This window comes from Pithys albifrons, chromosome 2 (genome assembly GCF_047495875.1).
Source record: "Pithys albifrons albifrons isolate INPA30051 chromosome 2, PitAlb_v1, whole genome shotgun sequence".
In the NCBI taxonomy this organism is placed as follows: Eukaryota; Metazoa; Chordata; class Aves; order Passeriformes; family Thamnophilidae; genus Pithys; species Pithys albifrons.
The window spans coordinates 85,812,683-86,051,806 of NC_092459.1; the positions used below are offsets into that span (position 1 = coordinate 85,812,683).

Here is a 239,124-nt window from a genome sequence, read left to right on the forward strand (position 1 = left end):
AGGAAGAAAGGTAGGGTCATCCTTTCTTTGAAACAAAGAAGAAATTGCTCTGAACATGGAGAGGGCCTTTTCAGATCACCTGGACCACCCCCAGACTCAAATGCCATCATGCAGTCATATAACCAGGAACTTCAACATCATCACAGAAGGGTATCGTTAGAGAAAGAGGTCAGGACTGGTTAACACAGGTATCCATACACTTCTGAGAAACAAAAGGATTATGACAAAACTAGGAATTTTTGTTTTACCACTCCTCCAGGGATAAATTGCAGGAGTCCTGGCAGACATCATGAGGCAAAACATTAGCTTCCTCATGTTTGTCATAAGTGACCAGAGAAGCACATAAAACCACAATTAAAGCCATTTGTATTGCTAAATCAGTCCTGAACATGGTGGTTTTTCCTGGAAAATACAAATAATAAAAATTAATTTGTCAGCTCATGTTTAAACCTCAGCCTCTTCCACAGCAATACATTGAGAAGAGCTGGTTGAAATAATTATTTTCAACTTATGCAATCATTCTTTTTATTTCTGAAGGCTAATGGAGTGAAAACATGCTTTCCAGACCTTTGCTAATGACAGAGTCAGAAATAATGATCGGGGACCCTGATGTTCCTCTCATAATGAGGAAAGCAACATAAAATGATAGGGATGCAAGTCCTCAGCAATCACTTGTTCTTTATTTAAAAGGCAAATGGAGCGTTCAGATGAGTTCTTTAGGTTAATGGAGCCACAAATAAGGTTTTGGGACAAGGATTTTTCACAGGTAATGCAATACGGGCAATACCTTCTTTGGAGGACAGAAATATTTACAGATGTTGAGATTTCTCTATCACAGAGAGGCAGTCTAAAAGCCAACACTGCGAGGACAAGCCAAATCTGTCCTTTCTTGCTTATTCCCCCAAGTCTGCACACACAGTCCCCCAGGGTGCAGATGTACCACATGCCCAGTCTAGGTGTCAGCTGCTGAAGTAGTGCAAGATGGTCTCAGACAATGTGAACCCCAAACAAGATTCAGAGGAAGGGACAAAGTGAATTTGAAAATTACTCCTCATGTGCCTGTCACCTAAACCTCACGTCCCACTGCCGTGTACTTTCTTGTTCCCTACTCTGTACCCTTGCCCAAGCACAGATACTGGCACCAACCCAGTCCCCACAAGAGCCTCAAAAAAAAATCAAATTACCCAGTGACTCCTGCTCCATTTCTGTTTGCTGAGGGTCTTGAGTTTGGACAGACCAAACCCAAGATTCCCTTAAGAGGAGCCCCAAGTAGCAACTCAGGCAGTTTTATCCCAAGAGAGAAGAATACAGAAGTAGTCATCCATAAGATCTTCATTTTCAGAGGTAAGGAGCAGAGTCTGGGAAGTCTCCCAGGCTCTTTGCTTATGGTCAATTGCAATTTGTTTAAGTTCTGCTACAAAGAGCTGGAAGAAGTGAGGGCCTGGAAACACTTCTGCCCTGCTAGGTCATTCATGCTAAAGGAAATCGTGCCTGTTTCTTTTGCACAGCCTGGTGATGGCAGTGGCAAAGAGGAGCCTCCATAACCTTGGGACACAGTTCAGGTCCTGGTCTCCAGAGGGATCTAATTTTTCGCTACATCACCACATGAAGCAGGTTCAGGTTTCCCTTTTGGTTCTTGTTGTACTCATCAGCTCCTCTGTAAATAGACCTGAAACAATATCCAGAGGCTGGGGACTTTTAGAGAAAGGGAACTAACTCCTTGGTCTCTAGCACCATATAAACTAATATTACAGCACCACTTTCACTTCTACTGCAGCAAGAGGAGAGCCAGGCTTAGGCATGATCTCTGCCACACAGTCCTTCACTCTCAGCAAAGCTACCCTACTATGAAAGGATCTTTGTCCTTCTCACACTGCTGGTTGAGGTGTTTAAAAAAAGTCCAAATGCAGGTATACCTGTATAATTGATTACTCAGTAGTAAGAGGAGGCACTATATAATGCACCAAATAAGATCTGAAAGATGCATAATTAGTACAGTTAACAGTATCTCATTCTGTTCCATATGAGACCATCACAAGGAGAAAAAAGATTTTAACAACCACTATGATATTTATAACTTGGGAGGTACCATGAAGCAGTCTCCTGGAAAGAGAGAATAGTTCACAGAAACATTTGTTTTTTATCAAAGCCTGCTTAGCTCTTTAGAAAAAGAAATTTAAACTCATTGATCTGTCAGGGTTAACAACAAGAGAAGCAAGTTCAAGAAATTGGTTCAATACTCAAGACCTTATTTTAATAAAGCTAACTGTTTTCCCAGCTTGTGATCTCATCAACTCTCACAAGCTTAGGTGGCAGAGACTTTTTTTAATGTGCTCATTGTGAGTCCATGAGTGTGTAGAGGAGCATCTTGAAGCAATGGAGGGAAGCTGACTAGTCCTGCAAGTCAGGACTTGAGCCCACTACCCTGGATGGTATGTGCCTGCTGTAGTAATCTGTGAAAAGAGATGTGGAGACAATGTACTTAAAATCTTTGACCATAAAATATTCTACAAGACTTTGTGGGTTTACTTTAGGGTAGGTGACGTTTGATTTCAAGGAGGAAAAAACCTACTAAAATAGAACATCAATGGATCTATCTTCATATATCAATTTCTGCCTTAAGATTTTTGACTTCCATTCAAAATCATGGATGAAATCAAGGTATTCTTCATAATTAACTGGAAATAGACTCCTCTTCTATTGTCTTTGCATCATTCTATAGAAATATGAGTCTTTGATGCTGTAAAGCAAGAAAAAAACGAAATAAATTCTGCTACTATGACTTTCTCTCCTTACCCTGCCCAAGATAGTATGAGATGCTAATCCCCCTTCAAACCTCACAGCATGAAGATTGACTCTTGAGAGTCTATTAATGAAGACCCAATTGCAATAAGCTCAGCTCATGTTTGGGACAGATGGTATAAGGATGCCCAAATAATGCACTGGGAAGGGCAGTTGCCAAGAAAGTGCTTCAAAGTAACTTTAAATGCACATTTGACTAGGTGCAATTTATCAGCCAATGCATGAATCTTTAGTTGCAAGCATAGCACCAAGTTCAAGGAAGATGTGAGCTGCTTTAATCAGCTTTCCCTGGGTAGAAAAAGCACACAAGGAGAAGGGTATCATCAGTAGCAGAGTGATGTGTGCTGAGCACAGAGTAAGTCTCAACAATCACACCCCCACCGACTCTGACTCACCCATTGCTGGTACAACACTGTCACCCTCACCTGTAAGAGGCTGACACTAACATACGCAACCAGCTAAAAACAGTCTGTGCTGGCAAAAAAAACATTTGCAAAACAATCAGTGATGAGATACAAATGTACTACCCTCAAGTAATAGACATTTCAAGATTAAAAAAAAAAACCATCCTGTGTTAGGGCTGCCAAGAATAAGAGTTGACTAGATCAGAACAGTTCCTTTTTCCTGCAATCCAGGTGAATTACTTGGCATTTGGCAACATTAAAAAGCATTTTATTGAAATGGGCACTGCAGACTGCACTATCCTATCTCTCTGTGTAACCATTCTGTCCCCATCGTGATTGGGTACTCCTTAGTGTGTGTGTCATGCTCAGATTTTATCAGCAGCAATTCTATATTTATTTCAAGATCACTGATAGAGAAATTGAAATAACACCGGACACAGACTATTTCATAAAAACCTCACTCCCATCAGTCAGCATTCCCTGCCTCTTTTGACTCAAGTCAAAATATTGTGCTGGACTATGCTGAACACATTACAGAAGTACATTATCTCTCTGCAGTCACTGTCAACAGCTGAATTCATAATCACCTACAAAATGAAAGTTGTTCTGTTTAGCAGGCTCTACCTCCTTGAAAGCTATGTTGCCTGATATTAGCTATATTTCTAGTTAGAAACTAACCTCGTATTTCCCTGTGTACTATTTTGCCACATATTAACTTCAGGTTGTTCAGCTTGTAACTACCATAACCACTGCTGTTACACACCTCTGAAATACTGGCAAACCCTAAGACCTTCACAGTCATCTGCAATATTGCCAGCACTCCCAGGTTCATTAAAACCAGATGTTTCCTGAGCCAGCCTTCTCAAGACTCAGATACACGTTGTCCTAATAGATAATGTTTAGCAGACTCTTCAGTTACTTCTGGGAAGTAATCAGCCTTATCCAAGCCCATATGCTGTGGCTTTTCAAACATAGAGTAGAAATCATAACATAATGCCTTTGTCTCCCTGCCTTCATTATAGTATCTTTAATTGTCTCTCGCTTATAATGATATTCCTACTGTTCCTAAGCCTACACAAAGTCCTTGTTACCTCTACCTTCTCTCATTAAACCAGAGGGTTTGTGTGGTGTGTTTAACTGTTTACTGCTCCAACCCATTTTCTGCTGTCCCTTTCCCCTCTCTCACACCGAAAGGGTATTATGGATGAGGAACATCAGGCAAGTTCTGGAGGGAGATCAGGAAAGATCCCCAGCAACTGCCTATGGATTCAGAAGCTTTCTGCAATTCATCTACAGGTTAATAGGACCTAAAGCACTACCTGCAATTATGGGAAAATTGTATGAAAAGAAAAATTTGCTTCCATCCTCAGGGTCTTCATGCTGTTGTACAGGACTCGTCTCTGTCAAAAAAAAAAGTAGTGAAAAGTAGGTTAATAGTTGGACAGAGGCCTTAACAAAAACAGGGACAGAAGTTACTATTCTGCATTACTAATTTTGTGTCTTTTTTGCATTTCACCCTTTTTTTGTTCCAAATTACATGTCCCGTCTTGTCTTCATTGCCACATGCACAACTGAACTAAAAGCTTTGTGCTCAGAATAAATATCTATTACAAGGAGAAGCTTGTTATAGTAATAGCACATTCACCACACACAGACTGCATTCTAACAACTACAGTCATGTAGAGAAATCCTCTTAAATCAAAGAAATACCACAACGAATAATGAGAATGTTCAACAAAACTCTCTGAAGCAAACAGGGAAATAGAAAGATGGTTTGACCTTTTAATACTGTAAATACATCTGCAATGCCTAAGGAATGGCTGCATCCCGCAGCCTCCTGAACAAATGCTTGATGCCTGTAATAATATCCTCTTCCTGCATGTGTCTATAACAACTGCATGGTTCCTCTTAGCAGCAGGACAATACAGCTGGGATTACATGGAGCAGCATTTCCCAGGTGTTTGGGGTTTTGTGTTGTAGAGTTTTTCTGTTTGGTTTGGTTTTTTTTCTTCGGTTTGGTTTTTTTTTAATTCCAGGAACTGTGGAACTGGGTCCATTGACTAGGCCAAGTCATCAAATGCAGCACTCATTTCTTAGAAGAGTTGGGCAGTAGCAGAATACCAGGGATGCATGTGTGCAGCCAGCCAAGGGCTATTTAGTTAGTCATCACAGCCTGAAGAACCAGCTGCAATGAAACACATGTCCCACTGGACTAGCCACACTTCTCTGGGACAAGCAGGATGAATAGCCTGATCTTAGGGGTCTCATAGTGGAGAAGCTGTGAGGGTCAAAGAGGAATTCTGATGAGTGCCTGAGGCATTTGTACCACCTCAGTATCTCCTCTGGCATATGAGGGAAACAGTCTCCATAGGCTTTGGGTTCACTCCATGCAAATGTAGTTGCAGAAAGAGGGTTCCTTATTGTCTGAGATTGGGCATGGGCCTATACATTCCCCAAAGGACCTTCTACAGACTTCCAAAGCATAAACTTGTCTTCTTGATGCAACCGTGGACAGGGCAGAGGCCATCAAGTTAACTCTATCCCAATTACCATCCAAACTGGAAAGGGAATAACTGTGATGCTGCTTTGCTCCACAGCAAGGCTCATTTTCTGGGCACTGAAAGGTCTACTGGATCTATACAAGCTGAGTTGTTACCTGCACAGAGCTGCACTGTGCCATGAAGACTCACCAGCTTGTTAAGAATGGCCAAGGGACAGCCCTGGGTCAAGTTTCCAAAACTGTTCCCACGCAGTCTGTGAAACTGTAGGATCAAGTAGGAACACCAAACTGCTTGGAAAATCGAGCTCTAAGCTCTTGAAATCTGCCCTTTCTCATGCTTTTCCAATTACTCCACATTTAAAAGACTGGTAGTGCTGAGGGATGGTGTGATCAGCACAGTAATAGAAACAGATTTTTGGAGTTTAACAAGCTACATTTGGTTGAAATGTTTTAGCCATTCTTCCTTGAAAATAGCATTAAGAATGGGAAGAAAATAGTAACAGGGTGTTTAAAATGACAGCCTGAGAAGGCAGAAGTGTTTCACTAATCTCTCATAATTCTCTGGACATGTCAAAGGAAAGACATGACTTACTCAGACTGTCAAAATACTTTTGAGCAAACATCACAAAAAAGAGAAACTATAGGAATTCAAACAGCATAGTAGAGGGGAGTAAACTATTATTTTGATGAAACTTTAACAAAGGGAAAAGAAGTGAAGAATCAGATGGCCTATTTTCACCCTGGCAAATATCATATGCCTCCAGGTTTCACTCTGGATCCCACACTGTTTAATTTGCTTGGTTTTTGAATGATCTAGAAAGGGCTCTAACTGAAATAGCAAAAATGCATCAGCCGCAATTTTTAGGTGGGTGAGTAGTAAGAATCATTATGATGATGTGCAGGAAGACCTTAGGCAACCAAATGACTGGCCCAAGTAACCAAATTCCAGTGCCAAAACACCAAAGACATGTAACATTGGAAAAGGTAAAAATATTGCTTGCGCAGAAATCTAAATGTAGGTGGGAAATGTTTTCTTTACCGAGAAAGCAGGTTTTTTTTTCACCCATCCCATGATCTCTACCCCCAAACTGCTGAGGGCCCTCACTGCTGCACAGTGTATCCCCTTAGCAGACACATGCCCAATGCCTCTGGCATGGGATGCCTGGACAGGGCTTTGAGCAGCACTTCCCCCTGTCCCACCATGGGAGAGACTGTGCCTCACAGCAGGGCAACACCTCCCCTGCCTGCCTTCCTCCACCTGCTCACACCATGGGGCTCTGTCAGTTCACACAAGCAGGTCCTCCCTCTGCATTCTCTTGCCCACTACACACAAATACTCACATATGTCTCTCAGGACCCCCTTGGCCTCTGTCTCAGTGAGGACCTCCAAGCAGGAGAGAAGAGAAGAACAGAGTATGCAACAGGAAAGAGAAACAGGCTATGGTGTTATAGGGAGGAGGAGAGTAAAGGGACAAAGACAGAGCAGAGAGGAGAAATGGTCAAGAGTTGGGGCTAGGGAGAGGATGCTGCACTGCAGGTGGCGCAAAGATACAATGCAGGTGACACAAGGAAATACTCCAAATCATCACTGCAGATATATCCATGTATATTCAATCTGTACATCAATGATAGCAGGCAGAAAAAACTAACTAAAAATTACTAAAAATTAATCACTAAAAAATGTTTGAGCAATTCTGCTTAAGCACTGCAAACCCAGCTGAAATTCTACACATCACATCTCTTCACTGGCTCTAAAAACTTCCTCAAAGATACTGCACAATTTAAATGGGGACACAACTCCTGATAAAGCAAGGCATTAAGAAGACATCCTAGGGAAAGAGCAGAAGACAAGGCCATTAGCTAGGGTTAGGGTTAAAAATGACTACAATAAGAGTGTTGCAAGTGGTGAGAGGAGAAAAAGGGAGGCCAAAAGAACAGGAAAGCTGTAAATGCATTTTGGACTGACTATTCCACCTCCAGGATGCCTGAGGGTCTTGGGTAAGGCTGTGCTGACAAAAAGGATGAATGAAAGGTTTACTGTTAGGAGAGAGACAAAAACTACTACTCCAATAGGAAAGGGGCTGCCAAAGGATGGATGGTCTGCAAAAATAACTCTCCTGTAAGATCATGATTATCCTAACCATGGCTGGGAAAGCTGGAACAAAAGTCAGCCAAGGTCAGCAATTTGGACTAAGGTGTGGATTAGGGTTTGTGTTGGGAGAGGTACAAACCTATCTGTATTTTTGAATGGGGCTAGGAGCAGGCTGTCAAACCAATGCTTAAGCTGCTGAAATCTCCTGAGACCTTTTGTAAAATAATGCGATGAAGGAATGTGTAATCTTTAGAGTACACTCACTTTATCCCTACTCCTTACTTCATAATGTCAGGAAAAGAGACAGACAGTGAAAAAAATCACAGCAAAATCACCACAGATAGAAAGAAATATTAAATACTTTTTGCAAACAGGTGTTTAAGCCTATGTACTCATTGCTAAAGTAGACCAAGGACACAGGGTGATTCAAAATGAAAATGTATTTTTCTATGGATAACATTAGTTTCCAGAGTCATGGGAGTTAATAATAACAACAATTTTTAGAGTATATTAAATGCCATCCTTCAAGACTTAATCTAACCTCTAACTATTTCAGGATCAGGATGAGATCTAATGGGGCTTGAGAACAAGGTTGAAAGGATTGATTATCCTGCATCTGCCTGCTGTGAGGTTCTTGCATCTTCCTCTGAAGCATGTACTGCTGGCCAGGGTCAGAGGCAGGCAGCTGGATAGGAAGGCACCCTGGATTAGCTTGATCGCACTCCTCCTGCTCTACCTTGGCTGCAAACTATTCAAGGTTTTATGTCTGTAATCCACAGCTCTCCTTGAGGAACACAGAGGGCCTCTGAAATGCTAAACAACCCAGGGAAAGAAGCTTACCTGAAGCCATGAGTAAACCCAGCAGTCAAGCCTCTGGCACAGATTTTGGCTTCTTCCTCTTCTAAATGGCTCAAGGTTTGGATGTCTTTGTTTTCAGCCCTGTATCTGAAAGATAAAGGAATTAGCAGGATTTCTTTAATCTTTGTGTTCTCCCAGATAAGTGTATTAGAGGAATTTTGTAGGTTATGGAAATATTTATTTTGAATTAAAATTAAAGCTGCACCACACTGTGTGTTATTGTATCTTAGCAGAGGGCATGACAGAACCATGCAGACTCCTGTATCTGACTGCAGAAACATCATTCCTTTTGCCCAGACCTGGATAAATGAAATAATGATGCTCTCTCTTAGCAAAATCCATTTTATATCTGTTGTGACAGAGAATGCATGGAGTCCGAAAAGTCTCCTTAAAATAGATATTTTATTTTCAATATTTCATATGGCAATTGATTGTCACTTTCAAGCAACAAAGAACTAGAGGTGTAACCCGGGACATTATGGAGTTGTATGCCCAGTTATTGACAGACAAACACAATAATTGTATTTCGGTGTAACCTTCTTTTAGAGAACATAAGAATATCTCAACTGGTTTTACCTGAGCTCTCTTGAGCCAGTTTCTTCTACTTTAACCAGAAGGGAGGTTGCTGCTACTGTTTAAGATAAAGAAGAGTATAAAAAAGGTGATAGTTAATAGGCAGATGTGTTTCCTCACTATGAGCACAGTCATGGGTATCTACAAAATTTCCTTCCCACCTCCAAAGGAAATTAGGTTTTCAGAAAAGGTCAAGCCCAGAATACACTCTAAATCTCACAGGCAAAGATTAGTGAACAAAGTGAACATATTTCTCAGGTGCAGTGGTCCTCTGCCTGAACAAAGTGCTATAAGGGAAGGCAAGGAGCACAGTATGAACCCTTCCCATCTCAGCAGCTGTGGGCCTCTCTGATTCCTTCTCATGGCTGTATGAAGCCCTTCCCAAACAGAGCAGCCCACCAAGCAGCATAGCTCCAGCACCAGCTGAACTGCTTTCTTATCTAACAACCCTAACAATCCTATCATAGGCTTCTGAACTTAGCTGTGATCCAGTCAACACTCGAGGAAATGCACTTTAATTAATCCTTTCTCACAAGGATTGCAATCAAGTACCCCATCCAGGCAAGTACTAATGTTGGTGCAGGTCATATTGCCTCAGTTTCTCCTGTCACAATTTTCTTTTTCACCTCCTTCTTTCAGTAAGCTCTTTAGATTCAAGCACTCACCTCAGGCCAATTTTTTATTTCAAAGGTGGATTACTGACTTAGCTCCCTTTTCCCATTTTTCTACCACTTAGTTCAATGCTCTCTGACTGTGAGGATGTAACACAGCAACAAAAGACCAGGAAAAAGACAAGGGATTAAAGTATAAATGGATCTAAATACTTAACAGCTGGAAGGAAGAAAAGTGTGACCTACATTAATCAGAGGCAAAGTAGTGACAATAGGCTTCAGCTGGTTGTGTACCTAATTGTATGCTTTTTATTTATTTTTAAGGCACCAGGTAGCAAGAAAACATGCTTGAAAAGGTTTCATTCAAATATAACTTCAGACACCATTTGGAAGTTTTCTACGTCTTGGAAACAAGCAGACAGCATTTGAGGGAAAAAAAATAGAATTCAGCTTTATGAAGAATGGCACACCTGACAAGAGCCAGTCAAGAGTTGCAGATTGAACCCAGCATCTGTAAATTACTGAGACTTCTGTTTAATTACACAACGAGGCTCTTTGCTGGCAGTTCTTGAAACTTATTCACATGTCTTTAAAACTGCAGCTTGAAGCTCCAGGCCCTGAAGTCAAGAGATGATATGAGAGTCTTGACTTCCATTGCAAAGAGCGTTGAATGTCAACAAGGTTCAGATACCAAGAAAAAAATGAAACAGCTTTTATCTATCTATTTTTGACTTGCGATTTTTAAAGGCAAATTCCCAGGGTAGTGTATCAACTTGTCTTCCAAACTGCTGGAGTGAGCAGTGCAGTAGACATGGGGCAGATTCCTCAGGGCTGTTTGGTGCATCCTTTATTCTCACTCCAGCTGCACTGGGGGAAAGCAGAGAAGATGTGAATGACTGGTGCAAACAGCTAGGCTTGTGCCACCTCCTGCCTTGTGGGAAGTGTGGAAAAAAGTTTGTTCTGCTGAGACTTCTTGGCCTGCCTAAAGGGTGTGCCTTTCGGAGTCCCCAAGCCTGAAACAATGAGCAGCTGAGAGTGATGCATTTGTTGTTTTAACCTATACCTTATTTGTTATCCTTCTCTGAGGCAATGCAGCTTGACTCATTGCTGTACTCTTGTCTTAGCAGCCTCTTGAGCTCTGAGCTGGATTTGGTTTCATTTAACGAATCAGACTTCTAGCCCCCATTTTAACATTAATTGATTGGAGATGCTTTTAACTGTTCCTTCTGGGTGTATTAATTTTTCACAGATTGAATTCGGTTTGATGAGGCAGGAAACCTGAAACTATTCCTGGCATCTCCTGCATACTCAGAATAACCACTCTAATGCATTCAGAGGAGCACACAGCAGCAGGGTGGTAACAGATCAGGGGTGGGGATGAAGAGGCAGAAGAAGTGGGGTAGAGGGAGCCTAGGTAGTCACCTATCCATTTCCAAAAGACATCAGTAAGTGATTGCTTACCTGTATCATCTTTTATATTAAACATTTTTCCCAGCAATGCGGGTATTTCAATCAGACTGGGGCTGCTGACATTAACAGATATTAAATATACTCAGGAGAAATATGATCAAATGTTTGAAATGTCTAGTAAATGTGCTGTTAGCTGCCCTCCTAGGGAGGCTTAGTGCAAGCTATTGTGTTTTGCTGAGCGAGAAAAAGGCTGGAATATTAGACAAGGAATCCAAAGGCAATTTTATCAGCAGTGTTATGCAGCTCTGGAACACATTGCTTTTCTATTGGAAGCTTTTCTATTACAGCCATCAAATTACTTGCTATTCTTAAACACTGAAATGCCATTTTGCATTTTAAACCTTCTGAGCTGGCAAGTGTAAAGGATTGCTACGCTCAACAGCATCTCCTTATTCTGACACTGTGGTGAGGCTCTGGGCAGGGCTGGGCTTCAATGTCATGTTAGACCAGACAAAGGCTTTATCCTTCCTGCTCACCCAGACAGGAATGGGAGATATACTTGGCCCCAGCTTACTTCCAGAGAAGTAGTACCAGCAAGTGCCACCATTACAGCTCAACTACTCTGCTCGTGGAGTAGAGAAAAGAGCAGATGAGAAGATAATTGGCAGAAGAGACAGAAGGTTGGCCACATTGGAAGTTACGTAAAAAAACATGAGGAAAAAAGAAGATTCTCCCTGAAAGTGTACCTCTGCACGTGGCTATCTCTCTTCTGTTTTTCATCTATTGGTTTCAAGAGAAGGAGCCTGATGCTGTTCCTTCCACCTGGCACATCAAGGCCTGAGCCAGTGAGATCTCTGTTAGTTTGGGCAATGTAAATGCTCCCTTGCAGATATTTCCTTATCCTTAAAACATCATCTCTATCCCGCAGTACTCTTCTACAGGTTTATAAAAAGAAAACCAAGTAAACATAAAAGGCCACTTTCTTTCATAAAAGGCCATGATTCCCCTAGAGAAAATGGCTGTTACATATTACAGAAGATATTCAATTGATTACTAATGAAGTTACATAGATCAGTGACATACACAGTAGTTTTCTATCCTGGGAAGCATTCTTGTTCCTTTAAAACTTTCCTGCATAATTCAAGTAAAGACATATCTGGACTAGATACAGCCCCTCAAAATCCTCCTCTCAAGCCAAAAGTTCAATTCAGCCAAAATGAATGACCAGCTTTTTTTTTTTTTTTTTTTAATTAAAGAAAGTAAATACCATGTTTCTGGTGTACATCCATGCCTTACCTGAGGCAGTCAGTCCTAGGAACAGCCTGAAGCCTAGGACATTCCTGAGACCCAGGACTGCATATCAAAAGCACTTTTGTAGATGATTTTTATCCATCCTGAATTCAGTCCTGCCATCTTTCCAACAGACAACGCTAGTGCCCTCCTAGGAAGGACTTAGACTGTCTCATCTGTCCCATCAATTATGTGATGTTGCTACAGGGCAGACAAGGCACATGAGGACAGCAGAGCCATGCATCACACACTGGGTTCTCCAGGCCCACTCACCCTTTACCCCTGTGCAGTATGGTGTTCTCTTCCTCCCTCCTCCCTATAAATGTGGGCTGAACAGCTGGATTAGCCCAGAAGTACCCCAAGGCAGAGATTCAACAGGCTAGACAGCCAGTGCAGGTGGCTTCATTCAAGGCTTTGAGATAAGTCATTAGTCAGTCATGATGGTCAATAAGGAATTGGCCAATGCACTGCAGAGGATTTGAACCCACTGTTGAAGCAGCAGCAGGTGTTGGCTTTGGAGAACCAGTGGTCTCATTTAGCAAAGCAAGCCCTAGGCCCTCTTGTTTGTTAGAGCAACATGTTTATTTTCAATTCAAACCTGCTGTCTTTTTCTGCTCCTCTTCTTCTATTGCTAAAAATGGTTTTATGACAGATCTTGATGGATATGAATTGTCTGCCATATGTTGTTTCCTTTCCTGACTGTTATCTCCATATGTCAAATGTACTTGGATCTGATGATCTCCATACAAACGATAACAAAACAAACAGACAAGGAGAGGCCAGACTACAGGGGAAACAGAATCCCTATCAGAGAACTGAAATACAGCAGACAGCCTTTCTACAGGAGACTGCATGGTTTACATGTTGTCACTCAAAACCAGTGACTCCTTCTAGACACTCTCACACAGTAGTTGCTCTCTGACTGCTAAGAAAGGATGTGTTCAAGGGGAAATTCCCTGAGGATCCACCACCCAGCTTAGGATATACAGAGTACTGAGAGACCTAATGAGTAAGGTTTGTTTTGCCTCCAGTATAACTGGTACCAAACTTTTTACAATTTGGTTTTTTCCTGGTAAATTGGAAAAATTATCAGAAGTGCCTCAAGAGACTAAAGTTTACCAGAGATTTCATCTCCTAAGTGCTTTGGATGCTTATAAAATTGAATCCCTTCTTACAGTTGTTGCCTTTCTCCTTCATTTTCTTCTTATCACATTGCCAATTTTTTTGCGTCTGAGACTTCACCAACTGTTCAAGGAATCCAACAACAAGTCATATTTAGAAAACACAGGATCATGAATACCACATAATGCAAGGCAGGTAGTTTTGAATTCTACCGTGTTGTTCCTAATTACTTTTCCCCTAATGGTCCCAGTTTCTATTTCCTAAACCAGACATGGGAATTCCTGCTTGTCCTCCAGGCTGCTCCCCCTTGCAATGAGAATCTGTGAACATGGGAGTGCTTGGCCCTTCCAGTCTCCTTGCCATGTCTGCTGAAAAGAGGATAGGCTATTCCAAAAGGCTGGTGACAGTGAGGATAGGCGAAGCCCTACTCCACAGCACTCCCATCTCTGTAATGGGAGCTTTCTCTGAGGCAACACAGATACAGGCTCACATTGTGCAGCCTTTGTGACCATATTGCATCACTGGAAAGGAATAATCTTTCCAATGGAAAGTATATCTGTAACCCTGCCTTCTTCCTCCTGTGCCCAAATTGTCCACAAAAGAGCAAGTCCCAGTGCCCTCCTTCCTGGCAAAATCCACAAGGAATGAAGTTGCTATTTACATGCTGAGGTAAATCTGTGCAATTCCTGAGCAAGAATCTAGCAGCAAGGTAAGTTAAAAAGCACATTTTAGGTATGATAGCTTTTGATTTCCTCAACTTCTACTTTTCTGAATCCTTTTCTTTCTTTCTTCCTCTTACAGTTATTGCCCTGCTGAGCTGCTCAAGATGGGAAGAAAAGTGTTGGAATAGAGATCTTTGCAAGGCTAGAAAAGACACCTTTCACTTTAATAAATGTTGGTCTCTGTCTGTTTAGCATCCCTCTCATGTGTCTGTAACAGATACAGGCAGAATTGATTCTCTTTACTTCAGGCCTACTAATTAAAGCCCTTCTCTGATGTAATGTTACCACTAAAATTTCTGCTTGGGTCATCTGTGTTTTTCTGTGGATCCTATTTTTCTTTCTTTTTCTAAGACAGATGAGATTATATTTAAGGGAGTTCATTTTTAAGGGAGACCAGACAGCAAAAAAATGAAAGTAGATAAGCAGCCTAAAAAAATCAACACAAAGGAGTTCTATGACTTAGAATAACTCAGATTGAAAGGGATTTTAGGAGTCCATCTAAAACTAAACACAAAACCACCAAGCACAAGCTCAAAGCCAGTTTCAAAAGCAAGTCAGGTTGCTGACGACCTTGTCCAGAAGTGTTGAAAATTTTCAAGCATGGTGGTGCCACAGCCTGACTGGAGACTTGTTGCATTGCTTGATCACACAGCTTGCAGGCTAATACAGCAACCAAAAAAGGAGTTTATGGTATCTCATGCTGAGCTCTCCTTTCAGGGCTGAGTATGGCCAGTACTTGCCTGGGGCCCAGCATCTCCCCAAGAAAACTCCAAGGCCCACAAGAGGAGCTTGTGGTAAATTGGTGTTTCAAGCTTTTGTTCACCTACAAAATGCATCAGGGATGCTAACTCCTAGGGAAGCATTATGGTCATTTGGTGAGCAAAGAGAGAGCTGCTGTTGGGAGCCCAAGCACTTCCCAGAGCACCCTCATCAGAGGACTGGCCACACTGAGCTTCAAAACCAGGAGGATTTAGGCACTCCCTTATCACTCATTGTGTTACCAATGGTTTTGTTAGTCTTACAGTGTTACACATACTTGCTTTGCTACATAACATGGCCACGACACATTTCCTTGCATCTGTCCCATAATCTTTTTCAGGACCTTACCCAGTGATCCAGGTCCACAGTACAGTCAAGGGGACAATCGGCAGAGGGTACACACACAGAAACCAACAGCAATGAGCAATCAGTTAGTTGATCCAGACAGAGTAGAGTGAATAGACAATACATCATGCTTGTATATTAGAGTTCTTCATTGTTTGAGTAATTCTAAAACCATCCAAGCCTGAGATTTCAGTATTTACCATTAATGTTCACACTTGTTAAAATACAAATCTTCTGGGTCACTTGCTCATTAGCCACAGAAGTGCTCTTCTTGGAAGTGCAATATAAGTAAACAAATAAGAGTTAATATATGTAATTCAATTTAAATTCAAGAAAAATGAACCTGAAAAATTTTTCTTGGAGTCATTGAGTTTTCCAGGAATCTGATCTTCTCACTGTGCTTTAACAGTTGCTTTTAAAGCACTAAGCAGTTCAGTGAGAGGCACTGGGATATGGGAAGAGCTGAGGACCAGAAGGGATCAGTTTGGGTGGACAGTAATCACCCCAGTATTAGGGCTGAAAGAAAGGAAAAATTTCAGACCTTTCTCTACCACAGCTCCAGTTACCAGAAGTCTATCTGTAAGGATTTATATAGTAAATAACTCGTAGTTTTGCCTCTTGTACATCTCTGACCATTAAGTACCAATGTTATTGCCTTTGGGGAGCACTTAATGTCTTTATCTATTTTAATTTCTCATCATTTTGCACTGGTTCTTTAGAAATGCAATTTCATGCATTGTTTTGCTTCAGTCAATAACACCTAGACAAATTGAAGTTGGTACATACACAAACTCCTTAAGGATAATAATGCCCTGAGATGAAAGGAAAATATTTTACTGCAAGGATTTGCAAGGACCACTAGAAACATCAAACAACTTTGACATTTAGTTTCATATTTCAAGAGTTTGATTATATTTTGTTGTCAAAATCTTGCAGTACAATTCAGTACAGTTTTTACCAACATCCAGTGCACTTCAAAGCTGCTGGTGCAATTGCTTCTGTTTAGATGGTGCCCTTTAATCAATGTAAGATCTAGCTCTGCAGATAGTATATATAGAGAATGTGTAGAAATCCTTTCTAAATCAGAACCTTCACAGGTTCCAAAAACAGGTCTGTCTGTGACAGGAAAATAATAGAAATCATAAAGCTTCCCTAATTACTGCATTCAGTTTTGGTGCCATCTAAAGACTGAAGCACGTAAGTCTCCATGGTTAAAATTAATTCTACACGGCACAGAGGAATCACTGTGGTGCACAAGCAGAGCCAGGAAAGATGAGAGAGGAGGAACTGGAACAGCAAAATGACTGTGGCACTAATGATTATGGCTAATAACAAGATGTTGCAAGAGTTAAATTGTCCAGAGAGAGAGAGAGAGAGAGAGAGAGAGAAAGAGAGAGGGAATGTGAGAGAGAGAATGAGAGTGAGAATGAGTGTGCGTATGCGTATACATGAGCGTGAGTGCATGGGGCTAAAATCAAAATCGTGAACTGCTAAATCTCAGTGGAGTTGAGCAAGTTTTTTAATATAAATAACTTCTTGAATGAAGTTTGCTTATAGTCTGTTTACTCTTTACAAAGCATCTGTTCACGGATTTGAGATTTTTTTTTCCTGAAATTAATTCACCACTGGAAATTGTCTCTGAAAACCTGTTAATTAATTCAAGTGATCTACAACTCATTCACAAATTGGTCTTTGGAAAAATTCAGTACTTGAAATTGTGATGGTTTTGTATAGATTACTGGATGAATGAAAATGTTTCTTGATCCCTAGCTGCTGTGCCTCATTAATTGCTAACATTGGTTTTCAAAGTCAGATTATATTACAAATTCAAAATTTATTGTCCTAAAAAAAATCACACACCAGCTAAAATTTATTGTAAAATTTAAGGGATGAAATTCTTCTTTTTTTCAAAATTTCTGAGTGCACATGTGCTCCTGGGAGCTCTGGGCTCCACCTTCCCTCAGGAGAACATGGCAGGGACATGGATAAGAGTCCCAAAACAAGGGAGGGCTTGCAAACATCACAGCAAAGGACTGGAGAAGTCAAAATGAAGGATAGCCTTGTGGGGAAAGCAGTAGTTTGAGCCTGCATCTCTTAACAGGAGAGACAATTCAGGCAGATGTTTTGCATAAGTTGTAGAGACATCCTAAGCAAGAACAATTCCAGCAAAATCATTTATAATCACGAATGTTGATGGCAAGTTGATTAAATGAATCTCTTAAATGTTTGATTTTACTGCAGTGTTAATGAGTGGAGGTATCTTGAGTTTCGATGGTACATTTCTTTGTACCAGAAATGGATGGGCAGATTCCATCTGGCTAATGCAGTAAATGTCTTAAAGCCACAATATTTGGGATAATGACAGTACAGGTATTGCATCTTGTGGCTGCAGCTGTTGATGTTGAATTTTATTAAGTGACATCTAAGGAAGACAAAATATCTTTCTGCACATATTTGAAGATTATATATAGCAGAGTTGAAAAAGGACAGTCTAAATGATACCTAAATATAACAACATGTCTGTATGGTGCTAAGCTAGAGGATGCAGCTGCAACACGCTGACGACTCACACATACCATATGTTTTAAATACATTACAGGTGAGTTCCCTGATTCAGCTGCTCAGATGGATATCTAAAGCGAGGTATCATGAAAAAAGAGCTAGTAACAATGGAATCTGCCAAACTAAGGGACAGAATCACCAGAGAAGGGGTAGAAGCCACAGTTCTGAGATACAAACACTCAGTTTGATAGCTGCTCTGAACAGAGGCGGATAGAGGGAAGTTCAGTTGGTATTTTCTACATAGCCAGTGCTAGAAAAAAAGAGAAACTTCTGTTTTCCTGAGGGTAAAATAATCTTTTGTTTCATACTCATTTTCTTTGGCAACATTTATGACTCCCAGATATTGGGGCAGCATTCTCTCCACTACTACTCTCAGTACCCCTTCCTCAGACAACTCTTCCCATGTTTGGCACCTCTTTCTGGTGCTTATTCCATGTCAATGTTAAACTTACATCCATTGCTGCTGCTGCAGGTTATGGCATCAGGTTGGGCTCCCAAACCTGTGGAGGAAAGGGCTGACAAGAGGCAATAATTTAAATTAATTGAAATTTCCCTCTTCATTTGGAAACAACTCAGGGAAAACATAAACCTTGTCATATTTGAAGGACGGCTTAATACTACACTCCTAAATGAGACATGACTGAGTCTTAATCCCACTGAGTGAAACTTGACTAGTTTGTATTAATAGTTTATTATTATCTCTGATAGTCCCTCCACTCCTAGTCCTGTGTGCATCATTTACATGGGATTTTTAAATGGCAAAGCAAAATCCATTAGAGAGACATTTTCCCATTTTAATAACATTTTCACACACATCAGCTAAGTCAGTCACTGTTGCAAGCTCAGCCTCCTCTTTCTGCAGTGAACAGAATTAAATGCCAACTGATCTCCTGGGAGGCTACAGACTGAGCCAAGCACAGCACGCTCCTGTGGTAGATTTGATGCTCTCAGTGAATCCCATCGCTACTTATTCATGTGTTTAGCAGTAATTCAACACCGCATTCTTATAGAAATCACAGGACCCTAGTCCAACAATTTTTGCTGAGGGAGTTTCTCTATATGCTGAGACCAGATTTCAAGCCACCACATTTCAGCCTCTCCATTTCTCAGTGCTAAGTTAGAATCTGTCTCCACAGTGGATCAGGTGAAGAAGTGGCCACAAAGTTAATACAGGAGCTTAGAGGTAGAGATGAGGGCTGTTTCAGGCCAGGTACATAAGAAGCAGATGTCAAATTCAGGCTTTGCTGTTGTTTAGACAAACTCAATTATAAAGCTTCTGTTTTTCAAAAAGGTGCAGTGTATTACTCCCTTTATTTCTCTTTCCCACAGAACAGTTGTCCCTCTGTCTCTGCTGTAAGGAGCTGAAATGAGAACTAGAAACACTGGAATGCAACCTCCATAACAGTTATGTCCAGCACTCCCTGGGGTAACCACAGCTGATCAGAGTTCATCCATAAAAACCACTAAGGACTCTTAGCACTAGCCATGTCATTTTGCAGTTCAGGTCCTCCTTCCTAAATGCTGTGATGACATAGATCATATTCTGTTTCTAAGGATAATAGCCCACAACGCCAAACAATTCAAGAACCTAGGCCATCAAGACCTACATATTTGGACTGGCAGACAATATATACATGGCCTATGACAACATCAGAGGAAGATAACCTCCCTTGCAGAAGCGGAAAACACTCTCCCTTCACAGTTCCTCAACAACTATTACCTCTCATTCCCCAAGAACATCTATCTTAATAACCTGAGCCCCAGCCCCTGTGCTGCTGTAAAAGAGAGCAATTGCCTTGAGAGTAATCTTTAAGGAAGGGTGCACTGCTGACAGCACTGCCATCACCCAGAATGTTTTACAGGACTGTAAACCATTTGGGGGAAAACTCCTACAAATGTGCAGGATCCCCGTATAATAAAAGCTCTTTTATTCCCTCTGAGGCATGAAATGGATCAGTGGTAACAAGTGTTTTAATTGTGAGTGCATACAGAATCCTTTGTCATCCATTCTGTGCCACAGTTAGAGGTGATCATTGGACACCCAAGAATATTGAGGGTGCAAAGTGTCAAAGTTATAATTCCTATATGGGCTCAGATGCCCAAAAATTAAATTTCGTTTGCAGGTTGCAAGTGAACAAGGCCATGAGAAGCAGTATTTTATAGCTAGTAGCTCTCTACATTTACGTGAGTTTTAAAGAGTGAGGATTGTGCTCAGTCTCAGCAATCCTGCCTTCAGACAAGAGGCAGAAGAACTAAGGAAATGTGCTACCATGTTTTAGCATTTGCTGGTAACCTTCTGTGATTGGGACTATTGGAGCATCTGAGCTAGTCTTGCTTTGCACCTTGCACAAGGCATTCATAAAAAAATGCTACTCTTTGGATTTGGCTGCGTGTTATAGGCATTTGGCACAAGCATATATTTCAGTGTAAACTGCAAGGCAACAAAGAATCCAATCCCATTCACTCCACAAAGAAAAGAGGAAAAAAAAGAAGAGTATTTTTCACTTACCTAATGACAAAATTTGCCAGTTCTGAAGAGCCTTGTTTTTTTAATGTTCCTATCAGCCATGCTTTTAAAATGGGAAGAATGGAAGCTGAGGGCAACTAAGAGCTTACAGGCTCAATCTCAGCAGTAGGATTTGAATGAAGAGATGAAAGAAGTCTATAGGGAATGAAATCTCTGGACCACAGAACTATGATCCTTTTGGGAATCATTCCCATAGGACCACTTATCAACAGGCCACCATCCAAGCACAACACCCTTGAGAGCAGAAGAAAAACTTTCTTCTTATATCTTGCCCTGTCTATTGAAAATGCCATTTTCAGCTTATTCCCTGGGGAGTCAAAGCCTCATCAGGAAGAAATAAAGCTGGCCCGTCTGAGACTGATTGTGTCTCATGTTCTGCAAAGGCACACATTTCTCTTATCCCCAGGAAGAAAATTGCCTCATTTTATATTCAGATTCAAATGTACTGAAATTATAAGCAGTGGAATAATTACGTTCAACATGACACACTAGATCTGACCTTAATAAGACAGCCTGGTGGCCTTAACAGTTATGAGGCTTGCTCCTTCCATTTGCAGACCTGGGGATTGTTTCCACATTCACCCTCCAGTAAAAATAAGATATATGATTCTTGAATCATATCCATGTGCTCTGTGTGACCCAGGGGGCTAAAGCAGAAACTCGTTCAATTTTGCAGTGTGTGAGGGCTGACTTGGCCAGTGCCACTAATGTATGTATAAAGGAAGTAAATATTTACTTATAGAGAGAAATAGACACTGCTGTGGAGTTATTTTTAACTTTTAATTGTTTGATACTGAATTTTAGCAGCTCTAAAAGAAACTCTGTCCCCTCTGACACAATAATTTGCCATGAGTCTTAAAGTCTCCAGTGAAGAAGCAAGGACATACCTCTTTGACAAAGGCATTTAATATAAAAATCTGTCATACACCAAAATCTGTCATACACCAAAATCTGTCATACACCAAAACCTGCCACACACCAAAATCTGCCACACACCAAAATCTGCCAGCTTCTTCACTTCTGACTTTCAGGTCACATTAGTGTTCCAGTGCCACAACCACACATCTTGGCCGATGCTGCTCAGTCATGACCTACACCTCCTACTATTACAACATCAAGCACCCCACACGATATAGAGAACTCATTTTTCTCATAGGATGGATATAACTCAGAACCATCACACAAGCTGGAATTGCTCACCTTTGTTTGGAAATCTCCCTGTACTTAGAGAAGGGAAAGCTGCAGAATGGGAGGGAGAGGGAAGAATAGATCTGTCCAGGACACATCCTTTGGAATCTGCAGGTGTGGTTTTTAATACCTCTTTTCCTTGGGGATCAGTTAATCAAAAGTACATAAGAGACAAAAATCAACATTCCAGCTTTCTGCTCAGTAACAGGAGCAGCTGGAGAGAAATGTGTGGATATAACTGAAATCTAACAACTATATGCAAATTCTGCTCCCCAGAGAGTTGCATACATGAAAGTTTTGTTGAGAGCTTGTGCCCCACTCCCGTGACAGAGGAGCTATTAAGGTTTTTGCAACTAAATATTAAAAAGCAGGTTGTTAAAGTGCTTTCTTCAGGAACTTATGCATCCGTTACTTATTACCCGTTCTACTTTCTATACAATCTCAGATTTCTTCAAACCAAAGGCATGAAACATACCTTAAGCCCCTGAATTGCTGTTCCTTAGGTGTAAAAGGGTGCACTATAGTATTTCCTTCACAGAGTTGCTGAAAGGATAACACTGCAAATGCTTGCAAGGTGTTCAGGTGCTGTGGGTATAGACATCGTACAGTATAAAGAAATGCATAAAGAACTGACTTGTGTCTTTACTGAGAAATCACATGTGTACAAGTCTCCTAGACCAGAAGACTTGGAGAAAGGACATCTCTGTTATTTTCCTGAGTCTGTCCTTAATCTTCTAAGTGACACTGGAAAAAGGACTTTTCTTCTCAGTGCATCCATTTCCCCAGCTATACTGTGGGACCAGTACTAGTGATCTTACAACTGAGGAGATTGGGAAAGCTGAACTCACTTATGTGCAGAATGCTTCACGAATTGCATCACAGACCATGGATCAGAATTAACAGTGTTACTGTCCTGGTGCAACCCCACTGCAGCTGAATTTGAGCCTCTCATATTCCAGTGCTAAAGCAAGGAAGGCAAAAGTCATTCTTGCTTTAACCAGCCTTAAGCAAACCCTGCCTGTGCTTTCTGATACACACCTTGGAAAAAGATGACATGGCACATTGTAACCCATGTGTCAAGGACAATGACACAACATGACTCTACCACATGCAAGCCATAGCACTTCTTGCATGAAGCCCCGTTCCTGTTCAATGAGCTCTACAAAACACATCACAACCAAAAACAAAGGCTGCAAGAGACCCCAAAATCTCTGTTGGAGCTTTGCCCTCCAGAGCTTCCCTGGGTCACCTGGCAGAAGTCCCTCAGTGCCTATGATCTGCCTGAGAGAGCCTGGCGGGACAGCAAATACCTCATGGCACTTTGTCACTCAGCACTGTAGGTCAGGGACTCGTGTTCCCTCCCCTGCAGAAAGCCTATGGCTATAATTTTCCAAGCTTTAGTGTATCTTTTGTTTCTAAGAAAGATCCATAATCTGAAATTGCAGAGGGTCTCCTACCCAGCAGGAACTGGTCAGTGCCCTGCTGCTTCCTAGTGACAGGGATTTTGCTCCTTTTCTTACTTTGCGTGGCCTCAGCATTTGTGGTCTGTAGCCTTCTATACACCCTGCTCCTTGCAGTGCCACCATGGAAATGTCTGTATAAATGTGCATTTCAATAGCCATTATACTCCCAGCAGCAGCAATTCACATTTGGTACCTCAGAGTCTGTTAATCTGCAGTAGTCATGAGGTTACTTATCTCCTGCTCCTTTCAAATATCTCAGCAGTGGATACAAAAGGGAAATGGCAGGAGCTATTCTTCTGTGTAGTCTGAGAGGGTTTTTTCCCCTCTTTCCTTCCTTTTCTTTTATTTTTTGTTGTACTTTTGCTACATTACATTCAAAACAGATGGCAAAGTTTGCAAGAGAGATAAGAGATGAAAATCTCCCTAGTTTCTGCTAGTGTAAGACTGTCAGCCCACAGGAGCACCTAGTTGCAGGGTGTCATTTCAAGGGCCCAGAGCGCTTAGCTGTCTGTTAGCTAATTAAAGCACTGTGATCTCAGAGCTTTGAAATATTTAGTTCAGATCTTCCTTGGAGTCATTTTTAGCTGTACTACCTATTTGCTGATGAATCCTCAGCTCCAGCCTACAGGTGTTGAGCTACAAGAGGATGTTTGGAGAGAGGTGCTTGTAGCCAGGGACTTAGGCATAGTTAAAAGGCAAAGAGAGATTTGGCTCCACAGAGACTTCTAGTGAGGATAACAAGAGCTAAAAATGAGCAAAGAAAAAAAAATTATGAAAGAAAATTATCATTTTGATTGGATTTTGACTTCTGTTGCTATGCCTCTTATGGTGAAAAATTTGGGATGCTGATTTACTTAACTCTCCCACTGCTGACAGTTAAAGTTGAAGCAATTTCAGAAACGGGACAAGAGCTCTCTCTGAGAGCCAGTCTTCATCTCTTTCTGTCTCCCTAGGTGGAGTGTTGCAGAGCAATAGAGCACTGGGAGATCTCACTGTGTGGCCAAGTGTGACTGAAACAAGGCCACAATAAGAACATTAGGTCACAAGCTCCGTGATTGATCAGCTAGATAAATTGGACACACTGTTTAATGAGAGACTGAAGAAAATTCTCTGATGTGAGATGAAGTGTTCCACATTATAGGACATTACTAAGATGAGATCAGAGACCTACCAGATGGGAAAATCGTGGGAAATCCAGCTGTGGAGCATCCAGTATAGCAGACGTGAAGGACTGATCAGGATGCTAAAAGTACTGAGCAAAGAGGTCCAAAAAATGGGAGTGATCTGATTCTCATGAGGAGATGGTAATAATACAGCTTCTATTTTCTATAAATAGCAATTAAGATATTAAGCAGTTCTTTCAGTCCAACTTTAATAATTCGGTAAACAAGAGACTTAGTCAAGACACAATAATAAAGTCATATTTGTTGTCCATCACCCAGTCTTTGGAATAAGGGGATAGAACAGGATTTTCTCCTTTCCTGCAGCCCAGGGTCCCAGAAAATTCAGTAAAGGATAATGCTGAGCTCCTTGGAAGGTATCTTTAATTCCAATTGAATTTCTGCAGGCACAGCCATAAATAAAAATCATCAAGACAATGCAAAATAAAAGCAAAGAGCAAGGCCTAGCAACCTAAAATAAACCGTGTTTGTTTTGCTATTGATCATCTCAACTCTTTGCTTTCATTCCTAGTCAAAGTGGAGAGAGAAGCAGCTCAAGGACTTCAGAGAAAAAAAAGCCAAATAATGTGTACCTGAAAAAAAAAATCCATTTCAAAAGCCATGGGCCAGGAACAAAGAAATTAAGTTGAACTAAAATCTGGCTTTCTTCCCTCCTCTTCCACTCCCCCACTGAACTAAAAAGCTTCTCCCATCATCTGCTTGTGGAAAGGCAAAGCCTTCAGGCACCTGTGTTTTTCTGTGCCAGGATCATTGTGATTACATGAGCAACCTCCAGTGTAGTAAAGCAGCCTTGCACTTCCTTCAGAGAGTCTGCCTGTTTGCCCAGCCTGGAAGGAACACACTTTTGATATCTTTCATTGTGCATCCACATGCGGGGCCCACTGTAACTTGGCTGCTCTTTGCTGTTCCTGCCTCACAGGGATAGATATTCAGCGGAAGAAAGTAAATGAGAGAGTGCCCAAGGTGCCTCACAACGTGAGTTCGTTTGCCTTCTGAATTATTGCTGCCACAAGCTAATGAACATTTCTCCCCAGACTTTTTCTCACAAGGACAAAAAACTCACTTGGCTTAACAGGACTTTCCTGTTGTTATGGGTAGAGGCTATGCAAGCCAGAAATGAGAAATATTTTCATGGTTTGAGGCAGCTGCACAAAAGCAATAAAAAAAAAAAAAGAAGCTGTTATAGAAATCGGGAGATGCAATGAATGAGCTCAGATTTGCATTTAAACTTAACCTCAGATCCTCAAAGGCAGAGAAATTTGAGGTGATCTTTCAGCATGATTCCTTGACATCTACTGGATGTTCAAGTTCATGAATACAATTTTGTTGTATATGTATGAGTGTGTATTTACCTGCTGATTATTTATGTGAACTCTGGCATGGGTGCTTGTATGTATATTCAGGGTTTACTTCAATGTATTTCCCAATATGTCAGCACTTGTGAGGCCCCACCTCAAGTACTGTGCTCAGTTTTGGGCCCCTCGCTGTGTGAAAGACATTGAGGCCCTGGAGAGTGTCCAAAGGGCAAGGAAGCTGGAGAAGGGTCTGGGGCATAAGTTTTATGAGAAGCAGTTGGGGTTGTTTAGTCTAGAGAAGAAGAGGCTCAGGGCAGACCTTATTGCTCTCTAGAACTGAAAGGAGGTTGTAGCCAGGTGGTAGTTGGTCTCTTCTCCCAGGTAAGAAGGATGACATCAAATGACCTCAAGTTGCACCAGGGAAGGTTTAAATTGGATATGAAAAAAATTCTTCACTGAAAGGGCTGTTATTGTAGCTTTGCGATGTTAAAGGAAAAAAATTCTCTCCCTGCCACTAACTCGCCATGCCAATAGTTAACAAAAGAAGTAGTTAACTGCTACCAATTCCTTCCTGATCATTTGGGTGGGGGGCAGACTGGGGGAAGGTGTGGCAAGGAAAGTGTTTGCTCTGTCTCTTTTGGTTTTGGGGACATTTCATTTAGCTCGGGCTGAACGGGGCAGCTGTGTGTGTGCTGCTGTGGAAGAGAAGCCATTCTCCCACTCCTCACTGCTGCTGCTGTTTAGCAAACTGATTCTTTTTCTTGCCACGGCTGTTCTCCTGGTTCAGCACTGGGGCCCCGGTCACCGCTCTGGCTTCACTGTCGCCTGCAGTGTTGTGGCCCACCTGACCCTGCCGTAGCAGCAACCCGAGAGAGGAGTCACAGCTGTTTTCCTGGGAACTATCATCATCCCTCCACTTTCAGCTTTCCTTCTTCATTTGGGAAAAAGGACAGAGAGAGAGAGAGAGAATTCATCTGAGTGCTCACCACTCGTCTCTGCCTCACTGGGAAAAGACTGAGAACTCATCTTGCGACCTGTCGAGGTGGGACGCTGACACTGTCCATAAACATAACTGCTCCAGGAGGAATCTACCATTTTGGGGGTTGTTCTCTTTTGTTTTTACTTGTGGTGTTGGGGGAGTAGTTTGCTCTGGTCTGTTTACAGTTATATTTATATCTACATATATATGTATATATATAGTAGTCAAGAACAGCTTTCCTTCTTATATTCATTTTCTAATTAAAGTTCCTTTTTCTTAAATTTAATAAAGAGTGATGTGATTATTGTGGAGGAATCCTCTCCTCTGCTTTTTGGTAAACATTATGGTTTTTCCTATGAACCAAGACAGTTGTCAATCCCAGGAACAGGCTTTCCAGGGATGCACTGGAGTCACCATCTCTGGAAGTATTTAGAAGTCATATAGATGTGGCACTTAGGTACATGGTTTAGTGGTGGACTTGGCAGTGCTGGGTTAACAGGTGGACTCAATAATCTTAAAAATCTTTTCCAATCTAAATGATTCCATGATTCTGTGATTCTAAAACTATTTTCTGGAGTTTACCTAAGCAAAGTAATAATCCAGTTGTACTTAAAGCACTTTGCAGCCAGAACACTTGGGGCACTGCAGAACAATAGAAATGCTTCAGAATACAATACAAACACAGTATTAAAACCATCGTATAAGTAAAAAAAAACATGCTGAGCTCCTGAGAAGCAAAGCCATGGACATGTCAGAAAGGAATAAATATGTGGTTACAATGGTTTTGTTTCAAAGCACATTGTGAGAAAATGTGGTTTAGATGGATTTACTAAAGAAATGGCAGTGTGATGAGTTCCTCATGCCAGAGCCCTCTCTGACAAAGGCTGACATTAAAAGCTGAGCTGTGTCTGGCACTGACACACAGTCAAATTAAGCTTGAAGGAAGCAAGGCTGGGGCATTGCAAGGATCAGTGCCATAAAGGGTTTTCAATGAACACTATCAGCATGTGACAGTCACTCTGCCCCAGAGGAAGAAGCCGTCGAGCTGAACACAGGGCGTGCGAAATTTAATCTTTGCTATTTTCCCCTGCCAGTGGGGATTGAGGGACTGAACCCCTAACTGATATGCCAGCCATGTGAAGATACAAGGAATGACGCTGTGACCCCAAAGGTGAGTGTTGCTGCAACAAACAGCAAAACCTGTGTTTTGTACCCATAGCCTATCCCACATACAAAATAAAAGCCCTTTTGTTCCCTCAGCCCTTACCTTCCCACAGATTTACACAGGGAAACACAGGCCAGCACACTGGGAGCACCAGATTGCCTGCTTAGCTGTAAAGGGAACTCCAGCAAATGCCATCAGAGCAGTTATTCTTCCTCCCATGCAACATCTCTGAGCACAGCATAGAGATATAAAGCCAGCAGAAGCCTCACAGAAAAGAACCTCATGGTTTGTTGAAAGCCTTCTCCAAGGCCAGCTCTAAGTAATGGGAGCTGCATCTGGTGATAAGTGTCTTGCTCCAAGGCTACTGAAAGCTAAATAAACCCATGTTTCTTTGTTGTGCAGCAAGCAGAGCTCTAAGCTGGATGTTGCCCAGTGCCTTCCCCATGTAAATAGGGGAGCTCCTGCTCAGATCAGAGGTGCCTTGGAGTGCCTGACATTGATTTTGATGGGATGCAATTGCTAAAGCTGGGTTCTCACTGAACAAAATGAAAGACCTTAAACAAAGTTGTGCCTGGTTGGAGCCAAATTCGTTGTGGTGAGGGAAAGACTGAACACTGCCCTCTACCTTCTCAGCTCTATGAAACAAGCATTTTTCACTCCCAGACTCCTGTAGTATTCCAGGAAAAATGTCAGGAAGCTCTCAAGAATGAGCTTTGGTGCAGGGTTGAGCCCTGCTGGGGGTGTGCAAAGTGAACTAGAAATACAGATGGGAGGCACCAATACTGCAGTGGAGCAGGGGAGTTCAGTATTGGCTTGCTCAAGGAGGTACCAAGAGGCTCTGCATCATGCTGGATGTCCTGCAGAAGTCCCATTGCTATTGCAGCAAAGGACTCCCCAACAATCTGTCTGACTGTCTTGACAACTGTGTGCCAGAGTCCTACACTGAGTGAGAGCTGATGCAGTATTAAAATAAACCCAGTCCTTTAATATAATCCCACTGACATAAACACAATCACGAATTTCACATGCCAATTCAATCACAAATGTGACATCCATATTTTCACTCTAATTTAAAGAACATTGAATGATCTTGGCCAAAGTTGAATTTAATATAACCAGGTAGGGAAAGAGCCTTCAGTGGATAAACAAAATTACTTGTTTGCTTTACCAGAGTAGCATAGAATATAAATTAGTTACAAATATTTATACACCACTTAGACTATGACTGATTGCTTGGACTCTTGGAGTATCCTCTCAAGCAGGATATTCTCTCTCCAGCAGCTGTCCCTATGTGATGGGTAGGAAGTGAGTCTGGCTGGCTGGGGTCATACTGGAATTTCTTCTCTTCCACAATGACACTACTCTCAGATGTCTAATTTCTACATGAACTGTAAGCTGCTATATATCTCAAGTGCAGTGCTCAGAACTGGCACTCCCAATGAAGTCATTGGTGGCTGAGAGGAAGAGAGCTTAAGGTAATATTGAATCAAGAACCAGAATAGTTTAAAATTTGTACTATCAGAGTGACTACTGATTTTCTTCAGCCTGTGCCTTAGCTATAGAAGTTCCTCTGGCAATAAAATGAGATTCCCTGCAAGACTCAGAGCCAGATAACTCAAGCTGACCCACCCAAGTCTAAATTTATTAGGCAGCACCATGCAAGAACAACCACAGCAGCTCTGTTATTTCAAGGTTAAATGCTTGAAATGATCTTATATATGAAAGAAGGTGAAACATTGGGATGTATTGGCCCAAATAATCCCCAAAAGAGGACTGAATTCCACATGTCCAGAATCCTTTAAGTGCTGCTTTTCTCTCCAGAGACCTCCAATTATGCTGTCTCATGTATCTGTGGCCTCTCTCCCTGTCACAGTCCCTACACATCACATACTGACACTGTCCTTTCCTTCTAGTTTTCATAGGGAATGGCATATTTTACATTACGCTATGAGCTAGGAGTAAAGAAACATCAAAGCAGCAAGCTATTACAGGATGCACAGATCCACCTAGTTAGTGATATGAGAGTTCTGCAGGCAGGTGATATCTCCCGTAGGTTTCTTCTTCAGGTGAAAGGAAAAAAACATACACGGAAGAAAGAATCTGTCCCAGTTCAGGGCACCTGGTGAGAAAGTGACTGAGTGTGTTCAGAAACTCCCAAAGTTTGTCTCGTTCCTTTAGGGCACAGTTACACTTCTGGATGTTTGAATTAAAAAAACCTCCTGGGGCTTCCTTATCCATTTTGAGAAACTCATTTCTTATGTGAAACACTTCCCTTGGACGTATGGGCATGAGGAAGTGTAGAAAATGTGCAGCCTGGGAGAAAAGCCTGGAAAGGCCAGCTATTCTAGGCATAGGTTTGAAGCTGCTGAAAGAGGCAGCTTATGTTTCACTGAAGCCACTTCTGTCTTCCTATTGTATTATTCTCCATTTTCCCCTTCATTTCTATCTGAAAAGAACGTAAGGATAATAATCAGCTGTAACACGAATAGCAGAAAATGACATATACCTAGAGACTAATAAAGAAGAGATTGGTCTGGAGTCCATAACAGTGTTGGAAGTCACTGAAGAACCCAACTGCCACATTGCTTAAAGTAAACAATCTTCCATGGAGGAAAAGGACTTCACTCAACAAGCCCTTAAAGTTTACAGTGAAAGACACTTTATTACACACTGCACATGTTTTATATAGGGTTAAGGCTATGTTCTATTGGCTAAATTGAACCTCACAACCAAACTACAAATTCCAATTGGTTATAATCCGTATCTCACAAGTCCAATGTTTTGATGAATTCATCCTGTCTGTTTTCAGGTACATCTTGGAGTCCAGTGGGAAACTTGGAGAATTCTCATGAGAAACTTCTGGGGAGTTGCTGAGAACTCCCAGGGAATGATTTCTCCTTTACCAGTAAAACAGCAGCTGTGGCCTTTTTTATTCTTAGCTGGTAGCTGCTTCAGTTCTTACAGGGTCCACATAGTTCTGAATTTCTCACTTTTCATTTTTTCTGTACCAACAATTGCTCCCACCTCTGTGTCAGTTTCTCACTTTATTTTTTCTTGGTGTCAGCACTATATTTATTCAGCAGTGTTATATGTAAAGAAACAAACAAAGCATTTAGTGATGTCCAATTTTCTGAGGTTCTAGCTCAGTTTTAACTCAGTCTTTCTTCAAGCTCCTTCCAGAGAAAGAGCTGAATCATGATTAAATATAAGGCATGTCAATAGGAAATGGGTGAACAGAATATGAAATGCTTCTCCTGGAATTTTGTTTGTTATTCAGCCATTACCCTCCATTTATGTACAAATAGGTGAAAAGCTGGGTACAAATATGTTCCAGGCTAGACAAAGCAAAATTGATGGAGACTACAGATGCTAGAGTAAATGAGATCTCTGAGGGCTTGTAAACCATCTCACTGACATATCCACTCAATATTCATTGAAATGAACTCAGGAAACTTTGCTCAATTAAAGACTGGCTGTGGGAGAAAGCAAATCCAAGCTGAACTCCGAAGAAGTGTTTTTCTGGACACATGAGATCTAGGTCAAAAGAGACATAATTGGCCAAGGGATGCAGTATATTATAACAACATCTTCCAGAACCAGTGTTTTGGAGCACTCTGTCTTAATAATGCTCATCTTTCACTGTTACAGCCGTGATGCAGTGTTAATGTCTGTATAGCTAGCTCAGTAGTACAGCTGTACCTATAAATGTAGATTGCCATGGAAAAAAGGACTTTTGACTGTGTGAGTCAGTGAGTGACAATTAGGATAGATTATTTTCCTAGTGACAATAAGTCTGGAATAACTATATGGATTTCAATGAAATTTCAGCCCTTTTACAGTAGTATAGACTATTTTAACCTATTCAGTTGTGATACTGAAGACTTACATTGATAAAAGCATATATCTTGTGTCCATTTCATTTGGAGAGAGGAAACTACAGATGACTGGAGTCAGCATTACTTATCACCTACTCAGACTTCCCATAAAAGCTCCAGAACAGGCATGGCTTTGCCAGGTTAAGCAAACCTGCATTGCAATTCTAAACAATGCCTTCTCACATGGTACTGAGACATATTAATGCAGTCAATTTTGATAACACCTTACTTTTCTGTAGTACCTTTCACCCTAAAGAAGCCAGTAAGAGAGTCTGTATATGTGTTTTGGTGGAATGCTTTGACTCTCCTTTGCTGCATATTAATTAAAGATATGTTCATAACCAGCACTTTCAGACTATTCTGCTTCCCACTGCTGCGAAGCCCTTTCCTGGAGCCTATGCAGCTCACTCTGAAGCTCTGGACAGCCGTATCACTGACCACCCAGCAAACACATCCAACTGAAGCCATGAATGAATATGAAAGACTTTCAGAGAAAAGCCACACTTTGCAGGGGAAAATCAGCCAAATCTCACCGCTTGTGTCATACTGTGAGACATAAGGTGGGTCATAAATCTTAAAACAATGAATAAATGGCCTGACCTATAGAATAGGAGATTGGATGAAGCATACAGAGAGACCCAGCCTATGAGAGAATCTAAGTCAGATGGAGGCCAGACAAAAGCTGAACATTTTCATCATGTTGCATTCTCAGATTATGCCATGTATATCTAACACAGAGGGGAAAATCTTCCATATAGGTTTTGATCCTCCTTCACCTCCACTTTTGGTAATAGCTCTCACGACACTGAAGGCAGAATAACATTTAACTGAATTTGATAACTAACTCTGGAATTAAGGGAATTAGAGCCATTAGTAAATCTTTTCACCTCAGAACCTAAACAAACAGGATCAAATTGCTATCTGGTATAATCTAATTGAGTTCCATGGATTTACAACCACAGACAAATTTTAGTCAATAAAGAGAAGAATATAAATGTTTTATTCTGACATTTGTGACATCATAAAGCTAATAGAGCTGTGCAATGAAGGGAAGATTTCTGAGCACATTTGTCTAATTTAAGTCTCATCTATAATGGAAAGTAATTAAATACATTCAATGAAATTAGAGAAAGCAGAAAAGAATTCTGATGGATGTCACTTCATTTGTGGGACCAAGACATCTTTTGTTGTGTCCTGCTGTTTATCTCTGCAAGCAGGGGTTCACATTTTCATTCAGCTATCAGCTGCCAACCCAGAGCCCATTGGAAGATGCATGTTATTTCCAGAAGAATCTTAATAAACACCACAAGTGGAGAGACATTTCACACTTGACAGTTCATCTGTCAGAGCAAAAGATCACTTCAAATTATTTCCATGACCATTGTGCAAGTATTTGTGGAAGACAACTAGAACCAAGAATATAATCCTAATGAAAGACACAAGTTAGAGATGACTCACTGGTTTCACTAGTGGGGAGCACAGCTCAGTAAGCTTGTCTTACCATTGATATGCTACACCAAGTTCATCAGGCCAGTTGAAGAATACGGAAACTTCCTTGCACTGAACAGCACAGTGCTTACTAACAGCACTCCATGGCTCTGAGGTGCCACTGCTAAACCTCTCTCAACCATGTCATGGTGGGCAGAGCATCTGCAGGGAGAGACTGGGCCCAGACAAATGCTTGCATCGCACAGAGAAATTAAGAGTGCATCCTTCAGCCTCCATAGGATCCTGCCTCTGTAGCACTGACAGTGATAGTCTTCTGTTTCTCTAGGAAACTCTGGAAGTTGTTGAAGATACTCCAGCTTAAAAATAAGGTCATAAAGTTCATACATGAACAAAGTCAGGAAAAGTGGTAGAACTCACCTGAGCATTGCCCTTTGGACTGTGCTTCCATTGCCTTGTTTATCTAGCAATGTTATTCTCTCTCTGTTTTCCCATCTCCCTATCACCTTCCTCCATTTCTTGGATAAAAGGGAGAATGAGATGAGAGCAAACTGGATGCCTGACAGGATGCCTGACTCACAAGCAGGCAGCAGAAACTAAGGTAAGTATGGGTATCTTGAAGTCTCTTCCCAACAGAGCAGCAAAGGAACAAGGGAAGGTGTGCACACACAGAGCCTCAGGAAAGGTGTGCATATAAGCACTACATCCAAGGAGGGGCATGACTGAGAATCTCTGTCTCCTGAAGCCATCTGGCAGAAGCTCCTGGTGGCTCTCCCCACTCACATCTCTCCCTCAACAGGATTTTCCACTGTGTGGCAATGCAACCTGCTCTGGGTCAGGCATGGCAGCAAGGAAATGCCTTCACTTGAGGTCATGTACTGCAGTGCATTTTGGTTCTGGCGCTGGGGAGTAGAAATGAAAGCAAGGAGAGGAGCAGAGCACTGGCACAACTTATCTCCCCTCCTGCTGTTGGTTTATCCCTGGCACGTGTTTCTCGCATTTAGGTTTGTTTGCAAACAGGGCTCAGTGGTTCGGAGCAGTCTCAGTGTATCTAAGAATTCTACTCTGGTTTTAGCTAAATCAAATAAATGAGTCCTCTCTGACAAGGATTTGCCTTTAAGTATGAAGGATTGATGATGAGTGTTTTATTGACAATGTGTGCCAGGAGATAGAACCTCCAACAAAATAGAAATCCCTCCCTCTGAATTGCAAAATTTTGAAATTATGAGGCATTCAAGTGAAGCATAAAAACGAATAAAAGTTTTACTAAAGATGGAGAACAAAACAAAACAAAACAACAGCCAAACAATAACAGTGAAAATGTCACCTAAGATAACTCCTTCAGTTCTGTGTCGCTGAAATGGTGGCATGGTGCTGGCATTGTGGGGTCACGATGTAGCCAGGACAGAGATGTGGCTGCACAAGCAGGTGACACGTGAAGAGGTTGACAAAGGGGGGCTCTTGGCAGTCGGATGGCTCCAGGCAGAGATGGTGCCAGTCCTGCAGGTGACATGCAACACTGAGGTGGTGGCAGAAGCCGTGACAGTGCTGGCTGTTGGAGATTTCTTGGGTTCTTTCCCAGGAGAAAGACAGAGCAAACGGGAACAGCTGGACCCTTTCATTCCCCCCAGTTCCTGTGCGATCTTCGTTGCAGGGATCCCACCTCAGTTCTTGCAGTATTTTCGTTTCAGGGATCCTGTCTCCTCTGCCACCTGCTCCTGTCCCTCCATGGCTGGTATCCCAGCGGTGGCTGTTGCACGCCACTGTCTCCATGTGCCTCCCTCCTTCCTTCAAAACTGCATGATGACATGGAAAAATTCAGAAAGAAAATCTAGACCACAACAATGAGAATGGGAGAAAGAACTCCACTTTGATGCCCTGCAGCCACAGAGTTTTTGTTTAGGAAGTAAAGTTGCTGGGGCATTTTTTCACACCTTATTCTTTGCTCTCAACCCTTGCCAGTGTAACTTCTTCCAGCACACCATGCCCAGTATTCCAGCTTTCTAATCAGTGTCCCTGCAGCACCACAAGGCCGTAGCAGGTCTTTCTAAATAGGAGCTCTGCAACTCTGGACATGTATCCCAGGGGCTTTTTTCCTTTCTTCTTGTGGCCATGGATGTCACCACAGCATTACACTGAAAGTTCACCACTCCCAGCTACTACCAGATGGTAACTACCTACTGTGGAGACACATACCCACACACTCGACACTGAGAAATGTAGATCTTCTTGCTCCCAACAACACTTTGACAACAAGGGTGTTGTGACTTTTTCCTTTTCTAAGAAAACAATCCATCCATCAGCTTCCCCAGCTCATGAAATTTTTTCCTGGGCACTTCTGTAAGACCTGTTCCATTCTACCAAGAGTTAATGTGGAAAGCATATGAAATATATATTTGAAAGGCTGACAAAGGTATGACAAAGCTGGAGGTTACTGAGCAATATCTGCTCCTGTCAAACATGAACCTACTGTATTTTTTGCCCCATAGCCTAGTCCTGAGCCACACTGACTGGTAGAAGCGCAGGGTCTTTGGACATGGTAAGATAAGCAAACTTCAGAAAATCATGGCTCAAATGTGTGGGTGGTTTTGCACTTCTTCTTTAAACCCAGATGCTACCCATGCTAAAATGCAAATATATTATACAGCCTGGCAAGATTTCAGTGATGTTATTGAAAGGGCATTTTTGCTATGTTTATTAGATTAGTCAAAAAGGCATTTTATGATGTTTATGATATAGGATATATACTTATGAAACCGTAACATTTTTGTCAAAAATAGCCTTTACTGAAAATCAAATAATACTGGTAGTAAAACATCCCATCAGACAAATACTGGCAAAATTTTCCATCAAGCAAGGTACAGACTCATGCACAGAACAATCTGTGAAATTCCATCAGTGAAACCCATGCCATAAAGCAGTGGAAAAACTGTTGGGTGTGTGCAGGAAGGCTGCAATGCTCCCAGCTGGGTGCAGATACAGCAATTCTGTCTGATGTCCTTGCCTGACTACAAGTGAGGGGGCTGCTGGTTTTGTTGCCCCAGCTTTTGCAGGAGGAAGGAATGAGCTTCTGGCTTGTGTTTGGCTTTGTGCTGTGTACTGCTATCCATAATAATCACTTGTTCCTCTGTTTTCCAGAGCATGACTAGCTGAGGTTGACATACGGCGCAGGCATGAGCCACAAGCACATCCTCCACCAGCTCTCTGCTTCTGTCTCCACTCCAGGAGTCCCTTTTGCAGGTTTTTTTTCCTTTGTTGCTGTGTTGCTTTTTGTTTCCTGCTGTTCATTTCTGTCTGCCTCCCACACCCCCTTCAAGTGAAAAACTGGCTTGTACTTCTACTCAGAGAGCTCCTTGTACTCCTCATTTTTTTTCTTTTGTTCATCCTCCGCAATACCATCAAGATGATGTGAAACCCTTGATCTATTCTCCTTTCTTGCTTAGGAGGTCAGTCTGGTACTCTGCAACTGATGCTCTCCCCCTTCTTGGAGACTATGATGTGGCAGCTGGTCAGGCTGAGAAACTGATTAAGCCATTACTGTGTCAACTGGAATCTTGGTCACAGTCATGACAGCATTTCCAAAATGAAGATTTTGGAATGCCATTCCCAAATCTTCCGGAGGCAGAGGAAGTTGTAGCAACAATAAAATGTTTCCCATGCTGCTTCTCTTTTACAAAGAAGCCCTAAATATTTGGAAAAGCAGTGGGGATGAGAGGTGTTAGGAGGTTAGGCAGGAGAAATCCATGTACTAAAGAGTTGGAAGATTAGGGATCTGGAGAATGAAGTCAGCCCTGCCTGTATGTCAAGGCAGGTTTTTCTTATGCTGGAGTATTTCGCCCTGCCATGAATCACAGAATCATAGCATTTTTTTAGCATGGAAAAGACCTGTAAGAACATCAAGTCCAAGTGCACCGCCAAATCCACCACTAAACCATGTCCCTAGTTCTGTATTTACATTTACAGCTTACTGCATGATGCATCAAAATGAAACAGACCTAACACTCATAGAGACTTGACACCTATAACCACTAATAGAATACTGGAAGAAAAAAAACCCTAAATGCATGAAAACTTGCAATTCCAATTTGTACTTTTTGCACTGGTTTTATGTATTCCAAAGTACACAGTGAAAATGGTGTAAATGCACTCCTCCTAAAGTGACTGTTGTCTTTTAAATAGTTGCTTTTCAAAGCACACACAATGTTTTGGTATTGGAAAAGCAGAAACAGCATTGCAATCACAGTGCTTCAATTTCAAATGTTTTTTACTAGGTAAGGCCCTGAAAGGCAGAGAGGGGAGCTATCTGAAAAGCAGAGAACAGACAAGAGAGATGCAGTTACTTCGTGTAGTCAAATGGACCTTTCATAGGTATAGCATCATTTCATCAACAAGGTTTCTGGACCTGCTTTGTCTTCCACTCTTGTGATGAGCTGCAGCACTGCCTTTGCCTGCTGTTCTTCCGTTTTTCACTAGGGGACACATTCAAAGCACAATGCCAAGTCTGGTCCTGCAGTAACCTTATTAGACCTAAACTCTGATGATGCCAGGAGTGTGACTGTGACCAGCCAAGGGGTATTTAATCTCCTTCCACTTCCACACATCTTCTTTTAGGAAATGTACCTCATAAAATGGCATGTGAGCTGAAAGCTGATCGTGTCCATCAAGTAGCAAAGTGCCTTGTTTATTGTCCAAGCTCTCCCTAGCTGAAGTATCAGTAGACTTGGATGCCCCTATTAAGCATTTATCCATTTGAGAGTGCAGCACTGTCATTAGTTTGATTGAGGTAAGCCAGGTGCTGCAGTGATTAGCCTAGATAGTATAAAAATCTGTGAAAACAAAGGGCTGGGAGAATGGGGATGGCGAGTAAGTGATGGTGTGCTATTACTATGCAAATTTTAGAGGAATAATCATCACCAAACAAAACTTCCCTGGTATGGATGACACTTTCAGCAGACTTAAAATCCAAGTTATAACACAAACAGATTGAAGAAACTGCTTAACTCTTGTCAGCCTAAAATAACATCCACTGCAGGACTTGCAGAACATATTTGTGTACCTTCCCTCAACCCTCTCTATAACCCCAAGATACCCCTGAACATAAAGTTTACCACCACCATCTTGAAAGCCCTCTTACTGTAACCATGCAGCAAGTTTATGCTGTGTTTAGAGAGCATCCTTGTCTGGATCTGGATTTCCAGGAATTTTTCATCCTCATAGCCCTGACAAAGTAAGGACAAGTTTCCTCTTTGCCACCAGCACAGCACACCAACTTCTGTACCAATTATCAGGCATAAAGCCTTGGAGAATAAACAGGTACACAGAACATTGCCAGAGACCTTATTTACAGCCTTAGAGTTTTTCTCCCCATTTTTGCTAGTTTTATTCCTTCCTTGTTGCAGTGAGCTATACCCTAAGTACATCCTTCTCCAATATACACCTATATCTCCAGGTCACTCCAGGCATGCCTGAATAGCCAGTTTTCCCTGGGTGTATGATGACCTACAAATTTTGGATGACCCCTCATGTGTGCTGGGAAGGAGATTGTGAGGTATGAGATAGTGTATGAGATTCTGAGAGTATTTATTCACAGGCTACTTTTGGGTACATGAACCATTAGCTGAATCCCATTAGCCTGGCCCTTTAGCCAGTGAGAGCCTACAGGTAAGCACATGAATCAACCCTGGCACGAGGCAATATCATATGGGTTATCAGCAAGAGGCCAGGTAGAAAAGTTCAAAGTATAGATGTGTCTGCACAAAACTTAATATGCCAAAGCTTATCCAAAGGTTTTTGCACGTGCCACTTTTTAAATAAATCCAGTCTATCAAAAGTGAACATTGACTTGCTGTAGTTCACTGTGTGAATTCAAAGCTTTCAGGTTTGTAAGAAGAGGGTAGTACAAAAGCACAAACAGAATAAGCCAGCCATTAGGCAGCGTTTGTCAAGTGGCTCTGAATAACTGAGGAAAGCATGTGAGCAGCACATATGAGAGAGCCACCAAAAAAAAAAGGAGGATCAGAAGGAATGTTAGAGCTTCTTCCTCTTAAGAATTTATTTAACCCACTGACTGCTTGTTTGTTTAATTAAAAACAAAAGATTACTGATGAAAGACCTCCATGTTTCTTGAATAACATGTTAAGGATACCTTAACTCAGCAATTTTGCCTGGTACCCTTTGGGCCGAACATGGCCTTGTCATAATCCCATCATCTCCCACCAAAATGTACCTGATTACCACAGTGCTGACTTTGCCCTCTCTTCTTGAGGCCACATAACTGTGCTCAGTAGCTATGAAAGGAATGTATGAAGTAGAAATCAAATATAAAGAAAGGTGTGACTGCAGCTTCATGAATTTTACTCCAGTCCAAATGAACTTGGAAAGGTTTCTAGGCAAGCTTTTTAAAAGAAGAAATATTAAGGCATCAGTTTTTTAAGTTTAACTGCACTGACCCTAATTTAGTATTTTCCGTATCACCTCAAAAATCATAATTCATAGTCAATCTGTCAGGACTTTCAGAGGAGCCTGCCCAACCACTTCAAGGTCACAAAGGTCTTGAAAACTAGATGTCCTTAATAACTGATTGTTGTTAACAGGTCAGAACAGTATCTTGTACACTAGCAACCTTAGTTTGTCTCCGGTAACCTGCTATGGATTACATACCAAAGAGAATTTGCTTCATACAGAGAGGTGGCTATTGTCATACCTGGTGAAGACCTGAGATCCACCAAGGTTTGGAGCACTGTTTATGGCAGGGAGAACTCTACTGCACTGTGTTTTAAGGCCTTTAGAAACAAATCAACAGGGGTAGGAAAAAAGCATGGCTCTGAGGGGGTCAGTCACCCCTCACCAGTGTAGTTTGCATGTCTCGTGATGGGACGGGAGTATCTGTCAGCTAAGTCCCACTTTCCCCTTCTTTCCACCTGTGCTGCCCTAGATAATTTTACATCCTTTGCCTAAGTCTGTTAAATCCTCTGTCTGCACACCTAAAGGCCTTAATGCTCCTGTAAAATAAGCAGAACTAGTATGAGAGACTGGATGGGCTCCGAACTACTCCCTGGGCCAGCAGAGCAAAGCAGAGCAGCTTGTGACTGAACAGACAGGAGCATTCCAAACACCTCGGGGATCCTGGAGCCAGGGGCTTGAGTCCCAACAGCTCCAATTTGACTACCTATTTCCAGTTACTCAAAGTAACTGCACTCCACATGTCTTTCTGTCTCTAATGCTTTAGGTAAGACCTTCACATCCTGAGGCTGTGTCTGGTTAGTATGCCCGCAATACCTTTTGTGGAACTTTTGGTGAAATCTAGGACATTCCCAGTGGTTTGGGGTAATGTTTGCACTAGGAATTATCCAAATATCTGACAGGAATTCTAGAGCTTCTGGGGAGTAAACTTTCTGGGGAGGTGTTCAATAGATAAGATACTCTGCTGTGTATGTATCAATATTTACAATTTCAAGGACCAAATCTGGAATGTCACTGGATAATTGGAAGAAAACACACATATTTTGACAGTGCTACGTAGGCACTTTGGGCCCCAATTCTAATTTTTAATGTGCTTTGAGATTAAAGGTGTTGTATAAATGTAAGATAATTATTAGTGACAGTATCACTGCAAGTCACAAAACAGTGAGCTAGGAACAGATACAGGGTATTCTGCACATTTGTCAAACCGAACATAACCACTATAGGAGACAATCAAGCATTTCTTGCCTTTTACTAGAACAAAGCAAAGAATCAGTATGAAAACCATGATTAAAATTGTCCTCTGGATTACATGTGCGCCCAATTGCTCTTGCAAGTCAGAAATCAAACTTTGCACTGTTTTCTAGGGGTTGATTTTTACTCTGTAGTCTTCATCTGATTTAACAATTAGCATTACTTCAAGTTTATTACATTTGTAACAGGATACAAATACACCACCATTAATTCAATTTTATTTACATTTCAGAGTTATTCAGATGGAAGAAATTGAACACAATTTGATTGAAACTGTCTTGCAGGACTGACTTTAAGCACACTCAACAAGAGTGCTTTATAAATAATGGCAGCATTTAGTAAGCAAAAGACACCCTCTCAAACTGGAGGGTTCACAGGAGCCACTGTCCAATGACAGAAAAGCGATATTAAAAAGAACAGAGCTGAACTGAACTCTTTTTCTCTGGAGCCCACTTTTCCCTGGATGCATCTTCAGGAGAGACCTCAGCTGGAGAGCATGATGACCATACACTTCTAGCTTCTACAGAAAGCAGTTGCTAACTTGGGTGTTTCACTAGCACAAAAGCATCAGGACTCAGCTAAACTATTCAAGTGAACCTTGGTGGAAAAGGAATGAGGAATATCAATATTTGTTTTGTAGTGGCCCTTAGAAGTCCCAGTCAATGATGGAGAAGCTGTTGTGTAAAGAACTTTGAAGAACCAAAAGACCATTCCTACCTTCCAGGTGTATCTAAAGGGCAGCAGGTACATCTTGGGCTGACAGGGCAGTGGGCAGTGTGATTTGACACCTGTTTGTCAGTATAATGGAGAGTGGTCACCACTGGCAAGCTTTTCATAGGCAGCATAATTAAGGAGGGTTTTCAACAGAGATTTGGAAATATGGCAAGGGTACTTCGCTGCTCTTTACCAATATTCCTCCCAAAAACAGCAAGGAAAAAAAGCACAGAAGTTGTTTCTATAAAAATCTTAACAAGTGAGAAGTAGAGACTGACAGAATGATGAGAAGGAAATGACATTGTCACAGCAAAGAAGAGCCCTTTGTCAGGGTGGGAAGGGGCTTGACAGGAAAGATAAATGGCTTGTGTTTGATGGAGTAAAGAGGAGCAGTAGTAGAGAGGAGCAAAGAATGTGTAAAATCCTCAAACTGATGGATTAGGAGGATGATCTTTATTGCACTATTTTGCAAGGATGTGCACAGACTGAAAATACACTTGGCAAGACCAAAGAGAAGGATGTTTGAGTAATCAAAATGAAAGACAATTGAATTTTATCCAGGTTAGATAAGGCCATCTGATGCTTTTTAATGGGAAGGCTAGGCTACTAGCAGCATCTTTCTTATCTTACCTGGAGTGAAAGGAAGAGTTTTGAATAAACTTTTTCTTTTGATTATGATTGGGTTTTGTTCCAGCTTTTGTCAGCCTGCAGCATTCATGAGACAATCCCATTCACATGTATGGGAGAAGGACATAGAATCATGAAATTGTTTAGGTTGGAAAATACCTCCAAGACCAAGTCCTACTCTTAATCCAACACTGCCAAGTCCAACACTAAGCCATGTTCCTAAGTGTCATGTCTATGTATCTTTTGAATAAGTTCAGGGATGATGACTTCATCACTTCCCTAGGCAACCTGTTCCAATGCTTGACAAGCCATTTGGTGAAAGCTTTGGTGTCCTTCCACCTCTCCACCTGATCCTGTGTAAAGCCTGAATGAGAGTTGGAAGGTATTACTGTTAGGACAGGTAAGTGAGATTTGTTAGTACTGATTTGGTGGTACCTAAAAGGTGGGCACTCAAGGTCAATCCCTCGTGGATCTAGTGAAAGAAAAAAACGGATTTTGTTTCAGACCACTGAGATTTGTGTGATCTGTCATAGAAAGACATCTGATTATAAAGAAATAGAATTGCCATGCCGTACCAAATAAATGGACCATATAGTTTAATAATCTTGCTGTGATAGTGTCTGTTGAAACAATTCAGATTAAGTACAGGGAACCTAGCAGAAGACAAGTAGGGAATTACTTGCCAAAAGGGGAATTCTCTTTTGAATCCTTATCAGTTAGCAACTAGCCTAGGCCCTGAAGCAAAGGGGCTTGTATCCTTCCATAATAAAAGAAAATATGTATTCTATTTAATGAGAACATCTACAATTACATTATACATATAAATGTCTAATCCTTTTTTTAAAATCCTACTAATCTCTCAGGCTTAATGTTATCTTATGGGAATGAGCTAATTAGGCATTGTATAAAATTCATTTCCTTTTAACAGTTTTATATTTGCTGCCTTTTATTTCCATTGAATGTCCCCTTGCCCTTGTGTAATGGGAGCAGGAATAGGAACATCTATTTTTTCTTCTTTCTATTCCCCACATATTTCACACCCCAGTCAGGGACCTCCTCTCTTAGGTATAACTTTCACTGTTTCCAGACCTTCCCCAGTCAAACACCATATTTACATTGTTTTGCAATTTCTACCACTTGTGTCAGAGACTCTTACTCAGTATCCTGATCAAACAGGAAACCAGAGCAGGGCAAGAGGATTGTGCCATTGACTCAGCCGAGGGCATTACCATGATTGCAGATGGTTTGGCTCACACTCTGCGTAGACTGACATTATTTGCATATTTGAGCACCCCATTATGCCTTGCACAGGAGAATCTGCTGGACTCTCCCTTGTGGCACCCCAGTTCCCATCCAGGCACTACAGTTCAAGCAAAACCCTGTAAGTGCCTAGGTACTCTCCATCACCCCTTCAGGAGGCACTATCCACTGTCCTATGCCTGCCAGCGTGAGAAGGGGCCCTGTGCTGCCTGTGCACACAAGATGCCTCTGCCATTCCTCCATCTCCTCTACATGTGAGGAGACTCTGGCAGTGTCCAATCCACCTCTAACACCTCACTTTGTCTCCCTTTTTCAAAAGAGTTAAATAGTAGCCACAGCAGTGATTAAGGAAGTGCTTTGCTGGCAATCTTTGCCAATTTTAAAACTGAACCCTTAAACCTGTGCCTTGTTTCCAGCCCTTTTGCAGGTGTTTCATGGTTAGTCCTCTTACCTTTTACCCACCTTGCCTTTTTAACAGTATCTGGATGGGGGGGAGTGGGTTGATACACACTTTTAAATGACCAAATAAAGTTTGACAATTTGTTCACATCCCGTACAACCCTGCAGTGGTACTGCTGTCATGATAGTACAGCTTGGTTCTTGTTAGAATATAAAAAGCCTGCATGGAGCAAAATATAGAAATTGAGAAGGATTTCTATATTCTGGATTCAGTACAATATTTCTCCTGGCTCTCATCCAAGCTTCTCCACATTGATTTTATTTTTTTTTCGGGGCTTACACAGGAAGCCAAACAACCTTTACACTGAACCCAGAAGTAAACTGATCACAAGCCAAAGATGAGTCCTCTCTCTGCAGCTATCTGAACCATTACAGCAGCATTTATTGAGTGTGCCTTTATTTTTCTGTTTTTAATCTACAGTGTGCTGACAGCTCCAGAAAGATCCTTCTTAATGGACTTTAATAGTGATGCAGTGCTAAACTTATATAGCACCTGCCACACCAAGGCATCCCACTAGACTTTCCAAATAATAGAGTTTAATGCTTCTGCTTTCACGAGCCAAAGGCAAGGCTCAGGAGAACAAAATCAGGTTTGGCTTTTAAAATATTGACAAACTTGACATTATTAATTTCAAGAGGTGAATTCATAAGTGCTGGAATCAATTGCAAGGGAGAAACCAGGGGAGGATTGGCAGAGACAACATTGGTCAACTTACAACAACACAACTGAATGGTACTGAGAAATGAAAACCTTTGTTCACTGTGCAACAATTCCATGTTTGCAGCTCCTTAAACTACTGTAATTAAAATAAGTCATCCAGAAAAGCAACAAGAAATCTGAAGTCAGACTTGCCCTATGTAATTTTGAGCTTTGATGCAGTATCTTCTATACAATGGTCTCAAAGCATTCTACAACTATTAATAGGTTATGCCTCCCTGCTAGCAAAAGCATTATAGATATTGCAAACTAAGACACTTATAGATCAAACAATCTGTGGAAATGAATTCATAGCAGAAACCCAGGAACCTGGTTCTCAGATTCCACATCTACCCCTTAGTCAGGGAAGCTTCCTGAAACTCCAAGCAACCAATGTGTCACATGCATGACTCCTTTTTCACTTTGGTCCTAATCCTAAAAATGGTTGTATATGTTCTATTAAGGCTAAGATAATGTTAAGAATTGTAGTTTTTAACTGGTATAAAGCAGGTGTCATTTCCTTTAATCAATACGATTTCATGATTTTAAATCCAAGGAAGCAGAAGAACCAAACCTTGTGTTTTCTGAGCAGACCAGTCTTTCAGCAATAAATGAAACAAGTTGGAAGCATTTTGCAGAGAACCAGAAGCAAGAATACAAGGAGATGATGAAATATTTAGAACATTTATGAATATAGTTGAACAGATCCTGCTATGAGATTTTACCTCATTCCAATGGAATAGTAAACCTATTTCCTAGCCCTCTGCATGAGCAGATAGATGAAAGTTGCTTCTAAACTGTGGCTGCAAAGTTCAAGGCAGGTCACGCTTTTCAGTAGGAAATAGGGCACATGCTTACTGAACATTACAACCAATATATACTTATTTTTTGGTTCCATATCTTTCAAAGTTAAATGCATCTTCAAATGATTGCAGCTATTTTCTTATTCTCAAGTTACTTATCACATGTCTAATAAATATGTAAGCACAAGTTCGAATTCACAAGATACAAGTTGCCATTTGAAAGTTCTGAAATCTTTTTTTTATAACCACAATAAATGCTTTTGATTCAGACAGCATAAGTAAATGCAGCTTATAGACATTATGCAGAACTGAGCTTGGAAATAAGGCAGTTTTATTTCTCTGCTGTAAGATTGTCCTCCATGATTTTCAAACCATTCTCAGACATTTTTCTGCCAGGCAAAAGGTGACACGTAAAATAAGTTGCTGGAAGGAAAGGGTATGACTGGGCAAAAAGTATGCACAAAAAAAGGCAAAAAGAGCTCTTCTCTGAAAAAGGAAGTTTATAACCAAACTCAAGCAGTGGAAGAAAAATGGTCTGGGAATTCAAACTATTCTTATCATCCCACATGTGAACTGCACCATTCCCCAAGGTCATTCTCACCTTCCACCTCCTAGGAAGTCCATTTACAATCTTTTTTTTGAGTTACTATTGAAGGTGTGAGGAGGGACAAATCTCTGACTGAGCTCTGTCTAGCTAGGAGACAATTGCACCTTTGCACCTAAGCCACAAATTTGCAGCATGACTTCTTCACACCTATGAGCAGAGCATCTGCCTCTGGAAACCAAAATGTTGAACCGATGCCCTTGGGCTCTCCTACAGTTGTTTGGTGTCAGGAGGATACAGTTGGGTAAATCAGATAACAAATATAAAAGGTCCAGTTCTGTCACTTTAAGAAAATATGGGAGTACTGCCAGTGCTATCCAATGAAGAAGGTACTTCTTTAGGTTAAAGAGATCCAAAATATGAAGTATTAGTGTAGTCCCTTCCAACATTTGGATGGGAAGATGGTGAAGAGATGCGTTGTTCCAAATGTCTAAGCACCCCAGAGACACAGCATAAAACATGTGGCACAGCAGAGCTCTCCTTGGCTCAGGCATTATTAGCCTACATGAGCTGGGAAAGAGGCAGTATAAAAAACCAGCTGTATGTTACTTTCATACCCAAAGCTGGGGCAAACAGTCTTCAAGAAGCAGTTTAAATCACTCTAGGATGGGTCATGGACAGCCAAAAGGATCAGACAGAAAATGGGACAAAGAAAACTCACAGGCGTTTTATAGGACTGACGTGTAATCAGAAGGGCCTTCCTGAGAGGCGCCACCACCCAGGCAAGGAGTTTGGTGCGAAACTGAGAAGCAGCTTTAGCTCCTTGCAGGAAAGGGAATGGATGATCACAGCATTTTGTAAGGTTTTATGCAGGGATGGCAGGGCATGGGAGAGCAAGAGAGGGGAGAGGAGGCTTAACAAGTGGGTACTTTAGTCTGGGGCTTTTAGTGGTTTTGTACCTGCAGAGGAGTTTATGTGTTTCATTCAAGAGCCCAGTACTGCTAGGCACTGTCAAAACATAAACTACAAAAGCAGTTCTGCCTTGATAAAGTTACCAGCCAGGAACAGAGAGCCCAGAACAGATCAATATATAATGTGGGAGTCATCGGCAAACCACCTGTTTAACCAATGTCTAACAGCCTGTCTCCAGAAATAGACTACATAAGAAAAACATGGGTGTAAAAGATTCTGCAGGAAATAATTGTGGATTAGGCTACAGCTAACTACTGATGGTTGTTTCTCATCCATTTCTGCACCACCTCACCTATGGCTGAAATCTTCACATATTTTACTTGAAACTGTATTTTCAACCTCCAGAAAAAAAGCTAGCCATAGACCTTTTCGCAGGGGTATAAATTAGAGCCTAGGTTTCAGTGTAAGATGAACCCAAACTCCACACAGCTGAAACCTAGATAGCAGGGTTTAATTTTAGTAGTCCTTCAATGCCACCACATCTCCTAAGCCTGTATTTTTCAGACTCTCTATTGCATCTCCTTTTCCTGCAGCTTACTAGAAGTCCACCTGCTTGTTTCTAGCAAAGCTGAAATGCAAAAATACCATGACATGCTCCATTTCTTCATTGCTGAACTATCTTTAACAGCCTGAAAAGATACTACCTGAATGGGCTGCTTGCTAAGCTGAGTGATCTGTCCTGGGTACTCACTGGTGAGAGAAGGGGAAAGAACATGGTTTGGCTGGAAACACTGACACCTGCATGAAAACAGACATGGGAGGATGACAAATCAAAGGTTTGTGCAGGTGTACGTCCTGCATTGAGGCAGATTAAATACAATTAGACCTTCTCACTCTCTGCTTCACAAGGCAATGTACTGCAACAGCAAGAGTTGCCATGGGGCTGTCCCACAGCAAGGTGACTGGCTAGGCACATGGACAAGTGTGGTTACACAATCAAAGAGGAAAGAGTACAAAGTCCTTGGGAGACCCCTTGGCAACAGGAGGACCAAAAAAAGCAGGAATAAACCTTGGGACAGTGTATGTGATTAAGTGGAGCTTGACATGACTGTGTTGTAAAGATCTCCTGGGGAATGGGCTCGAAATAAATGCAGCAGCAGGGTTAGATCTGTAGCTACGTATATAGCTATTGATGCACTTTTTAGCATAAAAAAGGAAATGGGTAACCATTGTCTCTATGAGCAAAGTTCTTTTTAGCAGGTCAGTGCACTGCTAGACAGATATGGCAATGCTAGTGGTGTAACATTGTCCCACACAGGCCCTTACAGGTCTCAGGGCTATACTAAATGAAACCATTAACAGGAATATAAGTCTCCAGAGGCTACTTGTTCTCACCTGCTGTTTGGGAACAATGCAGGAAGCTGGAGAAGAGATAGGTAGATACAGGTTTTTAACCATGTTCTGGTGTCTTGGTTCAATACTACCAGTTATTTCTTTTTCCTGAGTGAATGGTTACTTCCTTTTACTTTGTTGGGGGTTTTTTGTTTGTTTTTTTTTTTAACAGAGGAAAGACTTGCTGGAAACTTGGACATTCATACAATGATCAGTCAGCATGTGCTGAAATCTCCCTTCTGAATAAGTAGATGTTTTTCCATCAAAAGCCCAAGGAAAGTTATCCACTCTCTTGTTCAGTGGTCTACAGGAAAATGCCATCCTTGCAGGGCTTCTCTAGACTGGAGAAACAGCAAAGCAGCCATGGCAATGGGCCCTTCATCTGACAGCCTTAGCATTTCAAGCTACTCAACTCCTCTTACCGTTTTTTCCTTTCATTATTTAATGAAACTCTTTGAAACCATAAATCATAGGTGTGGCTGCTGCTGGTAACTAGGCTACTAATATTTTTGAACAGCCTGAGCTATTAAATGCAGGCATGCCTAGTAAGCAGAAACACTAACTTGTGACCATGCATACTGTAGGACTTAAAAATAGGATTTTCTTTCCCTACACAAAGAAATAACATGCCCTTTCACTGTTTTGATAGGACCTCTCACCTCAGCCTGGGTAAAGCTGTAGTTCTGACCTTTCAGCAAGAGATTTGCGATGCAGGAAGAGGCATGCAAACAAACTCAGAGGGAACTTTGTACATGTGCCTGAGCATCAGGAGGAGGAGGAGAGGGACAGGGAGAGAGGAGCAGGGGGAGCAGGAACGGGGAGGTACACAATACATAGGGTGAGAAGGAACAGGACAAACAGCAGCAGCAGAAACTTGAGTGGTTCAGAATTTAAAAGGCCATTACGTGAAAGCCCAAGCTATAGCATCTATGACAGTACAACCTCCCACTGTAGCACCAAGCACATTCTATGCAGTGCCTGATAGTGGGTGATCATGGTGATGAATTCCCTTCAAAAAGGCAAAAGTCCCTACTCACTGCCTTGTCACTCTCTGGCACCACAGGAGCAGACCAGGCAGTGAAACACTACTCGGTGTCACAAGTCCTTTATAACAGATGCACTTCGCTGCTTCATTCTTGGTTACACATGCTGCTTAATGGAAGGTGTAAAGATTTTCAGTATCATGTTTGTTACTTGAAAATTTTGTTATGCCTATATAAATTAGTTAGATTGGACAGTAGATCTGTACATATATGCTGCAGAAAAAAGCAAAATTAGCTCTTGGTTAAAACTTGGCTGTAATAATGCCAAGGTCATGGGTTCAATCCCCTGTATGGGCCACTGACTTGAGTTGCACTCGATGATCGTTGTGGGTCCCTTCCAACTCAGAATAGTCTGTGAAATAGTCTGTAAATATAAACTGTGAAAAAATAAGGAAGTTGTATCCAAAGCTTTTCCTAAAACATCTTCCTCTTTGTAAGTATAAAAAGGAGGGTAACATCTTCCTCTGCCCTAGAAAGCTGAATACAGCATCACATCCTCCCATCACAGAGGTCACCCCAAGGTTACCCCTTTGACACATTGGACAAACCACAGTGCAGATGAGCACCTTTGCTTACTGTCTCTGCATGTGTACAAACTAACAAGGCTTTGAATCCCTTGCCAGAGAACTCTCCTGATCTCCTTGCAAGTGTGCAGATGCACTGCACTGCAGTTAAGATAAGCTGCATCCAGAGGGCTTTGCTAGCAGCATGGCTGTGCCTTCAGTGCACCACATGCATGCACGAGCAGCAGTTCAGCCTGCATAAATCACCTGCTCCCAGGTACTTTGATTTCAGCATTTAACTTCTGGAACCAGAACAATGCAGTCTGCTTTTCTTTAAAAAGAGACACTCAGCTTCCAGTTTCAGCAGCACAGGGTCCCTTGCCTGGTTGCTGTAGCCCTCTTACCTAGAGCAGCTAAGGGCCAGGGGAAAGCCCCTGAGTGTGAGCACAGCTATCTCCCTCTCTGCAGTAAATCAGTACAGCCAGAAAGTGCTGAAGAAGTGAGAGGGTCACAATCTGTGGCCTTCCTGAATTAGGAAGGTGATGTGCCTACCCCAGAAATGCAAGGAGGCACCACTAAGACTGAGTAATGGCTATCAACACCTACTCCCAATCATGCTGCTGGAGAACTTGTGTCACCTTCTGCTCTCAGAAGGAAATGAGCTCACTTGAAGCAGAGTACCTCCTACTAATTGCAGGTAGCAACAGTAATATGCATAGGTAGGTCATACTACAGAGATGTTTTCTATAAATTTCCTTCAAAAGGTGGCAGAAATTCCTGAATAGGGTTTTTCAAGCTTTTCCTTTACACCAGGAAAGCAGAAAGCTTTCTTCCCTAAAGAACTGATTAGAAAAGGCCTATGCTGACAGGGTCTTGATTCAACCTTAACTATGAAAAACAGAATAGGAAAACAAAGCAGTTTATCCCAGATCCCATTTTGATGTGTGCAACTGTCACATTGTTTCAGAAATACGCATTCTTACAGACAAAGTCACTGTGCCCGATTTTCCCTTGGTCTCCTTAAACCTCTTATGTTAACCACTGCTGGGGGGTTAATAAAGAAATGAGTAAACTCAGCAGGCGACAAGTGACAGTCCCAGCTACAATGACCAGCTTCAGGAGGCTAATGGTGACTGCAAGGGCTTGAAAATCCCTGCTCAGAAGTCTCAGTTTATGTATTGCTTCTGAAGAGCTCACTGATAACTTCCCTTGTCCTATCCTCCTGTTACTCATTTCTCCATTGCCAAGGTTTCTGCCTGTGGTATTTCACTGAACTATTTTCAGCTTGTTAACCACTGACCTGTCCCCATGTTCCACCTCCTGTCAGCAGCCTTCAAGATGTACCCTGTAACTTGTCCTTCTGTTGAAAAGTTGTCTGTAAAATGTAATAATCATTCTGAAACCCATATGCAAACCCCAAGAGTGACTTGTCTTCTCCTTCCCGCATGGATAGGTGTAGTTTAGACATACATTATCACCCAGTGTTTCATTCCTGTGCCAGCACTCAGCTACAAACCTGAGTGTAGATTTTTACACTGGTCTTCTAACCAGACTCTTACTCCACTCACATCCTCAGTTTGTCCTACAAACCCACACATTAGTAGCCCATACAGGCCAGACTCACTGCTGAAAGAGGGTTTGGGAAGCTGGACAGGTGAGTGGACCTTCAGAAAGCAAAGTTAAGAAGCTGCAGTGAGATGTTTCCATCTCATCTCCCCACTCCAGTATCTTTACATCCCTCACCCATACACAATCATTCATAGCCACTTTCCCTCTCACCTGCTCATAAGAAGTCCTCCCTCTCAAAGCAGTGGACTGTGACTCTGGGACCACCTATGTACGTGGTGTGTGTGTGTTACAGGCTATGCAATCTGGGATGGAGTGTTCCCACGACTGTGACACAAAGTTTGCCATGCCTGCTGCTGGGGGAAGAAGGATGGCTGCTCCTTGTGCCATGGGGAGATATCATCTTCACCCAGCAGTGGCCCCACATCATACAGCCCAACCCTCTTTCTGCACTGCCAGTAGCATCAACAGAGGTTTGCAGGAGCAAAGTAAGGATTCACAGCTGCTCACACTGGGGATGTGGTCATGAAGTTCAGATGCTGCAGCTTCCCTCTCATCTCATCTGCTCTGCACTTTCTGTCTCAATGTTGCTGCACAGCTCAATTCCTCTTGCTGCTGGGCCAAGGTGTCTCCTCACGGCTGGTAGGTCACCCGCTTCTTGTCAGAAGCATCGCCCTAACCACTGCTCCACATCCAGATTCTGGGTCCTAACTCTCACAGTTCCCTGGAAACCATTCTTTAATGGCTTGCTGCTCTGATTTCTTATCTGTTGCTTTGTTGTCCAGGTTCTCCTCAAATTTCTTGCCTGACTGAAAGAAAATGTAGTAATCCTGACTTTAGCAGTACCCTGTTAAAAGTGAAAAGCTGTGCAGCTTGACAGAGGGAGGTACAGAGATCCCCTGCTGTGTTTCTAAGGAAAATTCAAAGGCTTGGCATTCTCCTTACTCGCCTCCAATGAGCACTATTTCCTCAGTCTCTGGCGTGTATCCCAGCTCTTTCAAACTAGAGTTGCAGTTCTCCCCTTGGGGTGAAATACTCTTTCAGATCTCAGTATTTCTAGCCCAGGTAGAGGAGAGCAGAGCACACTGCCCCAAGTGTGTTACTACAAGAAGGCAGGACAGGACGCTCCACCGGTCCCTCACCAGCTTGCCTCCTCTTCACTATGTGTCCAAGGCCAGTGGCTGCTGTCCTGACCTGGGAAGGACTAAGCTGCTCAGGGCCACACTACCTCTTCCAACCTTTCCTGCTTGTACTCTGACATCACCTTGATGTGACAAGCAGAGTGGGAAACACTTGGGGCTCTGTGGAAAGCTGGAGGTGTGACGCCCAGCCTGGGGGCAGAAGGCAGCACAGATTTAATAGGGTGGGGCAGAAGGCTCGAGGACCACCACAAGCACTGGTCAGCCCAGCAGATGCATGGTATGGCTGTTGTTGTTGGCTGCACAGCATTCCTGCCTGCAAGTACACACAGAGTCTGCCCAGCCATTTGCAGCCAACAGCTGTGGAAATGCACCTCAGAGGAGGGGCAAGGGAACCAAGCACAAATGTGGTGGCTGTTGCATGGCATAAAGGAAAGCTGTCAGCCTGCACACAGCAGGAGAAACTGTGCCATGGGTACAACTGTTAACACTTTAAACTTGTTTTATAACAGCGTCAGGCAAATTTGAAACAGCTGCTCTGTATGCTACTCATTTCCAGCGGCAATTCTTCTTTTTTTAACTTGCTGTAAAAGAAATTAGTGCTGCTGCTCCTTACAAAATTGCCCGAGCTGCACTTAAAACTTCTAACTTCTGATCTTCCCGTGATCACATGGATACCATAAACAGCATGATCACGATTTGCTCTGCTAACGTTGGTGCCACAGTCCTGAAAAGCTAAATGTTGGCTGCATTATGGAAGGGAGAAAGCAGGAGCAGCAAGGGAGAACTGTCAGCTCCCATTTCACATTCTCTGAGACCTTTGGTCATTGAACTACCAAACACTTTCTCATGCAGTCAATCAATTAAGCCTCCCTGACACTGGAGCATTTATGAGGGAATTACTGCTCATCTCAGCCATGCTCAGAAACACCAGGTCAGAAGTCAGAGAACTGATAAACCTATTGCAGTGCCAGGAAATACATTCAGCTGCTGAGTCCCTGGGGCTGACATCTTCAGAGCAGTGGAGGAAAAAGCAGAAATAGCTTATATTCACATTGCCAGAGGCAGGCACCTTCCAATCCAATGAAGAGTGAACTATTTCATATTTATACAAGATGAGAGTTTTATAATGCTTGTTTATCTGTGCTGCAGCAGGACCCTGAAGACCTAGGTGTAGACAAGGTCCTTTCGTGCAAGGCATTATGAAAATGCTGAAGAGAAGCCAGGCAAAGAAAACACAAGAAATATGTAAGTATCACTAATCTTCTACCTTTCCAATTAATCATATTCTTTTTTGGCCTAAGCTCCTTTTTCAAACAGAAGGACATGTATTTGCATATTTTTATTCATGTAATTTATAAACCAACTAGCTGCAGCAAAGATGATCTGGGACACCACTGTTAAGCAAATCTGGACACTATGGCAGAGGAAGCAGGTCCTGGGAGCTGCTAAAGAACCACCTAAAGCAGAAGTTCTGCAAGAGCGTATGGACTCTGCATGGGTTGCTATACTGGGAGCTGAGCAATGTGAATGCTTATTACTAGAACTGCAGGTGCTTTCCTGTGTGACCCTAGGCAGCTTGTTTCACTTTCCAAAGCTGCTTTCCTCCTGGTAAAATTGCTGTAACAAAGCTTACCATTTTTAAAATAAAGGTGCTGGAGATCATTTGCTAAAAAGAGCATTCAAAGGCTAAAAATGGTCTTTGCTGAGTCTGCTATCCAGCATTAGGAAATGCCTAGCACAATCTGATAACCATTACATATTCGTAAATCTTCTGGTTTCTAATAATTAAAGTTTCAACTTCCAAAGAACATAGAATCATTGCATCATTTAGGTTGGAGAAGACCTTTAAGATCATCGTGTTCAACCATTAACCCAGCACTAACAAGTCTGCCACTAAATCATGTCCTTAAATTGCCATATCTACACATCTTTTAATATTTGCAGGTTTATTTTTCTGTGAGTGATCTCAGTATTAGTCACTGTCACCCCGTTGTGTGGGGTCACTATCCCCCTTTTTTTTCTATGCATTCTCTCATTTATGCATTAAATCATGTCTAATGTTCTGATTTTTTATTTCAAATACTTTATCTGGCATTTTTAGACTAGCCTAGAATGTTTGTTTAATTGCACTCCTATTTTTGCATTTGTGCTTTTTTCAAAGTGCCCTGAATTTCATAAGGGGCACAAAGGGGAAGTAATACATGTGCAAAATAAATAAAAGTATTATTGCCTCTGGGTTAGTCATATTAATGCAAATTGTAACTGGTTGTGTTAAGAGTTTTCTGTTTCACCTTGGACCCTCCATCCATCCAAATTGCAAAGAAATTACACTCTCTTAGTCACAGTAATAATAACAACAGCAATTTCTCATTTCTAAAAATGCCATCCAATAAAGATTTCTTTACCAGAGTGGCCACAAGATTGTTTCCATTTGAGAATGAAACTGAGGCACAGAGCGACTTAACTAAAAGAATGTCCAAGTCCCTACTCCAAATTCTATGCTGTAACTATTTAAACTTGTCCTTCAGTTTTCAAACTTAGGTTTTGCGTTTCAAAAAGACACAGCTATGAAAACCTTGTAATCTGCTTGACTCACAAATTGTTAATTCATGGCTGGTTTTTTGGTTGGTTGGTTTTTGTTTTGCTTTGTCAACACAAGCAATGTTGAGAGCCAAGCTCAGCTTGCCTTCTTTAATCTGGAGATTTCCTCCAAGCAGCAAAGAAAACTGAGTTGGATTCACTGAGGCTCATGCCAGAGGCCAAGGTGTGGGCACTTCTCTCTTCAGATTGCTGGCACTGACTCCCAACTTAAACCAAACGAATAAGCAAGTGTTGAGGCATTCAGCTGGATCACACCCTGCTATGCCAGGTGCACATAAAAACCAAGATACACTTTTGGAGAAAATGAGATGCAGTGGAGGCATTTGAAAGCCCAGCAGCCTTGGTCCTAATTCAGCCAGTCTTTGGGCACGGTTCAGTCACCTTTCCTGGGGTCACATCTGTGTTGCTGACTTGCTGCAGGTTAATGCCTTCATGGTCTGTAGCCCATGCCCTGGGCTCGTGAATCACTGTAATTGTTCACCTTTATCATTAGCTACGGCCATAGCTCAGACATGTCCTCTCCACTGCCCTTTCCCACATGCTCATTGTATTTTTCAGCCTCGATACAGGTTTCAACAAGAATGAACTTCCAAAAGAAAAGATTTCACTAAGAATGTCTGCCTACTGGAGAGAAATAAAAAGTGGTGATTATTTCAATCAGCTCAAGAGTCTCTTTAACAGATTGGCATCACATGAGTCACTTTTATCATTTTATGGTAATTTAGATCTTGAGAAGGAAGATGTACAATGCTCGTGACATTCTCCACCTGTTCCACTTGATGTTTGTGCACATGTATCTCAGTTGGGCAATCATGTTTATACTAAAATAAACCACCCCCAAATGTTCTGAATGTATACAGGTACAACCTTTTCTAGCATATCTGTAAAAACAAAAGGGAGCACTTGGGGAACAATGGTATTTAATTGTGTGGAGTTTTGCCTCTCGATCCTGTGTGGTCTGTTACCTCCTCTAATCCTGAAAAGCAGCCCTGCTGAGAATGAGCCAGAAACACCTCAGTGAAAGGTTAAAACCAGACTCTACCACAGGAACATTTTCTGCATGTCCTAAGCATTTTTCCCATCAGAGACATCTCTTTTAGATTTTTTACTAAATTTTGTGTGTCTTCCTAGTAAATACCTTCTGGTTCTGTTGATAATTTTGTTTAAGAATGTATGGTTATGATCTGTGCCTGTATTTCAGTGTCTACAGCCTGTATTTTGGTTGCTTTTCTTGGCATTTTCTGAATTGTCTGCAAGGAGACGCCTGGAGAATACCTGCAGGGACACTACAGTCTCATTAAGAAGGATTAGCACTTTCCCCATCTCTTTCATACGTTCAGATATGCAGAACTAAAATTACATGAAGTGTTTCTGTTGTTATGTACTTAAACTGTTGCTCACTACTCCTGGCATGACTCTTCTCCAAGTTACCTTCCCGTCACTAAAGAGGTTTTTTCCCCCACCTAATGCACATTTACAATGACCATTTGCTTCCCAAGGCTGAAATGAGCTTTGATGTGGACAAAATGATGACTTTCTCTGTATGAATAATCCCAGCCCTGTCCAACTAATATGCTGCATATCCCTGTAAATGTTTTCTAAGTGCTGTTTGCCCATTTGTCTGCGGATGCTTATACATTAGTTGAGAAAGCATCCAGGGCTTGGACTCTGGATGCAAAAAGCCAGAGGAAATGTCAGTTAGCACTGAAATTCCTCAGGGGCCCAGGGGCCTGGATCAAGAGAACATCTGTTGGAGGAAGAGCCCACACACTGAATGGAAGCTGCAATGTCCTGTTCATGACTGTGTTAATTTTAGATCAGCTGAACCAGTTTTCTCCCTGCCAGGCTCCGAAGAAGCATCGCACAGTGGTACCTCCCCTTGCTGCCACTGCAACACAGAAACACACTTTCTGGTCCTTGCAAAGATGGATATTATTAGAAGATACATGACACAAATCAAAACATTACAGGGTTTAGAAAAGCAGGTACAAATTAACACACTAAATTTTCAGGAAACAATGCTGAACTGATACCTCAGTAAATTAAATTTTGTGGTTTTTGAACAAAGTAGGAAATACCACAAATATATAAAATCAGTGTGTGCAAAAGTCAGACCTCAAAAAAACCCAAAGACCAAATCCATTATTACAAAGCACACATGCTCCCCTCTTCTCTGTCCCACAGTATTCAACTGTACTATAATCCCCAAGTCCATCATGTGTGTGTGTCCCTGAGATTATTCCTCTGTCAGGCATTAGTAGTAGGCAGAGTTAGAGTTGTTCACGTACCTTCACCGTCATCATTCTTAATATGCATTTGCTTTGTGTAATAACATTGTCCCTAAAATCATGCTTTTCTTGTGTTTAACTTTGGAGTGAATTACCACACCCCTGCAGGGTGTTTAAAAACTTGAACTGCTAGGAAAACTAGAATTTGAACCTCATCCCAACGTAACTTCACTAAATCATGAAAGGTTTATTTGAAATGACACAAGAGTACTGAGCAGAGATAATGCTTCTCCATGGCATTTCCAATACTTGAAAGCTAACTCAGTATGAGCTTACTTTAATAGCAAAGACTGATATACAATCCATTAAATCACCTTTAAAAAGCCAGTACGGACTCCCTGTCTGAGGGGGATTTACAGCCTCTGGTAGTAGTACAAGTAGCCAGCATGAAACCAAACATTTCTGTTTCTTACTGGCTTAAAGGGCTGAGTTAACACGGCCAGGGCTATTTTTTCGTGCCTTCACTTCTCTGCTGCTTCAGCAGCTCAGCCTTTTCCTCAGAGAGCTGGGCCAAGAGGAAGCCCTTGTGCTTCGGTGCACAGAGTGGTCTGGAGCCACAGACACTTTAGAGTGGGCCGCAAGTTGGACCAGTTAATGTCCATCTCCAGTCTGACACTCTGTGACCCTGTGGCATCCAAGGTAGCTGCTGAGGAAAAGCAGCTGAAGCAGAGTTGAGGAAGAGCTACTGAAGCGTGAATGGGACCTGCTTGAGGTATCAAACGCGAGTCACACAACCCCAGACTCTCAGGGTTTGATAAAACCACCCTCGTTAGTAAATTAGCATAAACCAGCCTCTTCAGAAGCAGTTTGTCTACACGATTTCAAATAAATTCCAAATTTTTATTACAAAGTTTTATGCATGTGTGTACACATATGTTGTTATTACTTTCTTTTGTCATGAATTAATTTGATGGAAAATTCTTTAAGAATGTTAATATTAAAATAAAAATATCTTTGGCAGAATTAATTAGTTGTTCACATAAATCTACATACTCTGACTTTGTTACAGATTTTTATTATTTTCAATATTTAATAACCTTGGGTTTAAGTGTAAACCAGAAATCAAAGTATAAAACGGGTAGCAGCATCTCAGGAATAGATGAAAATTCCACCTTCATTACTGCCACACCAGAATTTTTCTACATAACATTTTTCATTCAGATCAGAAAGCAATTTCTAGCAGCGGACGTCAGCAGTATTTCCTCTCCCGCGACAAAATCAAGGTACAGGGAGTGCAAGACTGTTACTCGCTCAATACCATTGGCTAAACCAGCACGAGAAGTACAACCCCCATTACTCAGCCTTGAAGTCCAGACGCTGGAAATTCCCCTTTCCTTTCTTGTCCGTCAAAGGGAGGCAGCCAGTCGTCACCGTGGCCTTCCCTCCGTGCCATACCTTACCTCTCGCAGGTGCCAGAGAATGGGGCCAACCCGTGCCAGCCAAGCGTCCCTGCCCTGCCCCAGCTCAGCCCGCCCTCAGCTGCGTCCCCAGGCAGCAAGTGGGGTTTGCCACAGCGGGGGAGCCCCCGGGGACGTCACACCCCCACACGGTTTTATTTCGGGGGACGCGAGGACGCACATCTACAGAATAAGCAGGAAAACAGAAGCCCGAAGGTCGCGCCCGGGGCCTTCCAGGCCTCTCTTCAAATGGAGCCCTGGGGGAACAACTCCCGGCCCCCGCCCAGCACAGCACCGGAGCCCCTCAGAGCGCCCAGCCGCCGGGAAGAGACCCCCAGCGCGCACAGCCCACCGATCCCGGCACACCGGGCTGGCAGCGACCAGGAGCAGTGAAACATATACAGTGACCGCCCTCGGCGAAGCAGCTCCCCGCAGGTCCCAGCTCGGCCCGCCGGGACCCGCTCCCTCCGACTTCCGCGTCGGAGGCCCCTCTGCGCATGCGCGGCGAGCACCGGTTTCCCCCCCACCCCCCCCACCCCCTCCACCCCGCCGGCCGTCCCAGGCTGTACCACTGTGCGCCCAACGTGTGGGGAGAGGCAAAGCAGGGCGGCGGCTGCGGGAAGCTTTGCGGACCTCAGGTCCGCCTGAGCCTCCTCGCAGAGAATCCCATTCCCGAGCCTCTGAGCACCCTCCGACCCGCTTCTCACCCGGTTCCCGCACTCGATGTAACCCCACTCCCCTTGGGGATGTGCTATGGTACATGCCGCTCCCAGCTGATTCGGTGGCTTGACGAAACCATCGAACTCAGGACGGGGGGAGCCAAGGTGCCGGAGTGGGATACGCATTGTTGCACCAGGGGCCGACCGGCGCTCCGGGGACGGCGGGCGCGCCCCGCTGCGGCACCGGGGCGGTCACCGGCACCGGGGGCCGGGCGGCACCGCCGCACGGAGCTGCGAGTCCCCGAGCCGTCGCGTCCCTGCTCCCCTGCGCGCCTCACCGGCAGGGCGCGGCCGGCCCCCCCCGCGGCCTCCCCTTCGCCGCCGCCCCAGTGGTGCGGCCCGGCTCCAGCTGACCGGCCTGGAATCCCGGCCGGGAGCCGCGCGCCCCCCGCCCGCCGCCGCCCCGCGCCCACCATGGGAGACGCCGGCAGCGAGCGCAGCAAGGCGCCCAGCCTGCCCCCGCGCTGCCCCTGCGGCTTCTGGGGGTGAGCGCGCCGGCCGGGCAGCGCCGCACGGAGGGAGGGGGGCGGGCGGCAGGCGAAGGGCGAGGCGGCGGAGCCGCGGCCGGGCGGGGGGAGCGCCGCGCAGGGTCGTAGCCCCGCGCTCGGGCCTGTCGCGGGGGCCGAGCAGGGGGTGCAGCTCGGCGCGGGGGGCGGGGGGCCCGAGCCGGGCGGGCCGCAGGGGCTGCCCCCCGGGAGCAGGGCTGTCCCCTTGCCTGTGGCCGCCGCGTCCCGGGGGACCCGGGCCGGGGTGGCGGCGGCGCCCGGGGGGAGGTGGCTGCGCTGCCCCCGGCGCGGGGGGTGCCCGGGCCGCCCGCGGCACCCCGGCCTCCCGGCAGCGCGGCCTTCCCGGCAGCCCGGCGGGGGAGGCCCGGCCGCTTCCCCAGGCACGCAGGTTTCCTGGAGCAGCCGCCCCTCCGCTGGGGCTGCGGGCAGCGCTCCGGGGCCTGCCTGCAGCTCCTCACAGGCGCGGATCAGCAGTGCGGGCCCCCGGCTGCCCTGCCGGGTGTCCCTGACACATCCCTGCCCTGCGCCGGGAACGGGGAGCTCTCGCTGCTGTTCGTGCAGGGCAGCACAGGTAGTGAAGGGAAAAGGTTAAGGACAAAAACATACTTCTTTCTCCACCTAATGAAGGCGAGAAGATTCATTATGGATAAGGTCCATGTTAGCTGTTGGACTGATTCCCTTTTAGGAAGAAGGAAGTGTTTGCCAAAGGTGAAAAAAATGAGTAAATTTATTCCTTGCTAAGCTACCACCTCTAGGGTCGTGTCTGTTGAAGATGTTTCTGTTCGTGATTTTTTTTTTTTGAAATCAGATGTATGGTGGCAGATGGTATACTGGCAGAAATGGTCATAAAGTGCCTTTAGTGTCAATCACAGAAACATTAGTCCCTAATGTTCTTATTTATGGAAAATTCAAAGAATATGTGACTAAATAGACTTTTGAGGGCCCACCTGAGATTTACACTTGTCTGTGGTAGTACCTTCTTGGGATTTATGTCGTGCAATTTAAGGTTCTCTGGGGAAGTGGAGGCTGAGAGAAAAGAGGTGCAGTAAGAGTGATTTAGTGATGTCACTGTACATTTGGTTGGTTTATTGAAGTGGCAGGATTTTAAATGAAATCTCATTTTTGAGTTATGACAGAAGCTTGAACTGCAGCAAACGCCATGGCCCTGTTGGGAGTGATCTTGCAAGACAGATTATAAATCATTTTGTTTATTTTTGTTTTGTTAGGCTGCCACATTTGGGCCTTATATTTTCTGTAATGTAGTGGAGAACAAGTTTCTATTATCTCAAATGTAGTGTACTGGCTTCTGTAACATGAAACTGATGGAAGAGTTGTAGAAAGTTGAAAGTGAACCTTTTTTAGGAGCTGAACTTCTTGGCTAGTTTGATGTGTTGTGATAATGAGAAGAAAATCTGTTACTTTGTGTACAAGGATCTGCTTATGGTGACGGGAGACTCAGGAAAACCCATTGCCTTTAAAGCTCATTTGTTTTTTTTAAGCATGTTTCCCTCAAGGAGATATCCAAATGGTATTTTTTTGCCCTCCCCTATTTTCCCCCTTCAGAATGTCATCCATGCTGTGTTGTTTTTTATATAATTTTGAAAGACAGCACTGTGGAAAACCCCTCTCTTCTCCTACCAAAACAGTGAATAAATAATCTGTTTTTCAGTCTCTAGGTGTCTGCTGGGGTACAGTTCAATACAGGGTGCCAAAATAATGTATTTTTCCCCTTCAAAAAACCCAAGCAAAATCCCAAACTGTGCTGTCAGTTTCCAGAGTTGGTTGTTGTACTTCTCATTCCTGAAGAAATTCAAGTGTCTGCATGACCTTATTTATGTAGCCCTTGCTGGTGCTTGGACAGATCTTTTGGTAAATCAGTGCAGACGTGCCCTTCTAGTGAAGTTGCATTGTCAGGAGCTCTTAAGAGGTTACAGTTTTCTGCCAGCTTTCTGAAGAAAGTAAGTCATGATAGCAAAAAGACTTAAATTTGTCTGAATTTGAAATTTTGTTGTAGAAGTCAGCAAGGGTTATTATCAGCAACGTGTCTTAAGAAGACAGTGTCTAATCTGTGACTTTCTTGTCATCTTTATGTCTGTCAAGTCACATTTTGGAACAACAGGGCCAGGACATTTAAAGCGATGAAACATTCTGAAACTGGGGATTTATTGCAGTAGTTTCCATTAAATTTGTAAATAAAGTAGTGTAGAAGAGTATTATTTTTTATGTTTCCTGGTCCCCATCAGTCCAATGGTGAGAATCCTTTCACATTTCTTCTTCAAGCCACGTAGGCAGCAGAACAATTCTGTGTCTGAGGGTCAAACAATAAGGTCTGGATTTTACCAAGCATGAGAGATGATGACTTTTTTTTTTAATTGTTTTTATGTGATGCTTACCTGGGACTGTAGTGAGATGCAGTAAGCCACAAAGATAGGAAACATTTAGGACAATACTGAAAGAAGCATTAAAATGAAAGTAGAGTGTGGGTTTCTGTGCTCAAGCTTTGCCTACTGGTGAGCAGGGATAGAAGTGGCTCCTGAGACACATGTTGATAGCGGTGCCATAGGAAGAGATTACAGGACCAGACTGGTATGTAGTGTTGCATTGAAGTTGGAGGGGTTCTTCTTTTAAAAGACTTGCTTTTATATTAGAAATTCAGATCCTGTAGGTTTCAAGCATCTCTAGAGACTGGAAAACTACTAAACTCTTGATGTTTCAAGATCTAAGAGACTAAAAAATGAACAGTTGAAAGAAGAGACTTGAGCAAGACTGTAAGGCCTTCTGAAACATCTGCTTAAGGTCAATGGCCAACGTTTGCTCACCTTTTGTTGAAGATCATGGAATCCATCCTTAAATCTGCAGACTTGCTCTTCTTTTTATACTGTCCAGTCTGTCATTTATGCCCAAGTGAAGTTCAAATGGAGCACTGAAATGATTCTTTTTCATTTTGTGAAATAATTTTGGTTACCCAGATAATCTCTATTGGGAAACCACATCAGTATTCCTGTTATTTATGAAAAATTCACACATCTTAGTGTTTGGAAATATTTTACTCCCCTTTCTCCCTGTTTTTATACCTTCAGTCAGTTGTAACTATCTTGCTTTTTATTTGAATAGTCAGTGTAAAAAGATTGGAAAGGGTGCAGTATGCAAGTTTTTATTTTAGATTTCTTCATCTAGAGTTTATGCTGTACTTAAATTCTCGTTCTTATGATCTGTAAAAAATTTTTTCTTGTTTTCCCGATTAACAGACCAGAGAATCATAGAATCATACAATCATGTAATGCTGGTTTTCTTAGACTAGTGGATTTCAGAAACCTGTTTGCCTTTATGGTGTATATTAACTCAGAGATTTTATAAATATATTAAAATATTACTGTATGTATTCCAGTTAAGTCTTTTTTCTTATGAGAGATGAGGCAGGATTCTTTAATGACCTACATGTTGGCATTTTCTTTGGCTTTCAAAGGGCTGCATGAAGATTTCACTTGTGTGTAGATTGTCACAGAGCTGGGGCTGTTACTGTTAAATGATTATATGCATAGAAGAGACTTGTAAGTGAAAATACTCCTTGGCTGGTAGAAGCCCGTACTGTGAAAGGAGTATGTTAGAGAGGGTAATACTTTTACAATTTTACTTGTACTGTGGTGACTGCTGCTTATCTTTTTATTGTCTGGACTGATAATACACCATTGCATTCAGTGCCTTAGAACCAGAAAAGAAGGAAATATGTTAATGGACATAAAACAAATGAATTCCATTCTGGAAATGGTGGCAGCCAGCAGGAAGTTGATTGAAAACACAGTATGATTAGTTTCATCTCATCTTAGTTCTGGCAACTATAAGGTACTGCAGTCAGCTGAAACTGATGGCAGTGTTTGAGGACATGGCCAGCAGGGGTTTTGCAGGATTACCATTTGTTCTGCCTTTCTCTGACACTGTGTGCATCATACGTGTGATGAGACATTGTGCCCCAAGCATTCTGTGCAGGCCCAATTCAGAGTTTATTTGAGAGTCTGGATTTTCCAGTCAATTATGTATCATCAGGCCCTGGCCATGCCAGTGTGGCTTTTTCCTCAATTTTGTTTGCTAAAATTAAATATTTGATCAAGTCATGAATCATTTAACATAAGCATGATTAGTTTATGACTGTGTATCACCAAAGCTTGCTTTTAGGTTCTAAACAGTGATTATATATATATGCCATTTATAAGCCTCTTCTCTGACTGGTGTTTTCCTACCTTTTTTTTGGTGATTACAGCTCTTCATTCCATATGAACTCTCAATGACTGTCCTTTTAATAAATACAGTCTAATCTCATAGGCTGTGTGTATGTATGTATGGCCAGACTTCGTGAACGCAGATTTGGGCAGGGCTCTCCCCACGTGGGTGTGCCCTTCCAGCCTGTGCAGTGGATTTTTTAGGTGAGGCACAGCGTGCGCAGAACTGGCCCCACCGTTTCAGTCCTGAGGTCCATCTGCCACAGCCGAGCGAGCTTGGACAGTGACAGTGAAGTCCTCGGGACTGTCACAGCACCCGGTACTAACCGGGGCTGACTCTGCTGAGCATACGAGATGGGATGGGATGGGATGGCAGGGAGGCATTGAACTGCCAGGGGACAGTCCCCACTGAGACTCGAACTCAGGACCTTGGGATTCAGAGTCCAGAGTGTTCTCCTTTACACCACGGAACCGCCCATAGGCTGTGTGGGTCATTGTGAATGCAAAATGACTTTCCGAAATTAATTTTGCTTGAACCACTGTTGCAACCTGACATAGGTCCCAAAATGAGCCTTGGGTAAACGTACAATAGGTCCCTTTCCCTCTGAGGATTATTTTTCACCGGGCTTGTGTCATGCAGTTCCTTAGCTGGGCGTTCATTGGCTGGCACATTGGATCAAGTGCTGGAAAAGGAATGAATTTGTCCATTTATGTGAGACTACATCTGCACTACCAAATAGATTATAGTTCATTAGGACCTCAGGATCAGCTGTGGCCTTTGAGCGAACAGGGAGCAGTGAGAATCATGAGGTGCTTTGAGATCCCTGTGTGTGGGTAGGGCTGTCTGAGGGCAGGGTTGGTCTGCAGTTATTGATGATCGGAAATGCCAGTCCTTCCATCTAAAGTAATAAATTGATTTAAATCAATAGATTAATGACACTTATGTTCTAGGAACACTAATTCTAGACCTAAACAATTTTTTGTAAGATAAAAGCTTGTTTGCCTTTATATATTGCAAATGTTTATAGGCCATCTGTCATAGGAAACTGTAGTTGGTTGGAATTTGCCTGCTATGGTCCTTGTACTCTGCTTCAGTCTTAGGTTTAAACTAAAAATACTTGAATATTGTATTTTTTTAATGTCATGCATGAACTTATTTAGTGCCCTGTCAAATCCTTGGGTAAAGGAATTTGAAGCAGTTTATAGTTAAACCCAGCATTATCTGCTGTACTAATACATCTACTGGTGTGTTGCACAAATAGAAGTAAAAAATTATTTAACTGCCAGAAACAAAGAGTCTGATGAGAAATTGATTTATTTACAAGCTTTCCTGTGAAGTGCTACAGAGAATGATAAGGGGACTGAAATGATTTGCTTGGATCTTAACTTTAGAAGATACTGAGAATTATGAGGCATAGAGAAGCTTCTGTCTGGGGAGAGAATGGTGGGGGGGAATTGAGCTTTGTCTTGTTCCCTGCTTGAATAAGAATATGCAGAGTAAAGAATGATAAATTGTGATTTCCCTTAGTCATAATACAAGTAGAAGAGCATCTCCAATGAAGCCAAAAATAGAATTTTTTTTACTTTTTTTGTACAGTGAGCAGTGGCTTCTTTCAGCTGCAGTTGCAAGGAGGTCCCACGTTTTTGTTAAGTTTTCCATTTGCTGCACAAGCTTTTACCTTGTGAAATGGGGGTTATTGGCACTCAAAGTAAAAGCAGATGTACTGGATTTAATACTTTAACTGTAATAAGCTCTTTTCTAGGAATGTGAAAACAATGCTTTCTTTTGCAGTACTAATAGAATAGACAAAACAGAAAGGAGGTTTTGTTATTTAATGAAAACCAGCTGTTCTGGATCAGACCAAAAATACTTCCAGCCCTGTTTCTGATTTGGGTGATAAGTGATGCTGAGGGATAAGCACAGGACAGAGCAAGCATGCAGTGATGCTTATCTTGGTATAACTCCTTTGCTTCTGGCAGTCTGACATAAGGGCGTCCTCTGTTTGATGGATTTATGGCTTAGTAGGTCTTACCTATTTTTCAATAAATTTGCATAATGAATTGGTGAATCCATGTGGACTCTTGACCCTCACAAAGTCTTGCAGCAAGACATTCCATAATGTAACTGTTCTCTTTATGGGGGAAAAAAAAAGTCATGGATTTTGTTTCCTTTAATCTTTCTGTGTGATAATTCTAAGGAGTGAATAAATTCAAACAGCTGGTGTATGAGGGTGTTTTATTTAAAAAGATCCAAAAATAGGCCTCCTTGATTAAAAATGTCTGTTAACTTACTCAATGCAGCCAGAATTTGAGGAAAACCCCCTCTTGCTCAAACCACAAATTTATTCAAAATCTTTATATAAAATGTTTTATAAATATTTTCCAGTTGTAAATGGGTGCTCTGCTAATTATAGATAGGCATATCCAGCATCTTTTAATCTACTTGTAACTTCTTCATCAGTCAGAATGAAGTTCACTGTCATGGGTGCTGTTCTTACAAGTGGAACAAACAAGGAAGAAGTAGATTGTGCCCTGCTTTTTGAAGCTTGGAGGCTTTCAGAATTCCTGTGTCTGGGTCACCTTCCAGGTTTCTTTCTGTCCTCATGTGAGACAGAACCTTCTTCGTGTCTTCTGTGAACTGTGTTAGTCAAAGGTATTACGATTTGGGCAGTGCTGTTGGTTACTCCACAGTCAGTGCTATGAAATATCTGCCTTTAATGCTAATTATTAAAATGTTCAACTGTTATACAGTACCATGGATGTTTTCTGTATATTGCTTCCTTTTATTGAAGGTGCTCTGGGTTCTCAAAAGTTCCTGATGGTAAACCCAGTCTGTTAGAGGTTATAGTCTAGGTATTGGTTTTAGGGAAATGCTACCACTGATTTTAATTGCATAAATTTTGAACATTTTACCACTTCTTTGGAAATTTGATGTTAATGTTGTTGCTGCACGTTGCGGAGCTGTTGAAGTCTCAAATTGGTGGAAGCTTCATGGCCCCCTATTTCTTTTGAAGTGTTGAAATCAGTGATGCAAAACATTAACAGGAGAGAATGATCCTTGATTGATACATTTATTGGAGATACCTGGTTTTGACTTAAATGTTTTCACTAACATGCTATGCCATTACTGGATTTTAATGTTTTTTTATTAGAAGTTAGTGTGTATAAATAGATACAGGCTTTCTTTGGAGCCACTTAGTAAAAATTATGAATGTGATATACTTTCTTAGCCAAATATTGCTTATATTCTTTGAAGTTAAAAATGTCACTGTGTGTATCCTTTAATATGCAGCCTTGACTAACTTAATTAACATTGTACTTCAAGTGCTATCACAAATGTCTTGTGAATGTTGTTGGACAGTATTTGATCTTGATTATGTTGAAACCCATATTTGGGTTCAGATAAACTTCATATTCACATTATGCATTTAAATTTCGTTAATATTTTCTTCCTTTTTTTATCCTTTTTTAACTCAAATGGCAAAAAATTGTCTCCTGCCTGTCTAGTACAGACAGGGCTCACTGGCATGGAGTCCCTGCTCTGGGTTTGGAAGAAGATTTGAAACTCAGGCTGTAGCTGCAGCATGAATGGACTTCTCTTGGTGGTAGAGCTGTGAAGAAACTTAGATCAGAGTATCTGCAGGTACTGGAATGACATCTCAGGACACTGAGAAGGCCACATAAGAATATACTGTTGAGGGCACTGTATGCAATGAATAACAAATGATTCTGAAAAACACTCTGAAAATGAGAGTTCTGTGTGAATGATCACAGTCAATGGTTTCAGGCTGTGGAGATGACATTAATATGCAGAAGTAGTGCGTTGGTATTTTTAGGTTCTGCCAAAAAAATGCCCAACCAGTATCTTCTAATTTAAGTTTTTAATGTATTATTTTTATTATTTTACTAGTATTTTAAAATTATAATAGATATAGATCTTTTATTTGAATTGGTGAGAATTTTATGTGCTTAATGAGTGTGGGGTTTAAGCTTTTTTTCTCCAACACTTCTTTTGAAATCTTGTAACTTCAATTTCAAACAGTGTATTCTAATACACAGCTCCATTATAGCTGCATTAACTCTTAAGTTATTCTTTACCTATACTCAAGAAAATGTATTAGGTCAGGTGTTACAGGATTCAGTGAGTTGGAGAAGGAAGACATTTGCAGTTGTGTGTTCAATTTGCTTATAGCATGTCTAGTAGCATTGCAGTAAATGTAGTACTTGCCTGTATAGAGAAGTTATATTAGAAAATTGGTGATGGATTTTTACATTTATCTGTCATCTCGAGTCCTCCCTGCAGCAGACAATGTTGCTCTACATTATTTATGAAAGAATTACAGGTATCCTTTTTGATTCTGGCTGTTTAATCTGACCACCATGTGCATATTCTGAACTTGAACGATGGAACTCAATGGGAGGAAGATACATTTCTGTTTTAAATACTGCAATATTTTTATTTTATTAGTGTTTTAAGGGAGTTAATTTCTAATATGACTTTCATGGGTGTCAGTTCCTTTAGTAAATGTACTTTGGCTGGTGTTGGATTCCCAGTGTTTATTTGATGCAAATTAGAGACTAACTGAAAGTGACGACAAATTTTGAATGGAGATAAAAACTGGTTTTCCTAAAGTAACTTTAATAAGCAGTCAGACAAGCAGAGAAAAGGAGTGGTTTGTTGATTACTGTCTTTAGTTTTTGGCTCTTTAGACTGTGTAGTGTCTAATGTTGGATGAGTTGTTTATTTGAGGGCCTGTCTTAGTAATGTGTATATTTAACTTCTTGGTTGAATGTACTATTTTAAGTTGAAAGTCCTATTTAAATCCTAAATACCTAAGGAAGGGGGAGGAGAAAAGAGCATAACAGTAGATTTGCAGCAATGTTTAAAAGAAGAAAAAGCAGGATGGTTTTGTGATAACCTCCTAATTGTGCCCTTCAAAAAGCAGAGTCCAAAGTCATGTCCTCATTGACCTTATTGCTAAAACACAACCATCCTTCGCAATATGACTGTTACTGAGATCAAATGTGTCGCCACAACAGCAGCATTTTTATCTCTAATTACTTGTTTAGAGGTGTCTCAGAGGAAGTTGCATATATAAAGTAGGAAAATGCTACCATTTAGCGAGAGTCCCTCAGTACTGGAAATTTTATTGTCCTCTAAATGTTAATTAAATGCTGTTTTGGTCCAAGATCATGTCAATATTAAGGAATATAGATTTTTGATAAATCATTTAACTGTCTTTGAAACTTTTCTTTAACAAGTATCCAATATTACTCAATGAAATACAATTTTAGCTGAAGTAAAGGTGAACTTTAGGTGGTGTGTTGCTGACACTGGTTTGCAGGAAGAGGCATTAGTGTCAGAGGCAGCGATGCTCGCTCAGTGTTTACTGGCCTAGTGGTACCTTATTTTAGTCATCTCCTTCAGTGAACTAATGGACAGGAATGGTTTCCAAAATTGGCCCTGTGTTACCAAATGCCTGCTTATTCATGCAGATACATTTCAAGTGTTCCCCTGAATTGTTGACATGTTAATCAATTTTAAATCTGTTAATTTCTATTTTTAGAATCAACTTTTGACTGAGTACTTTTATGAAGGAGTAGAAGCATTTTCCATGTAGTGTGTTTCCTTAAGGAAGGTTCTCTCCGATTTTAATTTGCAAGCATGTTTGTATAATTATTCAGATTTTAACAGGAAAATATTATATGGAAAACACGATAATTTAACTTCTGAAAATACTCAGAGGTTTATAAAATATGAAGTACAGTAGTTCTTTGAAGAAGCTGAAATCTTAGGGATTTTTTCATTTTTTAAATGGATGTGTGGATGAACCATCATCTGTGCTGTAACTTGTAAAGGGCTTTGAGGATTAATCCATATATACTAAGTAACTTCCCTAGGTGTAACTTATTTTTGAGCTTTCAAAAGAAAGCAATTAACAGTCATACTTGAACACTTCAAATGTATTTTTCTTGGCATTGAGGCTTTGGGATTTTAGTACTTTTTCGCAAAGTAATTGAAATTAAACTTGTCTTGGAAATAATAATTAAGATGGAACAAGTTGACTCATTTTATTTAAGAATGTGGAGTAACTGCTGCTTGTAACTTCTGACATAAATACATGGAGTGTTTATGATACTTCCAATGTACCTATTTTAGAGTATAATTCTTTTCCAGCATTATTTAGCTGTTAAAATGCCACTATATATAGTTTGAATGTCACTGTATGTTCTTTTATTTTGACAGTAGTTCATTAGTATTTGTTTTATTTTGGACACTGGACACATTTCTGTTCTAACTTTCTCTTGGGTACTGCAATTCCAGATGTTTAGACGTTGTGCTCTAATGCTGGGGTTTTTTTTTTTGGTAATACATCTTACATTTATTACAAGACTTCAGAGACTATAAACCCATGAAGATACAGGCAGTAGACTCTTTTTTAATAAAACTCTCCTTCCTGGTATTTAAGTTTGGGAAGGATTTATAACTATTTCTGCTGCTGATACACTGAGTCAGAGTCAGTCCATGGTTTTCCCCTTGTATGTTTTCATTTGTGAGTTGTGTATCCCTCTTCATTTAATTCCACACTGCTTTAGGAGCCTTGAATGAAACTCTGTGTAGCAAGGAGTATTATGGCTTTTCTTTTAGAAACAGGTGTTTGTTTAAAATCAGAACTTGCTCCAGGGCAATATTGACCCGTTGACATGTTGTTTCCCGGGTTGTTCATGGAGAAGGAAGTGCTTGTGGTGGGTGGAGGAAGTCTCTCTCAATCAGAAGAGTTGCTGTGCAATTAGAAGAGCAAGAACCGCCTGCATTACACACCTGCGAGACTCAGGTGGTTGTGCAGCACCCTCCTGATGAAGATAGGACCCCATTATTATCCATTATTCTGTGATGCAGTCTCTCCTTCCACTCTTAATGTTCTTGTGTGACTAATTCAGGAAAGACCAGAAATCTTTCTGGTGAATAATTAACACTTCCTGTTCTGCTCAACTGACTTGCAAAGACAGATTCAAGAGGTAAAAACAAACCCACAGTGATAATGTAGTAAACTGATGATTTCTTTCTAAATAAACTAAAATGCTGAAAATTCCATTGCTTAGTGGTATAAAAAGAACTCTAACCTGACAGGATGAAATTCAGTTGCCTGACTTGAAGTGCAACCAAAATTCAGATAACAGAAAGTACTAGTTGCTTTTGAAGCTGTTTCAGTTTACTGATTTGGTAGTGGGTTTCTGACTTCCCTTTGCAAGGTGTTTGTTTCGAACTTGTATACAGAGGTGCTTTTAAGTAGTCTTTATGTTGTGGTTGGAAGTGTTGAAATTATGTGTGTGAATTTTTTTTACATATACACACCCCTTCAATTTCATTGTAACTTTTGAATAGGCTTCTGCATCACTCATGTAGATGGATTGTGGAGATAATGACTTGCTCGTGTGTGTTTATCAATTTTCAGGATGAAAACAGCTGTAAACCATTTTCTGTTTGCACACGACTTTGACTAACTATTCTAATAGTGTTTTTCCTGGTATGAATGTCTTAGAGATGTTGAGTTTTTTCTGTAATTCTTATTTTAGAGGACTTTTTAAGGGCACTAAACAACCAATAAGTTTTCAAATCAAGTTATGGTCCAAATTGATTTTATACTCCTTTTAAGGCTACATGGTAAGATTCTAACACAAACAGAAGCTTCAAGGACCTGTATACTTTGTGTGTCCCTGAAGGCAGTTACAGAAGAGCGCAAGGGAAGTGATGTGCATGATGCTCATCTTAGGATTGATTATTAGCTCATTAATCAGCAGTGCTTTAGTTTCTTTTCCTTAGTTTTCTTGTCCCTCATCGTTATGCAGGACAAATTCTGAAGGTAGTTGTTACCTTTTTAGTAGCACAGCTGACTACTTTAGTTGGAAAAAGTAGAGCAGCTTTTGGAGGCACAGGCATTTCTTCAGTGCATAGGAAAACTAATCTACTTTTTCGAAATACATACCTGGATATTATCTCTGTCCCCAAAATCACTCTTGCCTATACTCTAGGTTGTCATGACTGCAACAATGACAGGAAAGACAAGTGTCTTTTACCAGCCAGCTGGCCTGAGTTAATGTTTCTGTATTTTTTTTCAGCTGTTTGTGTGGGGATGTTGTTCAGAAACTACTGTTTCTGCTAAAATTATGGAGCACGCATGATATGTAGCAAACACTAAATGTGGTATTACCCTCACCACAAAAAATGAGCTGTTCCATTTGTACCATATAGAGAAAGCTGCAGATGTATTTAAATCACTTTGATTCTAGCTGAATTAGTCAAGTGTAAACATTTTCTTTGAAAGGGTGTAGATAGCATTTTACCTTCCCAAAACAGAGCAAAATCATCTACATAAATTGACTGGAGAAAAATTATGCTTAGAGAGCTGAAAATCTAAAATTGTCATCTAATAGTCCAGTGTTTGCAGGGAGTAGGATGCTAAGTAAAAGTATTGGGACGTAAGAGGGCAAGAAAACAATATACATGAAATTAATAATTTCCTTATTTGCTACTGATTAATTTAATAGTTGAAGATACTTTTTTTAATAAGTTCTGTAACCTTGTCAGTTTCCCAGGCTGCTGTGATGCATCAGTGAAAATGGAGTCATAGAATCATAGAATCGATTGGGTTGGAAAAGACCTCTGAGATCAAGTCCAACCCTTGGTCCAACTCCAGTCCATTTACCAGATCATGGCACTCAGTGCCACGTCCAATCTCAGGTTAAAAACCTCCAGGGATGGGGAATCCACCACCTCTCTGGACAGGCCATTCCAAAGCCTTATTACTCTCTCTGCAAAGAATTTTTTTCTGATCTCCAACTTAAATTTCCCCTGGCAGAGCTTGAGCCTGTGCCCCCTTGTCCTATTGCTGAGTGCCTGGGAGAAGAGACAAACCCCCACCTGGCTATAACTTCCCTTCAGGTAGTTCTAGTCAGTGATGAGGTCACCTCTGTGCCTCCTCTTCTCCAGGCTAAACAGCCCCAGCTCCCTCAGCCTCTCCCCATAGGGCTTGTGCTCCAGTCCCTTCCCCAGCCTTGTTGCTCTTCTCTGGACTCGCTCCAGCACCTCAATATCTTTCCTGAACTGAGGGGCCCAGAACTGACCACAGTACTCAAGGTGTGGCCTCACCAATGCAGAGTACAGGGGAAGGATCACTGTCCTGGGCCTGCTGGCCATGCTATTTTTGATACAGGCCAGGATCCCGTTGGCCTTCTGGGACTGCTGCTGCTGCTTGCTTAATTTTTAAAACTCATTTTAACTCTGGCTTCAATTGAGGGTTCAGCATTAATTTGACACAGTCGGTGAAACAGCAGAGCTGCAGTTGCAGCTGCCGCCTGTCACAGTGGTTGGGTGGTTAAAACTTGCTGGTTCTTCTTGTGTACTGAGGAGGTTACACATAGCTTCGATGAGAGTTCAGGATGAGGTAAAGATTCGGGGCTGTTACTGACTGTTAATGATCACTCTGCTTGCTTTCTGTGCCTTTGCCTAAGATTGCCTTCAGAAATGCATAAAAAGCTGATCTAACAAAAGAGCCTTTGCTGTTTGCATGCATGCAAATGAAATATTTAACTTGGCCCTGATTTCCCACTGTCTGAATTAGATAAAATAAGCGTACTGATTGTGATTTATCCCTTTAGTCTCCATTATTAGAGGAAAGTAAGAAGTTGAGGCTCGTTCCCACACTTTCTCCATGTTATTTCAAAATAGGAAGATTGTGAGATTAATGTAATGGTTTCTGTGAGTTCTGTGATACCCTTGTTTCTGTTCATGTAAATAAATCTACGCTGTGTACTTTAAACACTTACTAAATAGTAAAAGCCACCTTGTGAAAATGACAGCTGTGAAGATTACAGTTTGCATTTACATTAGTCTAGACCATTGAAGATGGAAAAGCCAAAATACCAGTCTCTGTAATGGTTTCCTTCTCTTACGGGATGAGGGTTGTGGAATGGCTTGGTTTTTTTACTAGCTGTTGAAAACCCATGAACTTTAAAGCAAAACGTGCGTGCTGAATTCTTTTTACCTTGGTAAGTGAAATGCCTGGGAAGTTTGCTGGGTGAAACAGGAGAAGGGCACAATGGCATTAAATAAGGAGTCTCATCCCCCCTTTACATCTGACTGAGTCCCTTTCTGGAAGGTGCTGTTCTGTGACTTGTCAGCCACTGAAGGGCACATGCAGCACCTCATTTTCCATGGGGAGATGACAAGTGCAAACTCCGTGGAGAAGAGTGAGCTGCCCCATACAGATGGTCCACACTGCCCTAAGCAGTAGCTGCAGTTTTACTTAAGGGTCTTTCACCTGAATGGCAGTGAAACAAGAGCTTCTGGCTGAGCTTCCAAGGCACAATATGAGAAGGGCTGTCCACCAACATATACACACACTCAAGAAGAAATTTAGGCTGTGGCAAAACTGTGAAGGAGATGGGAAGAGGGGAGGATGAAGAATGTTGACATTTTGATTATTCCTTTAGTTGTCTTGTTGCCTTCTCTTCGAAGTCCTCACAAGTAGAAAGGAAAACCTCAGTATTTTTATTTTTGTCAAGGAAAAAATCTTAACAGTTTTGGGTGGCCTCATTCATCTTTCTCCTCTAGCCATTATGTTTATTCAGTTCTGCTGTATCATAGAATCATAGAATGGATTGGGTTGGAAAAGACCTCTAAGATCATCAAGTCCAACCCTTGGTCCAACTCCAGTCCATTTACCAGATCATGGCACTCAGTGCCATGTCCAGTCTCAGTTTAAAAACCTCCAGGGATGGTGAATCCACCCCCTCTCTGGGCAGGCCATTCCAATGCCTGATTACTCTCTCTGTACTTGCAAAAAAACTTTAGTTACAAATTTATAAGGAAAATACCAACCAGTTAGGCACAACTTTTGATCTGTCTTGTTACACAGACACTGCAAAATTCTCCACTTACTGCTTAAAACTCTCTAGGAAAAAATCGCACAGCTTATGTGCAACTGAGTTATGATGGTAAAGCACCAATGTTTTTAACAATTTTACTTTAGATGGTGAAGGAATCAGTAGCATATTGGAGGGTAAGGTTTAAGATGTTTGAGATATATGCTGATCATTTACTTAAAAGAGGCTGCTGATGGCCTTTTTATGTAGTTCAAAAGGGCTTCTCTTGAATGAATTGTATGAATTAATGGAACTTGCATGTTTAAAATGCAAAAGTGGACTGAGGTAGATCAAGCTAGTTAACTTTGGGAGTTCAGATTTGTGGGTCACTGATTGACTCATCAGACAGAGTTATGTCAAAGTTGTTTCCAAACAAGACTTAACTGCAGTTGGTGGGACATTTGATGATTGAGCTGAACACTTACCTAACCCCCTGTGATTTAGCATGCATAGTGCTTACTCAGTTGCATTTCTCATTAGTTAGATGCTGAGAGGAAATGAGATTAGCAGGTTTTATTTATGTTTTGGCACATTATCGTACAACACTTTCTTGTACTGCTGCACTGCTAAGATGATAACATTAACAAATGCTGTTTTATTTTAAAAAGAAAAGCTTGCACTTGTTTCTTTGAGCTTTATGTGATTTGTTAATATTTCCAAGTGTACATCTTGACATTTCAGAGCTGCCTCAGAGAGACTGAAATGTAAGATAAATGCATTTTTCATTAGTACTTTTGATTTTGCTAAACCTAAACTTGGAACAGGAGTCATAAGACAATATTTATTTGTACTTCATGGACACAAGGAGCTCCCAGAACTGGAAAAATAATTTATCAAGTTGACATTATGCAAAATTGTCAACTGTTAATAAATCAGTGTGTTCTGCACTAGAATTGTTCAAAATCCTAAAATGGAATTGTTTTCCAAAGTAATTGGGTAAAAGAGAAGTAGGACAGAACATAGACCAGGAAATACTATGGCTAGTAGAGGTACTACTGGAGAGCAGCCAGGCAGAAAGGGACCTGGGGGTTTGGGTTGACAGGAGGCTGAACATGAGCCAACAGTGTGCCCAGGTGGCCAAGAAGGCCAACGGGATCCTGTCCTGTATCAAAAATAGCGTGGCCAGCAGGACCAGGGAAGTGACCCTTCCCCTGTACTCTGCGTTGGTGAGGCCACACCTTGAGTACTGTGGTCAGTTCTGGGCTCCTCAGTTCAGGAAAGATATTGAGGTGCTGGAGCGAGTCCAGAGAAGAGCAACAAGGCTGGGGAAGGGACTGGAGCACAAGCCCTATGGGGAGAGGCTGAGGGAGCTGGGGCTGTTTAGCCTGGAGAAGAGGAGGCTCAGAGGTGACCTCATCACTGTCTATAACTACCTGAAGGGAAGTTCTAGCCAGGTGGGGGTTGGTCTCTTCTCCCAGGCACTCAGCAATAGGACAAGGGGGCACGGGCTTAAGCTCTGCCAGGGGAAATTTAAGTTGGATATCAGAAACAAATTCTTTGCAGAGAGAGTAATCAGGCATTGGAATGGCCTGTCCAGAGAGGTGGTGGATTCCCCATCCCTGGAGGTTTTTAACCTGAGATTGGACGTGGCACTGAGTGCCATGATCTGGTAAATGGACTGGAGTTGGACCAAGGGTTGGACTTGATCTCAGAGGTCTTTTCCAACCCAATCGATTCTATGATTCTATGAAATGAGTTCAGCTACAAAAGTACAAGATTGGGAAAAACGCAGAGTAGATTGAAAATCAAGTTACGTGTTACCTTACTGCAAACATAAGGGGAGATTTATGAATCGGTGGTGTTTGTGGAGAATGCTGAATGATCTCCAGTGGGTGTGTAACTTGCTCCTTACAGGAGCAAAATGTGAGTGGTGCCTGGGTGAGAGCAGAGGGCAGGGTTGCTGCACACTGTGCAGCCTGTGAGGAGCCAGTTGAGCTCAATTCCAGAGGAAGCACCGAAACAACTTTTTGTTGCAGTGAATGGGTACTGTCAGACTCCATCTTTGGGGGACAAACAGTAAGAAAGGACTCAAACTTTGTTTTGCCTCTCATGTGTCATTAGGGGATGTGAGGATGACACTGGAATGAGTAAGAATGAAAGAGATTTGTGAGAGAAATAGCTGAAATTTCTCACTACACCTTGGAGCATGGAAGTGGAAAAATATTGCTTTACATTAATAGAAATCAAGAATCAATGGCTGTTTTGGGCCTAGAGAGTATTACAGTCTCATCTTCTGGATTTCTCTTGCTGAGGTTGTTTTTGTTCTATACATTCCTCATATAAACCTGTGCTTTCAAATACTGAGAAGCTTAAGACTGATAAAAAACCCACTTGAATTCTGATCAGTATTTTTTGCCTTGTGAAAGTTGAGTTTTGATTTATTTACGGGGAGGGCCTCCTTTCTAGTTAGAGATGCCCTGAAAATAACTTGGTTGAGTCAAAACAAAAAAGAACTCTTTACCTCTCATGGGTAACAAAGCAAACATAGTCTTGTAACTGAGTGTCCTTAACAGAGAGTCTAAATATAATAAATAATTTCAAAGCATTTAAATGACTTGTGTGTTAAACCTCATTGGCACTCAGGAGCCTTTGCAAATGTTATGTTACTATCCATACTTACATAATGTGATCAGACAGTGATTGTAGGCTTGGAGTGAATCCAGAGCCAAAAATCTGGCAGATATCTAGTGGGTTGATTTAGTTCAGTAGCAGAGTCAGCATTTGGTAAGCCTGGGTATGTCTTGAGCTGAGTGCATTTAAAAGGTAGTTACGTAGTCCTTTTCTTTTAGAAAGCATGTATACATTTAATATTGCACCAGCTTTAACAACTTTGAAAGGAGTTACATGTTCAAATAAATAATGTGGTTTTACATTATAATCTTTTGCCCAACTGGCAAGGTAACAAAGGAAAAACTGTTGTGTGTTCTTTCTGTAATCCACATTCAGTCCTGTGGTAAAATTTCAGAACACTGAAATGAAGGAATGCCATAAAACGAGGTAACTAACCATATTTCTCTCCATACTTTGCACATCTGAAAATAAATCATGTGTAACATGATGACTTACTAATAGTTTTGAATATCATTATGAAATATTTTTCTGCAGTTCTGGACAGGAGTGTTGTTATTGTCATTGTAGATACACAATAATTATTAAATGACTTCATAGGGCCGTATTTTTGTCTTCTTTTTGGTTACTCTTATGTATTTAATTTCTGCCAGAAAAAAATCTTGTATATGTAAAAAGATGTTTCTCTGTTAGTAAAGTGCATCACTCCACAAGGATTTACCATCTTTTCTGGTCACAAACTGTTTTGGAAGAAAAACATTTGTTAACATTATGTGCTCATTCTAATTTTGGCTAGTTTTTTAACAGACCCTGTAGCAGTATCCCAAATTTTTGCATCCTTTGACCTATTTTCAGTTTTGAGTTGGAAATTACTTCAGGTATTTGTTTTGTTCCAAAAAGAGACAGTAATTTTTCTTTGCTAAAGTGACAGATTTGTTGCATGAGTATGCTTAGAGCCTGCAAAATGGTCTACAAGTTTGAGGGAAAAATTTGGAAATCCTAAATTTAGTAGGTCCATTCTTCTGTTTCACTTTAACTCCTGTATGAGTTTCTCATTTGTGCAATATGTTTAAATATCTCATGGAATCTGGGAGCCCTGGTAGGAACAAGATTTTTCCTGAATGTAGCAGTCAGGTAAGCTGTTTGACGTAGATAACAAGACAGGATTACTAAACACAGTGAGTAATGTAGGGGGAACAATTTTGATAATGGTAATGGAAAAAAAGGTGTTTAAAATATCCTTAAATTCAGGTATCCTATATCAGCAGGTTCTCAAATTCCCATAGTTCCCTGCTGGATTCAGAGGAGAGGTGGCAGGGCAAAGAGGGAAGGACAGGACCTGTCGTTGGTATGTATGTTTAACACTCAGTGCTATGAACTTAAAAGGAGTTTGGAATATTTTTCCTGATACCACCAGTGTTTGCCTTCCTACATACACCCAAAAAGCCCTGGTAGTTTCAGTGAGATGTGGATACTGCACTGGGTAAGAAAGTCTTTGAGCCCAGTAAGTGTTGATGTTCCAGGGTGTGATGTTTGATTGAGTACAGTTTCAAAAGCCTCAACAACTTGGAAGATGAATCAGTAATGAAAAAAACCCACTTTATTCCATGCACACAAATTCTGCTTTTGTAATTACATCTGGTATCAATAGCATATAAAGCTTTCATACAACACAGCTTCTGTGGAGGAGGCTGATGTTCTTGGAGCTGTTCTGCCTTCCTCTAACCAGCCTCTGAGCTATTTGAGCCATTTCTACAAAATCCTACAGCTTTTTTTTGTTATTATGCTGTAAATGCCAGAAGTACAGCTGCAATCACTGACCTTCAGCTGTATAATGGTAAGATAAAAGTTTTCAAAACCTTTGGGCCTGATACATGAAGGACGTGCTTTGTATGTCAAAGGAACTTCACTCAAGAGTGAGGACCAGAGTACTCAACTGGTGAGTACAAGTCACAGGATATTTTTTTAAGCCATACGTGTCATACTCCTGTTTCAGCTAAAAGTGATGATTCAAAATAAGATGCGCTTCTTTAAGGAACAAAAAGCAGAACAAGGAAAGACAGATATGGCAGCTGAGAGGAAGAGGCAGGTAGTTCAAAAACTTTTTTTTTTCTTTCAACCATTTTGTCACTATTATCGAGGAGGCTTCTGGACCTTGTGCTCTGAGATGAAATGTTCAGAGTGTGTAACAGGGACAAACCCTGCCCACATTTTGTGATCAGTTTTAGTGTAGGTGTCATAAAGGCAAAATGAAACCTGCAGTATAGTTACTGTTCTCTTACACAGTAGCAAAAAATGAATATAACTTTATTCCTCTCAAGCCATTAACACTGATGATTGTATTCCTGTATTTGATGGGAAAGTATAACAGATGAATTCGTTAAATGCAAGCCAGAATTGTATTTGCATCTTGAACCTTTATGAAAGTGTTGGTCACTGATTCACAACTAGTAAGAAAATTTAGTTTCAATAGCAAAAATAGTGTGAGATTGCTGGGGAAATGGGAGGATATGTGGATTTTGTTTGTTATATTTTTTTCCCCTCAGAATGAATATTGTAATAGGGAGGAACTTTGTTTTATAATATTAAGGCATTTAATTTCAAATGCAAGGGTCTGAAGAACCATGTGGCTCTTACATTTAGGAAGTTGTCTAGAGAAAATTACTTTTAACCAATATATATATTTTTTCCTCTTATGTTACTGAAAGCAAGAGCTGACTGCTTGAGCTTGCAATTTCTGGTCAGTTTAGGGTTTCCAGATGGTATGTTTCACAAGCCATAAATTGACAACATTAACAGTATACTGTTATAAATATATATTTTATATTTCTATGTCTCACACTTATCTCTGTGTACCTTAGTGCTTTCTTATTAACGTGAACATGTCATCTGTATTGTTGACTTCAGCAAAGAATCTGTGTTATCTCTTTTAAACTTTGAGATACAGGGAAGCAAAATTTGCTTATTTCTTGTGTGATGTATAGAAAATGAAAAGCCTTATCAGTGTTTAGAAATTCCCATAATGGAAATTCTGAGATGACCCACAAATGAAACTTGGAGGAGAATATAATTTTGAAGTCTGAAACTTCAGCCAATTGAACTCTAAGCCACTTACCTTTTTTAAAAAAGGACTGCTGAAAGTGTGTCTCTTGCTTTTCTTCATTTGGTATTTTAACCTTTTTAGAGACACTTAAAGGCTTTGAAATTTTTCAGTGGACCTGTTAGGACTGTCAGACTTCTTTGCTTCTGCTGAATTTGGTGAAGTCTCAAGAGCAGAAGTGGGAGCTCCTGGAAACCTTTTCTGAGGGAGTGGGATGTGAACTGAAATATACGATATTGTTCACTTTGGCATTGGTCAGAAATTTTGTGAATGACTCTCTTACTCTGCTTCAATATAGTAAATATTCATATTTGGTTTTGTGGATTCCTTCTTCGGTGATAATACCTCCCAGTGTGTTCATTCTTCCACCACCTGATTTGGTAGTTTTACTATACCGAAAAGAGAAGCATGAAAAAATAGCCCAGGACCCTTGTAATGTGTGTAAAAAGGAGACAAAGAGATACATTTTTGTGTAGATTACTCAGATTTATTTTTTTATATACACTAGGGAAATTTTCTGGTTTATTTTGCATATGTGATGATGAATCTTGTAATAAGATTTATCCTGTTTGTTTTAATACAGTATTCAGCATTTCCCCTTCTACAAATAACATGAAATGCCACCACATCAATAAGTGTATTTGGTTACTGTATGATGAACTCGGTGAGTGGGATGTGTTCCCTACAGATTTATTTGCAGACATTGCAGGCTGGATTATCATGCAGTAGTGCCCACTGCAGATGAAATTCACTGCAACCTTGCAATACAAGTGCAGACAAGCTGTCATTTAACTTGGATTTTGTAGATCTGAGGGATGATCTTCTGAACTTACTGGGGGAATGTCCTACTGTGACTTGCACGTTGGTACTGAAATGTGGTAACCTGCTTCTGTAAAACATCTTTCATACAGTAAATTCTCTTTAGTGTTTCGAGTAGTTCAGCTGATTCAGTGTTTACAACAGCCAAGACCCTTGTGTGCTGATAGTTTGAGTTGTAAAGTGTTTCACAGATGTTAGAATACCTAGACAACCCTAAATGTTCAGTGCAGAGACCCACAGAGTGCAGGTTTTGGAAGAGCAGAAAAGCAGTGGGGTAACTCCTGCCTGTGTGGTGCTCTGCTGTGATGCCACATCATTTTAGGGGGGGTGGCTACAACCCATTAGGGTGTTAGACCTATGATATGTATGGCCAGACTTGGCGAATGCAGATTTGGGCAGGGCTCTCCCCACGTGGGTGTGCCCTTCGAGCCTGCACAGTGGATTTTTTAGGTGAGGCACAGCGTGCACAGAACTGGCCCCACCGTTTCAGTCCTGAGGTCCATCTGCCACGGCCAAGCGAGCTTGGACAGTGACAGTGAAGTCCTCGGGACTGTCACAACACCCGGTACTAACCGGGGCTGACCCTGCTGAGCATCCAAGATGTGACGGGATGGGATGGCAGGGAGGCATTGAACTGCCTGGGGACAATCCCCACTGAGACTCGAACTCAGGTCCTTGTGATTCAGAGTCCAGAGTGCTCTCCTTTACACCACGGGACCGCCCCAATACCTGTGATATATTTGAAAGTACATAGAGTCATCACGTGTTTTATTGAATGAACAGTAAATTTAATTTTCTGAGTTTGGTTATGTGTGAAGGCCAAGGGGAAGTGACCACCACCTAAAAAATATGAGCAGTCTCTCCCCAGCTTCCTTTTCTGTTTTTGTATTGCCATGTCTGATTTTTTTTTTAAGTTCTGCAGACTTTTTAAGCCAAGAGCTGAGCTGAGATTTGGAGTCCAGTCCACTTTCCCTTAGCAGGTCAATTAGACAGACTGGAACAATTTGCCAGTTCTTCCTGGCATGTGCTCATGAAAGGACAGGTGGAATATTTACTATTAAATAATCTCCTGTATTAGTGAACACTGTGGGACACAGCTGTTCTTTCTTAGAAACTCTTGCAATTTATCACATACCTGGCTCTTACCATAAACTTCTCTGAGGAAAAGAAGTGATTTGAAGAATGCTTAAGAATTATATTTAAAAGATGTTTTCAAAGGTGGCTGTAGTTGCATATCTATCATAACACCTGCATTGTTTCTTTTGCTCTCAATTCACTCTTAATAGACTCTTGAAGAAAATAGATTTGAGTTCTGATGAGAGAATGTTCTTGCAGATGTGACTGTCTTTTAAGCTGGTGGTCAAGTAAATAAGCAATAAGTTTGATGTTCATGCCAGTGGTTGAAATTTAACAAATTAAGTCCTGGGAGTCTTCAGGTTTGATGGTGGCAGCTGGAAGTTCCCCCGTGGGTATGATTTCAGTATGTTTCAGTATGTTTGTAGTAGACTGGGAGCAGTGCAGACTGACAGCATAAGGAATGATGTGCATTGTTTTATCTTTGCCAGGGATAATAGAAGCAGCTTTTCAAGTGATGAGTGTGAGTTAAAATTATTTTCCAGTAGCCAGTCCTGTAAGCCTGAGATGAGTGCACACCAGAACGTCAGATCTTCAGTTGTGTAGTTTGTAATCACAGAATTGATTGGGTTGGAAAAGACCTCCGAGATCATCAAGTCCAACCCTTGGTCCAGCTCCAGTCCCTTTACCAGATCATGGCACTCGGTGCCACGTCCAATCTCAGTTTAAAAACCTCCAGGGATGGTGAATCCACCACCTCTCTGGGCAGCCCATTCCAATGCCTGATTACTCTCTCTGGAAAGAATTTTTTTCCTGATCTCCAACCTAAACCCCCGTGGCAGAGCTTGAGCCTGTGCCCCCTTGTCCTATTGCTGAGTGCCTGGGAGAAGAGACCATACTTTATAACTTTGATGGTCTATGCTCTGTTCAGAAGATAACACCTAAAATTTGAAGGCAAAAGTGCCTATCTTGATGTTAGTCATGGTCTGATACATTCTTTAGTTTGCATAGTAAAAATTATTTACTAACAAAGGAGATCGTACAGTCTGGCGTGTTTGATTCTTTTTCAGTCCCTTATACGTCAGCTGGTAGAATGGAGTTTGCCTTCCCTGAATTTACATCTTCCACCTGTGCTGCAGGCAGGTTATATATGTCAGGGGACTTATTTTTAACAGTTTCATGTATCAGAGTAGTTAGACTGTAGGTTTAATAAGGAGGTCAAGTTTAGGCTGAGGACACAATTTTTCCAAGAGTTGTAATGAGGGTATTTAGAGAAAAATCAGAGTATTTGCCTGTAACAGTCTGTGTTTCGTTTTGACTTTTTTTTTTTTTTAAGCCTTGGTGTCACTTATTTTTTAGTAATTTCTCAGAACTGCTGGACAGGGTTGGACAATCTTTGTTAATGTCTTTCTTTTATATCCACTTTAGTATTTCGCCTTGCTTTTTGTGATGTCTGATAATGAGCTTTCAGATGGGGATAGTAAATGAGTGAAGATCACTGGAGAAGAATGTTCCTGTTTTGGGTTTGGTGGGGGGTTTTGTTTGGGTTTTTTAATTACTGTGGAAAAGACAGACTGTATGGGGAAAGATACCTGAAAGGTACCTGTGAGTCTGTTCTTTTCCCCTGGTTTTTTCTGTGGTTCTCTGGGTACAGATGCTCATACTGGGATTGATTTTCAGGCAATGCTGCTGTTTAACGTGCAGAGAAAACAGTTCTTGGTCACAGTCAGAAACAAAACAAATTGAGGACTCTGACAAGGTCCTGAATGTTTTAACTAAGAGTGTTTTATTGGTGTAGCTGCATTAATTACCCAATTTGAATATTTGGGAATGAATTACTGTTGTTGCCTTTTAGAATTTTGAGAAATACAGTTTTATGTAGTATTTTGAAGAGGTATAGAGAGTTGAAAGATGAAAAAATAAACTCAGAATTATCTAGTATAAAAATGCCAGTGTTCCATTAGGAATATATACTTGCCTGATAAATCCAATTCAGCACTGGTGCTGTCAGTCTGGGTTGGTTTTTGTGTACTCTGCTTGTTCTATTGTAGTGCCTATGGAAGATACCTCATGTTGTTCACTTCTTGATCAGTGCAGTGACTGGAGCTGTGACCATATAGCTGTGAAAGGGAAAGGAAAAGTTATATTTGTCTATTTAAAAGAAAAAAGGAAAAGCATCTGTGTAATTATTAACAACATTTACATGTTATGACTCAAAATACTTTTGTTTAATTGTATTCTTTTGTTTTGATGGTTTATCTATTTACATAGAAAGTTAAATGTGCAAACATACATGCAGTCAGCTGTCACATTACAGAGAGTTATATTTTTAGCAGTTGTTTGTTTTGAAACATTTCCATTTTCTCTGTGGAAGAAATTAATCAACATAGACTTGTCATATGCCAGTTTTATTCAGTAAGTCAGGTCCATACTATCTTGAGTTAACAAGTAATAAAAAGAAAATGCCAAAATCTGGAATACTGTCCACTAGAACAATGCATAGGTTCCTGTTTATCCTATTTTTGAAGCAGCTTCACTGCTACTTAGTTTTTCTAAGGTTGAACCAAATTGTGCTGCTACAATTAGAAAAGACCAGTAGCCAGATCTATGAGCCAGCTCTGGCTCATGAGGAGATTGAGTGTAACAGTTTAGAATTTTCTGTTGTATCAGAGGTGGGCAGGTTTTATGACTGTATTTAGCAAGTGACTTCTGTTGTAATTGCTCTTGGAAATCAGGCATTTGCATTCAGAACACTGAAAAAAACCAAAACATTGACACTGTTCTGCATTACATCATTTAAAAGTTGTTTCTTCTGTTCCAACCAGAAATTCTGAACACTGTGGTTGAAGTGATTTGGGCTCAGGATGTTTATTACAGATCTATATTTTAATGTGCAGGGTTTTAGCCCAGTTAAATATATTTGAATGTATTTTTCTATTCTGAATAAAATTGAAACGAGTTCTGAAATAACATGGGTGTATAAAGTACAAAGTTGAGGCAGCTGTTTCTCCTGGGCATCTGAGTCATAGGACTTGAGCGAAAGAGCACATTTACTTCCAAGTCCAGTTTCTGAACTCTACCACATTGTTGAGTCATTAACTTTCCAGCATCCTTTAATTGAAAAAAGAATGGCGTTGACCAATGTTCCCTGGGTCAAGCTCAGGTCTCAGGAATTTTGTTGAATATCTAGGGAGCAGCTGAGATACTCAAATGTTAAAATACCCTTCATATATTTAATGTTTTAATCACAGCTTAAAAAATCCCCAAAACAAACAAACAAATTCACCAAAACAATGTTCCTTCTTTCCCCAAAAGCCTATTCAGTCCTTCAAGCACTTGCATTTGAATCTGGATTTCTTAACTCTGCAGATTTCCACACCCCCCACATCCCTCACCTTGGGATTTGTCTTTCAAGGGACTGATTTGGGATGTTTCATGAAGCATTCACGGTTCATAACCCCAAAGAGTTTCAGGGCTGAAGGTAATTTCGTGGCCAGCATGTGCTGTGTCTTAGGAGCTCCTGAGAAAGCAACTTTGTATTGAGCACTTCTGAAAAGTAGATGCTGCTCTGTAGGAACTAGGAGTGGATCTGCAAGTCACAGCTTATCACGTCATGTTTCACTGAAGTAATGGTGGTCAGTGTATGGCTGCTTTTGTATTTCTCTGTTTGTGTTTGTGCCTGGGTGCAAATTTATGGGAATTTATATTCAGATGAATGTGTTATCAAGTCTGTTATTATCAACCTAACTCTCGCTTGTGTATGGCCAAACTTGGCGAACACAGATTTGGGCAGGGCTCTCCCCACGTGGGTGTGCCCTTCCAGCCTGCACAGTGAATGTTTTAGGTGAGGCACAGCGTGCACAGAACTGACCCCACCGTTTCAGTCCTGAGGTCCATCTGCCACGGCAGAGCGAGCTTGGACAGTGACAGTGAAGTCCTCGGGACTGTCACAGCACCCGGTACTAACCGGGGCTGACCCTGCTGAGCATCTGAGATGTGACGGGATGGGATGGCAGGGAGGCATTGAACTGCCAGGGGACGGTCCCACTGAGACTCGAACTCAGGCCCTTGTGATCCAGAGTCCAGAGTGCTTTCCTTTACACCACGGGACCGCCCCAGTACTCTCACTTGTAGTGTTGTGGCATTTTTTTTGAGGGCTTGTTTGCTTTTTGTAGGGGTGTTGCCAGACATGTTTGTATTGGTTTGTGCCTTGAACTCTTTGTTGTAAATTTTACCTGATTTATTTAGTCTTTTTCAAACATTTCAGAAGTTGAATGTTTAACACAGAAACATTATGAAGGAATGTTTTATAAGCAGTTTTATGCTGGTGGGAAATGCTGCATTTCTTGGAATTATGCTGACCTTTGGCCTTGTGGTATTTTTTAAGTTACATATGAGAGGAGATTCTTCTGAAGTTTGAATATCCAAAGTGGTGTTCTGATTAAAAACCCCCAGTGCTTCTCTATGCTTTTACTGGGCTTAAATTGAGCAAGAATTAAACATTTTCTTACTGTGTATTCTAAATCTTGTAGTTCAGATCTGGAAGTGTTTCAGAAGGGTTTCCTGGCAAGATTTGATATATAATTGGCCATACCTTTTAAGTCAGGGGGCAAAATGAATACTTTCTTGAGGTTTCCTCCATATATTTCTTTTTCAGAGAATGTTTGACTGCTTAGTATCTATTACTGATCCTGTGGTAAATGGAATAACACAAATGGAACAGATTGAGTGCTGCTTATCAGCTGAACATTCATTGGAGTGTCTGATCTGAAAAATAAGATAATATTTAATACGGTCTCATATTGTAAACCTTAACATGGTGATTGTGTTGTCATAGGGCAATGTTAGTTATTACCTGCAATACACAGAAAAAATAACGTTCTAGAAGAATTCATGAAAGTTGGGTAGATCACAACATTTAAATTTTATTCTGACTTCACCAAAGGCTTCTTGGACTCTCTAATACTTAATATTTCAACTTTTTTACTGTCTTTTTAAATAGTAGGCTATAAATCTTCACAAAAATATTTGAAAGAGTTGGCAGAGGAATCTTTGGTGTATTGTTTTGCTTCTGAGTTGTTTTTTTTTCAGAGAAAGTGTAGAGATGTATATTCATGGAAATATGAACCATTTAGCCTTGGCTGGAGGGCAGCAATGTTGTAAGCTCAGCTAGAAACCTACTTGGAGCAGATTTAAGTTTTTAGAACCTGTCTTGGCTGGTTTAAATACACTGGATTTTTTGCAGTTGAAGAATTGTTGGAGAAGGCTGTGAATTGAAACTCTCTCAGTGTTTCCGTGTCAGAGCCCGTGTGTTTTGTAAGAGTAAGGACCTACTTTACTGTGAATTTTCGACATTCTCCCCTCCTGTGTGTTTGTGCTCTTCTCTGGACTAATTGTCAACAGAGCACTTGAGTGTCTTTGTGTGTTTAAAACATAAAAAGTGTTTCAGTCATGGAGTTTTTAAAAGATGCTTCAGTGAAATTGAAAAAAATTATAAACCAGAATGCAGCTGCTTCATTGGGCTGCATCACCGTATCTTTGGAGTGTGGAAAGCTGTCAGAAGGGCATTGCACTTGTACATGGTACTGTTCATAAAGTTTGCCTTCCATTTCATTTCAAACTGAGGTAGGAATGTGTCACTCACAAACTAAAGCAGCATTTCCAGCAGCTTACCAAGAATCTTGAAATTAAAAGCAACATATAAATTGCTTGTGGTGAAAATGAGAAGCCCAAAACCAGAATACTCAGAGTTTTCAAGCAAAAATCCCTGTAGTAGTTTGAATAATTAAAAAAACCATCTTACTGATTACAGTTTTCTAATTGAACAGAATTCTTAATGCTGTGTGTATGGGTATAGAACAGCTGGTGAAGTGGAGGATATTGAATGCATTTGTGGGATATTTAATTTCAGATTTAGTTCACTTAAATACCTGTTTCTGAATGCATGTGGCTGCTTCTGATTGCCAAGGTCTCTGTAGGTCCACCTGCATTTAACATGCTCCACTTCTGCTCTTCTATTTGAAAGGAATTTGGCATTCATCATTCATGAAGAATAATTGAGCTGCCTCAGTTTGAAAATATGAATAATTGTTTAAACTGTCCAAAAAATCTTGCCTGTATTCCCTTAACAAGGTCATAAATTATGGAGGAACTATAAATATCAAATATGCAGCATATATGAAATCAATGGCACAACTTCTCATTTCGAAAAGTAAAATGGCTTTCTTCCGAAGCAAGTTACAGGATGTACAGAACTTTCAAAGGACAACTAAGGGTCTTATTAACACAGCCTAATTAACCTCCCTCCTGTACGAGGTGAAGTGTTGCACACAATAAGCGAATGATGAAAAGTGTAAGGGAAATACAGAGTTGGATCGATTTTCTTTTAATGATAAATTATCCTTCTAGTGTGGTTGGATGAAAGTGAACATATGTGCTCTGTGGTTTTGCTTTTACTGTGTGTCAGGATTCAGCTCAGGGTGAACTCTTGGCAGAGTTATAAGCCTTTGAAAATTGCTTTATAATGGAAATGGTGACAGATCATTAACTACAGTGGTATGAACGCATTGATTTAACATATGTATAGTTGTCCTAAGTTGCAAAACACATGACACGGTATGTGCTGAATGTATAAGGAGTAACTGTAGTCTTGACTGAGTAATCATGTGATTCCTGTTATGTTAATCTTTCTCAAACCTACAGCCCCTGATGATGTTGGACAGGGATTGTTCAGGGGCTGAGCTACATTTGTGCTGTAGTGACACTGTGATCCCACTGTAATTTCTGCACTGGAAGGGGACCAAGAAGTGAAGCGTTTCAGATGATGCATTTAATCACCAATGCAATTACAGTCCCACTGAAGTTGATATGTTTTCCTGCTACCAAGTCATAGGAACTTCTGAATCATAACGAATCATTACTAGATATGCTGCAAAACCTTGTTCCAGATAAAAATGCAGAATCTGGGATTTTGCAGTCACACCTAATTAGCATCTGTGGCTTAAATATCTTCAGAATTAAATGTCTAGTGCACGAATGCTGAATGAAAGCACTTTTTTCTCCAAAAAACTTGTTCTTCAATCATCAAAAGACAGGTGAACAAAAATTATTTTCAAGAACTATGATTATTCTACTCTCGTTTTTCAAACATTGATAATATATACCCATACTGGAATCTTATTTATTTTTACTCTGATGTGGCTGCATGATCCTTGTTGATGAGCATCTACACTAATAATGCTAGTTCACAATTACCTCAAGTTCACAATTACCTCCTGTGCTAATAAATGTGAAACTGAGCATTTTGTATTGTCCTTTGGCACTTGGGTAGAGTGAAGCTAGCATTAGTTTTCAGTGTTTCTGGTTTTCTTTATTTTTCATCTTAAAATGAGATGGGGAAGCTGTGAAGCACCTGACCACCTGTTGGAAAATGGAGGATTTTGTTACAAAATCTTCATTATTTATTAGGTGTGCCTATCTGAGTTTCTTGATGAAAAGTTGCTTTTGGAGACTGAGTATCTTGAGATCAAGGGCGGTCCCGTGGTGTAATGGAGAGCACTCCGGACTCTGAAACCCAAGGACCTGAGTTCGAGTCTCAGTGGGACCATCCCCTGGCAGTTCAATGCCTCCCTGCCATTCCATCCCATCACATCTCGGATGCTCAGCAGGGTCAGCCCCGGTTAGTACCGGGTGCTGTGACAGTCCCGAGGACTTCCCTGTCACTGTCCAAGCTCGCTGGGCCGTGGCAGATGGACCTCAGGACTGAAACGGTGGGGCCAGTTCTGTGCACGCTGTGCCTCACCTAAAAAATCCACTGTGCAGGCTGGAAGGGCACACCCACGTGGGGAGAGCCCTGCCCAAATCTGCGTTTGTGAAGTCTGGCCATACACACACACATCTTTAGATCAGCCAAATTTTGGTATGCTTGTTTTTAACTCTTCGACTGCGCAAGGTTTCCACATGTAACTTGTTCCTCAGATTGAGATTGTCTTATTTGATTCTGTCTGTTCTGTTCAACTACTGTGTATCTAACAGTCTTTGAGATTTATATCTGGAATTCAACTGCATTCTCTAGGTCTGATTTCGTATTGATAGCCATTCACTGGGAGAGGAGAAAGGAAAACCAAACTTTCAGTGAAGACAGAGCAGAATTCGCATTGATTTGGATGGCAGCTCACAGTGGTACACTGTCAAATGGCAAGGAATAAAAGGAGAAGTTGGTAATACAGAGTGTAAAATTGAATAAATAACTTTGAGTACTCTTAGTGGAGTAGCTAAGGCTGCTCCATATCTTTTTATAAGAATGTACTGAAAGTACCATATGGAAATTGAAAACTGAAGTAATCTCTTCGGTTTTCTTAATTAGTTACATATCAGTTGTGGTATAGGATATGAGCATGTCTAGGATTTGAAATATGTGACATGAACACGTCTAGGATTTGAAGTATGTGGGTTTTAATATTTAATGCCTCTTGCTGGCTCACACTTTGCATTATGCACCTTTAACTGGAGGTGCAAATGTCCCTCTCATTGAGATTAGGACCTTGTAGTGGTCTGTGCATGTGTCTGAATGCTCAGATAGTTTCCTTTGCTGTGGTGATTTGTAGGTGGAACAGCACAATTAAGGGATGATGGTTTGAATACCCTCAGACGTGCATTTTTTTTACACATGATTTATTTCCTACTAAAAGTATAAATATGTTACAACTTCCAGGATTTCCCATTTCTGTAAATTCCTTCCTCTTGCGAAGTCCCCATGTTATTGTTACTGCTTTTTTGGCTGTGTTGTTAAAGGAGTGGTATTTTTCTTCGGCAGTGGAGGCTGTTTTAATACCCACACTTTTTTCAGACCGAGCCTAGTGGAACTGTTGCCTGCAATCATTTTGGAGCCTCTTGGGTGTTCCAGCTGGCTTGAAGTATCCTCTGCCTCTAACTTAGTCTGCATTTGACCTTCTGAGCTGGCTTCACCTTGTGGTTTTCCAATCTACATGATAATTTTGTCTCCCCCTTTAGTTAAATGGTTTCTTTTTGACAGATGTAAGGACCTTCAAAGAGGGTTTAACTTTATATGCTACCTCAGAGATAATACCACTCTATTTGACTTGATTTATCTATAAACATGAATGTCTTTCTGAATATCAGTTTAAATTATGTACAAGTGGAGATTATAAATTATCAGTATAAAACTGGCTTTGTAGGGTTATTGTACATATAAAATGTATACTCTGAGTAATTCTGGATTAGGGGCTGTTCAGCTTGAACCTGACTTTTATGGAGGAAATCTGGGAATTACTGTAATAGGTCCAGTTAAAAACCATGGTGATTTGTTATCTGATTCAGAAGCATGTGGAATATCCCAACCTGTGACAGAAGGGTGTAGAAATGTTGAGTGTTAGCTTAAAGACTTGCAGTCTAAAACACCCAATTCTCTTGCCAAGACTAACTTTGAGTTCTAACTTTGTTGTGCCTTGTTCACTGTTACAGTCATGAATTTACTGTGTGTTCCTAGAAACAGGAATTGTATTTCCTTCCCTAAAAGTCACCTGTGACCATCTTTTTCCTATGAAGTGGAAATAGAGGGCTGTGTCATGACCAGGACTGTTTGATATTTCAGAACTTCGAGTGTTTCAGATAAAAACTGTCTCTAGAAATAACAGTTATTACAGACATCTGATATATTTGAGAAGATTGTTGGGAACAAAGAAATTTTATATTTTTGTGTTCCTCCCTGGCAGTTTGAGCTTCTGGTGAATTGTGGAGTCTCTGAGAAATAATTAATATAAACCAGTGATGTGGTTAACATGATGTGCTTAATGAGAGAGCAGCAATGTGCAAGTTTGCTCAATTTTAAGTCTGGTGAGTGAACACTTGCCTGCTATAAAGAGGCAATGCTAGAGATGGAGGATGGATTTACAGTAAACGATGTTTTATTTGACAGACAGTGACATGCTCTCAGATAATACTTTGTAAGTTTGCTGTATGTAAACTGTGTAATGCATTTTCTTTATTAAGATATTGCTCTAATTGAATGCTACATTTTCAAAAAGAAGCTATAATGCTCTTTTCTTAGTTCAATTACAGTGATGATGTATCTGCACTCACATAAGTGACTGTAAAAGAAACTAAGGGGAAAACAAACATTCACAGTTTAGATTCTAATCGTATGTAGCAGCCTCCGACTGATTTGGATGCCCTGAAAAGGCATATAAAAGGATTGGAGAAAAAGTGATCCCTGAAAGTGTAACAGTGAACTACAGTTATTGAGCTTACAAGGTCACTGGTCCAATAGCACTGTCAGAAAATTTAGGGGGGTTTTGTGTGTTACAAGTGAATGGCAGCCATTTTCCTTTTTTTTTTCACATGCTGTATGTTGTGTTTGATTTTCCATTGTTGGTGTGCTGATAAGTAAATATTATATGAGGCTTTGGATTGATATTTAACAGCTGAGATTGTTGGTCATACCACTGAAAACATTTGTCATTGCCCATTCCAATGTCATCAATATGAACCCCCTGAACTATGCCTTTCCTTTTCTTTGCTGCCCCTGGGGTTTAATGGCTTTGCAGAGAAGCTCCTGCCTGGCATTTTGAGCTGCCCCAGAAGGTCTTACCCATAAGCAGCGAGTGCCGAACAGCAGCACAACTAATGCTGGAGGTGTTGGCTCACTGTGCTGGTTTTAATTGCAGTTCTGTTGAAGGCAGATAATCTGTGCAGGCTGTCAGGGTAGATATTGAATCTTTGGGTATTTACCAATCTGATGATGTATTTGTATGGCTGGAAATGCTGTTCTGCTTTTCTTTTCCTGGGAATTAACTTTTCTCTTGTGCACATACTGATGCATTTAAAACTAACTTTCATGTGTTTGTGGCTCTTGCTATAGCTGACAAATGCTGATGTCTAAAATCTGCAGTGATCTGTCTTCTTACAGAATTCTTGAGCTTGATGTAAACCAGCTTTCAAATGTGCATGAATTGAAAAGCATCTGTAATGTTTTGATGTGACTAATACTAAGATACGATTGACCAAGTCTGGATTTACTTTGTTACTGGAAAGTCATTCAAAATAACCATCTACAAACTCTATGGGGAGGAAAAAAAAAGATCTATTATTCTGATGCATGTGTTCATTTGTGATATAATTGCTTTGACAAAAAGTGTCAATTTTTTTCTCTCAAGATAACAGGCAGTTTTTTATAATTTATGTGTTGTTAAGGCATGGACTTCCTCTCAGAATTCCATCCATGTTAGGCTGGAGATGGAAAACAACTGTTTTGGCAGTGTCAGTTGTTTCTGCGTGTGTGTATTTCTGAAGGTAAAGGTGCAGTTAATTTGGCTAAATAGTGTGTTCCACCTGGAGGGTGCCCTAAGGAGGCAAAAAGACCTCATGGACATGGACAGTTTTGGCACAGTCTTGCCTGTCAGTAGGTACTTTGAGACCTGTTCAGAGTGGCTTTAATACTTCCTATAATGGCAGAGCTGGTTCAGGAGTACTGAATGACTCAAATATTGTGTGGTGTCCACAGAAACCAGGTTTTCTTACCTAGAGTTATTTCAACATTTTCAAGAATATCTCCAGATCACTTTGTGATGTTAGAAGAGAACTTTTTGTAAACTAGAAGAAACTTGCTCACCCATAGTCTATTGCTCTGGATATTTTCATGGTAGTCCTAGAGAGGTCTGTAGCCTTCATTTTTTTTTTCCCTGTGAGCCTCCTGACACTGAGGTTTGAACAGAGAGAGTAATCAGGCATTGGAATGGCCTGCCCAGAGAGGTGGTGGATTCCCCATCCCTGGAGGTTTTTAAAGCGAGATTGGACGTGGCACTGAGTGCCATGATCTGGTAAAGGGACTGGAGTTGGGCCAAGGGTTGGACTTGATGATCTCGGAGGTCTTTTCCAACCCATTTGTTTCTATGATTCTATGAACACTTGTGGCATAATTCCATAGTCAACTTTGGAGACAACTGGGAGGCTGAAGATACTGCTGTTGTTTTCCAGTTGTTTTTCTCTCAGCCACAGTTTGCTGCCCTCAAAGCTGAGCCACCCTAATGGATCGTATGAACTATTGTAGTCCATGTCAGTGCAGAGTCAACCAGGTTATTTTAAATCACTGCTGGATGCAGCTGAGGGTAGTAATGAACAGCTTGAGGTAATAACTACTTAAGCCGTTCCAGCTACACTTCCAAGAGCACATCTATCTGTGTCCTTATAAGTGCAATACTTTAATCTCTCCATTGCTGTATTGTATTCAGGATTTGTCAGGACTGCAGAGCTGTTGCCAAGGGGCAACTGATATTCAGTGGAATGTATTGGCACTTCCTGTCTATCATCATATTGCAATAGACAGATTGGAATGATGAATGTTTGACATACACATTGAATGGCACAGGAAGCTTATTTTCATATATGAGGTAAATGTGTGGAAATCATGTTTTGGAAACTCTTCAAATTAGAAAGAGATTACACACGAAGTTTCTTCCCTGACTCTGTTTCTAGTTCAGGCAATTCTAGCCACTTATGTTTGATTTTTAGCCATTTAAGTTCTTACCCTATCTGTACCTTTTCTTCATTCCCTCCAAAACTTCCCTCTATTGATTAGAAATATAATGAATTTTTTAGCTCTATTTTTTTTTTATTTTTTGCCCAGGTCCAGCAAGACTATGAATCTCTGTTCCAAATGCTTTGCTGGTAAGTGCAGTAAAAGGTTTTGTGTTTTTGTTAGATTATCAAAACCACATTTTTGGCATCTCCTTTAGGATTTGTGCATGAATTTCTCTCTTTTCAGTGTATTTATATAATCAGATTTTCCTCGCTTCGGTGCTTCGTTTATTTGCTACTCAAGAACCTCTTGTGTAAATACCCCCATCAAACCTTGTTCTTGAAGTTTATGGAACTTTGGTACATCCTTGAACTACAGAGCTCCACTGGCAGCACAGTTCCTATATGGTTGGTGTGGGTTTCAGAATGTCTGAATTGTAATTTGGAATTTTATAGGGTTTATTTTGTAATAACCTCTGATATATAGAGTGGGTAAAAATGAAAAGCTGATGTAGAACACCTCATTCTGTTTCTTTTAACTTACAGCCATCAGCAGGCCATCGATAGGCAAATTCTAATTTCTGCAATGTTTTGTTCTTATTGTAAGGCCATTGCTTTTGTGTAAAATCTCAGGAATTGTTACTGATGGTTTTCTCTTAGCATCTTTTAACTTTGCCTTCCTGAATTAATCTTTTCATATTATTTAGTATTGTAAACTTAATTATAATTAAATCCTGTCATAGTTCATGATTTTTAATTTGTCTTTGGAGAACAGATAAAATTTTAAAAAGGGGCAGCATTTTTTTTTAAACTTTAAAGCTTTTTCAGCATTTTTTAACAAAAAAATGAACTTTGATTCGTACATTATAGATCTTGAGTTCAGCATCACTGCATTAAACAAACACATGGAAAATAAAGATTGTCAAAGGTTGTTCAGCAAAATGATGTATGTATTTCTCTGGCTTTTTTCCAAAGCCATGGGTCACAGGAAACAGTATGCTGAAGAAAGTGTAAGTCCTTTTTTGTACTCTTTCGCTACTGGCCACAGTCACCAACAAGTTACAAGGTCTTTGATTTGACTTAGTGCGACTGTTTTGTTTGTGTTTCCACTCTAAACAACTTGTGTTTGTGTCCCTCAGAAATGTGGGTGTTCTGGTTCTGAGACACCAAAATGGCCCATCCCTCATATTCTGAGTTTAGGAGAATATCCAGCACTTCGCAGGCATCAGATCAGGCATTAGGAAAAGCATCTTTTATTTTTGTTTTACTGGCTTGGATTTTTTTGTTTGCTTGCAATTCTCTTTCTTTTTAATAAGAAGAAAAGTTCTTGTCATCTATTTTGCAGTTCTTCTGAAATGCTGTTCCCTCTGATAGAGTTAATTTTATTCTGTTGTAAAATTCCAAGATGATACCTAAACACTTTTGTGACTGGGAACTGTGGGTGAGTGTGGAGGTTGGAGAGTTTGTTTTTCAATTTTCAAGATGTTCCTTAGAGCCTGTTTATTTTAATGAAGTAAGTTTTTGGAAGAGATTGAGTAACTTGAAAAGCTACTACTAGTTGGAATAAAACAAGGTATTGCAGAAAAAGGCAAATTTACTCTTAGCATTTTCAGAGCTTAACAATGATTCTTTGAACAAGTAGTATTGAAATGACCAGTTCTGTTGGAGTTATAACTCAAAACCTTTCAGTGTCACCATTCCAACATATAAGTATTTTTTAATTTTTTCTTTCCCCCCCCGATGTTACTGAAACTATTTTTTGTGCTGTGTTTCCAGCCACATATTGAAATAGAAGGATATAAAATCTTACTTAAATTTAACCACCACAGATAGCAAGATTTTAGACAAGGCGTTGATGGTTTTCACTGTTTCTGGCAGTCCAAAGAAAGGCTGTGAAAAAAGTTCCTATTTTTTAATATGGGAAGTTATTTATTCAAATGTATTACCATATGTGAGGGAAAATTGCAAAATATGAGTTTTCTTGACCATCATTTTCTTTCTCTTTTATTTCAGAAAAAAGGAATCCCCACAATGAAAAAGGTTAGTAACTTTGTACATTTTGGGGGTTTTTTTCAGAGAGAAGGGATAGAATCCAGTTTTCTTGTTTTTAAAAAAATTAATTTGAGACACGCACAGCATGAATGACCCTTATGTTTGTTAAAGCATTACATTTTCATACATTTCAGGAGAGAAAGGCAACAAGTCAGCAAGGGATGAAAACATTGTTGTGTTTACAGTGCAATGTGATTTATTTGTGGAGCCTCCCTGTCCTTACAGGTTTTTCAGACTTTCTGAATACAGACACATTTGTAAATACATGATTGTGTGCTCCTCTTTGCTTCTGCCCTTCCTGGCTTCCCCATTGTCCTGGTTCCAGCCAGGACAGGGTTCATGTTTGCAGTAGCCACGAGGAGCATGGCTGGGACCCAGAGATTATTCCATACCACCTCACATCATTTCCAGGGGCTGGGGAGATGGACTCTGTTCTAGACAGAAAGGGTTCCTTCCAGTTGAAAAAACACGGTAGAGGGGGTGGCCAGTTCCAAGCAATCCTGTGTGAGTCATTTGCATGTCGTGTACACTTTTGGTATTCATATTGTAGCTGTTACTGTGTGTTTTCTTACCTCATTGGTGTCTCCAGTAAATTGTTCCTATTTCAACCCGTGATCTTTACCTTTTGTGCCTCCAGTTCTCTGCTCCAGCCCAGAGGGAGAGGAAGGGGAGGGGAAGCGAGGAACTGAGGTTTGAAGGTTCAGTGGGAACACTAAACTGGGAAATATTCCTAAACCACAACACCCATCCCTTGGGAAAAAATGGTCATAGTTTGATATCCATGATACCAATCAGCACAGAACTTGAGCAAAGGGCAATAGCCAGGGGCTCTTGGTTTGCCTTATTGTTTCATCAAATGATTCTGGTTTTTAAATTTATCATAAAAATTAATTCACTGAATTTGCACTTCCGTTTGCCCAAAGATGAAACAACCAGCAAAAACAATCACATTATGTAGGAGGGAGACTGGCATTCCTTGTTTTGGCTGTCTGCTGTACATTTTCTTATATACATGCAAGAATACTGTTCACAAGTTATTACAGAGATTAAGTTGTTCAGTTTTCTATGGGAAGAATGAGCTGGATACTGCAGAGATATGTGCAACCCTTTGCCTAGAAGTGCCCAGTGTTTTGATCTAGATCTAGAAGGTTCACTAAACTCTTTTGTACAGTCACAAATTTGCTGTTCATTTACCACAGATTAGTTCTTAACTTGCACATGAGGATTGACAAATAGTGTAGAGAAGCTTGAAGGTAGCTATCCTCTTCAGCTCTCTTTGCCTCCTCTTCACCCCGTCTGCCTGTTCCAAGAAGGAATGAATACCTGACTTTTTTTACTTAAACCCTGTAGCAGCAACAGGCTCTGTAATGTTCAAGAGCTTCTCTGAAATAATTTCAAGTTAATTGCACTTCTGCAAAGTGCTTTGCAACATTCTGTCTCCAATGCAATGCTGTGTGTTATCAATGCCTCAAAGTCTCCAGATACAGTACAAGTGTAATCCTACCTACTGAAGTACTTCAAAGAAATACACTCTTTAGATGGTTAAAACATAGTTGCTTCAGACTTCTTATGCATCGAGAATACAAATACAGTAAAGTGGTGTTTTGGGGTTTTTTTTTAATCAGAATATAGGCTGGTAAGTGAAAAAATGCAAATTACAGCTAGAGTATGTCCCTTAATGACACCACATCTTTCGCTAAAGCTGCAACCTTTCTTCTTTCAACAGGGTACCCTGTGAAATTGGAATGATTAAAATACAGGACAGTGATGAGTGAAGTTTTTCAGAAGTACTCTTTATTAGCATATCTTTGTTCTCATTAGGTTTATGATGTTTTAATATCAACTTCAGGTAGGGACAATGTTTGAGTACCTTTTGAAATGCCACTTTTATAAAGTAGGATCTTTCAGGCAGGAATTCTACACTCATGGAAACAAGACCTGGTACCTCAAGAACTCAGTGTTAATTGAAACCTCAGGGAACAGCCACAGAACAAACTAATACAGAGTAAGAACTAGTATTTAAATTCAGAAAATGGTAAAACTACACTTTCTACTTAAATTACCCCAAAAATATGTAGTCTCCCTTTAATCCATTTGATTGTGAGCCTAGAAGATTTAATTTGTGTTACATTCCTATGAGCGATTGGAAAGGGGAATGCAGGAGGTGGAATTCAGCTTGTTCAATAGTATGTGAAGCTGAAGGTAAGTGCAGCAGGAAAGTTTAGTGGAGAGATGCACTTGGAAAACTGGAAGAAGATAAAATTATGACTAGAGTATTCATAGATTTGTGAATAAAATTCATAACCCTTGTGTCTGAATGTGTAAATGAAATTTCTAGAGGTGAGTGTCCATCTCTTAATCCAACCGTGCAATACTTATGTTCATATTCTGCAAAGCACTGAGATCAGCATCACTGAAATTGAGAAAATAACCATATAACCCAAGAATTTTCTGGATTTTAGGACCCCTACTGAACTCGTAGTTCATTTTTATTTTTAGATTTACATAAAACATTTATATACTGTTTTCTTGATGAGTAAAAATCTACAGATTTTTAACCTCCATCTAACAAGAAGAAAATCAGTAGTGCTGGAACTGCATATATATTTTCCATATGCTTAGGTCTGTGCTAGGTTATGAAATTTTGTTACGTAATGAATTGAAAAGATCTAATAAGGGGAAAAAATAAAACTAGAGAGTAATATTTACTATATATGATTGCCTATACTCACTCATATGGCTGACTATAAAGTTATTTTGTACTTTTGTGCATCTTAACCTTCCTGCTTTGTTGAGCAGACCTTTATTTTGTCATGCTTAAGTCCCAGTTTCTGGAGATTACAAAAACGGGAGTTTTATGTGGCCTAGAGTGACTGAATTACACGATTTTCTTTATTCTCAGTTTTGGAAATCTTGGGAGCTATTTAGAGCTTGTCTGTTATTACTGCCATGTCTGGCAGTACTAACACCTTCTGTAAGCATGAGCTGGCAAAAATCAATGTTCCTGCCTAAACAGATTTTGCAGTTAATTATGTACTAATTTGATCCTTAGCAAAGCTTGCTTTCTGGAGACCTTTTCAACAGGTACATCTTGCATGTTCCTAGTTCAAATTCTTTTTTCTTGCCCTATTGTACGATAAATATTAAATTATGCCACCAAGCCTGCCAGAGTTCAAGAGGCATTTGGATGATACTCTCAGGCACATGGTATGACTCTTGAGGATCGTCCTGTGCAGAGCCAGGAGTTGGACTTGATGATCCTTGTGGGTCCCTTCCAACTCAGCATATTCTGTGATTCAGAGCTTCTGTTCAGGAAGTTTTCTGTCCTAAATGAATGATGAAAAGTCTGTTAGGTTTGCGTTTTTCGTATGCTTGTAATTTCCGATGTGAATCCACAACTTTTAAGTACTTTGTTAAGAAGGCGTTTTCAGAAGTTCAAACCCATCACTAATGACTAGTTTGCTTTATCGCTGCACAGGACGTTTCTTTTGTCAGTGTGGTATTCCCTTTGATGGCTCCTAATGGAAAACAGTGACTCAATATGTTGCTTCATTAGGCTAGAATTTGTTGCTGTATTCATGTTGGTCTTTGTATTTTGAAGTACATGGAGTGCTTGCTACAAAAACCCAGCACTCACTGGCTAGAGCTTGAAAGCAGTCAAGCTTCATCTTCTCAGGCTTGCAGCTAAATAAATATTTCTTTGGAAAATTAGGTAGGTGCTCACAGTGGCAACGAAAATACTTCTAATATTTAGAGTACTGCTAATAGAAAACTATAACATTTCAGAAATATCCATAGATTTTGTTTGGTATGCATTCAATTTCTTTTGCTTTATACCTAAAGAGTTTCTAAAAGGGAAAGGCTGCTAGGAAAAAGATGTCTTAGAATAATTAGCAAGCTTGAATGATGAGATGTATGCTAGCCTTGAGAAAGAGAGTCACCAGGAAATGGAATTAATAAAAAATTGGGTAAACTGCTTCAGTTGAGCTTCAGTTATTTATAAGCTTGATTTGCACCACTGACCCCAGTGATTCTTTTTACTCTGTTAGTATGCATTATTCTGTGGCTTTAAAAAATGTAAAGACCTCACTAAAATACCTCTATTTGGTTTGTTAAAACAGGGCAATATTTTGTGGAAGGGCTGGGAAGGGATTTATAGGTTTTTAGTTGACTCCATTTCCTCCAACCTGACTTAAAGTTTTAGAGGGGAAATACAAATTCATAGGAAGTGAATTTATTCAAATAGAGTTGTATAATCTAAGCTTAGGACTAATAATTTTACTTCTGTCAAAAGCAAATGTCGTTGCTGAGTTGTAGCAGACAAGGAGCACAGGGCCCAAGGTGTCACACACAAAGCTAATTTTGTTAAACTACATGTGACAAACTCAGAAGAAAACAGAGAAGAAGGAGAAGAAGAATGCCTCAATCTACAAGTTACTCTCTATCTATTCTAAATCCTTCCCAAGGTCACTTTTCTTATGTCCATGACAGTGTCCATAACACTGCCAGAAATTCTAGTTGGATATTACACACTCTCCAGATGTAAATTTAGTTTCATGAGAAATTGTCAGCACACATTCCATTCTCACAGCTTGCTCCTTTCTCAGCTTCTTTCTTATCTCTTGTTCCAGCTATTCCACCATTTTTTTCACAGTTCTTTCCCATCTCTTGCTTCTACAGCTGTTCAGGAGGACCATATTTCATCCAGATCCAAACCACTTGCAGTCTCGATCCCCACAAGTAAACATCAACCAAATCATCCAGCATATTTATACTACACCATCCTAGGTCTCAATATATAGAGGAGCATTGGAAATTTGGGAGAGAAGGAAGCTTTCTAGCCTTGGTGGAGCTGTAAGAGTTAAACAGAGATCATATGTTGAGTGAAGTTAGTAAAACATTACTTGAGGGGTTATGTACTGTTGTGGCTTGGAAGCTGTGGAGTACAGTGCTCCTATGGTTCTTTGTGTCAATACTGATATAATTTGGCTATGCATTACATAAAAAGGTGTTAAAGATGCTGTTTGTGAAAGATAAAACTCTCATCTGCCCAGGATCTGGCTGTGTGAAGCAGTGCAATGAAGGGTGTCAATAAGGCCAATGGCTCAGCTGCTGGTTTGGTTTGCTCAATTGTTTTGTCCTTTCTCATCCTCCTTAATCTTCACCCATATAAAATAGTGGGAAGGGCCAAGCACAGAGGAAGGAAAGACCCATGAAATTTCTTTACAATCGTTAGCACAAGAAAGAGAATGTCTTCCGCAGCTATCAAGTCTTGTGTTCTTCTCTTTTCCTCTTTCTGGTTACTACAAGTTATTAGGTCCTTATCCCATCACATTTTTGTCTTTTCACCCACACAGTCTAGTAAAATTGAATGCCTTTTGATTGATAACTATATAATTTTTCCAGTCAATCCTATCAGCAAGGTACCCTGTAGGACGTTAGTGGCTGTTGGATTGTGCCTTGGGAAATTCAGTCTAGTAGTCTGAGGCTTTTTTGTTAAAATATAAATTTTACTAAATCAAAAATATGACCCTTTATCAGTACTGGCTACCCAAAAAGACTGCCAAATAGTCTTAATTTAATTTTTTTCTCTGTCTTGAAAAGACATCACTGATACTTTCCACGTGTTTTCTTTTTTGTTATCTCAGGCGGTTGCCTGTCCCATTGTACAGATTGATCTACAAGCAAAGAAAAGAGCTCAGCCCTCTTTTTATTCTCAAACTTGCATTATTTTTAGTTTTTCGTAGCTCTGCTTCTTTATGGTAAAGCCAGTTTCTTTCTGTTTTGTTAATACATTGTTCACCTTCTAGCTCCTAACCTTTCCAAATGACTCATTCAAACATCAGCTGTAATTTAGTCTCTTGTGTACAGGTTCTCTGTTGATGTAAAAAAAAAATTGTTAGAAATATGACTTAATTGCCATGATGTTTGCACATTGCCAGCATGAAAGCAGAACTACCTATTGAGGATGTGCAACCCATAGGTTCAAATTATTAAACTTTGTTGTAACTCCATTCTTCCATAAATGTGCATAAGATAGGAGAAAGAATGTTTTTCCTTTTTTTCTGATTTAGCAATTTGTTTGATTTATAGAAAAGTCTGTGCTCTGTTTTCTGTATTTGCTCGTTTGGAACCCCTCTATAGTTTACAGAGACACTAGTGATTTGTTCCTTGGCCTCCCTGTGGAGTTTGTTCCATATTACAATCTAATTCCATGTCCGTGTCGTGCACTCCTGAGCTGTTAATTTGTACATTTCGATGCAGTTTGTTTCATCGTGTTTTTGTAATCCAAACTGAATCTAACGAGCTTTGTGCTTTGGGGACCCAACCTTGCCTTGCCAATTAGAACAAGTGGTTACTGAGAGAGAGCATGTTTTAAATAAAACATGGCACCTCTGCGTGGGACCAGCAGCCTTTGGGGAATAAAGGAGGATATTTAACTCTTTCTGACTGAGAAAAGAGGTCAGTTATCAGTGAGCACATTTTAGAAATATTCAACTTATTACTTTAAAAAATTCTATGCAGATTCATGTTTTGTCTCGCAAATAAAGTGTAGTTTGGCATTGGAGATGTGTTAGGCACAACTGCACATGGAGGAATGCACAAGGATATCTGTCAAGCTGATTGCATGTTTTCTAGGATTCTAATTGCTGGCGCCACATGAAGATTGTACAGGACTGTCATCTGACCTTTCTCTTTCCCCTTGTACAGCTCTGCAAGAGTCTGAGGTGGTAAAAGAGCTGGTTTCAAAAGGCATTTTACAAAGGAAGGAATCTAGAAGGAACATTTATTGAATAAGAGTACTAAGGCTATATGCTAGGTGGCCAAGAGGAAGTTACTCTACCATTCTGAGGTAACTGGGAAAATATACCTCTGTTATCAGTATTTGTGATTGTTGAAGAAATTACTCAGCATTCTGGTAGTCCTTACACTGTCTGAACTTCCAGGCAAATTCAAGCAAGTGACAGTGATTTTGAAATTTAATTCTACTTTGCAATTATTGCATTCCAGGTCCAGCATTGCCTTTCCTGTCTGATCCCTGGTAACTTGTACATGCTTGAGCATCTCCAAATTAAAGTGGTTGCTGTCCAACAACAACCCTTAGCCAAGGACAATGAGAAAGAATTTACGTGAGCAATTGTGATAATTGACTCAGAAAACGTTTCAGCAATCCCTGCATACACAAGCAAGGCAAGACCAAGAAAGACTTCCCTTGTGAAAACCTTTTTCCTCAGGATCTCAGTGCAAGGAGAGTGCAGCTGTTTGTTCACTGAGGTGATTGAAGCTGTTAGGGAAGCAGGTGGGCAGGACAGATGTGATCTGGATAGTAGAACAAAACGTAACTGATGACTTTTCATTTGTTTATCCATTTTATATGAAAAGAATGTGATCTAGCAGCTAGACAGCTGTCCAGGATCCTAAGATTTTATTTCCTTTTCACAGTCCACGAGCATTTCTTTCTGATACTAGACAAGTTGCTTCTTTTGTCTCCCACTTCTGTTCCTCATCACTTGCTGAGAGATGATACAATACTTCCCTCCTGATTTTGGACTTGCCTTTTATATTCTTGAGGAATGGATGTAGCTAGGGACGTTTACTTTCTTTATTTTGTCTTAGCCTTCGTAAGTCCTAGGCAAAATTCTGCAATTTCAGTTCTCTTCTGTATGTGGCTGTTCTACGGCTGAGTTTCTGTTTTTCATCCTCTTGACACTTTATCTTCAGTTCAGTTTGTCCTCTTAATATAAATCAGATCACATTTCTCTGTTGCAATTAATGCATACCAGTTGTTTTAAAAAGAACTTTAATGCTGTTTCTCATGGAGCCTGCAAACATTCCAGTCATTCATTATTCATACTGGTCTTCATGTATGTATTGCAAATCTTGTATGTTCTCACAAAGTTAGTCACCAGAGGGCAAACTGCTCATGCATATTTAGTCAATACAACTATAACTTTGTGCTTTTTAAAAACCAAACCAGTGTCTATGAATGAGTTTACATTAAGTATTAATTAAGTGGAAAGTGAAAGGATAGTGACTCATCTTCAGAGGTACAGAAGTCAGGATTTTATGTTGAATGAGATGATGGAATTCTTGAAAGTTAGCATTTAAACTGTTGGACTAATTTGCAAACTTTGGGGGGGGGGATAGCTCTTGATAAATTTTCTTCTTTGTCATCACATTAAATATCTCTTATTACATAAGTGATTAAATATCACTTATAAATAAATAGAAAAGTGATTAAATATCACTTAACTATTAGTCAGGAAGAATAATAGTAGGTTAAAATAGCTTTCAGCAGGAATATCTTTATCCTTAATTGTGAGTGCATGAATTTCCATTATGAGGCTGGGGGTGTGTGTGAATAATCTTATACTGGAGATCGCTAAGCCTGCAGGACAATTGATAAGACCTTTCTTGAAAAGTTATCTGAAAGAACTGCATCTGTAATAACTGAATGTGTAAGATTTTGTTATTTTCCTTTGCTGAAAGCATAGGCTGTTGACTGAATCTGGCACTGCGGGTTTAGGAAATGAGACAGGTTATGGTGCCATAATAATTAATCCAGTCTGTGTGTATTCATTATAACTGTCTTTTAATTATGATAAAAGGATCAAAGAGAACAGGAAAGCATAAGATTACTGGCCTAATCTGGTTTAAAGCTGATTGTTGAATATCGTCTAGCTAAGCTCTGTTTGCTGAAAATGCCTCCTTTAAACAGATACCCCCTCTCCTGATGTGAAGGCACTGGGGGCTCTGCATGCACCATTGGGCACCAGTATTTCTAATATATAGACTCCTGCACTCTTAAGTAATGCTAAGGTGTGCCTTCTTAATTACAGCACTGTGGGGATGTTTACACGGAATTGTTCCCTCATTCATTGTACTGAATAGGAAGAAATAATAAGATGTCATGCCCTATATCTTGTTGCTATGACATTTGCATATTTGAGCTGATTTGAGAGTAATTATTTTATTTATAGAATTTCTTTAAAGAACTAATGACCCCCCTAATGCTTCAAGCAAATAAGTGATTTACCATCTTGACATTTCTGTGAGTCAGGGTGATGATATTCTTGTTCATCTATACATAGGTAAGAATCTAAAGCACAAATGTCAAACATCCACAGATATTTGGATTGTATATTAGATATCAGCTTTGAGAAGTCTTGGAACTGTAGTCCTTTCTTAATCTCCCTCTCCAATGCTTTTAATTTTTTGATGCTTTAAACATTAAAAGTACTCATCTCCTTACCTCAGTGGAACTGCAGGGGTGTTTAGTGCTTCTCCTAGTGGGGACCCAAGAATACGTATTTGCACATCCTGAAAATGAATATGAGGAGGAACTTAAAAATGTCACATTGGAATTCTGAGGTGTAGAAAGTATTTAGAATTTAATTCTCTTTGTTTTCCCTTTGGAATTTTCCTTGGAGTTAAAACAAAGTCAAGAGTCCAGCGGAAAGGAGCCTTACTTTCTGTAAGATTCCAGTTGTGCATTTTGAACATCTTTCATTCTATCTAGTTAGCAAGTTAAGGGTCTGGTAAAAGAAGAGTTCTGTGACGCATGCATTATGAAAATAATTTAAAATTAAATAAAGAGGTCAGATCACAAGTGTACAAAATTGATTTAATCACATGCTTTTTTATTTCAGAGTGCTTGACTTTTCAAGCTTACTGTAGGATTTTGTCATCCTGTAATGCCACCCTCGTCTTTCTAGTATAAATAAATTCAGTTCTGTGAAACTGTGACTGTTACTGGCCAAAGCTTTTGGAAATGGTGAATCAGGAGTGTTGATTCTGAGCTGTTGGGCTGCAGTCAGGTCACGAGCTGGACCCAAATGTTCTATCTCAGTTGTGATCAGAAGGCCTGAAGCTGAACAAGCAGTCCAGCTGTAGTCTTGTATAGAGTCATCTTCTGAGGTTGCTCTTTTCTTGCTGCATCAAAAGTAGCTCTAGTAAGAGCCTTCAGAGTATAATGCAGGATTTTCCTCTCCTCTTCATTAAGGCTTCTCATCAGGCAGATGCAGAGGGAGTCTCTGGTTTGTGTATTTTTAAATACTAATGATACTGACGCCATAGCTATTTATTACTTGAATGAACACGTAAGTTTCATGATGTGCAGAGTTAATTAACTTAAATGTATAAGGAGAAAACCTTGGAGCTTTCTAAAGTTTTGGTTAGTATTTGCATACATTTATATACATTAGTAGTTCAGAAAAATGCATGGCATTTTTATTTCAGTTCCTAAATAATAGGAGTTTTTATATCTTGGGACTGGGGCTTTTCTGCCCAGCTCTGTGGGAAAGGTCCCATATAAATGGAGAGCAAATTATGAACAGACAATGGATGTCTTTGGGAATTGTAAGCATTAGAAATGACCAAAAGTTAACTTGTGCATCTCAAATACTTTAAGATTGCTCCAAGTGGACTTGGTGTTCACTGGAAGTTATTTGCAGTGAGCAAAATCAGTAATAAAAGACTAATTTCTTTGTTGGTAGTTGTATGAGTTACAGACTTTGCTCTTTTAACAAAAGATGGTGGGGTTTTGCCTTCTGTGTTGGGTTTTGCTTCAGAGTAGGAAAAAAACCCCCTTTAAATGCTTTAGAGGATGTCTATGGAGGTAACTACCAGTCTGGCTCATTTCTAAACTGAAAAGGAAATTTATTGTGCTATTTACCATTGTCTTCTAGCAATGTTTAGTGTAGCATTACAGCTTCTAATAGACAAGCTTTCGTTCACCTCTGTTGATGTGTCCTGCCCTACAATATGTGAAGAAATAGAAAGCTGATCCCAGTGTAGGTGAATGCAGTCTTTCACCATGACATTTTCTGTGCCTCAGCAAAGTCTGTGCACAGCTTTAAGTTCTCAGCAGAACTGCCATCTGCTGAAATGCTTTGAGCAGCAGTTTCAAAACTACATTATGGCTATGTTGGCTCCTATTTTTTTTATTTCTTTTCTTTAGACTCACTACTATCTAGAGAAAATTGTGATAGATGTAAATAATCCTAGAAATGCAGGAGCATATAGTGGGTGTTGACATCTACTCAGTTGATAAAGCTAAGTTAATGTTTAGAAATAGCTCATATGTTAGTCTTCATTCTGCACCATTTCTCTTAGTATCCGTAATTATTATTTTTAAAAAGTTAAAATAACAGCAAACTTCAACCTGCAAGGGTTTGAGATAGATGTAGCAGTCACTTGTTTTGGTAATCAACACATGAAAATCATAGTTGATATGTGACTGTAGCTAGCTGGAGGTAACTGGATGGGTTCCAGTATGAATTTTTTCTGAGCGAGCTCTTGAACCTGTGCGCAACTGAATTGTAAAAACCAGTGTCCTGGAATCCAAAATGAGGATGGCTGACAATCTTCTCCAAATCAATGTATGTGGTAGCTGTGGATAGCAGTAGGTCTCTGGTGAATTTCAGTCTTCTTTTTCTTTGAAAGCAACCAGATATGTTTTTTTGGGGAAAAATATATAGGAATATTCATCAGATAGATTTAGAAATGCAGAGTGCTGAAAGGTTTTGTAACAGAACCTGTTTTGCTTGGTATTAACCAGGCAAGTTTTTTGATATAAAGGTCAGATTTCCTGTATTTGTTCCTACTTGAGCTCTTTCTTGACAGAATGAAAGCTATTTTGCTCTTGATTTATAAGATATTTACCGTGAGTTAGTACTGCGTAAACATCTGACATTGTGAGTGGCTCTGTGTGCTGCTGACCATGTCTTGATGAAAGGAATTTTCAGATATTTATTGGGACCTTTTCTGCAGGTACTGTAGCAAAATACAGAATGTCCATTTACAGGAGGGGAGAAGTAATTTTGGTTTTCACTTGAAACTCTTTTCTCATTCACACAATAACCCTGCAGAGAGAATGAACAGTCAGTTGTGACTCCATACACACACCTGAACCTCAGAAATTAGTTGTGCCATAACCTACAAGGAAGGAAAACTTAGGGCTCATTCACTTTTGATTTCTGAAGATGGCATTGTCAATAGGACTTGAGATTGTATCTTCTTTTAGGAGACTTCAGAAAATAATAAAAGTAAAAACCTTATATACTATTATGGCACCTTGTTCTATAGTTAGGGCTTGCTAAGGTATTCAAATGACAGTCCAGGTGCTTTATGTAAAAACAAAAGCTAAGCAGATAATCTCGTTGATGTGATAAATTCAAGTTGAAGGTGCTTTCTGTGAAGAAGCTTTTACTAACTTTCTATTAACATAACGGTAGAAGTGCCTCTAAATAAATACAGAGCATTTGAGATTACTTTATTTAACCAAGTAATCAGTCTTAAGTTCCTGTATTTGTGAAATTTCGATGAAATTCAAGTTTTCTTTGGCATGCATTCCTGAACTATCAGTAGACAAATAAGCTAGTAAACAAGCAGTGTCCGGCAAACAGCACAAATACTAAGCTGAATTATTTTGTAAATGCGTGTAGATAGCCTTTAATTTTTTTTTTTAGTTAACAGATGTGCTAAAATGCATGTCTTAATATGAACAGTGACTGAGAATCAGTCTTAAACACGATCACCAATTTATAAAACATTTTGGTTAAAATCAATCTTTAGTGAAACAGGATTAGAATAACATTTACTAAGTTTAAAATCTGACAAGTCTTTCTAAAGCTGCCAGATTAGAACCTATTTCTTCTGTTTGTCCTTTCTTAGTGAAATTTGAAGGACTTTGGAACCTGAAAATTGAGGGAAAGTTTTGACTGTACTTCCAGGTTCCAGTTGGGGTGTTGTTGAGTAAAACTAGTAGCAAATTAGTCTTGGCTTTTTTTGGCCTGTGCTGTTCTGTCTCTCTTAAGTACAGCTTTTTTCACTAAAACCTTTCTATGGTTGTATTTAGTATCACTTATTAAATAGAGGCTTAATATGGAGTTGCATTTTGTGGTTAACTGCAAGTCATTTTATGCCCTTTGCTCAAGGGAAAGCAGGTAGGAGGCTTCCTGCCTCTTTCCTCAGTTTTACTGCTGAGTAGAGAAACTGAGACTATAAAAATTACTTTTTTTTTCTGCTATATAAGTTTGTGCAGCAAGGTATTAATTTTTCATTTGTGCCTTGGCCTATTAGCGGGAATATACAGTGGTACAAGATTGAATTTGTTGAAAATTTTATGCCTCCATGACCTACTGGAGAAACGTTACCCTGCTGCAGTGTTATTAAGTCATATTTCATCTGCTCTTAAATTAACGTTGCGTTCTGTTACTGGATTTGTTCTTGTCTTCAGATTGGATCATAACGGAAAAAAGTCTTATTGCTGGAATATTAAAATTAATTCTTTAAGTACCTTGCTTGAAGTAGAATTCTACTAGAAAGATGATAATGTAAAATCAATGCATGATTTATATTTGCTTTCATGTATAAAGAAGTGCTTTTGGAGTATTCAGGACATCAGGAGAATGCAGGTGGTAAGGGTGAGTTGAAATTGCAGAGAGAAAGAGGAAACTGCAGCAGGGAAGATGGATGCCTGTGTCCATCCATGCCAGTATTGTAAAGGATAGTGACTCTTCAGAGAGTTCTGCCTTTAGTGAGCATTAGAATGCCTTTCCATTTGAATGCCTTGTGACACTGGTGATGTGAATTTCGTGCGATGTATGAAGAGGTGGGAAAGCTGTTTGAAATTAAATGTCAGCCCTGGTGGTTTGTTTTGTTTTTGTGTGCTTTGAAAAGAGCCTTTTTTTCAAAACTAAGGTGCAGGTTTTGAGCTGGCATTTTGCAAATGCTTTCACTATAGATTTTTGCTCTGATTCAGCTCAGATCATCCCTAACTAGCGGTTATTGATAAGGAATTTCTGTTTGCTTGTGGAAGATAAACTGGCTTTATAATCCAGTTTCTATTGAGTACTATATAAAAATTTCGAATACTTCAGATGAAGCATTTGCTTTTAACTTTAGAAGAGAGATAGATCCAAAGACATAGAGCTGGAGCACTCAGCATAACTGGTAAGAGATTGGGGAGGTGGAAAGAAGTTTTTTATTTTGCTTATAAGAGAATTTAACCATTATAGTTGAAGGCTTACACTCTTTCAGACAAAGCTTAGGCATAAATGTAGGTGAGCTGGTGTTTGACAAGTGGTGGAGCACAGACCTCTGCCAAGAGGGGTGATACGTGTGAGGAAACCACTCAACATCTTTACAAAAACAACAAAAAAGGTAAATGGCAAATAGTTCACCAATGAACTGTCCTAGGAAGAAGCCCTCAAATTTTCTAAAATTTTTTAAGTTGGACATTTCAGAATGTGTTATAGTCATTAGTCAAGTGATGATTTGCTCCTACTGTTCTGTATTTGTTTTGGGTTTTTTTTCCTAGTGGGATGGCCAGCATGTGGCTCTCAGGAAAAACTAATCTTTCTTCAGTTTGTTCTATGGGACAATTGTGTTTTTCTGTGAGTTTTTTCTAATGTCTTGTCATCTACTTGTTCTCTTGTAGAGAGACAAGACAGAGAACAGAATCGCATAAGGTGTATTCTTTTAATGCTTTTAGTTAATGTCTTCAAATAATATTCAACTGACTGAGCTATAAAATGAAATATAATTTAGTTTTAATAGTTTTGTGCCTGAAACTTTTTTAATTGGTGCAAACTGCTGGTTAAAGTAGAGTCATGAACTGGAGAGAGGGGATGTAGACATAGGAAAGTTAGGGTTACAGTGAGCTTCTATTTCTGGCTGATATTGCTGAAATTTAGATCATGAAAGTCATAATTGGAAACTTTTCTACCAAAAGCCCAGGCTGTGTGTCTTTTCTGGTGGGACTGACTTGCTGTAATGGCATTTATGAAGAAGAAAGCTTTTGTTTACTGGAAGCCATAACTGGTGAAGTAGAACCAGTGCGATCACCTGCAGATGATACAGGATTTCTGATACACTTCTTTGGCATGTGATGTGCGCTATAGAAATTGCTTTGAGGATAAAAGGCAAATAAGTTCATGGAATTGGCTTCATCTTTTCAAAGGACAAAGAGAAGCTCTCATTTCACTGGTAGAAAATGAGATACCAAGAGGTATTGAAGTACATTGTACTTAAAATCTGAGTATTGCTCTGGAAATACAAAAAATCGTGGTGTCAAATACCCTATTTTGTTCTCTAGAAGTTATAAAGTAAAACCAGAAGATCTATAAGTATGTTAGCTTACCAATAAAACACAAAAGATGACTGTGAGTTTTCTAGTGTTAAAATAAGTCAGGGTTAACAGGGTTATATTATTCCTTTTAATCTTCCTCTTCCACAGAATGTCAGGTATAGCTTGGTACCCAATAGACATGAAGAATATGAGGCATGTGCCTTTCAGTTGTCTTTTTTCTAACTTGGTGTCAAAGGCTACCACTCCTGCCTTAGAAGGTACTCATGATTAATTTCAGCCTAGAATAGATCATTACCTTTACATATTTTTCTCAGATTTGTATTAAAGTTCATATTATTCAATTTGATCTACCAAAATGCACAAAAGAAAATGGGGAATCTCTTTGAACACAGAAAAATTCATTCAATGAGGGGCTGAGCTCAGGACCTCTATTCCAGATGAGCATAGTTTGTACTGCCAGGTCTGTAGGTGTCTGCTGAAAATAGTTCCCTCATACTAGACGGCTCTTTATCATGTCCCTGTCCCTCCACTTTTTTTGTTTTCTGGTTTAATTCAGAAGATGACATATTTGTCAGTGTGGTACAACCTTACAGAGTGCAGTACAAAGAGGTTAAAAGAAAGCACCTGTATCTCTGATGGCTTTCTGAGAAGCAGTTTTAATCCCTAGGGTGTGAGACTTTGCCTGTCTCGTATCAGTGGTGTTTGTTACAAATCAAGAGTTCTCTGGTAACGTCTTTAAATTCTTGAAATCAAACCCATGATGTTCAAGAATTGTAAAACCAATATTTTGAAGGTTCTCTGGAAGGCAGTTGTGCCTTAACATGTTAAGCAGCATGCTTATGGTGCTTTTTACTGAGAGAAAGTAAGTGAAACCCTAACAGTTTTTTTATTTTGTTAACATGGTAAGTCATTTGTGATAATGCTTCCCTGTGTCACCTTCTTCTGTGTAGATATAAATGGTAACTGTGACCTGCATTTTTGATGGATTTTTCTGCATCTGTACTGTCTGGTGTTCAAATTTTATTTGGCCTCATCTTTTATAATGAGATTTCAAAACTGTTCTAGTTTCCGATCAAGGCTTTCAGATATGTTCACACTTGAAGTGTACTGGGCTATGAGTAGAGTAAGTATTTTTTTCCATTATGTAAACTTACTACTTTTCCAAAGGAGCTGAAAATTAATCTTAACTCTAACCTGGCAATATTGTATTTGTTTGATATTGGACTCTTCCATGATCAAAAAGTGAGAGGAAGGTCAAGTTACTAGGTTCTGTTTTGTGAAAGGTGTAGTAGCCAACTGGAAGAGAATCTTTAGAGAAACTGTGCTCTCTTTTGAATTTTTTTTAATATTTAATATTTTTTTAATAGCTTGTTATCTGTCTGCCTGATACAGTCTGGGGGGATCACAGGTGTCGCTTCTCTTCTGCCAGTACCCAGTGAAGTGAATATGCAGCGCTTTGTCCACAAGGCCAAAGACATGAGAGAATTGTGTAAAACAAAGATAAAAGTTTCAAAAATTATTTTGAATCTTAGGATTCAATTTAAACATCTTTACAAAATTTTAAGTTGCTGTTTGTTTACTCCAGTCAAATTTCTTGAAAGCATTAAACAATAGTGCTGTATTCACTCATGTTGGGTTGGCAACTGGGCTGGAAAATCACAATTCTCCTGGAACCCAGCAAAGCTGTTCAATAATTAGTAAATTTAAAAACAATTGAGCCTGGATGAGTTGGTGGTACCACGTGATACCACTGGTGATAAAAAGTTAATAGGAAGCCTGAAAAAATTCCGTACTCCCTAGTGCTCTAGTCACAGTAATAAATCTTCTAGGTTATCTTCATTAAAAAGAATAAAACCTGGGTGCTAATTTCCATTTTGTTTTACCATGGCAGTAGTTTTTACGGAATTTCATTGTGTGGATTTTCTGCTGTTCAGGCGGTTGGCTTTGTAATTTCTGTGTCCTTCAGTCGAAAATAGAGCTGTGTACTGTGTGAGTACAAGCGATGATTCACAGTCTTGAGCTCGAGTGTGGCAGCTGCGAGATTGGCCGTGCTGTGCAGGGAGAGGCTGCTGGTAGGAGGAACACACAGACAGGGTTCTTAGGGTGGGAAAAGTCTTGCATTTCTTGAAATTACCTGTTCAAAAAATTCCATGCATAATAAAATTCCAAATATTGCATTTTGAGTTGAATTTTTAAAGTTTTCTTTGTGTTTTATGTTTTAAAAATCAGTATCTTTAAGTAACTAATGAATCAAAAATATATTTGCATTTTTAGTGGAATACATTCATATAAGAAATTTTTGCTTAGCTCTTCTCTCCTATGGAACATGAATAACTGAATTATGTTTACTTTTGGGATTCAGGGGCACAGAGTAGATTTCTTTAACATTGAAAGGGAGAGAGAGGACAGGTGCTTCATTTGAGCTCAGTCAGAGGAGTCACCCAGCTTACAGCCAGTTCTTTTCATTGGCACAGTTCAATGACCACTGATCTTAACTGAGATTGTGATCCTGGACAAGTAGCATGGAAAAGGGAAATACGTAACTGAATAGACTGCATGGAAAAAAAGGAGATTTCTTTTTGAAAGAATGAAATCTAGTTCTCTCAAGGTGAAGCTGATGTGGGCTTTTAAGGGGAGTTCCTTGATTGGTGCAGAAGAGTGGAACGAGTTTTGATCGCAAATACGTTTGATTTGAAATACCACCTTACCAAGAGCTGCCTCTTTATAAATGGATGTAGAATTTTCTCCTTTCCTTTTTTCACTTCTGGTCTCACAGAGAGGAACAAATAAGTGCAGGTTAAATCAAGGCAGAGAACTCTGATTTTTCAGTTTGCAGAAGCAGGTATTTTACTCATGAGGTAAAGCATGAAATGTTGTGAGGAAAAGTGTTCAGCTAACGCCCCTGAAGTATGTGAGCATATACACAGAAGTCTTTTTATTATTCTTGTTCAGATGGTCCCATATATAGCATATTTTGGATTTGTTAAGAGTAAGCTGCTTTAAAAAAAGTTGTTCCTTTGTCTCCTTTCTGAACAGTAGCTTCTCTAGTAAGTGTGCAGATTTTCTTGCATTCACCAAAGCAAGGAGCTGTCAGAGAAGAGGAAGTGGCAGGACTCAGTCTAGGGGGCACTGGGCAACGGTACTCTGTCTGAGGCTGTAAAAGGCTTGTCCTGTGAAACCATGTAGGGTGTAAAAGCTTCTGGAAACACTGAAAGTGGTAAATTGTTGAGACTGTTCTTTGGTTTTCTTCCTAGTACATGACATGACTTTTAACTCTGAAAGCAACTTCTTTCCAAAGACTTTCCATTTGTCATAATTTGACAAAGTAGGTTTCTTTCTGGTCTTCAAATTTTATTAAACTGTTATGGCTGACTTAGGAGAGAGAAGGAAGGGTGTGTGTACCTGTGCACACCCCCTTATTTATATTATTTTCCCTTACAATTATGTAAGCTTCTCAGACACTTTTCACATTACTGTTTTGACTGTTTCTGTAGAAATAAGCAGCAACTACCCCACTTTCAGTAGAAAGGGGAAATACTCCCCACTGAAGTTTCATTCCTTGATTGAAAATACACTCCTTTCTAGGAGTAAGTCCTGGAACATTTTATTCTTGTTATCTATCATTGTGCTTTGCAGTAAGGAGAATGTTTTATCAGTGAGATATCTTTTCATCTGCTTTCTAACTGATTTCTAACAGCATACATTAAACATGTGACAGAATAACACATTGTGTGTATAACTTGCCTCTTACTGGAATTCTGAATGGACTTCTGCAAGAGGGCATTCCCTACTTTATACATATTCTATGCATATTTTTCTTTTATTCCCTGACAAAAGGCTCATCAAACTTGTTAGGGCATCATGCAGCTGTTTAAAAAGGGAGGGGAAGATGTGTCCAGCATGGCCTGAAATGTGTCCTCTACTACTTCACCTGTTCTAAGCAGAAAATCTCTCCCTTGCTGATAGTGAAATAAGAATTGATTAGCTACATTGTGCTTTACAGTGAATGAATGGGAGAGTGAGAGGTGAAAATAGAAAATCGAAGATGACCGCACCATAATGCTGGAGACATTTCTAAAATGTTAGATCTGTTGTTGCACTGTCCTGTGTCAGGGCCATAGTGGAAGCTATTGACTCCTGCAGAGATTCCATTAACCAGATTTTTCTCAATTTGGGAAGCTTTGTAGCTTTTGGATAAGAAAATACAAAGAATGATAAAGCTTTTGATACTTTCTTAGGATTCTTCTGGACAAAATGTCCAGCACAGCTGGGTAAACACATCATGAGGTGGGTGAGCAGTTGGCTCGTGGGTCGAGCACAGAGAGTAACAGTGAATGGGATGACATCAGACTGGTGACCTCTCACTAATGGGGTTCCACAGGGCTCTGTCTTGGGCCCTGTGCTCTTCAACATCTTCACAAATGACTTGGACGCAGGACTGGAAGGGATGCCAAGCAAGTTTGCAGATGACACAAAACTAGGAGGGCTCTTGACTCCCTTGAAGGCAGGGAGGCCCTGCAGAGAGATAACAGCAAATCAGAGAACTGGGAAATCACCAACCATATTAAGTTCAACAAGGGAAAGTGCTGAATTCTGCACCTGGGATGGGGCAACCCTGGATGTATGAACAGACTGGGGAACGAGATGCTGGAAGGCAGTGCCATGGAAAGGAATCTGGGGTCCTAGTCAGTGGCAAGTTGAATCTGAGTCAGCAGTGCCCTGGCAGCCAGGAGGGCCAGCTGTGTCCTGGGGGGCATCAGGCACAGCATCACCAGCTGGTTGAGGGAGGGGATTGTCCTGCTCTGCTCTGCACGGGGGCGGCCTCACCTGGAATACTGTGTGCAGTTTTGAGCATCACAATAAAGAAAAACGTTAAGCTCTTAGAGACCACACAAAGGAGGGCAGTGAAGATGGTGAAGTGCCTTGAGGGGAAGCCGTGTGAGGAGCAGCTGAGATCACTTGGTCTCTTCAGTCTGGAGAAGAGGAGACTGAGAGGAAGCCACAACTTCCTTGTGAGGGAAGGAGGAGGAGCGGGCACCAGTCTTTCTCTGGTGACCAAGTGACAGGACCTGAGGGAATGGCCTGAAGTTGTGTCAGGGAAGGTTTAGGTTGGATATTGGAAAAAGGTTCTTCACCCAGAGAGTGGTTGGGACAGGAACAGGCTCCCTAGGGAAGTGGTCACAGCACCAATCCTGCCAGAGTTCTAGAAGTGTTTGGATGATACTCTTGGGCACATGGTGTGATGTAACTCTTGGGGAATGGTTCTGTGCAGGGCTAAGAGTTGGACTCAAAGATCCTTGTGGATCAATTCCAACTCAGCATATTCTGTGGTTCTGTGTAATGATATCTATGCAATATTTTCCATGTGAAGAGAAGAAAACAAATGTGTTCTTTTATTTTGAAGATCAGAGATTCTTTTATGTACATTTACTTTCATTTATCAGTTGCCGTACCCTTGTATTGAATGTAGAATGTGAGCCAGAATACATTTTGTCACAAAGTGTAAACATGCATGATAATTTGCCTTGGAGAAAGGCTTCAGATCCTACACTTATATTCCATGTACTTCTAGTGCATGTCAGTGTTACAAAACAAAAATGAGAGTTAGTTTTCAGCATAATGAATGTGAAACAAAAAATCCCCATAAAATTATGTTTTAAAAGGAGAGTGTAAACAAAAGGGGAATGTGTTAAAATTCATGAGAAAAATTAAATAATATTGCATGGTGTCTTTAAGAAAAATCCAAATGTATTCTCTGTCAATACTGCAGTCATATTTATTATGGAATATTGTAAGAATTGCTAATACTTATGCCCAGTGTCTTTAAAGTGTGTCTATTTGTATTTAAATATCTACAGAGTAATGCTTCAATGCCATTGGTGGCTCTTCATGGTCATGTTTTACCCAGCAAGAGCACAGTCATTCTCTTAATTCTCCATGGCATTGTGTGATCTTCTAGAGGGTATTGTGTTCCAGCCTAGCTACTTGTCTGCCTCAAATACAGTGTTTTCACAGTGTCCTGGAATGCTGATTATATTGGCTCAAATATGGCATTTTCTAACCAATTTCTCTTCTTAGTGTGGATTTCTGTTTCATATATAGCTATCCCTATTGTAATACCCAAATTAAGCAAGCAATCTGATTAATGTCTGCTGTCGGTCCTTCCTTCCTTCCTTCCTTCCTTCCTTCCTTCCTTCCTTCCTTCCTTCCTTCCTTCCTTCCTTCCTTCCTTCCTTCCTTCCTTCCTTCCTTCCTTCCTTCCTTCCTTCCTTCCTTCCTTCCTTCCTGCCTTCCTGCCTTCCTGCCTTCCTGCCTTCCTGCCTTCCTGCCTTCCTGCCTTCCTGCCTTCCTTCCTGCCTGCCTTCCTGCCTTCCTTCCTGCCTTCCTGCCTTCCTTCCTGCCTTCCTTCCTGCCTTCCTTCCTTCCTGCCTTCCTTCCTTCCTGCCTTCCTTCCTTCCTGCCTTCCTTCCTTCCTGCCTTCCTTCCTGCCTTCCTTCCTGCCTCCCTCCTGCCTTCCCTCCCTCCCTCCTTCCCTCCCTCCCTCCCCACTCCCCCCCTCCTCGAGACAAATCCTGCAGGGTTTTTAATAGATACATCATTTTATTCTCTACTCTGTGTTTGTTATTGAAAGCTAGATCACCAGAGTATACCTGGCCTTTACAGAAGTTACCAATAGTATTTGCAGTGGTTTTAGTTTCTGTAGGAGTCCACTGCACAGACTCAGTTGACTGTGGGGAAGAGTCTGTGCCATGCAGGTGAGCTTCACCCTTGCTTTAGGCCATTTGTGGTGTGTTGATACACTGTATGGTTCCCTTCAGATGCCTTCTAGTACCATGTTGGCAGATAACTGGATTTCACACAGATAAGATCTGACATCTCACCTGAAATTCCTCCCTGAGAAGCAGGATAGAGGTTTGAACAGGTTCTGTGTACTACTCAGAGTATGATGATGAGTGCTGTACTCAGCACTGGTTGTAGTTCCCTGAGGGTTTGGGCTATCAGCATTGCTTTAGAGCATCCAGGGAATGATAAAGATGAATGTAGTTCAGGCCAGATCATCACCATCAGCCAGGTTTGCAGCTTTCCTTACAGCAGCCATTTCTTAGAGATCATATTTACCTGTAGGTGTGGGTATATAAATAGTTGTGTCTTACGATTTTCATGGATTCTGCGTATTTGGTGTTCCATCTGCTGTCTGAATTGTTTGTTTGTTTCTGTTCTCAAACAGTAGCGTCAGGAATGAAGTCTTAGTACTGACAGGCAACTCTGCCTGCAGTTAATGAGAGCTGCTGGGCGTTGGGAGGGGTTCTTCATCACTGGTCAGACTGCTCTGTATGTCAGAGAATCACAGAGTGGGTGAGGTCAGTAGGGACCTCTGGAGGCCTTTGGATCCAACCGTGCTGCTCATGCAGGGCCGCTTAGAGCTGTTTGCCCAGGAACATGTCCAGGTGGTTTTGAATAGCTCCAAGGATGGAGACTCTGCAACCTGTGCCAGTGCTCGTTTACAGTGATGAAGTTCCTGATATCCATGTGAAGCCTCCTGTGTTCCAGGTTATGCCCATTGCCCACATTAGAAGGAATGTGGTTGTCAGAGAAGGTGCAGGATGAGCAAGTAGTTGAAGAACCCACCCTTGCTGTTGCAAAATAAATATTTGTCAAGAAGAAAAAAAAGGTAAAATTAGATCCTTAGTCGCTCAGATTGCTTTAAGGAATATTTATTGCTTCCTTGGCTGTTGTGTGTTGAAGTCATTACATGGAAAGAATATTGTTTCAAAGTTCTGTTTGCTTTGGTGCAGTCATATAGCTAAAGACATGATGGTATTATTAGCAAAATAAATCTTTGAATCTGTCAACCACAAGTGTAGTTCCAGGTTGATGAAAAGCTTATTGGTTTTTGACAGTCCAGGTGTTAAATGTCACATGATAGGAATCAGGAGAATTTTGCTCCATACCTCCCAAATGTATTTGAAGCCAGGGTAGGTTTACTTGAGGTTTTAATAACAAGCAACTTTTCGTCCTCTGTTCTGTTTACAAGGATTGGAATATATTAAAGAAAGTAATTAGACTATCTGTAATGATGGATTTGAGAAATCGTCCAAATTTACATACTATTATTGTGATTATACAGAGGGAAGAATTTGTAGCTTGTCATATGGCAAGCAATTACTTTGGGTAAAATCGGTATTTGACCAAGTTCTCACTGTTCTGTTTTTTTCCAGGCAGTGTCCCACAGTGTCCCAGGGTTATGTATTGTCACTTCCAGGAGCTATTCCAGCAATTTTATAAGAACAGGCAAAAGTTGTTGTGTAAATTGCATGCAACAGGCACAGATACCAACTGCATGGGACAACACTTCAACCTTTTTGTCTCCTTCTTGTGCTGAGCAGGATTGTCAGTGCCTGGGTTCTCATGGCTGTTTACTAGTACCTTATTCTGTAAATGAGCTTTTTGTTTTTGCTAGTATCCAGTAACTCCATGGTGTTTGTGATAAAGAAACAATAAGGTAGATGACTGACACTCTCCAAGTTACCTACAAAAGATGTAACTCTAAAATTTGATACTAGAACAGCTGAAATCATTTTAGATTTGTATTTGAATGGCTTTGAGCAAGAATATATTGTGCCCTGGAGAAAGGTCAAGTTAATCCTCAGCATTGTGGATACAAAGTAATTTTAATTTATACAGGGTTTCCAGTAGAAAAGAGTTTAGTGGACCTTCAGGTAGTTTTTAATAGCTGAGAATGTAAGTTAAATTGACCATCTGTTACATGTCTGTGCCACTTGCTGCAGTGGCATGTGGGATGGTGGAGAATTCACACTCATTTTGTTTCAGATTGTTCTAATTGTCTCTCTTTCATGCAAAGCATGGAAAGGCTCTCGCAATTAAGAGAATGCCCTCTCTAAATTAAATGTAAACCCAGAGATTTAATCAAACTAATTCCCAAAGTACATTTACTTGTCTTTAGTACAATGCCTTGAAGGTGTGGCATGTAACTTCATAACTGAGTTGAAACAGGACTTCATTGCAAAGGATGCCTCTGAGGTGTGTACTGAATTGCCTTTGTCTCATTCCTTGACTGATTTGCATTGATTAGAAGATTGCAGTTTATCCTGGATTGTTTATCTTTGGATATCTGAATAATAAGCTGCCCATTTTTTAAAAATCATGACAATTTGCCTTTAAATGTTTTTGTTGGGGTTTTTATAAGCTGTTTTGAGGTCACAGGGCTAACTAGAGATTCTCAGGAAGAAATCAACAGCAAATGTAATTCAGAAGTATTTTGTCCATATACAAAATGTGGTGATGAAGATGTTAATTTTAGAGGCTCTGAATAATTAGGAAGTGTTACTGTCCCTTGGCAGCTCTTGTATTCCTCAATGGACAGCAGAAAGGTTGCACCATATGCTAACAGAATAAATAGCACTTCCTCATTATGAGAAGCTGTAGCATCTCAATGTCAGCTAATTTGAAAAATGTCTAGAATGAAGTCATGCACCCTCTTGAGAAGGTGGTTGCTATCTCTTACACAAGAGCACTTTCTGAAAATCAGAGTTGCTTCAGGGATCAACATGTTAGTTGAAAAGTGCCCTCAAACTGACATGCATTGCAGGGGAAATCGATGTTTTAGCTACAAAGTTTCTTTGGAAGTGTTATAATCAAAATAGTGTTCACTTATTGGTACCTAGAATTAAATGAAAACCTGTCATATAGTTAGTTACACATGTGTGTGTGTGTATGTATGTATGTGTTTGTGTGTATATACACATATATATGTGTGTGTCTGTATGTTTGTGTGTGTGCTGTGAGCATAGCTTATCTTGTCTGGTATTGAACCAGACCTATCCATGGTGCAAACACATGCAAGTGAACTATATAAGGTACTGGCACGTGCATAAGCTGGCCTTGGCATAAGTGCGAGTTTAAGTTTGTTGTGTTTGGGTTTTTTTAACTATCTGTATGGTTTTAAGTGCTTTGTAACTGAGAAAATAATATTTTATTAGAACTAAGCATGCATTTTCTGTTTTTCTGTATCGAGGAATTGAGAGGTGTAAAAGAGTAATAAAAACAAAGCTCACGTACTTAGTTAAAGCATTAAATAATTCATAGGAACTGTTTTAACCTAGTGGTTTTGGTCAGATAATGAGTGAACTGGCTGTATGATACAGAAAACTAATACCAAATAACTGCAATGTCATCAGTATTTGGTTCAGAAACATCAAAGTTGCAAGAAGGAAAAGCAGTTTCTGGTTTGGTATGAACAGAATAAACATATCCTTCATTTAAGGTTGTAAACTACTACATGCATTTACATGAACATACTTTTATTGCCATTGCCCCTTTTCTGACCCCCACCACAACAATGTATCCAGGGATGAGTGGCAGAAGTCTTTTGCTGCCTTGATACATGGCTTTAGCAATACTAAATTCTGGCTACTGTGTGCTGTGTACTGGAATGTACTCCAAGCACAGGGCGGTCCTGTGGTGTAAAGGAGAGCACTCTGGACTCTGAATCCCAAGGACCTGAGTTCGAGTCTCAGTGGGGACCGTCCCTTGGCAGTTCAATGCCTCCCTGCCATCCCATCCCGTCACATCTCGGATGCTCAGCAGAGTCAGCCCCGGTTAGTACCGGGTGCTGTGACAGTCCCGAGGACTTCCCTGTCACTGTCCAAGCTCTCTTGGCCGTGGCAGATGGACCTCAGGACTTAAACGGTGGGGCCAGTTCTGCGCACACTGTGCCTCACCTAAAAATCCACTGTGCAGGCTGGAAGGGCACACCCACGTTCACAAAGTCTGGCCATACAGTACAACAATACATACAATACTCCAAGCAGTGCAGGGCAGCTGTGCCACCAGAAAACCACTGATTGTGAGTGGTGTGAAGTATTGGCCTTGTCTTATTCTAAAGGAGAGCTGACATGCTGCTGGCCGTTTTCCAGATGAGCTGATGATTGTATTGGTCTTAATAAAATCACTTCCTTCCTGAAGGAGGAATAGGAAGTGTTACTGGTGGTTCAAAGTGTGTGCGAGTGAGAAGGACCATACTACTTTCTTGAACTGGACCTTGATAGTGTATTTGTTCAGTTACCTGTTTTGTCTTCTGACTGAGCAGAATTTTAGTGCAAAAGCACCTTCAATGTATTGGACTAGAAATATTTAAAGAAGAAAAATACTTTCCAAGAACCTCAGATAACATCTGTCAATCCGTTATTTTGAATTGTCTTGTTGTGGAAAGAGATAGGAACAAATTCCAGATGTGTCTGCATTTTTTTTCTCTAATAGAAGACATTTAAGTGCTCCAAGGTCTGCCATTTAGGGGTTTCTGTAAGAATGAACCATTACTTGCACTGTTTGTCAACCCTTTAAGGTAAATTGCTATTGATTGTTTCTCACTTGTTATTGAAAGTTTCCTTTACTGTACATTAATGTCATAGTAACAAAAATGAGTGAGAAAGCAGCTGCATCTGTGCCTTCCAAAACAATTAACCATCATTGGTAAAACAGTTGTTAGTGTTTATTTGTATGTCTTTTTCCTCATGCACTGGGGAAAATACTTGCCTATGTCCAGTGTGCAAATGGCAGAACCAGTGTCCTATATAATTGCTGTTGTACACAGTAGTATTTGTTAGTTCCAGATGATATTTCACAGTCCATCTCTGTGGAGTGGTATCTCTTCCAAAACACAGCCATATATCTGTTGAAAACAGTATTTATCTCCAAGCTCACCAAATGCAACTCAAAATACACTGCAATTTTTTTGTAATAACAGGTGAAACATTTAACATTTTTAAATCTCTATCTTACATCTTTTGGATTTGCAAGTCTGCCAAAGCAGGTTTCTGTGCTTTCAGACCTCTCTTGTGGTCCTGTAAATTCTTGATTCCATTTAGGAAATGCCAGCTTTCTCATCTGTCACCAGGCTTCCTACTACTAATGTGGTAAATATTTGGGGGGTTAACAAAAGCTTGTAAGCCCTACTGCTTCCCTTACTGAATTTTAATTTCACATTATGCTGGTAGCCAATGCGTTTCACCAACTCTGAAAATTAACTAAAATTCCTATCATTGCTAAAGAAAATATGTCCTGTATTCTTTCTATCCCAATGTTTTTTCCCAGGAAACAGAATTTATAACTTGAATGGCAGCCAGCACTGGACTTTGTGCTGGTATGGTAATGAATATGCATATGCTCAAGAGATTATTCTGTTGTTTTCACTGCTCGCTGCTGATTCTCTTGCTTCCCATATGTCTCCTCAAGGCTTGGACAGCACAGGAGTTTTTTGAGAAGTGGAATGGCTTTACACCTAAGGAAATGAGACGTGTATCTTGGGTTCTGCTGTGAACTTCACAGCATTACATCTCTTAATTTCCACTACTCTGCCATAATTGTTTAAAAATGCTTTTTGTTGACTGTATCTGTTAGATTTTGCATCGATACCTGGGACACACATTTGGCATCTTTCCATTCTGACTCCCATCACATAACATAGGAATCTGTGTTGAGCTTAGATAAATAAAATAGTTTTGGCAACTGAAGTACTACATCAGAACCAGTGAGAATGTGCATGGGTATCCCAAGTTGGCAATTAAGTGAGCATGGCATCTGTGGTTTATAACTCATGTGGACATGAAAAGAATAGGGAAGTCATGCCCACTGTTCTGGATAAAAGGAAAATAAAAAGCAAATATTTGCTGTAGTGCTCCTAGACCTAAAGAAATACGTTTTATCCAGATTCAGAATAGTTAAATTATTGTGAGTTTCTTTATTTTTAGAACAGAGAGTAACACTTTCTAAAGCAACTAAACAATAGGGCACTTCTGAGAAATAAAACGTGAGTCACAAGCCTTGTAGAAAAACACTTCTAAAGTTCCACTTACACAAGTTCATGTATATTAGTTTTCAATATGATAAATTAAATAGAGGGCAAATAGTGAAGATTTTTATTGTGAGTTTTGTGGACAAGCAGATAGGAGTAATGGACAAACAAGCTGTTTTTCCTACATGGCTTTTATTTAGTTAGGCTGTCTTTCCATTAGCGAGTTCCTTCAGCTGGTGTTTGAAGTTGTTTGTTAGTTTGCCCAGCCAGCCATGGATTCAGTGCTTTAAAAATACAGTCTGAAAGCTTGATCTGCTTAGTTCCACTATATCAATGTTCCTGTTTTTGAAAACACTTTACTGCCTCTCTTCACTTTGTGCATACAGGGATTCAGGATAAATTCTGAAATGTATATTTATTCTTAAAGCTTTTTCTACCATCTCCTGACAATGGGGAAGCAATAGGAGGAAAATAAAATTCCACACCTTTGTGAATTGTGAAGAGCAGAAAATCACATAACCCCTCAGGAGCTGTGGAGCTCACTGCTGAAATTCCTCCTAGTGTTGTTCCTTGGGTTGAACAGATGACATGATACAGGTTTCTCAGCAGACAGTGAAGTGACACTGTGATGTGTTCAAGAACATCCCCTGGAGACATCAGGTGATGTTCCAGGCTACTACTGCATCTTTCAATCTCCTTTAGAAGGCTTATACTGTCTACTGATTATATAGCTGCTTCTGTCTGGTATCTTTTGCACTTAAACTCATTTTTGTCTGATTTTGTTTTAATTTTGAACATCCTCTTATAAGTCATGTAGAATTAGACATGTGGATGGTATAGATTGCTTTGTTAGACTTTATGTGCTTTCACTGTTCTTACCTATCAGGCAGTAACTGTGCCTCAAAGAAGTGCTTAATCTATCAAGTTTGCTCTGTAGATTTCTCAGCTTTGTTTTTATTTTGTTAAGTTCATCTATATTTAGACCACTCTTGCAGCCTCTCTCGGTAGCTGGTTCCAGACTCAGTGTTTGGAGGTTTCATTTCAAGCGATATGTGTTTAGGCTTTCTATGTTTATATTATTGAAGTTGAGCTAAGCTCAAATTTAACTCACTTTATAGAGTTTTACCAGCAATGTGAACTGGTGTAGGTAAACCAAATTAGAAAGCCTCGTTTGGTATTTCACTCTGCTGGTGTGGCTGTTTTGGCCACAGAGCAGACTGAACTGGGGGTAAGATAAACCATCAAAATGCAAACACCTGGATGGGTTCTTATTTCAGTGTATTTTACTGCCTCACAAATAGTTTTGAGACCACAAGGATGGGAAAAATTCTGTATGTATGGCCAGATGTCGCAAATGCAGATTTGGGCAGGACTCTCCCCACGTGGGTGTGCCCTTCCAGTCTGCACAGTGGATTTTTTAGGTGAGGCACAGCGTGCACAGAACTGGCCCCACCGTTTCAGTCCTGAGGTCCATCTGCCATGGCAGAGCGAGCTTGGACAGTGACAGTGAAGTCCTCGGGACTGTCACAGCACCCGGTAATAACCCTGCTGAGCATCCAAGATGTGACAGGATGGGATGGCAGGGAGGGATTGAACTGCCAGGGGACGGTCCCACTGAGACTCGAACTCAGGACCTTGGGATTCGGAGTCCGGAGTGCTCTCCTTTACACCACGGGATCACCCAGGAACGATTATACATGGGTCAGAATGGATGGGTACTGGAAATTAATACATTAATTGCAAACTAACTGCAAATGAAGGATATATTGTCAAAGTGTCCGATAGTCAATTTAGAAATAATTAGAGATATTTTGATTTTTGTCATCTCTGCATTCTAGAAAAAAAGGCGTCAGTGCTAATAACATGTTCTTGAGTATTTTTGACAAGGCAATATTTAGAGGTATCTTCCAACCAACGCAATACTACAGTAATGAAAGCTGAAAATATAAAAAAATCATAAAAATAAATGTATGAATTCCTGTCATCATTGCCAAGAGAAGTTCAGGAATATCATGGAAATGACACTGCACTCAGAATCTTGTCTGAAGTGGAAGGTATCCCGGATTTTTGCTAAGGAAAGTAGCAAAAGAATTATCTAGACCACAAATGCACAACCATCTGGTAACTGATAGCAAAGGGAGACTTATTTTTGACCCTTGTTGGTAACTGATTTGTCTTTGGAGCAGGAGGGTTTAATTTACAATTTTTAAAATTAAGATAGAATGTTGCCTCCCCTAAAACTTTCTAAAATGTTGTCTCCTAGTATACCTTTAGCAAAGATGCATGGTTACATAAAAAAGAAATCTGTCTTTTAGCTGAAAAAGTGAAAAAAGGGACCGTGTGGCTGCTTTTGTGTGTTTCTTGTAAATACTTAGCTGTGTTAGAGAGACGGCTTTAGAGAGTTACTTCTAAATAAAAAGTATATTAAAAGTTTTATGTGAGATTGCCATACCAAAAGATAAAGACATTCTTAAGTTTTGCTGTAAAAAGTTGGCTGAGCTGACATGGAGGGGAGGGGGAAAGGTCAAAGGTGTTGACATCCTATCTCCAAGTGTGGCACTGTTCATGGAGATTAAAATGCCTATGCCTCTGTAGGTACGGGGGATAATTTAAGAAATTTCCCACGAAGCTACTGAAGCAAAGGTAACTGAGGTACTGGATTTGGCAGCCAGTTTCAGATACTGACAACACAACTGCTCTGAAAATTTATCACTGCTTACTCTACAGATACATGAAACTAAAGGCAGGGTTTCAAGTACATTTCTTTTGCAATTGATACAGTTTCAAGGACTCCCTGTTGTTTGTTTCATCCTCAGTGTTGCCCTCCCAGTTGTGTTGTGTAGAGTGGGCTGGAAACTGTGGTGCTGACTGGAGTCAAAAAAAAATTGACAACAAAAACGTGCTTGTTCTGGTATATGAGGTTCTTTGGGGTGAAAGGAGGTGTTGTATTTTTTCGAAGTTCAGAGCAGCATTCTGGTGTAGTTCATCACACCAGTGTAGGACAGTTGGGTGAGGAACGTGCTGGGAGAGCTGCTTGAACTGCCACAGCTGTTGGAAGAAATGTTTTCTGAACTGTGGCATGTTTATATCTTCAAGATGACATTTTTAAATTATGAAGTCATCCTGTTTTGGATACAATTTGGTTGGAAAGTACTTGAGGTATTTTAGCATTGGACAAAATTTCAGACTTCTGGCTCATACAGATAATGGGATGGGAAAGTTTTACCATTTTTTTCCAGTTTCAGGAATAAAATCATCCTCAGCTAGGGATTAGATGAACTGTATTAGAAAAACTACTTTTTAAAAATGGAGATTTATTTTTTCTAAGACTAAAAACTTTTTTTGTTACTACAGCATTACGTACTGCACTATTTTTAAAAATTTACATAAGAAGGGAAGATTAGCTGCACAATTCTAAAATTTCAGGGAGTACTATATAATTATACCATTGTAATATCTGGGGGCTTGTAGACTTCCTTCTAGCTTTTTGTGTACACATAGTTTAAAGAGAAGGTCTGGAGGAAGAGAGTAGTGGATTTACAGGTCACTTCAGGTTTGTGTGTTCTGTGTTGGGAAATGTCAGATCCCAGAAAACAGGCATGCTGACATTTTCCTGATTTTAGTTATTGCGAGGGATTCGTGGACTTGCAATTTCATTACTCTGCAATAAGAAGCATGTTCTCAGAGCCACAGAAAGTTGCTTAAGAGGATTATTACCTTTTATACTAGATCATAAAACGGTGTAGTTTGGTCTTTTAGTCACCACAAAAATGGAATCTGACAGGAATGTTACAGGAGACTTTGAATTTGTGATTTCCTGACAATATTTGAAGTACTCTGTAATATCCTATTCTCTTTTGTCTGCATCTCTCCTTGTAGGGCAGAACAACACCCTGCCTTGTTTGGGCTGCTGGTTATTGCTGCAGTATGATTAGATAAAGAATTGGGTTTCTTTTGTTATTTAAGCTTGGAGTAAGATTTTGTAGTGTTTGGGTTTTTTATGTGTGATCTGGAGTTTTTTAAATCTTTGTTTGTAGGTCTCTCTCTTTATTTCCCAGTGCCAGGAGTTGGCATAAGTCAATATGGTGGTCTGCTTTTCTGTCAGTAATTGCAGTAGGTCTCACAATGGCTGAGGTTTGCTTTTTGAAATGGTCACAATGTGAGAGAGACACTATAATTTCTATTACAGCCACGTTCTGAAGTGTCTGAAGGAAACATGATATGGTGGCAGTGTTATTAACATGAAAATCTCCTTTTAACTGAAGGAAGTCTGTGGCATGCTCTATCCAGGGAACTTACAGATCTGTACAAAAGCATTTGCTTTGCAGAGCAGAGGCAGCAGTTTGTGCACTGAAGCAACAAGGTTAAATAAAATGACTTGTGAAATTAGAGACTGCCATCTCCTTGAAGAAATGCATCTTCTCATTTTCTGTCTCCCAGCCTTTACACAGCCTAATATTGTCCAGATTGCTGTGGCTCTCTTTGTTAAATGAGCTTTGCATCTCTCAGTTAATTTTCTGCCAGTATCACTTTAGACTGACGACCGAGGGTGTTTGTGTATCTATTAACACAGTGCCAGGACATGTCCACCACTTGCCACATCTCCCATTAAATGCCTGTCAGCAGGTTTACAGAGCTGCTTTCTTGCTTTGCATTAATTGCTGCAACTCAGTAGATGCAGTGAAAAGCACCTATAAACAGAGAACACAGTTTGCCTTGAAATTTTTAAAGATAGATAGAAATGCCATCAGCAGTTAAGTCAGATTTCATATATAGTCATATCAATATGATTAGCAGGAAAGAAGTGTCACTTCTTTTTAAATTTTCTTTTTTCAACTAACCTTTCTCCTTGAGCTTCGACTTCCATAAGGAAAATACTGCAAATCTAAACAAATCTGTATGTCAGCAGATTCTTGCGTGAGACTTGTCTTGTTGAAGTTGTATATAATCCCACGCTGAGATTTACAATTGGTTCTGAAAAAAAAATCTGTTAGAATTAGATCACACATTATGCTAGCTGAGATACGCAGTGCAGGGAAGATTAATGATTTGTCTATGAAAGTCAGTGGGTTATTGGTTTGAGGCTTTTCAAGAGATGTACTAAAATGCAGAAGGACTACCGGCTTAATTTGATGGGCTGCAGCTGGTTTGCTGCATGTTAATATGGTGTGTTTTTTCAGAACAGGAAATTCTGATTCTGGTTCTTAAGACAAAGAATGTTTTTTGGGGTGAAAAGCTGTTGTACTACTTGAATCAGTAAAAACAGTAGTAAATAATTAAGGAGTGAAGCATTAATTTTGTATATTCGGGATCTTATAAAATACTACTTTGAAAGTCTAGTGGTGAACATTTGTAGAAGGCCAACACAAGACATGGGAAAACTTAAGTGTATTGACTGGAGGTATGAAGTTGAATCTAAAGATCTGGTATCTCTGAGAGATTTCCGTGAGGTTTTACTATACTTAGCCTTTTACTCAGTGACTTCAGACTTTAATTTACCTTAATTTAACACTCCTGAGTATCTTTTGTAGGTGAATTTTTAGAACAAATCATTGTGGTGATGAGTTTACAAGCTAATTTGGCATGACCAGCATATGGAAAAAGTTGAAAGAAATGAGTGGCTTGTGCAGCATCACCCAGAACGCCAGTGGGTAGAGGGCAGAATAGCTCCTAAGGGCGTTGATACAAGTAGGTATCCCCTACACTGGGTGGCACAGTCTTCTAAAAATGTCTAAAAGCTCTTCTATCCATTCATCTTTCTCTGTCTTACACTCTGCAGAACCATGAATTTTTCACCCAGTGATGTGCTCTGTAGAATCTTTGGGGGTTTTATACTTGTTACTGAGTATCGTTGTATTGGTCTTTTGAGGGTCGTTTTAGTGTTGCTTTTCAGGCAGCCAGCTGAGGGAACAATGGAATGCTCAGATGCTTCCCTCTCGTGCCAAGCCTGCTGTGGGAGCAAGATTCCCCTTTCCACTGGTCACAGCATATTGGTGAAATAAACAGTTTTTAAAGATTAAGATCTTCAATACCTTCTGTCACAGAGATTTGTGTTCTGTTTTATCCCTGTGCAGTAATTCTTTTTACCCAACATCTCGCTGCTGTGTATAGATACATTTATATGAACCTAATCCTAGTGAAAGAATAAAATCAACTTTGTCACCAGATATGTTCTACTTGTAATAGTTTCAAGGCCACTTGAAGGTAGCAGTATAAAACAACATTCATCATCTGACTTGAATATTTGAGTTCCTTTCTGCTCTTGAGTAACTGTTGCATTGTTGCTCATAAAAAGTTGGTGGTTATGAAAATTCAAAAACCATACTAACAAAAAAAAAACAACCAAACCTTCTAAAATGCTAATGTTCAACTTTCCTGTCTCATGCTTCAAATTTTCTTGTAAATCAGTACTGCATAAAATTTTTCATGGTTTTTTATTGCCTCTCAAAATCTTTGGAGTGCCTACTGCTCCATCTTGTCCAGCACTAGTTAAAAATTAATCAGCATTAAGGCGTGTTTGTATAACATTTTATGCAGCCTTCTTTAGCATGTGTCACTATATATTTTGATAATTTTCTGACAGTGCTGAAAATGTATGATATTTTCAATGCAGACAATCCCCTTGTTCTTTTGCCAGGAGTGGAGTCCTGTGCCGACTATGTTGGTTGGTTGATTGGTTGGTTGGTTGAAAGGTTTTGTGGAATTTTTGGGACTGGGCAGGTGAAATGGTATATATCTGTGTGTGATATGTTGGAAGGGAGCTCCTCGTGGTTCATTGTTCCTGAGGAGGAGCTCATTGAAGATTTTGGTGAACAATTTGCCCCCTCCACTTCACCTGTCTCATTTTTATAGTAAAAAAAAGTATTCTCTTCCTCCAGAGGTCTGTCAGCCACAATGTCGGTGCTGTCTTTAACAGAACACTTTTAAAGCTGGGCATTTTGGATATGACTCCAACAGTTTTGGAAGCCATATGAAAAGTGAAGATCTGTTAAATCCCACAACACCCTCTGGGTTTTGAGCAGATGTGCCCACCCGTATCCACAGCTGTGTTTCAGGGTGTGCTTGGAATACATACACGCAATCAAAACCAGGACTGTTTTCCACTGAGATGGGAAACAGTCTTGTAGCCAGGAGAAATGGACAGCCACAGTAACTGTTGTTTCCCATTGATGAAATCCATTGGAAGTCAAAGCAGAGCTCTCAGTGCAGTCAAATAGTCCATTAGGAATCAAAAAGTCACGTTTTCAAAAGCAATTTAGATTTCTTTACATGGAAGATGGTAGAACACAGGGTTGTGAGGACTATTAGGTTTGTAGCCATTTAGGTTCTTTCATATTTTTATTCCTAAAATGGAGATAGGTAGATATAGATGTGTGCACTCATTAATTACGTAGGCACCTAAGTCTATAAAGTAATGTTAAAAAGAAAGAAATGCAAGTAGGAAAAGGAGAAGACCTGAAGATGTGGAATTAGTTTGCAATTTCCCCCAAATGACTTTACTACCCTGAACAAAATTATTTAATTTTTCTACTATGTCTGATTTGTAAAATGTGTATTTATGAGGAGTCAGTACCATTTAAATATCTGAAACAGAAATTCAAGTCAGAGCACTATATAAACAAAAATAAAGTGTTCCTTGCACTAAATGGTAAACCATCTCAACAAGCAGGAAAAATAGTTTAGTATTTTCCTTTATTCAAGACCCTTAGCCCTGTAGACTGAGGATTGATATATATTAACAACACAGAGATTATATTTATGTTCATAATTTCTTTGGGGCTTGAGGGAACTTTAAAACTCTGGAGGCTTTGAACAAGAGGAATTAAAACTTTAACACTTAGGTAGAAATAGCAGACCATAAAGTCAGAAATATGTTAATCAAAGACCCTTGAGACTCTAGCACTGGTAAGCAAATGACTTCACAGGTACACGGACTTGTTCCATATTGAAAAGGTACCAGTTCAAGTTGAGCCTTTCTTGGGTTAGATGCTTGTGATTGAAGTCTGATGAATGTTTAACTGATATCTGATACAGATCCATGTATTTACTGACTATAGCATGGAAACTAATGATCAAGTCTTAAAATATTGACATCAACTGTCAGACATGATCAGGAACTTGCTGGTTCTGAGAATTTTATCAGTAGAATCACAATACTTGTGTGTTTCCCTAATTGTTTTTTGCCCCTTTCCTCTTTTTCAGTTAGACAATAAGTCACCAAGTGCTGTGAACGTTTTATGGCTGTGTTAAGTGTAAACATCAAAAGATGTTCTGAATAGTTAAGTTGCTCTCCAATTCAAAAAATCTGATATAAAATATCCATGAACATATAAAGGATTACATTTCTGGTGGAATTTTGTAACTAATTCAATTTATGTAACCTTGGGTGAAGCCACAGAAAATCAAAGTAAGGTTTTGAAGAAAAAGATTCTTCACAGCTGTCTGCTTTTGTAATATTCATAAAAAAGACTGTTCTTAGTGCAGACCATACAAGCAATGTAAGATACCAGAAGGGAAAGTTTCTTAATCAGTGAGAGTGAGATGTCATGAAGTCAGCAAAAATAATTCAAGCAGTAAAAGTTTCTGAAGCCAAATGCAACTTGCCACTCTTCTGCACTTCTTCACTGCTATTCCTTCTTTTCACTTCTGAGAAAATTTTTTTGCATTTGAGTATGGACTTGTATTTTAAAAAGGGCAGAGTAGCATCTCTTGTAATTCTCGCTCATATATTTGCTAAGGATATGGTTTGATTGTGTATCCCAGTCTCTGATAATAAATGCCTGTCATGGTACTCCATTAAAATAACTTAACTGGTTTAGGGGTTTCAGGGGGTTTCTTTTGTCATTTTCTTTGTGTTGTCTTTTTACAACATGTTGATTAGGAGCAGCAATGTTATGCTGGCTGGAGAACACAGTAATTGTTACCTTCTTGCTCAGTAAAGCCCTAATTAGTGTGAATGAGCATGAAAAATAGATACTAAAATGCAGTAGATAAAGGTAATACTGTGCCACAAGAGAAAACCTTTCTTTATTGTGACCAAATTCTGACATATTTAAGGTATTAAGAGGATTAAATGGGAGAATTAAATAGTTGTGCTCTCATGCTACATTTGCATTTGAAAAGGGGGACTTTGTGGTAGGGTTTAGACAAGAAAATGGGTCGCAGTCTGCTCAAAGTCACTGCAGGGACAACATAAATGATAATGGACCTACTGGATTTCCTTACGAAGAATTTTCTTGCCAAATCATTTTTAGGAGAGCAGCAGACTTGCATAGACATCATTAAATATAAGATAGATTTATTGATACATTTTGTTATAAAAGTGAACTAACCAAACTAAATCACTTTTTAAAACAGTTTAGTGAGTACTTAGTGTATATATTTATTTCTCTGATAATTTTGTATCTTAATTAACCTAGGACTGAGTACTTTTTTAAAGATGACAAATTACTGGTTTTTTTAATAAAAGAAGTGCATAAATGGCATGCTGTTATTGCAATGTCTTATTCTGAGGCCCATTCTGATTTTTATTTTCTGATAAAATTGCTTTCAGGTGTATGATACATAAACAGCATCTTTTCTCTCATGGTGTAGCTAATCACTCTCTGTTTATTCTCTTTTCTTTCATTATATTTAGTTGCTGAATAGAATCTCAAATATCTTTTGGTTGCACATACAGTTTTAGTTGGATAAAATATGTGAGGCTGTTGTTATATTGGCTGCTTTTTCATTTGCAGCTACAGATTTCTAATCACTTCAATGACTCATCTGTCTGGTGTGTTTTTAAACAAACTGTGTAAGTTATTGTTATACACTCTGGAAAGAAATAGCCATTCTTCTTAATTGGATACACATATATTCCAGTGTTCTTTACTTTTCAGATAGGAGTTCTAGTTCTTTAGCTTAGATAACATTTCCAGAAATCTGTTGGTTGCAGCTGAATACAGATGAGATGTTGGGGGGGGTTTTGTCTAAGAGGGTCATGTAACCTCTGTTTAAAAATTTCAGAAATTCTCCTTGCTGTGGACTTTCCACTCCTGACTCCTGGAAAACTGAGCAAGTGCAGGTCCTGAGGAACTTATCCATGAGAGATGCATGATGTAACATGCTATATAGAGTTTGTCTTCTCTTCTTGTGAAAAATTGTAAAACTTCATAAGCAAGACAAAAATCCAAAGAGCAGTTGTAGCTTGGCAGTTTTGTATCAGTTTCATTTGAACTTCAATAGCACAGTACCTTTTTATTAACAAAAAAAGCTGTGCTGTCAAATTCTATTTTTAAAAACAGATGTCTTTGAAGACATTTTAATACTAATCAAGTATCCAGGTGGAAAGCTACAGCTTTCGGTTCTTCACCACATGAGATCTGATGAAAGCCTCTCAGTGTGCTGTCATGGAACATGTATAGAAGATAATAGAAACTCTAATTTCTCAGCACTGGAATACCAGGGTAAGATTTGTTTCCCTAAAGAAACAATGAAGATGAGTTGAGAATAGCTGAGAAATGTACCTTTCCTGAACTTCCAGATGTTCCTGGACGTGATACTGTTGGTGTGCTTTGCTTTTTACAGAATTCAGTTGCATTGGGACTGCTTTGCATTTGCCTGGTGTTAGCTTGTTTTGCTAATTCAGCAGGTTGAAAGAAAGTTGCTCTTACTTGCTTCTAGCCATGTTTTCTTTTCTTTGTGCTTAATAACAGAAGTAAGAGAATGACCCTGTAACTTTTTGAAGGGAAATTCTGGCCAGGTGGGGTTTGGTCTCTTCTCCCAGGCACTCAGCAATAGGACAAGGGGGCACGGGCTCAAGCTCTGCCAGGGGAAATTTAAGTTGGAGATCAGAAACAAATTCTTTGCAGAGAGAGTAATCAGGCATTGGAATGGCCTGCCCAGAGAGCGAGATTGGACGTGGCACTGAGTGCCATGATCTGGTAAATGGACTGGAGTTGGACCAAGGGTTGGACCTGATGATCTCAGAGGTCTTTTCCAACCCAATCGGTTCTACGATTCTAAGCAAAGAGAAAGAGAATTATGCTCGAGTGAGAAGACAATACAAATATGGCCAACAATAGTCTCAATTTCCCTTTATGTAATGTCTTTAAGATATCATTTGCTTGGGGATGTTGTTAAAAAGGAGGGGAAAAATTGCAGGAACAGTCCATCTGTATAACATCCAATACTGCTCCCTAAAAATAAATATTGAAGGCATTTATTGCTAAAGTAAAACACCTTTTACAGCACTGAAAGAAGTCTGGAAGAGAGCTAATGCAGAAAATTGTAAACATGAGTCTTGTATTTGGAAGCTGGCAGCAGATCATTCTTGGGCATGTACAATTACTGCTCTCCACTGGTCTGCCTCAGTCTTTAACGTGAATTAAACAGAAAGCTTGAGAATCCAGCATTGCAATGAATTTGACAGACAAGCCAGTTCCAAGCAGTCTTTGTGACTGTAACACTTTCAAAAAGTCATTACTTTTCTGCTACATAATTTTTATGTGAAAGCTATTCAGAAAATCCTAAAGATTAGTGCCATGTCTCCAACATAAGGAACTGCTGCAGATTTTCAGACCAATGCAGTTATTCTCATGGCATTGCAAATCAATATCATTGCGTAGTGTTCTTGTAAAGCAAGTTTGATGGGAAACACTGGCTGAGTGAATCATCTTTAAATTGACTAGAGAACATAAGATTCATGTTTCTGAAACTACCTTTTTTTGAGGGAGTGTGGAGAAGGGAAGAGATTTCAGGTTTGATGAGCAAGAATAAGACAGAAGTTCTAGAGTCAGACAGGGGTAATTTCTCCACACATAATCAGCTACATCAAAGGCCCTTGGAAAAAGAGAGCAAAAGCCAGGCACTGAAAAGCACTTGGTGTCAGCCATGGCATTACTTTATTTAATGTTATGCTAGTCACTTTGCTGTTTGCAAAATAACAGGCTACGTAAGTATTGTGTCATGTTTATAAAGCCATTATAAGTGCTGTTTCTTTTCAGAAGGACTGGGTCAACTCTCAGAAGTAATTTTTAAAAACAGGTTTGTTTGTCTGGAAGGATTAAAATGATTAAGGAAGGTCTAAGTGGCAAACCTTAAAATTTGCAAGCAAAAAATGGCTAATTTCAGAATTTTCACATTACTTGAGTTCATGGGATAGAGTTCTTCACACAGATTACTCCAACTATTCTTTCTTGACGATTTGTGTTATTCTTTCCTCAGCTCCATTCTTGTCACTGTGTTGCTTGCTCTCTTCAAAATGTTTCCTGTGCACAAGTGAGCAAACCTAAATAATTCATGAAATTGAATAAAAGAGTCTGTACAAGGCCAGCCAAAGCTCTGACTGGCCAGCAGCACCCTGTCATCAGTGGTGACTAAGGTGCCACACCAAGCAAATAGGCCAAACTGCTCTCAAGATTTCTGAAAATACTCACTAAAAAGCTCTTCCTAAATTTGAAATGAGTGTAGGCTTCCTGACTTTGTCATGCATCTCCAGCATGAAATTGGGCAAGTGGCTTCATTTTCCTCCATACGCAGCTTTTCCCTATCGCTGAAGGCACTTGGATACCCTTGCAAAGTGGTTATGAAGATAAAGGAACAACACTGAAAGTGTATTTGATAATACTGAAAAGATTGCTCGACAGTAAATGGAAACTTAACCTTCAGTCATATATCATGGGACATTTTTTACTCTAAATGGAGTGCAGTTTGGTGTAAAGCAATAGGAAATAATCCAGTTGAACATACTACAGAAGCCTGGATTTCATCTGTCACCTCTGCCACCATAGTCTCTTTTGGGGTACTGATTTTTTTTGTGTCTGTTCTTAAAAAATTCTTTTAAAAGTGCTAATTTGAATTTACTAATTCAAGTAACATCACAACCAGAACTCTCTTTGGTGGTAATTTAATACAACAGAATTCAGCTTAAGACAGACAAAGGAAAGGAGATACAGTGCAGCTGTTACTGTAAATGTCTGCAAAACATAAAAATAAGTGTTCGTCCTTGAATTAAGTACGAGGTCCTGAAGTCTTGTAATTGAAAGCTGAGCTTCTATAATCACACTGTTTATCTCAGATGCAGCTGACACATTCTAATGTAGCCTGGGGAACTTGGAAACAAAGGAATAAGCAGGAAGGAATAACCAGTGTTGCAGTCAAGACTGAGTTCTGAACTGGGAGCTGGAGGAGATTGTAGATTGAAGTCCCAGAGTGTGTTGCAGAGGTCACAAATTAATTAGCAAGGGAGTATGTTGATGGTATTGAATATATAGGTTTCACATCAGTGTTTGTAGTGCTAATGTGTTCTTAGTCATTGCTGAATTTGGCAGGAAGAAGATGGGGCATAACCTGCAGCTCTCTTCACTCTGTGAACTCAAGTGGAGGAAATTGGCAGGTGATTTGCCTTTATGAAACATGATGTAAGATTCAGACTTTGAGTTCCTATGGAATATCAGTTCAGTTTTCATGCTGGTCTACAAATTAATTTCTTAATTAAAAGTCTTGAAGAAGACGTGCTCCAACTTGGAATTTAGTTCTAGGAGAAGAAAAATTCAAAGGTTAGGCTGTGGATTGTTGTAATTACCTGAAATCCCTTCAATTTACTTCTGTTTTTAGTTCAGCTGCCACTATTTTGGCTCTGAATCTTAATGTTCACAGAAACCTTGGACAACTAACAGAAAGACAAACGTTCCATGGAGTTGACTTCCGGAATATCTAGTGCAGCCCATTTTTTATTTAAATAAACACATAAAACATCTTTTTGAGTGTGTGTGAATAGTGTTTCTAGAGATAATTCAAGCCCACAATATGAACAAAATTAATGGTTCCATTGTTTCTGTCCCATGTAGAAAAAAAATTCCTTTTTCTTCCATTTTTACCTGTGCTAAATGTATTTCATGTGTTGAAGCTGATTTTATATATAGGCATAAAAATGTACCTGGTGTTATATCTGTCACTGTGGTCCTACTGTATGATGATGAGAATAAAATCTATCCTTCAGAAAAGTAACTTCTGAAGTTGTTTGCCTCAGAGATATTTTAATGTGCAGACAATTAAGCAGCATTGAAATGTTACCTTACAGCATTTTAGATGAGGAAGAACAGTGGAAAATCAACCAGAGAGTATTACATGTTCGATTTACTGTCGCTGTTTCCAAGCAGAATCCTTTTAATAGGGGAAAATTTACTCACTTTTCTGTCTTAGATATATTTCTGCTTCTCCAGCAAGACAAGATTTAGTGTTGGAGAGTCTCCTGATAAAAGTTACCATCTAATGTTCCTGTATTGAAGAACTTGCAGACTTTAATTAGAAATAACCAATGCAATTCAGGTTTCTTTTCCTGAATGCTGGAGTTGGTGTACCCTGTATTTGAAATGATACACACAGGAAAACCTAATTCTCTGTTTTTCATCTGCATTTGTGTTTGCTGTTGGTTTGAGTCTTGCAAGTATTAACTGTTCAACTCTGTAGGAAACATCAACTCTTCTTGGGTTTTTTGTTGTTTGTGGTTTTGTTTTTTCTACAAACACAAGGGGGTTGTTTATATTACTTATGCAGAACAGGTGAAACCATTGTGAAGCAAGATGGCTGGGTTGGGTGATATTTTTTTTTTCCACACGTAACTGAGTTGCCCACTGTAGTCAATAGAAGCGAGTATTTCAATAGAGCAGCTGGGCCTCTGTATATGGCAGTAGTTTTTTTAGCTCATGTAGACACTCTAAACCTTTTTCCAGACATGTCTGTTTCTGTCCACTCAAACTTGTGCCAAAATCAAATGCTTACAGTGAGACATGGTTGATACCACTCCTTTGTCTATTAGGAAATGGCTCTACTGGTTATTCCCACAGATTTAGTTAGCAGAAACCGAAGATGAAAATACATGTCTTGTTTCTGCAACTATCTCTATTTTCTTTATATTTATCTTCAATTTTATCTTTCTAATTGGATAATGTGCTGAACTGATTCTGTGGAAGATGACAAGGTGGTGCCACATCATATTTCTTCAGTTTTTCTGTTTTGGAAAAAATTCTGTAGTGGTCCCCAGTCATATGGAAGATGAGCATTTCTATTGTCTTTGTGTTGTGGGTCAGAAAGAGGATCAAGGGCTGGGTTTTTGTAGATTGTTTGCATTGCTTCTCTTAAATAGATAATCAAATTTACCATAATAGTAATTAGTCTGAAATGGATATACATAACAAGAGACCCTTCAAAGTGTCTTTACAGAAAGAAGGAAGCTTTTTCCCTACTGAAGATGATTAGAACAGAATTCAATGTGCAGGGAAGGAAGTTTTTGGAAAATGCAGCCTATAGAACACCTCCCTCTGGTGGAAGACATTACATGGTCTGCTCTGTCCCACAGAGAGCTGGAAACTTCCTGGTGGGGAATGCCTCTCAGACTGCTACTGGAGAGATAGTAGAATTTTTTTAAAAGATAATTGAATTGCATATATGTTTTTCTGCCACTGTAGCTCTTTGAGTATGATGGGGGAGGGTTGGGCCACTTGACCCACTTTATTCTGAGTTTGTCAGATAATTGATGTTTTCTCCTCCCCTCCCCTCTTGCTGCTGGGTTCGGTTGTGTGTTGCCATTTTTGCTGGGCTGTAAGGATGGGCTTTGTGGCTATTGGTGCTTTAAGCAGGTAATCAGAGTAGCATGCACGAAACAGCTAATAGCTCCGAGCAGTCATTTGGCTCACTCTGAAAATTTAATTAATCTTTTAGTTTATTCATATTTAGCTGTTTGATCTGAATTTTACGTGCCAATCCTCAGTTAGTTTCCAAAGTAATGTCTATAATTACTTGTACTTGAAACGCAGTTAGACACCCTAACTGGAGAAGAAAGGCTGTTGTTAACTGTTTATTTTGTAAGGTATTAATGCCAAGAAACAAATAATTTCTAAGATTTTTTTTTTCTATGAGCTTCTCAAGGATGGGTTCAATCTGTCAGCCAATGGCATGTGAGCCCCCAAAGAGGCTGTAGAATTGTTGTTTCGAGCTCTGTTTAGGCATAACAAGGAATGCTTGAACAAATGCTTTCAAACGCTTCTTGAAGGCATATTTTAGTTCTTGCTTTTCATGGCCATTACACTTCAGAGAGCGTCTCAAACTAGCTGAATGTGTGAGAATAAAATTTTTCATCCTTGTTTTCCTTTCTGTTTAGTAAGCATTTTATGATGATTTTTCCTGTTTTTTCACAGCATGGTGAAAACTGCTCCTATCCCCCCTCTCTAGTCTGAACACTCAAAACAGTTTTTACTTTTTTTTATATATGTCTTTAATAGAAGAACCTGCAAAACCTTGTAAATCTTCTCTAAGGCTCTAGATGAAAAGCTAAAAAGCTGGGGCCCTTCCATGAGTAGGAGTCTTAATTCCATGACCATGATGCTGTCAAACTCATAGAAACAAAACTTGAAACATGGAGGACTGGGTGCAGAAGCTGCTTTTATGTGCAGGATCCCAACATTGCCAGCATTTAATTAATGTATTGTTAACACAACATCAGCACATCTCTGCTTTGATTTGCAGTTTTATGCTTTGCTTCTCCCATTTAAAGGATTCCACGTCTGTTATGCCAAAGAACAACCATTTGCAGCCCAGAGCTCTGGTAACACCACTGGTGAAGGGCTGCTTTTTGCACCTGCATTACTTTGCAAGTGGGAGCATAGGAAGTCAGATCACATCAAGTCACAAATCGTGGGTATGAGAAGCAAAAGAATTATTTCATTTTTGTGCCTCTTATTGCACTTTGTCTTAATATGGAAATAAAGACACAGACAAGAGGAGATGTTGTGGGCAATTTCAGCAATGATCCTCCAGAACTAACAGGCAGAAGGATCATTTCATCATCGTAAGACTTGCTTTAAGTTCATGTGTGTTTGCTATATAAGAACAAGTGAATTGAGGAGAAGTGATTTTCTGTCATTTCCACTGCGGGGACAGGAATGCATCATCCTGAGGAGTGCAGTTTTTCCATTCCTTTTCTTTTTCTACACTTTGCTGTTTTTTTTGCATTAAAAGAAGCATCAATATTGAAGTAGTCAGCATTTTTAAGAAAAAAAAATTTAAAAATCCATGAATTTTAGATATTAACTCAATGGATTACTTATTTTTACAGCAATCTTGTAGCAATTTCAAATGCTAAGATGCACTTGAACTATTTTCTTTGGGACTAATTGGCTAATAATGAAAATGGATGTTGTCATTGACTTGAATTCAATATTTTTAATGTTTTCTAGAGGACAACTTTAATAAGAAATAAGTTTTCATTAACTCAGTATGTTTTGTTGCTCACAGGCCTAAGCAATATTTATTTTATGTAGGCACTTATTGATGTCTGTGCATATTCATGTTTTTGTTCCTAAAGGACTGGAAAAAAATATTTAAAGTTTGCTGAAAATAAGCATAATATGCTTAAGTTTTGGCTTGGTTTCTGAGCCGTGGTGTCCCATAGTCAAAATTTAATGTAACATGGTAGTTTGCAGTAAGAGTTTGCAGTGTTCGAGCTTTTTGATTCATAAGCTTAGAAAACTTTCCTTTCCTTGGTCCCTGAACTCCTACTTTTTTTATTGTGGTTGGCAGGTTGTCCTGCATTTTTCTGTGATTATAGAGTAGGATGGAGGGGATGGTAAGTGGAGGAGACTACAGGTAGTCCCTTAAGCTTCTGGACTCCTTTGGAAAGTCAGTGAACTGTGGAGTTTGAAACTAAGGCACAAAGGTACCAGATGAGACTTCAGTGAGTTTTCTCATTTGTGTGATTAAAATGACCTCAGGTTTTTCATATTATTTCAGATTATTGAAGTCACAAACTACTCATATAAACTCAACCATTGCAAAGTTTTTGCCTCAATAACTGAGGACTTGGAGTTTCCTCTCCACACTTTTCTCTGGGTATTGCATGTGAAAGGCAGATGTTTATTGCACGAAGAAACATCAGATTGCAGAAGGTTGAGAACCATTCATTGCTTTGGTGGTAAAATGGAAATAATGATAAATATTGAATCTTCCTCACAGTCACACATTTCAAAGGGGGCTTTGGTTGGCTCTGGGGAAGTGAGGCCAGGAAATGAGAGTGCCTGCTCTCCCTTGTCTTCCAGAACAGCCTTTAGCTCTGCCTCTGGGCTGATCAAAGGAGATTGGGGAAAAGAATCTAATAAATGAGCGATTCTGAGGGATGTTCTGAGAGTTTCAATATTGGTAGTTATTAAGGTGCCTTAACTGGAGATGAGGGAGAGGGAACTGATCAGTGGGTTACTACTAGAAAGGTCTAATTTACTGTAGAGGCCTTTTATCCCTTGTGAAAATCCTGAAGATTTACGATGTATTCAAATATTTGGGAATGCTTGAACTGTAAATGTGACTATTACTGACAGAAAATGAGGCACATGTTCACTTTAATTGAAACCAGATAAATTAGATTGGAGGAATGAATTAAAAAATAATAGGCATCTGTTTTGAAATTGGAGGGGTTCTCTCTAGGTATTGGAAAGGGTGTGATAAGGTAACTTGAAAGATCGCTCCAGTACAAGAAAAGCTAATTGAAACATTTCTTTTATTAAAATAATAGTTCCTACGTGCCTCATGAATAAAGTGTCCAGAATAACGTGAGTGGTAATTAAATTCTGTTTCTATCAGTTAACAATCCCATTTTCAAGATCTCTCATTTATTTGAAACACACCTTGAGAAGTTCACTTTGCTAGTTTACTTTGTAGGACTGTGATTGGTTTATGGGTTCATTGATCGGTTTCTTCTAATCAGAATTAATCCTCCTCCCCATTTAGGAGCAGAGATTTTGATGTGTCATTGCTCTGAATTTAGCTTGCATTGGGAAATTTACTGATATGTTTAGTTTCATAATGGGATACTAATACTGAAAGAATTCTAATGACAAAGATGCACAAGTTCAGGGGAACAATAGAGCTCCATTTTTGGTAGGTTTCGTGCTGCTCTTAGTTTTAAGTTTACACTTTGGATTATTTTCTAGCATTGTCTTCTCTTGTAAAGTGTTCACGTCACACATTTTCAAAGGGCTCTTTGAGAATAAATTCTATAGGTCACAGCTACTTGGATGTTTTCCCCGGATACCTCTTTAAAATTCTCCTGTATTTAAATCTATTATGTCACCGCTGTTGTATTACTCTTAGATCATGTTAAATATTTGTTCTTAAGTGCCAAGTGCAGCCTTCAAATGGCTGCAGCATTTTCCTTTTCCTGGTGGTTGTGTCAGAGTTTCTTGTCTTGTTTCTTGGGGTTGATAAAATTGTTATCATTGCTGTGTTTGCAGTGGCAGCACGTGAGAGTCTTTAGCAAGCTGCCCACTCTATTGGTGTCTTACTAGTGGTCTGTTTTGATATGTGTCCTTCCTAATGAATGGCCTCTCACATATCATGAAAAATTAAATATTTCTTGCAGTCATGATGAAGTGATCACTGTCTCCCACTGTTACTTAAATTTCATACTTTCTCTTTGCATTAGACTTTAACCAGTATAATTTGATATGGATTCAGGAATCCATACAGTCTCATTTAGCTGGGTATTAAATTGTCTTCATTTCCTAGTTTTACCAGAGGCAGGTGCTGTGTAGTTGGCCCCTCGCTGATTTTCGGTTCTGCCAAGTAGTGGTACCTTCACGTGCTGCTTTCTCCCAGTACAGCTCTGCAATGCATTAAAGTCTGAATGCTGACTGAGGACCCGAGGGATTCTGTCACAGGAAATTTAAAGTGGGTGGTTAATACAGAAGTTTACTCCTCGTAGCTTCAGCACTTTGGATCCTGTGATGACAGTCAATAGTATTTATTCTTTTTTATGTTGGTGAGTTCTATGGAGTAATGAAATTTTACTTGAAATAATGTAAGCTTGCTACTTCAAGTAACAATGGGGAATGTGACACAATGATACTGAATATTTCAGTGACCTTGTTCCTGGTCTGTGCTGAAATAAATAAAGTAATCAAATTGTTATTATCAGGCAGAGCAAGTTGTGTTTGTTCTTTGGGGGAGCTGCTCTCAGGGGTTACATTCCAGATAATAATGAAATTTCTTTTTTATCAGTTTAGGATTTCACAACTTCTTTGGAAATGGTGGGGTCATATGCTGTAAAAATGGCAACATTATCCATCATGCAATGTGTTATAAGCCTGGTTAATACAGTTATTGTAGATTCTTTTATACAAAACTGCATTTTCCTTTCTTTAAAAGGTATCTGAATATATGTTAATGACCCAAAACTTAAGTTGAAGGTCATCTATAACAGTGTTATGCTTGTCTTTTCTAGTCTTTGTTTATTAGTTTTTCATGAATTTCCTTGCTAAATAATAGGCAAAATCTAGAGCTTCCTTTGTAGCTTTGGGGATGAATGTTTTTTTCAAGCCAAGAGAAAGAAGGTCTGTTATGGAATGTCATCTTTAAGCAAGGAGTGTCTTTTTTGGAGAGAAAAACAGCTCAAAATACACTGTCAACAGACTGCCTGGGGAGACCCCCCTGTCCCTCGCTCCCCCCAAAAAACCAAAACAAACAAAAAACCCCACAACAAAACACCAAACTAAAATCCCAAAATACTGATATATCCCAGCATTTTTACAAATAAGATGGTCTTCCATAACTTGATCCTAATTCAGGAGTGATAAATATGTGTAATTGCAGGTATGGTGCCTCACTCTGTGTATGCCACCCTTGCAGATGCATCTTTTTTATTTTGCCCTTTTTGTAGTACTTGCCCTGTTTATTTGGAAAGAAAGTAAAATGTAAATGAAAATTCAGTATATGCAACATTAAAAAAAGTGTAGCAATCGTAAAGGATAACTAAGCATAAAGAACTCACTTCAGCTTTTCTTCATGAAGAACAAAAGCTGAAAATAAAGAGAAAATTTTGTATTTTTTAATAAAATCCCTAAGTGCTGAATGGCTTTTCTGTACCACATATGCTCATAATTCTAAATGAAGTTCAGTCTTACAAAAAATCACCCTTCTAATATTTTTGCTGTTTGTTAATTCTCTCTTTATTTTGTGCTTAACTGTGAAAGTGATGAGATCTGCTGATGGCTCTCATAAGAATATACTGCAGTTGGTATTTTGTACTCTCCAGTCTAATATATTTTATTTATATATTTATTAATATGATTTAGTAGAATTAGTACATGCCTCTGATTCCTTTTTATTACTTTGTTTGTCATCCTCTAATGGATATGGTTGGGCACATTCTGCGGTGCATTCCTCAAGTATCAGAATACCTGTGTTTGTTCTGCAAGTGAGTTAATGCATCTTTCTCTCTGTGTGTTATTTAAAAAGGAGAAACCTAAAACTTCTCTTCCCAAGAGGAGTTTTATTGCCAGTCCATTACTGGAGGTCTAGATTGCATTCAAGTATCTACTGAAAGTGAAGGTTTTACCCATTTCACCTTACTTTATTATGTAAAAAGTAGTTGTATGTGAATGACACTTGAAATGCCTTCACTAAGCTATCAACCAGAGAACTCAGTGAAGAGTTCTCAATAAATAAATAAAATCTTTAGGACTTTCAGTACTATTTCATGGTCGCATATGAACAGTTTTTCCAGACACATCAAGGGAAAAAGAGAAAAAAGCAATGAAATAACTTAGAGATTTCACACTAGCAGTTTCAATGTCCTAACATTTGTGGTAATTCCCACAGAGTACTCTCAAAATGCAGTTTCTTTTAAGTGTGGAACTGTTTTTTGGATAGATTAGAGTAAGGTAAAGTGTTGTGTACGTTGGGTTATTAATGGACTGATAGATATTTGATATTATACTAAGACATTAATTTATGCTCTGTAAAAGAACAAGATGCTCTGGTAACAGAAAATGTGCAGATTGCACATTGAATGCAGTGTAAGAAGCAGGCACTCTCCAATAACCCTTTTGCTTGTTCACACTGCTAAGTTACAGGAACTGTAGGACTAAAGAATAAAGAAGTGGTGTAATATTGCCTATCAGTCAAAATAATTACTGTAAAGACTCCAATTTTCTCCTCTTAGCATGCTGTTTACTCTGACTCTTCTTCCAACATCCATAATTTATTTGAATGAACCCATTTCTTGTTAATGAAAATACCTGTTACTGGTCAGGGAATAGGAAGTGTTTATAACTTAGGCCCTTCAAATAAACCAAAAGGAGGACTTATGTTTGAGACTCTTCAGGAGTTTCAGAGATGCTGTGATTGCTTACAGCACAGCATGAGTGCAAATGAGGAAATGCTCTGACTTATTAATTTCATGTAGATTAATGTCATGCCTGTCTTTTTCAGAAGAAGCTGCTTTATGACATGCTGATAGTTTTCAGATTCGCCTTTACCTCAAGTTTCAACTGACTGTAATCCCAGAAGTTAGAGCAGCTGAAGAGCCATTCCTTGGTTAGTCACTGATCCCTTAGAGTTAAGCAAAAGTTGGGGACTCAGGATGTTCTTTGGTATTTTGTTGGACACTGATGGCTAAAGTAAGCTAAATACAGGAATTGAGACTGATTGATTTTTTGTGGCACAGAATCAGGTGGAAGAGGTTGGATGTTCTAGATACTTGTTTGAGCTTGAGGTAATGGTAATAAACATGCTGGGAAGAGCAGCTCTTCCTGATGGATCACCCCAACCTGGTGACAGTAACTGAACAAATCAATTAGCAAGTTCCAGATATGTGCAGAAGATGTGATCTCGTGTGGCAACTCTGGTTCTATGTATTAGAATCAGAAGCTATAAAGGCAATGGTCTTAATTATCAATGTTATTTCATTAGTACTGTCTTGGGTTGAGCTGACAAAATGCCAACTGCCCAACACAGAGTCAGAGCTTCCCTCCCCTGCCGAGGAAAGTGGAAAAACCTCTCAAACTAGGTTTATGCTTAAGCTAACTATATATATTTATACAGAAGAGAGAAAATTAAGAGAAAACTACAATATAACACACACTTACTCAAGTTACAATTTTCTACCTCCCACCGAAAACAGAGTCCATCACTCCAGATCCATAAGCACCCCAAAAGACACCCAGCAAGAAAGTATAACAACAAAATGTTTCTACTTCCCTGAATTCAAACAAAATGCAAGTAGTGGCAGCAGCAGCAGGGCCCAGACAGCAGGGCAGCAGCTGCATGTCCTGCCTCTACTTTGGCCATGATGGAACTGAGTGAACACCTCCCACTCCTGTATTCATATCTCAGATTTGTGTCATCTAGTGTGAAATATTCCTTTGGTTACTTAGTCAGGTGATACCTGTCTCTCCTAATCTACGTAGATTCTCTGAGCCTGCTAATTTGAGGCCTAGCTAAAACTACCACAAGTACAAATGACCAAAGGATTATCCTAAAATAGAATGTTCCACCTGAAAATTTGGAAACAAATGCAGCTTCTTGCCTTTCTTTTGGTCGAAGCTACTTGAACTCATTGTTTATATAGAATATGAAATACTTGTAGCATGTCTGTATATGCACAGTCATTGCTTTGCTTACAAAGAAATCCTAAGTAACAAACAAAAATAACACTGTTAACATCCAGTGCATAAGATTTTCTGCTCCTGCTCAGCTCATTAAGATGCTGGGTGCAACCCTTAAACTCAACAAAGCAAAGGTATTATGGAGCTAGAAGACTGAGACTGTTGTTACTCCCTTGTAGCAGCTTCTCTAATACACAGTAATAGTTTATTGAATGCATTTCATACATTTTATTGATAGGTCTTTCCTTCTACTGTTCCCACATACAGGAGATGGCTAATTTCCATGTCTTATTTTGATGCTGACTCCACCATAGAACTAAGAACAGGATATCTTGCATTTTAAAAAAAAATCACAACAATTAAAAAACCAACCCCAAAAAACCCCAGCAACAACAAAAAATCAAACCCAAAGGCACTTTAAAAAAGCATCTTTTCTGACAAATAGAGAAAGTTTCTGTCAAAACTTGCAAAGATGCATTTCATGAACTGGGAAAGGGTGATGTGTATTTGATGGATTTTTGGTCTGGGTTGTGCATTTTGGCACAAGTTTTGCTTGCATAGTGAGTCTCAGTAAAAATGAAGGAGACAAAATGAAGTGTTTTGCATACCTCTCCAGTGAAATAGGAACTTCCGGAAATGTTGATTAATGTCTTGCCAACTCTTGTTCTGGTTTTTCCTTGTAGAGATTATTAGGAGAGGTCACTGTTCTGTCAACAGAATTACATTCTGATTTTAATCAGAATAAAGCTTACCTTTCAGAACATGTCAGGATTTTGCCTGTATGATGTGTGTATTTTTGTTTCATTTTATTTGTTAAGCAGTTAAGGCTTAACTGGATTTATTCAGGCACAACTCTCCTGAAGATATTACCAACTTCTGCTGTGCTTGTGGGGAGAGCAAGGTGATCTGCAAGTTATTTGTATTAAGGAGAGTCCTGGTTGACAGAAGCCAAATGCCCTCTGCAATACACAGAACAAATAGAATGCAGCTCATATAACCTCTATTACTGAGCAGGTGCTGTGTTGCTGTTGACAACCCATTACTAAAGCAGCTGTTAATGATTTGCTGTATTTTGTGACAGCTTCGGTCACAATCCCTGTGTTTGGGGCATTTTAGATCATCAGTCTCGATATTTTCCTCTGAGCACTCTTCTTGTCTGTAGTGAAAATGTGGTTAAAAGGGGGACAGGAGATGTTCTCAGGTTCCACACAACTGAGCAGGCTAAGGCTTTTTTGAAACTTAATTGATTTGCAGTCTGAGTAAACGTTAGTTGTGAACACGAGGTCCTGGGTTCATGGAGGCAAAGAGCATTTCACTGCCATGGTGGATTTGCTACTGCATGACAGCTCTGAACTCTTCAAATTGCTGCAGCTGCCTGGCTGTGGCGGGTGGAGAATCCCAGGTGCTCGAAGCTTTCTTGATTGCACAAACACATGAATAATACCCAGGAGCCAAATCTGGGTGAAATTTTGTTGGTAACTAGTGAGGCCTGAGTAGGACATCTTCCTGGGTCCATTAACTTGTTCCTGACAAAAAGCATCCCACTGGTTTTTCAAGAGCTGTATTGTGGAGGTGGGTGATTTCCTGGCTACCACCTCCTTCCTCCTCCTCCTCTTTCTTCTTCTTCTCCTCCCTGGCTTTGAGCTTGTTCCTCTCCAGTCTGGACTTCTGGCTGACTCTGTCAGAGCAGAAATTGTGGCTTAATTTTTCTGGCAAATCTCTTAAATCATAAATCAGCATTTAGGGAGTGTTTGACTGTAGTGCTTCCCAATCCCAGTGAGTCATGTTGGCAACCTGTATTTCTAACACATCATCTGCAAATATTTATAGACTGCTTTGTTTTCCTCTCTGTCATGACATAATAATGAGCAATCAAATGCTGATTTAGCTCTTTATTTGGATATTGAATAAATTCTGTCTTTGTACATAATTTAAAAAAATAAAAATGAGGTGATGTGCTTCATCTGCAGCTCTTTCTTTACAAGGAAGAGGTACATTTGCCTTGGGTGAAAAGTGGATGTTAAACCAAAATCCACTTCGCTGGGCGGGGTGCTCCCCAGAAGCAGAGCATGCCAGACTGAAATCCAGTAGTGTAGGTGATAGGAACTGAGACTTACGCTGTGATCAATCAGGTATCAAGACTGTGGGTTTGGGAAAAATCCTTGAACGGGGGATTTGCACTTGAAAATACTTCCCCTCCAACCTGAACCTGCTTTGGAGGCAAGGGAAGCCTGAGGGTGGCATCTGTCAAAGACATGGAATTTGGACTATGGGGGGCAGTTTGGAGACAACTCTAACTTGGCATTTGCTGATTTTGAAGCCAAATCATTTGTGCATAGCTTTAATGTATTTTTGTGATTCACTTTGAATACCTAAATCTGTACTCATAGATCAATGAGCAGCTTTTTTAATACCAGTGTGGGAGTAAGTGAAGGAAGGAGGAAAAACCCCAACACCCCAACACACACACACCTACACACACCTACACACACACATTCCCCCCACCAAACTAATTATGCAATTGCTCATCAGCTCCCCATGCTAACCTGGAACTGTAGCTGTCTGCACTGGCTTTGCCAATACTGTTTCTGATGGGATTTTATGTAATGGCAGTGAGAAGTGTTACCATTTCCTTAGTGCTGCGTTACATGCCTTTGTTCTTCCCTCCCTGGGTGTTTGCTTCTTTGTGCTTCTGTACATTCTTTGTGTGAACCCCTTTTAAAACGATACCATGTGCTCTGGTAAGCTTTGGGTGCTCTTGAATGGCTGGGGAAACAAGAGCTTTGTGTAGTCCTGAAAATGTTTGTTCTTCAGCAAATAACTTCTAAGGTATTTTAAATCTGAGGTAAAAACTTGAAGGCTCCTCTTTGTGTTGTGTGAGATACACAAATAATCAGAATGATGATACCTCTCTCACTGTTTGGGGGTTGTTTTTGTTATGCTGGTTTGTGTTTTCTGCATAAAATTTGATCATTAGATTGAGCAAGTGGGATGATATAAGAAATTTTGGTTTTGATAGATTTCCAGAAGAAACAGCCAGATGATGACTCTACTCCCAGCACAAGCAACAGCCAGTCAGATTTGTTCTCTGGGGAAACGAACAGTGACAACAGCAATACCTCTCTAACCACGCAGGCCGCAAACTCCAACCAGCAACTTTTGACAGAACTGAATGTAACTTCACCGAGCAAAGAGGAATGTAAGTGCATGAGCCCTAAGTCAAAGCCAAGAAGGCATAAACATTTTGCTTTGTTCTCAGGTTAAGGTTTCACTGACTCCCTTTGGAAGTAAATGGCCTGCCTTTTGGGGTGCAGGAAAGATATTGATGGCTTTAACCAAAGAACAAACTAATCACGAGAGGGTTTTAACCAATTTATCAGCCATTTGAACTGCAGTATAAAACTTAATTTTGAGAAACTCCTCACATTACTGGTAAATTCATATATACATTCCAGCATAAACACCAGTATCTTGTGAAACTTGACTTTAAAATATGGTGATTTTTAATTACTGCATTTGCACATAACACTGGCTGTAATGCATGTTTGTCCAAGCTGCTGCTGGCATAAAACGTATTTCATGTGGTAATTCATCTATTCTTTCATGACCCATCTTTCTTTTATATGGAACTGACAGGCAAAAATTCTCCCTGAAGGTAAGTTAGGATGGTAAAAATTAGCAAACACAGTGAGATGAAGTTGTCTTTTAAATTATTTGAAACATCTGCATAAGTTCATCCTGTATCTAATACACTGAGTTTTAAAATCTACATTCTGCAACCTAAGTTCCAATGTGTGATTTGTAGTTCCATTTTCTTTCAATTGTAGCTTTATTTTAGCAAGTGCTCTATGGAGAGAAAGTCTCTTGAGCTGAGTTTACATTAGGTTGTGGCCAGTAAGTAGATACATCCATTGCAAGCAAATGCTGGTTTTTCTATAGGAAATCTGTGAAAGCGACTCTCATTCTTCAACATTGAGGCAACTGCTGGAAATAGCAATGCTGACAAAGCACTAGGGCTAAAAAATCTTCAATATACTGGCTTTTGGTTGTGTTAACTATTTACATAGGATGATTTTGTGCAATTGCCAAAGTATTTATTCTGTTTACAGGTGTGAAGAGTTTTTACTTGTGCAGACCAGCTGTGGATAAAGCATAAAATGTCATTTTGGGATTGTGGTAGTTTATTAGGCTAACTAAAGTAAAATTTTTAAACTGAGATATTGTTTCCTATTTGTATTTAAGAATATTGTCAAAAATACAACACTGTTCAAATATGAATTTTCTGATAATAGTTCTTTTAACAAGACTAAACTTGTCATGTAACTCTTTTCTCTCCTTCACATACACAGTTGCTGCTGACCACCCTTCATCTCTTCCTTCTCTCCAGTGCATCTTCAGGGGAAACCTGTAGCCTGCCATAAATCAAGGCCTTAAAACAACCTTCCTGGAGAATTCAGGGAAACACTTTATGCTTCACCAACACATTAGGGCCTTCAAAGGGCAGGGAACTTCAGGCTCACTTACTGGCCAGGATCTGCTATTTAGTGTTAGAGGGTGCTTCTCTAATGCCTACTGGGTCAGGTTTTCTAAAAATCTGTTGAGGTAGGAATTAAATTGTATTACAACAAAGGGCTTCTGTTGTGGCTGAGAAGGACTTGGTAAGTGGGAAGGTGATCACAGGGATGAGAAAAAAATTAAGTGGTGTTCTTCATCCTGAATTGCTGCAATCTTGTGAACATACATTGAACATGATCGATGTGAGGCAGCACAACCTGCAGAGCATTTGAAAATATTACCTATAAAAAAACTACTGACTTCCTGCTGGGGTGTTTTTAAGTGAAAAACAGTGGAGAGATTCATTTACAGATAGAGCTCTCTATCGTCTCTCACATCCCCTCTACTTTAATGAAGCTTAATATAATTTATCAGAAAAAAATTATACACAGATGGAGCTTTTCTGATGAATAATGACTTCAGTGTGCAAGGTTCTTTCTGTAACAAAGAGTGCCCAAATTTTAAATGTCTTTTTGATTTTGAGTGTGTCGTTTTCTGTGCAATATTACTTATTTTGCAGCATGTTGTATAAAGCATCCACTGCATTTCTTACTGCTGTGTTCTTCAAAGATTGGTATTTTGCACAAGATATACAGCTGTGTTTTGTTCTGAACAGAACTGTGATAATTCACCAGAAATCAATGTGTGGGATCACTGTGGTAATCCCTATCAAAGTGTGGAAAAATCGGACTCCTCAGGAAGGATTCTCATGGTGCCTTCCACACTCCTCTGTGTCTTTTGAAGATTTTGATGGGGGTCTCACATCAAGTCCGTAGGGTAAACAGAGTGGACAAAATTGCAGCAAATCATTTAGGCAATTAAATTAATTCATGTTACGACAACTGAATTGAACCATAGAAATATCAATGGGTAAGATTCATGTTCTGTGTAAGAGAAAGTGAAGGGATTTTTGTGCTTGCTTTTAAGTAGCCATTTCCTTTTTTAGCACAGAATGAAGGATACAGGAGAAGAGTTCCTTGGACTGTATTTTGCAAGAGTTCAGTTTGACAATATGCAAGTATTTCTGTGGGTTTTGGTACTGTTTTGATTTTATGTGAGAGTTGCATTTGCATTCCTAAGTGTCTTACATACACAACCAGGTTGTAGTGACTTTCCACCTCCTACCACCCTCAGGTCTGAAGAGTTACCTACCACAGGGCTGCTTTGCTAATGAGTATCTCTCCCACTAGCAGGTGAAAGGTATTTCTCAATTTATATTTACAATCAATGGAAATGTATTAAATATTTATGCCTAGAGACAGTGATGCAACTTCAGTAGTTTTTCCACTTTCCCCCTCCTTTGTATGTGGGGTTTTTTTATGAAATACAACTGATCACTGATTTTTAAAAAATGCTGTTGCAGTTGGGGAGATATATTTTATGAAATCCTATTTCTGCCCCCCACACTTCTCGAGTTGCCTGTTTCTATCCAGAACCTTCAGGTCTCATCAGTTGAAGTAAACTCGCAGACAAGAAGTATATTTATATTGGCATAACTCTACTAAGTCTAGGTTTGCATACTTTTTAATGATCTTTTCCCTAACAGGTGGTTAAATCAGTGTAACCTTAGTTAAGTCTATATTTGCATGCATTTTAATGATCTTTTTCTTAACAAGTTGTTAAATCAGTGTAACTTTAGTTGTTCTGCTGCTGTATGTGCAGATAAGTTTCATCTGTTCTCATTTTTCCCTTCCATTTAGGAGGTCCTAAGGGTAATTATTTCAGCATCAGTCACCATATCAGCAGGTTGCTCTGTCAAAGATTTCCTTCTCTTACTGGATGGGCAAGGTTTTTGTCTATTTTTAGCAGACAGGAAAAAAATGGATTTGATAATGGCCCTTGCTTTCTCTGTCCCTACCTTCAGCCACCACCACTCTTAAAAAAATATCACCTTATTAAGCAAGGTTTTCTGTATTTTGATGTAGAAAAGGTCACATTGCACACGGAATAATTTTGCTTAGTTTCAGGCTTTCATTGCTTTCTTTGGGGCTGTCACATTATTTTTCTGTCACTATACGAGTAGAGCTAAAGCCAGTGCTGTGCAGGTTTGAAAGTAACTGTTGTTATGTGACAGGAGAAATGTCACTGTGAAGAACACGGACTCTGGCAGCTTGATCAGATTCGGTATTTCAGTAGCTTTAACTTCGGTTGACAGGATTTTATTTTAATTATGTGCTTAACTTTTCTTGGCCTCCTTGAATAGCAAGAACCACAGCTGAAAAAGGACAAAAGAAAAATCTGATGTTTCTAAAACAGTTAAATCCTCTTCATTTCTACATTGAAGAATTTAGAAGATAAACAAAGATCTGAGATGTTGCTGTGAATGTCAGAAAATACACTGGAGATTTCAGTCCAGAAAGAAGGTGATGATCACTGACCACACCTTATCTCTCTGTGTGTGCTGAATTTTAGATGCCCAAAGTTATTTCTTTGGCTAGTTTTTGTATACCTACCAGAATTCAAACCATTGAAAATCAAACTAACTGTTTAAAACATTCTTAGTTTATCTCAAACACTTAATTTTGCAAGGTAAGTTTGAAGAATGCATTTGGATTGTTTATTAAGTATTTGCACATACTGGAAGCTTTGAAATACCCCCAATTAGGAAGTTGTTTTGGTGAAGTTACCTTGTGTATATTAAGTGTACTACACCTGAGACAAACATGCACTAGGCTTCTGTAAAAGAAGAAACATGAGAGATTGGTTTTTCTACTGCACCTGTTGGGTGTTTATACTCTGAATTTCATTGCCTCTTGAGGCATGACTGTGTAAAAAGCCATATAGGCTAGACTACTATAAATATAACTATTATTTTGTCTTTGGAATAAAATAAAAATAACTGCCATTTTTTTCAACCTAGCTTTATGAAAAATGGAGAAACAAGTGTGTTATTTATTTCTTTCTTGTTGAATGGCCTTCTCTCTGACCCAATGCAAAAGGTTTCTAGCAATTCATAACAACTTCACAGTTGTTGAATTTTGCCTGAGTTTGTGAGAAAAGTCATAGATAACAGTTTCCCCATGTGTGCTCTGAAAATATTTCATATTTTGAATTATTATCATGATATCCTTAACTGCAGTTTGTGCCTTTAAAGTAAGGACAGAGATTTTTTTAAATGACAGTTGGTTTTGAGTGCTATTTGTTACATACTTTTCTAAATGCCTTGACTTTGAGAATTCAGTTGCTTATTGCAGTAGGAGTCAGTTTTGTGCATCCTGTCTTTGTTGTTTTGGTATGTTTTGGGGTTTTGTTTGTTTTGTTTGGGTTTTCTTCCTAATTCTGTCTTTGTTTCTTGGCTCATCTCTGCAAGTTACATACATGCCCACTTCTGTAAAGTATTAAATGTATAAACAGACCAAGCTAGCTGCCTGTTTTTGTCTTGCTTGTCACAATTGGTTGTAGAAAACAATTTGCTTTATTCCTAACCTGATTTATTTTCATACCAATTTGTCTGTTTTTCTCCAATTCAAAAGAATGCAATAACTGATAAATTACGCTGAGCTACAAAACTAGCCTACATGTGATTTAGTTTTAAATTAAACTTGTACCCAGATGTAGCTGGGAAAGCTGTGGCTGGGTGATGGTGATGATGAATAATTCTAGTTTTCTTTGTCAGCTTGCAAGATTGTCATGTGTTCCTGCTCAATGTAGTCAGTTTTGTTTCTTGTATCAGAGCAAGAGGGCATACACCTCTAATACAGAATATGCACCTGACTTTTTTTTGCTATTACAGGCAGGTTTGCGTTTCTGTGCCACAGAATAAGAACTAGCTATTTTCTCAGGCTTTTTCATTTATTAATTTAGAGAATTGTAAAAGCTGTTTTGCATCTTCAGGGATATTTTTCAGCCTTGTTTTCATTAGAAGCTATTCACAAGTAGTGTTTTGGTTTTTTAACATTAACTAATTCAGGTTTTTTATTAGATTATCATTGAAGACTTTTTTTATTTTTTTTAATATTTATCCCAAAATACTTATTTATTAGTATGAATGCAGACGTTTTTCTCTGGGAATTTCCAAGAGTTCTTTCAAGTATAAAACCATGTTGCATTGTGGGCTATTTGTCTTTGAGAAATGCCACTAGTATTAGGTGCCAGCACAGAACATACAGGCAGTTAAAAATTGGAATAAAACAGTGTCTAGAAGTGTCATCTTCATCATCTTTTCATGGATGAAGATCTTTCTGTAAGTATCAATCTACTCCCTACAATCTCAATTTCATTTAAAGAACATTTTTGTATTTTCTAACATCATAAGCAAAGATCTAGCGCATAGATTTATGAAATGAACAATTCTTTCCACGTCTGTGGCATGGTAATTTTGAAACATAATGAAGGCTAGTGGAATAGTACCACTGTTAATTGTTCCTTCTGATTTATAGTCACTTCACACTGCAGAGTAGACAGTGTGTCCTAGTCTCATTTATTAAAGTGAAAGAACCCCATGAAACGCGAAGCAGAAACTCAGTCACAGAAGAAAAATGTGGGTTAGAGCTGCCCAGCTATTGAGGTTACATAAAAATTATTTATAAAAGTGTAATTTAACTGCTGGTTTCAAAAGCATATTTTTACACTTCGACTTACACCTATAAAGCAGGAGAGTATGACATCTATTTTACAAGTGAGGAAACTGAGGAAAAGCAGGCAACAGAATTGAGACAGCAGCAGGGGAGAGAAGGTGGAATCTGAATCCTGTCTCCCTACACCTCATTATAGCTGTTAAATTTACCATCCATTGAGCAACAAAGCAGTCCAGGTTTCATGTCCTTCTTCAAAAGCTGCATGTAGATAAAAATCCACAAAAGTACATAAAGGCAGATTTGTCAAACTAGATTTTAAAAAGTATATATTTTTATGTGATATAATCCACTTACATGTTTAGTAATGACATCAGTTAAATTATCATGCAGCTTACCCATTCTGCAGCAAATAAGCAGTTTTTAAGTGTTGTAAACTTCTTATGTCTTTTTTCCTTAAATGTAGTGTGTTCTGTCTGTGCAGGCTGAGTTTAGATTTCTGTTTCTTCTTGTTTGTGTATTGGTGTTTGTAATCAATGACTGTCTTCAAACTCAATTGTGTAGATTAATTAGATTATGTCTCTACCGATTCAGGAAATGCACAACTAGATTACGCGTTTGGACAGGTTTCCCAAGATGGGTTCTTTGCTGTATGGCAAATAGCTGTGAAATTTTTCCTGTCCTGGCTAAAACACTGCAGGTCCAAGGAAATCCAGCTCTTGCTTATTACCCTCCTCCAGCCCGGTGCATGCCAAGGGTCAGTGGCTTTAGCTGGGATGGAACCATCGCAGTACCAAAAGCTCAAAGTGGAGTTTGTGTGTCTTTATGTTGCTGGGATCAAGTGTGACTGAGCTTCAGGCTCTTTCACCTATTTTTTTCATGTTTGTTCATTATCTGGCTTGTGGGGTTTGTGCTATCTGAAATTGTTTCAATGTATTACTGTAATTTCGACTTTGTGCTGTTGTACAACTTGGTTTCACTACATTCTGCGTTTCTTTCTCTGCCCTGCAAAGGCTTCCAAGTGCTGTTCAAATCCATCTGACATGTGTACTTGGCTCAAACTTACCACTTTCTTGAACAGCAAGAAAAGAGGGGTTACCCTGGTGTTTGACTTTGTTCCTGCATGGGAGGTTCGGACTGAGTGGAGTCACTTCACTTTACAAAGACCTTAGGAAAGAGTATGTGCTCAGGACAGGCACTACTTGGCAATTGTGAACGTCATCCAGGAAGGGAGGTGGTCAGTGCAGAAGGGCATTCTAAAAATTTAAACATGCAGAAGTTATAATAGTCTATAATAGTAAATGATAGCAATATTAATGTATCTGCAGAAATATAAGCAATATATTAAATAGTACTACTTTGGACAGCCAGCAGAGAAATTGGGTTTGAACCTGTTTTTCCAATTTGATATATTTCGAGTACAGTTAGCAGTAAGTTCCAGAAAGCTGTGGATATCAGAACTTCAGAGCAGCTACATTAACAAGACCTTTTGTGTTAATATATGATGAGTTAAAGGATCCTGTTCTGTCCTTTATTAGTTCTATGTTTGAATTTTCAGACTTGAGTATTGTCACAATTCTCGCAATTCTTCTAATTTCTTCAGTAGCCTTTAGTATTTTTGCATTTTTAATCATCTTCTCTTGGGGTTACATTATCAGTAGGCTTTTGTTTGAGAGAGGAGTTGAAAATGTCAGAAACCATACACTGGAAAAACAGAAGCTGTTGTTTAATCTATATTTGATATAGAGTAGAAAGATATCGCTATTCTTCCATTTTAATCTCTTGTTTGTGCTGAGAAAAAAAAGTCTTACAGTCCTGTGGGTTATATTAGAAGCTAGATACGTGTGGCCTTTCACTGTGCACTGAAGTGTTTAACACAGCACAGTTAAATACCCTGGAAAAACTTACTTTTTGGCAGTAAAGATGCATATAAATCCTGACTCATGCAAAACTGTAAGCCTACCTTTGTGAATATCCAAGAAGAATTGGTGTTCTATTGTTAGCTAACTTCCCTTTTCTTTCTCACATGCAGAATTTTTATCAAAGCAGTGAGAAATATACTGCCCTGTTTCAAACAGTGCAAAGATGCCTGAATTAGCAGTTGTGTATACAAAAAGATTCAACATAGTGGGTTCCACATAGAATTGCACAGTCAAACCCATTATACTGAATTATGCATGACATTTTTAATGGTGGAACAAAGAATAGCAGAAGGAAAGGCTGGAAAGTATGTGCTGCCTTTGCTGGTTATTAGGCACTAGTGTACGTGCATGCAAATCCCAAGATATACTTTGTTGAAACTCTGGTGCTGTGCTATACAAATCAAAGCTGTATGAAAGTAATACCTAATGAGGGAAGAATAAATAATAGAAAAACTCTGACACAGGGAAGTGCAGAATACGTACCAACTTACTGTACTTCAGAGAGTGAGAAATAAAGTTCTTATATTTAGCTGGATGCTGAAAGTATCAGCTAGTGTAAATATTTACTATACAATAATTGCAAGGATTGGTCTTATTTGTTAGTCCATAGCGATGATGCCTCTCACTGTCTATTCAGTGAAAATTGGGAGAACGTAACTAAAATTATTTACAGAAGAGCTTCTGCATCTTAAGAGGCATCTGTGATCTGAAGTCAGTTCATTGAAATTCCATACCATGTTGTATATATTGTTTACACAGCTTCCAAGTTAAAACCAAATACCTGGTCTTTGAAAGTTGAGACTACCTTAACAGATCTGTTCTGTAATCTCTTGAATATTCAAAAGGTTTCAGTGAAAAATTTGCTAAGGATTCTGTTCCAGGACTGATTTTCTTTCCAAATGCACCAAACTCTAGACCAGGCATTTTTTGAGCCTCTTACTAACTTATAGATCAAGGTAATATTTACTTTTTTATATTCTGGCCTAGAAAAAGTTATGTTATAAAAAATTATTTCAGCTTACTTTACCATTTCTGGTTGTGAAGCAGTTGTTGTTGCCTGTGCTGTCAAGCCTGAAGCAGGCACCACCTTGGTGATACTGGGATGCTTGATCGATCCATTCAGGATGCTTTATTGTTGCCTAGGAAAGGCATCCATCCACCCTAGGACTCCCAGTCTTCCTCACTGCAAAAACAAGTTTGCCGCTTCTCTTATGCAGACTTGACAATCGGAGAGGTCCCCATCACCCCCCTCCACTTACCTATGGAGTTCACCTGTTTCTCAGCAGCTCACTCCTTACCAGCTCCAAAATCCAACAGCCTTGCAACACTGCCTGTAACATCTGCCAACTTACACTGTTGCCTCTCACAAACAGCAATTTCTTACGTCGCATTCAGTAGTTTCTCCATGTCCCATCACTTCGCTTAACCTCAGGCCAGGCTCTAATGAGTGGCCGCAGTGTTTGCCTGCAGGCAGAGAACTGGCTTGGCCTGCGCAACCACCTCCTAAAAGATGACCTGCTATGTATAGCTCTGAAATGGTGTGTGCTGCCAGAGGGACTTTTTGGGAGAACAAAAACCTCAAAAAATGTATTGGTTTTTCTCTGGAAAACTGGAAGGGTAAATCTTTGTTCCTAAGTGCATTTCATTGAAATCAAAAGTGCCAAAGTAATTTCCTCACATATTTTCCTCCCATTTGCAGAAATTTATTTTCCTTTTTATTTTTTTTAAGTGTTGCTTTCCAAATATGCCAATACTGAAAAAAAGATAAAGGAAAAGGTATTTTTCAGGACATGAAGACTTATGTCAGGATTATCCTTGTTACTAAGCTCTGTTGTATTGCCTGCAAAGTACTGCTATATCACCAGCAGTTCAATGCAAACTTGATTATTGGTATTTTGATAGCCAAACTCTAGTAGGTCTAACTCAATTTCAGGCTCTCTAGCATGATCCAATTTATAATATCCTGTTTCCAAAACTATGATGTGTTATTACCACTGGTAATGCTAATGTCAGTTTGTCTTGGCTTCCCTACATTTTATTTTTATTTATTTATTTTGACTGCAAGTCACTGAGTACCCTCAACTGATTGCTATTTTAGCAAGATCTCTGGCGAACTCCTCAATAATGATGAATGTTAAGGAAAAAGCCAGAAAGCAATTTACTACCAAGCAGATACCAGATGAGTGGGCAAGAGTCCAAAGCTGAAAAACCTACAACATGGAAGGAGTTCATTAATATGTGCTTGTGCCCCATTTAGAACACATAATGAGGACAAGATAAGAGGGAAGGTTGTTACCTCACTGGAGTCAGTAGCAAGGTTCCTGTCAACATCAGAGCAGGGATCACTTTGTCCCTTGTGTTACTTGTAGATTGGTTGGATACATTTCTACCGTTGCAATTACAGGGTGTATTTTCCTAAAAATGCCTCTTGAAATATTTATCAAGTATAACTTTGTCCCAGTTCTTCATGTGTTTTTTTCAGCATGAGACATAATCAGATTTGTCTGGGAAGGAAATACTGAGTAGCAGACTATGTCTGAATGTGCTTTCCAACGATAAATGCTCCTCAGTGTTTTATGTTCCTAAGTATAATCTTGATGTGGTTTCAAATACTAAATATAGGTGCTATTTTGAGACATATGATCTTTTCTGTTTCCAGGTGGGCCATGCACAGGTACAGCTCATGCCTCGTTAACCACACCAACCAAAAGATCTTGCGACTCAGGTATGTGTTTTGTGGGAACCAAGGCATTAGGTTTTGCATGATACTTAACTGTATGGAATCTTGTTAAACAATTCCATAAATGCGTTCTGTTTCCAGTCAATCTTTGTGAAAACAAGACATGCGCGAATGATTGGTTTGATTTACATCTTAATGACTGTGATAGTGTTTTGCAAATCCTCCCCTTGAAATGGAAGGTATCGAGTAGAAAAATGTGTGGAGTATATTGACTTTGTTTTCCCTGATCAGAGATGCAGTATAGACAGCTGATGTTTGCACTGAGACTAGATTTTACCTGCTTTGGGTCATTTTGATGTCTTTATTTCTACATGCAGGATATAGAAGGATAATCTCTTTACAGAGGTAGTATTAGTAGTGACAAGTTAGGTCATTGCTGGCTGAAGTCACTGCTTCAGTATCAGCTCTGTCATGAAGAATCAGGTGAGCACTCATTCAGGCAGGCAGCCAAGGTACCTTCATTGGCTCAGGTTTCCAGGCTTTGGTTTTGTATGGACTAAGGAGAGCTCATACAATCCTTTCCACCAATACCACTGTAGGAAGCCATAACCTCCTATGGAGTAGCAGGGTGTGTAGGTAGTGGTAACATTCTAGCAATCTGCGTTTCCAAAATAATTTTTGCCTATATTTGCGTTTATGTACCAATTGAGCCATACTGAGTGTACAGAAAGGAAGATTCTTAAAGAATCTGCTTGATTAAGGGCACTGATTCTTTAAGGAGTACAAAGTAAATTGCCTCTGAAGTCATTCTTTCAAGAAGTATTTCAGGTTACTGTTTGTCTCTTCCTAGGAAGGCATTTAAGTGACGCGAGTGATATTTGTCAACAGTACACGTTGTGTATAAGCCTATTTTGTATAAGTATTCTACATTTCTTCTGCTTTGAAGAGCTTTGAAGGAAGAATGTTGTGTTGTATTTCATCTGTGTAATTTTGTTCCCCCTTCAAGCATAGTTTTTACCTAAAATTCCCTAAATCAGCATTTGAGAGAGAAAATTAGGAATTTGACCTACTTATATATAAGTTACTATCAGGAGGGTATTAAAGAAGACACAAACCTCTCATATTTTATTAGCATAAATGTAACAACTGAAGAAAGATCAAAACAATAAATCTGCAAAGACACCGGAAAAGTTCTTTTACAGAAAAAAGATTTTACCTAATGCACTTGTCAACCTGCATGCTGTAGGAGCTGTTCTGATAAAAAACCAGTATTATGATACCAAATAATGGGCTTTTTCCTCCTATTTGCCAGAGTCATCACTGTGGTAAAAAGTGTTTCTATTCCAGTGTGCCCACAGGACAAGGATTATAATAAAAAAAGAACGAATAAAGCCTTGCAATCATTAGTTTGGATGATGCCTCAAAGGTTTTTGAGAGCCAGCAGTCTGAAGATTTTGTAGGGAAAAAATGGGACTGTGTGGCCTAGTGTATAGCCTCTTATGTATTTTGATTTGTTTCCTAATGGTTAGGTAATATGATGATTGATGGCAGATACTGTGAGGCTTACTCTGGTCTGCAGGGCATCCAGATCCCATTTATATCAGGTGCCCATGTTGTGGAAGTGCAGTACCAAGTGGCATATTACTCTTGTTTTTCTGCAGAACAACTTTAATGATGATTTACAACGCAATTCTGAATAGCCAGATTTTAAAACATTTTCATGCAGATTAAAAAAACATGGTAAAAAAATTGATGGAACTGTGTGAATGTGCTCTGTTAGTTTTTAATTGTGCAGTAGAGAAGGTGGTAGAAACAGGCAGATAAAATGCGGTAATGATGCAATCAATTCATATATCCATAAAGTCGGGGAGGTTCTAAGTACTTTAGTTCTCTGTAGCAGTTCATGAGAAACATGCATCTTTAATACTTAATATAATTATGTGTGTAGATAGCTCACATTTTATGAGAATATCTGTCATAGATTGGTGTGGTAGTGTTTATGTTGTACAAGTGAGTGCCCATCTCTTTGCTCTGTGTGTTTTCTAGTTTAAAATTTGAGTCTGGAAGATGGAAATAATTCTTTCACTGCATGAGTAGTGGCTAAGCAGGCCTGTGGTCCTTTTTGAAGTTTTGAGTTTATTGATGTTCTTATACGAAGACATATTCTTGCTTGTAGCAGTGCCAGGAATCTAAATGTTTTGAGGCTGAACCTGCTCTATCAATAGGACAGCCTTTTAGGAGGTACAGGAAGGTCAGGTTGTGGAAATAAAAGTACCCAGATTTTCAGCCAGAGCCAAACCCACAAAATCATTAAACTGATGCGATTTTTTTTAAACGGTCTCTATGTATTGAGTAAGGACAAAAGGACCTCATACACCACTAAATAGATGCAGGTTTTTTTAATTGCTCTGAAGTTAAGCTCCTGAGAGAAAAAAATACACAAAAGAGTATTGAAGTGGGCTTTATAGCATTAAACTGACTTTGAGGTATGTTTCTCATTGGTGTTCCAAGGGACTATTAAGGTGTTCTTTAGTGTTTGACTTCTGGAGGGCATTGTATTAGAAATCCAACCTTCTTGGAGCTCTTTCACTGACAGGAAAGTGGTGGTAGATCAGCCTTTGAGCAGCATAAATAAATCACCCAGCCCTAGCAATAATAGTGCCCATTAGGGATGCTCTTCCCCCCCCCCCCCCCCCCCCCCCCCGGCACTCAGTTTCCAGCGGTGCTAATAGAACAGCACATCAAGCAAGGCTGTAAATAAAAGTTACAACCTAATAGATGGGTGCTGAAGTGGAACAGACAGGAGCTGAGGCATGGAGATCTTATTACTGCTCATCAGCAATTATAAACAGGATAAAGTGTCTGGGACTTGCACTGATGCTGCAAGAGCTAATAGAGGCTGGGAGATGACACTGTGCCGTGATCAGATGATGTATGTTGATGGGTTTTTACTGCCTCATCGTATTGCCTATTTCTGTGACAGTCTGTATTATCTGTTCTGTGCTTCCTGCTATCTGGGTGGACAGATTGGTTTCCTCTCCTTCTGGTTATCTAAGAGCCTTCTCAAAGTGTTATGATTATTGTAAATTAAAATCCTCCTAGTGGTGAAGTTCATAATAGTCATAACCAAAATTAAGGACTTGCTCTAATTGTAAGATTTATTTTTACTATCATCTTTTTCAACATTAAAAAGTCACCTGTGTTCATTAAAAATAGTGGATACGGTTCAGCTGAACATTCTTTTACACTGAATGCATGCCGAGCATTTTAGACTAAATGAGTTATAATCAGTATGCTTGGAGAATCCAGAGTAATGGATTTGGGGTCAATATGTCAAAAAGTTTGTTAGGAGTGAGCTATAGCTGTGATGATCCTTACCTGTGAGTTTTAAAAACTTCAGCTGTTCATGGGAAGGTTTATAAGAGCTTATTAGCACACAATAATTGGTAATTTTTTTAAAAGTCTTTCTTGATTTTTATATATCACAGTCTAGCACATTTCTATGCTAGACATCTGAATCATCTCTTTACTAAACTGTAGTGAAAAAAATGCCTTGAAATTTAGCCAGTACTTGCTTTGATCTAAAAAGAAGTTTTGCAGGCATCTTCTTAGTTTGTACATTCATTGCTCATGCTGTTTACCTTTGAAGATCATTTTTTTCTGAGTAGTGGAAAAAATGCAGCGTTTGGAAATGAAAAGGTGTCCAGCAGCGTGACAGCAAGTCAAAACAGTGACTCCTGTGCTTGTCTATTCAGTACAGCCACAATAAAATAAATAGATTATTTTTCTATCTTATGGTATTAGGACAGGAATACTTAAGATCTGCTTGTGCTAAAGTACACTAGACTGAGATGAATGGAAACTTTTCATAGGATTTCTTTGAAATTAACTTTCATACTTACTGGTTTGCAGGTGTACCTTTTCTTTGCATTGTTCATAAAGCGAGGAAGGTGAAGTGGCCACAGGGACGAAAAATGTGACACGGCTGTGAAAGCTTTCTTTCATCTGTATAGATGAATTACAGGTTCTTACAGGCAATGTTTTGAAGATGATTATAAAACCTGGATGTTTACTCTGCGTCGAGCAGGAGGCTGAACTAGGTGTCCCCAGAAATCCCTTCCAACCTAATTCTTCAGTGATACTAACAGAAAACAATTATTATCTGAGTGATTAAAGGTATTTAGTGTAACCTCAATAGCATTCATACTACTTACTGAGAACTGAGGCTGACAGGCTCTAGAAGTACAGTTGGCATTTAGTGTCTCAAAGCACTGCAGAGAGGAGCCAGGAGAGGCACTTGTGGAAAGGTAGGAGCGTTGGGGTGGTCAGTGCAAAGCAAAGATCTGGGAGAACAGCCCATGCCGCAGGGTTTTCTGGGGACATTAGCAGGATAAGTGACATGTGCGTTGGGAAAAGAGACTCTCGTGTCCTGAAAAAAATATGTGCTGCTGCCCTCAACACTTTCGCACCACATTTTCTCTGTGGTCTGATAGGTTTTTCTCAGTCTGGTTGATGAAATTGTTGCCAAATACAAAACTGTACATTTTCAAGATGTCTTTTCCTTGTCCTTTAGAATTCACATATTACCATCTTTTTACTGAAGTTGTAGGGAATTATGACAAAGGATTTGTCCTCAAATTTGTTGAAACAGAAGAGTAAATATTGAAACACACGACTAAATATTTTATCCTTTATGTATATTTTGGTTATAATGAAGCAACTTTACCTTGAATATTTTTTAGTATTTTCATGCCGTGTTTAGTTTTCAGAACTATCAGAGTCTCTCTGGTCAGTTAAGTGACCTTTGACAGTAGATACATAGTTACTATCAAAGCACATACATCTATTGAGCTTACTTGGCATTGAGCTCCCAGCAGCTCTAAATTTGTTTCATGGCCACAGACTGCTGGAATAGTTTTAAATAAGCCACATCTCCATTAATTTGAAGGGCAAAGAAATGAGGGTTATGTATCTTGTGTTTCCCTTCTACAACCTGTTGGAACAGGATTGGGGAAAGCTTAGGGTTTGCTTTAATTTTGATTGGGTTTGTCCAATAGCAGGAGAGTGTGGTGGATGGCGCAAGGAACAGGCAAGATCACTAACCTTAAAAACCCAACTCCTGTCAGGCTAAAGAAGAGTTGATTTCACCTCAGCAGGCAGCACCCTGATCTGATCTGGACAGAGCAGGCAGCTTCCTTGTTGGTATGCTTTAGCAAATGAGACACAGATTTTTATAATTTTTGTTATTTAATTGCACTTGAGAGTTTTTTTAAGTTCTGCAGTAAGTAACTGTCCTGAGATACATTTTAAACAAACAGCCACTTATATTTAATTTTTAAATATCTTTTTTCACTATTTAAAACACACGTAACCTACAAGGAGCTAATCCATGGTCCTGTTCATGGTGTGAGGGCAATGCCCCAAGGGTGTCATCTGACTCTTAGTGAAGGTCTCTATTCTGACTAATTATTACAGTGGGCATCAGACATCTTTTGAGAACAAGTTTTCAGTATTTTCATTTAGATGATAATTGTCATAAGGACCTTAAAAATATATGAAGGTAATTCCAGAGTCTCTTGGAAGTATTGTTTAGTCTGTTGAGCGTACATGAGGGAAAGCATATCTTCCTATGAAGTGAGGAACTTGTTTACATGACCATTTAGTGAACCTACAAGTTACTTCTTTTTTGTATTCCTGTTCCAAATTGTTTCCCATAACATAAACTTCAGGGAATAACCAGTGAGACCAATCTTGGGGCAAAAGAGGGTTGAAAAAGAGCTGGATGTAAGACACAAGACAGTGCTGTTGCATCCTCCCAGGTGCGCTGGTCTGTTCTAACTCTCCCTTTGTGTAGACCTGGTGTTTGGTTCAGCTGGGTATAGAAGCTTTCCAAACTTCTCCTTTCCAAATAGTAAGAACTGCTTACTAAAAAATCCAGCCTACCTTCTGATGGAGTGTAGACAGCAAGCAGTCATACAGGAATGGTCTTCTATGCCAGGGCTCATTGTTTTTCCCCTGACAAAAATTGCTAACAAAAGTAACACAAAATGCAATCTGATTTTTAAGCTTTATTTAAAATAATGGAGTCAAAACCAAGTGTACTTTGAAGATAGATTAGCTGTACATTTCAGAACCTGCTCACAATGCATTCAGTAACATTTTTATCAAAATACAAGACCTCTTAGGTTTTTCTTTTCCTTGACATTAATGAGTTACAGTCCTTGGAACTATGGTCTCTCATTACAAGATTTCTGTTGCTAATGGCATCACTGAGGTTCTGCAGTTAATGACAAATCAGTTTTTTGAAAGATAAATATTGAAAATATGTATTTTTTTACTGCTAGCAGGCAAGGGTTCTTTACAATTCCTCTTCTGAATCTCTTTTTTAGCCTTGGAAAACCCTCATTACACCAGTGGGGGGAAGGGTCTACTAAGGAAAACTCAGTGTATGAGTGAAAAATAACAGAGCAAGTATTTTCTATATAGAACTGGTTTTAGGCTATTAGTTTGAAGAATTACCTTCCTGAATACTGTATACCGTCTGATTGATGAGGGCATAGCTGGAGTATACCACTAGGATTTGGAAGCAGAGCAGCAGTGCGCTTATTTATGCACTCTGGAGCTGACTAGCAAATATGCAATATTTATAGCATTATATATTCTTGTTAATCCAATATTAGAGAATTTCACAAAGCATTAAGAGGGCTCTCATTAAAGTCAGCAAAACCAAAACTAATATTGCTGAATGCTTTTGGATTTTTCATTTTATCCGAACCAGTGTGAGCTTATTTGTATGTATTTCTACATACATATTCATATATGTAAATATGCACATACTGCTACGTAGTCTTCAGGTGCTGCAGAAAGGCCAAGATGTTTATGATTTTCCTTTATAACTTTCCCATCATGTATATTCCCATGCTATGGTTTTTTTCTTCCTTCTTGTGTCCATTCTTCCATTTGGCTATCTGTATATGCGCATTATCCCTTCACTTAATAATCCTGTTCCGATTATTCAAGCCACTTATGATGTCCTTTCATTCTTCAACTTTAACTGTCACCAGAATTTGCCTTTGTCTCTCTCCCAATCCTAACCCTGTGCTGCTAAAATACTTGATTTAATAATGAGAAAAGAAGCTCAAATTGACACCTGTAAAATAATTTTTTGAAAGCCATTGAGTTGAGTGTTTTGGCCTTTCTTCTTCTTCTGGCCCTTTTTCCTCTTCTGGCCTTTTCAAGGTTCGTTCTCTTTAATAGTCTGACTATATTAAGGTCCTGAGATGCTGTTTGTCAGCTCTTAAAGAAAATAGACTGACAACCTAAACTAGCTTCCCTTAACATCCTTAGAAGAGTCAAGCTTCTACCCTGCATCAGTTGTCCTCAGTAATGGAGACACCAGGAATTCAGTCTCATGCCTGCAGATCCCAGCAGCACTGTCTGTGTGTGGTTATGCTGCCAGCATCTGTTTTTAAACACGTTCTTCAGCTGTTTACCCTCGGAGCATGAGATGAACAGCAGGCCAGGTGCTCTGCAGGACTGTCCAACTTGTTCTCTCTTCACAAGCTCGTCTGTTGTTGTGGACTCTTTTGCCTGTTGGTATAATTCAGGAAAGGAACTCCATTCACATAGTTATCTAAACAAACAAAATCGTTCTTTGAGTCAGCAGCAACAGAAGTGTCCATTGCCTTTGGACATGTGTTAACTAATTGAAATGCCCTGAGTTAATCCATCGAAGGAACTGTACAGTACAGGAGGCTGAATACATTTAAATGTGTGCTTGTTTGAATTAATTTAGTATTTGAGTAAAAATGAGAAATAAATGAACATTTCTATTAACTAAAGACATGCTGATATCAGAGAGTGTGGGGTTAGTAATGCAAAAACATAACTATGAAACAGGTGTAGTATAGGAGCCTAAATATGAGATGAAAACTAATTAGCTTTTCACTTAGTTTAACAATTACTAATTTTATTGACAAGAAAGGATAATAGCCATTTTCACACTTTTTCTAATTATATATTAGCTGAAATGCATACAGGAGTGTATGTAGTTCACTATTTGTCATAAAATTTTCAACATGCACTAGATTAGTCTCTTCTGTTTTATTAGAGATGGTAGTTAATAGCCTCATTAGGTAACACTGCAGTATAGCTGCAGTCTATAGTATAGACTTCCTTTTTGACAGATCATAATACTGACAATACAGGTTTAGAGGAAAACCAAAAATGTGACAGATAGGCAGGAATTACTGTATACGTTTTTATTTTATCTTCCTATCCATGAGTTGCAGAATTGCAGAAAGCTGAGGGTGGAAGGGACCTCTGGAGACTGGTGTAACCTCCTTGCTCAGAGCAGGTTGAGAGCCATGTCTTTTTAGGTTTTGAGTGCCTTCAAGGATGGAGCTTCCACAAACCCACCTGGGCAACCCGAGCCAGTGTCAGGTCTCCCCTAAAGTAAAAAGGTGTTTTCTTATGTGCAGGTGGAATGTTACATGTATGGTTGTGCTCCCACACTTTTCTGTTTCCTTGAAATCGTGTGCCAGCATTAATACTCATTGGCTCACATATATATTGATGCCATGACTGACCCCAACAAAACAGGACTCTGAGCCACGTTAGTATGGGATAAGATAAAAAGTAAAAGTCCTTTAATATCAGGCCTATGGCCCACAGGAATACATGATGACATGCACGTGCCCCCTAAGCTCTAGTTTTCATGGCTTTTATAATATGATCACTCCAATCATTACTTTACACATCTCTTGGTCCAGCCCTGGTCCCACCCCTGTTCCAACCCCTTAGGATTTGGGTCTGGGGTCAGTGAGACCCTCTGTCTTCATCATTCTCCTCTTCCTCTGGTTTCTGGAGTTCTTCCAATGTTCTGAGTCCCAGGGCTGTTTGCTTATGTTTATGTCTCATTCTGCAGGCCTTCTGATAGTCGGCAGCATTCTACATTGAAGAGAGTCTAAACAAGATTAAATAACTAAAGGAATTTGAGCTCCCTATTCTGGGACAAGGGTAGCGATAGAAAGATATTAAACTTAAGCTAGAAATATTAACCTACTAAAAATCTACTTTGCTACAGCTACTGTGTTCCTAAAATCTACAAAATGTGAAAATCAAAAAATCAAAAACCCCTTCAGCATCAAGTTCCATGTCTTCTTGCCTGGAAACATGTGTTATTTGTGCCATGCTTACACTCAAAGCAGTACATACTAAGTTCCTCCTTTTTTTTTTCTTTTTATTTTCTGGTTTTTTATTATTTGTTAAAGAAACTCCAACACTTCAACTCATTGTCTATAGCGGAATCCTTTTTTGTTAATCTATTTCAAAGGAGAGAAGGTGAGTTTTTCTGTCAGAGTTTGAAGCACATCAGTAATGTTTTGCATTTGGAACCTCTTGCAGCAACTCTTCAATTATGGATCTCAAACAGCTAGGCTAAAAGTTGTGTGGGGTTTTTATTGGTTGTTTTTACTCATTAGAGCTGGAAACAGCTTCTGTTGCATGCCTGTTGGTGATGGATGAGAAATAATACCTTACATAATGCAACTTGTGGGGGTTATTTATAGTCTCCAGTGTGTTTTCATGGAGAGCCTCCTGAGGCAAAGAAGCGAGTGAAGGGATGTGAGTTCTGTAGAGACTATTCCTATGTGGTCTCTCTATTCCACATTGTTTAGAGACATTGAGTTTTAGTGAAGTTGGTTTTAAACTCTATGGAGGGGAAATAATAAATCATTGAGATAGTGATGCTGAGAGCACTGCGATGATACTGGAAAAGAGATTGTGTGGTTTTAAATACTAGCAAAGGGTTTATGTAAGACTTCTTGAGACATCTGTCTGTAGTATTTTAATAAAAACCTGGGGTGAATTCACAAAAGACATAAATTTCTTATGAGCATGAGTACTTCTGAAGAGGACAGCATTGAGATGCAGTCATGATTGTATGAGAGGAGAAGAGAAGGTGTTCATTTCAGTGTAAATACCAGTTTCAGAATAACTTTTTCCACAGCACTGTATAGCAACAGGGACAGACTGTAGTCACAATTGTCAAACTTGGCTCATAAGGTGTTAATCTTGAATATCTGTCTCTTTATTAACAGTCAACAAGCAAATGGGTTTTAGAGCAACAATGTTAATTTTAGGTTCATTTGAAGTAGAGGAGGTGATTTTAAATTATGATTCTGGTAAATGTGGAAGGAAAGATTTGTAAATTTCCTCCAGATGAAATTTCTAATGCATAGTCAACATGCCAGGGAATAAAGTAATTTCTCATCTAAGAATGGAATAGTGAAAAGGAAAAAATCAACTAGAAATGGCAACAAGCTATTACTCAAACAGTAGTTAATCCCTGTTACATAGTTATTGTCTTTGACCGTGTATGTTTCTTTAGGGACAGAGGTTTTAACAGCTCAAGCTTCTTTTAAAATAGTTTCAGAGGAGATGGCAGTAAGATTTGAGGGTTCATTAAATATTGCTCTTTCTTGTATTTGCACAGACAGCTGAGATCCTAAATGCCAGTCTGTCAGTGTGATGGGTTCTTTATGAAAAGAGAAAAAAATCTGAGTGTCTCAAAAGCTGTCATGAAACCAGAGATTAAACAGATTCATCTTCTTGAAGGAAGCAGCAGCAGAGGAGGGTTCCTCTTTCTCTTACTGTTTTCCAATCTCTTCCATCCTTCCTTACTTCCCTGGTACATTTTCTGAGCCCACGTCTCTGTTGGACCAAGAGAATCTCAGCCTACCCCCAAAATGCCATGAAAGAGCCATCATGATTGTTACCGAAACCATGTGCACACAATCTGCAAACTCCTCCAAGGCAGGAGAATAAGAGGGTGGAATTCAGCACAGACACCATTTATTTGAAAAATGTTGAGGGGAGAATGTGAGTAATGAAGATCAGTGACAATGAGGAACAAATATGAGTTTCTGTCCATGACACAAGAGTTTTAAGAACACTGCTTAGCTTGTTGATTCCAGAAAAACCTCCAGTTTGTCTTGCTGAGTTGAATTTCTTCATTCATTTCAAATGGTTTTTTTAAAGAGTCACCACAGTTAGAAGGATCTCCATCATCAGATATCAATTAGAAGAATCCTTATTTTTTAACTCTAAAAGAAAATTGTGATCAGAAAGTGTCAATGGCAGTTACTCTGCTGAGTAGTTTCTTTGTGAAATTTTGGGGATCTCTCATCCTTATTGTTTTTCTTAATTTTTACAGAGAAGTTTTATGATTTTTTTACATCTGTGGGTAAAAGCAGAGCATTTTTTTTTCTCTCAGACTGGGTATTTGTTGTTTTAGGTATAATGCTAAAATACGGATTGGGTGTGGAAAATGTTTCTTAAAAGCAAAAGAAGCGATTCTTGTTGCAGGAACTGTCCTTCTGAGGAAAGCCACTGTCAGTCACTGGCTGAGAGAAGCCTCTTCTCTATAGCCTGTTGTGATTGTTTAAGTGTTCACACTGGGAATTTATTCTTGATTCTAGTTGGAGCACTTCAGCCTCTTCATAGGGTTTTTTTCTGCTGCAGTCCAGGTAATAAGGCTGTGTATGACAATTCCCTTTTGCTGTCTGATCTCTGAACTTCATCATTTCAAGATTCCAGGAGCTGGAAGATTTACTTTGTGTCTTGTATTGCTTGTGTCAGTATTGTGGAAGGCAACAAGGTCTGGAAGAAATGCACACAGGACTGCATCTAAAAGTTCCAAATTTCTGATCTGTTTGTTTTCCTCACTCATTGTACTTGCCCATGAGAAGGTGTAAGCACCTGTGCTGTTGGTCTGATTTGTAATGAGAATGATCTTGGGCTCATGTGTTCAAGGTGTGGTACAGTTCAGGAGAGTCAGGTTAAGTTTACATCAGTGTTAAAGGTGTTTTAATTTATGGCAGAAAAATACACATTTTAAAATATAGCTAAATTTTCATTTCTGTGATATTAACCAAATTACACTAATATTTAGTTAGTCATTACCAATTAATGGGAAGTGTATAATTAAATATTTTAATTTATGGGACTACTAGCCTGTCTTGGGGTGGGTATTTTTCTCATTAAGGCACATGGTTTCAATAGCTTATTAGACACTAGTTGATTCATACCATGAATCCCGTATTTGGATTTTATTATAAGCAGACCACTATGGTTTCCATCACCTTAATTCAGAATGCCAGATTTACTTCTGAGAGCTACCAGAATGGTGTATGTTTCCAGAAGCAAAGATGTGTAGGAACTGTGGTAACTGTTCTGAAATAGCAGTGTATCTGTTTCTCCGAGTAATGAGTAAACCACAAATCATGTAGTTCACCATCTTTGGCAAAGTCAGCTAGAACAGGTTTATACTGAGCACTGAGTCAGCCAGGTTACAGTACACAAACTGCCTGCTGAAGGCGCGTCCTTCACTCCAGGCTAGCCTGGTCTTCTAGGCACTCTGCAATCAAGTGTCTGTCTGATAGGACTGTTGGCCTTGGAGAATGAGTTGGGATCCCTGTTCAGAGTGCCAGGCAGTCTGTTTGGAGGATCTTTCCTTTGAATCGTCTTCTGCAGAGCTTTAAGACAGGACTAGTTGTTCCATAACTGTATTAATTCATCATGCACTGCTTTCATTTCCTTGTCAAGGCTCCTACACAGTCAAGCATGCAAAGGTGGGGTATGCTATGTACTGAATGTCAGTTTAGGCCTAATACACGTATTTTGTAAGGTGTAAATTTTAATCTATGACAGTGCTCAAAAAGGCATCTTTCTTGAGGCACACATCAGATAAAATCACTGCAGCTTAATAAAAACTTAACTCCCTTATACTGTGCAGAAAGAGTTCACTCTACTGTGAAATGGGAGATAAGGAGACTTTGTACTTATTGTAAAGCCAAGCACATTTTCAGCATCTCTTAAGAGCAATATGACAGAAATAAAGTAGTCCCAAGTGAAGCAAGTTGTGTATTTGTAATGGCTGTAACATCAGAGTCCAACAGCTGGAAGAACACTGTGGTGCAAGGGCTGAAACACAGGTAAGAAATGTGGGTTAGTCTGTATTGCATGGGAGGATCCAGGGAACATTAACAAAGCATACCCGGAGGGAGAAACGAGCAGTTGTTTTGAGTCTGACTTCTCTGAGTGTTTGCTGAAGCAAAGTCATGATGTTGATAAGCCATGGATCGGGTAAGATAGGTGACATAACAGGGATATGGACAGTGTTTTGGCCACAGCAGTTACCTTTTCCTGTGTAATCCAAGACAGCTACACAAAGCAGACAAAAGAAATGGAATCTTAAAATAATGGTACAGACATGTTCAATAGGTTATCATCCTGACAAAAAGATGTACTTACCCTGTTATTTGTTGGATTAATGTCCTTTCAAAAGGGATTTAGCTGAACTAATTTTTTTTCCTTGATCACCATCGTGTGCTAGAATGCTGACTGATTGCAGTAATGGCTTTCAGCAGCTCCTTGCAGCACTACAACAAATTATTTAAATTTTAGTACAGTTGGGATTAAAATTGTCTACAGTTCCTGTTACAAAGAAATACAGCACTCATCCTGCTGTGCACCGGTTTGGGAAGGGAAAATGTCTTATCTAACCTGTCCTGACTTGGATTGCAGAGCAGATCCACTGAAATTTGCTGGCTTTCACATGCCACAACAACAAGGCTGGAGCATCTCACGTGCCAGTCAGTAATGTACGTTTCATGTGCTACTCTCGAACCCTGTCCTGAACTTCTAACTTCTTGAGGCTTTGCACACACTATTTTCTTAAAAGTTGGAAATTATAAAGTTGTTAATGCAAATAATATTCTAATTCTTTTAAAATGCCTGAGCATTTGGAATTTATACAAAGTATGTGCAGATCGTGCTTGTTTTCTTTAGGTTTGCATTGTTGGTGTATACTAATTTATATTAAAATTGTTAGCCATGTGGAAAGAGCGGGAAGATCAGTATGGTGCTTTCAGGTACTGCCTTCAGTCGTAAGAGTTACAATTTACTTGCTGTGCCTTAAAAATCTCCCTCCTGCCCAGGGAAGAAATAGGTTGGACTTGTGTTCGGTTGTTTTTCATTAGCAGCCTCTTTTAGTTAGTTTGTATGGGGAGAACGGAGAAGGCATGTGAGAGAAACTACACAAGATGACAGATGAAGCCTGCAATTGTTTAGGATGGTGTGTACGTTACATGTATCTCTATAGGACCAAACCATGGCTGGAAGGAAGCTAATCACTTCATTTTTATTCAGTATTGACAGCAGGAGAGGTTCTTATAGGGAACAAAGATAATTTGCCCTTTACTTGATGCTCATTTTGGTTGTTAAGAAAATGTGTGTATGCAGCAGAATGGGAAGTATCACACTGCTTGGCGGTGACCCCAGCTGAAAGCAATATACCTTCAATCTGCCCAAAGAGATGCCTCAGCAAGGAAGTTCTAATATTTTTCCTAAAATATTTGTTGTGAATACAACAGATTCACAGTCGGAGAGTGAGGCTTCTCCTGTGAAACGGCCACGGCTACTGGATGACAGTAATGACAGGCCTGAAGAAACCAGTCGATCCAAACAGAAGAGTAGACGTCGATGCTTCCAGTGCCAAACAAAACTGGAACTAGTACAGCAGGAACTGGGATCATGTCGCTGTGGTAAGTACTGATTGTCAGCAGCCTCTGACTTTCTAACCCAACCATGCTCAGATCCATAGCGGAGCTGGAAATGTAGAGAGCACTTGCACTTTTTATCTTTCAAAGATACTTTAAACAGAACCTGTAGCTTCCACTGGTAGCAAAAAGTTATAATTAGTTGCTATCTAACTTCCCCTTTAAAATTTTGGCCCTGATGTACTGCCTTGTCTTAAGAGATCTCAGATGTTCATGAATTTAGCTTCAGAAGTCCCTGTAAGGCGGGAGAGCATCAAACTCATTTGACAGGAGAAATATGAAGTACATTAGGAAATATGCAAAGATGAGAAAGTTTTACAGGGTGTAAAGGAACATAGGTCAACCTCTGCATTCTGCATGTTGTATGATTAAAAAGTTAAAACCAAAAAGACTTCTAACTGAAAATATTTTCATTCTCATAGTTAGTTCTTGGTGGAGGAAGACTTGTACATTGTACACTTCAAACCATCTAAATTGGCTTTTCCAAAGCTGATGACACTGTTCAGGTGTCCTGTGTGTCAGGACATTCCCATGCAGACAGCTAATTTTAGGTTTCATATTACATGCAAATAATCTTTCTGAAACAATAATCAATGTGACTAGATTCCAGAATGTTCTCTCCTTCATGGAGCAGTTGTGTTCATAACTGGTTTAAATGTGCTCATTAGACCCAGTGATGATGCACATCGTAGTTTTACCTGCTAATTATTTTTTCATATTATCATGTATTGAAAGCTTGCATTGTGCTCTTTGACAATGCTTGTATTGATACATTTGGAGAAGTTTGTTTTAGTTACATCACTGTGTCTCAGCAGGGGGCTAATTTCCAAAGGGGGATAATTTCCAAGGGAGAATTTGCATAGACAATATGTGCAATTCATATTGTACATATGAAATATAGAATATCATGATAAAAACAATTTCTAGATAGAAAGCATGTCCTTCAGAGCAGCAGTGTAGAGAGGAAGGATTGGCTTAAGTGAGTTACAAAGACCCAGTTACTCCTATACTGAATACAAATACTGAGTGAAAAGAAGCGTTAGAAAGCTGCAAAGATTTTATGTTATCCTTTGTTCTCTTCTTCAGCATCTGTCTGTCTTCAGCCTGTAGAGATTACTGTTCTGTTGTGCTCTTTTGGACATGACAGGCCTTGTTTCAGATGCTGGAGCACTGCCAAGCTTATGATGTTATCTATGAAGCTACCAAACATGACATCAAAAGCTGTAATGGTGAAATTCTTGTTATGGAAATCATGTGTCAGGATATTTTGAAGTACCTGGTAACATTTTTATCAACCTGAAAAGATTCAGAGCTATCAATGACAGTTTGGCATGGCTCTTTCTGCTCAGCATGATAGAGGCAGGAGTTTCTGCTCTTGGTCTGCTCTTGGCATGTTTAAAATGATTGAAGCTGCTCACAGATACCTGATTGAAATAGAAGAATCCTCCCTAATATTGGGAGCAAGACAGCTAAAAGTTTGGGGAGGATTGGAAGAAAAGATTACTTAGCCATTATGCTGTATCATTAATCTTTCCTGCCTTCTGCTGTATTGGAGCTATATAACAGCAACAAAGTTGAAAGCAACTTTTAAAAAGTCCTTCTATTGATCAGAAATGTTTTAGAATTATAAAATAAGACCTGCCTTTTTTTTTCCTGTAAACTGGATTATAGATAAATCTCGTTGGTTCCTGTCAGGTTTTCTTGAAGTGGTTCCATAATTCAAAGCTGTTGCAATATAAACGTTGTAGGAATTATTCCTTAAATTGTTTCTACTGGTTATATATGGCTTTATGGAAATATTTCTGTTAAAGTTTATAAAATGTCTTAATAAAACATTAATATGAAAAAATTCTGGGTTCCTCAGCAATAAGTGACAAAATGAAAATTTGCATTCTTATGGTACATTCTATGTAGTTTAAAGTTTGTATTACAAACATTTCTATTCCACACACTTAATGAGAGAAGTAGAAGGCAAGGGTCTATTTTCATGCTTACAACAGGCCTGAAAAAACTAGGAATCATTGGTTTGTCTCTGCAATTACAATGTTTCATTAACATTGTATTCAGTAAGTGTGTGTTATCTATAATGTGATGTGAATGTAGGCATACACTGTCCTACGTACTTTTAGCAGTCATATTAATAAGAAGCAGACAAAACTCTGCCACTGAGCAACACAGGTTATCTCAGCTTCACATCACCTGAGCTGCTTTACCAATATTCATCAGCTCATGGCTGCTGTAATTTTTAAAGATGCTGCCTTAGAAACCCTTCTCAGCAACTTGCCCTTCTGTCTGTAAGATTAGATTGCTCTAGGTCATGAATGACAAGCCAGATCAAAAGCTCATTCATTTAAAATATTTCCTAAATCCATATGTGATCGGGTTATTCTTTTTTGTCATAACATGAAGCACAGGTAATGATGCATGTTCAGCTGGAGGTGGTGAGATAATCAACTAGTGTAAAATAAGCACATACATTCTTCAAAAGTAGTGGTCATTGTTTGATCTGCACTTTGAACCGCTGCTATTAAATTCTTGACATCTTAACCCTTAACTGAAGCAATGGGAAAAAATGTGGGGAAAAAACTCTCAACTTTAAACATTGAAAGAAATTCTGATAGTCAGGATCAGTGAAAAGGCAGACATCATCTTCAGAATCACAAATGTATGTGTTTGCTTGGATGCAAGGAAAAAGGATTTGCCACATAAAAATGTTCCAAAGTGGTGTCTGAAACACTGTTGTTAAAATCCAAATTAACGCCACAGAAAAGTAATTTTATTGTTTGCTGCTATACATCTTGTCCTAATGTTAAAAGTGCTGGAAGTTACCGCCTTTTTTGATGATGTGTCCTGGTGACTCTTCCAGTGAGATATTTAGTGAGACATAGTGGAAAGAAAAATATGTACATACTGGACAATGTTTTAATGTAGACATACGTGCAAATATTGATCCAAATAATTATGGGACACAGCTTTTTTGAAAAGGGAACAGGGAGTGGGCTGCTGCTTCACACCAATTCAGAGATCTTTGAGAGATATATACTGGCTCTATGGTCTCCTGTAATATCTGTCCAGAGAGAGGTGATGCTGCTGGCTCATTCCCTTGACACTACATGGCATTTTAGACAGATTTGACACTGCTGCAGGGCTTTTCTGGGAAGAAAAACAATTCAGAGCTGAAAAGGGAGTTCCAGCAATTCAAACACAACATTTTTCAGGTGTAGAAAGATTTGTTTGTTTTCATACATACATACTCTCAAGATCTTTTTTTCATTCTTTTTCCGCTCTGTTCAAGTTATTAACTGCTGACAAGAAATTCACATCTCATAAATAATGCTTAAGAGCCATCACTGTATAAATTGAATGTGTTATGAATTGTGATGGGCCTTTTTGTAGCATACTATGCCCGGAGCAGGAAGAACAGAGGATGTCATTTTCATTAATTTCTAATGAGGTGCCAATTAAAGCTAAGGAAGGAACTCAGAAGGGAAGAGTCACAGAGCTCCCCTGAATCCTGTACCCTGGGGCTGTCAAACGAGTGTACTGCCAAGCCTCCTCTGAAAGTTCCAGTAAATTACAAACTCATCCAGAGCACACACAGACAAATTCGGTTTCCCTTTGATCTTCAAAAGAGCAATTTGTAAGACGAGTTCTGAGCCTTTTCACACAGCAAACTGGGAGAAGTGATAGGAATTGTTAATTGCTGTTGCACTTGCAAGCTTCAGTGAAAAAGAGAAATTTTTAAACGAATTCTCATTTGGGCCTCTGACTGGATAACCTTTAAATCAACACTACTAGAACAAAATCAGCTGCCTGTGAAACATTTTTAGGTGTTCTCCAGACAGCAATGTTCTCTAGTTTGGGGTGGATGAACCTTTCAATGGTTTAGTGTCTTATGATGGATAATGATTGTACTGAAATAATGTGTTTATTTAACATTAGATTTAGGTGTCAGTTTTATCATCAAAGAATTGCACCAATTATTTTCTTCAAGTTACATTCCATTACAGCATTTTTATAAGCAGTCTGAAATCAATTTCCTGTGATCTCTGATCTGAAAATTACGTTGTTGTCTCAACGGTGTGGTGACTGGGAGGTTACCACAAACTTGCTTCTAAAGCAGGGGCAGGGAGTTTGTGAGTGAAAGTAGCTATATAACACAGAGGTCTGGAAATGTATTGTAGAAAAAGGCAGGTTGATTATTTGCAAATTACATTATACATTTCTAGGCCTAGCCTTAATTACTTGACCACGCCTATACTGCAGAATCTTAGCATTTTGCAGCAAAAAGTGATTCTGGTCCCACTTTCTCTGTAAAGCCAACACACAGAAGTCTGCAGTGGTCTTTTTGTTGGTATTGCGTGGGAGATTCAAGGATATTCTAGATGATCAGTAAAGGAATTTCACATCTGTCATATTAGATCCACTTCTAGTCAGCAATTAAAGAAAAAATAGTAGTGTGCCAGCTCTGGAGCAGCTTTTGTGTAGAATGGTTTGCTGCTTGTAGGCCCCTAAAGGGGCATGTCTGTACTTCATGCTCCACCTGTCCAGAAATTCTTGATGGTCAGTGGGGTGGTGAGAAATGGGCCCTGGAAAGTAAGCCTTGCTTTAGCTTCCAGTAGCAGTGCCATTGAGAGAGGTTGCACATTGGTTTCTGTGCTTCCCAGACAGGAATCTTAGGTTTTTCCATGCTCTTTGGCCACGTTAGATACTTAATAGGATGGGAAGATGCTGAAACCTTTGAGTTCGATCACATTTAAAAAAACAACTGCTCAGTTGTGGTGCATTCCAGTCAAACAGTTGTTAGCTGTGTTTCTTGTCTTTATGGACAGGAAAGGTTTCTTGGAGTTTTACTGGTCTAAGTTGTGCCTGTAAAACGTTAAAATTTCCCAGAATACAGATTGGCTGAACAGTTGTGTACCTGCTGCTGCTCTTGGGGGAGACTGTGCAGTGAGCACTAACCTCAGGCGTGGGTGAAGGCAAAATGTGGTGGTTTGCAATTTTAATTTGATGTTGGCAAGTACTGATGTTTGTCTGTTTTTTGATTGGAAGGGATGCTTGCTCACAAGTGGCCTGTACAGCAGTCAGACTTTGAGCCAGGAAGTCAGTGTAACATGGCTGGTTAGCCAGAGTGCTGCCTCGTGCTGCTGAACACATGGGATTGAGAGTGTAGCACATGGTTGGGGCCCACCATGGATTGCTTCTCTGTAAGGACATACATTTCCTTTCTAATTACTGTGCCTATCTTTCCACATCTCTGTTTTTATTTTAGTTCTGTAGAAATCTGTAATAACCTGTTGAAATTCTTTTCTTGGTATTATTGTTGCTTTACTTCTGTTTTGGTCTTCCGCTAGGCAGAGGGGTAGGAGGCAGAAAAGAACAGACTTCTGTCAAGCACTGAACATTTCTGTTAGCCAGGAGAAGACGGTACCTGTTTTACAGATAACCATGGCAGCAAGTCTCACCATGATTCAGTTATCAAAAAAGTGGAAGTAAAACAGCTGCACATTCTTAAGTTGTATAACAGAGCTACTGATGCATAAACACAGGAGATGAGGCACTTGTTTGGATTGTGCCAAAATAAATTTTGAATGATTTGATTTACTCAGTTAATTTAGAAGTAATCTTCAGAAAGACGGGAAGAAACAGACAAACTTAAGTAGATAAGCTGCTCCATCTTTGCACAAAGTCATGCAACAGATGTTTGGCTAATTTTTTCTCTTAACCTTGGTAAAATATTAAATCATGGTTCCATTTCCATGGAATCTATTTCTGTGGAGGAGAATTTGTAATGGTGCTGGTGAATTCACCTTCTAGATGGATAAGGTTTATCTGGTGTAAACCAAAATGCCTTCAGGGTGTCATTGGTATAACAGATGTACTTCCAGTGATTAAAATGAAATAGACACACTGCTTCTGGAGATCATGAGTCAACCAGTTCAGTAAGAAGTATTGAAAAAAACCAACCAATCTTAGTAGTAATTGGTTAAGTACTACAACTCTGGTAAGTCTTACTGTTAGCCCTTAAGATGTACCATATTCAGCTCTTTTGTTCTCCTCCTAAGGGAGTTGCTCCCAGAATAGTTCTTTTGCTGTAGCCATTTTAGTAATGTCTAGCATCTTAGCTTTTATTGTTACAAGTATTAAAAAACCCCACCATAACACAAAACCTGTTGAAGTTGGAATTTGAACTCCAAGGTTTTTTGCTTTATTTTATGAAGATGTTATCCCAAGATTCTAATTTACTTGATAGTGAATGGGAAATGTTAACTAATTTTGGTCTTCCTGAGTAATATGTATTCTGAAAGTACTGGAAATTAAACAGTTAAAAGTAGTTGACTAATTGGTACCTCACGGATTCCACAGGTAGGACCCAGAAAAGTGCTTTAGCGTCTAGGTTTTAAAAAAGCTGTCCACAGCTTTAAAAGTGTAAATGGAGTTCATGCTCTGCTTATAATTAGAAATCATGAAATACCTTTTGAAGAGGCTCCAGTGTATTCCCCCAGCTTGTTCAATTAATGTGGGTTTCTTTTACAGCATGTGCTCATTTTGATTTGTTTTACCATTTCAGTTTCTTGCTACCTAAGGTTTGGCAATGTTGTTTTAGTGATGTATACCAAGCCTGTTACCTTCCTCAAGTCCCAGTCAATAACTGAAATGGGTAGTCCTTCTTTTAAGTCCACGGGTTCCCCTTAAACAAACAAGGTAGCATGCTTCTTTTAAAAACAAAACAAAAAGTGGTTTCATTTTAACACTACTGATGTGGTAAGTCCTTCAGTAAATAACCTTCAGGGGGGTTTTGCATGGAAACTACAGTAGGAGTTAAAAAATAAGCATTTTATTTGTTGTGTGCCACATTAGATTTTCTCTTTCCTACATATCAGTGCTGTGGTTACAGAAGAACAAATTGTATGCATAAAATAAAAGATGTTGCAATTTTAAATTGTCTTCTGACACATGGCCTAGTGAACTTCAACATAAAAATCTGTCTGGGAGTACCTTATTTCTAATTCCATCTCTTTCAGTACTTTAGGGAAATAATTTACTCAGTCTTTGAGTTGTTTTTTCTTACCAGAAAAATGAAGATAATAGCCATCTACCTGCCAGATGTTAAAGAAAATATTTTTGAAGGTCAAAGTGTTCTATCTTTTCTAATCAAAATTCTTTCTTTACAGTGTTCTCATCTGTCTAGAGTGTCACAGGCATTTGTTACAGGTTCACCAGGACTGTGCACACAAAAAGCTTCTGCTGGTCAGTCAGAGGCTGCAGCAGTCTGTTCTCAAAAGGAAAGATATGTCCCTCTCAGAGTGAGTCAGTTTGTCTGTATGTCAACAAATGTCTATACACAGCAGTACTGATTTTACTAATGTGCTTGATATTTGAAGCAGACACAGAAGGCTCAAAAATATGCCATAATAATCTGAAAAACCCTGAAGGAACAGGTAGTTCAACTGACCAGGAAGGTTTAGGTAGGGAGGAATGGTGAATTTTGTTGGTGAAAAGTCTAAATTCTTCACAGGAAGAAGTGGGCAAAGAACCTAACAATTGCAGCATCAGAACTGGGAGGAGAAAAAGGATATTGAAAGGAATTGTCAAAATTTGCTTGAAAAATGAGGATTCTTTCCAGGAACTAGAATATTTTTTCCCTACCAAAAAAAAAAAAAATTAGCTAAAGGAAAATGACACCTGTGGTCCTAAGTTACATAATTAAGGTATAAGAAGGTAGGTACTGAGTTTTGAGACTGCCTGGTTCCCTACTGGCTTGCTGTGGACGTTCTAAGGAAATTGCCTTAAAGATCAGTATGTGTCTGTTTTCTCTTAAACACTCCTGAGTTGCTGGAAGTTTTGCAGGTATATGCACAAGTGGTGTATATGGGTCCTGCCATACTCTGAACAAGCAGGGAGCAGGGAATATTCTGAAAAAAAAAAAGAAGAAGAGTGGAAGCATACATTGCTCTAAGCATTTGTTTTTCTTTAAGGTATAAATAGGAGATCTATTTTCCATGGTTAAGGTGAATTACTTTTGACATACATTGCAAGAGGATACAGGAATAGAAGACTCACATGGAGCAGAGACCCTGGACATAAGGTGTAAATAGGGAATGAAGACATAAAATATGTTTTATTTAGGTTTAAAAGAAATAGAGCTGCTTCTCTCCAGTGATTTGGCCTGCAAGCCTAGCTAGTTGTAGATCAATATAGTGCAACCCCTAGAAAGCTACTGAAACCCAAGACATAAATAATACAACTCAGGATATACACTGAAAGTCAAACCTGGAATCATATTCAGCATGTGATGAAGTCAAAATACATACAGGATCCAGGAGAACTGTTAGAATTAGTACAACATACAAGTACTGTATGTTAGTGTAGACCCTTTCATTATTCATTACGGTTCTTTATTAGTAGCTTTATCTTTCCTTCATTTTCATTGGGCTAAACAGAATTATACACATACATTATTGAATCACTCAGTATTGCTTGCTATTTTAATTAAGTTACTGGGTACACTTCAGCTTTTAATTAAATCCTCAGCTTCTGGGAGAAGTGCATTAGCTCAGGTGGGCTGGGTGTAGAGAATTCTAGAAGTATTAATGCTCATGTAGCTCTTTTGGAAGTGTTAAACACTGCACAAGTCCCTGCACTGATGCTGGGATAGCTCTGTCATCCACCTGCCCTTTCTCAGGACACCTTTTTTTTAAGATTCACACTTCTCAAATCTAACTATGCTCAGTAGGAAACAAATGTTTCTTTATATGCTGGTATAGCCTATGGAAAAATCCAATTTTATAGTAGTACTAGCATTTACTGTCGTGTTACCTATTAGTATGGTTACCTCTACTTTATTAACTGTCTACCCTTGGACACCAGGAGGCCTTTTTGGCTAACTCTGCTTTTTTACTGCATATTCTGTTTTTTGGATTAATTCTCCCACATTCTGCAGGATATTACCTTCTGAAACTAGGAATGATGTAGGCAATGCAGTATTATTTCATTGTGTTCTTCTTGGTCCTCTAAATGTGACAATGAGTGTTCCTTTTACAAGTGTAGCAGTGATGCTAATTTCTCTTGAATACATCATTGCAAGATCTCACAATTGTTCAAAAAAGGAAACTCTTTTCACATACCTAAACTTTTAATTTTGATCCTAGCTTTTCTTCTCCCTCAAGTTAGTCAGTCACTGGTGTTCACTGTCTGGCACCTCTGTAGATACTGTAAGTTTGTTGGGAGCAATTTCTTTAAAAATTCTCTTGTTAAATTAAATTTCACCTGTTTTGGTTGGGGTTTTTTTCCTGTCTTTATGCTTCAACACTTGCACAAGCCTTTTGATGAAAAATGTTTCTTTCAGTTATATTGACAGATTACATGACAAATTAAAATGCTGTATTCTGGCAAGTTGCATCCTGACGTTACCGTAGATGATCCGGGAACGGAGCCCGGTTCTATAGACATTTCTCAAGAGTGGTAACCCAGCATTTGTGCTCAGCTGGTGAGTCAGCCTGTGGTGCCACAACTACTGCTTGTGTCCGACTGCCGTGGATTGCAACTCAGGTGGAAAAGTGAGGACAGGGTGTAAGATTGGAAGGGGAGCCTACAGATGAAATGTGTATGTCAGTGACTGCTGAGGTATAAAGCAGTTTGGAAGTGAATATTGATGATACGGTGTATCCATGGGAGTAATCAGCCTAAGTTGCTCTGTTAGTCTCTCCCCAGTAGATACTGGCCTTAACTCACAAATCTGTAGTGGGTGAAGTAGTTGGGATGCAGAAGTATTTACTCGTACGCGCATGAGTTCTGTACAGAAGAGAAATACTTGATCCAAATCAAAACATTTAACCATCTTTTTTTTCTAGTACATGACACAACTGAGATACAATCCTGACTGAGACGGGCAGTATTCAGTCAGACCTCACCCACAGCAAACATTTTCTAGTGGCAGCTTACTATTACAAAGCAGATGTACTGTATTTATGACTTTGATTCATTGAGGATTCTGTGAAATTCAGAAATAATCTGAAAACCTCCATTCTGTTCCCGAACATGCTCCCTGCTTCTGTGGAGCAAAAGTAGGACTTGAGTCTAGAAGAGTGCCATGTCTTAATTTTTCACACTCCAAATACACTGTCTTTAAAAGAAAGAGGAGGAAAATTTCTTTTGTGTTCTTCTTAGTTCCAAAGTTGAGGAATGGAATAGTGTCTTATGTAGAACCTCCTTAAGAATTGTTAATTCAAAAAAAACCTAAAAAATCATCATGTTCTCTGTCCTCAAGTGATATAAAAATGTCTGTTCAAAATTTGTGTCACATTTAATGTAGAAAAAAACAGTTTGACAGCTTTATGTGCAAGTAGTAAGATAAATAGGAAAGTATATTTGAAATTAGCACAAATTGGGATAAAATGTAGTTGGTTTGCAGAGTCTCCACAGTGCAAAACTGCATCTCTGGTGTGCTCCCTAAACCAGCTTCCCAGGCTTATGATCTTAAAGAAAATAGACAGAAGACACTTTGAAACACAGGTTGGACGTGACTAAACTTGGAAATACCAAGTCTTTTCCTTGCAGTCTAAAGAATTGTCACAGAATCTTTAACCATACCTGTCCAGTGGCTGTTACAGTATTAAGATTATATCTTCTCTCTTTTGTATAGAATTTCTTCCATTTGTTTCTTAGCCAGTTCTTTTCACAAATAGCTTTTTTGGTTTCTAATGCAGATGCATACATACCGCTTTACCCTCTTTTTGGAGGAAGAAGGGGAAAAAAATGTTTGTTCCCTTCTTTTGTCCTAAGCATAAACTCAGCAGTAGAAAAACAAAATGAATTTGTAGCATCTCATAAGCACCCAGAGTCTCAGACATAAAATTGTATGTAGCATCAGAGATAGCCCAGAGCTGTGTGCTTCCAGCAGGAAACCTGAGATTAGCACTCACTGAAGAGCACGATGGAAGTCCCAAGTTGCATGTCCAGTCCTAGGGACAGATTGCCAGTGTAAAAGAAACATTCTAAGGTGTCTTAACACCACCTCTTTCATTTTGCTCTCTTTGATTCAGTTGTTGATCATTTTGGTAGTCAGGAGTAAGTACCAACGATCTATATAAAGAAGGAAATATTGAAAGGTAGGTTGCAGTGCTCAAGCAAATGGTTAGAAAAATAAGTTAATAGGAAAAGTGCACTTCTTCCTACTGTATGTTTCATGAATCTTTTGCAGCTGTGCTGTTTGTGAAGAAACATGGAACTGAAATGCTTTGAGAGCAATGTTTAAGGTAATATGCTTTGATATTTAGAGACTTCTAACTTTGACCACTTAGAGGTTAATATTCACCATCCAATCATTTTGGAGGGGAAATGACAGAAAGGACTGCCTGAAGCAGTATTTTGTGGAGTTTTAATAAATACATCTGTCTGGTTAAAAAGCTCCACCACAACGTGGCTTATACCCCACTTCCCCTTGGAAATGAATGACAAGATTCCCAACCAACTTACTGTTAGCACTTAATCAAAGTCCATGACAACTTGCAGAGTTGGGAAAGGGAAACAGGAGAAGAGTTTATTTCTAAAAGTTTGTTGTTTAACTTGGTGGGATTTGGTTTGGTTTTATAGAAAATGTCAGTAAAACTGAAACTTCCTTGAGGTGTGAAATGAAAGCTGACAATGCCAGCATTCCCCAAAGAAGAGAGAGAAGAGATAATTAGAGTATATGCAAGAATGGAGCTCTCTAGAAGGAGAATAGTACACGATATCAGCAGACTAGAATATATTTGTATTGTAAAACAGCAGTACTTTTAAATTGCACTGGAAGTTTTGCTAGTCTGCACTATAGTGCTCTTTCATGTCATTCATTACTGCATGTTCTTTTTGAATGATCTGCAGAACACCAGGGGAGCAAGCTGGATTATACTGAAATCCAGAGAGCAAGTGTTTTCTGAGCTAGTCTATGTACAAGCCTTTAGGAGCTTGGTTTGTATGTTGGTAGCTATTTGTTCTGCTCTTCCATTCACTTCTTACCTATTTCATGTCTTTAAAAAAAGAAAAATATTTCCCTCCCACGCTTTTTAAAGATACCTTTATTGTTAGTATAATCTGCAACATACTAAATCATTTTTCCAGTTGGAAAGGGTGGCAGAGATGCATAACCGTTGTTTTGGGGCTTAGTAGGCACTTTCAGAGAATGATGTCCAATTATTCTCAGCAGCGCTGCAGCAGCACGAATCACGGCAGGAGCTGATCTTCTCTGCTGGCTGATCTGCCTGGCTTGGCTGTGCTCTGTGATATCCTGTAGATATGTTCACCTTTTAAGAGATGTTAAAATCTCTTCTTGCACTAAACTGATTATAGTTCACACATACCTTGTTACATACTTTTGATAAAGAATTTTTACAGCATCTTCAACTTTTAAGTTACAAGATATTTTTAAATTCTGTTTGAACATCTGTTGATTAGAATTTCACATTTACAAGAGAAGTAAATTCTTGTGAGGAATGCAAAGTCAAAGGACACAGCACAGAATTCTGTACAGGATTATGTCTATGTCATTATTAAGACTACTTTGGAATAGGCTTTGTATAGGGCTCTATACAAACAGGTTGTTTATTAAATAGCTTGGAAATGGTGGAAGCTGCAAATTCTGACAATTTTGAACTTCTGACTTTTGACTTGGGAATGGAAATGATAAATGCCAATACTAGTGGGCAGGTAAGATGATTCTGAAGTATCAACATCTCCAATTTTTATGGTAATATTGACTGTACTTTCTTTTACCTACGAGTGGGAGTTTCTTTAAATGAATCAAAAGGGGTCATTGTAGTATAGAAAGCTAAACCTTCAGAGCGGTCAGTGCATGCAACGAAAACATAAATGTTTAGTATGAATATAATTAAGATGATTGATGAGACTTGGTAATTAAGGGCTTTGTCTTTTCCTGTCAGCAGTGATATTTCAATGGCTTAGCTTTCAGAACCACAAAAATGTACCTCTACATAAGTGAGGTTTGGTTTTCTTTGGTAGACAGAGCTACTGAATTAACCATGTGACACATGCACTTTATGGTAGAGTTCAAATGCTCCCTATTCTTATAAAACCAAAGTATGAATACTGAATGAATACAGGGTAATTGTGGCAGCATGCAAACAACCTTCTAGGTAATACACATCAAGATGTTTCCAAAGGGGATGCTTTAAAGTCACTTTGTAAATGTGTAAGCTGTGTAAGTCTTTAATAAGCTTTGTTGGCGCTTGCACTACTTTCTAAACCATACTCTCAAACAAATCTGTCTTCTTTTAACAGCTTTCTGAATGTCTTATCAATGTGATCAGGACCAGAATCTCTGGATGGGAGAAAAAGGAGCATCCTTTCTATCACAGTGCTATTCACATGATAGGGATCATTATATTTATTACATATTTTATATAGCAGTGGGATGTTCTCCAGAAGTACATTAGAAAACTGTGGGACTCCATGCCTGACTAAGGACATCCACTAGAGTAGTCCACCAGTGTGCTGTGCTTCTGCATTAGCAGCTTGCAGTAATCCAGTTGCTGGGTATTTATGCCACATTCCAGAAAGTCTGACTACTTTCTGTTAACAGAAAGAAAGGAATTCTAATAAAATCGGGGGCCCACAAAAATTACAATCTGACTTTTTGTGTTGTGCCACTTAGTTGATTTTTTTTCTGGTGCTTCATGTATCATTTTATTGGTATTTTAGTTGCTTACTGATTTTAGAATTTGAAAACAAAAACTTAAGAATTAGGCATAGGTTTGAATTGAAATATTTGCTTACTGTCATTCCATACTCGCATCTAACTAGTGCTCTTGAATGTAGCAACGGTGAACATGCAGCAATTGTTTTTCATCATCACCCACATCCAGTAAACTGTAGGTCTGCAATATTCTCTGGTTTGAATGTGGGAGACTATTTTGTTTTCTGTCCTCTCCAACTGCCCTTTCCCAGTAAGTTCCTCAGGAATGCTGAAAGCAATTTCACAGCTGCTTGTGTGCATTCTTGGGCTTCCTTTGGATGACTCCTCCTTAAGACAGAGATAGCACATTGCTTTGTAGCTTTAGCCATTAATGCTCTGGTGTTGAAATAGAGGTGAATTTTTTGATGATGTATTATGAAGTGGTTTCTGGGATGCTCAGAGGAGCTCAAATGTTTTGAGGCACTACATAATGTTTTTCCAAGATGTTTGCATTTGAGACCCGAGGAGCAGGTGATACATGGGTTACTTCTAACATCAGAAAACAACAATTGGAATGCTGTGAAATACATTATTACATTTACTGGATCGAAATCTTCTGTGCTTGGAGTTGAAGTCTGACATGTTTTTCGTTGATGACTTGGGTAAACAAACTTTAGTTGCAGATAGATTCCCTTTTCCAATGCTCTTTCCCCTAGCAGAAATTTATTTTGTCTTCTAGTTATAATGTGCTAAAAGAAGCATTTCTACAGTAAATTCCTTTAGGGAAGGCAACCTGTACTTGATACCATCCCATAATGAACCTAACAGCAAATACACTACAAGAGTTAATTTATCTAACTAATTTTATAACTATAAAAGCAGAGTTCTCAGGAGAAAAGGTTTCTCCTCTAAATATGGATTGGCTTTAAGGATCAAAATACAAGTAGATTTATGGGCCTTCCGCCCAAGAACACACAACTTAATAATGGAACTGTTGTAAAAACTGGTGGCTTTGATACAACATCAGGCACCTGTGCACAGCAGAGCACAGAATGTCCTCTCTGGTTTCCAAACCACTGAAGCAGCATAGAGTGAATATAGCAGTAATAACTTGATTGAATATATCTACTCAGAACTAATGAAAAAACGTTCAGAACTACTGTCACTCAATTAGCTACTATGTAACAGTGATTAGAAGTCCTTTAAATTTTAAATAAAACCGAGAAAAATACAAATTCCAATCTTCAAAGTGACTTAGGCATTTGAAGCAATGAGACTAAAGATCTGAATTCTCTTTTTGGAAATGGAATTTCCAGAAGATCTGCATTGCTAATTCAACATGAATAAACTCCCTTCCTTAAGATCAGCCAATATATGCAAAACTATTTTAGTAACATTCCAAATGTCATTGGGTATTCTTTCATTAGGTACTATCTGTTCTAATTATCAGTACATATTTAAATACATATATTAATAACAGGTTTAGATAATTCAGTTGCTGAAATTAGAAATACTATTCCAATACTCTGGGAAAATGAAAATCACCTGGCATTCCTTTGTGGACAGCTACTGAGATTCTGTTAAAGAATGCATAAAAAAAACTTGACTAACAAAAAAAAATAGTGTGTCATGTGGAATAAATGTAGCATACAGTACAGATTTTCCCAGGTGAAAACAGATGCTCAAAAAAAGAAATGAAGATACGGCAGAGAACAGAACAGATTATATTGGGGGTGAAAGGAACACCGTGAAGTTATGCTGGTCTGCAAGAGGCAGGAGACTTTGTAGAAGGTGAGAATTGAAAGCTCATGTTCAAAAGTGATAAATCAGGTTGTATATGTACTTTCTTACTAAATTTTTAGAACTGTCAAAAGGATCTTGCTGAAGCAATGTAAAAGGTTGTATAAATTTTCAAGATCTTTTTTAGATAGCATTAGAAAGCATTTCTGCATATGCTTGTTAACTGTTTGGAAAGGCTCTCTAAAACCATTAGGACTTTAAAACAGTTTTTACATAGAAAGGGGTGAGACGCCTCCTGCCCAGTCTGTATCTGCAGGGTTTCTTGCACCTGCTTCTTACACAATCATTGCAGATAAGATCATGATCTTGGTTTTCGAGCTTGTCTTTTTAGGTATTTACGTATTCTTGTACCTGCAATGGACATTGGTTCAGCAATTTGAAATCTTATTTCAAGAAGTCAGGAAAGCCTTCAGACCATGTGAGAAAGAATTGAGTGAAATGCCTGTTCAGTATTGAAACTACAGACCAAGGATGTTTTCATTTTAACCATCAGTCTTTGAATTTTTGGCACCTCAAGAAAGGTATTTGTCACATTTAAGTGTGGTATGACCCAGACCAAGATTGAAGTAGAGGCAGTGATCACAGGGGGCAAGATGCATATCAATTCAATCTGCATGTTTCCATCCATATTTCTGAATCATATATACCAATACAGAAAACTTGTCCTTTTTGCTTTGTTCCTAGAACTGGGTTTCAAAGCCAGCCAGAGATAATAGTCATGTCTTTTCATAGCCTGGTGCTACTGAAACAAAGAGCAAAGATAAATCAGTTTTTCTTTTCTTTTCTTTTCTTTTTTCTGTTCCATGTGTGATACTTTTTCCCTCCCTATTTTTTTAACAATCACCCTAATACAAAGATATCAATTGCAGGAGAGAACAACAGGCTGTTTTATAATCCAGGAACTTGAAATAGTTCACACATATTTATATATTTTTATATATATATGTGTGTGTGTCTATATGCACAAATACACAATCATTCTCTCACTCATTTTTATCCTTCTCCATCTCTCCAATACCATAATTTTGTGGACTTAATGTCTTTTGAGCATTCAAGGAGCAGCAGTAATGTAAAACATTCAAGTTAGAGGCAGAGTGTTGCCCTTTGCAGCACCAGACAGGAAAAATACTGCAGTATAGTTAATGCTGTGCTTCGTTTCCTATGCGGTGGCATGAGCCCTGTAACTGTGTAACTCTTTTCCCTACTACATCATCTTAATAGTACTTATTGCTAGTTAACATTCCTTTTGGAGGTAGGAAACTTGAGGCAATTTCTTTACTGTTACAAAGTGTTAGGGACAAAGAAATAAAAAGCTGATTTCCTTTGTAGTCTAGAAAGTAGTGGCTCTGGTAGATGCCCTCCTCACCTGCAGGAAAAAGTATTGACATGTTTCTAAGTCACATGCTCCCTGGAAAGCTGAATAATCTTGACTAGCTTTAGACAAAGAGAAATAACTTACATCTTTTCAGCTACAGAGCAAGATGATGTGGCATGACATGGCCCTGTGTCAAATGCCTGTTCCCCCCTGTGGTTAGTGTCAGAACAGTTCACAAAGAGAAGCTTTTGAAAACTGGAATAGTGAAGGAGCATTGAACTCTCTTGCAGTCACTGCCAACATTGGCAGTGAGGAGGAAGAAAGGTGCTTAAATTTAACAGTCATGACTTGAATGCTTTCTTGGGAGTTCAGCCTGGAGTACTATAGGAATGAATTTCACAAATGACAACCAACTGCACTTGAAAGTAGAAAACATTTCAGAAAAGGTAATCAAAATTCAAAAGCATTAGCTTTGTTACTATCTGGGCATACCTAACTTAGGTGATTTTGGAGGCTTTCCCTGTAACATGAGAGGATGACAAAATACCCCACAAATCTAATACAACTTGAGCTTTGGTAATATGTTGATAAATACGTGACAAAACGCAGTAAATGATCAAATACTTGTTAATACCCTGTAAGGAAGGTAAGTAAAACCTTTAAGCTGACATTAATTTTTGAGAACTGAGTAGTCCCCCAGTAGGTGGAGAGCCTTCACTTCTGATCCAGGTAAGATTCTGCCACTGTGAGTTCCTGACTGTATTTTTGTTTCCCTTCCCACGGCAGGTTACGTGTTCTGTATGTTACATCGCCTGCCCGAACAGCATGACTGCACGTTTGACCACATGGGACGTGGGCGTGAGGAAGCCATTCTGAAAATGGTGAAACTGGATCGGAAAGTAGGGAGATCTTGCCAACGCATTGGCGAAGGATGTTCCTGAGTGCAAGACTGCAACCAAATGCTGTTCTCTTAGTTCACTAATGTTAGCCTTATTTAGGACAAAGTCAGCCAGACACCTTGTACTAGGCAAGTTTCAGACTACAGCCAATCAGTTTCCTTTCTTTAGCCAACCGTCCTGGTACTGTAGTTTAGGGGTTGATGGTGGTTGAAATTGATTTCTGGCTGGTTACTAAGGTGCCTGCTAGCCACCGTATAAAAATAAAACATGAAGAATTATTATTTTTGAGTATGGCTAGTGGATTTAAACAAAGCAAGAAAAATCCAAAGGCTTCTGTTATTGCTGGAGTCACTCTAAAAGCCTTATGCTGGAAACATTCCAGCTGCAGAGTTAAAACAAATAGTTGTATAGAAGCTGGTGTAAAAGTTTGCTATGCACATGGCTTTCAGACAAACTGTTTAATGTGCAGCCTTTCACCTCTTCACTGCTAGTGAATCCTGAGGAGGTGAAATACTACTAAGAGCAGCAACTGCAGCTGCTTAAGCCCAGAAGACCTGACTGGTCACTCGTGCCTTCATCACGTGTGGCTTTTGAGTTAGGCAGTGTCACCAGCATCAGGGATTCTGTTGGGGTAGGAACACCTTTCTGGTTCTTCCCAGGAAGCCAAAAAGAAAGGGGGACAGAGATTCTTATGAAAAATTTTTATATGTATCTTACTATAAAGAACCTATCAGGGTTTTTTTTTTTTTTTTGTTGTTGTTTTTTCTTTTTTTCTTTGTTAAATTATGATCTCACTTTAAAGCCAACTCCATCCTGGGGCAGTAAATGGTGCATACTTTTTACATGACATCCACAGAGATTCTACGCATTGTGTGAACAGGTTCCACATACCTTGAGCAGTGCAGCCATTCCCACCGGCCGAAACCTGATTGGCTCTTGTTTGCCTTTTGCTAAGTGCAGGTATCTGATAATTGATCAAATAAGGCTAATTCACAGCACAGTAGCCATGGCTGGATTCTACAGACTGACTTTCTGTAGCTAGACTTATATATTGGGGAAAAAAAGGACATTTTGTAGCAAACGGAATTCAGTAACAGTATTGGGGAACAACCTGTAAAACACCCTTTTATCAGAACGAGTTTGTGTTCCTCACGTCCAGAGTGTCAATGAGATAATCAGATGGGCTCTACCAGCCCTCCTTCTATGCAGCTGAACGCTCTCACGAAAACCTCTGCCTGCAAAGCAAGTATAGCAAGTGGATGTGAAAAGCATTACATGGAGTAGAACGTTCTGGATCTGGTTAGACCTATGGTTGTGTGTTATGGTATGTCACGCTTAGCTGAGCCGAATTGCACCAGTTTTGTCAGTTTGGAAACAAAAAAGCAAGACATCATAATCGGGCTGTCTCCTGCTGCATGAAGGGTTTTTGCAGGTAAAAAGGATTTGTACGGAGGTTGCCCAGCTTAATCCTGAATGAAGTTAACTTCTCAGTCTATTAGTAAGTTATTAACAAGTGGCTAAATTTGTAAGAAGACCTGAGGGAAGGAAAGACTGTCTCATCTCCAAATACTGGGCAGATCTAAAACATCGGGGGCAGGGAGGGGGGCCGGTGTGAAGTAAGATGTCACTTGAAAAACCGAAAAACCCGTTTTGGGAGTGAACTTGTATGAGTCATCCTCCATTCTACTTGTTACAAGTAATTAACTCATTATAAGCCAAATTATATTATTACTTTGGTAGCCAGTTAGGAACATTTAACAAGGAGACAACTAATTAAAAAAAATAAACGTATATATATACACACACATACGTATGTCTCTCCACACACACACGCAGCATCTGACTGTATTAGCATTAATTAACCATGAAGAAAATCAGAAGTGTCCCATCATCATAAATGCAAGCTATCCAAAAGGCAAGCTGTTTTTTTTTCTTCTTGTTATTATTCAGTAATATGAAATCAGCAGCAAAATCTTCTGTAATGTGCTGCATTTTCAGGAAAGGGTCCTAGTGAGGGGATCTGTCCAAGAATATTATTTACATATGACATGAGGAATTTAAAAAAACATGTCTTTTGGAGGCTGCTGTGATACGCACTTTCTTTTCATACAAAATCTTATCCCAGCATTTGATGGGCATTCTGATTGATACACAAGACTTTTCTGCATTAATACTGAAGATGCTACTTTGTTCCTCCTTAATATTCTCTTTAATCTCATTACAAGTGCACAGATGGTTTCAAGGTGACTCTTGAGAGAACACTACTTCAAGTTCATGTGAATTATGGACAATGTTCACTTTAAACAAGAAGTTGGGGAGGGGGTTGTTCCTTTGCAGTATCTGTTCTGTGAAGTTTGTTAAACGTAAAGAAAGCTTAAGTTCTTGTATCTTAAGAGAAGATCTTATTTAACCCTTTTGTGTTCTAGATTTACTTACACATGTAGCCTAGAGCTCAGTTTTAGTTTAACATTGTGAAAATATTAAAAGAACCTTGTAACTTTATTCTTTTTCCTCATGCTAAAAAATTAAACCAATCAGATTAAAGTTTGAATTCCTTTCTGCCTATTCTAACAGGTCTTGCTGTTTTGCACCATTTCTGCTGTAAATTCATGTAAAAGTTATGAGTGGGGAAAATAGCAACATTAGGTCAGTAACTTCAAGCTGAATTTACAATTGGGGAAAGGTGGACAGGATTTTCTGCTGATTTAGAAGGGAAGGATAGCGTTTGAGTTTAGTGATTTGTTTTGTAAGCAAATCTACTATAGCAAATTTGCTCCATTAACTTTGAGGTTAGATCCAGTAATTAATAAGTTGTGCATACTTTTTAAGTCAAATGCATACTGTATACTATATCATTGGCATTAAAATGTCTTAAATATTCTTTGTGCACTTTGACAACTTCACCCAGAGTAGCTGTATTCCAGACCATGGTGGGCTGTATTCATAATGGATAAAGAGAGGAATAACTATTGTTTCTTAATTGATTAGATGCTAGAAACACAAGGCTTATTAAAAACAGTTTATTGTATTAGAAGCAATGAGAATATAAAACTATTTTTAAAAAATTTTGAAAATTGTTTGGAGTTGAAATTGTGCCTGATTTATGGGACACATACACTGATTTTTTTTCTCAAATTCATGGGGTGCTTAATTATAAAACTGTGCATGATTCTTGAACAAGATGGCTGTGGTCTAGTAAAGGTAAGTTACATAAAACAGCTCTGCCTTTTCATCAAGTTTCAGACCTACAACTGGGTGTGAGCCAGGGCTTCAAGGAAAAATAAGAATTGCCTGTGAAGGTTGCTGTGCCAGAGCCTCTCCTTAATTGCAGCTCTTTCTGTTCTGAAGCCACTCTGTCTTGAATGAGCAGCAGCGTAACCGTAACGTGAGGTGCCTGAGAACAGGAGCTACTCGTCGGTACTGCACAGGCAACACCCCGAAAAGAGTCCTGGTGCAATTATAGCAGTCCAAAACTAATACTAACTGCTTTTATCTACTCAATGGAAGGTGATAAATACACTCAAAACTTGAATTTTGCATGACTTTTCTTCTGGACAAATTGTAATCCCCTGGCCTAGTGAATACAATGTCCTTTTTATATTTAGCTTTGTACTCTGTGGTGTTCAGTTCATTCTGGAATCAGCAATTTCTTCTGTGATTATACTACAACTTAGATATAAATCTCTAGGGGATAAAAGCACTTTTTGTTATCTTACAATTATTATTTCAGTACAAAGACTCATCAGGGAGGAAAACTGATACTAACGGAGTCATAAAAATACAGATTTTATAATAGACTTCAAAAACTGTGCCAGTGGAATATCTGACAGCACCTGTCCCCACAGTTGATGTGTAGACAGTTAAGTGCGCAGACAAGTGAATTAACATTCTCTTTGCTGCATTGTAGTTACTGAAATTGTCAGTCATCAGAGGAACAGCAAAGAGAAGGTCTAATCAAAGTAATCCCTTAATGTAACAATGAGCTTGTAGCCAATTCATGCTGGAAATAAGTTTGTATTCTCATGGAAACTTTTATACCTAGAAAACAAATGGAAGCATTTAAGACAGCACTTAAAATGAACTGTATTTATTGGCACCAGATGGTTTATTTCCTTACTCAAATACCTGATTAGAATTGTGCACACAGAACAAAAATAATATAAACATTAGTTAGCTGTGGTCCAACACAAAAGCTGTTGTGGCAGGAGGTGCTTTGTGCTGTGTAAGGATACAGTTCTGGCGCACGCAGTTCATAATCTTACGCTTACTTAGGACTGTGTCTGTATATACTTTACTACACAAAGGACCACCGTGGAAAAAGATCGTGTAAGTAAATTGTTCAAATCTATTCTCAGTGCACATTTTACACTATGAATTTTGGCAACAGTGGGCTTTATTTCTCACTTTTCAGCAGCTGGTTTGGGATAACAAACTTTGCTGCTGCTGTAAAGAGCCACTCAAATACCAGTTCTGAAAGACATCAGTGAGAAGGACTGTCTTCCTGAGTCTTCATTCATTTTTCCTGTTTGCTGAGGCAGTCAGCATGTGCAGCTGGGCAGTGGAAAGTAGTTCTGCCTGAATATTCCTCTTTTTGGCTTTTCAGTACTCCCCACAGGAAAAAAAAAAAGAAAACATCAACTTTGTTCTGCACATTAGTCCAGGCAGATTAAAATATGGATGTTGGTCTATAAAAGTGACAACCTCCTTGTGTTTTACTGCAGTGACAGGCTATTTCTTCCGTTAACTGAAACACAATGCAGACATAATTTACCTTTTCTGGATGTTGGGCTGTGGGGATTTGGAGCTGCAGTTCTTCCCATAAACTCTGCACGGTTCATCTTCCAGTCTGAAGTCAGGAGGAAAGAGGGCATGAAAGCAGGAGGCAGAGGATGCAAAGTGATGAGTGCTTAGTGATCACGTCCACCTTTCTCTTCAAGTCAGCTCAGCTCATAAAACAGTAAAGAGGCAGATAATTACTTGCCAAACAGCACCAACATTTTTCAGGTGGTACTACAGGAAAACGTTTTGCTTTATCTTTGTGAATATACCTGTATAGAGTTTGTCTGAGTAAATTCTGCAACATATATTATATGCAAAGAATTGACATGGGACCGTCATAATTAGTAAACATTTTTGATGGATTATTTAGTAATAACTACATATTTTACTAATGGACCTTCCTATTTTGCAATATGCTGCTATTTTCTTTAGAAGAAAAACAGGCAGAACTTTATAAGACTAACTGTAAATTATTTCAAATTCAATACATGCATCTGAGGCATTAGGAAAGATTATTGAAATTATATATAGTTTTAAAAGATGATAATGATGACTGCATCCTCTAACAAAAGGGGTTTTTTCTTCTGATAATAGCAAGTGTTGGTGGCAGTGGTTTAACCATAAGCAGAATGTTCCTTTCTGCTAGGTTTGTGCGAAGCTAATAACATGCAGTAGGATGCTGTGAGTTAATAACTTGTAGCACGGTGCAGTGACTGTGTAAGTAATGAGAATAAAATTATAGAGACCTATTCTTGTTTGTCGGCTCTCCTTTCACACGAAAGGACAGATGACACCCACTGTTTCTATGTTGCTTGGTCCCCTTTAGTCTTTTCGGAGTTGCAGAAGACACTTTCCTTCCTCTGCTAGCATACTCAGGGAAGATGGAAAACCACATTTGAACTAGAAGGTTTTTAGAAAAAAAAATGTTGACATCCCTGAAAGCAAAGTATTGAAATCATCCTCTCAGAGATGCAACACCGAAAGGAGCTTTCTTCAGGGGTCTTGGAAGGAACGCTTGTTGGGGTGGTTTTGTCCTCTTACATTGTTCAAGGGCTCTTAAGAACCAATCCTTAAAAAATAAACAGAAAAACCCCACACTACATTGTATCATCCCTTGAAGTAGGCCTGCATGATCAGCACTGGTGCATTAAGCAAGCTAAATGTGAAACATTTATAGTCTCATCTCTCTGCTTTTCAAAGGAGCAAAGAGCTGCAAGACTCTTAGAGAAAGGAGAAAAGAGGCTGAGCTAGAGTTAAGCTAAAATCGTTCTAGCAGGAATTTATCTTTCCCCCCCTCACCTTCTCCTTCTGCAGTGTTTATGCTACATTTGCTTTAGATTCCTGAAAGCTCCATCTACCCTAGTTCCTGTAGGCATCTGTTAACATTACCAGCATGAGGAAGATGATGAGCTGCAAAAAGTTTAAGTTAGTCATTGTTGGCCAGCACAACTGTTCTCATACACACTAGAGCATGAAGAGGATGGCTACCTAAAAATCTGCTTTGGGTAGTCCCTCATGTGCACAGCAGCCAGAGGTATAAGCTTTACTCTGTCTGCAGGCAGACTTCTACACCTCCCCTGCCAATGTTTGTGTAGATTGAAATACTCATCAGACAGGCAGCCTTTAATTACAAATTCTACAGCTATTTTCAAGTCATGCTGCATCCCCCTTGTTTTTTCTTTCTGACTTTTTGGTCTCAGGTCTTCTCAAAACTAATAGTTCCAAACAGATCATTCTGTACACAGACACACAAACACAGACAAATCTCCTGGGACATCAAATGGCTGTAGCTGGACTAAAACCAGCTTGCATGCCCTGCACACCCACATACTTACTATCAGTCCTTGTCTGGCTTGTCTTCTGGGGAGATGTAGCTTGTCCCCATATCTCAATTTGCCTCTTTAACAGTAGCAGTAGGTTAATAATTATCAACTACTATAGACTTAGTCTTGGAACCACTATTATGTTAATTTGCAATTCCACTAATAACACCCCCTAACAGCTGAGAGGTTGCACATGGTTACTGATCTTTCTCAAAACTAGTAGAGGTGATCACATCTAAAGATAGTGAGGCTTGTATTGCCAGTAAATGTTTCCATACATAATGAAAACGTTGGGTTTTAAGTGTTCAGTGACTGCTGCTGTTCAGTAGATTAAGCTCGTACAGCTGTCTTAACACACTATAGCAAGTAACATTAAGGCTGAGTTCTACTTCAAGTTTAAATCCCTTCTTTCGTTCTCTTAACTGGGTCTGTGGACTTTCTCAATACAAAGAACCTTAGGAATAGTTTGATACAGCAGCCACTGGAGATACACAGGCAGTATTTAGTAGCATCTCTGCAAGTACCAAATACCCATCCAGGCCAAGAATAAAAAATTCTTTCTTCTGCCTTTAATTCTTCCTGTCTGTTAACCCAGTGTTAAGCCAATGTTGTTATTCTGTGGCTAAAATACAAAGCTATCACTCATTTGCCAAGTAACGCTAAACATTTATCAATCACAGTGATTGGTTTAAGATTATGAGCATGTGGTTGATACTGTGGGTATGTTTGGTTTCATTACATCAAACTTCATGAAGACAGTTCTCAACTGTTAAAAGCTACTGAAACAGGCAGATTCAATTGGCACAGAAACCAGGAGTCAAAAGTAGACCCAAGTCAGACTTGTTGCATGAATCAGAACCAGTTCCTCACCTTTGCTGTTCTCTGCACAGTAAAGGTAAAGCCAACCCTGCTGCCTCAGCTGCACGCACATGCAAGTTGTCCACATGCTCGGCTGCTGGGGTGGTCTGTGCTGCTATCCCAACCCCTGAAGATCTCAGGAGTCACAGAACATACCATCCACGAGGTCCTGAAGGCAGTCAAGTTCTATATTGTACCTGTTCTTTCTAACTACGTTTGTTGTGTGAAACAATTAAATTGTTTCTGAAGAGATAAAATGCATTAAACAAGCCAGTGCTGACCTGTGATTGAATCGCACATTCTGAGGTGGTTTCCTTTTACCAGCCTTTGGCTGGTAGCATAAAGGTAGGTAAGGAAATTCAGCAATCCTATGGAACTTAAATCACTCTGCAGGCACTGAAACAAGTGTTAGGCCCTATGCAGTCTGCATACGTCCAGCAAGGCAGAAAGATTAATGCCTTTATTTGACACCAGCCCTAATTCGGTCACTTAACATCAACACAGATCTGTTTTCCTCAGCCAGCATTCAGCGTCTTTCTAGAGTAAAGGTAAGGAGGATCAATCATTTTGAGAGTAGTCTGCAGATAAAATGTATCAGAGTTAAATATCTACTATAAAGATAACACTGTTCTGTGTAAAACATACAAAATAGAATTCTAATACTGAAATGCATTTCAAATACAACACTACATTTCTGTTTTCTCAGAAAGCTCCATGGAGCAGAGATTGGGGCATTAACAGCACAAAGAACAAAAGGTAATAGGCTTTCTGCACCATATAATTCTTCACGGTAAGACAGTCTGACCCTTGCTGTTCTTACTGTTCATGGATTTCGTGGTGTAATTTTCTGTTTGAGAGAGCTTCACTGGGAGCTACAGTTTGTGGATACTGTGTAATTCCATTGCTAGATAACAGCTACTCCAAAGCATATGAGAAGAATGAAAGCATTAAGCCTTAGAATGTCTAATTTTTATTCTTCATTTTAGAGTATATGGCTAAGGGATTGATTGCCTAAATATAGAAAAACAGAGAAATCTAAAATAGCAAATTCCTCCAAGGAACCTGTGTAAACTTCCTGCACAGAATTCATCAGGATGTTAATTGAAGTGAATAGTCTTCCATTTAAGAAAACCTCAGTGATGAAATGACTTGCTCACTTCAGCCAGAGGCACATTCCTCATGCCAGGCTTCTGTTACATAGGAATTATTCAGCCTGCAATCCGTGACTGCTGGGGCCCTTTCTGTGCCAGCGCAGCCAGACAAGTAAAAGTACAAGCTTTGCACGTCAACTCTTACAGCCCACAAAGGCAGGTGAACTTCAAAGGTTCACAACAGATAACAGGTTTCCATGATGCTGTTGTAACCAGGTTTTGTTTGATTTCTCTGCTGGCACATAGAACTTAAAGGTAAGTGTAACAACTTCCTTTGTATTGGTGAGGGGCCAAGCCAGCTAAGACTTGGTCAAACACCTCACATAACCCACCCAAAAATAAAAGGGAGCTTTCCTTCTCGAGAATATGAAATACGGTCACATTCTTGAACTTGCAACTGCCCTACAGCACTCACAAGACAGTCTCACACAGGTATTACTTCATCAGAGATGACAGCCTTCACATGCAAGCAGGTCAGCAATTGGTTTGTGTAATTTGGCAAGGAGAAAGAAGTAATACTGGGCTCTGAAGTATCCACTTATCCCAAATTTATTTGAATATGGTAGTCAGCTCTGATACTTAAGAGTCCATACTCATTCACATAAAAGGATCAGGCTCTATTTCTGTGTTTGTCCATATAATGTGAAACTGGTAAAATGAACACCATCCCCAGTGTGACTGGCACACAAGTTCCTCACAATGCCAAAGTCACAGGAAGCATCAAGAAGGTCAGAGCTGCCAGGCCAGGCCAAGCCCTGTGTGCTGGCCCCTCTGCAGAGAGAAGGGCACAACCCTCTGCTACTGTGCAGAGAAGTCACTGTGACATTTCCTGCACTGTCTGGCAGACAGGCAGGACAAAAGGACAGTTATGTGTAAGATACTGGCAGTACAGTGTTTGTGCAGTGCTGGAGCTACTGAGGCATCTCCCAAACTAGTTCCGTGCTTGCTCCAACATCGCTCAGCCATAATTTGTCTGTTCTCTGCAAACCTTCTCTTCCAGCAGTAGAAAGGGCTTTCTCTCCTCAGGCAGGTGGCAGATCAACACTGTAGCGAGTGTTTGACCAAAAGCTCTTAAAGAGAAAGGAAAAAATCCTAGGAGTCCCCACGCTACTTCAGAGTGATGAAACCTTCCCTCTCCCCATCCCCCAAGTCTTGTTTCAGGTCCTAAGCATCTGTCAAGTGAAGATCGGTGAAGCGACACATCTGCTCCACACAAGCCTTCCTACATCCCACCAACTCTTGTCTAAGGTTGCAGTGGTGGCCTTGGTGTTTGATGGCACCGGGAAGTTTGGTGGGGGTGGAGTGGGATGCAAAACTTGTGTACAATGTCCTCCTGGCATGCAACAGGGAAAGTTGCTTTGTTTTTTTTAGCACCTCCATTTACTGATCTGATGGTGCCCATTTTATCATCTTGACACAGATCTTCCTGCAGAACCAAGTTTTAGTCACTGACTCAGCCTCTGGGTACAAGACCAAACTGTTCCTTGGGAACAAAAACAGTAATGTCTGCCACAGTTTCATTCTCTGCCCTGCACAATGTCAAGATGCAACATGAAGGATCTGGCTCCATGCTGAACTAATTCTTTAGCTCGGTATTTCATTTTCACAAGAAATGAAAACCAAATCGACATGGAAGATTACTGAGAGGACAGGTCAATAGCCAGGGTGACCAGGTTACACTAGACTGACTTCTTTATACAAACCATTTAAGTTTCCTGAGGTTAGCTGGAGCACTGTTCTTCCCTTTCTCTCACTAGGAGGGTGTGTGATTTTGTTTGCAGTGGGGTAAATGTGTCCATTTTCTCCCAGAGTTATTTGCCCTTTGGGAAGGGGATCAAAACATGCAACCCTATTTATAAAGCACTGAAATACTTGCAAAAAAGTGTTATATAGAGACTATTAAGAGGCTGTCTGTCAGTATTAATTTCAGAATAGTCTGTGTGTAGCAGAAAATAAAATAAGTGTGACCCTAAATATAAAGAAAGTCAGTATGTGGCTCCTGAAGGAGAATGTGAAAAATGTAAACTCAGAACGTGAAGCTTAGGGTTTAAAGGACTTTCCTTTCCTGTCATTATGTTTTAGCAGCCTCGAAAGTAGAAATCTCACATGGCTACCTCTCCCACACATCAGGTCTTTGGTAGCCCTTCAATTTCACATCTATATTTATCTAACAATTGGTGAACAAAATTTATTGAACAACCACATTTAGCAGCACAGAACTAAAGCTGAGAATTAAGAGATCAAATAACTATGAAAACCTCTGGTATCTGGCTGAAATTAAATTAGATCCTAGATAAACTAGCAGTTCCTGCAGTTTGACTATTAAGATGCCCCCTTCTTCCACTGGTATTTAAAGAAAACCTCTCTGGGAATGCCACAGCATCACAGAAATTGTGCAAGACTTCTGTACATTTCTCAGCTAATACAAATCAGCTAATACAATCAACAAATACTAAGTGCCATGAAAATTAGTTTGCTACCAGCAAAGACTACATGCAATGTGACTTTTTATGAAAAGTTTTAGTTTGTTACCACTAGTAACAGTTCTGTGAATAGAAATCAAAGGTACACCATTACACATCTGTGTTACAATACCACAGGATGTGGAATTCTGCTTAAGTGCTGTGGGAAATAATGTGAGCAAAAGAGGCAACACTTCCTAATAGCAACAAGAAGATCCAATGCCAGGAGAGAAGCAGCCACCCTAAGGACACAACAAGCAACTGTGTAGCTGCGATTTCACTGACCATCCCTTGCATTCCCCAGAGATGCAATAGCAGGTCTGGATTTCAGTCGGGGTTGCTCAGTGTGCACTGCTTGGCTTGCAAAGGCATTTCTCAGGCTGGCTTGCAAACCTGGCCAGCAGTGTTAGGGCTGTACTTGTCTACCAGAAGACTGGTTGAATCCTTGCCACCAATCTAAATCTGTGGGTTTGGACACACCCAATGCTGAGATCTCCTTACTGCAAATTTATTAGACATACAGTGCTAAGTATCAACACACTATCAAAATGCAACAAAGACAGCAACAGCAATGCTGGCTGGACTTCAGCAAAATCTTATTTCCTATATTTGGCAAAATTGCAAGTTGGCAGCTAAACTGTGCCCAGCCTTGCCCTGCTGAGCCTCATGGCCCACCCTCTGCCCTCACTAGAGCCGGTGCTTTGGCATAAAGACCCTCTCCTCTTGAAAACTGGACAAAGTCGCTTCTGCTCTGAGATCACCAGGCCACACTGGCTGGCAGCTGCTAAGCTCTGTTATTATCTTTGCTTTTAAAGCACTCTGGACAACCACAATGCTGCACAAAACATACCCATTTATTTAGCCAAATGACATTAGCCCTGCCTATTGCATTGATGCAGCCAAACTGACAATTTTATTGATCCAGGTAGCCTATTCCATGTCCCCTCTTCATTATTTTTCATTTGTCCAATTAAAGTAAAAGGAGAGAAGAAAAATAGACTGTGACAGGACCCTGAATCAGCTAGAGTATTCATGTGGAACTACTCCCCACCTTTTCTTTCAAGTGAGCACATCAAAGTACACCAAGAAGCTCTCACTCTCTAAACCAGGAGATGTTCTAGTTTATTAGGCTCTAAAATAAGTCCTCTCTTCAAATAGATAAAAAACTGAGATGTGCTTGGCAAGGCAGTCAGTAAAAGAGTTTCAGACCAAATTCTCCCTTCCTCATCACTCTCTTCTTCTGCAAAGTGAGAGGGACTCTATTTTGTTGGGAGTTTCCCCACCCATGTAGCTGCTCTTTCCTGATAAAAGTTTTCTATCTAAGAAAAATAGCTTTTTTTTTTGTTGTTGTTGGTTTGGTTTGTTCCAGGAGACAGTATAAGTGATTCCAATGGTAATTCACCTGTGTGTAGCAGTTACAAGACAGACAGGCAGCTCTGCCTCACTGCCACTCTGCTACAACACACCTCACCAGAAACAAAGGGAACAAACCTAAGCAGCTGTACCCTCAAGCTGCACAAGACCTGTGTCTGGTACCATTTGCATCTATACTGAAAAAAAACCCCAAAACACCAAAAAACAAGAACTGTGTACAATAACTAGTACAGCTCAACTTATGTGCCCTACCTGAATTACTAAAGCACACCCATGGTAAGGAATTTCTTGAAGCCAAGGTAACTAAAAAGTCACTTGGTATAATCAGGATATCTGAGAATGAGCTTGCTAAATTTAATTCAGAGTGTTAAACCTGGATTTTTGTTATCAGATTTGATGGACAACTTAAAGATAAGCTATGAAGAGCTGTGAAGACAATATTCTTGTTCCCTTTACAAACAAACAAACAAACAAACCACCTAGACAGAAGACAGCTGCCAGTAAGGTAGCATTTGTTTTAGTCGCATAAATAATACTTCCATAGCCTTCATTTCTTCATCTCAGCAAATGACAGTAAGAGAGAAACTGAAATAACAGCAGGTCTGCATGAGCCCAGAGGCAACTTTGGGTCTCCAGTGATGGACAGTTGAGCAGTCTGACAGGTGGCCTTAAAACCTGTGCAGTGGCTCAGCTCATTCTGTACAGCTCTTTACTGTACAATGTAAATGGTACCTGTTGACTACACTGTGCAGGAACTAGAGGGAGATGGTTTGCATAACAGCTCTACTGCTTTGTTTGTTTGTTTTTAAATGTGTGAACCTGTAATCCAAAGTTTTTTAAAAAGCTCTCCCTTCTTACAGCTTCCTTTTCCATCTGCCAACATGTTTTATATGTACATGCTTAGAGAATTTTCATGATTGCTGCATTCAATAGCTTCAACAGCAATTGTGGGGTTGTTTGATGTTTATAGATATATTCAATTAGTTAGCATGGGGATGGCTTTGATTCCTAATTTGTTCTGTTTCTGTCTTCTCCAACACATTTCCACTGAGATCAGAACTCTAGAAGTCCAGGGTCAAACTGTGCAAGCCAGTCAATGTCAGATGCTGAACCCAAGTCGATGAAACAGAAGAGCTTTCTGAATAGCAGGAATAGATTTTTTAATTAATTATAACTATGCAGCACCCCTCTATCTCTCTTCTCTCCCCATCATCCAAATAGAACACCTGAGATGGCATATGTTGGTGAGGCTCTTTCCTCTCATGTGAAATCATGACACAACTTTGTAAAATAGGCATCCAGCAGGCAAAAAAATTACCCAAAAGTTTCCCTGTTCAAAGGCAAGTTCAGTCACAATGGTTAATCTTGGGCCCCCAGCCTCTGTCTCTCAAGCAATTCTGCCATTCAAGGTGCAGGTGAGAAATCAGTGTAATTAGTACATATTTCCCAGTGGTAGCTGAAATGACCTACCTTGTACGTGCCAGTTTTCCTCCTTGATCCAAGAGCAGAGCAGCATCTTAGATCCAGCAGCATAAAGGGAATATCAAGTCAATTAGTGGCAAAAGGAAAAAAGAGCAGTTCCTCTTGCATATAAGAAGGGGAGAGCAAGTACTGCACAGGTTAGGTGGCTCATTACATTCCTTTTCATCTTGGATTTTAAAAGGCAGCAAAAATGCTAAAATATCATCAGAAGTATTTGCTATGAGTCTCTGCAGTCAAGCCAAAGTCTAAATGCAACAAAGAAGTATTAGAAATCCCACATGAAGCTCAGGTGCCAACAATTCCTGATCAGAGAAGCAAAATGCTTCACATGGAATTTAGAATTCCACAGGTATCAGACCTGACCTTTGGAGATGATATAAAGCATCAGAACATCTCATTATCCTTTACACTAGAAAAATCCAAACATTCACTCTACTACTGAAATTTTACTGTTAGTTGTAGCCTCAGTTGCAAAGGGCCCCAATAACAAATTATTTGTTCTTTCAGAAAGAAAACCTTGGATATGGAAGAACACTCTTCTCCTGCTGAGTTGCCTAAACAGAAGTAAACAAAGACCAATCCTTTTCACACAGGAAAATCATCAAATGTGTGGATTAAACACAGATTAATCACTGTCCCTCTGAGCACGCTGGCAACACTCACATTTCTTTGGCAAGAAAAAACCCAATCATTTTCAGATGGAATGGCTGCCTCCATCCAGAGTGCAACTGAAAGTGATTTAGTTAATATGGAGTACAGTGGATTACAGCTTGTCCATTGAGCAACAGTAGCCAAGGCCACACATGCGCTTAACCCATTGCAGATGCAAAGTAAGATGACTTCCACATGGTTGCAGTTAAAATCTTGTATTAAGTTACCATCCATCACCAGCATTTCAGTAATACTTCACATGCATTCTCCTCCTCTTGCAAACACAGTCCTTCACAAGCAGTACCTCAAACATTTGTTATCATAGGAATGTAGATTTAGGGAGGGAGCACTGAAGTTGTTTACATGGAAATTTGAACAGGCCATGCAGAAAAAGAATCTCAGTGCCTTGGGAAGTTTTTAACTGCAGCATAAACCAGATGCAATTTTCAGGTAGTGCATGAATGATGGCACTTTCAGAAGGACAACATCCCCTGTTATCATAGCAAAGTGCTGCCTGCCCTTGAAGAGAGAGGAATGCCAGCTCCTCCATCAAAGGACTACACTCCCTGCAGTACAAGCTTTTCCCTTAGCATTCTCCCACCTAAGAACCAACCAGCCCTGAACCTGCATTATCTCACAAAAGTTAGCAGAATCACAGGCTGTGGCAGCAGGCCAGCATGCCAAGCTAAACACTACTCTGATCTGTGGCAGTCTTTTTTTCCAGCCTTGGCTGATAACCTTTGAGCTGGATCCTCAACTCCAGTGACATCTTCAAAGAGACCAACATCTTCTAACAACAGACTGGCACTAAAATGGATGTGAAATCTCATTGCATCAGAATGGGACACAGATATTACAGACCAACAGGGAGATGTGTACTGGAATGCACAAAAAGACACACAGAATGATGCTGAAGGGCAGTCATACAAAGTGCCACACTTCTTTTCCTGCACTTGTGCAAGTCCCAGGCAGATCGAATAGTTTTCTGTAAGGTCACTAGTCAGGAAGAGAACGAACCAGCAGCCAGTCTTTCTGTCAGCCTAACACTACATTCAGGGCACAGCTTCACATTTATATCATGTCCATTATCTTTGGGTTGAAAGACACCTCCCTAGACCACAAAGTCTTTGGGATTCTAGATTAAAGCCAGGGATAACATAGCAGAAAGCAAGGAACACAGACTTCACAAGAGGAATTTCTTAAGCACACACTTTTCACACAATACACACAGAGATTCACTGCCCAGGACTGATGAACCCCAGCTCTCTAACAGCAGCGACCCAAGGCTGCTGCTGATAAAGAGCATGGAGAGCTAGACCTGCGCAAAGATTTCAGCAGGTACATGTTCTGCTCACCTCACTGGCTGTAGCCACTGAGGCAGAACTTGGCAGCAGGGTTTGCCAGCAGTAAGGGTGTGGAATGGCAAAGGGGCCCATGCTAACAAACCTGAGCACTCATGGGTATTGTGGCAGTGCAAGCTTCAGCTGTGGCACAAAGGAAGTCTAAAGTACTGTGGGAGTCCTGGGTGATGTGCAGGATGGGAGAAGCAGCGTGACACATACCTAAGAAATATCTGGGATCCAGCAGTCTGGTTGGCAGAATCAATGTGAGGGCTCTGAGGGTTTTCTTCTGTTTTGTTGTTAACACAGGTGCTTATAGTCTATAGACAGTTGTACTTTCAGTAGTACAGGCTTCTGCACATCAGTACTCTTGTATCAGGGATGACCTGGACCTGTCTACTCTGCTGAAAGGAGCAAGACAGTAGAGGTAATCTACTCAAAAAAGCAGACAGCTCTCTAGACTTGGACTGGGAAGTAAATTCTGTTTCAGCTTTACCAAGAACAGCCAGGTATCAGAAAACAAATGAGGAAAACAGAGGTGAGGTCACAGGTTGAAACTGGAGAACAAGGGGTCTAGTCCAACAGCAGCTGCACACAGCAATCACAAACACTGTCCTCTCCCAGATGTTTTCTGTGCCCAACAGCTGGGGGCAATCAGAGGTGTGGTTCTTACCCTTAATAAGAACTAGACACGAGCACGTGCATCTCAGAAGTGGGAGAACAGGTCTCAGGGTAACCTGAGTAACTCTGCTGTAGATGCTCCTCAGACTCTGCATCCTGAGAGACCCAAGATGGAAAGTATAAAACCCCAGCTAGCTTTGCAGTCTAACTGCAGTAGAGGAGCTGTAAAATGAGTGACATGCAACTTACTTTTTATCAGCTCAGCAATAAAGACCTCATGCTAAGCATGGATGGTTCAGATGCACATCACCCACTCTTTAACTGGGTGTAGGGGGTGCTCCGAGACAAGCACTCTCCCTACTGCCCCAAGTGTTAACTGGCACCCACCTGGAAAGAAATCCCAGAAGGAAGGTCTTCCTTCACCTGAAAGACTAGTGAAAACCCCACTTGCTACACAAAGAATGCAAGGGTAAGCCTGAGTGACACAGAATCACTGCCCAGCCTAAACATGCCAGACATTGCTTCCTAAAATTGCTTCTGCAGTTGTTAAATCCACAGAAGAGCTCACTTCACACCTGCTGCACTTTAACTGGTTTGACCACAGGTGACCAGGCTGTACACAATATACTACACATTCCGTTAGTCTTCATGCTTTCCTTTCCCTGCAGCAAATTCCTCATTAAGGATGTCTGGAAGCAGCAATACAGAACTGAGACTATCACAAGGTGTTGGTACAGTGAGGTCTATCCACATTCTGTTTGTTGTTGGCTCTGTTAGGACAAGGCCACTGTTTTCCGCTTTCCCTCAGCCCAGGGGTTCCATTTGCATCACTAGCTCACACAACGCAACAGTCTTTATTCCTCCACAGTTCAATTAACTCCACTCTACGAATTTTTGTCTTAACATTGAGGCAAACTTAATTGCCCATCAAGCCAAGAGTGCCTGAAGCATGTCCTTCCTGTGCTGCCCTTCAAACATGGAAGCAGTCACAGTAAAATCTAAAGAGTCATTGAAAAATTTCTTCAGGTCTGATCTTCAGTGCACTGCCCACAAGATACTTAACAATGGTAGGATGGATCATGCTGTTCCAACACTGGTCACTCCTCAAGTTGCAATTTTTTTTAATGTCCCCTTCTACTGTTATTTTGCATTCCTCTGGCCTCTTGTATCCTTCTCCTGGTTTTTAATAATTATTTAAAGGCCTTTGGGACAAAACATTTCATTACATACTCAATACAGTCTTGAGTCTGATTGGAGCCCTTAGACGCAATGATACAAAGTAATAATAGCTGCAGAGCAGTGGTGATCCTCTCCACTTGTGATGGGCATGCTGGAAAGATTACTTGATGTTTATAAAGCTTTTTGAGACTCTTAGATGAAAGTCAAGCTAGTGATACACAGGATTTATTATTCTATTCACCACTTCAGTATCCAAGGCTAGCATCTATTCTAGTTGAAAAAGATTTTTACTGTATTGTAAAATGGAAACAAAATGAAATATACACAGTGCATGGTGCTTTATATATAAGGCACAGGCAGCACAGAAACAGAATTTCATTATTGAAATGGATGTAGCTGAAGCTGTTACACACAGTAGGTAAAAGACCAGATTCAGTGACCTCTTATTCCATTTAATCAAAATTGTTAGTATATGGTTTTCCAAAGGCCAAAGAAAATTTCTAGGGTTTTTTTACCCTTCTTTTCTTTATTACATATTTCATCACTTTGTAATAAACCTTTGTAGTTGCTTATGATGTGAATCTCAAGCAGACTTGACCAGCAATGGAATGAAAATAAAGTGCATGTGGGTTTAACAAACAAAGCCACAGTTCTTCTATAATACTCTGTGCATTTAACCACCAGATCATAACAACCCGAGGAGGCTGCACTCCCTCTTCCTCATCACAAGTTTCTGCTCATTTCACTGCACCCCCCACTGCTCTATTTAGATGCAGGGCCCTTGCAAGTTCCACTCTCCTCCAGTTCTGGGCTTGCTGAGCACAGAGGGTAGACGATGCCATTTTAATGGTGCTAGTTATGCTATATGTGGTCTTGCTGTTTCTAGGAATAGACATGCTCAGACATCAATTAACATCTAATTGCAGGAATTAATCTTGTTCCTCTGCCTCAGACACCACAGAGATCAAACCAAGCCTATTTGCAGCTCTATTTTTAATTTAGTGGAATTATAGGTTTTTTCCATCCAGTGAAAAATAATTAAGTGACATGCTGTCCAGAGAATACACAGTTCAGGGATCTGGCTGTTTATGAAGAAATGAACCAAGCAGGAAAAGATCATAACTGTTTGTGCCAAAGCATCTTTGTTACTGCAAGTCTTTCCTCTCTTAACACTTTCTCACCAGTATTTCTCTTCACACCTTCCTGCTCGAGTGATCCTCAGACAGACAGTGAGAATTATGAGTGGCTTGGGAAGGACCTGAATTTACCACCCACAGCAGATAATCCCTAAGTCTCAGGGTCAGCCTGTGCATAAGGGCAAAACAAGCATGCAAAGAAGATAAAACAAGGAAGTGGAGGGGAAGGATTTAAGAACAAACATTAAAAAAAAATCATCAAACTGTTTTTGCAGCACTCCCATGAAGCAGTCACCCAGCTTCTTTATTACTTGCTGAAGACAGACATTGCTGGCCACAGACAAGGCTTTGTACTGCATTTTGCAAGTTTTTGTACTGAATGAAGCAAAGCAGCTTTCAGCAGGCAGCTCCTTGTCTTCAGATACTGCCTGAGGCTTGAGCTTGGCCAGTGAAGTGAGAGTGGAAACAGGTTGGATTATTTAGCAAGAAAAGAATAGAATCCTACACAGCCTGGAGGGAACCTGCAACAGACACTATCAGAAAGCTGAGCTCTAAAGGGCATGAGACTACATTCAGGGACTGGGTCACAACACCTTCTATACCAAACCTAAAGCAGCTGAAGAAAGCATTATGTCCACTTACAATGCAGACTGCTGACCTGTATTTATAGAGAGGTCTTTGATGATTCCTTTGGTTTTCAGAAAGAACCAAATGACTCCTTTCCCATTCCTAGGTTATATTTCCTAAGTCCTAGGTTAAAATCCCCAGTCAGCTGGCATGACATGTAGCTTCACTCATTTTTACTGCCCATCACAGTTCAATTATTCTCTTAGTTCCTCAGCATCAGTGATCAGAGTTGGTCTCACCCAAGGCCATCACCTCTTTCTTTCCCTTTTCTGTGATGTGCTAAACACAGCATGCCCAGCAATAGCACTGAACCCCTCCTTCTTCCTCCTGCTCAAGAAGAACGTTCTTCCCACTTTGTACCACCTCAAACTGCCTCCAGAAATGCAACTTTAAGGAAAAGGTGCATCTGTGAAGCTTTCAGGCATCTTCACTGTAGGTCACTCCCTATGTGAGGTGCCCATGTGGAGGGGTTGAACACCAGTCAGTGCCACACCCACAGAAATTTCAGATTTACCAATAAATAAAAGGGGTATGGGAGGAGCACCACCATTCCTTCTGCTTTCACAGAGTTTCAAAAATCTCATTTTCTTACTGCAAGATAGCAATAGTTCCCAGAGCTCTGGCAACCAGATCTATCATTCCCACATTGCATTGCAGTCCTAAGCATGCCAAGGTACACCTGATTGAAGGAATTTCTGGTTATGGCAGAAGAGGAAGATGCTCAAAAACAAAAGTCAGTTTGGTGACACTTTCCTAGAAACAGGTCAAATTTACACAGGCTTATGTGTGAGTGAAAGGCAGAGGCAGACTGTTTGTAGCAACCTGTACTAAGTAAGACAAAAAAAACCCCCAAAACCATTTATTCAATGCACATCATTAGTTACTTAATTTATATTCCTACCAAGCAGCAATAAACATCCTTCTGATGCTTCCCATTCCTCTCCCCCCAGCTTTTCCATTAGGAGCTCAGCTGGAGGCAAGGAAGGAGAGGGAGTGGAGGGAAACACAGAACCAAACTCCATATATCTAGTTCTCAAAATACTGATACATAATTCTGCCAATACATGTTACCTTGACTTACAACCTTTGTGCCCCCTGCAGTCCTTACTCACTGCTGACAGCAGAGCTCCAAACTACTAACACCACATCTCAACAATCATTTGACTTGCTTGACACATCTTCTGCTACCTCATTTCTGGAGTTTTTCGCTCTTTCTCCTAGTTGCATCCCCCCAAATCAGCAATAATCCATACCTCTACAATCCAGTACTTTTATGAAGCATGGGAAAGCAACACTATCAGTGAGGGAGCTGAAAGAACATATTCTATATGTTTCATCCTATCCTACAGTAAACATACTTTCTTTATGAGAGAGTCATTGCAATGAAACATGAACAAGAAGAAAAGCGAACCCTATCGAGTACAAAGGTCTTAATTCTCTGTCCAGATGAAACCCCCACAAAACACATAAAGCAAGGACCATTCTAATTGGATGGCATTTACCTGACTAGCAAATCACACAGAATTTTATAGTGTGAAAAAGCACTTGCTGTGAAGTGCTAAATATATCCTATGGCACAGAAGAAAGAACACAGAATTAAAACTCTCAGATAAGTAAAGTAACCTTAATGTAAACCCTAAGCTAAAACCCAGTCCATTCAAAAGTGAGTCATTCTCAAATGAAAATGTTTTCACACTCAGAGATCTCCTTTCTTTCTTTCTTTGCAGACCTCAAAGGCACAGACAGTGACACCTTGCTCCCAAAGCAATCGGTTCCCTTCTTCAGAGTAAGATACACACCTGAACTCAACAATAACAAACAGGTACAGTTAAACTGGTGCAAACATGAGAAAAAAAATCAAGAAACTAAACACAACAGTGTTTTGGGGAACACGCCCCAGGCATGGAAGTAGTGCTGCAGCATACCAGCTCTTCACAGTGTTTTTGTAAATAACAGCCAAGATTTTACTGAGTAGGAGGAAAAGGGGTTTCTATGAGAGACTGTAGTATCCCATTTCTGACTTGATGCAAAGCAAATCAAAATGTGACTTGCGTTCCTACCTCAGTTTCCTAGTTATATAATCATGATACTAATATTCAGACACCTTTTAAAAATACTTTAATATCTGTTTGACAAATGCAACATTAATTAAGTTTATTCATGCTAGTCACTTCCATCATACTCATTAGCTCTACTTGAAGACATCACAGCTTTATTAGAAACAGCAAAACTGCTTCATAAATCTTAATTACCTAGTACAAATCATTATTACTATTATTTTATTAACTCTTGTTTAATTGCCTATTGTGCATACAATTACAAAGTTAATAAATGCAAATCCAAATTCAGAAGTTTTTTCCGTAACTTGTATTTGCATAACTGGCACACACATGTGCTTACATAATTTTTTCATTAGCTTTAAAATCTCCATCCTGAAATTTTCACTGTGCTCACATACTGGTGTGATTTAGACATTAAAACAGAAATTTTTTTTGTGATGTTACTTCAAAGCAATCATTTGTGCCACTGAAAAAAAAATTGTCTTACCATTCAGATGTATGCAGAAACATCCATATTTACAGAAAAAGAGGATTAGATTATTTTTTTAAGAGGAAAACAAAGACAGCCACCTAGTTGGGTCTTAGGCATAATGTATCAAGATCCCCACTTGCTAATCAACAGCTTTCACTCAGCTGTTGCCTATTGGTGGCAATGGCCTGCTGTTATAGAACACCTGAGGACTTAAAATATACACCTGAGAGAAGGCAGCATTCAGTTTTGAGCCTTACTCCAGGGACTATTATTAATTGGTGAAATAACTATGTGTTCCCTGAGGCAGGGATCAGAACTCTGGACTCCCAGGTTACTGAAGTACCACATGTGGAAGCCAAATTTCCCTTTTCCCATGTATTATTTTCTGCATGATGACAGAGCTTCAATAACACAGGAAACAAGCACTGTGCCTCTCTCCCAGTAAACTGCAGGCTTAGAGTATTTCTGGGAGTAGAGAGAGATGTGACTTTGAAAGTTGTGAGGTTGCAAAGAAAACAATCTCTCACTTTCTGCACAGTTTCTCTGACAAGGTGTTATATACCAAGATGACACCTTCATCTCTTCTCCGGCAATGAGAATACATTTAAGAAGAAATAAAAGCTGTCTTTGCTTTGTAGGCATCTGTAGGCATCTCTGTTCAGTAAAGAACTCCAGACAATACCCTAAATGTTTCCTCATTAAACAATTGAACTCTAAAGAGAGACACAATGGATGATGAACTCTTCCACTCATGCATTCCTACTGGTGGATCACTGTTCTGGAAACACTGTTCTGAAGTCATTTCCAAGCACCTTTCTAACACTGTTCTGGAAGCCATTTTGACATACCCAACTTTTCCTACACCTCATTCCCAATGCACAGGTGGGATTTGATACAAGTTTCAGATTCAGCCTCAGGGAGAGGTGATTAAAAAATAAAGCATTTGGCATTTAAAGTGCTGTGCTTTGTTGTGCTGGATTGGTTTCGGTATCTAGCTCTTAGAAACTGACACAATGAAACTGTATTTCTTTGCCTTCCTCAAATTTAACAAGCATCTGAAGGTAAACACAGCAAGTTGTTTTTAAAAGGAAAAAAAGATGGGGGAAGGCAGAGGAAGAATACAAAAGGAAATTGATGAAAAGCAGAAAGCACCTGTAATACTACAATAAAAGAAGAGATTTCAGGTAGGGCTACAGTAGTTTTACCTTGGCAAGGATGAGCACGTCCCGTACAGAGCAATACCCTCCCTGGGGCATGGCACAAAGGAGTGACTGACACCTGGGGAGCCGTGATGCAAGGCAGGCTCTGGGAACTGCATAGGAAATTATGGAACCATGATTGGAAAAGGCAGGAAAACAACAGACAGAAACTGAATGAATCACAGAGCATCTCTTGTAAATAAACGTAACAACGATGGAATTGCTGTCAAATCAAATTATATGAATTACAGATTGTAAACTGCAGCTGCAGAGCAGCCTGGATCGGTCATTCAAAATGGAGAGGGAGGCTGGTGGAGAGCACCTCTGGCACACAGGGCACCATTGGCATGCAGGGCATCTCTGGCACACAGGGCATCTCTGGCATGCAGGGCACATCTGGCATGCAGGGTGCCACTGACCCGCAGGGCACATCTGGCAGGCAGGGCACCGCTGGCACACAGGGCATATCTGGCACGCAGGGCACATCTGGCACAAGCAGCAGCACTGGCACATGGGGCACATCTAGCATGCAGGGCACTGCTGGCACACAGGGCACTGCTGGCATGCAGGGCACATCTGGCACGCAGGGTACCACTGGCACACAGGGCAGCACTGGCACGCAGGGTACATCTGGCTGGCACGCAGAGTACTGCTGGCATGCAGGGCACATCTGGCACACAGGGTACCGCTGGCACGCAGGGCACATCTGGCTGGCACGCAGGGTACTGCTGGCATGCAGGGCACATCTGGCACGCAGGGCACATCTGGCACACGGGGCAGCTCCTGGCCCGCAGCCGGGGATGCGCAGCCCCGGGGCGGCCGCATTTACAGCGTGGCTTTGACAGACCCGCGGGGAATGAGCCCCCGGCACGGGTGGGCACTGTCAGGGCGAGGGAAAGCCTCGTCGTTCCTTCATCCGAGAGAGACAACACAAGGCCGAAGGGAGCCCCGGCGCCACTTCCTCGCCCGGCGGTCTCCGGCTCCCTCTGCCGCTCCGCAGTGCTCGCTGTGGTCGCTTCTGCGGCTCTCCGGGGGCTGTGACTTTCCAGGCGTCTCCGCTCTGGGGCTGTCGGAGCGGCTGAAGGGCGGGATGTGCCTCTCCAAGGGAATCCCGGCCGTCTGCCCGGCTGTTGCCTTGAGAAAACCTTATGAGAGGTGCTGCTGTGTTGTGCCTTTCACGGTGTATCTGATCAGAGTATAAGGTACCTCTCCTCGGAACAGATAAACTGCCTTTCTTGTAACAAGGATTCTCCTTTTAAATTTGAACAGAGTAAGTTGTTTTGTCTTTTATTCTGTCTGTACAAAACACACCAGATTTGTTGCTAGAGATAAAGCTATAGCAGAGGACAGAGTTTAACAAAGATATCAAAGGGTTTCTCACAAAGTGATGCTCAATACACACTTGATGTTATTGATGCTAAGGGAAGAATAGATGGCCATTGTTGATCATCCATCTCCAGAGGGTAAAGCACTTTCCCCAGCAGTTTTTAATATAAAATTTCATCCTGTGCCCAAAAAGTACTAGTGGGTTCTTTCAGCTGCATTTAATTATGGATCCTAGAACAAAATGGTAAACTCTTTTAAGTAAATCATTGCATTAAGTTCACAATGACAACCTTAATATGTTGTTGCCATTCTTGTTGGTTATGTAGATAAGAAGAAACATTAAATAGTTTGTAGGTTGCTTTTCTTTCACTCTCTCCTTGCCCAGCAGTTCGGCAGCATTTGCTTGGGATACTCCAAAAGAAATTATATGAAAGAAGCAAAACTAAATATTGTCTCCATAACAGCATGACACTCATACTGTAGCTCAGGTAAGTCTTCCTCTGATGTCTTGTCCAGACAAACTGTTATTTAACTCACCTGCTTTTATTTTTAATAAAATTGTCTTTAAAATGTATGTGGTACATCGGAGGGGACAAGGTGTACAAGGACAGAAAGTGCACTGTCAGCCAAATAAGCAGCTAAATGCAATAAATAAGTAATGAAGGGAAGCAGAAGGCCCTGAAAGATGGGGCCATAAAGATGTGGGAATGCCCAGGAGAGCAGTCTTGTAAAAGAGCAAACACTACAGCTTTGCTCCTGGGCAGCCACCCAAAAGAGGGGACATGGAAGAGAGAGCTACCACTGCTCAGGGCAGATGCAGGAAGACTCCAAAGGCAGGCACAGACAGTTTCAGGGCTTGTGGTATTAGTGTCTTACACAGTCAGACAGATGCTAATGGCAGGTCACGAAGGAAAGGAACGTCCGTTCCTACTTCCAATGAGCTCTGTGCGACTGTCCTGGAGGGATCAGACAGTGCCACTTCATGTCCCTAAAAATCTAAGGCATTGTTCAGCAATGACTGAAGCCAATTCAGGGAAATCGGGATTTGTCCCCTCTTCTTCCTTCCCTTCCTCCAGGATGAAAAGTGCAGCACTCACCTTTCCACAATGCCATGTGCCCAGCATTTGTTGGCAAGTGACAGTGTCATGAAACTGTTAAATCCGAGTTGATGCCATTATTCCCAGTTGTTTCACTGATTTGTTACATAGCAAGGAACATTATTAACCACCCAGATCACCCTATGCCTTTGGCCTCATAGTTTTCCATTTAAAGAGATCGAGACTGGGGAAGATAATTTCAATTAGAGGACCTATAAATTTAAGTACTATTTGGTTTCAGAGCTGCTGAGATTTCTTAATTACCAGTGAAATGATCAGAGGGCCATTTGCTCAGCACTACTGAAAACTAGGGTGATTTTATTCAGGTATTGCATAAATTTAAAAAATAAGAGCCTAGTTTATGCAGGCAGATCGAACATTTTGGCCATGATTTTTAGCAAGCATCAGTCTAAGGCCAAGTGCAAGATCCATGTGGCACATGGGAAAAAAATCTCATTTCATTCTTCACAAATACTAAGAGCAGCATTTTAACTCAGCCTTCCTTTCGCAGTATCACATGGTGCTCTGGAGATTACTGGCCTGCTCTGTTATGTTCATGCTTAGATGGTCATTAACAGAGTTGTCCTCTTTGGGGAGAGGGGCAGAGGGAGAGAGGCCTGAGAATTGATAGCTGAAATACGATCTGATACTGGCTGTGGAAAGTCCATAAAAGGAATAAACCTATAAAAAGATGATTTTTTTTACCCTGAAGATGCAAAAGGGTCTGTGGTACATTAATTTTTCATATGGAAAAGATAGAAACAGGTTGCAAGTTTAAATAATTTACTTAGAAGTGGTAACACACTCTCCTTTATCTCTAACTCATTCATTTTTCAAATACAGATGTTTCTGAGGAGCAGATTACTGCTGGCTTCTGAACAAGTTCATAGTGGGTGTGGTTTTACCAGTCTGGTGTCAGCCCAAGGTGATAAGCTCATCCCACTGCTGCAGGATCAGGTGAACAGCAGGGAGAGGGAGAAGAAAGGCCCCATTCCTCAAGGTTTCTGTAGGAAAATGCACAGGTGAAACCCAATAAAATATCCCTAAAAGCAGCTAAAGCCTTACAATAATATTCTTAGGAATTTACTCTCAAACCATCTGAAACTGATATTATTCCTGGACTCTTCTCTATAAAGATTTCTGGAAGACTCTTTCACACCGTGGTTTTCAGGGGAACAGCAAGCTTTGCTGTGCTTTAGTCATCTGCTTGCTGGGGTTAAGCTGTGTATAAGGAAGAGGAACACCTCCCAGACCTTTTCTGGCTACATAGTGCAGTATTGAATCTGGTAATTATGATTATTACTATGCATGCAACTGTGCTAAATAGAGAATAAGAACAGAAGATGTTTGAAATGCACCAAAACCATTCAAAATACTTCACAACAGCAGACTGTCTATTTACAAGCAGTCCCATCTTTCAGAAATATCCTTCCAAGTATCAATGTTGGCAGCCTTTCTTTGCCAAGAATTCACCCTAGTTAGAGACTGAATAAGGAAAGAAAACCTCCTGCTGCTTTAAACACCTTTCCCAACAAGAGGGAGCATTATAGGCATAACAATAAAGTGTATTTTTAAGGCACTACTGTCATTCTAGGAAAAGCAACTTTGGAAATACCACCACCTCGAGCCTCTCACCATGTTGGCAACAGTATGAGGGAAGAAGTTGCAGAAGAGGAGCAACTTCATCTCTGCTTAGTGGTATTGGAATGTAACCACTCGCAAAGGTCTTCATGCCATGCATGGTCTACTAATAAGGATTTAGATGAGCATCTCTGATCCCTCACTACAGAATGGCCTTCTTAAAAGTCAGGTGTAGAAAAATAATTGTTTTCAAAACTCCACATTAGAAAACCATGCGACAGCTGACAGTGAATGTGGCTGTTTTGGCCTAACTGAAGAGCAGAGAGTATTCTGCACTTGGAATGAATTGTTAAATCATGTTTATATTATTTGCTAATGATTAGTTTGTAAGGGATGATTATATTAAAAATTAGCCATTTTCCAGCAGCTCTATGACCTCATGGAACAAGTCCACATCAATCTGATTTTAGATTGCAAACATCACAGTGACAAACAGTGATGGTTATCAGTACAGTCCCCCTGTTAAAATTTCTTTACACAAAATAGTCAGGAGCTCTGGGTGAGAGATCCACTTATAGAAACCATTCTCTGTTCAGAAACAAAATTCAAACTCAGTGGGTAAATAATTTGTTGCAGATAGCCTGGGTAGATCGACAGTGCCAGGCTGGGCATATTGTTACTGTTCTCCTCTGTACCCACATAAGAACACTTGCAAGGGTGCATGCTGCAGATCAGCATAAAGGACAAGCAGAACAGCAAGCATTTCCTTTATGGAAAAAACAACCTGATGCTTTTGTCAGCTGCTTCCAGTAGATGACATGAAGCTGTGGCAGGAGAAAGGAAGCTCTAATAGAACAAAGCTTTTCTAAAGGGCAAGTTAAGCAAGCGCTCTCTAAAATTTCCAAAAGAACAAGCACATATTTTGCAAGCAAATCTGCTGTCCAGCTGGATCTGTTTACCATCTGCCTTATCTCAGAGGCACAGCTGAAATAATAACAGGGATTTTGATGCCGGTGAGTTGCTTAAATACGGCTCATTAAAACCCAGAGTGACTTGGAAAGGTGAAGTATTTGCTATAAGACACAGTAATGTCACTATCAGCAACTGGCATGTACGAACTCCCTTGTTGCTGGCCATAGAGTGGCCATAAGATGGCCAACAATGAGGGCTGTCTGCACGAGGGGTTTGGAGTATGATCTGGTTTCACTCTGAGAAAGTGGATTGAGTGGGTAAAAGGGGAATGTGTATAAATCAGAGAAGCTGCAGATGGACAACCTAGTCTGCATCTACATCAGTATCACTGGCAGATTAGATGGTGGCCAAGATTTATTCTTCCAACGCTTTTATAAGAAGCTGAAGCTTCCAGGCAAGCTGGGGAGAGAATTGCTATGGGACTGGGTACAACATGGCTTACTGTACCTCCTAATCTTGGTGGTTTGAATCCTGTTTCATGCTGACCATGGCTGGCTACGATCCCAGTGCACAGGACCTTGCAATGAAGGCAGTTGGCTACCCAGGAGGGATGATTAGTGACTCCCTTCATCACGCTCACCCAGAAAAGGAAAATAACCTTTATCTGACTCCTCACGAAAACCTGAAGCCTCCAGAAGCTTTGGCAGCAAGATGAAGTAGATACTGATCATAGGAATCTTGCATTGAATATCTCTGGTCCAATCCTGTCAGCCCTCAGAACACACTTGACTTCTGCACCCTTCAAGGAAGACTCACACTTTTCTACCTGTTCCTGAATAATTTTTTGGTTATCATAAACATCATAAAGCAAATAGGTATTCACTGAAGCTGGAGACTCTTAACCAGAACTTTTCTATTAACATTCATTCTGAATCCTTATCCACAAAGGTGAAATGTTTGGCTCCTGTTGCTTATTGCTTCATGTTAAGTAGAACAATTGATTCTTCATGGAAGTGAAGTACTGACACAGAGGTATCAATCAAAATTCTAGTTTCTAAGCCACAAATGTGTTAGCACATGGGAACCAGAAGAATGTGTCAAAAGAATCAAAAGGCCTTTACCCTTCATTATACAGTAATAAAGAAGGATTTCTGAATCTGTATCTGACTTGCTCTTCTCCCTTTTGTCTCCCTGAACCAGGGCAACAGAACATACACACACCAAGTTACCCAAATCCAGTATCTAAAACAGCAGAAAGCTGATTACAATGCTATGCTCTGTCAGCTCTCCACAGATTTTATAAGAGTTGGTAATTGCTAATTCAGGCTCAGAAACCCCAGTGAGGTGGGTTGAAGCCAGTATTTTCATTTTTAAATGAAGAGAGAGAATGAACTGAGACCGAATTAGAGGCTATGACTCATGAAGTATTGCTTCAGGAAGACATCTTAGAAATGTGGAATTGCTGCATTGGAGCAGACTGGTTAATGAAGGTTTGGCCCCCAGAAGTCCAGAACAGCGTGCCTGCTTAGATTAATGGGGTTGGTCACATGTGGGCAGTTGCCACCACCAGATAAGTCAGAGGAAGGTGTAAAATTACTCTTGCAAAAATTCACATCATTCCCAGGGCATACACTAATCACTTCTATTAAAAACACTGTCTCCCTCTTGCTAATTGCATTAACATCTTTGAGTCCTTTCTCCAGAATATATCAAAAGGATGAAAAAAATAAGTAATTCTGTGGGCGGGGATGTTGGTGTTCAGGTTTCCTTCACCCATTAAAGAATAGGGATAGTGTATTAGTGCTGTTGTAGTGAAAATACGACTCTCCTTCCAAGTCTTTAGAATGACAAAGGAGTTGATTTTAGTGGTTGGTTACATATTCATTTTAATGGAATTTTCCTTCTCCCCTCATTAGCAAAGAAGAGGAATGTTTCAGATTACTGCTCTCCCCTGCAGTTTTCTGTGTTTTCCCAGGGAGGTGCATGTATCCAGGAGGCAAATGAAACCTGCTTTGGTTCTCTCTAAATATTTGAGTACCCGTGATTCCCTTCAAGGGTTTTTCATTTATCTGCCTCTCCTTCTGCATATACATTTCAGCTGATCTAAGAAATTCATCCTACTTTTCCACTGAAAATACGGATAGTCACATATCTGATTTATTGTGACAGTGTAGAAGACAAACACTTTTCCATGCTCAGTTCAAGACACCTTTGCAATCCATCTTCTTCTTCTGTACCTCTACAGTCACCTGAGCTTTGCAGAGCTGTAATTTGCAGAAACTAATACCATGGATGTGACTATACAATCACCTCTCTGTTTTCTGAGATTGGATTATTCAGATTATGGTTTATCTCTAGTATGGCTGCAGAAGGAGTTGGATCTGATATGCTTCATATTATTGCTTAGGTGCAAAGGTGGAGAGCACGAACATAAAGGCTTGGTAATCACAGAGCTACTCTGTGTTGCGTGGAGCCTCAACTATGAACCTTGTTAGATTCAAAGTACCTCAGTGCCTGTGCCACAGTGGCACGACCAGGTGGGCTGTCAGAACAGTGTACAGGGACAACTTCCAGAGCCACAAGCGGTGAGACAACACAGCTGTGCACAGCAGCTCTGCTCAGGCTGGGTCTGAGCTAATGCTGTGCAGATCCACTGCCTGCACACCCACAGCTGCACTCTCCTGGTTCCAGCTCTTGTTGGTTCAAGTCCTGGTGCAGACTTAGATCAAGCTGCACACCTAGACCATCCAGGCTAGCACTGTGCTGGATTAAGGAAGCCTCTCTGTGAAAGACCAAGGAACACCAATGGAACTGCAAGAGCCAACCCAGCTCTGATATGGCCAAATAGGCTCAACTGAACTCAGACCTGCACTGAGCACAGACATTGTGTATATTATATTGTGCTTTCAGCTGCACCCAGTAGTATTTGTATAGGCTTCTCATTTCACAAGTTTACCCATTACCTCTGATAATGGAGATTTTACTGTAGGATTTCTCCCATCTCTTATCCAATAGTATTTATGTATGTGAGAAAAAAAGTGGCAGCTGAGATTTGCAAATTTGCTAAAAACCAAAACTGCAGCAGTTCAGTAGCCACATTTATATTTTTAGTTGAATACATTTTGTAAGATATTTTAAAGATGAAAAACTGTCCAGGTATGACTTTATCAAACACAGCTTCATTCTTGAGTTGTTTGTTGCCTCTGATGCTTTACTTGCTTACACACAGATAAGACACGTTCAGCCTACAGTAGCACCTGTCTTCCATTTCCAAGAGGCTAGAGAACGTCCAGGCAGCATGCCAAGACTGAGCATGTTACTAGAGAGGCCACCTGACACAGAGAAAAATGAACTGGTTTCTCTAGCAGGGATGCTAAATTAATTAAATGTAGTTTATAGTACATTTGATATGCTTTGAACCTTTAATGTTCAAGAAAAACAATAGTTTGGAGGGAAATAATGGTAAAAAATTGTTTGAACTAGCTGATTATGACTACCATTTCTCTCCTTCTAGCTCTATTCCCAAGTCCTTGGCTGTCATTTTGGCCCCATTGGTGTGTGTGACTTCCTTCAAGCTGATTTAGTAGAAAGTATATTTGCACACACATTGCATTTCACTTCAGTTCTCCAAAACTGAGCTTTGAGACTTTTAGCTTCCATACCTGCTTTTTGCCACAGCTTCTCATTTTTGTCTTTGTTTTGTCTGAGATATAAAAACAGATTCTGAGTGACTTTCTTATTGAGGTTCCATTTTTTGAAAGAACAAGGAAATAGCAATTTTCTTAATGGAAAATTCTGTTGGCTGTTTTCCTTTTTAATGTCTCTTCCATCTCTTTCTTAAAGATCTTTACTGCCCTTTCAATTTATTCTAGTTCTCCACATCTTTTCCTCCTATTCTTCCTTACTTTTCCTTCCTCTGACCTTTCATTTCCTCTTTCTTCCCAGCTTCTCTCCACTGTGAAGCAAAACTCCTGTTCTTCTCAGTCCTGTAGGGTTTTTCTCTTGCCATGCTTTGCATGAAAAGCCTTCCACCTTTAAAGTGGCTTCCACCTTTAGGGTAGAACAGTATATGTTGGTGTGAGCCATAACGTTTGAATACAGCATGAGGGTTTTGAGTGTTATGATTCAATTTAACTTGTCTCCTTTTTGTGCATGTCACTCCCCAGTATTGCCCTAAATTCCTGGACAAGCCATGACAATGTACATTTATTCAAAAGTCCCACTTGAGAATTGAAGTCAGTGTCATGGTTTGTTGAGGCTTACAGGAAGTTTTGAGGTGTTTATTAGCTGATTTATAATCATAGGAGTATGAATAATCACCCTATCCAAATCACTGTCCTGCCAGTAGCACCTGACAGGCTAAGAAACCCATTTGGATGGAGAGGTTTGTACCCAAATCCACCAAACAGGGTGTTTCAGAAGGGGGGTTAAATTTAAAACTAGGTTTCAGCAAATAAAATTTACATCAATAAAATGTAAGCCTCTAACTTTCCACCTGCAGTCAAATTACAGTCATACAAGATCCTCTACATGACTGCAGGGACCTGTCTGCTAGTCAGAAATGCAAGTTTATTTTGAGTGTTACTCTTGGATCTGTAAAATGAGGCACAGCTTTACCATTTTCGGGCTTGTATCCTACAGAGAATTTAAACTGTCCTACAGCTATAGATTGTAAATCCCTGACCTGACATGGTAGTGAGCGATACTTGTTTGCTCCTTCCTTGCTACAGCCATTAGAGAAGTGGTTTCTTTTGATCAGAGACCACAAAATTAATTCCTACAGATCTCAGGCTAGCTGGTGGGTTAGTCTCTTTTCTTTGTGTCATCAAAAGAACTGTATAGAATGAGTAAAAAGAGACCATGAACATGCAGTACAGTGCAATTATTTTGAATTCATATTTTTACCAGCTGTTAATCATGCCAGCAGTTTCCTCCCACTCTGCTTCATGTGCTGAGCTTCCTCATTTCCTTTAATCATTAATTAAAGCACTTATCAAGCAAAAAGATTCTTACCAAGTACAAGGCTTCTCTGAATTTCGTGATTGTCAGCCCTGCCAGTCTTTCAGCTAAGTTTACTAGTTCTGTTTTAGCTACTCCACTCTTGGTAAAACAGTTTGTCACTGTATTGATCCTTGCTGGTTGTATTGTGGGATAGCCACTTTCCTGACAATTACCAGAGCCAAAGGGACACTTGCACCAAATATATGCCATAAAATGATTGCCCAAAAGAGCAATAGCAAGAACAAGGAAGGAGGAGACAAAAATGGGATGAGCTTAGGATTTATTAATTTCAGATACCCTGTTTCACTTATTGGTTTCTCCTCCCCCTCTCAGCAGTTTTTCCCCTGAACATACATGGTCCTTCCTATTGACATAAATTGTAAATCTGATGTCCCAGACTGAATTTAATTGCACTGTTTAGTGGAAACACACCAGGGTAATCATCAGTGTAAATACAAAGACTTCTGTAAATGTCTTCATTTTTTTGCATAGTGAAGTGTGCTGGTTGAAAGGTAAACCAGCAGGAGAAAATGAACCCACCACAAGAGAGATTATAAGTCAGAGTTACAATTTAATAAAAAAATTACAATGAATGCAATAGCACAAAGAGAAATTGGTTTTAACCCACAAAACCCAGAAGCGTAACCATAACCCAGCACCCTGGGGCACAAACACAGTGGTGTTCATTAACCCTTGTGCTGAGGCCCACGTGGTTCCCCCAAGTCCAAAGTAAAGGAGGTGAAAAACCTGTTGGTGCAGATGATGGTCACAGCCTGGTCAAGAGTGGTGGTCTCCTCCTGTCAAGGTTCTGGTCCTCCTCTGGATTTGCTGAGTGGCTCCCCAAGTCCAAAAACCCTCAGAATTATGTACCCTCAGGTTCAGGTGGGACCACCCAGTACCATCCCAGGGCAGGAAATTACACAATGAGTGATCTCACTCTGAGAGTCATGGGGTATTTGGAATCATTGATGGCCCAGCAGACATGCCCCCTCAGGCTGGGTGTGACGGTGCTAATGACTCGGAGTTACCACAGCTCTTATCTCACAGGTGTCTTTCATACCCAGCTCACAACCTGAGGGGTCAGGCATGCCCTGGGCAGCTGCTGCAAATGGTCCATTGTTAACAGTTCATGAGAAATAACACAGAGGGTTTAGAATATACAGCTTTAGTCACTCCCACACAGTGATAAATTGGTCCTGGCTTGCTGAACTAGGACATGAAGCCATAAGTCTTGTTTAGTAATCTACATCCTGCTAAAGGGAAATGTAGACAAAAGAGTAATTGAAACACAGATGTACAATGGTGAAATATGAAAGACATCTGTTACAAGCTCTTTTGCCTCAAGGTATGAATGAATAAAACCCACGAACGCAGCATCTCAAGTTAAATTTCTTATGTTGCAGCAAATTTTGAGGAAAGGTCATCCTGAGATGGAATACACTAGCTGCTTCCTCTAAATTTAAAACTACATGAAAAGGAGATCTTATGTTTTCTCCTGAGAGACCACTGTTCTGTGGTTTCTATTTTCTTATAACAGACATTTGAAAAAGTCTCTTTAAATCCATAATCCAGTCTCTGGGTGTAAAAAACCAACTTATTTTCACTTAGAATCATAGAACAATTTAGGTTGGAAAAAACCTCTAAGATTATTGAGTCCAGCCATTAATGCAGCACTGCCAAGTCCACCCCTAAACCATGTCCCTGAGTGCCACATCTATGTGTCTTTTAAATACTGACAGGGATAGTGACTCAACTCCTTTCCTGAACAGACTGTTAAAATGTTTGACAACCCTTTTGGTGAAGAAATTTTCCCTAATACCTAATCTAAACCTCCTCTGGAGCAACTTCACACCACTTCCTCTCTTCCTGTCACTTGTCACTTGGGAAGAGACTGACTCCCACCTTGCTACAACCTCCTTTCAGGTGCAAGAAATTCACTTGCAAAGACTTAAGTCCTTCACCCCATATCTGTCTATTGTTTTGTGACCTTACCTGTTATTTTGTGTATGAAATTAGAATTCAAGTTCCTTGAAACATGAATCCCACATGTATTTTGAAGTGTAGAGGTCTTTAGAATACAATCAGGTGACTTTAAAACATATTAAAAGGAAGAAAACATAATATGGTAATGATCCTGAATTTCGCAGACCATCATTATTGTACATCTCCACCAGCTTTTCCTTCTTATGTAAAGGATTCTGGGATGGACTTGGAATTAGAGATTGCAGGTGGGCAAACTGTGAGGAAAGGCTGTAACCATAATGTTTTTACTATATTTGAGTTATAAAGACCTGCTCTTACCCATATAAGTAAGGACAAATCTCTCCACCCAACTAACTGACCAGAAGAGTATTTTCACCACAGAGATCACTTAAGAACTGAAGTTATTAGCTCAGGATGCTTTTCATAGTGCATCTTGAGTATTTAAAGATCCCTTTGTCTTGTGAAAACACCAGCTCTGGGAAAGAGTTTGCCTTCAAACCATGCATGTTACAATGCATCTGCCTTCCTCAGACACCTAATTTTGGTATTACTAGGACAACTGATAGTTCCTTCTGTTTTTACATGGGGCTTTATTCCAAGCATTTTCTATAAATCTACATGATAGAAACCAATTTTGATTCAGCCATGCAGTGTAACCCTACCCTCTGAAGTCACTATACCTTATCTAAACTACCTAAACACGGGTGGTGCTCATGGCTATGGTACCTGTGTGCTCAGGCAGACAACTCCACAATAGTTTTATTTAAGAGTAAATAGAGTAAACTAGACAATCTTGCAGTTATGAGATCGAAAGTCTCTCGCAAATGTGCTCAGAATCTTCACTGGCTATGCCACTCTGTTCATGATTTCTGCCAGAGTTTGTTTTGAGGTGACATGAGACAGCAAAGAAGTAGAAAGAATGTCTGAGAAATCACTGCATTCTTGGTCTCTGGGCAATAACAACAGAAGTACCAACTGACCTTATCTATCACTGAAGAACGTTCCCCATAAATACAAGCAGTGCAGGAAAGCAGCTGATACTGCAGCTTCTTTGGTAAAGCTCTGTGATTCCATGTCTAATATATGGCACTCACAGTGTAACTTACTACAGAACTCCAGGATTTATAGCAGTTCCACAAATACTCTGACTTGTGCAAGGCAGACCTGGAAAAGTAGAAACTGTGGATAAATATAAGACCTTATGTTTACTTGTTTTAGCTACTTTGTTAGAACTTTAATATGTATTTGCCACTTAGCCGAGAGAGTTGGGGAGCTGAAACAGAGAGAACGAGCTCTTGTGTGCATGTCTGTCTGTGTGCACGTGCATTTCTGTGTACATAAACGTGCATATATTCATACTATAACCTTATTTATCTAGAAAAGTGGGTGAAGAGCTAGACAGACTTACATGGTGGTAGGAGTTGCACAATCATTATCTATAACCAGTTGATTATTCTCAGAAAAATACACTGAAGGTCTTTAAAAAATTGTTCTTATTACTCTACTATTCTTATTTTTGTTGTCCTAGTGCTACCATATACTTGATGCGTTAGAGGTATGAATTACTGTGGAGTATAGGCAATAACTATAAAAACTGCATATGCCACAGACCTTAGCCTATATCATCTCCAGATTTACAGCTTTTGGGTACACACCATCTGCCTGATCTTGACTAAGAAGAGGAGGGAGAAAGGAAGAAGAGTGGATTTGGGGGTTGAAGGGCAGAACGTGACAATTGTTTATGTATTTTCTGTTTTGAAAACACAGGAAAGATAATCCGAAGATAGATAAGGTAATAAAATTCTCACACCAATGTTGTTACCATTAATTAATTATGCATGCACTGTACCTCTCAAAATCACAGTGACATCCTTCACAGTGTGGCTTTCCAATATCTGATACCATTGTAATAAGACATTATATGAAATTCCTTTATTGCTATGGCTAAGAATGGAAAAATCTAATAGATGTCTGAATGATAAACACGTAATGCAATAAATCATACTATTCTGTGCTGTGATATGTCTGCTAGGGACAAGAAAAAGCAGCATCTGCTTTGGTTTGCTTTTATTTTTCAGCTGTGGTCTGAATTGGTTCTTCTCCAGCACTGGAAATCATGGAATAGGAGCAGTGGGTTGCTCATACCCTGAAGAGTCCCACCTAGTTGGCATTTCTTTGGACTCCGTTTTTAGGATTTGTTGTCAGTGTGACTTTCTGGCTTCAGTGACTCACATTGCTCTCTGCAAGGTGAGCCTTAAGCAGGCTGGGGTGCTTGTTCACTCCTGCTAGAATCACTACTCACTAACATGGACATGCCCCTAGTACAGTGCTGTAAAAAGGCATGGTCCTCAGGAAAAGGTTGGTGAGACAGCAAGACAAGTGTTTTACTAGGAACAAAATATGATTTTATTTTTTTATTGTAATTTGATTAAAAAATCTTCTGCGCAACTGGATAGATTTGGCTTGCCAGTATCATTAAGAAACCCTCATATTTTGATTTTGCATGGGTGGAACTATGATGCAGTACTACATTACTGTAATAGCTCATCAAAGATTCTTGAGCATGTAACATGTGAATTTGCTGTAATGGAAGAAAATATTTCTGGTCACTTCAGAGGGAGGGGATGTCTCTTCACTGTGGTTTCCCGAGTTTTGGCGTGGAAATCAAGTCATTTTTCAGCTGCAGTCAGTAGGAAGTCAAAGCTGACTGAACACTCCAATAGATGATGTTTTCTGTCCAGCCTTCTGTTTCTACAGCTTTCAGTATTCAGATATTCAACTTTAAAAGCCTCCCCCAATTTAACAGAGCCCCTGATGCATCCCTAACTAGGGAGGATAATTAGATGAACCAGGCACACAATGCTGTTCCACTAAGGATAGTTTCTGTGGCAAATCTTTGAAAAGCAAAAGATAAACTCCCATTGGAATACACAAAGAAGCAATAACCATATGGGGATTGTGATGTTGAATATATCAGATAAATCAAGAAAAAAAGATCTCAGAGTAAAGCACCATATGGCAGGCATCAGCAAGGCTTAGACCTTCTCCTCAGCTTGGGCTATGTGTTTCTTACACAGGTCACAGAAAAAAAAAAGCTAATATCAGGGAAAAAAGTGAAAGATCAAAGTCTGAATCTGAGTTAAAAGCATCTCAACATGTGGGCACAGCATGTAATTCATGGAGCAAAATGAACAGTGTAATATATTGCCAGCTGATACTTCCAACACCTGACTGCACACAGGTACAGCCACCTCAGTTACCTCAGCCTGCAGCCTGGTCTTCTGACCATCAGTATTTGAATTTTGAAGGAAAGAGTAATCAGACCTCATATTGCAGGACAAACAGTCATCACATGAGGGGATAATTAGAATTTCTCATTGCCCAAATCTTATACCCCGATGATTATCCTGGTTTCTGAAAGTGCACTTTAAATGCACTAAAAATTAAACTGTTGTTTTTTCTCTCTCCCCTATCCTGCATCTCTTCTCAAGAATTGTTTCTTCTCTCTTTATCTTCTGTCCAGGACCACTCAACAGATCAGGAATGCTTTAGAGAATATTTCCCTTCAACTGAAGCATCGGACAGTAGTCTTCGCCAACAGCAATAGAACTGAATTGACAGAGCAACAGATGTGTGACAGCATCTATGCAAAGTTTCCCCCCTTTCTGGAGGCAGTTCATACATTCACAAACTGGTCAAACTTGTTTTATAATGCACTGGTGTATCACTCAGTGAAAGTGAGTTAGCAGTTTCCAAGGTAATTCCCCTATTTTCCTACCAACAGCTCTGACAGGAGCCCCCGGGGAAATAACCATTAAGCAAACATCTGTGTAATTTCTATCTGTCAACATCTCAACAGCTTCAAAAGTGAGGGCTGACATGAAGGACCCGCCAGCTTTCCCAGAGCCCAAATTCTGAAGCAGCTGAGATTAGCAGAAACTCGAGTCAACAGTGATAAAGACCCAGGGACATCCTGAACTGCACGAAGTAGTAAATTGCCGTTTTCCTAAATGTATTTTGTTCGCCTTGATACCATATATGTCAATTTTTACAATAAAAATCTCCCTTGAGAATCTGCTGCAGGATTAGCATTGTCATCTGTCTAGTGATGATACATTGTACTGTCAATTTCTCAAAATAAGTGAACTAAAAAGCTAAATTTTTAGTACTTTCGTGATAAATTAAATGCATAGACAGTTCTTTCTGTTTGTCAGCATCTGCTATGTTTTAGTAATTTGGCTCTGATGGTGGAAGGAAAAGGAAAAACACAGTGGGGAGAAAGACAGGTTAGGAAAAACATTAATCTTGAAACAATTAAGACTGTGATCTGCCCATCAACCTTAAGATTAAAATCACTCATAAAACAATGGGCAATTTTAATTTCACTTAAGAAGAAAGCATTAAAGCAAGTTGCTGCTTCACATTCTCAGAAGTACACTCTACAAAACACCTGTTACCTGATAGTTTCCACAGTATTTTCAGGGGAACAGAATATGTTAGTAAATTTCCTTGCCATAAAACAGGCCAGCCAATGCTTCCAAGCTACGCTGAAATACATCTTTGCATAGTACCTACCAGAGATTATTTTCTTCAGTTGGAAAATTAGCAAAACTGAGATGTTATGTCACCCTTAATGTATGTATGAAAACCAGGGAAGTGCTGCAAGTGACATTAGTGACAGGGGCTATATTGTGGTTACCTTGATAAAACTTGTAATCAAGTTGAAAACATCTAATATTTTGTATGTAGACCTTCACAAGTATCTCAATGGAATAAATGCCAACCATTACATTTGATGCAGGACTGCTACAGAACAACCATGGGCATTCTCTATGGTGTTTTAGCAGTAGGCACATAAATCTAAATCTTGCCCAAGACAGCAGGGTTGATTGGCTTGCCACTACTGCAATCAGTGGAAACAATTAGAGATCATATTCAATATACAAAATACAGATATATAAACCAGCTTCAACGTTGAGACTTCTTTCAACTGACTACATACAAGCCATGACTTGGCAGCCTTGGAAGGTAGATGATCTAAACTATTTTGTCCCTTAGAAACAGCTTTACTTGTAGGTCAGTTGGGTGATGTGGCACTGAATATTCATGTTTCATTAGCTCCTGTATGTCTCATCTCCTTCAGAGGAAAAAAATCCTTGCAACCTTTACAAGAGCATCTCCTTGACTATGGATCATGACAGCCTAAAGTAAAGTGTCAGGCCCTTTCATGAGCTCATTTATATACATAAATGTGGTGAAAGGATACTTTTTTGAAGATGAAAAACAAGCCTTCTTCCTCTTCCCTTATTCCACTGAGAAAATATCTGAAATGTGTAATAGTTAAGCTTAGAAATCACAGCATTTAAGTTATTGGGACAGTCATTTCCCTAAACAGCTACCACTGGGAGAAGTTCAGAGTTAGCGCTTGGAAAACAAGAAAGAAAATGCCCTGGAGTATCAGCAAACTTGCGGCTTGAGTTTCTGAGGCTGCCAGAGTTAACAAGGACAGGAAGGGAAAACAGCATTCTCTTTTAGCAGATGTTTAAATCACCCTAGTTATGTACTAGAACCCCCACATGTTGGCACATCATCCAAACAGATGTGTGCCAGTGTGAAAGATAGTGGAAGTTCTTAAATATACCATCAATCAAATTTGCATCTGGCAAATGCCAGAAGATTACCAGATTTTGTGCTGTAAGTCACGGGTCCTAGTCTAGTTTGAAACAAAAAGAAAGGCCAGTTTAATGGGGAAGTCAGATCTCAAAGATGCAGGATAACATACGTATATTTATTATAATGCCCAGTTCCAGAAAAGGAGAAAGGATACTGGAACTTGCTGGCTGTTCTAATCAGAGGCTAATACTAAATCACAATTGTGCTAGAACTTTCCCCAGTTAGTTTTTCAGGCTTTGAAAGAACCCTGTATTTCGTGTTCTCTGCCCAAATTCTTCTGCAGGTCTGCAGCTGGGAGTGATGCTTTTGATAAAGGAGCCACCTGTATTTCCCTCCATTTAAATAAACCTTTGCACCAATCCTATATGAGAACATGGACAAAGAAAATGTCTGTGTAGTAATTACATGATTTATTTCCTTTTTTGTAGATTGAACTTGAGAGTCAGAGAAGAGAACTGTCATCAGCAGAAAGCCCTCCATGCCGGAGTCACAAAGGATGAAAACTGCCAGGAGCACGACAAGAAAGCAGGACCATTAAACATATGGAAAAGAGTTAAGTGTACACATCAACTGGAAAGCTCTTCACTGGGAATATTTGTATATCCCCACTGTTATCCTGTGTTTTGCTGAAAAACGCATTTCTTTTAACAGCTTCAGTTGCAAAGAAGTGCTTTTTTCCCCTCCTACTGTTTTAACCCAGGCAGTACTATGACAGCATCCAAAACAAATTCTTTCCTTGTTCTACTCTCTTCCAAGGGTAATTGTTTCCATCTGATATAATTAATAACCAGATAAATGAAAATATAACGCTAATGTAAGCTCATATATTGACAGCAAACACTATACAGCTTAAAACATGGCTAAAAGATCACCATGACATGTATTCCATTTATATGAATAAATCCCCATTTATCTGTTTATTAATAGTGAAACTTTAGCTTAAAATGTTTCACCTCCATTACGTGGTGCTGAAGTCTGAACAGTGTAAGTAGCAATAAAACTACACTATGTCAGCACCTTGGCAAAAATAACTTTTCACCCAGCAGTTGATAAAAAAATGTGAAATGCCACATCTGAAATAAAACAACAAATACATTTATGTAGAAGTCTAGCACAGAGCATTCAGCATGAAGAATACATCTGATAGCAATACATCTATTTGTATCACATTTTCCTTTTCTAAAATACACATCCTAAGTGTTCATTTCATTAGACTGTTGGAAAGCAAGATTTTTCAGTTCCTTATAGTGGCATCAGTTTAATACATTGCAATGATGGATTGATACTAAATTGCCTTGTGAAACATCATGCACTTAAGAGAACTGCAGCAGGCAGACTCAGCTGTGCCTTAACCAAATTTCTAGTACTCTTACCATGCCCCTCATTGACATATGCAACTATATTTGTTTGTGTGTGATCTCCTCATACATATTGTGCCCAATGAAACGATTAAATCAAACTGCAAAATGGTTATTTATTAAAAAGGTGAATACCTCTGAATAGAGCTCACAGTTGGTCTCATGCATCTCCAAGGCAAGGGCGATTAGGAGTAATCACTGCTAGAATCACCTTTATGTAGTTTTCAAGCAGCAATCCTAGAACCTGTTACAAAGCTTTACTACCTAAGAATGTAACAGTCCATATTTTCAATGCTCAAAATTTCTCTGAATCAAATTAAAGATTTCTCATTAGCAAAATGTATGCATGAACACAGCTGATTTGCTTGTAGCCATGTGTATATCAGGTATGCAGAAATATGTGCAAGTATGCATGACCTACAAGGCAAAGAAATCTTTCTATTAAACAAGCACAGCTATGTCTCAATCTGTGCCCTGTACATGAGCTCCAGGCAGTAGGTCACATAAGTTGAGAATAACTGAGGCAAGAGGCAGTAGCTAAGGTGAGACCAGGGGGCAGATGCACTAGAGAGCAATTAAATCTCGAAGAGGATTTTATCCCAAAGAAGCTCAGGGGTGACATTGCCCTCTACAACTCCCTAAAAAGAGGCTGTAGCCAGGTGGGTGTCAGTCTCTACTCACAGGTAAGAAGCAACAGGACAAGAGAACATAGCCTCAAGCTGTGCCAGGGGAGGTTCAGGTTGGACATCAGGGGGAATTTCTTCACAGAAATGATTGTTTAACACTGGAATGGACTGCCCAGGGAGGTGGTGAAGTCACCATTTCGGAAGGTGTTCAAGAAATGACTGGCCATGGCACTGGGTGCCATGATCTGTTTGGTAAGGTGGTATTTGGCTCCAGGTTGGACTTGATGACATAACCTAACTGATCTGTGATTCTGAGGATGACCAACCCCCTTGGCTGTTCAATGGCTGTGCTTCCCTGGCTGAGGGCAGGTTGATGACTTGCACACAGGACATGCAGGCTCCAAGCAGCAGCTCCTGTCTTCTAAAAACCATACAAGTGGTAGTGAAGGACTATAAATGAAACAGGGACTGGTAAGCAAGTCTTGGGTAAAAGCATATGTGACCTGAAACTGTAAAAGCTATGCCACGGTGCACAGAAGGGTGGGCCATTTCCATTTCCTCCTCAACACAGACACAATGGCAAAACTCAGGATGGGTTTGGTAGAGGAAATAATTAACTCACAAATACATTCAGTGCCTCAAAGAAGTCAACAAACACAATGATACCAGGGATCTAATTGGTATCTTTATAGAGTTTTGAAAAAGCTTTTGATAAGGTTTTTCACAGAATCTCACTCGGCTATGTGCCACCATCAGAAACAGAATATCAGAGCAGGGAGATCGTATCGCTCACCAAAGGCTCCAAGAAATCAAGCTGTCATAGAGTACAGAACATCCCCTCACAAAGAAATAATGTTCAAATGATACAGGAAACCAAGCATAACCTTTATATTCTAATAATACCTCCTCTTGCCAATTTGATTTTATTCCAGAGATGGTGATAATTCAGTGCTAAGCAATACCACGATCTCCTTTATACACATGCTGTGAATCTTCACATCCAAAAAAACACAGGGAGGTGTTTGATCAAACAGAGCTACAAATGCATTTCCATGAACACATCGATAACCAGCCTGTGTCCTCTCTGCAAGCCAGATGGGAGCCTGAGCAACAGTCAATTTGTTGCTGAGGGGAGTGAAGACTTGTGAATATTTTAGTTTCTCACAGTCATGCAGTCTTCAAGAGAAAAAGCTTAGTAACCTTCAAGTTGATGTTTACCATTTTAAAAAGCAGATAACAAAGAATAGTCATTCATAAATGGGACTAAAGTTGGCACTGCACAGACTAGGCATATGCAACTTCCCAATGACTGAGTTGCAACAAAGGACATTTTTGTGAGGAATCTACTCTTATTAAATGGGACATGCTTTTATCTACACACATTGATTCTTCTGACGCTTTTGGGGTAAAACCCGCACACTTTACCAGCTACAGAAGGTCAGTGTATTACTGGGGGAGAAAAGGGGAAAAAGAATGAGAAATCACAGAAATATACAGATTGAAGAAAAATATTATAAAATTCTTTCTTTTTTTTGCCTTGAGCTGTAAGGCAACCATTGCTTACTTTCCAGGACATTTGATTTCATTAACACAGCCTTAAAAGATATTTAAGCAGCAGTTAATAGAGGGAAAAATACAAAATGAGTAAGTAACAGAAATGTCCTGTTTATGTGCACTTTTCTTCATATTGTGAAGATAAAATG

The 239,124-nt window shown here is 39.8% G+C and overlaps 1 protein-coding gene across 1 annotated transcript; it reads left to right on the forward strand.

Annotated features, from left to right (window-relative positions):
• Window positions 1-59,877: 59,877 nt before the first annotated feature.
• ZFAND3 (zinc finger AN1-type containing 3) lies at window positions 59,878-197,226 on the forward strand. The gene is made up of 7 exons (XM_071576688.1): window positions 59,878-60,037; window positions 95,406-95,446; window positions 97,310-97,336; window positions 151,693-151,872; window positions 162,323-162,388; window positions 176,779-176,949; window positions 194,538-197,226. The coding sequence occupies exons 1-7, from the start codon at window positions 59,967-59,969 to the stop codon at window positions 194,690-194,692; spliced, it is 711 nt and encodes a 236-aa protein (XP_071432789.1). The 5' UTR covers window positions 59,878-59,966; the 3' UTR covers window positions 194,693-197,226.
• The last annotated feature ends 41,898 nt before the right edge of the window (window positions 197,227-239,124 follow it).

Coding starts and splice junctions, on each gene's coding strand:
- ZFAND3 (XM_071576688.1), top strand. CDS start 59,967: ATGGGAGACGCCGGCAGCGAGCGCAGCAAGGCGCCCAGCCTGCCCCCG. Junction 95,447..97,309: donor CTGTTCCAAATGCTTTGCTG/GTAAGTGCAGTA, acceptor CTTTTATTTCAG/AAAAAAGGAATCCCCACAAT. Junction 151,873..162,322: donor TTCACCGAGCAAAGAGGAAT/GTAAGTGCATGA, acceptor TTCTGTTTCCAG/GTGGGCCATGCACAGGTACA.